Consider the following 232,500-nt stretch of genomic DNA (forward strand, 5'->3'; position numbering starts at 1 on the left):
CAGGGGCACTGGCAACGATCTCACTCGAAAATCCTTACACATCATCATCATCATCGTTTAACGTCCGCTTTCCATGCTAGCATGGGTTGGACGATTTGACTGAGGACTGGTGAAACCGGATGGCAACACCAGGCTCCAGTCTGATTTGGCAGAGTTTCTACAGCTGGATGCCCTTCCTAACGCCAACCACTCAGAGAGTGTAGTGGGTGCTTTTACGTGTCACACACACATATATATATATATATATATATACGTGCAGGCATGGGTTTGTGGTTAAGTGTGCTTCCCCACTGTATGGTACCTATGGTCCCTTGGATGTCTTCTTCTATAGACCCATGTGAGACAAAATGTTGTGAGTGGATCTGGCAGATGAAAACTAAAGAAATGCTGCTTATCATGTGTGTGTGTGTGTTTACATGTCCTTTGTGTATTTCAATCTACAAACAGTGATGTCATTATTTCTCCTGCTTTTGGTCTTTTAAAATATGGGAAATGAGACATCTTTTACCTGGAAGACAAGCACTGGTCAGTTTTAGGAAAGGTATTGGTTGTGAAGCAATGCCTCCCTAATGGTCATCTAACCCATGCTAGCATAGGAAAGCAGCCATAAAACCAAGTTGAATGTATTTTGTGTGTCTTGTCTTTTATTTCTTTGTTTCTATTTCAGGGAATGAAGAAATCCTCAGAGAAGTCGATGGGGCTTTGTTTGCTTTATCATTGGACCATCATTCACCATCAACACCAGATGAAATAATGGAAACCTATCTCCATGGAGATGGCTCTAACAGGTAGGTAAGCATTCGCAGGTTTTGTCTGTGTCTCCTCTTGGTGTTTGCTTAAGATGGTGGAAATCTGACCAGGGTGGGGGTCAACAGTTTTGTTTGTCTGAATCTGAAGATTAAAAAATGTACAAACGGTGATTCTTCTAAAATATAGACAACAATAAAAGGGGTTACATGTCTGGAAACATTCAGTGAAAGGATTTTTGTGGCATTTGAAGGAAAGAGAAGTCAAGAGCTAAACATGTGGGAAGGATTTAGTGAAACCAATTGATGCTGGTTCTTATTGGTTTCAGGTCACATGCTTATTCTATCATTCTCTTTTGTTGAACCACTAGGCTACAAGGACATAAATAAACCAACTCCAGTTGTTGAGCAGTGGGTGGTGAGGCAAACACACACACACATCATCATCATCATCATCATTTAACATCTGTTAATGTTTGTAATACATTTAGTTGAGTACAAACTTATTATTCTTTCGAAAGAATAGTATTGTCAGTAACTTCGAAGTTTTGGTCAGCTAAGTCATCATTGGACAGCCTGATAATGGCTTTGCTGGCCAAAACATCGAAGGCACTGTCAATACTATTCTTTTTAAAGAATTATACACACATATATATCTTGGTTGTTCACCGATCTCTGATAAAGATGTATGTATATCTAAATACATTAAAAGTGAAATTCAATCTTGCTTGCTTGCAATGTTACACAGCCAAACTGGCGCATAATGGGAAAATACTTTGAAAGTAAAGTGCCCCTGAAATGTGAATACAAACGGAATAAAACAAGTTTCACATAAATTGGGCCAGTAGTTGAGATATTCGGGGTTTTGGAGTATAAATGCCCAAAATGATGCATAATGGGAAATACTCTGAAGGTAACTTAACCCCGAATGGAAAGAAACTCTAACCTCTCCATTAGACACATGATGGGCAAAATAATTTTAAGTGAAAATGATTTTAAAAATATGGTAAATATTTTCTAAAAGACCTGTTCGTAACCTTGGAGTGAAATAGTTTCTTTCAAGTACATTCAACATATCACCACCAAAGATTTGGCTGCTATTTTTAGCATGCCCTGCTACCACATAACAGCTATTTGTGATAAAAGACCCCAAATACCTGTTACGTGGTAGCAAGGTGTGCAAGAAATAGTAGCCAAATCTTTCCTTTTCTGGGGAAAGGAGCCGTTTACATGTGATTTCAATGTCATATTTGTTGAAAGCATGCAAAATAACAGAGAGAAAAAAAAACCCACGAAACAAAACTCCATTGCTGGGAAACTCAGACTTGCCCTAGTATATATATATATCATGATCGTTACCAGCATTGCCTTACTGGCACTTGTGCCAGTGACATATAAAAAAACATTTGAGCGAGGTCGTTACCAGTACCACTGGGCTGGCTCCTGTGCAGGTGGCACGTAAAAAACACCACTTGAGTGTGGTCATTGCCAGTACTGCCTCACTGGCCCTTGTGCTGGTGGCACATAAAAGTACCCACTACACTCAGAGTAGTTGGCGTTAGGAAGGGCATCCAACTGTAGAGACTTTGCCAGATCAGATTGGAGTCTGGTGCAGCCATCTGGTTCACCAGTCCTCGGTGAAATTGTCCAACCCAAGCATGGAAAGTGGACGTTAAACGATGATGATATATATATATGATGCATGTGTACGAACAGCCATGCTACATGGCAGTGAAACATGGGCCATGACTGCTGAAGACATGCGTAGGCTCGCAAGGAATGATGCCAGTATGTTCCGATGGATGTGTAATGTCAGTGTTCATACTCGACAGAGTGTAAGTACCTTGAGAGAAAAGTTGGACCTAAGAAGCATCAGTTGTGGCGTGCAAGAGAGACGATTACGCTGGTATGGTTATGTGGCGAGAATGGCTGAGGATAGTTGTGTGATAAAGTGCCACACCCTAGCGGTTGAGGGAGCCCGTGGAAGAGGCAGGCCTAGGAAGACCTGGGATGAGGTGGTGAAGCACGACCTTCGAACATTAGGCCTCACTGAGGCAATGACTAGTGACTGAGACCTTTGGAAATATGCTGTGCGTGAAATGGCCCGGCAAGCCAAGTGAGACCATAACCTGTGGCCTTTACCAAGGGTGTAGCCAGCCCACTTATGTGTACCTTCCTTCTTTGGACACTAAACTTTGCTTGTGAAGACCTGCTGAGGAAAGTGAAATCGAACCAAATTTGACGACTGGCACCCATGCCAACCTTCCTTCATTGGACACTAAACTCCACTTGCGAAGACCTGTTGAGGCAAGTGAAATTGAAATCGAACTAAATTTGTAGACTGGCACCCATATCAACCTTCCTTCATTGGACACTAAACTCTACTTGTGAAGACCTGTTGGGGCAAGTGAAATCGAAATTGAACCAATTCGATGGCTGGCACCCATGCCAGTGGGATCATTGCCAGAGCAGCTGTCTGACTTCTGTGTTGGTGGCACGTAAAAAGCACCATTTGAGTGTGATTGTTACCAGCGTCGCCTTACTGGTACGTGAACAAATCATTCGAGTGAGGCTGTTGCCAGTGCCGCTGGACTGACTCCTGTGCAGGTGACATGTAAAAAACACCATTTGAGCGTGGCCGTTGCCAGTACTGCCTGACTAGTCCTCGTGCTCGTGGCATGTAAAAGCACCCACTACACTCTTGGAGTGGTTGGCATTAGGAAGGGCGTCCAGCAGTAGAAACTCTGCCAGATCAGATTCGAGCCTGGTGTAGCCATCTGGTTCGCCAGTCCTCAGTCAAATCGTCCAACCCATGCTAGCATGGAAAGCGGACGTTAAATGATGATGATGATGAAATGGTGTCTTTTATGTGCCACCTGCACAAGAGCAAGTCCAGGGGCACTGGCAACGATCTCGCTCGAAAATCCTACGAAGGCCACTCAGGCGGTACTGGCAACGGCCACGCTCAAAATGGTGCATCTTATGTGCCACCCGCACAAGAGCCAGTCCAGGGGCACTGGCAACGATCTCACTTGGCTTGCCGGGTCTTCTCACGCACAGCACATTTCCAAAGGTCTCGGTCAGTAGTCATCGCCATATATATATATATATATCTATATATGATGGCCATGCACATTTTCTGCATTTTTGTGTGTACCAAATTCTTTCACAAGCCACTTGCCTGCTCAGGGTTATAAAAGAAGACTAACTGGTGGTGCTGTGCAGTGGGATTGAACTCCAAATTCCATAGTTGCAAAGCAAGTTTTTTTTTAATCACATAGCCATGCCTAAATGAAGCCCTTAATTACATCAACTCAATCATGTTTCATTTCTTCTTCTAATCCAATGATATTGTTGTTTTTATGTTGTAATCGCAGGTGGTTTGATAAATCGCTCAACCCAATCGTGTCCAGTGATGGTAAAGCATGTGTCACGTTTGAACACTCTTGGGGTGATGGTGTGGCTGTCCTGCGTTACGTCAATGATGTAATTAAAGATACCATTGACCGACCGGTTGTTGGGCCTGATACCTTGCCATCATCAGCAACAGATTCTTCAAAGCTTGTTAAACACTTAGGTAAGAAAGTTAACTATCTGTGTCTTTATCACATTACTGGATTATTACCCATTATATGACAACATGCAACTTTGGAAGTCTACTTTCACCACCATGGTTACCCATGTCAGAAAATGCAGCATACAATCATTATAATTTCACTTTTATCAATTTTCTTGGTGCTTATACAGTATGATGAAATGGATTCTAATTTTGAAAAGAAAATTATTTATTACCTTAAATTAAAATTAAAACAAATATTTAAAATGTTAAAAGAAAACTCGAAAACAAAATTATTCTCCATATTGATTTTGTATTATAGAAATTCACACCCCTTCTCTCTCTCTTTCTTTCTGTCTGTCTCTCTAGGACATGCGAAGGCTTAAAAGAAATGAATCTAGTATGCTCCGCTGGACGTGCAATGTCAGTATGCATGTACGACCGAGTGTAAGCATCTTGAGAGGAAAGTTAAGCATAAGAGGCATTAGATGTGGTGTGCAAGAGAGACGACTGTGTTGATATGGTTATGGATGAGGACAGCTGTGTAAAGAAGTGCTGGTCTCTGACTGTGGAGGGAACTTGTGGAAGAGGTAGACCCAGGAAGACATGGGACAAGGTGGTGAAGCATGATCTTTGAATATCGGGCCTCAATGAGGTGATGACAAGTGACCGAGACATTTGCTGTGCTTGAGAAGACTCTTCAAGCCAAGTGAAATTGTAATTGTGGCAGTGACATGTAAAAGGCATCCATTCTGGTGACACAAAAGGAGTGTCACCAGAATGGAATGGCATTCAGCTGTAGGAACCAAGCCAAAATCAGACTGGAACCTGGTGCAGCCCTCTGGCTTACCAGTTCCTGACAAACTCTCTCTAATTCATGCCAACATGAAAAGAAGATGCTAGATGATGGTGATGATGAGGATGATGATATATGTGTGTGTACACACTCCTTCTCCTTTTCCTCTGTCTATAATTCTTTGTGTATAGCATTCATTTACTCATTGCCTGTCACCAAGCCTAGAATGTGTACTCGTCTTGCACCTCATATGTTTACTCATTATATGAACTGTTCTTTATGTGCCCATTAAGTCATGCTCCATCTGTTCTGTCTCTGTTCACAGCATCACAACTTGAGTTTCTTAGAATTAATTCTGATTGATAACCAAACACTGAGTTTGGGACAAGTGAAGTTGATGTTGCTGTTTTGGTGTAAATGTGTTTTACATTTTTATGAATTGAGAGAGCCGGTGGGTGGGAGGGAGATGATAGAGTAAAATCTCTGAAGATTTTCTGAAGTGTTGCTGATGAATCTGGGTTCTTGTAGTTGTTTGGATATGTTATTGGAATGGATGGGTTTCACAAGTTTTGGTGCAGCTTTTCTGGTGCCAATTTGCTGTTGATTTATGTGATCAGAAGACATCTTAATTTTCCCCTTGTTCCCCTTCTCCCTCCCTCTCTGTTTGTGTCAGTGTATTTCGCTTTATGCATTTGAGGAGAAGCAAGATTTTTATGTCAATTATATTCAATTCATAAATTATAATGCTTCTATCTCTCTATCTCTTTCTCTGTCTGTCTATCTATATATTTATATAGCTATCCCTCTCTCGTTAAGCATTTGAGGAGAAGGAAAAGTGTTTATGTCAATCATATTCAATTAATAAATTCTAATGTCTCTCTCTCTCACTACATCTATCTGTATATTAGTGTGTGCAAGTGTGTTTGCCACCAGCACTGAAGATTACCATCACCAAAACAGGCTGAATATCCAGTAAGCCATGTCAAATCACCAGTGCCAAACCAGCTGTGCCCAATTGTCTCATTCTAGGATCAGAAGTGTGTTCCCTTCCATGTGGAAGTTTTAATATTCAGTGTTGATATTTTAAAAACTTTCTGCTTGAGTAGTTTCTGGGTGTGGTATGTAAGAACACCTGTTATACTTCTCAGTTTTAAAATACAGAATATAAAAAAAACCGAGTGGGATTAATGTTAGTTGCAAGGAATGCCATGGGTGTGTGACATAACTGGATAAACCAGTATCATAGGTTGGAGAGAGATAAATGAATGGAGAATATTTTAAATAAAACAATATTCAATAGGTTAATTAAGAAAGGAAATTGCTAAAATATTGGTGAGAAATAGTTTGGTAGATCTTCTCAAATCTCGTTTTTGTTATTAAATAAGTTTGAAGGGTTTCATGGATCCTGGGTTGTGAGTAACTTTTGTAATTTTAAATGAAAACAATAAGGGAAAATATGAGACAGAGTTCTTGCCAAGACTGGACTATCTTTGTATAACTTGTATGGTGGCCTTGAACAAGGGTTGCTCATGTATTTCCCTGACAACTACCAGGATGAGGTGAACTCTACATGATCTGTTAGAAATAAAGGCTGACTTCTCATAGAGTGCATTTCCACCATCATCAAGATCCCTTCGCTGATGCCGCCCCGCCAGTCATTGGGTGCCACCCTGGATGCTTTCATAGTCTGCCGTGAACATTGATCTCTCTTCTCTGTCAGGTGAAGCAGGTTCGCAGTGTTGTGACCTGTTCAGTCCTTGATGTTGTGAAACCAGGATTTTCTCTTTTACCGTCCCTCAACTGTGCCCCCAAAGAGTGGTTTTGGACTGGGAGTTGTGGTGGGATACATGGCTGTACCAGACAAGCTATCATCTTTTCACCTGTGTAAAGGGTGGTTCCTGAGCCTTTTGAAGACCCAGTGAAATGCGATAAATAGATAATGACATTTTACTAAAGAAAACAGACAGGACTAATTGCATGATGTACACCTAGATACACTGTACATGTCATAAACCTTGAATGAATGGTTAAGACAGGAATGCTGTTGATCATGTCTAAAGTTTTGTTACTTGACAAGAAGACATTCTTCGGTGGTGGTCAGTTGTCTGTTTTCTACAAACGAAAAGAAAAGTGTTTGTGTGACCATTTGATGGGGTTTTCTTATATAAAGCCAGATATTTCCAACTGAACCCCTTCCCTGTGCACTGCATCAACATGGTAAGTGTCAGCCCTGTATATGCAGTTAGGGTTTGCCTTCCTATCATCAACCAGTTTACAACTTTGCTTTGAATACATTTTGTCCTGCTTCCAACATTGGAGATGTTCTCTTTCAGGACTGAAACCAAAAAAGAACCCCTAAACAGGTTGCCTTGGCAACAGAGTCCATGTCTTCCCCCTGTAGATTGAGTTGAGGCACGGGCATGGCTGTGGGGTTAAGAGGCTTGCTTCCCAACCATGTAGTCTCAGGTTCAGTTTTGAGCAAATGTCTTCTATTATAACCCTGGGGTCTGTAAAGCTTTGCGAATGGATTTGGGAACTGGAAACTGAAAGAAGCCCACATGTGTGTCTTTGTCTTGACATCTCATGATGGTTCTAAATGAACCTCCTTTCACAATAAACTCCATCTGATCTCTGTAAGCAAAGAAAAGTAAACATTAAATCCATGATGATGACAATGATTACTGCTTTCCTAATTGGTATGGAATCCTTGTCTCGTCAATAAATCAAAACACTCCCCCCACCCCCACCAAAACAGTTAATGAATAATGGTGTTATTCTTTTACTTTTTTTCAGTCATTAGACTGTGGCCATGCTGGGGCATCACCTTGTAGAAGTTTAGTCAAATGAATCAACCTCAGAACTTATCTATTTTTTTAAGCCTGGTACTTATTCTATCAGTCTCTTTTGCCAAACTGCTAAGTTTTGGGGCATAAACTCATCAACACTGTTTGTCAAGGGGGTGGGGATCAAACACAAGTACAAAGACACACACAACAGGCTTCTTTCAATTTTTGTCTACCAAATCCACTCACAAGGCTTTTTCTGTTCCTTTGCTTAGATTTCCAATTGGATGCCAAACTCAAAGCCAGCATTACAAATGCCAAAGAACAGTTCCAAGAGGCCAGTGGACGTTTACAGAAGAATTACATTGATTATAAAAAGTTTAACAAAAGTTTCATAAAATCAAAGAATTTGAGCCCTGATTCAGTGATGCAGTTGGTGATTCAGGTGAGACTATTTTGTTTCAAAGTTTTACTGATGGAAAATAAAAATATTTAATAATAATAATAATAATAATAATCCTTTCTACTAACGGCACAAAGCCTAATCAGCTTCTCAACCATGCACTCATTCGTTCACACATGTTCTTCTCATTCAATACATTGTCTTTATTCCTAACTTTTTTTTGTATTGTTATATTTTCATCTCTTCAAGATGGCTTTCTACAAAATGACGTACGGTGAATTTGCTGCGTCTTATGAATCGTGCAGCACCGCAGCTTTTAAACATGGACGGACAGAGACGATTCGGCCAAACACCTTAGCCACTAAGAAAGCTTGTGAAATGATCTTTGGACCTAAATCGACTGCAACTGTTGCAGAAATGCAAGCAGTTCTGGGTGAATGTAGTAAAGTCCATATGAACCTCACAAAATCTGCAGCAATGGGTAAGGATGCCCTGTTTTGGTTTTCTATTGTTTTTGGAAGATTCAATGACTGAAACTGTCTTTTAGTCCTCTGTGTGTGTGTGTGTGTGCATGCATGTATGTATGTCTCCCTTATGACACCACTTGTGCAGCTGTGACAAAGTACGTCCTGTGTTGAACCGTACCACCTGTGCCAGCATCAAAGACAGACGTTCAATGATGATGGAGAGACTGTGTCATACGTTTTCACTTGTTTTGTTGCAGGGAAAGGATTTGACAGACATTTATTTGGAATGAGGACTCTGGCTGAAAAGGCAAGCAGTCAAATGCCAGCTCTATTCACGGACCCAAATTATAAACATATCAACCACATCATCCTTTCGACGTCCACACTATCCAGCCCCATGATACAGTTTGGTGGTTTTGGTCCAGTGGTGCCTAATGGCTTTGGAATTGGTAGGTAATCTCCTGCTTTTTCTTCTCACTAATAGTATTGATGCTGTCTGTCATTTATTTGAGAAGTGCAGCAGTGTTTGTGTGTGGTTAAGAAGTTCATTTCCCAACCACTTGGTTTCAGGTTCTGTCTCCCTGCATGGCACCTTGGACAAGTGTCTTAGGATGATATATTCTTTGAGACAGATATAATGTTTCATTTGATACCATTTTCCTTTTTTGTCTTTGTAAAGGTTACCAAATTGGAGACGAGGCAACTGGTTATGTTGTCACTTCTTATAATCCACACAGAAACGGAAGTGATTTCGTCGTAGCGTTAGAAGAAAGCCTTAATGCAATATATGGTATACTGGAAGGAAAGAAACCTCATTAATGTTGTCTTAATTAAGGAAGAACTATTCAATTACAGTCTCGATACAGCTGTCGTTTTTTACAAGGAAAAAAAAAAAACAATCATTAAAAATGCCAGTAATTCCATCAGGGATGCCAATCATTGTGCAGGATAATCCAATGAATTACTATCAACGAAGAGATTATCTTCAATTTATTTCCAAAGATGAAACAATAACAAAATTAATAAAAGATTTTATTTTTGCCAGATTTTGTCTGTAATGTATTTTTATTAATGTAATAATCCTTTCTACTATGGCCACAAGGCCTGAAATTTTAAGGGAAAAGGTTAGTCAATTACATCAACCCCAGTGCGTAACTGGTACTTAATTTATCAGCCCCAAAAGGATGTAAGGCAAAGTTGACATCCATGGAATTTGAACTCAGAATCTAGTGGCAGACGAAATACTGCCAAGCATTTCGCCGGCGTGCTAACAACTCTGCCAGCTTGTTGCCTTAATAATAATAATAGTAGTAGTTTCGAATTTTGGCACAAAGCCAGCAATTTTAGGGGAGGACTCTGTTGATTAGAATGATCCCAGGCTTCAAGTGCTACTTATTTCGTTGAAGCTGTTGGCATTTAAACTCAGAACGTAAATCTCTGGATGACATGTCACAAACCATTTTGACTGCCATTCAAATGAATCTGTCAGTTCCCTGACAGATACTGGGGTTGATCTAATCAACTGGCTCCCTCCCACCAAAATTTCAAGCCTTGTGCCTATAGTAGAAAGGATTATTATTGTTATGATATTCATACTGTGTTTGTAAGGTTACAAAATGATTTCCATGAATCATCCCTCCTGTTGTTCTTCACTTTATTCATTTAAACTCTTTTATTAACTCAGTCATCCCTAAGTGATGTAGTATTAGCAAGCAACACTCTTCTCTTGATATTCTTCTTCTTTAGTGATTGAATCATAAACATTACACTGAACGTAGCAATATTAAATACCTATATCTAAAACAGAGAATTAACAATTTCAGCATATCTCTGTCTCATTAATCATTATCCATAAAGACATATGACTGATAAATTAACAGTACCAAAGTGCTCTGTCTTCAAATGTGCTTTAGAATTAAATTGGAATTTTTACCATTTTTGTTCGGAGGAGGAATATTATGAATGATCACCATAATTTGCCACAAGGCATGAGCAATCAATGGGAATGTGTCTTCTATTAGAGAGAAACAGTTCTCTATGGAATTGGTCAAATCGGTGATGAAGTTCTGTGATGGCATCAAGTTATGTTCACTGATCAGCTCAGCAAGACATTCAGCAAGACAACAAAGAATAAAATAATTGTTTTCAAAGAAGACTGGATCCTCAAGGTTTCTCATATTCAAAGAAAGTTTTTTAATGTAGTTGAAGAATTTGCTGGCATAGTTATATAAAGTGGTTAGAAGTAGTTCTTTGCTTTCATGGCAATGCATAAATTCACTCAACAACTTGATGTAGTCTCTCTTTTTAAGCTACAAAACAAAAATTAAAAGAAAAAAAAAACATACAGTTGGTAAATAACACATAAACATTTAATGAATATGACATAGATATTTATTTAATAAGTAATATGTCTTATATCTGTGGCTTAGTGGTTAGGGTGTTGGACTCATGATCATAAGATTGTGGTTTCGATTCCTGGACCGGGCAATGCATTGTGTTCTTGAGCAAAACAGAATAACTCTGCCAATTCCCTGCCCTTCTCGAGCCATGCCTGGCTCATAAGGGCTGGTTTCATTGGTGTATAGGTTTCCCACCTGGATGGGACACTGGTCTGTCGCAGGTGAGCTGCTAGATGCAGGAGGAAAGAGTGAGAGAAAGTTGTGGCAAACGAGTTCAGCAGAGGTTCGCCATTACCTTCTGCCACAGCTGCATGGAGCTTAGGTGTTTCATTCATAAATACATACATCATTCGGTCTGGGATTCGAACCCGCAATCCCTCGACTGCGAGTCTGCTGCTCTAACCATTAGGCCATGTGCCTCCACTCCCTCAGATATAAATAATAAAAGTAACAAAGTAATACTGAAAATATTACAGGAAGAAAAACAAAATCAAAAGATATTCAAAGTACCTGAGTAATTTTGTCATTTAATATCACTTTTTTGATGACTGCATTCTGGAAGTCAGCAGTGAAAGTTTTAAAACTGTTTCTAAGATTTGAATTGTGAGGGGCCAAATCGCAAATTTTCATTGAAGCTTTTAAAGTGGAACCAACACAAGGTAATGTGATTTTATGTATATCTGTTAAGAGGAAACTATAAATGATCTTCGTACTATCAATCACTGTGTGTTCAATAACTTTGGTGATCTTGTGTTGGTCTTGGAGAAGATGTGAAACACTTCTTAAATTAAATGAACTCTGCAGGAAACAGGTATGGTTCGTCAGCATACGATCTAATGAATCTAGCTGATTAGTCAGACGTTTTCCAGAAGGTGGAGGTGTTAAAATATTACTAGATTCTGCATCTGAAAGAGAAAAAAGAAATGAATGTGTGAATACATATGGCATTTGTGAATCAGTGCATGTGGATGCACACACTGCAATGTGCATGGTTGTCATTCCTATGCAGACGTTATTTATGGTGCGGGTGTATGTATGTGTCGTCACTCACAAATGTATGAATGCATTTGTATGTATGCTATCTGTATGTGCGTGTACAGATGTGTGGTATGAATAATACCATAGATATCATCATCACCATCATCCTTACTTAACACTCAGTTTCCATGGTTTTGACAGGATCGAACAGGAAGGAGGACTGCATCATGCTCCATTGTCTGCTTTGGTATGATTTCCTAACACCAACCACTTTACACAGTACAGTGGGTGCTGGTTTCATATCACCAGCCCTAGTGGTGATACCTCATAGTTTGCAAGGCATCCACCACTGCCCCCATATCATTATTGTTTCCACATATCAACAAATAACACATCACTTTGTTATCTCCAGTGAAAGTGCATGGCTCAGTGGTTAGAACATCAGGCTTACAATTGTGACGTTTGATTCCCAGACCAGGCTGTGTGTTGTGTTCTTGAGCAAAACACTTTATTTCATGTTGGTCTAATTCATTCAGTTGTAGAAATGAGTTGTGACATCGTTGGTGCCAAGTTGTATCAGCCTTTGCCATTCGTTTGGACAAAATCAGTGATGTGGAAAGAGGAGACTGGTACGCATGGACACCTACTGGTCTTCCACAAACAACCTTGCCTGGACTTGTGCCTTAGAAGGGAACTTTCTAAGTGCAATCCCATGGTCATTCACGACCATTCATCTTCTTCATTATATATTCTTACTCTTTTACTTGTTTCAGTCATTTGACTGCGTCCATGCTGGAGCACTGCCTTTAGTCAAACAAATCAACCCCCAGGACTTATTCTTTGTAAGCCTAGTACTTATTCTATCAGTCTCTTTTGCCAAACCATTAAGTTACGGGGATGTAAACACACCAGCATCGGTTGTCAAGCAATGTTGAGGGGGGGGGGGGGGGTCAAACACACACATACATATATATATATACATACATGATGAGCTTCTTTCAGTTTCTGTCTACCAAATCCACTCACAAGGCTTTGGTCGGCCCAAGGCTATAGTAAAAGACACTTGCCCAATGTGCCACAGCAGTGGGACTGAACCCGTAACCATGTGGTTGGTAAGCAAGCCATTCCTGCACCTATATATAACATCCTCAGATTATTTTATTGCAAGTCTTTCTTGGTCTCCTTCTTCTCCAAGTTTCATTTAATTTGGTTGCCCAGAACCTTGTTGTGCAGCTCCCATCCTCCAGACACTCAACAATTGCCTCTCTTGCACAATGGATCTTATCCTTCCAGTACCCACTTTCTCTCTCTCTCTCTCTCTCCATTTGCATCATGTCATTCTTGTACACTAAACATCCAGCAGAGTTTCTTTCTTAGTCTTTATAAACTCCTCTGCATTTAAGGTTTCTGTCTCAGTACTCCATAGCATTGCAGTTTGTATACAAGCATCATTCAATATTGTCAACAGTAAGGGTCAAAGCTTCCAATATGTTCTTAATTATGGCTCGTACATGTTCAGAGTATCCACCCAACCCCACTACTACTCAAGAGCTCACCTGGACAGTAGAAGCCAAATATCTTAGCAAAAAGCTAAATTATAAACTCTTAGCCTGGTTGTCTATTGTTTCTACCAATGCACACACATAAAACATGATTATATTCCAGTTTAATGTTTTAATTAAAGATTTTTCCTGTTTCTGTATAATTTTTTGCACTTTACAATAAACTTCCTTGATCCATAATCAATAGATTTGATTCCCATATTTTTCCTTTTATGGTAGTCAAATTTATGAGACTTTACCACCAAACATTTTTTTCATCATTGGTCTTCTGTGTCAGCAGTCACATGGACAATTCGTCATTTTCCAGTTAAATTTATGTATGCTTTACTGCCTGAAGTTTCCTGTTAGGCGTCCACATCAGTAATCATGAGGTAATTTTTTTGATGTGTGTTGTTTGTGTGTTAATCTTATCCTTGTGTTGCACAATTAGTATTGCATCCATGATTGATTATTTATTCTTGTGAGGAATTTCATATGGTATGTAAGTGTTGTCTATTAGTATTTTTCTATCCAAATTTGGTGTGTGGTATTGTGTTTCACAATTGCTTCTTGTTGTAAATGCACAGTGAGTCTACAAGTGAGTGTTGTACTAGAGTAAAGAGGGTTAAAAAAAGCCCCCCCCCCACTTCAATCGTGAATGACCATGGGATTGTACCTAGAAAGTTTCCCTCCAAGGCACAAGTCCAGGAAAGGTTGTTTTATGGAAGACCAGCAGTCGCCCATGAATACCAGCCTCCCCTCTCCATGCCACTGATATTATCCAAGGGAATGGGCAAAGGCCAATACAACCTGGCACCAGTGACATTGCAACTCATTTCTACAGCTGAGTGAACTGCAGCAACATGAAATGAAGTGTCTTGCTCAAGAACGCTTCACACAGCTCAGTCCAGGAATTGAACTAATTACCTCATGATTGTGAACCGGACACTCTAACCACTGAGCCAAGAGCATGCGTGGGCTAAGATTACGCGCCCTCCATTGTCAGTTAAAGTTTAGACAGTGTCACGTGACAATTTGCTGGGACTACTTGCTGGAGCCTAGCAGCGGGAAGTTTAGACAGTGTCATGTGACAACTTGCTGGGGCAGCCTGCTGGAGCCTAGCAGCAGGTATAAAAAAGGGGAATTTGACATGACAATCAGTCCGACGCTGACACTCGTTGATGCTGCATCGAAGAGGCCAGGGAACAGAAGAAAGAAGACATGCACCCAACACCAGAGCTGAAGACACCTCCGAAAGGGGGTGGCCCCGCTACGTCAAAACGGTAGAGGAGTAGGGGCCGAAACCGGACGTGGTTCCTCCTGATGATGTCTTGAGCTAACTGGATCCTATAAAGGAGCTGTTGTGGTAGCAGACCACGAAACATGGTTGAAATTCCTCCATTCTTCCTAGGCCAATAAATAACAGCCTGAGTGGTTGGTGTTAGGAAGGGCATCCAGCTGTAAAAATCCTGCCAAAACAGTTACAGAAGTCTGGTGCAGGCTTCGGCCTGGCTGGCTCTTGTGAAACCGTCCCACCCATGCTAGCATGGAAGGTGGACGTTAAACGATGTTGATGATGATATATATATTTCGTTTATGGATCTGGTTTGCAAAATTCTTTATGTGAGTTCGTGTGTTGAAGCATATTCTGTTGTGTCTAGGAAGAGTCATTCTCTTTTAGTGCCTTATAATTTAACACACTCACTGGTAAAATTTCCACTAAAGAAGAAAATAAGTGGAAATTTTACTGGTGAACGTCTTAAATAAGGCACATAAAAAGAGAATGACTCCCCAGACACAACAGTGTATATATATATATATATATATATATATATATATATATATATTTATACGTTGTTTAAATTACACTGTATAATTATTAGCTGTTTTTGCTGCTAATAATTATACATTGAGGAAATAAAAAAAAATTTTTTAATGTTCTTACCCTGAAATATTAAATTACTGGATTCCAGCTGATTAATTAATTGCTGTTGGCAGCTGATTAATTGGTTTCGGTTAGTATTGTAAGAATCATCTGGCAAATCAGAAATCTGTTTTTGGTAGTCAGACATGAGGCCCTCAACATATTGGCGGGTTGGAATCTCCTTAGGTTTGTTTCTCAATATAGCGAAAGCAATGGCAAGTTTGATTTTAAGGATGTATTGTTGCTCTTGAAAGAATCAGGAAAAACAATTTTTGATAAATAATAATAATAATATAAAATAAATATATGGAAAGAGAGAGAAATTATGATAAACACAAATTTCTATCATTTGTTCCCTACATATGTTTCCCCATTGTGGTAATTTGCAACCTCTGCTCTGGATGTTTCAGGTGCAAATGGATGCTGAACCATAACAGATCATCAGAGGAAACTTCCCTGCATTATGTCACACAGAGCAAATGTGTTCTTTGGCATCATTTCTATGGCTGGAAACCCTTCTTAAAACCCACCGCTTTGCAAAGTGTATTGAGTGCTTCTTTTTGGAGGCACCAGCACTTTTGATGATTATGATCACCTCATAACTTGCAAGGCTATGGGGCCTAAAATTGACCCCATATCTGAGGAAAATTAGAAGTAAGAGAGAGAACGGACAAAGATTAATGAAGCGGAATTTAGAAGTAAAATTCTATTTTTTATCTTCCATTCACAAAGTCGTTGTTATTGTTTAATCACAATTATAATCAATGATGCTTCAAATGTGACCATCCCATCTTTTTTAATTTTTTCCCTACACTGAGTTTCTAGGACTGTTTTATCCTGTGTCCTTTCCAGTGAATCTTTGCAGTATATTTCCCCCCAGGAAATCATGTACAGAGAGACATTTAAAGAATCACCAGGAGTCGTTACTGAGTTGATTGACCAATTGAAAATAAAAATAAAGGAGCTTTCTCATTAAATGGGAATTTATAATAATAAAAATAATAATTCTTTCTACTATGGGCACAAAGCCTGAAATTTAGGGAGAGGGGACTAATCGACCCCAGTGTTTCACTGGTACTTAGTTTATCGAATCCGAAAGGATTAAAAGTAATGTCGACCTCCGCTGGAGTCGACTTTGAACGTAAAGACGGACGAAATAACATTCAGCATTTTATCCGGCATGCTAACGATTATGTCAGATCGCTGCCTTTATAATAATAATAATGATCCTTTCTACTATAGGTACAAGGTCTAAAATTTGGGGAGGGGGGTTAGTCGATTACATCGACCCCAGTGTGCATTTTTATCGGCCCCGAAGGTCAAAATGGACCTCGGCAAAATTTGAACTCATAACTCCGCCGAGATCGTAAGCAGGCATAAACTTTAAAGATTTTTCTCTCGTAATCAAAACATAAATTAAATTCCCGATGCAAAATAAGGAAAGATTAATAGACATAAATTCCAGTTGGAGCAACACAGAAACGACTGGGGAATATTTTCCCTCGCCAGACGACAGGACGTTGCTAGGCCTAACTGCAGTTTGGTGCCCCATCACAACTTTGTGCCCTCATAAAATTCGGAAAAATACATATATTTTAGTGAATTTTTTCAAAGGTACGCTTTCGATGGTGTAGATTACAATGATGTCAATATAATTTAGGAAAAAATATTTTTTGATGGGGATTTTCGGATCGTTATCTCCGCCCCGACTTTGTGTAACTTTAGCATTTTTCACTTCATGATTTCAGATTTATATGTTTGAAACCTCAACATTATGTAATCCAGATTCTAGAAAACATACCTCTGAAAAATGTCATTAAAAAATATGCATTTTAAAGAGAGAGGGCGAGAAATGTTTTGAAACGCCTTAAAAAGTAATCCTCGAAAACGAATCTATGTGTAATTTCATTTATAAATATGCATTTTTCAGAAAATCATGAAGAAACAAAGTCGGTGAGGCATCAATCTGTAGTTATACCTTTGATTAAATTTTTTTTTTTTATACATAACTAACGATCGTAAATCTGGGAGGTTCTTCTGTCGCATCATTTCCAAACTAATCATTTATAAAGGATTCTATAATTTCCTTTTTCAATACTTATTCTTCAATTAATTAATAACTGAAGACGATTCTTAATCCATTGGTAACCAAGAAGTTGGATGTTATCGATACTGAAATTAAAATTGATATAAAAAGACGTTGGAAAACCGATTTATAGCATCGACTCCATCTAAGAATATCTAAAGAAAGAATTTTATTCCGAAATATCATATCAGACTAAATGACTAAGTTACAACCAGGTATATATATATAGGTCCATTGTTTGTATTATTGTTGTCCCATTGAAAACTTTTTATTCTTGATATTTAAATGTATGAAATGAAATGAAAGTTCATTTGGTTTTTAATTCTCTTCAACAATGATGTTTTATCTTTCAAATTTCCCCTCCAAAAATCAATTCATAAATAAATACCAGTAATATAATAAACAACAGAAAGATTTCACACACACACACATGTATACACATGCCTGTGTATGTATGTGCATGTATATATATATATATATATATATATATATATATATATATATATATATATATATGCGTGTGTGTAAATGAATTGATGGAAAACAACATGAATTGGAAAGAAGAAATTAAAAAATCGAAAGTTTTTTTTGTGAGGGAAAAAGACAACAAATTTTCTGAGGATCATAAATCCTGAAGAAATTATGATGAGGAGGAAAAAAAAAACCCAAATGTCTTGCACTTTTCCTTCCCCCATGGGGCAGGGACAAATATTCCTAAACTTCTCCAAATATATTTAAACATACCTAATGTTTCAAGTGAAATTTCTGTTTCCATAATTTTCATAAAATATCCAGGGAGAAGATGAAGAAGATAAAGTATTCTACTGAATGGATGAGCAGAGGAAATGTCGACTTTGACAAAACATATTTGTCGATCAGAAACAAGCAACACCGTTCTGCTATCTTTCACGACTAGTGGTGAGGGCGGTGGTGGATCTCCGTCGGTTTCGACGATTAGGATTCATTTGTTCGATCAACCGAATTGCCTGCTCCTGAATGACACATAAGTGGCCGAATATAACTCAGACATGTGTATCCTTAACCTAATTCTCATGCAAATTCAACAACACAGTGACAAGGTTGCTCCTTTTGAATTACAAGCACCACCTGACCGGTTTCTATGTGGTTTCTGCATACCCAGATTCACTCGCAATGAATGGGTCAGCCTGAGGCTTTAGAGAACTATTTATTCGAGATGTTATGGGATCGAACCCTGAGCCCTCGAGGTTGTAAAGCAAACTTCTTAATCATTCAGTCGTACTGTATTTACGTTCCATAACTAAAAACGGCATTAAACAGTTGTTCTTCCCGAGGTATGAACCATGTTATTACTGATAACTGAAATCATTGAAACCGATCCGGCCATTCGCCAGAAGTATCACGTCGAGTGGTCTGAGAAACAGTTTTTTTTTTCTCTCCACTCTTAAGTATAACCATCTCGAGACATTCGAGTCATCAACAGTCTTTAAAAATCATGAAGTTATGCAATTTTTCATAAAAACTTGAGGCATAATGCATATTAGGGCATAACTACAGATTCCTGTTCTCCCCACCGACTTTGGATGATCATAACTTTCAGAAAAATGGATATTTTTTAATGAAATTTTCTACGAATATGTGTTATATCATGTAGATTCCGAATATACAAAACTCTGTGGGGTGAGGAAAGTGTTTTAGGAGGGGATGTGGAATTCATCTTAACTTTCAAGAAAATAGATATTTTTTAATGAAATTTTCTACAAATATACCTCGGACTATGTAGATTCCGAGAACATAGGAATTTTGGGGGAAAACAATTCGGGGTTACTTTTGAGGACCGTTCCCCACTCGGGGGTGTTTCGGAACAAGTCCATATTTGTTTCATTTTCTCCGTTTTGTGCGTTTGTGCATCCGTAAATTTCTAGTCCTCTCACACACACACACATACACACACACAAAGGAAAGACTTCCGCCCCCCCCCCCCCCCATTTTCTCACAAATTTATTTATAAAAAAATTTTTTTTGTCAAAAATCCACGTTTTCGGATACGGAGGTTCCGGAAAATTACCAGAAATTGGCATTGTGAAATTCCCCTCCCCTTTCCCCCCCAACTTCTTCAATTTTGACTTTTTTCCCCCAACACTAACCCTAAAACCTTAAAACCGTATCCGTAAGTACAGAACAGTTTTGAAATTTTTGTCCGTATTTTTCCGCATATTTCGAAAAAGAAATTCTGAGAAAAATTAAAAATGAAGGATATGGGGGTGGGGGTGGGGGTAATTTAGAAATGTCGATTTTTGCGAATTATTTTTGCAGATTTGTATTTCCCGTAGCCGAAAAAGAGGGGGGGGGGGTCGAAAACAACAGAAATTTTTTTTTAAAGGGTGGTTTTGGGGGTAGGGACGGGCGGAAGTCTTGCCCACAAATATGTAATTAAAAAAGTTCAAACGGGGAATTATTCCATTCAATGTCTTTCTGTTAGAAACGTTTAGGCCTTTAGCTGCTATTTTTAGCATAACGAGTTTTCTGGTGACAGCTTAATTGCCTGCGGCTTCAGTACAAATCTACGGATGTACAAAACGGAGAAAATGAAACAAATATGGACGACTTGTTCCGAAACACCACCGAGTGGGGAACGGTCCTCAAAAGTAACCCCGAATTGTTTTCCCCCCAAATTCCTATGTTCTCGGAATCTAAATAATCCAAGGTATATTTGTAGAAAATTTCATTAAAAAATATGTATTTTCTTGAAAGTTAAGACGAATTGAAGTGGACGCCGGTGAATTTTCCGAAATCCCACCTCCTAAAACACTTTCCCCACCCCCAAAGTTTTATATATTCAGAATCTACATGATATAACACATATTCGTAGAAAATTTCATTAAAAATATCCATTTTTCTGAAAGTTATGATCGTCCAAAGTCGGGTGGTGGTGGGCACGAATCTGTAGTTATGCCCAGATTAGATGTACCCCTATTTTTCAGCTCCTGGACGTTGGGTGTTATAGCGTCTGGCTCTTTCCTAATCTCAGTCTCAAGACATTAGCGAACCCTTACTTCTTAGAAGCTATTATCATCGCTGGTTCTTCGCTTCTCAATGAATATCATTGCAAAAGTTACTTTTGTGTTACTAAAAGATATTTTTGGAGTTTTAGAAGAAGCAGTTTTGAAATTAAGACTTAGCTAATTACAAATGATCGGAGAAGCCTCAGCATTCACTGCTTGTATAAGTTTCGACGTCTAACTTTTTTTTATTGTCTGGGGAGAGTCATTGTCTTTTGGTGCCTTATAATTTAACACACTCACCGGTAAAATTTCCACTCATTTACTTATCTATTTTTCTAAAATTTTCGTTGCGACTTGCAAGCTTTCCAATAGTTGTTGACTCAATAATAAAGGTCAAAAACTATTGAAAAGGTTGCAAGACGCAAAGAAAATTCTAGAAAAATAAGTAAATGAGTGGAAATTTTACCGGTGAGTGTTAAATTATAAGGCACTAAAAGAGAATGACTCTCCCCAGACACAACAGAATATGCTTCAACACACGAACCCACATAAAGAATCTTGTAAACGAAATCCAAAAAGGATTTTTTTTTTTTTTTTAATCACGTTGTTAAGAATTATGAGTTCAAATCCCGCCATCGTCTACTTCGCTTTTCATTCTTTCGGAATCGACAAAATGAAGTACCAGCCAAGTACAGGGGCTGATGTAACCGACTAACTTCTAACCTCTGAGATTGCTGGCCTCGTGCCAAATTTTGAAACCATAATTATGAATATTAATGAGCTTAATTATGAATATTAATGAGCTTTAAGACAATAAAGAGCGAATTGGAGGGCGGAAGAGAAAGAATATTGGTTTGTTACTCTACCAATGTCTTTCACCCTGATACTGTTGTTATACGTACGAAGAACTATGTCACTGATCCTATTTTCATGACTTTACCATTTCACCAGATTCACTAAGAAGATTAAAAAGAAAATATCAAGGATAATTGAGATGTTATAGCCAGAAGAGAAATTCGTTTACACAGTTTTGGAGTAAGTCACGAATATATTTAAATTAGAAAAAAAAAACAATGCTTTATAGAGTTTTTTTTTTGGCAATCTTTCGTTAAAGAATGCCGTTTTTTTTTTCTTTCTGTTAATGTTATTATTTTATCACCAGTGTTTTTCTGGTATTCAAAAATAATGAAAATTTTAGATATTTAGATAAATTTCATCCTGAATTATAATCTTTTGCCTTTTCCATGATTTCCCCCAAGAACAGACTGATAAGTCAGCGCTTTCTTTGCATTACGTAGAAAGCATATCATAACATGGAAAAAGAACAACGGAAAATAGATATAATTTTTTTTTTAATTCTTAGTATCTTATAAAAAAAGTTCATTGAAATATTTTCCTTGTAAATAAAAGTAATGAAATAATTATCTCCCTGACGCGTGGCTTGTGTAAGATTGCCAAGAGAACATTTCCCAGGGATGTCTTCTGTATGTATAATATATAGTTAATTGGAGCACTGACTTAAATGTTGTGAGCTCCCCTCTCTCTTCAAAAGTATACCAAATTTAAATTATAGGTTTTAGCAAAAACAAAGTCATCACTCCGATGACAATACTTGTTAAGAAAGCAAAAGAACCAACTCAGAAATCCAAACTGAATGGAAGCATGCTGTGGAGAGGGGAGGGGTGGGCTGAGCGTTGGTATGTAGGATAACTCCGGACATGTTTTGGTCTTGTTAGCCCTTCTCAGCGAAGCATATTCTGACTTGCATTTAGCAAATGTTATATTGACTTCGTTGCTCTTCAAATAAAAGTAATCGGACGGGGTTTGGAAGGAAATATATAGTTTGCAAAGTAGATTGGGAAATGATTTAAGCTATTAAAAATTAGGCTTCGCTTTCCTTTATACGATAATTATTTTTTGCTCTTAATAACTTCTGTTTAGAGACAAAAATTAACAAATTTGCAAGAAAGCATTTCCTGTCTTCATTAACCAGGTTATAAAACTTATTGCTCTCAACTTTTAGATATTTTTAAAATAGTGGAAATGAATGAAAAATTGAAACAAACTTATTATTATTGATTTTTCTCTTTGTTTTGTTAGCCGCCACTGTTATCCTTCCATTTCCATCTACCGATCTATGATTCTTTTATCTTTTTTCACTTCTGTTTCCGCCCTCCTCCTCCTCGTTACTGTCCCCTTTTCACATCTATCCTGACACGGTGTCCCAAAATAAATTAAACACTCCCAGCTCACTTCATTTCCTCTCAGAGACTCTGATGATATTCTATATACCAACCAAACTCTTAAACATTGCACCGAGAACCTATTTCAAAAACGGGACGCATGACAAACTGTGTTCCGTAATTAACTTTAATAACTTTCGAATAAGCCTTTAATAGCTATATATATACGAAGGAAGCAAAGCAAATTCCTTTTAATAACGGAAACTTCTCGTCTCGTAATTTCAACATTTGGGTGTCTCTTAAATGAGGTGGAATAAAATATCATAGACCTGGAAATCTGAAGTCAAACACCTACTCGTTTTTCTATGATCTTTCCTCTTTCCACACGCAATTTCTCTTAAGTAATTCCCTTTCACTGTTTTTTTTTTAAGTATTATTAGACATGATTACATGTTTATTCTGGTAATCTTGTCATTCTCGTATGCATTTCCTTTCGTTCAACGTTTATTTTTGTTATAGTTTTCGCCATCCTTTCCTTGCACAGATATCATCTACACTTTCCCCAGTCACTCTAAAAACTACACCCCTAAAAAAAATATGGCATTCTTTCGTCTTACGATCACCAAGTGAAAGTGCAAAATTAACAGATTAACGTCACCACCCCCTCCAGAAATGTGAAAAAAAAAAACAATGTTTTTTTTTAGAAGTATATTCTCTTGCTTTTTTTAACGGGGAATTAAAAAAAAAAATTGGAGGCGGAGAGGATTAAATATTTCAAAGCAATTTTTTGTGGTGGCAGGGATTGCCATCTTCGAAACTAAAAACATTGGGGTAGCCTCTTTAACACATTCATCTGAAGATTGCCAAATAGGGTCAATATTTCAATTTTCACTTTCTGATTATAAAACGCAAAACTGCCAAAAGAATTTACTCTTCATGTCTTGGTATCTATTTCCTCTTTTCTTTCCATTATTCTGAGGACAGGCATGGTTGTTGGTTGTGTGGGTAAGAAATTTACTAGCAGTGACATTGTTTTGGGTTCTGTTCTACTGCATGGTACCTCCAGCAAGTGTCTTCTGCTGTAGTCTTGAGCCAACCAAAGTCTTGTAATTGAAATTTTGTACATGCCAACTGGGGTTCCTCCCAGAAAATAGTCATTTGAAGTTGATGCAAAAGTTTAATTTTTAGTCTCACATTAATGGTAAATAATTAATTTACAACTTGACCCCAAGTGGACAAGGATTGGCTATATGGGATGGAGGCACAGATGGCCTGGGTGAGGGTGCATGAGTCTGTATTTTCAAGGAAGGTGGTCATATCGAGATAACTGTAATGTTTGAGTTGATGGTTTGATGTGAATGTGTTTGATATCATTTGTTTCCAAATAAAAATTTGCCACCATGTTTACATGTAGCACTTTGTCGGTTTGGACAATGAGGGTTCCAGTTGATCCATTCAACGGAACAGCCTGCTTGTGAAATTAATGTGCAAGTGACTGAGCACTCCACAGACATGCGTACCCTTAACAGAGTTCTCAGGGAGATTCAACATGGCACACAGAATATGACAAGGCTGGCCCCTTTGAATTACAGGTACAACTCACTTTTACCAGCTGAGTGGACCGGTGCAACAGGAAATAAAATATGTTGCTCAAGGACAATGCACTGCTGGGTATTGAACTTATGACCTTACAATTGTGAGCCAAATGCCCTAACCACTAAGCCATGCACATTTACCATGTTTACAATATCAAGCAATATCTATATAATGTTATATGGCTGAAATTACAAATAACACCTCAAATCTTCACAGATTTTAAACAAGACAACATTTAAAGACAAAACTTGAATATGAATCGTGGAAACTGAACCAAATTCGATGACTGGCACCTGTGCCAGTGGAGTGCTAACAGCACCGTCTGAGCGTGATCATTGCCAGAACAGCTGTCTGGCTTCTGTGCCGGTGGCATGTCAATGGCACCATTTAAGTGTGATTGTTACCAGTGTCGCCTTACTGGCACTTGTGCCGGTGGCACGTGAAAAAAGCATTCGAGCGAGGTCATTGCAGTGCCGCTGAACTGGTTTCTGTGCAGGTGGCACGTAAAAAACACCATTTTGAGTGTGGCTGTTGCCAGTACTGCCTGACTGACCCTCGTGCCGGTGTCACGTAAAAGCACCATCATCGATTCATCCTCTCCTTGGTGAAATCCTTTTTGAGTTTGCTTGGCAGATGATTTTTGTATCTAATATGTTGCTAATACTGCAACTCTCATGGGGCCCCATTGTAAATGTTTTGCCCATTTAGCTGTTGGTTTTAGCAGAGAGAAGGTTGTTTTCTTTTTTTACCCTTGTCTGCTCTTTTCTCATTAAGTAGAGTAACTGTCACTCAGAAGTTGGGATCGTATTACAAATATATCAATATTTCACCTTCACACTTTTTACTTACTTTGTCTCTTTTCTTGTTAATACAAGGTACAGCAGAAAAACCTCCCATATTTCACACAACCATTGTCATGACACTAGTAAAGATAGGCAGAAGGTAACGATGTCTTTAAGTAGCTGATGTTCAACTGTTTTATATTTTAGTACCTGTTGTGGTTTGGATTGTTGTACATTGTGTGTTTGCTATTGAAACATTTATCAAGGATGCTGAATCTAGGAGGTCTTTTTTGCCACATAGTGTAGAAGTCGATTTAAATTTACTTTGGTTTCACTATTTGAATTTATTGTGGTATGTGTTACGCCTTAGTGTAACACATACCACAGTATCATGTGCTATATCTGTCAATACCTAGACATTGTGTGTGTGGGTGTTGATAGGTTAAAGCAACATTTTTATAAACTGGTAACTAATACAATTTCTGTCTATAATTTCTATAAAGGAAAATGTTAAGCTGGTGACCATTACTATCTCACTTCTTTTATTTCCTCTATTTTTTAATTTTTTTTATTTATCCTAATTTAAGTAATCAAAAGTCTTTTAAGATTTAAATTTTAAAAGAAACATCTACTGGAAAGACAAAAAAAGGGACAATTGATATTAATCCTATCATAGCCCAAAGAAAACTGGTTGAGTTTGAGACAGTCACGCAATACAATCCACCTTCTTAATAATCCCTATACTTTCATTGGTGGGTATTTTATAAGATCTGGGTCCTTGTTTTAAGCTCTATTTCATAACTGAGTATTAAACAAGTGTCTAGAATCACAGGGGGAAATTAATTACCCCCTGGTAATTTTTACCTAGCTACACAGGAATATTAGTAAACTAGATGTATTCAACTGGGTGAACATTATTATTATATTTATAAAATTTATTAAAGAAAACAAAATGTAATGAGATGGAAGTCAAATTTATGAGGCCTAAAATTAAATCCTGTAATTAGTCTTTTTTTTTTATGACAGCCCCCACTTCCATTTTCTATCTCTCCTAGCTTTTAGAACAGAAACTTACTCCACTTCTGGATTAGTGATAATGCTGCAGTATTCTAATTGAAAATGTTTGCTACAAAACGTCTCAGACTTTGCCATTGTATTCACAGTTAGACTTTCATAGAAGTCCTCTCGTTATCCATGTTCAAACCTGTACCTATGGTCTCTTTCTGTCATTCCTCTTTCCTATTTAAGTGTGGGTGGTGAAATGGCAGGAGCAGTAGAGTTTGCCAGTCAAAATGCCTTTCATACTTTCACAGTCTTTCAGTTCAAAACCGATCAAGGTTGATTTTTTTTTTTTTTGTCATCATTTTGGGTTTAATAAAATAATTACCTGTCATATATTGGAATAGTTTGGATCATTTTAAACTAGTTCTACCTTTTCCAAAATTTATGACCTTATAACAATTGAAAGGCAAATAAATTATTTTTTTTAACTGAAATGATTGCATGAAGAAGCTGCCACGAAGTATTTTATGACATACTTTTATGTTCAGGACCATAACGTACAATACTACCACAAAAGACATTAATGCCTTCACAATATGGTTTGACCAATCAATATTAGTTGACCAGTTATGGTCGACACAGTGAACATCAAAGAAGTGTGTGGGTTTTCTTGCCAAATAGCTTAATCAAAAGTTCTAGAAACTTTTGCTTACAGTTCTAAAAATCTGATGATCTCTGCCCCAGATCAAGAAGTCACACGGATCCATGTCGCTTTGTTCAGTGAGTTGATCTCTTATCCTCTTACTTTTCCTCACTTGTGTCATGTTTGACAAAAGGCTCTGACCTTGATGTCAAATCCTACACACATTACTTACATGCACTTGGTCTATCTCCTATTTGTTCTCCCTTTAATAGCCATGAACTATTTTCATAATACTATCTAGGATGTTGTATTAGAGAAGAATTTTAACTATTCCATTTGTTACACCACAAATCGTGTTTTATTAAATCAGATACATGTACACATAAACACAAACATTCTGGCTTAACAAAAATAGATAAAAACTCATTTTCATTTTCACATGCAACCTACTTGATAGTGTGTCCAACCAAAGATGGATTAATGACTAAAGACTCACTCTATAGATATAAGACAATATAATGAAAAGTTGTAAAAGACCCCAGATGTGTTAACAATTCAACTTGAAATTTATTTGTCAAATGTAAAATAGTAAAAATTTATTCTGAAAACAATATATATATAAAAAAAAATTGAAATAAACCTGGAGGTGCTGTTTTAAAAATATTCAGGTCCAATTATTTGGATTTTGGTGTTTACTTAAAACATGTTCCCATAAGGACTTGATAACCAAAATATAGACCAAGACATAACATTGTACAAAGAAATAATGAAGGAATATATGGAAAAAATCAGGCTTGTAGCACATATTATTGATAATTCAAAGACTATTTATTTATCCAATATTTAATCCAAAAGCAGCAAACTAGTCTTAATATTTGGTTTTATTCAGCTTTCAAGTTTAATGATCTAACTTTTTAGGGGAGTTAATCGCTTTATAATTTTTTAAATTTTTTGGCAGTAAATAACACCTTCTAATTTTGGCACAAAGCCAGCATTTTGAGGGGAGGGGTAAATCAATTACATTAACTCCAATACTTGATTGGTACTTCAATTTACTGACCCAGAAATGATAAATGGCAAAGTTGATCTCAGCAGGATTTGAACTTAGAATGTAAAGAGCCACAAGAAATGCTTGTAACGATGTGAAGTGAGTTGTCTTGAATTCAATAAAATGTGCCAAGGAAACTTCAAAACCTGTCCCTTCAACAACAAATTCACTTTGAACAATAAGGGAAAGAAAGAAACTGCAGTGTTGTCCAGAAATATTTGGATATTGAAAGACTGAAATGCTGACAGCAAGTTTCCATACACTAAATTTTGACTCACGTTAAACAGAACCTTATGAGTGAAATTTGGTAGATGGAAACTGCACAGAAGCCTGTCAGATGTGTGTATGTCAATGAACTGGTGCTTAGAAAACTGGAATTTTATTATATCTGAGTTTACCCAAGTACCAGATAGTAAATATAGATGTGTGTGTATGAGGTGAGGGTAAGAGAGACAGAGAGTTTGTAAAGTATGGGAAGTATATATTTCCAAAATAAATTTTAAAAAAAACATTTGTATTTACAATGAAATAGAGAGAGAAAACTTCTGTTTGGGTGGATATCTAATTCTCTTCTACATTCTTGTTATATTTTTTTCACATTTTCTGCACTAATTGTAAACATATTGAGTTACTGCCATGCACACACACACACACACGCATGCATACACACATTCACACACACTCATGCACACACACTCACGCGCACACACTCACACACACTCAAGCGCACACACTCACGTGCACACAAATACACACATACACACGCAGCAATTGTTTTATGGAAAGGTATTTCGGTTCAACACCCTTGTTGCAAAGTGTTTGCCTGATGGTTGCTTGGCAAAAGTCATAAGAGAAGTAAGATGTGTGTGTGTGTGTGTGTGTGTGTGTGTGTGTGTGTGTGTTCATTCTTGCATCCTTATAGAGTAATTTTTAGCTGACGAAGACCCCCCCCCCCACAAAACCTGTTATGCTCATGCATATTTATTTCTTTGCAGAATTGTTTTCTCTTTCTTTTGTGTGACTGAGTCAGAAGAGGAATGTCAGTCACTTAATCCTGGCTTCCAAAATCTCTGAGACAAGCTGAAGGAATTGAAGAGGTCGCCTGTCAACTGGAGATTTGTCCAGAATGTCCGCAACAGAACTGACTCTGCTAAAGGTACCCACGGGCAGGTAACAGAGTCACTTAGACCAGGTGATACAGATTATGTATATCACTCCAAAAACTCAAAATCTCTCACTGACAAGTTTCCAGATTCAACTCACCAAGGATTATGGGGTGACAGGTGTAACTGCCTGGCTTGCCAGCACCTGGGGTAGGGCAAGTATTTTCCACCCTAAACGTTGGATTATTAATATCTATTATTATTGATATTTATTTTTTGACTGTGTGGCCCCTGAGCACTCTGTATCACTGTGGTAGAAGATACATGCTCAAGGTGCTGCGTAGTGAGATTGAACTTCAGTCCATTGAGTGACAAAATGAATTTCTTAGCCGCTCACCCTTGCCAGCATTTATGTTCACCATGAAGTGCTCAAAACATTCATCACACTTCTCTTTTGACTCTGTTTTAAAAGGAAGAATGAGAGGTTGTGATGTTCATGCATTTCTCAAGGATGTTATCATTGAATTTTATTCTAATGAAAGCATAACAGACAGGCTTTGCTTGCAGAATTACATCCCTTGTCCCTTGCACACTTGTTATTTTGCTAAATCATAAGAATGGCTTTATAACATAGGCACATATTATTGGAATTAAAATCCTCACCATCATCATGGAATTTAATGGGGCAGATTATTTTCTTCTGCTGGATGCCCTTCCTGTTGCCAACTCTCACCAGTTTCCAAGGAAGGTCATAGTTTCCCCTTTGCTTCATGGTGATGCTCATTTACAACCGTCATGTCACTATTATTTTTTACACACACACACACACATATGGATTTATTTATGTGTTTATGTATGTGTATATATATATATATATATATATATATATATATATATATATATATATATACACACACACACACACACACACACAACTGAGTGTAAGCACCCAGAGAGAAAAGTTGGACTTAAAAAGCATCAGATGTGGTGTGCAAGAGAGACGACTGTGCTGGTATGGTCATGTGTTGTGTATGGTTGAGGACAGCTTTGTGAAAAAGTGTCACACTCTAACAGTGGAGGGAACCTGTGGAAGAAGTGGACCCAGGAAGACCTGGGATGAGGTGGTGAAGCATGACCTTTGAACATTGGGCCTCACTGAGGCAATGACAAGTGACCGAGACCTTTAGAGATATGCTGTGCTTAAGAAGACCCAGCAAGCCAAGTAAGACCATAACCGTGGCCTATGCCAGTGCAGCATAACTGACCCATTTAAGAGTACCTTTCAATCATTGGGCAATAAATTGCGCTTGTGAATACCTGTTGAGGCAAGTGAAATCATTGTCGTGGCTGATGACAGTACCACCTGATTGGCACCCGTGCCAGTGGCACGTTAGAAGCACCATTCGAGCGTGATTGTTGCCAATGCTGCCTGACTGGCTCCTGTGCCGGTGGCATGTAAAAAGCACCATTTGAGCATCGTTGATGCTAGTACCACCTGAATGACCCTCATGCCTGTGGCACATAAAAAGCACCCACTACACTCTTGGAGTGGTTGGCATTAGGAAGGGCATCCAGCTGTAGAAACTCTGCCAGATCAGATTGGAGCCTGGTGCAGCTTCCTGGCTTGCCAGTTTGCAGTCAAACTGTCCAACCCATGCCAGCTTGGAAAGCGGATGTTAAACGATGATGATAATGATATGTGGGTATCAATGTATGTATATATATATATATATATATATATATATATACATACACACATGCACATGAACACTAATTGTATATGACTTACTTTTTTGTGTCTGATTAGTAATGAAAACAGTTTCCTGAACAACACGTCACTTGCTATTGTAACCTTCTACATAATCTAACTTGTTTTTATTATAATTAACATGTTTATGATAATGAACCAACTCATTAGAAAGGTTTTAGAAAAGTGGGATCCCTTGGATGAAGTTTGTCTCATGATGGTCTGTGAATAGAACATTGCACAAAGAAGTTAGAATCATGGAGCTGAGTATAGCAAAATAACAACAATTATAATCAAAAGGGTTTCTAGAGAGGGACATGTTTGTTTCTTCAGGTTTAACTTACATATCTAAACTATAATGAAAAAAAAGCTGCCAATGGGTGCATCAAGGAAGCACTTTTTACCATAAGAGAGGATTTTTTCTCCGCAGTAGCTGCTGTTTGCCTTTTACAAGTTATGTCACAAACATTCAATTGATGATTTCCCTGTTTCATATTTGAGACATTGTATCTATCATTGTGTATATGCAAGAAATCAATATCTTAAATAAAATAAATTGATACATAATAAAAATGATAATCTAAAAACAATAATACTTTATTACATTGTTCATTAAGATGATAAAACTTGATTATAATACATTTAATTATCATATAGGATAACTTCTAAAGTAGATTGTGATTTGACAAAAGTTTGGCTGTTGTGTGTAGCGAGTCAAGAGACCAGGTAAAGGAGGCCACAATTCATTAGCTTGTTGTTGTTGTTGTGGTTGTGTAAGCCCAATTGTTGTTGTTGTTTTTTGTCTCTTTATGATTTCAATGTCATCATTTCTTGTTAATTTACTTTAATGTTTTTTAAACTCCTAAACTGCATGTTAACCTGAATTCGCCCTGACCATGAACAAATTCCATATATAGAATAGAACAAAATTGAATTTTCTTCCTAAATAACTAATCACCCAACACAAATAAAATTAGCAAATTTTTTTTTAATAAATGCTCATTTGGCTCAACTTTGCTAACATATGCAGTAATACCTCACTTTACGAGGTATTACAATGTGATTGTTTATTTTTAGAATGACATTGTAGGGTAGGTGTGAGAGGCTGGATCTGGCTCGTTTGATCATAAAACAGAATACTTGGGTTGGTTGTGGTTGGTTTGAATGTTTCAGTTAAAGTTGAAAATACTGAAGAATTTAATAAAATAACTTTGTCGTTATTAATCTGGTATTTGGAGCGTATAAATTAGCATGAAACTTGTTAGAAGAATTTCAAACAAGAAGTTTGTCTCATAAAGGCAGGGGTGGTCGCAGGTAGGTTGACATGAAAAGAGTTAAATAATAATGAGCTACATTTGAGAAATATATTTAGAACAAATTGTTAACCAGATCAAATTATTTCTCACTGTGACACTAAAAATACAATTGAGTAACACGTTTTTGTCTGGTTGTGTTGTTATGTCACCATTTGGTTCATAGCTGACTGTTGTTAGTCACACAGCCGGCTGTCTACGTATTGACGTTCAACCATTTGGATTTATGGAGTAGATACATTATACACAGTATGTGGGGAGTCGGCACAGTTGTTAGAGTGTTAGAATAGACTTGCCTTATGGTATTTGCTCCTTCTCTTTATGATCTGAGTTCAAATCCTATCGGGATCGACTTTATCTTTTGGGATCAATAACCTACCAATGGAGAACTATCCAGTTTGTTTATGTATTATTATTACTTCTATTTAACCCTAGTCAATTCTGACAAGAAGATCAAAAGCATTCCAGTCATGACCATCCTACAGGATTTTTTTCTTTCCAGAGACATATCTACAACCTACATTATCTTCAGTATCCTTTTTTTTTATGTTAAATATGGCAGGGTGTTGTTTGAGGAAGATTTGGTTTCTATTTCTAGCATTCAAATGACCACACAGACATTCTTTCATTGGCTGATATGTTGTTGTATAGCTCCAGGTCAGCTTTCATTCTGCTGACCTTTGGCAGGCAAAGAGCCTGCTAAATGACCACACACAATCCAAACCTTCATATATATTCTCCCAGTGATATATATATATCCTCCTCCTACCTTACACACGCCTTATCTTTTCTTCACATATTTGTGTTGTCCACTGCACATCAAATAATTTGCAAGGAGTGCAAAGAAACAGAAGTATCTTGACAAATATATTCAATTTGGATTCGTGTCCCCCAAAAAGGGTGACACAGAAGTCCCCCAGTGTGTGATATGTTACAAAACTTTGAGCAATGACGGAATGCGACCCTCATGCTTGGAACGCCACTTGAGGACAACACATCCTGCTCTTGCAGACAAGCCCGAGGCATTCTTTGAAACAAAAAGACATTCCTTGAAGCAAGCTAAGTTGGATGGTATTGGGGCATTTTGGCATCAATTTTCATTGGTTGCTGAGATTGCAAAGTGCAAGAAGAGCCATAACCTCAGAGAATCTCTAATAAAACCAAGTCTACTTCATGCAGCAGAACTCATTCTGGGGAAAGATGGTGCAAACAAGCTTTCCTAGATTTCACTATCAAATGATACAGTCAAGGGAAGGATCAACAACTTGTCTCAAGACATCAAGAAAGAGATTCTCCTGTTTTTGCCATCCAGTGTGATGAAATGACTGACATCATTCAGTGTTCTCAGCTTCTGGCATATGCTTGTTTTGTGTCAGGCAACTGTGTCAAAAAGGAAATGTTGTTCTGTCACCCTATGGGGAGTTGTACAACAGCAGCAGCTATTTTTTGTGATGTGTCAAACTTCTTTCAGGGAAACCAACTTTTGTGGGGTTCGCTGGTAGGGACGTGCACTGATGGAGCTCCAGCCATGCTTGGTCTGCAGTCTGGATTCATTACTTGGGTGAAAGAAAAAATATCGATCTGTTGTAGGTAAAAAACTGCATACTTCATTGTGAAACCTCAGCATCCAGAAGCTTACCTACTGAAATGAGAAATGTCCTGAACGTGGCTATCAAGGTTGTCAAGGTTGTTAAAGGTGGAGCCTTTCAAACTGTTGTGTAAAGATATGGAATCTGAACATGAAGCATTGCTTTTTCACATAAACGTACAATGACTATCAAAGGGGAACATGCTTGGATGGCTTTATGAACTACGAGAAGAAGTAGCAATATTTCTTGATTTGCAGCACAAGGCAGATCTCCATGACAAGTTCCAGTCTGAGATGGCTTTCAGCTATCTCTTGCTTACCTGGTGGACATCTTTGAAGCGTTGAATGCTCCCAACCTTAAACTACAAGGGGAAAACATCAACATTCTCACACACCAAGACACCATTTAAACCTTCATGGCCAAACTCGACCTCTGGAAATGTCGAATTCAGCAAGGAAATACAACCCCAGTTACTTGGATTCTGCTCTCATTCACAGTAGCCTTGGTTCTGAGTTAAAGAAACAAATAATTACTCATCTAACTGACTTCAAAACAGAATTCCCCAAATACTTCCCAGATATAGATGAAAAGCGTGAAGCTTGGAAATCCACCAGGAACCCATTTCAGTGTAAAATGACGATGTTTTGGATGAAGTGCAAGAAGAGTTTCTTGAGCTGAAGTTCAATTCCCCAGCTAAGGAAGACTTCAAAGAACTGGATCTTGAAACATTCTGGATCAAGTATCTTCCTGTTTACCCTCTGATCTTTCATTAGGCTCTTCGGATTTTAGCTATGTTTGCATCCACGTATGTCTGTGAAGCTGCATTTTCCACACTCATTGCTATCAAGACCAAGGACAGGAACAGGCTGAATGTCGAAAGGGACTTACGTTGTGCACTCTTTGGCATTCAAGATCTTGTAGCTCGTAGCTAATAATGTGACAAATTCATATTCAATAAAAAAAAACCTTCTTTTTGCTATGAATCTGGGAGGGAATTTTATTCATAGATGCAAGGGGGGGGGGAATAGAGAGAAGGACAAATTCCTAGGGGAGGCATGGTAGTAAAAAGGTTAAGAACCCCTGCTGTAGAGACTCTTCAATGAGGGTACTTCTACGAGAACACTTGGTCTGCTTAAAGCAGCTGTCAAATCTCCCTCAAATCACACCCTGCTGTTTTAAAATTAAGGATATATATTTTAGAAACTAAAGGAAGTTAGGACCATTATAAGTGAAATGTTTTTTTTTTCAATTAGGGTTGATTTTAGGCTAAAACAACAATAACAACCAAGTTTACTTTAACAAGAAAACTTTTGCAATGTCCCTCAGCCTGCTAGAAATAACAGCTGAATTTCCCTTCCCTCAAATGCCATCTTACTGTCTGAAATTAGTAAAGGGTTTATTGGATAACATAGCTCCATATATACAAAGAGACAAGATAATATAAATTCCTTAAATGAGGAGAAAATTACCCAGAGGGCAGTGTGTCATCAAATTTTTTGGCTCATTAAGTATATTAGCGTCCACTTAACCAGTCGTTCTGCCATTATCTCCACTCTAATGATGTGTATGTGTGTGTGTGTGCTAAGGAGGGAGATAAGGAGAGTGTGCTTGTGCACTAGTGTGAGGGTATGTATATGCATGTATGTGGAGGGAAGGGAGATAGAGAACAAGAGACAGTGTGTGTGTGTGCACCAGCCATTGTGTATGTATGAGAGAGGCAAAAAGAATGTGTGTGTGAATGTGTATATGCATAAGTGTGCGGCATGTCAGCTTAGGTATTTGTGTAGGAAAGAGAGAGAGAGAGACATGCACACAGAGACAGACAGACAGACAGATAGTCAGTGTATGAGAGTATTTGTGTGCATGTGGGGGTGAGGGTGAGAGAGAATATGTATTCAGGAGTATGTATGTGATCGCATGTATGCCTAGGTGTATACATGGCAGACAGAACAACACAATGTGTGTGTGTGTGTGTGTATTTCTCTGTACATATTTGTGTGTTTGGTTTTATTATAGTATCCAACAGTTTTTCTTTTTTTTGTTTGTTTTTTTTCACACCCAGCTCACCTCCGTTCAATACAAGTCACTTTATTCATGTCCGTTGTTATGAAATATATCTATAAAACAGATTTTACAGAGAGAATTGTTACAATTGGGTGGGGACCTAAAGTTGTGTTTCGTCTTTCCACATGCCTGCATTGACATCTTTAGATTGTCACCACCCACCTGCCGCTTCACCATGGATAACAGAGGAGCTGACAGAAATGGTGAAATTCCCTACTGAATGTTTCTATTTCCAGTTTTGTGAATAACCTGTGCGCTGTTGAATAGGGACAAAGCCATATACTTGCCGGGAAATACAGACTGTCTGTTGATTGAATTGATCTCAGGACTTGACCGAAACTTATCAACTTGTGTGAGATTGAGGTGGAAGAGTTCAACGATAAAGTCAATGTTGGCAAGATTTGAACCAGGAATAATAAAAAAAGGAGAACATGGACTTTACTGCTCCAAGTACTTAATCACCTTTCATCACCCACACAATATTGATTTTTTTTTGGTGGACTGTGTGGTAAGAAGTTTTCTTCCCACCCACATGGTTCCGGATTCGGTCCAACAGCATGGTACCTTGCGCAAGTGTCTTCTGCTATAGCCTCGGGCTGACCAAAGCCTTGTGAGTGGATTTGGTAGGTGGAAACTGAAAGAAGCCCATCATGTGTGCGTGTGTCTGTCTTAGTTGCCTACTACTGCTTGGCAACTGGTGTTGGTGTGTTTACATCCCTGTAACTTAGTGGTTTGGCAGAAGAGGCTGATTGAATAAGTATCAGGCTTAAACAAAGATAAATCCTGGGGTCAATTCTTTTGACTAAAAATTCTTCAAGGTGGTGCCCCAGCATGGCCGCAGCCTAATGACTGCCACAAGCAAAAGATAAGTACAACGAAAGTAGTAAGCTGGCTGGGTCGTTAGCATTGTCATCAGGCGCAGTGCTTAGCCTCATTTCTCCAGCTTTACATTCTGAGATCGGATCCCACAGAAGTCATCTTTGTCTTTTGTCCCTTTCAGGGTCAATGGAATAAGTAGGAGTCGAGCCGTGGGTAACGTAATCAACCAGCTCCCTCCCTACAAATCTCAGGCCTTGTGTCTATAGTAGAAAGAAAAGAAAAACAGAGGTGCAAGGCCACAACTTGATGGAGAGGGTACAGTCCAACCCATGCCAACATGGGAAGCACACGTTAAAGGATGATAGATGATGATGATGATGATAGATGATCACATCAACAATGTGTTTGACTTGTTTTTATATCAACCCTAGAATAATGAAAAATGAAATAAATCTTGGCAGGATTTGAACACAGAACTTCAGGGATAAAAATAAAAGTTGCTGAAATTATTCTGGCACTTTCTTATTTCTACCATTTAAACTGCATTTCATCGCAATGTTACGGTATATGATATTTCTTGCTTTTTAATGCTTCTTGCATTAAAAATGTTAAAACTAATTTAGCTATTATTTTTTCATGCAGATGGAGTCTCTGACTTGTTTTTCAAACTGTTGTATTTTCCTACAGTAACAAATGTACATTTAGTAATTCTGCTATCAATGCTTCAGCAAGTGTGTGATGAGGTCATAATAAGACTAGAACATGTCCAAAGATTACAATCAAATGATATTGTCTGTATCAGTAGTGACTTCATTTCTGATCAGCAGATAATAGTCAGGGGAAATAGAAACACACACACACACAATAAGTGTCTTATTGTTTCTGTCTGCCAAATCCACAAAGCCTTAATCGGCCCAAGATGCCGTACAGTGGGACTGAACCTGAAACTACATGGTTGTGAACTTCTTAACCACTCTGCCATGTCTGCATCAGTCTCTCTACATGTGTGTCTATATATATTGTGTATATTTATATACAATAAAGCATAACAACAGAAGCAGTATTAATACCAAAAGGTAATACTTATCTCCCACTTAAAAGTGGATGGTTTAGGACATGGAATACTGCATTATTTACTCTGAGAGAATCCTGCATATGGACTCAGGGTGCATAAGAGCACTTGCGTTTATATCGCTGGTGGAAGATTGTTGTCCACAACTGCCAGATCATGTGATCTCAGCTTTCCGTGGCCTTGTCAATAGTAGACAACCACAACTAGAGACACCAGCAATTTCTCTCTATATATTATCTCAGTGTATAAACATGAGTGTTTATATGCATCCAAAGTCCATATGAAAGGTTCTCTAAGAGTAAATAACACAGTGTACTGTGTTCTAACACAACATCCACATTTAAGTGGATATATATATATATATATATATATAAGGTTGAGGAGGGTATTGGATTTAACCAAACCCCGGAGGATACAGGTAATACCGAGTAAGTGCTGTATACCGATTAGTTTTGCCCCAATCGTTGTATGAACAGGATTGGGGATTATAAGTCGTGTATTAGCGTGTGTATATGTAAATATATAAAAACAAAAGGATAAAGAGAGCAAAGGTAAGGTTGAAGAATTTTATGGATAGAGTCTTACAGCTGTTTCTGGGAAGATCCAGTAATTCCCTTCATCGGAGACAGAAAAAATAAAGTTATCTATTATTATATCCATAGGCGGATATTTTTAGTATGAAGTGGTAAAGAGTGTGATGTGCTGAAAAAGGAGAGAACAGTACTTGAAGAGTAGTTTCATTCCAGTGGTAAATATCCGTGTAGAAATTCGTGCAGATTAATCCTTGTGTGAATAATCCGGAAATTTATGTTGGAACGAAAGTTGATATAGCATAGATAGCAGAGGTATTTATATTCCATATTGCGATGGATTTTTGCTTGTTTACTTGAAGAATATCCGGACTTATGCACTTGTTTCTACAACATCAGAAAGTTGACCCAGGAACTTCTATGCTTCTTTTTTCTTCTCTCTCTTCAGCTCCTTATACCTTTACTCCCTTCCTCTATGTCATCATCTCATTAATCTAGACCCTTCTCATTTTCCCTATTTGTCTCTGATGATGGAATATCTCATAACCTGGGATATCCCAGAAACAGCTGTAAGACTTTGAATTTTTTCCAATAATAATAATAATGTATTTGACTTGAGATGTTTGCCTTGCCTTAGCCTTTGTTGTCCTCTTTAACAATTACATATCATCATCATCATCGTTTAACGTCCGTTTTCCATGCTGGCATGGGTTGGACGGTTTGACCGGGGTCTGGGAAGCCAAGAGGCTGCAACAGCGAGTGTAGTGGGTGCATGCATGTGTGTGTGTGTGTGTGTATATATATATATGTGAATGTATATGTATATATGCATGAATATATAGTTGTGTTTGTGTATATGTTCATACCAGCTGTCACATAGTTGGGATGTCAATGACTTAAACCAGGAACGCCACCATTCCTGCTTGGTAAGGAGGCTGGTTTTCATTGGACACCCAGCAGGATGAAAAGCAAATTCTGTCAAAGGCAATATGAACTCAGCAGCATCAATGGCTGTCTAACAGTTGGGAGTGTGGATCCTCTTGTCTTTCTCAAGACATCTTCCAAGGAGAAAGAAATTCTGAAATGACATCCATCTCATTGCAAAGCCAGACATTCTTAATCTGGCTCATTTCTGGACTACTTGGTTTTGTGGGTAAGAATCTTAGAGGCGTGTGCAAGCTGTGATTGAGTTTCAATTTCAAAACAGACAGCCATTGTCTTTATCATCTAGAATAATTTGTCAGTGATGGTCATAAGTATCTACAAGTTGACAGTCACCATGTACATTTGTAGTATTGAAAGTATTATAAAGTGATAATATAGACTATCAAACACTAATAAGTACATGAGCTAAATACATGACACACCTAACTGCATCTGAATTGATTATATATATATATATATATATATATATATATATATATATATATATATGTATATTTAGTTAAGAGAGGTCGACTCATTTAGTGTACATCATTAGGTTGTTTGAGAAGGGTGGAGCAACTGAAAAAACAACATCATTCTCTTCAGCAATAAGTAATACTGTTGATTAACATAATTTTAATTAATCAGAGTATAATGTTCATTATCCTCCATTTTGTAGCCCATACGTGTCACTAATGAATGCTGGAATATAATGAGATACAGGAAGTAATTGAATACTTAATGTTTGAAAGAAAATAATTTCTCGTAGTGTTTACATGTGTGTGTGTGTGTGTGTGTATACATACATACATGCATCATCATCATCATTCATCATCATCATCGTTTAACGTCCGCTTTCCATGCTAGCATGGGTTGGACGATTTGACTAAGGACTGGTGAAACCGGATGGCAACACCAGGCTCCAATCTAATTTGGCAGAGTTTCTACGGCTGGATGCCCTTCCTAACGCCAACCACTCAGAGAGTGTAGTGGATGCTTTTATGTGTCACCCGCATGAAGGCCAGTCAGGCGGTACTGGCAACGGCCACGCTCAAAATGGTGTCTTTTATGTGCCACCCACACAAGAGCCAGTCCAGGGGCACTGGCAACAATCTCGCTCGAAAATCCTACGAAGGCCAGTCAGGCGGTACTGGCAATGGCCACGCTCAAAATGGTGCATCTTATGTGCCACCCGCACAAGAGCCAGTCCAGGGGCACTGGCAACGATCTCACTTGGCTTGCCGGGTCTTCTTACGCACAGCACATTTCCAAAGGTCTCGGTCAATAGTCATCGCCTCGGATATATATATATATATATAAATTTCAAAGTAAACTCTGTAATCGTTACCAATATAGCATAAGATTTCACCTCAAAAAATCTTTAACTAGATTCCTTAAGGAATATATAATGTTGTGTGCAGATGTGTGTGCGTATATCATCATCATTTAACGTCTGCTTTCTATGCTGGCATGGGTTGGACAGTTTGACCAGGGCTGGCCAGCTGGAAGGCTGCACCAGACTCCTGTCTGATCTGGCAGGGTCTCTATGGTTGGGTGCCCTTCCAAGAGTGTAATGGGTGCTTTTATGTGCCACCACCCAGCACAGGTGCCATTCGCACGACACCAATATCTGCCACAACTGCAATTTTACTTGGTTTGATGTGTCTTCTTCTCAAGCACGACATAATGTCAGGCGTTTCGATGATTGCCCCTGTGAGGCCCAACACTTGGAAGGAGCTCAGCCACTTTACCTCTGTGAGGCCCAATACTCAAAAGGTGCTTTTTCCCATGCCAGTTACATGACACCAGCATCAGCCACAACTACGATTTCACTTGGCTTGATGGGTCTTCTGCTCAAGCACAGCATATCGCTAAAGGTCTCAGTCACAAGTCATTGCCTCTGTGAGGCACAAAGCTCGAAGACCCTGACAAAGAGGATTGACAGCTTTGATAGCAGAGCCGTGAGAACCATCGAGAACATCAGATGGTACCATCATGTTTCCAACAAAGAACTGTGTGCATGCCTGCGTCAGCCCACAGCCCCCTGCTTCATAGCTGTCTGTTTCAGGTGCTGGTACAGACATCTCCTCCATCTCCTGCTAGATCCTCCTACCAGGGCTTTACTCTCATTCGATGCAGCAGCTGCAGGCTGGAAGAGGCCTCATGGTAGGCCTTGCACCAAATGGATGGATGTGATTGGAGAAGATCTACAGAGGCTCAGTGTCACCTTGGAGGATGCAGAGAGGCTGGCCTGGGATCACTGGCAATGGAAAGCTGACAGGTCCACCTGTCAGCTTTATGCATGATGACACACCTGGGACGACTAACTTAGACTGGCTCTAACCCCATCAAACAAGAGCATGAAGCCAAACTAAGCCACGATGCATAAATAGCTGTCTTCATTTGATACGGCTTCCCTGGATCACTAAACTGTCTCTTTTCACCGCCTACACCTGCCTCTCTCTCTCCCCTCTCTCTACCCAAAACATCATCTCTCTCTCCTCCCACTGTCAACAATATCATAACTACTCCCTTACTGCCAGCATCTCTCTCTCATACAGCCCTTCCCAATCTTTACAGGTGTTTCCTACCTACCTCTCTCTCTCTCCCACCTTCCCCATTTACTCCTCCTACCTGAGCTGCCACCTGGATAACTCATCACCACTGTCTACATTTTTGCAGGTACCACCAATTCATTCTCTCTCTCTCTCACTTAAATGTGAGTAGCCATGCAGCTCCCCTACAACAAGACCCTTCTCTACTCCAGCCTCTTCCCACATACCTTAACCTCCCCCCACCTCTCTAACATAGAGAGGCAACATCCTCCATCCAGGAGGATGTTGTTGACTTGCAAGCCACAATGACCTCAATAGAGTTGGTGGCACAAAAAAATGTACCCAATCTACATTGGGATGTGGTTGGAACCCCTACTGTTTACATTGGAAAGGGCATCCAGCCATAGAAATCATTCCAAAAGCAAACACTGGAGGACAATGCAGTCGTTTCAACTCAAACCATCCAACCCATACCAGAATGAAATCTGGACATTGAAATGATGATGATGATGATGATGATAAAATATTTGACGTACACCACTCCCATACACATACACGCACACACAAGTGCAGTTTACACTCTCACCTATATGCATTCTCAGCAAAATGTTTAAAGAGGTAATAGTGTAAACTGTAAAGGATCCCTCCATTAGCGGCTAAATGTGAAAGGGTAAGAGAAACCATGTCAGGTGGGTGACTCTCAGTTCTTGAAGGACGGAGCTCCGACACTCTTTCATTGTTTTCAGTGAAAGTCAACACACAGTGTTCACATTTTGTAAAATCCTTCCTCATTAGAAACTGGGCCTCCCCCCACCACCTGCAAAATAAACAACAACTTTATTTGGTGACAACTTTGCTTCTTTCTGCTTAAATGACACAGAATTATCGTTTATAACAGGGTGAATCATCATCAAGATCTGCTTTCCATGCTGGCATGGGTTGGATGGTTGCTAGACTGGTGACTAGCAAGCCAGGAGGCTGCACCAGGCTCCAATCTGATCTGGCGAGATTTCTACAGTTGGATGCCCTTCCTAATGCCGGGGCTGGCATTGACCACGTCTGGATGGTGCTTTTCATGTGTCACCAGCATGGGGAGCCAGTCAGGCAGCATTGGCATCGACTACAATTTCCATTTTGATTGAGATTGTGATTTTGAGGAAGAATAAAAAAATAAAAAAAGAGAAATGTAAGTGATTTCTATGGAAGCAAAATGGTGAACTGCTAGAATCGTTTGCAGGATTGGTGAAATGTTTAGTGCTATTTCTTCTGGCTCTTATCATCATCATCATCATCATCGTCATTTAATGTCTGCTTTCCATGCTGGCATGGGTTGGACAGTTTGATTGAGCACTGGCAAGCCAGAAGGCTGTACCAGGCTCCAATCTGATCTGGCAAAGTTTCTACAGCTGGATGCTCTTCCTAATGCCAACCACTCCAAGAGTGTAGTGGATGCTTTTTACGTGTTACCAGTCAAATTTTTACGTGCCTCCAAGGTCAACTTTTCCCTTGATCCTTTCAGGGTCAGTGGGGTTAAAGTAATTGGCTTACCCCGTTTCCTGAACTTGTGCCAAAACTTGAGACCAATGTTCTATGGAAGTGATTCCTTAACGAGGCAAGTCTGTAAACTTCGTTTTGAGTTTAATCTCAGTTCAGATTCAATTTAATCCAGTTCAGTTCACCCCTGGAGGGAAGATTTTGAATGTTGTACAATCTCTTCTCTTTTATTTGTTTCAGTCATTGGACTGTGGCCATGCTGGGGCACTACCTTGAAGGGTTTTAGTCAAACAAATTGACTCTGGTACTTGTTTTAAAACACTTTGGGATTTATTTTATCACTCTTTTGCTGAACCACTCAGATATTGGAACATAAACAAACCGACACTGTTTTTCAAGCATTGAGGGGTGGGTGACAAGCACCGAGACACACACAAAAACACAATGGACTTCCACACCATTCCTGTCTTGACAACTGGTGTTGGTTTGTTTACATCTCCATAACTTAACAGTTCAGCAAAAGAGACTGACAGAGTAAGTGCCAAACTCAAAAAAATAAATATTGGGAGTGATTTGTTTGACTGAACTCTTCAAGGAGATGCTCCAGCATGGTCAGAGCCCAATGATTGAAACAAGTAAAAGAAGAAAGATAATATAAATGTGTGTGTGTCTTGACATCATGTGATAGTTGTAAACGAGTGTCACCATCATATGAGCAGTGTCCTTCATTTCTTATCTGCTGTAAAAATATTCCTTTGCTCAGAAAGAAGTAAGGGGTACTGACAGGAGAGGCCTCCATCCATCTGCCTTATTAACATTCTCTTCTGACCCATGCCAGCATGGAAAGGTGGATGTTAAAATGGTGATGGTGATAACAATGATGATTAATATCATAAGTTAAATGAAATGGCTCCAAACAGGAATGACAACCAAACCATGAACTAATTGTAATTGAGAGACATGACTACATCTGGTTTGCATAAAATCTGAGTTATATTTGTAAAATAAAGCTAACTTGATGTGTCTTTTCCAGTCGAAATACGATGTCCACAAACTTGTATGGTGACCAGATATTTTGTTATGGAAAGAAGAATGTCAACATCAAATTTTATGAACCAGCTTCAGAAATTGTTCAACCGAATTGCATCTGTTTTGTGTAACTCTGATTCTGAGTGGTATTTCTATATTGCACACACTGATGCACGTTGCAGTTATTTGTATAAGCAAACACTTATGTGTATATATATATTGAAATGGTGGGATGAGACAATTGAGTATGGCTGCACAAGCACTCATCATTCGGCTGACTGGATATTTAGCCTGTTTTGGTGGCAGTGGTTTTTGGTGCCAGAGACACACACACACAGAATTATACTGGTACAAAGAGATGGGAGAGAGAGAAGAACATTACAATTTATTAATTGAACATGTTCTGTTGTGTCTGGGGAGAGTCATTCTCTTTTGGTGCCTTTATCATTTAACACACTCACTGGTAAAATTTCCATTCATTTATTTATTTATTTTTCTAAAATTTTCGTTGTGTCTTGCAACCTTTCCAATAGTTGTTGACTCTCAACAATAATGGTCAACGACTATTGGAAAGGTTGCAAGACTCAACGAAAATTTTAGAAAAACAAATAAGTAAATGAGTGGAAATTTTACCAGTGTGTGTGTTAAATGATAAAGGCACGAAAAGAGAATGACTCTCCCCAGACACAACAGAATATGCTTCAACACACAAACTCACAAAAAGAATCTTGCAAACCAAATCCAGAAACAAAATAATTGAACATGATTGACATAAAAACTTTCTCTCTTCTCAAATGCATAAAGGGAAATGTACGGAGAGAGAGAGAGAGAGAGAGAGAGAGAGAGAGCATAAAGAGAAATATACAGAGAGAGAGAGAGAGGGAGTGAGCATAAAGAGAAATATATGGAGAGAGAGAGCATAAAGAGAAATATACGGAGAGAGAGAGAGAGAGAGAGAGCATAAAGCGAAATATACAGCGAGAGAGAGAGAGAGCATAAAGAGAAATATACAGAGAGAGAGAGAGGGAGTGAGCATAAAGAGAAATATACTCAGACACATAAACAGAGAGAGGGGGAGAGTGGGAGGAGAGAGAGAGAGAAACATTAAAAGTGCTGTGTAGACACAGTTGTGCTGGTTCTGTGTAGATACACTCACATCGGTGCTGCGTAAACATCCATGAGGGTGGCATGCAAAAAGCACCCAGTTACACTCTGTAAAGTGGTTGGCATTAGGAAGGGCATCCAGCCATAGAAACTGTGCCAAACAATGGGAGTCTGGACAGCTTATGTCAAACTGTCCAATCCTTGCTTGCCAGCATGGAAAACGGACGATGGTGATGTTTTAAATAAGGCAGCATTGACTCCGCAATGCCAAAACAGCTGCGTCAAAATGTCTCATATCCCTGGAATGATCTATATACTAACTACACAAATATACAGCATTATTCTGGAACTAATGAAAGACTTTGGCAGTGTCTAAGAATCAAGAATGGCATTACAGATACCATGTTTTCATGAATTGTTTTGGCTGCCTGCATAGCCATGGGGCAGACACAGACACCATCCTAATTAGGACTTGTACTAGGATGTGACAGCTCGAGAGAGAACGAGTGGAAGGGACTGTACTACACTCAACTGCTACTCAAACTCAGTTGAGTAGATTAAAGCAATCTGAACTCAAGTGCTTTGCTTGGGTTGAGAGATATTTTAATGATTTGCAGTCCTTTCTCAATTTTTGTTATTAAACTTTCTCAAATCATCAGATTTTTGTTAAACAAGAAAGTCTTTCTCTTCTCTTTAGGATGTTTCTTGATTCCAGCAAGAAACTCTCTGTGCATCACTTACCAAATCTTGAACTTATTGCTTCTCTGGTGATCAACACATTAAAATGTCAACATTAGTAGCTGACTTAGTCAAAGCCCACAAGATTACCCATCTTTCAAACAACAAATTTAGCCACCTATTTGAAGTCAATATCTACTTGTTGACATACTTATAAAATCAAGAAAAAACAAAAGAAATACATTAAAACAGTGCAGCACGCAATAAGTATACAATAAGCTCATTATTATAATTCTTTGATATTCCTGGTGAGTGAAGAATCTAGAAGTTAATTCTACATCTGTAGAGTGGGTGCTGTTTGGAGAGACGTGCATATGTAGAGATATTTGCTCTCATCTTTCTCTCCTCCTGACACCCTCAGTGTTTTCTCTCTCTCTTTCTCTCTCAATATCGACGGAAAAAGAGAAAAAAAAAGGCTGTTTATGTATTCAACAAAAGCCAAGTTGGTCAGCCATTTTCAGTAGCTTGCTGATTACTCAGAGAAGCTATAATGGTCTCCCAATTATTATATATTCTAAATGCATCGAAAAACTCCCAAACAAATATGTTGGTCAGCCGTCGGAGATGATGCCAATATATATATATATATATATATATATATATATATATATATATATATATATAGTCGTGGTGGTGGTGGTGGTGGTGGCGAGGAAAGAAATCAAAGAAACTGGATTTTCCTCTCTGTTTTAGTGTGTGTAGCAAGAACTAAAATTGTTGATTAAACAATACTGCAACATAGCAGTTTCAACTGTCCGGTTGGGACCAATAAACTTCCCTTGTAGATCGATAATGCTCTCACGAAATGTGCGAACGATCCGCTTCCTGTTTGACCTCTAAAATGTTGGGTCTTTGTGCCTGAAACGGAAAAAAAAACTATAATAAACGTGTATACGTTGTATTGAACAAGAAAATATCTTGGACGGACCAGCAAATGAGAATGTTTTTCTAATCAATATTTCACAGACTGTTACTTGTTGAGTTTGGATTTTACAAACAAGGTCAAAGAAAGCGAACTATAAACCGAATAAACATTATTACCTAATACGTACATGCATGGCATCGGCTAAATTTTGTAGACCGCGGAATTTAGGAAATTAAAGTAACTGCAGAATATTCTGTGATTAATGAATACCAGTGGAAAGAAAACTTGGTCTTTTTCTTCTTTATAATGCCATTCACATAGAAGATGCTTCAAATAAATATTTAAACGGTGGGCCAAGTTGATTCCAGGGCAAAAATCTGAAAATGTCCCTCGAAGCACCATACCTTGTGGGAAAGAAATGGGGATAGTTTTCCCTTTCTGTTTTTAGTGTTTCTCTTTCATACAACAGGAATTACACTTCTGAAATAATATTTTTCCCAAAACCTTCGATTTTATTTTTTTAAAATTCACTTTTGGCTCCCAACTCGGTGCCCTTTTCTTTCCCTTTGAGGCCAAAGTAGCTACTTCAAAACTCCGTCGAACTCCGAACAGAAATGCTGAAACTCAAAAATCTTGTGTCCGACATCCTAACCTCATGGCACCGCCTTTATTTAGAACATCAGTGAGATATCGTGGTAGACAGTCATTGTATAAACAACACTCAATATGTCACTGTGGAATCACTTCTGCCGCCCCTACTTCTTTAAATCGATGGGGGCTGTGTTCCATGAAGCAACTCTAAAAGTTGGCCTCTGTCCCCAGTGTAAGTTAATATAGGGCCATTATTAACGTTATATGTATGTACGTGCGCGCACGCATTATATATATATATATGTGTGTGTGTGTGTAAAATCAACCTGGAAAACCTGTTTGCTGTTGCGAGATATTTTATTATAATGAGAACGGCAAGGAGAATTTAGTTTGAGAGTTTGAATTCGATAACAAAAGAGACGTATTTATTGTTGCCGGTGGGGGAGGAGAGAGAGAGAGAAAAGTTTTAGAGTGTAGATATATGTATGTAATATATTATAACCCCGCATCCGTATATACGCTTAAGTGAAAGCTAAGCCGAAGGTGTCGGGCGAGTCTATACGAAATAGGAGGTCAGGTAACGTGGTGTAACTAGGCTAGGCAAGAGCATTCTGTCTCTCTTTTTCTTTTTTCTTTTCTTCCTATTTTGTCCTCTGTCAAAGTGATTATTTTAGTGACAGAATCACAAGTGAAATCTTTCCTGTAGAGCTTTCAAAACTGTCAATAATTTGCTGCATTCTATTTCTGCGGAAACAGGACATTTGCAGTTTAGCTTCTTTACTGATAAACCACGTCTCACTAATATTGTGCTTATATATTATAATTATAATTATACATAATATTCCTCTTCAACAATGTCAGGTAAGAACTATTAAAATATTTTTTTAAAATTTGATATGTATTTATAAAGCTAAACATATGCATTTGTTAAGATTTGTTTTCTTTTTCGAGTTGTATAATTCGGAGATAATAATAACTTTTTTCTTATTTCATACCAAATACTACACACTGAAGCAAATTTTCTATGCTATTTTTTTTTTTTTTTTTAGTAATAAAATATTAAACAGATACCTTATAAACCAACTTTCGCTATTAGACATAGGCCTTCCACCCCTCCCATCTTTTTGTGGCCACGAATTGATATAAATAGACGTTTCATAAGATTTTGCTGGCTAATTTTTAAATTAAAATAAACATTTATTTACACGAAAGAAAATTACCAGAGAACTTTAATCTAATTCTTCTAAACTTTTCTGTTAAAACTATATTGTCGCTTAAAGTATCTCTCATCCTAATCAACTTGTTGAATTTATCACAGCTAGAGATAATTAACTTTTAAATAACTGATCTATCGAGAGGGATTTACAAAAAAAAAAAAAAAACCCCATTTAATTGCTCCTTTTGAGATCGGTGTAACAATTTTTAATTTTCCCTAATAAATTTACATAAATTATACGTAAACATTAAATTATTGATTTAGACATTAAAAGAAAAAATATTATATTAAACTTAATATTTAACAAATTCTTCAAATAACAAAACTTTTCTTGAAAAGTGACACATTTCTCTCTTTAATTTGTTTTGTATTACGTTAATTAACTTGGTTTTAATTAGTTTTAAGCTGCCTCTTCGCTTGGTATTGGCGAAGTTAGTCTTTTATATTTCGAATTTTATGTAATAAAAAAAGTATTTTTTAAATATCTAAATATAACGCTTATAAATATTTAATCCGAGATAATAAAAAAAAGACTTTACGCATTTTGACATTTAAATTTATCTTTGTATTTTAATTGAATAACTGCCTTAGAAAATAGACTTCAGACGACACTGCAAACTTCGATTTTCATTCAATCGAGTACGCAAGTATTAGCGGTTATTTTCCTTCTCCATTAAAAAAAAATAAGGCGAAGGTGTTACATCTCTCCCCAAAAGAACTCAATGACATAGACACGTGCACACATTTCTGCTCAATATTGCAGCACAACAAACGCAAACATTTTAATTTGTTAAAAAGGAGAAAAAATAACCTCGAGGAAGACCAGTCCATAAGGGCGAAACGTATAAAATATTGGCACTGCTTAAATAGAGGTCCTGTAGGGTTAGTTTTTAGGGACCTCTGTATTTAAGTAGTATCAAAATGTTTCTTAATGTTAATAGTTACACAAAAGAACTTGAGCGAAGTCTTCATGGCACCTATGAATAACAACAGGGATAACAAGAAGAACAATATTAAAAATGATCAAAAATATGTTCCATGACAAACTGGTTGATTACAGAGTTCGGTGTCCTAAAAGTAGAAATAAAATTCCTCTGTGATTGTCAAAATCGGTGGGGGTGGAGGTAGCGATCCACCAGTATCACAGCCCACTTTCACTTTGGCTGGCATTAGTGTGTGTGTGTGTGTGTGTGTGTGTGTGTGTATAAACTGAAGGAACTCAGGTGACCCTCTCGAGGGCTTTGAGTTTCGTGTGAGGTACTTAACAGGAAATGTATGCTTTAAGTATTCAGTTCTTTATCTTCCATTTTTGTCAGCAAACTCATGATATATAGGTAGGAGTGACAGCCTTTCCGGTCGGTGAAAATTGTACTGGTGCCGAGTGAAACTGGCCACTTAACCAACTACCCCCAACACACTACCATACTGAAGGTGGTTCCCCCGCTTTTAATTCGCAGTCCAATGGTTCATATAAAAGAATGTATGAGACAGTTCCAGTTGGTCAAGTCGGACAATGTCGGACAGCTGGTTTCTCCTCTCACGAGCACCGCTTCAACTATTTCGCTTATATTTTCTAGAGATATTATTTCTATATTCATTAAATCTAATTTGGTGAACTCTGTTTCCCCCGGTGATATATAAGATGCAGTGTTCTTATCTGTGTTGCAACACTAAGGAGAGGGCCATCTTTAGGTGCTGAAGGGCTGCAACGAAGAAATAGAGGCCTACTCTATTGAAATATGATGAAATTGTCCCCTTCAACGCTCAGTAATGTAGTAAGTGTGCGCGGTTTGCTCTGGGTGGCCACTTTAAAGGAGTGGGTTTGTTGTAGTAGACGATGGTACGTTACTTTACAAGGTAGCCCAAACCCTCGCTGTACCCCTACGTCCTACCCTCAATGGATTCCTGGTCACAGAATCTGCGTTAAGATGGCATTGTCTTCAAGGTATAAGCAGCGAGTGCACACCAACTCGTTTGCAATGAGTTCGAAGTCTCTTGTGTATGATGGAGTTGTAGGGCTCAGATACGCTGCGCAATGACGTCTTTTAAACGATATCTTTGATTATACAACAGCGTGGGACATCGCAAGTTCACGAAAGTCTGTGAACCTGTCTCAATTTCTAGGTAGAAGCGTTTCATGTTTGCCCCTTTCCACCCCACCCCTAATTTCCTGCATCTCTCGTCCTTAAAATCCAATTCTTCATTAACTGTTTCGTGTCTTTCATACACAATCATTTTATATACATTAAGTGAAAAAATACAATTTGCAGAGCTGGGAGTCCCTCAGCATGTCAACTGACAAACGTTGATTGGGATTTTTTTTTCATGTCCCTTTTTTAACACTGTATAAACATAGCACCCATTAAACCATTCTTATTGCCCGTATTCATTGTCGGAATCTGTTACCTGTCGTACGGAAAGAACTAGTACAGGCTTTTTATTGACAGCAATCCGTTGATATTGAAACAGAAGGTGTGTCTGGAATAATTCTCTCTAGCACGCGCCGAATTCTTCAAACTGGATGTTATTTTATTTATTTATATAATTTATTTTGTCCACCGATGACTCCCCACCGTCGTTCTATCTTTAATCTGCGAGAATTGTTTCTTTTACATTTAGGTTCATTTTTAATTTTCTTAATCACCGTTATTTATTGTTTTGTGGTATAAATTTGGCCTGATTGTGGTTGAAGAAAAATCTCTTGGAAAAGACACATTCATTGAATAGTCTTACAGGATGGTCACAGTTGGTATGTCTTTGATCGCCGGTCTGTTCTACCAGGCCTGACTTGTGTACACATAAAAAAAAAAACTTTAAGCTAGAGAAATAAAGCCAAGTAAGATGGGAAAAATGACGAGTTTCTCTTATTTGCTGAAAATATCACAAATGCATTACACCTATAAATATAACTTTAAAACAAGTTTCACTGAGAATTAGAACAAGGTATTGTTTGTAAAAGAATTAAATTTACATGTTAGGGTCGAATCTGGTGACAACTGAAAATGACAGTTTTTTTTTTTAATACTGGTAGTTTATACAGTTTTGTTTAAATACTGGTAGCTATATGTACGCTCGTGCGCGCGTGTGTGTATTAGCATAGCGTGAGTTGTCAACGCCCGCGATAAGAACTGTGCTTCCTAACCCGTGGACAGGTAAACCGCCCCTGTGACTCCGTCCACGCTAAACTACCGTTCGCGCGCTCGCGTTCGCATAGACATGTGTGTGTTTGTCCGTCTGTGTGTCAGTGTCAACTATTCTTCGACCTGCTAGAAATAAGACAAATCACCTTCAAACCACTCATTCTTGTCGATCAATGCTGAGCTTCTAATTTGTCCATCTCTGAAGTCTAAAGAGAAACTCTCCTTTTAATACCAACCCAGCCGAGAGACCACTTCTGCGTTTTTCGAAACAAACTTTCTTTTAAACTGGTCTCCAAAATTTCGCATTCATTTATATTTCAAAACACCAACTTAATTACAAAGTTATTTTACTAAACTCTTATTTTCAAAATTAATCGAAACAAAGGCAATGTATTTTAACAGAAATATTTTTAATGAAAAAGGTTTTGTTATAAATGTTTCTGTAATCTGTGTTGGAGAAATATCTAAATTATCTATAAAAAAAAACCCAAAAAACATCACAGAAATATTTGTTTTCTAAAAACCTATCCTGGCCGCTATTGAATCTAATACTACGTTGATATTAAAGTAGCTTGTCCCGCAGAATATGGAAGACTAGTTTGCTCACTTCGATATTTCCACCTAATCGATATTAATAGTGGGGTGTGGCTACGAAATAAACTTGTTATTGATTAAATGAAGTCACTATCGTTATTTCATAACCTGTTGTTTGATATTTTTTTTTATTCAATTCTATTTTCACCGATATTGTTTCAAATAGACGGTATTTTAATTTGAAAAACGGATTTTCTCGTGTGCGTGCGTGCGCGTGTATAAACTTTCTATTAATCACACTTGCAGTTTACATTTCGGTACGCCCCTGCATTGGAATTGCGCAATAGAGTCGAAGGGTTTAGAAGTTCGCTTCGTAACCATGAGGTTCCGAGTTCGATCCGGCTATGCAGCATCTTAGACGTTATTTTCAATAACCTTAGATTGATTCATGACTTGTGAGTAAAATTAGATAAATGGAAACTGTATAGAAGTTAGTCCTGGTACAGGCTTGTTACCTCCACCAATGCTAATAATGTCCAAGAACTACATTAAAGGGTGTACGTATCTGTGGAATATTCAGCCAGTTTGACATGAATTCAGGAGTAGGTAACTCAGTTGATGTCGACCAACTGAATCCTCATCATATTGGAATTGTTGGAAGTCCTTGCAGCAGTTCTTTGAGAATATATTCTTGTACTGCAAACTAATGAGAACCCCGTTGATTTAATCAGAGTTCATATTATTTATGGTAAATTGGTAGATTATGGTTTGGCGATGGCAATGGCTTCGTGGTTACAGTGTTGGACTCATGATCATAAGATTGTGGTTTTGATTCCTGGAACAGGTAATGTGTTGTGTTCTTGAGCAAAACACTTCATTTCATACTACTCCAGTCCACTCAGTTGGCAGAAATGAGTTTAGCCTGCCATGGATTGGCATCCCATCCAGGTGGGGATTATATTATGCCAGAGAATCTAGGAAACCAGCCCAGTGAATCTATTTCGGAAATAGCTGCACTGAGGTATACCCATGCATTATATCTAGCAATGAATAAACCACTGAAAAATCATTGCATGTCGATGCATGTTGGCCATCACTACCACATGTGAACAATGTAATAAGCCGTTTACAGAAAGAACCGACAGGATGTGGTGGCCTTGCTCTTGTCGTATTCTATTTAATGGTTATCTTACATAAATTGTTTCCATGGAAATTATGGACTTTCATTGACATCACTTTTGGCCAATTACATTTAAAAAAAACCCCTAAACTGCAGGTTTATCTTTTCAAGGTGGTAAGGTGTGATAGAAGGGATGTTTGACTGCAGTTTCATACTAGTCGAGTAACTGCTTAGAGGTTCCTTAATCTGATCACTACAAGAGAATGCATATTATAACTCACAAAATGGTCACTAGCCTTAAAAGAACCATTGCAAATTGTTGTGCTTCACCAAATTCTTTGGTGCTGGGCCATGGTCATAGACCTCTTAATAAGACCCTGTTTGACCAATCTATCGTTCCTGTCCCCACCACTGCGCCAAAATGTATAAATAGATTAAACCTGCTTTCTATGTCTTGAATAATGGCTGGAATTTTTGAAATTTAACAATGGACATTCCTTCCCCTTATACATACAATAGTTTTAGATTTCAGGAACATTGTATTTCTTGCTGGTTAGGGGCAAAACCTGAACCAACAGAATTACTGATGTGTCCCAACTTTGTTTCTTTCATTACTTTTTGATAAATGGATATTTTAAAATAAAATTTTCAACAAATGCTTTTCAGATGGTATGGATTATGATTATATTGGAATTCGATGTGGGTGAGGAGATAATTTACACAACTCATCAAAATATAAGAAACAGTCAAAGTGTGTGAATTACCCAAAACTCCTCTCTATTCTTCACAACAAATATTGATAAGATCCTAATGTACACCATTGAAAATGTTTTATCTGTGGAAGATTAAAATAATAAACATTTTTCAAAACGTTATGAGGGAACAAAGTCATCAGGGAGGGGCAGGGGAGATCACATGTGTAGCTATGCCCTTAATCTTTGATGATTGGCTCTACATTCCAATGGTTGTCTAGTTGTTATTTAAGCCTAGCTCAGTTCTGGTTAACTAAGCTCAAGGCTATTCCAGCTTTTGCCATCCTATTCTGATTTTTAGAATGTTTCTTGGTCTATCCAATGTTTGTGCCCTTCTCTGTTTAAAATGATAGTGTGCGATTTGAGCGGGGATTAGGTTATTACAAGCAGGTCAAACAAACAAAGCAGCTTCTTTGTATGTCAGTGGTTCATAAAAGGATGCTGCATGTTTAGAGCCTGTTGAAATTTTTTTAGAAATAAAACATTTAAACAAGGTACTTTATACATTATTTCTATTTTAAAAGTTTTTATCAGGATCAGAATACAAGAAGACATTGAACCGAAACCAGACTGACGATGCATGAATATCTAATAGCATTTGATTATATAAACCCTTGTTTCCTTTAGCAATTGCCTTACAAATTCAACAGATGGGCCCCCAGTCCATGCAAATATTTAAAAGGGGGCACATATTGGATGGGATAATGTAAGAAATTGGTTTCTGTTGATGAAAATAATGTTGAATATTTCATTTGGTGGGACATTTGTGATATGCCATGGAGGGATGCAGAGCTACAAAAGGTGAAGAACCACTGTCTTGTATGGTCACTCAACCTGCTAGAAATAACAGCCAATGATCACTGTCTTAAAAAAGAACCTACTTTTAACTATTAATAAACACACCCCTGTTACATTTCATTGCTTATTGTACGACAGTGAAGTTCTTGGTGGAGAGAATGACGAGGTTGTCATAGCATTCCTGTCCAACAGTTCTTGAAACACTTACAAACTGCAGAGTCGTGAAAGTTTTTCTTTTTAATCTAGTCCAAGTTAATTTAAAGAAAACTGAAAACCTACTTAATGTATATCTCTTGTTCTTATTGTTTAAGAATGGTGAAGTTAATGACTGTTTTTGCTCTGCTAAATTAATGGTTAATTACCTCAAAGCCTCTTTACCCCCCCCCCCCCCCCCCACTCCCATCCTTTTCTTTTTTATTAGAATATTCTTGAGGTGAGAATAATCAGAGGTGTATGACCTAAAATGTCATCCACCCTCACCTGTATCATTAGGGTCACCTAAATTCTTTAAGCAATGAAACAATCATGCCATGACTTGTCACGCATGCAAAGACACACAACAGCTTTACTAATTAACTAAATCAACATCGTTTGAGCAACTAAAACCTGAAGCCGTTGTTATTGAAACCCTTGTCATAGCTGTTTTCTCCTGGTTTTCTTTTAGCGCTTCCACAGCCTCTCAAATACTGGGTCTTTGAGTTCATGTCTGGCACATCTAGAGAATGGAAGTGTTTTTAGTCACAGACAATATATTTAATTATAAGCATTGTTACATATGGTAATGATCAGGATTAATTAAAATGACCTAATTACTGATTTATAATCTATGTAATAATAACTCGTATAAATGTTGGTTGGTATCTTGAGTCACACTTTACATCCTATAGAGACCAGAGGGAAGAGAGTGAAAGTTGCACATAGGAGGCTTGGTGGCAGGCAATGAATAATAAAAAAACTACACACACACACACACACACACACACACACACACACACACACACACACACACACACACACACACACACAGATGAATGATGAGAAAGAAAGACTCAGAAACAGGAAGAGGAGGAGTGCAAGTAAATAGCAGAATAGTTATGAGATGTGTTACTCAAGAAATTTTAAATTTCATTTAAGGCGCAGGAGTGGCTGTGTGGTAAGTAGCTTGCTTACCAACCACATGGTTCTGGGTTCAGTCCCACTGCGTGGCACCTTGAGCTAGTGTCTTTTACTATAGTCTCAGGCCGACCAAAGCCTTGTAAGTGGATTTGGTAGATGGAAACTGAAAGAAGTCCGTCGTGTGTGTGTATGTGTGTGTGTGTGTGTGTTTGTGTGTTTGTCCACCCAACATCGCTTGACAACTGATGTTGGTGTTTACGTCCCCGTAACTTAGCAGTTCGGCAAAAGAGACCGATAGAATAAGTACTAGGCTTACAAAGAATAAGTCCTGGGGGCGATTTGCTCGACTAAAGGCGGTGCTCCAGCATGGCCGCAGTCAAATGACTGAAACAAGTAAAAGAGAGAGAGTACGATTTTCCTCTTGAAAATTAGTTTTTCATCATTTTGTATAAGCACCAGGTGAAGGTGCATGGCTCAGTGGTGACAATCATGCACTTTCAGTTGGTGCTTATACAAAATGATGGAAAACTAATTTTCAAGAGGAAAATCATACTCTCTCTCTCTTTTAATTGTTACCAACTTCTCAGTGTAGACGTTATATTTTTTACTTCTAACATTTACTTGCAGAATTCATTCAGTGGACAAATGGCAATATCTCTGCAACCAGCCTCAATAGTTAGGTGGGTTTATAAGATATAATCTGCTTCATATTGATGGTGCAGCAAAATGTATTCTTAAAGCTTTGTGGCTAAGGTTTCAATGTAGAGACAGGTCCTATGCAGAGGAAGAGGGTGAATTGAGATGATTGGGCACAGCTGTTTCAATTGGTGCGGCTGAAAGGACATTCAATCTGTTTTGGCAACAGTACTTTTTGGCACTGGAGGCAAACATATACACACATACACAGAAATATACAGATAGAGAGAGGCAGAGACACATTACACTTTAATGAAATATGATTAATGTAAACACTTTTTCTTTTTGTCTTGTAATGTACTTGGTGACCTTGTCAGTGCAGTTGCCATTTAAAAAGCATCCAGTCCACACTGTAAAGTGGTTGGCATTTGGAAGGGCATCCAGCTGTAAAAACCTTGTCAAAACTGACCTCGCTTGTGCTTGTACCACATAAAAAGCACTAAGTCCACTCTGCTGGGTGGTTGGTGTTAGGAAGGGCATCCAGCTGTAAAAATCCTGCCAAACAGTCACAGAAGTCTGGTGCAGGCTTCTACCTGGCCAGCTTCTATCAATCTGTCCAACCCATGCCAGCAGGGAACACAGACATTAAATGATGATGATGGTTACTTTCCTCTCTCATTATATACATAAAGAGAAATGTTGTTATGCACCTGAACAGAGAGAGAGAGATTAGGTGGGGACATTACAATTTATTAATTGGACACACTTGACATAAACACTTTCCACTCTTCTCAAAAGCATAAAGAGAAATATCCTCTCTCTCTCTCTTTGTCTCTCTCTGTCTCTGTCTCTCTCTCTCTCTTTCTCTCTATCTCTCTTTTTCTCTCTCTTTCTCTCTCTCTCTCTCTCTCTCTCTCTCTCATGAGAGAAACCTTAAAATGTCTGATGTCCAGAGATGCCAGATTGGTGGTACCAAAACAGCTGTGCTAAAATGTCTCGTATCCAGAGTGGGAGGTCTAAGTATGGGAGTGGGGACATCTGTATACTCCGTCTCAAGAATGAGGCTGACACCCTACTATTACCTGGCAAAGGAGTGCATCAGTGCACCATGTCTCTTTTGTAGTAGCTAAGTGAACATTGATTTACCATTTGTCTTTCACTGTCAGCAATTAATATATCTGATCAATCAATATATTCAATCAAGTAACTTTTAAGAATTATCTGCTCTTTAATCAGCTCTTCAGAGCAGTACTAAAAAAAGAAAGCAAAAATCGTTTTTAATTCCCACCACCAACAACCATGTTCGACAAGGTCTGTCATAATGCATTCCCTTGGCAACCAGTGTTATGGAGTCGGATTCATTCTAAGACTGAATCTGTAGGCTACCTGTATGTATGTGTGGTGATTGCCCTGTCTTTTTGCTTCCTCATTGACATTGCTACCTTTCTGTCCATGACCTCTCACATGACTATTCAGTCTCACTGCAGATCTCCATAACTGTGCACTTCCAGCTGCTATTCTTTCTTTGCCAAAGAACTTTCAGTGGATGGGAATGGCAAAATAAGGTCACCATAAAGAGACGTCTGTTATTGGAATCTAGTGATAAACACTTGTACAATAAGAATGCCATTCTTTAAGATTGTGTGATTAGAGCTGATGACATACCAAAGCAAAATAACCAGTAACCATGAAAGTGCAGGCTTTACATCAAGGTCCTTCTCCAAGAAGCTTGCTGTGACTACAGTTAGGGGTCCCTCACTCTCTGTTGTATTGATTCTCCTGAGTCCATCCATCCATTGACAGGGCTTGTTTTTCATCCTGCAGGGTGTCCAAAAACCACCCATAAACCAAGCAGGCTTGGTGGTGCTGTCAGTTTGGTCATTGCTGACCTGACCATGAAACAGGTTGTACTAGGTTACATGTTACCAGTCGCCCTCAAGTGCAACCTCACACACACAGCTCCCCCTCCTCTGTCACACTGTTTGATGCCACTTCACCTCTACTATATCCATTCTTTACACTTGTATGGAATTACAATCTGCTCCTTTTCTCAATATTAAGCATTACTTTGATGTTCCTTAATTTTAGTAAATAGGAAACAAGACATGGTACTCGCTGGCTGAAGGGTCCTGTCTTCATCCCTTCTGACTAAAATTTTGTTAACAAATTTACTTCCTTGTTTTGAATTTCTCTGATTTTGCCAGATAAGATCTAGAAAAGATTCCACCAGAAAGGAATTTGGTCATCAGCATACAAAAGACCCCATGAACAGTCAGTTATGAATTTCTCTGTTTTGGCATAGGGGACTGATAACTGAGCCCTAGCAGACCCCTTACTGCTTGCTAAATTCCTTGCTAAACTTGTTGCATGAATTCCATGACCCTCACAATCCATTTGGTTTACTTCAATGGCCACCCAATGATAACATGGAACTTGGTAAGAGCTTTCTTCCAACCCAATGATTGCTAGGAAGGATGGTTTACTTCTCAGCCCTTCTGTGGGTGCCTCACCAGGAAGAGGAATAACTCTTTCTAGCACAAACCTGAGATACATTTCACCAATGTTAATTCTCTTCTTAATTAGTTCTGCTATAATATTTTCTGTAATTTTCATTAAGCTGGTTCAGTAATTTGGTTTTGTAACTGCTTCCAAGACCAACACCTTTGCTCTTGTAACAGTTAACAATCATACTGCTATAGCAGACATTAAATATGACCCCTTTCTAATTGGCTGGCACTTGGCCTGCTTTGGTCAGCTATTCTAAGCATCTCAGCAACTGTCTCCAATGATCCAGCTGCTCTCCCTCCTCCTTGAGTTTTTTGTCACACTTTATGCCATGATAATGATGATGATGATGTACTATATTGTTGTCCACTTGTCTGACAGTTGAACCTATTTGAGGCTGTTTCAGTCTCGTGCATTCTCCTCATTCAACAACCTTTTTTTCAGAGCATTTCCTGATTTCTTTCTTTTTCGTCTCCATGAAGGCAACCACACAATTTCCATTCTGAATATATTCCTCTCAAATCTTCTTTCAATTCTCCTTAGTATGTTGCTCTGTTATTTGGGACACTTCATCTCTGATGTTCATGTCACATCACATACAGACCTCTTACTTTTGGCTTCTTGTTATGTATTGGCTCATCCCATAGTTAATGCATTTTTTTTATACTTCCTTTATTTCTCAAAATTAAGATAAACAAAGTTCTTTTTTAATCTAAAATAATACTCTCCTTTATTTTCTACAATGCTCTTCCATCTATCTGGTAAACTTGCAAGGCTCTTCTTCCAAAATTTACTTGTCCGTGACGAAAAATACTCCAGTACTGTTCTGACCTTGTCTACAGAATTCATATTTTTTCCGTCTAAATGATTTGGAAAAATGCAGAATAAATGATAATCAGATGGGTCAATGTCCAGTGAATATGGTGGATGGGGCATCGTTTCCCATTCAAACTGCTCCAGCCTTTGGAATGTCATCCTTGCTGTATGTGGCTGAGCATAATCCTGATGGAAGAACATCTTTCATCTTAAAACCAAAGATGGTCATTTTCTAATGGCATGCAGGTGTTGATGAATGGTTGAATGACCAAATCCAAGCTTCTCTGCTAGTTCCTAAACAGTTACGATGGGATTTTGTTCCACCAGAGTTTGCAGGACATCTTTGTCGAGCTCTACAAATCTTCCAGGATAAGACTTGTGTTCTAGGCTGCAGTTTCCAGCTTGGAATTTCTGGAACCACCCTTGACACTAGCTTACGCTTATTGTCCGATCCCCATATACTGCGTTAATATTCCTCGCATTTTCCATTGCGTTGTTGTCTTTATTGAACTCAAAAAACAAAATATGCTGAATATACTCCTTTGCCACTTCCATTATAGCTTTGAAAAAATAACTGCACTCGTCAAAACTTGCACTAAGAATAAGTTGATGCAAGTAGTTTATCCCATCCTCCTCCGAATTTTAGTTCATGCAATTGAAGACCCAATATAACTGACATCTTGTTTCTCTACTCTTTTGATCCTGTTCTCTGTTGTTCCTTTCTAGTCATTTCTGAGATGACTCTTAGCTTTGATGGTTCTGCCTGTAGTCTTATTATTCTATCACTCTGTCATGTTCCTTGCAAGGGCACATAATAGGTATAGCAGAGATGGAGGCATTCGAGGATTAGTTAGAATTTCATGCTACAAATATAATTGTGATACTTAACAATTCCAAATTACGTTCTCTTTGAAAAGGATTCTTCAACATAATTGTCATGCATGACTAACTGTGTATTAAGGGGTTCGCTATAGGTGAGGTCAAGGGAAAAGTTAGGTTCAAAGACCTTTCAGATTTGCTTTGTCAACTAAACTCAGGAATTAGGTAGAATTCTTATGTATCAACATTGCATAGGATGTTGTCAGTCTTTGTCATATTCTTAAATGTGTTTTGACTCTCTGGTATCCACTTCTAACTTTTGGTTAAATATCTGAGTATTAATGAAATTATTTGAGTGAAGTTACAAAATTGAAAACAATTTTGCTCTAGAATTTGTTCATAATGTCTTGAAATTTCTTGTTGAAAGTGTTGGCCAACTGGTGTCTGTCTAGTTATGTCCACATCTATTTAATGTGAAGAGTTTTAAAAGTCAACTCGTTATGATTTGGTGATGAGGAACCCCCCCCCCCCCCCGAGTCATTGTTGCAAATTATTTTAGCTGTTTTGGTCTTTTTGTAAACTTATGCCTGAAGTGTGACCTTCAACATATGTTTATTTAGGCACAAGGGTAGTCGGTTAGTAGATACCATTAACCCCAGTATTTGACTGGGTACTTTGACCCTGAAAGGATGAAAAACAGAGTTGGCTTTGATAAGATTTGAACTCAGAGTTTACTTACCAAATTATAATGCATTGAGAAACCAGTTTCACTCTGAGTACTGAATGTTTGAGAGAGACATCTTGGATGTGAGTGTCGAGGATTCTTTCTTAGGGTTCTATTGGTTAACCCTTTAACTGTGAAATTCCATGATTATTCCAGTAATCATCATAATCATTGTTTAACCTTTTAGCTGGTTTAAACCAGTCATATCCGGCTCAAATATTCCACCTGTTATATGTTTGAACCAATTGAGTTTGGCCTCTCACACCCACCCGACAATAAATAAAATGTTTCCTTCTCGAGCCGTGCCAAGCCCATAAGGGTCGGCTTCCCAGTTTTTGTGGCATATATATATATATATATATATATTCCCCACATGGACAGGATGCCGATCTGTTGCAGGAATACTCTTTTTTGCCAGCTGAGTAGACTGGAGCAACGTGGAATGAAATGTTTTGTTCAAGAACACAATGTGTCGCTTGGTCCTGGAATTGAACCCATAATCTTAAAACCACGAGTGCAAAAACCTAACCACTAAGCCATGCGCCTCCACTCCAACCTTACAATGTCATTCTAAAAATAAACTATCACTGAAATCTCAAAGCTAAAGGATAATAATCTGAATGCTGAGGGGTTAAATGTCCCTTTTTCCATGCTTTCACTGAATCAGACAGGTCTTTGTTGAGAGAGATATTTTACAGTTGGATGCTCTTCCTGTCACCAGTCCTCAACTGTTTCCAAGCTAGGTAATATTTCCCCATGGCCAAGACATGTTTTACTGAAGATTGGAAATGGACTACACACACACACAATGGGCTTCTTTCAGTTTTCATTTACCAGATTCACTTACAAGGCTTTGGTAAGATTGGAGTTATAGTAGAAGACCCTTGCCCAAAGCATCATCCGAGGGGACCAAACCTGAAACCATGTGGTTAGCAAGCAAACCTCTTAACCGCATAACGATAACGGTTTAAATTATAAACATAGAACTAATTTATTGGAAAGTGTGATTAGTCTGGCAGTTTGTTTCTTCCGACTCTGAATACCAAAAAATGTCATTCTGCTTTTTAGGAAGAAAACAATGAGATAGTAAGAAATGGCAGAGAGAGCTGAAGAGCAAGAAGTCTTCAGAGAAGAATCCCATCTCCTTCTGCAAATGTTTTGGTCCTTAACTCCTTACACTCTAAGCGGGGTGAGGCCATATCCAGGTCATGACTCCTGAGTACCCTTCTGCCACCACATCCTGTGGTACTGTTTGCATTGCAATTCCCCTGGATGGTTAAAGTACCTTGTTTGAGATACCAGTTGTATCATAGGGTAAATTATAATTTTTTAAAGTTCACTTTCCAGTTGGAACTTATTTTGGCTGTTTCTGCCAATGTTTTTAGGGTTCTGCTGTTTTTAATAAAAGTACTTAATAAAGGGCAAGGGCTAATCTTTTTTTTTTTTTTTTTTTGCATTTCGATAGCTTAAAGGGCTTCAGGCTATAAACACATGAAATAATGAAGTTCCTGTACATACTTGCATATAAGGCATACTGTTTTTATACTTAATTTTAACTGAATAGAAAAACTAGGGCACAATTTATCCATGGGGCAAAGCTAAAACTATGAAGGGAAAAGGTTTTGTAGCTACTAAATTAGGGGTATGCCTTATACATAAGTCAATAGTTATATAAAATAAAGACACAAGATGCCAGCTTTTTTTGTGTTCCTCAGCACACATCATCATCATCATCATCATCATTGTTATTTAATGCTTGTGATGCATGTTGGCAGGAGTTGGATGGTTCCACAGGATCCAATGAGTCAGAAGACTGCATTGAGCTCCAGTGTCAGTTTTGGCATGGTTGCATTAAGAGCTACCGTTGTATGCTTCATTTGTCTTGATTTTTTATGGCTAGATGCCTTTCCTAATGCCAACCACTATAGAATGTACTGGGTGCTTTTTTTTATTGTTTTCATGGCACTGGCACTAACAAGATCATCAATTAGCTTGTAAGACAAGACCCCTTTTACAGGGTGGGGTTGCAGAGTTGAGGGAGGTGACTTTGTCAGATATTGAGAAGGACAGAAGCAAGTTTCCTGTTGTAGAGGAGATACATTACTACCCCAGCTGGAGATAGAGAGAGAGAAGAGATTAGGAGATGATGTGCCAGGTGTACCCTCAAAGTATGTGAAGTATGTCCTGACACCCCATCTCATCAGGCCTCTCCCTTTATGCAGATATAATTAATCTGCACCAAAGCAAATCTAAAAGGTTTCAGGGAAGAACCCTATAATGCATCAGACACCAACCCCACCCAATTTAAAGCATTGCCTTCATTATGTTCATCAAAGCTGATCACACCAACTAATACGCAGGTAACCATGGTAACTAAATGTTACAAACAACACAAAGCAATTTCTTTCCTAAGCAGTTATTGACTCTTTACGCCAGTGGCAGGGAAACCTTTCTTTGTAGCAGGTGGGTGAGTTAGAAACCCCTTAGAAGCTGTTGAGATGCACAATCACTAACGAAAGAAAGTAACGAATTTTTAATTTTACATATTTGTAGATTATGTAATTATATCAAATGACTGTTTTGAAACTTAAACCCTGTTTTACAGATTTCATCAACAGGGGGTAGTGACAAACTGGAGTGAATTGAGCTCTGGGGGGTGATTCTGAATTTGTACAATATTTTTTTCAAAAATAATTTTAAAAAATATCTCAAGTCGAGTTAAAAAATCTATATTTTCTTTGTTTCTACCACTTTGGATTTTATTCTTAGTACTATCATTATCATTAGTTTTGTCATCATTGTCATCTTCATTGTCATCTTCATTGTCATCTTCATCTGCTTTCCATTCTGGCATGGCTTGGATGTGGCTTGACAGGATCCGAGGAGCCATAAGACGTCTTCAAGCTTCAGTGTCATCGTTGCCATGGTTTCTATGGCTGGATGTCCTTTGTAATGTCAACCACTTTACAGACTGCAGCTTGTAAGACCGAAAAAGATACTTTGACTGAGTAGCGTAGAGGGTGTAGTAGGGAAGTGGTGTTTATGCCAGATGTTGAGAGGCTAAAGTATGATAGAGAGACAGCTGCTACAGGAGTCTAGCTATAAAAGAGATACATAGCCACCATGCATTGCGTAAGAGTGAGGGAGAATAGCTGGAAAGGAGATGTTGGTGAGAAGATGTCAAAGGGTCAGAAGATGAATATGAAAAGAATATGGCTTGAGGATCAGGATTTAGGTGGATAAGCCCATTAGAGTGTGTGAGGAGAGTGACAATTGATTAGAAGTGGGTATAAAGGTGAGTGTCATCTATGATGAACAAGGGTTCAAGTGAGGGTGATGGTAAATATGAGTTTGATGGGGAAGAAAGTGAAAGAAATAACTTGAAGAGGAGGAAGAGGAAGGGGTAAGTGACAGTAAATAGGGGTGGAACAGATGTTGGTATGAACCCAGTTGTTTATAGAGATATAATAATTGGAAATATGATGGGAGATCTTCATACTGAAAACAAATGATACTAATTGTGTCCAGACCAGACCACCACTTCAAAATGTTGGAGCCATTTCAATATTGTTGCTTTACTTACCCCCCCCCCCCACTTGGCTCTAAATGTCCCCTATTGTCTTACCTTTTGATATGAAAGCAGAAAGTAAACTTTCGCATCACTTCATAATCATAGTTGAAGTGTGAATCGATACGCACGCACGCACACACACACACACACACACACACACACACACACACTTTTATTTGTGTGTTAGTGTCTCCTTTCCTTGACTTCACAAGATAGTTGTGAACAAGTGTCACCAGCATGCAAGCAGTGTCCTTAACAATCTTCCATAGAAACATGTTTGGTTATCAGGAAAAATGACTTTACCTGGAATAGGTGAGAGTTGGTGACAGAAAGGGCATTAGGACTTAGAAAAATCCATCTGTCTGACCCATACAAGCAGGGAAACTTGGATGTTAAAATTATGAGGATGATGGTCATTGTTCAATAAGTTTTCATAAGTCACACAGGTACTCAAATATTAGGTAATACATTAGATGTATTATTTATGCAATATTCTAAATTTAGTTTCATAGCAGCCAATTCATGTAAACGAATGGTTTCATGCTGAAGAACCTTCCAAGTGTGGAAAGGTAAATTAACAATTGTTGGATGTGACTGACATTGGCTATTATGAGACTAGATTTATAACATTGCATAATTTGTGTGTGTGTGTGTGTGTGTGGATACAAACACACACACACACACACACACACATAAGATTTAATCTTGTTGGTATATTTACAAAGAAACTGTATTATTTTGTCCCAATGTGATCACAACAATAAATACTACCCAAACAGATTCTGAAATAAATAATACTTTGCCTGATACCAATAAAAAGAAATGATACTTTACTTGCTCCCAATCATTCTTTAGAATTCTTTGCTTCCTCTGCTGTTCCTTTTCCTCACCCCTTACCTCCCTCTCTCAATAGATATCCAGTTGAAAAGCCATTTAGCTAATCTATTTAGTCTTTTGTTTTATCCTGATAGTTATTTGTACAAACATTTTTATTATTATTCTTATTTGACCTGTTTTAACGATGTCATTCATAAAACAAAACAAAGGTGGTGGTGGTGGGGGTGACAGTAAAACTCTCAAGTGTGTTTAACCAGGGGAATACATTGAAAAGTTGGCTCTTTTGGAGGCTGAAATCCGAAAATAATCTGCAGATTAGATTATTTACTCATTTAATGACATTTTTGAATAATTCAAATCTATGACAGTTTATTTCTCAAGACGAGTCTCCTTTCAAATGAATGGTTAGGCTTGATTTTCTCTGCTACATTTATCAACATTTTGAAACCCCTTCTATCACACTGATACAAATGTAAATTGATTTCCCTTCTTTCTTCTCCATGAAGACCTGTTTGACTGTGTCAATAGAAATGTATCCTAGCAACAAATGTTATATTTACACATTCAGTCAGATAAAACAATTTCTGTCTTGTCTTATATTACTAATGGCAATTAGTGAAGGAAGGAAAGTGTTCCACCCTGTTAGAACTTACCACGTAGCTTTTCATTTACATTGTATTGTTAAACAAAATTCCATAACAATATGTGTTTGTTTGAGACATTTAATGGAGAGAGAACTATAGCCAGTGGTATTCTGGGACAACAAGCAAAAGAAAAATGCCTCACCTTCCATCTTGATTAAAAGCAACTAATTACCGTTGAAGAATAAATGATGTAAACTAAAAACGGTTGGAACTGAATAAGGACATGTTTCAAATCTTGCCAGTTGACTTCATGCAACTTTTCAAGAATATCTACCTTGTTGTTTAACATCTACTTTTACATGCTTGCATGAGTTAGATGGAATTTGTTGAGGCAGATTTTCGGTGGGTGGATGCCCTTCCTGTTGCCAACACTCACCTGTTTCTATTATTTCATTATGGCACACATGTTTTTCACAAAAGACTGGAAACCAACATCATCACTTGTATGATGGTGAGACTTCATTTACAGCCATCATGAGACGTCTAGACACACACACACACACACTCTCTCTTTCTCTCTCTCTCTCTCTTTTTCTCTCTCTCTTTCTCTCTCTCTCTCTCTCTCTCTCTCTCTCTCTCTCTTGAAAGCAGACAAGTAAAGAAAGCAGACAGCAAAGAAAGATAGAAGTACATGATGCACACAGTACACAGAATAAAACACAAAAAGGCATCGACAAGGAGGAAAGGGTGGATGGGCATGTCAGGAATAGTGTTGGTGAATTAAGAGAAACACAGAATTTTTGAAGGGTGTCCTGACAGCTAATGAGTGTAATTAATTTTATGCTTTGATGATTCTGACCATGAAGAAATACTTCCAAAAGTCATGTGTGTTGCACTGTTTTGTTTTTTATTATTTTATAAGCAAATAATCTTTTTTTTTTTTTTTTTTTTTCATGGGATTAGTTTTTAGTACCTTATAGCCCCACCGTCACCACTATTAAATTCTACTTACTGCATGTTTTATTAAATTATATACAAGTTCTATAAAAAGATATTTTGAAACTTGTAAAGTTGGCAATCTTAAAAATGGTTTTTACAATCTTCTTTAATGTTTATTTCTATTTTGGCTGATTTGAAATTTGAACTCATAACTTTGGTTAATGGCAAATGTTATTTGAGACTAAGCTTGCTCTACAAGATATTACTTTTAAAAGTTAATGAGAGATCCTTCCATATTATTTTTTTCCCCTTCCTTTACCACAACTTCCCTGTATTTACCAAATCTTGTTATATAAAGTTTCAAGACTGGGTGTAACCGTGAAACAATATGGTTGTCTTTTGGAGTCTGTTCTAAAACTTAATGTAACACTTATCACTTAGTCATCTTATTGTTTACATTGATGGCTTGGGGTACATATTGAGTGTCCAGTACCTTTTGTCAGGGGCAGAGAGCAGGGCTAATAATTGAATTTAAACTGCTGACCTTTACAGCCAAATGAGCAGCAGCTGATGTGCGTCTTGCTCAGCCTCATTCATCCTCCTCTCTTTCTACTTAACCAAACATTGACTCATTGGGTTCTTTTGCTTCATGATACCATTCTGATTTGAAGGTTTAGCTTTGTAATCAGCACCCTGCTATCTGCTTCACAAATGTTATCAAAATTTTTCAGTCCTTGAAAAGTAAACAATTAGAATTATGTTCTGAAAATATTACAAAGTCATGACTAACACAGCTGTTGGAAGATAATTGTAAAAGAGTGGCACGAATCGTAAATCCTATATTTAATCCTTAGATCGTTTAAAGAGAAGGGAATAAAGTCAAAAAAGGGACACAGTGTTAATATAAGTGGTGCAGTACAAGTGCTCATAGTAGGTTTAGTGGTAGGTAATGTGTAAAAGAATGCCTCTCCCCCTCAACACAGTGAAAATGAAAGAATTATAGACAGAGAAAGAAAGGGAGTAAATGACAGTTATGGGAGTTCTTCTTCCCATGAAAAATTGTTTTAATTGAATTTTATTTGAAGGTAAAAAAATATTTTTCATTTTGAAAGTATCTATTTCATTATTTTGTATAAACACTAAGAAATTTGATAAAAATTAGATTCTAATTCTTGTGTGTCTGCCATATTTCTTGATATTGCTTAGAGTGGTGAAACTCTACTTCCAACGTTACCCATCATATAGGGCATGGCTGTGTGGTATGAAGTTTGCTTCCCAACCACATGGTTTTGGGTTCAGTCCCATTGCATGACACCTTGGACAAGTGTCTTCTATAGCCCTGGGTCAACTAAAGCCTTGTGAGTGGATTTGGTAGACAGAAACTGAAAGAAGTCCACCATGTGTGTGTGTGTGTGTGTCTTTATTCCCCCCCCCCCATCACTACATGACAACTGGTGTTGGTGTGTTTACTTCATTTGTGACCGAAAGGGATCTTTACCCAAGACCCATCAAGCCAAGTAAAATCAGTCGTGGCAGATACTGGTGTCACACAAATGGCACCCATGCCAGTGGCACATAAAAGCACCCACTACACTCTCAAAGTGGTTGGCATTAGGAAGGGCATTCAGCTGTAGAAATTTTGCCAAATCAGATTGGAGCCTGGTGCAGCCATTTGACTCGCCAGTCCTCAGTCAAACCGTCCAACCCATGCCAGCATGGAAAGCGGACGTTAATCGACAATGATGATGATATACATCATCATCATCATCGTTTAACGTCCGCTTTCCATGCTAGCATGGGTTGGACGATTTGACTGAGGACTGGTGAAACCGGATGGCAACACCAGGCTCCAGTCTAATTTGGCAGAGTTTCTACAGCTGGATGCCCTTCCTAACGCCAACCACTCAGAGAGTGTAGTGGGTGCTTTTACGTGTCACCCGCACGAAAATGGCCACGCTCGAAATGGTGTCTTTTATGTGCCACCCGCACAAGCCAGTCCAGGGGCACTGGCAACGATCTCGCTCGAAAATCCTACGGGAGCCAGTCAGGCGGTACTGGCAACGGCCACGCTCAAAATGGTGCATCTCATGTGCCACCTGCACAAGAACCAGTCCAGGGGCACTGGCAACGATCTTACTTGGCTTGCCGGGTCTTCTCACGCACAGCACATTTCCAAAGGTCTCGGTCAGTAGTCATCGCCTCGGTGAGGTCCAATGTTCGAAGGTCTTGCCTCACCACCTCAGCCCAGGTCTTCCTGGGCCTACCTCTTCCACGGGTTCCCTCAACTGTTAGGGTGTGGCACTTTTTCACGCAGCTATCCTCATCCATTCTCACCACATGTCCATACCAGCGCAATCGTCTCTCTTGCACACCACAACTGATGCTTCTAATGTTCAGCTTTTCTCTCAAGATACTTATTATTTGATTAAATCTACCTAGTTGAAAAATAGATGCTTCACCTAATTCAAAATTGTGGTTAAAAGAAAAGAATCCCTGCCAACTGTAAAAATTCTCAGCAAATATTAAAAGATGGAAAATTTCTGCAAGACCTTCAAGCCATGTTAGCAGGGAAAAAATGGATGGAAAGCAGTTAATAATAACAATGGTTTCAAATTTTGGCACAAGGCCAGCAATTTAAGGGGAGGGAATAAGTCAATTACATTGAAACCCCACCCCCAATACTCACCTAGTCCTTATTTTATGACCCCGAAAGGATGAAAAGCAAAGTTGACCTCAGTGGAATTTGAACTCAGAACGTAAAGAGACGAAATACCACCAAGTATTTTGCTCAGTATGTTAACAATTCTGCCAGTTTGTTTAATAAATAAATAATCCTTTTTACTCGAGGCACAAGGCCTGCAATTTGGGGGAGGTGGGGATGAGTTGATTACAGCAACCCCGGTGCTCAACTGGTACTTAGTTTATCAATGCTGAAAGGATGAAAGGCAGAGTAGACCCCAGTGGAATTTGAACTTGGAACATAAAGACAGATGAAATGCACTAAGCATTTTGCCCTGTGTACTAACAATTGTTAATATAATGATGATGATGATGAACATTGTGTGTGTGTCGGATGCTGGTTGATAGAAATTGCGAAACCTCAAACTCATCACTTTTACAGTTTTTGGAGTTCCAACCTTCTTTGTCTGAATATTTTAATGAGGTTGCTTTTAATTATTTTCTCTCTCAGCCTTCTTCTTACCGCATTGTGGTTGTGAAAAATGAGGCTCGGACAATGGGGAAAGTTTAATTGATTAAATCCTTTTCCTAAAATTCTCATGCTGTGCCATAAGAGATCGGTGTGACCATCACACCAAATGAACTTTCCTTTGACTCCGTGAGAGAAAATGCTCATGAATGACTTTCAAGAAGACTTGTTACTCTATAGGTTAAAAATAAATGAAAAAATGCATTTTTCTCTTTAAGGAAGGAAAAAAAAAAAGAACAAAACAGACAAGGCATGAAATTAATTCCACAACCAAATGAAATATCTTTCATTCTTCCATTTTCTCTGAACAACACATCTTTTACCTGGAGGACTTTCTCACACACCCCTTTTTTTTTTTTTCTTTAATCTTCTCTCCTGAAAAAGTATCTCACACACATGCATGTGTACATATTTACACACTCACACATTCATTCACACTCACTCTCTCTCTCTCCACCTACACTTCAGTAAAACAATGGCATGAGCTTTTCAGATTGTGTTTTGTTTTTCTCTCCTTCCGATGGGAACATTTCCAAATTAGGCAGTTTTTTTGCCTGGTGTCTGGGAAAAGTGCTTCATCGTAGTTTGCTGCATTTGATTAAATGAGCTTCACCAATTACTTGTTCGTCATTATCAGTTTCTGACAATCAGTAAATGACCAACTACACCTTCAACATCAATTACTGGTGATGGTGCCGTCTTTGTATAGAACCTTAGTCATTAAAAAAATAATGGCACAATGACATAACCCAGGCACAGGAAGGAAGCTTCACATATGTAGAGCAGTGTGTATATGTTTGTGTGTGTATATGTTTGTGTGTGTATATGTTTATGTGTGTATGTATATATATATGTGTGTGTGTGTATATGTATGTATATATGTATGTTTGTATAGTTATATATGTAAAGAATGTGTGTGTGCATATATATATATATATATATATATATATAGTTGGAATTTACAGAAAAATCAATTAAAATAAAAGACGAAGACTTGTGTGTAAACAACAAACAGATGTATTAGTTTAACGCTCAGGAAGTGGGAAAGTCTTTTATGTTTCGAGCCTATGCTCTTCGACAGAAAGGAACACAGAAATAAACAGGGAGAATATATATATATATATATATATATATATATATATATATATATATATATATATATATATAAATACTTGTAGTACATAAGAGAGATATATGAGTAGTGTTTGTGAGGGGCGTGAGCAGGAACCCCGGTGCCAATGGAAGGTGGCAGCCCTGACTAAGGAAGAATAACTTGAGGCCTGAGACAGAAGCTCTTTGGTTACCCGGTTCCTGCGAATGCATCAAAAAATGACCAGTGCAGGTTCAGAAGTGATAAAGGTGAAACTAAATGGCATATTGTGAATGTGTGCAAAAAGCTGACCCCCAAAACAATACAAAAGAAGGCTTAGAAATGTCACAAGAATGATTTATTGGGAGGTGTGTGGCAAGTATAGATTGGCTAGAACAGATATGTGATAGGAGCCAACCCCAGAAGTAATTGAGAATGACAAGGTAAAGATAGTGTGGGATTGATCCAATGTGATGATAAAATTGAACTTTGAAAACCGGATGTAGTGGTTGTGAATAAAGACGGGGAAAAGCCTGTTTGATCATAGATATGGCATATCTTGGTAACGACAGAGGATCAGAAAGAGAAAAAGAGAATCAGGTCAGATACGAGAATTTGAAGTGGAAAAGAAAAAAAGAAAAAACTGTAGTCATTGAAAAAGATGAGTGTTGCACATGTTGTTGGAGCTGAGGGTAAATGTGAAGATAGAACACCTACAGAAATTGCATGAATCCCCTGCAGAGTTCTTGAAATCTGAATGAAGGGTATTGCCTTAGTCCCCTAGTTGTGGATAGCTGACACTTTGTTATATTCTCCAGCAAAGTTGCTGTCAAAACAACAACAAGTAATCAGTAGTTTTTGCATCTAGTTTTAGATGATAATAATAATAATCCTTTTGCCATCGACAGAAAGCCTGAGGTTTTTTAGGGGGGGGGGGGGAGACAGGGATAGTCAATTACATTGACCCCGATGATCCACTGGTACTTGTTTTTATTGACCCTAAGAAGATGAAAGGCAAAGTCGACCTCGGTGGAATTTGAACTCGGAACATAAGGACAGGCAAAATGATGCAAAACATTAAGCCCAGCATGCAAACGATTCTGGCAAGCGCAAGGCCAGCAATATTGCAGCACTTGTTTGGCACACCGCTGATGCATTTTGTTGCACATAAACTGCTAAACTGTTGTGATTTGCTGACCTTATTACGGCTTTCATTTCTCTAAGTAATGTGAAACAACAGTCGAGTGGATATGTTTACCTGGGACACCATCATGAAGAATGTAATGGGAAACAACACAACCTGATCAGTGGATATGTTTATCTTGGAGACCATCCTGAAGAATGTTTACTGTCTTTGCTCTAAATCTCTAAAACTTATTGGTTCCACAAGAGTTGTTTCTTTCTTGGAGACTATTCAATGAAATACATTTTGGTATTTAGTTCCAGTTTTGTACATTTTGAGTTCAAAACTTGTCAAAGTGAACTTACTATTTCATTCTTCCAGGGTCGATAAAATAAAATACCAGACATAAAAAGCACCATTTGAGCGTGGCCGATACCAGTACCACCTGCTTGGCCATCATGCCGGTGGCACGTAAAAGCACTCACTACTCTCGGAGTGGTTGGCATTAGGAAGGGCATCCAGCTGTAGAAACTTTGCCAGATCAGATTGGAGCCTGGTGCAGCCTTTTGGCTCGCCAGCCCTCAGTCAAACCGTCCAACCCATGCCAGCATGGAAAGTGGATGTTAAACTATGATGATGATGATGACGACGTGCTGGGGTTGATGCAATTGACCACATTTCCCCATTGCCCCAAACTGAGACCCTATGCCTATGTTAGAAATCCTTATTTTATTGGTCTTTGTTATTGGGCTGCTATTACGCTGAGGTTCCAGCTTCAAGGGGTTTCGTTTCTTGTATGAATTCCAGTACTTTGTTAGGGACTTGTTTAATTGATTTTGTAAAGAATGAAATGAAACTTTGACTTTAGCATAAAGGGACATAGCTTGGATGAAACTAAATATCGGGCAATATTTTTGCTTTCGGCATCAATATAATTACCCACAAATGCTTGGACCTTCTACCAAATTATAAACAAGAGATTGGTCGATGAAGTTACTGTGCACTGCAATTGAGCCCAGATCTCATATGCTTGTGCAGTGATCTTCTTAACCACTTGGCCATTTCTTTATCCAACTAGTTATTTTATTTTGTCATAGAACTATGACCATGCTGGAGCACTGCTTTGAAAGGTTTTAGTCAAACGAATCAATCTCAATACTTTTTTCTTTTTTTGCCAAGCCTGGTACTTATTCTGTTGATTTCTTTTTGTCAAACTGTTAAGTTACTGGGACATAAACAAACCAGGGCAGTTGTCAAGCAGTGGGGACACACACACACACACATACACACACACACACTGTAAGGGCTTCCACAGAATTTCTGTTTACCAAATTCACTTTCATAGGAATTAATTGGCCCAGGGCCACGAAAGAACACACTTCCATAATAAAAAAAAAATCAATGTAATTAAGAAAACTTTGTTCAATGAAAGCATGATAAACTCTTAATTAAAATCATTAGTTAATTATTATTCCTTCTGAAGTAAAAACGAACCCTCTAAATCAAACGCTGGTTTGCATCTGCAACAACTGTCAGGTGGACAGCTTGGTGCGTGTCCCTGGCATTTTTGATGTTTTTTATGAGTGATTGAAATGAAGTAACTTGTTGCATAGTGGACGACACCTTTTGTGGATCTAATGTAGTTTCATACACAAGTCGATAGGACTGGTCACCCATTGATGGATACTTCTGATTATGGGAAGACTACAGGGTATTAATATACCCCCACCCCCAACCCAACCTTTTGTTACATATAAAGACATGATTTTTACTTGTAGCTTTCACCTATAACCTATTTTGTCAGGCTTCGATTTGTCTTCAATGCCTGAGATCTCTCATCACTGATCTGAATGGTTGCTGACCTGATTCAGCTAACCACACCCACTTTCTTTAGCCTTTCCTCTTCTTCCTCCCCCTTCACTGTAGTCTTTCCTCCTCTTCCTCCTCCTCCACCACAATAAGTAAGCTAGATCTTTCACTTAACCAGTCACTTTTTAAATATTGACATCATTTTTTGCCCACTAATTTAAGTATGTCATTACTGTAATGTTAGTTTGTATAATTTGTATATGATTGACACAAATCAAAGAAGTTTTCCTTCTTTTAAACCATTTTTACTGTATATTTTTGTATATATTTCTAAGTTTTTTTGCATTATGGGTGGCTGCCAACTTAAAACATATTTGCATGTGAAATCATAAAGCTTGTATTTATTTTAGTTTTACAGCTGAATGCTTTTCTTTAAAACTAAACCATTTAAAAAGTCTAAGCAGGCCAGAATAAGCAAGGTTATAAACTTACCAACTCAATACAATAACAGTGATGGTGGTGGTGGTGGTGGTGGGTGGGTGATAGGCTTAAGATTATGAGCTAACTGTTGCTATTCAACAATTCTGATGGTGTGACTTTAAAAAGTTTTAAAGATAATTTGTTTTAGAAAATTACTATTAGTAAATCTCACAACTAGAGATATTCAGCAACAGTATTTTGGAGTAAAGATTATTTGCCAACATAAAATGGCAGTCCTGGTTTAGGACGAATGTTGCTGTAATTTAGCCCCAGGAGACATTGTCTCTTATACAACACGATCTGTGTCCTTATATTTTCGAACAAGGGAATCTAGCATCCCCACTCAGCTCAAAACAATATCTAATTTATAGATCAATGGCTAGTTGTCACTTTGAAAACTATATATTTCGAACTGGAAGCGTCACCTCTAGCCAAACAATTATTTTGTGCTGATGAAGGGAAATAACCCAGAAATCATGATACACAGATATTGTTTTGAGCTGAGTTGGGGTACTAGATTCCCTTGTTTGAAAATAGAAGGACACAGATCATGTCGTATAGCCAGCTGGAGACAATATCTCCTGGGGCTAAATTACAGCAACATTCATCCTAAACCAGGACTGCCATGTTATGTTGACAAATAATCTTTACTCCATAATTTGTTTTGTTCATCATCATCGTTTAACATCTGTTTTCCATGTTGACATGGTTTGGACGGTTTGACTGGGGACTTGCAAGCCAGGAGGCCATACCAGGCTCCAATTTAATCTGGCAAGGTTTCAACATCTGGATGTCCTTCCTAACACCAACCATTCTGAGAGTGTAGCAGGTGCTTTTTACGTGCTACCAGCACAGGAGCCAGTCAGGTGGACCTGGTATCGAACACGTTCGGATAGTGTTTTCTATGTGCCACCAGCACAGGAGCCAGTCAAGGGACACTGGCACCAGCCACGTTTGGATGGTGCTTTTTATGTGCCACCATTCATTAAAAATAATTAAGTTTGCTCTAATTAATGTCATTTTGAGAGAATACATGCAGTATGGCGAAGTTAATTAGTCTAGGGGTTAGGGTGTTGGGCTCATGATCATTGTGTTGTGAGTTCAATTCTTGGCCTGGGCAGTATGTTGTGTTCTTGGACAAGGCATTTCATTTTATGCTATTCCAATCTATTTAACTGCCAATGAGTATCAGTCAAGGATTGGTGCAGCTGTCTCTCTCTCTCTCTCTCTCTCTCTCTCTCTCTCTCTCTCTCTCTCTCTCTCCTTTCCACCAGCACATCCTCAATGTTTTGCTGGGCCAAGGGTGCTTCAGCCAACAGGGTGTCTCCTACTGCTATGACTGCCATCTTGTTTTGTTGTTAGACACAAAAGGATTGAGTTGCTTTTTGATCATTTGAATTCTGATGGAAACTTTCAGAAAGGCATCATAACAAGTGACAGGACACCTTCATTTTGTCACCAATTATGAGGTCCTCTTCTGAAAGTCTTCTTCGGCATTCCGACTAGCAACCAGTTCATGACTAACAGCAACTCAACTCCCCCCGCTTTCTTTTTAATCTCTCTGACTTATGATTGGAAACCAATTTTGCATCTTGAATTCTTCTTTTGATATCATGTAGTCCAAAACTTTTACTGATGCCTACTTCTTTTGAAACCTGATGGTCAATATGGCCATGACTTTCACACATCACAGCACACACGTTCACAATGTGATAGTTGTCCATTGTTATGGATTTGGAATCCTCTTTGGATATTCTTCATGATCTAAAACTCTTGAACCTTTCATGACATTAGTGATTGGTTTACCCTGTTGCAACATCAGAAACATTTAAAACAAAATATCAAAGAAACATATTTTCTGTTGCAAATCCTTCATTGTTTAACTTGTAACAAATCACCAACTGCATAGAACATAAACTCAATGTAACCTGTGTAACAGTCAACAACCAATTGCAGATCAAAGTCCTCCGTACACAATACTGCCACATTGTGAGCAACTGCACCAGCTGGCTGATGCACTGCTTTGAAAATATAATTTCTTTTCAGGCAGAAGAACAAAGTATTTATGAACAAAATATTATTTAGGATTTCTTTTAGACTGGTGTTAATAATTTCACTGATGTTGTCATTTAGTATGATTAATTATAATCATGTTATTTATTATGATTAGTTATAATGTTATTGTGATACATTATAATGATGCTATCATTTGTAGCAATGAAAACGATGTTAACATTTATTATGGTTAATTATAAGTATCTATTCTCAATTTGCCTGAAAATTATGCAGCTATGAGCTCACAGCATAAGCTCTGTTTTGCATAAGAAAGTAAGGGGAGTGATTTCAGATTATTCGAAAATGAGCTTCAACTTTTTAAGACTTTTGAATTTCTAAAGATTAAATGCTAAATAGAAAACTTTCTGGTTGAGTTTTGGTGCCATAGATTATGGAATTTGATGCGTAGTTTGGGATGTGATCTTTACAAGATGTGGTAGATGAATGCTTTCTGTAGCACACACAGCATGGAAAGTAAATGTGACTATACTGAAATACCCTGGCCGAGCCAGCTGTCATCAATGAGGATGGCTTGGTATAATGTGTACCATGTTTTCATTGATTGTTTAAGGTGCCTGTATAATCATGGGCAGACATAGACAGCACCTTGACTCTCCTGACCTTTGATCTGGCAACACCTCCAGGTGACAGATGGAGAGAGGGAGAAGGAGAGAGGGAGGAGATGTTGCACCAGCAGTACTAGGCTGGTACTAATTCTCAAATGAGGAGATTGGAATGATATGGAATGAAGTGCCTTGCTCAAAGATACTATCTGCTGCTGGATCTAGGAATTGAACCTAGAATAGTGAACCAAATGCCCTAACTATTAAGCTACATACCTACACATTCTGAGAGATACATATTTAAAATACGTGTGTGTGTAAAATAAATATCTCTTTCTTTTTATGTCTGTCTACGTAGAACAGGTTTCCATGGTTACAGGAGCAGGTCTCGTCAGCCTGTGGTAAGATCCCTCACCTGACTATTTACAGAGATATACTGGAGACATTTTGTGATTGCTTTGTAAGTCACCAGGCCAAAGCCTTCCCTCACCTGAACTGGGTGGTGACTTTGGGTGGGGTGTTTAGAGGTTGATTTATGATGAAAACAAACAGAAAGAGGTTTGTTGTTGTAAAGGAAATTCTTGGCTGCCTCACATTTGACAGAGGTGGTCATGGCTGGGGTAATGATTACTTTTTCTAATTTTATTTTATTTTTAACATTTACATCTTTATCTTTTTACTTTCTTCCAGTCATTAGACTCTGGCCATGCTGGAGCACTTCTTGCTTTGAGGAATTTTTAGTCAGATGAATTAGTCACTACTTTTGTTTCTGTTAAGCCTGGTACTTATTCTATCAGTCTCTTTTGCTGAACTGCTAAGTTATGTGGATGTAAATACACCAACACCAGTTGTCAAGCAGTAGTGGGACACAACTGGCTTCTTTCAAGTTCCGTCTACCAAATCCACTCACAAGATTTTTGGTGTTAGAGAGTGAGACTGAACCTGGAACGACGTGGTTAGAAAGTAAGCTTCTGATCCACACAGCCATGTCTGCACCTTTGGATGAAAATCATTTTTGTCTTCATCAAAAATGAAATGGGAAACAAGAGAAACCCTTTAGGGATCGATAAAGTTTTCAGCTGAGAGCATTCTGGATGTGAATATGTTAAGGTAGATGGATCACACATGGCTGAGTAACGTGGGTTGATCACGGAAGACGGTGGGGCTGGGCACAGGCATGGCTTGTAGGCAAGGAGCTTGTTTTGCAGCCAGACTGGCCCCTCTGCCGGTGTCATGTGAAAAGCACCATTCGAGTGTGGTCAATGCCAGTACCACCTGACTAGCTCCTGTGCCAGTGGCACGTGAAAAGCACCCACTACACTCTCGGAGTGGTTGGCATTAGGAAGGGCATCCAGCTGTAGAAACATTGCCTGATCAGATTGGAGCCTGGTGCAGCTTCCTGGCTTGCCAGTCCTCAGTCAAACTGTCCGACCCATGCCAGCATGGAAAGCAGTCGTTAAACGAGGATGATGATGTTATAGGCATATGTATGTTTAGGTCTATCCTTTCGCTACTGTTTGACAACTGGTTTTGGTTTGTTTAATCCCTTTAACTTAGCAGTTCAGCCAAAGAGACAATTAGATAAGTACCAGACTAGGGGGAAGAAATAAGTTCTGGGGTTGATTTGTTCACTCTAAAAATAAACAATCACATCATTGAAATCTCAAAGCTACAAAATAATGAATGATCAATTCAAAACAAGGTGAATAAATAAGCATTAGATTTGCCAGAGTAATCTGGATGCTGAAAGGGTTAAATGGGCCCAGTTTTGCATATGGGACCTGGTGATGGTGAGATATTGTTTTGGTAAAGAAAAATGGCTGCCTCTCATTTGCCATCAAATATAGCCAACTTTTGACTGTTTACTGCTATTATTCTGACCTCATATGACATAAACTTTTTTTTTAAACTTGGAAGAACAAATCTGCTTTCTTACTTTGTGTCATGTAGGTGTGCCTATGAACACTCAACCAGCTAAGAATGGTAGCTACATTACACCCCACCATCATTAAATGAAGTATTTGTAGATAGAAACACTCTCAATACAAGTCTGGGTGGCTACGGTTAGAATATTTTTGAGCAGAGATCTACGCTGTCAAGGTTAACCTCGAGGATAAATACCATAAAAAAGAAAAATCTCCCTTTTTGTCTAAAAATCTACAATAAAAGACGTGAAGTGAGTCTTTAGTTGATATTTCTGTAACCTAAAGTCAAAACCTGTTTGACAAGTTGCTTCTTTTTCAAGCTAGGAATCTTACATTTTTATAAAATAATTCAACATTTCCTTATTTGGCAATTTTTCTTTTTTTATAAATAAATACCAGAAAACACCAACATATTTTGTAGCATTTATTGTCTTGCCTTTTCTTCTTTCTATTGTTATCTGCCAAGAAGCCATACCAACTCAATGACAGTCCTGTTGTGCATCTAAGTCGATTATTCATGTGATTTTAGTTGTGGGTGGATTTTTTTTTTCAATTGTCCGATTTAAAAATCCTCAGTTATTTTATGTTTTTTTATTTTGTTTCTGTGAAGCTATATAGTTTTTTTTTTTTGTCTTTTTTTCCAAGTTATTTTTTTGTCTTTTTTCGAAAATGAGTCAGCCAAATGTGTGACTGAAGTATTGTTTTACAGCTGGGTGCTCTTCCTGTCACTAACCCTCCCCGCAAAGCACAGGATGTTTTATTTCACAACTCTTCAGACACAAAGCCAGTAGATGAATTGTTGATTGGGAGACTGGAAGCAACATCACTGCCTCAAGCTGAATGATTTTCACAGATGTGCCAATGTAAACATGCACACGCACGCACACACACACACACACGCACGCACACACACATACAAGATGGGCTTTTCCAGTTTCCATCTACCAAATCCACTTGCAAGGCTTTTTTAATCAGACCAAGTCCGAAGTAGAAGACATTTGTCCAAGGATCCAAGGTGCCGTGCAGTGGGATTGAATGTAAGACCACATAGTTGGGAAGCAAGATTCTTAATCCCACATATAATAATCTAATAACAGTATGAGTCGGCTCCATATGCCTTAGTTTCATGGGTACATAGAAATGGCCCCCATCTCATCAGATTTCAGAAGACATCTATTATTAAGAATATATTTAACTCATACCAAATGTATTGAGTGCTGTTTTCTTTCATTTGTCCACTCAATTTTACACACACACACACACACACACACACACACACACACACACACACACACACACACACACACACACACACACACACACACACACACACACACACACACACACACACACACACACACACACACACACACACACACACACACACACACACACACACACACACACACACACACACACACACACACACACACACACACACACACACACACACACACACACACACACACACACACACACACACACACACACACACACACACACACACACACACACACACACACACACACACACACACACACACACACACACACACACACACACACACACACACACACACACACACACACACACACACACACACACACACACACACACACACACACACACACACACACACACACACACACACACACACACACACACACACACACACACACACACACACACACACACACACACACACACACACACACACACACACACACACACACACACACACACACACACACACACACACACACACACACACACACACACACACACACACACACACACACACACACACACACACACACACACACACACACACACACACACACACACACACACACACACACACACACACACACACACACACACACACACACACACACACACACACACACACACACACACACACACACACACACACACACACACACACACACACACACACACACACACACACACACACACACACACACACACACACACACACACACACACACACACACACACACACACACACACACACACACACACACACACACACACACACACACACACACACACACACACACACACACACACACACACACACACACACACACACACACACACACACACACACACACACACACACACACACACACACACACACACACACACACACACACACACACACACACACACACACACACACACACACACACACACACACACACACACACACACACACACACACACACACACACACACACACACACACACACACACACACACACACACACACACACACACACACACACACACACACACACGAGAGAGTGTGAGTGAGATGTATTGTTTGTTTATATTCCTGTTGCTACTGCCCTGTCTTCAAGAGGCTTCAGTGCTTTACAAATATTTATTCGTTCCTTGTCATTCCCTCAAATCACTGCCATCCACTTTCTCACTTTCAAAATAAGCTAATGTGTACTTGTACTTAACCAAGTTTAAAACATAATGTTCAAGCATATTAAATTCCAGTCCTGCAGTTTGCAACCCAGATAAGTGGCTGGTCTTCTTTTTTTTTTTTTTTTTTTCCCACTCAGGTCAGCTCAAAGCTTTTCCAGCCTGGAGCATTGTGCATCGTGGAGTACATTATCCAATGTATACTTCCTAGAGTACAGTTTGAGGAGGCTTTTGGTAGCTATTTCTTACAGGCCAAACATCATGTCAATGAAGCTGTGTGGCATAGTGGTTGGATTGTTGTACTTGTGATTGTAAAATCCTGGTTTCAATTCCCAGGCTGGGCAGCATGTTGTGACCTTGAGCTTTAGTCCACTCAGCTGTAGATGAATATCCCTGTCACAGATTGCTGTCCCATCCAGGAACAGTGTTGTGATCTTAGTCACTTACACACCATGGGCACTGGGTGACCGCTGGACCTACAAGTCTCAGGACTCGAGAGACAGTAATGTCCCAGCAATTGCTGAGGGTGAAGCTTTCATGCAAAAGGAACTAAAAAAACGAAATGTTTTTTTTTTTTAAATTGTATTTTTATGATTAAAATTCAGAAAGATGTTAAATTCTTTTTTTACCCTCATCATAGGTTGATCTGATATTTACAGATGGTTATTTGGGAAATCAAAGATGAATATTAATGAAATTTCATGTAACTTTTCTGGAGATTAAAAAGTTGTTAAGGTTACAATATTCCAGAAAGTAATAAAACCATTAATACTGGAATATAGTAATTGCACTGTGTGCCTTTTCCTCACATTTGGCAGAATCAGTTTATTTAAAAAAAAATTTTTTGTCTCTATTCCCAATAAAAATCTTGTCAGGTTAAAATAACCATCTACATATCATATTTAATGTATACTCTTTTACTTGTTTCAGTCATTTGACTGCGACCATGCTGGAGCACCCTTAGTCAAGCAAATCAACCCATGAACTTATTCTTTGTATGCCTAGTACTTTTTCTATCGGTCTCTTTTGCCGAACCGCTAAGTTATGGGGATATAAACACATCACTATCGGTTGTCAAGTGATGTTGAGGGGACAAACATAGACATACAAACACACACACAAACATACATGTATATATATACAACAGGCTTCTTTCAGTTTCCATCTACCAAATCCACTCACAAGGCTTTGGTCTGCCTGAGGCTATAGTAGAAAACAATTGCCCAAGGTACCACGCAGTGGGACTGAACCCAGAACCATGTGGTTGGTAAGCAAGCTACTTACCACACAGCCACTCCTGTGCCTATATATATATATACACCTTTGAGAGGCATGGTTATGTGGTTTTCATCTGAGAGAGACTTTCTTCATAAACATATTGAGTTAAAAACACAATATATACTAAGGTCAGATGAAAATCATCCTAGCAATGATTCACAAGAATGCCAAATGCATTTCAGCCTTCTTGAGCCTTGTCAATGCTGGGACAATTTACATTTCATTCTCATAATATATATTATATTTTTAACATATTTATGAAGGGATGGATGAAAACTACAGCATCATGGATGTTAATGCATTGGGTGTGATACATGGATGGCTATTTTAATTTAATGCTCTTTTCAATTGCATATATTGAGTCCTCAATACTTTTCGGTAGAGTAGAATCACTGTTGATCTTGCTCCCCAATCTCATGGTTCAGGGTTCAGTCCCACTTCATGGCACCTTGGACAAGTGTCTTCTACTATAGTGTTGGGCCAACCAGAGCCTTTTGTGTGAATCAGATGGACTGAAACTGAAAGAAGCTTTTGTGTCTTTATATTTGCTTACAACTGGCTTTGGTTTATTTACTTCCCCATAACTTAACAACTCAACAAATGAGACTGATAAAATAAGTACTAGGTTTTATAAAATGCTGGGGGTTGATTCATTTCATTAAAACTTTTTAAGGCCCTGCTCCAGGATGGTCGCAGCCTGAAATAAGTAAAAGAGGGAAAAATAGATATATATGTTGTGCTTTGTGTTATTTTAATCTTTTATTTTTCTAAATATTTATTTATTTATTTCAGGATTACGTAAAACCAAGAAATATGACTGGAAGGATAGTAACATGGCCCTTGTTGGCAGCGATTTAGACAAATCTGTGAAAAGTAGGTATATTTTGTCTGAGGTGTAATAAATGAAATATCTGTTTAATAATAATAATCAAGGTGTTTATAATAATTGTGTATTTATTAATAATAATTGAATCCTGATCATCATTTAACACCCATTTTTCATGCTGGCTTGGGTTGGACAGGAGCTGGCCCAGATTCCGTCTGTTTTGGCATGGTTTCTACAGCCAGATGCCCTTGCTAATGCCAACCATTTTACAAAGTGTACTGGGTGCTTTTATGTGGCACTGGCATGAGTGCATTTATGTGGCACTGGTATAGTGCTTTTTATGTGGAACCAGCACCCACATGCCCACAAGATTAAGAATGCCCATCAGAAAAGGGATGTGGGGACATGCCTGTATACAAGAACAACCACTTAGCTTGATATGTCTTCAGGTGACAAGAAAGACATCTGACCATAAAATATCTGCTTCAATAAACTTCATGTTGATGCCCCGTTTTTTTTCCAGTTTTCTTGCGTGGCTCAGACAATACTTGTTGAAGCAGCTTTTCTTTGTCCAGATGGCTTTCTTGTCACCAATTATCGCTTGTTTCCAACTAAGATTATTCTTATCATGGCTGATCATCTTTTCTCAGAAGATTGAAAATGAACAAAACTGCTTGTGCTCACTTCTGACTATTTTGTCATGTCAAAGACGCACACACTTGTGTGTGTGTGTGTGTGTGTGTGTGTGTGTGTGTGTGTGACAGGATCCTTTTGGTTTCTATCTACCAAATCCACTAACAAATCTTTGGTCAGCCCAGAGCTATAGAAGACGACACTTGCCTGATGTGCCATGTAGTGAGACTGAACCTGGAACCACATAGTTAGGAAGCAAGCTTCTCCACCGCACTGCCATACTTGTGCCTATCGTAATTGATCAAGATCTATTAATGGAATTTGAAGAACTAATTAACTAAAACGATACTTTGATTAGGTTCCAATTGTTCAGGTAACTTCAAGTTAAAATGTAAAATGTAAATTAGTTTTCTCAGTTTCCATGGTGACTGGATTTTTATTTCTTTAATAGAGGATGCAGCTTCCAAAGAACCCATGTGGCACGGCACAGGGGAAGGACCCTGTTTAAAAGTCTGGCGCATTGAGGTGGGTACCTTTTCTTTGTGGTGATAGCTTTTAAAGTTTTTTTAGACATTATTTTATTTTTATTGTGTATTTTGGTCTGTTGATAAATTCAAACCCTGCTCTACTCTTTCACCACAAATTTCTCTCACTCTTTCTTCCTGTTTCTGTTGTGCCTGTAATTCAAAGGGGCCAGCTTTGTCACACTCTTTGTCACGCTGAATCTCCCTCAGAACTACGTTAAGTAACACGTGTCTGGAGTGCTCAGTCACTTGCACATTAATTTCACGAGCAGGCTGATCCATTGATCGGATCAACTGGAACCCTCATCATTGTAACCGATGGAGTGCCACAATATGGGTTGGCTGTGGTACCTCCACACTTACAGTCTACATCTCCAGCCTGAAACCCCCGTTTTTTTCAATAATATTGTTCTGATGCAGTTCTTTTTAACTGGAGTCCATATAGTCCTTTGGGGATCCATAGAAGATTTTGTTGTTAGAATTTATCTGCAATAAATTGGTTGCACTTCTACAATGCGCAAAATATTTTCACAGGTTTGTTTATACAGTTCCTAATAATATTATAAAAATAAGATTTTTTTAAAACCTCAAATGGCTAAGGGGTTCCATTTGCATAAAATGGAAATCAAAAGAATTCATAGATAGGAAAAATAGTTGAGACCCACTGTCCAGAGATGTGCAACCAAATAAATATTTACTGTCGGTCTTTTACCATATCTTGAATGTCTTGCTGCTCTGGTCATCACTAAGGCTTCAGTGTCTACCGACCATCATGATAGGAGCCCACAACATTATCCACCATCTACTCTCTTACTTGTTTCAGTCATTTGATTGCGGCCATGCTGGAGCACCATCTTTAGTCAAACAAATTGACCCCAGGACTTATCTTTCCAACAGCATCTTTAGTCACCTTTTTCTATTCAATGTCTCAAACACTCAACAACACGCTTATAGAATTAAAAAAAAAAAAAAAAACTGTGCAGCGTCCGTGACTTTCAGAAACATTTTTCACACATAGATTCATTGAAGCATGGGATAAAGTACTTTTGTCACTTATTATCTATCAGGACACTGCATCCTTCAAAGATTCCATGCTTCCTGAAATTCACCAACACCATTCCAGATATGCCCATCCAACTTTTTCTCTTTATGGCTTTCTTTATTGTTTGCTTTTCTATCTTTTTGTGTTTTATTCTGTGTATTTTATGTCTGGACTTCTAGCTTTCATTCTTACTTTCCATCTTTGCTTGACTTTCTGCTCTCTTTCTGTCGCCTCTTTTAACCCTTTCTCATGAGTACATTTGAATATTGGTTACAATAAGCTCATTTTTAGTATTATTATTATTATTATGAAAGCACCATTTGAGCGTGGTCGATGCTAGTCCATCCCGGACTAGCTCTCGTACCAGTGGCACATAAAATGCGCCATACAAACATGGTTGATGCCAGTACCACATGACTGGCCCTCGTGCTGATGGCATGTAAAAAGCACCCACTACACTCTCGGAGTGGTTGGCGTTTGGAAGGGCATCCAGCTGTAGAAACTCTGCCAGATCAGATTGGAGCCTGGTACAGCCTTCTGGCTTGCCAATCTCCATTCAAACTGTCCAACCCATGCCAGCATGGAAAGTAGACGTTAAATGATGATAATGATTATTATTATTATTATTATTATTATTATGGCAGTGAGCTGGCAGAACTGTTAGCATGCTGGACGAAATGCTTAGCAGTATTTTGCTTGTTGCTACGTTCTGAGCTCAAATTCCGCCGAGGTCGACTTTGCCTTTCATCCTTTTGGGGTTGATAAATTAAATACCAGTGAAACACTGGGGCCGATGTAATCATCCTCTTCCCCAAAATGGCTGCCTTTGTAACAAAATTTGAAACCATTATTATTATTATTATTACTCTTGGCTAGTATTTGACTTTCCATTTTCCCCTGGTTGAATAAAAAAAAAAAATCAAGGCACCAAGATCCTAAACTTCACCTGTAAATGAACAAAACTAAATATTGCCAGTGATTTAAAATATTCCATGGTGCTTTATAAATTCTGGCTGCATTGCTTTTATGAATGTGGAACAACAACCATACTTAAGTCTAGAGATCAAATTCCTACATATCCTACAGCCGTTTCAGGAAAGGTATTTCAGAATGGGTGAACTATTTGTACCCATCTCAAATATATACAGTTAAAATTTTCTTTTCAGGTTGAGTAGCCCATCTTGCACAAAAGGTCCCTGAATGAGGGTTGTCTAAGGATGATGAACACCCATGTTTCCAGAGGTGAATTATCCAAACCCCAAAGAGTTCCTCTCAACACATGGCTATGATGCTCCCCAACTACTTCTGCTCGTGATCAGAAATGCACTGAGGGACATGCTCAACTGGTTAAGGTCAAACAACTGACAATCAAATCTGTGGTATTGAGCAGAATATTTGATGTTGCTCATCTTTTATATCAAGACAAAACAATGTACATGATAACGCTTCCAATCAATTAAGATCAGAAGCAATGAGAACCACTGCCTGTATTATTATTTTTATTATTATTATTATTGTTACTATAATTATCATTTTATTCTGCTGAGGACGACTTTGCCTTTATTCCTTTCTAGGTCGATAAAATAAGTACCAATTAACCAACGCTTGTGTTGATGTAATTGATTCATCCCCTCCCTCAAACCTGCTGGCCTTGTGTCAAAATTTGAAATCATCCTCCTCCTCCTCCTTATTATTATTATTATCATTATTATTATATAAGGTGGCAAGCTGGCAAATTCGTTAGCATGATGGGCAAAATGATTAGTGGCATTTCATCAGTCTTTGGTTTCAGTTCAAATTCTGCTGAGGTTGATTTTGTCTTTCGTCTATTTGGTGTCAACAAAATAACGACCAGTCAGACCCTGGGAATAATATAATCAATTCATCACCCCCACCCCACCCCCCGAAATTGCTGGCCTTGTGCCAACATTTGAAACCAGTATTAATGTGGGAATTGACACTTGTTACCCTAACCGTTTCCTCTGTTGAAATGTACACCATGCATTTTTTTCATTCACCCAGCCTTGTCCCCTAATCTGGACAGCTGAAGGTCCTTCTTTAATACCCATGGCTACTGCACAAGGATGTCACATACCTGAACCCTGCTCTCTGAAAGACCCGTTCATCTGCCTCTTACCCTGATTTGACATATCAAAATACAACCTCAATTGGGGAGATGTTTCCTATTTCAACCCTGACCTCTGTTGTCCATTGGTGTCTCTTATCCTTGTTGCTAGATCTTTCTGCAGCTCTAAAGAATGTTCTGACATTCTCGTTTACCACTTTTTTTTTTTTATTGGTGCACCTTAGATGTTCTTCAAAATCTAAACAATGGAATTGCTGCTTCTTTTAATGCTGATAAACTTGCATTGAGCCAGAGGAATATGTTGCTAAAACTATTTCTTAAAACTTCTTACAGTTGAACATTAATAAGTTAGAAACTGCAGAGTCAGTTCCAGTTTGGTGGTGAGTAATTTTGTTGTTGGCTGAGTCTGTGACTAGCTTTCTGTCCTTGTTTGAATCCATACCATTTCTGTTGCTGTTAGCATAGGTTGGATGGTTTGACAAGCTCCAATGGGCCTGGAAACTGCATTATCCTCATTTAACGTATTTGCATGGGTCTGACAGAATTTGAGCCGATCCTCTATAGTTGAACACTCTTCCTGTTGCTAACTTTTGCATGTTTCTAAGCAAGGACCAGACATGCTTCCAGAGATATTGGAAACAAATGACACTGCTTGTATGATGGGGATGTTCTTTTACAACCATAATGTAATGTTGAGATAAAGACACATGCACAGTCACACACAGACTTCTTTCAGTTTCTGGCTCCCAGATGCATTCACAAGGCTTTGCTTAGCCCAGGGCTATGGTACTCTGTGTCCCAGAAAGATATTTTTGTAATTTCTCATATACAAGAGAGGGTAATCAAACAGCCTGAATTATAAGAACTATGTTTTACTTATGTAATACACAAATCCAACTTCAAAATGACCACCACCTCTTGTTTTGATCATGGCCTGCAAACAAGTGGTTACTGCAACAGCACCACACCACTTCTTCCTCAAATTTATTCCATGCAAAATAAGGACTTCTTTCAGACCCACTGCATTTGAGTATGAGATGGCTGAGACAGCTCACTCTCTAAGAGAGACCAGACAGAAAAGTCCATTGGATTGATGTCTAGGCTTGAAGGAGGACAAAAATTCTTGTCCCCCAAACTGCAGAAATGCTCTCTGCATCATTTTTGTGTAAAATTCAAGGTGTGGGCAGGGGCACCATCCTGTTCCCAAATGTTTCATTTAACCATGGCAACACGTTTCCTTCCAACATTTTGATGTAAACTGTGCTAGTCCCACCCTCATAAATGAAGATCAAAGGAGGCTTGGATCCATCAGCTGCTATGGCAACCCTCACCATAACCCCAGCTAGTTTCTGATGACAAAAATAGGTTTAGCTCCCTTCAGATAATTTCTGAACATCAGCAGCATTACAGCCTGTTGTTCTGTTTGCTTGTAATAACCTCCACAGTGAAGATCTTCTCATTGCTCCAAATGAAGACTTTTATTTGTGCTGCTCTTCATCTCCGCTAATGTCTCCCCCCCCCCTCCCTTGTCGAGCCGTGTTTTCCTTTATGGCTGCTGAAATTACTTGTCCGAGTTGCTTCTTTTGCATACCTCTTTGGCGATCCTGTGCATTGAAGATTTTGAAATGTTAAACTTTCTTCTCATTTTCCGCATGTTTCAACAAATATTCCTGTGAACTCTCTTTCTCACAGTATCAATCATAGGTTTGGTGCATGCAGTTCTTTAACGCTCTAGAATTGGCTTGCCTGAAGTCATGCCAGATCGGTTGTAACGTTTCCAAACTTTATACACCATCTTACAACACACATTGAGCTGTTTTGCAACATCACTGTTAGATTTTCCTGCTAATTTGTTCATGTTGATCTTGAGACGCCGTATTTGTTGGTAAAACTATTATAAACACTTAAAACTGAATCGCTGTGCACAATCAAAAATAGAATTGCTTTATCCAATACTTCTCAAGAGTTTTCTCAATCATTAGTAAATTTTTCTCAGACATCCGGTAAAAGATTCTTGTTCAAGGTACGTGCAATGAAACTGAGCGTGAAACCATGCGTTTAGGGAAGTGAACTATTTAATCACATGACCATGTCTGCATCTAAAATAAAAAATCCTCAACATTTACAATTCTTTTATTTCTCTCCAGTGAATATGAAAATAAAATAAAATAAAATAAAAGAATCTGTGTAAAATACGACTGTTTAAGTGTTTTTTTAAGTGTATTTCTTTCAAATGTGAAAAAAGTAATTTGTTAACATTTGCTATTATGTAGGTGTTGTGATAAAAACCATTGAAAATCAGTCTAGCAACTAATTGCTCTTCCTGCATACAGTTTTTATTCTTTTTTGAGACGAAATATTTTTTGTTTTTGAACAAAAAGTCATTCGATGTCTTATTTAAGTGTTGTGTTTGTTCCATTTATTATTATTTGAAGAAATTCCAAGTGAAGGATTGGCCTGAAAAAGACTATGGCAAGTTTTACAGAGGAGACAGTTACATTATCTTAAAAGTAAGTTATGCATCTTTTTCTTCACCTTTTTTTTTTTTTTCCCAGTTAATTTTCTACTCTGGTTTCTCTATTTTTCTGGTCACTTACATTGGTATAAAATATTAAAATAAATAAACTAACCTTACAGAATTAGAACCATGTGCAGATAATATTTCTCTGATGCAATAAACTAGAAGTTTAATGCTTGAAAAGCTACCTTTTATCTAAGATGGAATAATCACCAAATGGGATTTCTCAAACCAAGCAAATGTCATAATATTTAGTTAACCTTTTCATCCCCACCTGTCTGAAATTATCCTTGGCCCTAAGACACAAACTTCCTATTTTAAAGAGATCTAAATTAAAACCATCAAAATTTCATTATTTCTTCTGAATACCAACTTCATAAACAACAAAATTATTTTACTGAATTTTCCATTATTTTCCAAATCAGTTGCAACAAAGATGGTGAATTTCAGCAGAAATATGATAACTAAAGGATTAAACAGAAAAAATTATAAACTTGAACTGTTTGGCACCTATTAAATATGATTTCTGGTATTCTCAAAAAATCTATTTTCTTTGGTTGGTCCCTAAAGAGCAGAGAGCCACAACTATTTCCTGCCAGTCAATGCAGTCTTGGGCTGCCTCCTACAGAGACTGGTTGCTTTTGCTTCGTCCTCCATGCATCCTTTTCAGAAATAATTGTATTCTTTGAATCTTTCTTAGAAACACTATTACTTATGTGAGTCTTCATTCTGATCATCATCATTGTTTAACATCCGTTTTCCATGCTGGCATGGGTTGGACGGTTTGACTGTGGTCTGGAGAGCCAGCAGCTACACCAGGCTTCAATCTGATCTGGCAATGTTTCTACAACTAGATGTCCTTCCTAATGCCAAACATTCCAAGAGTGTAGTGGGCACTTTTTATGTGTCACCGGCATGCGAGCCAATCAGGGGACACTGACATCAACCATGTTAGGATGATGCATTTTACATGCCACCAGAATGGGAGCCAGTTAGTAGGCACTGGCCACAGCTACAGTATTGTTCCACCACTATGTTACCCTAGGTCTGGAAGGGACTTTGCGTCAGCCACAGATTTGGTCTGTGGCTTCAGCAAGCTGTCTCGCAGCTGCCCAGTATGTCACAGGACCGTAGCTCCTCCTCCCTATCATCAAATTTCTTGGTATGGGTATCCCTAAATCTCTGACCATATGAAAGGTTAAAATTCCAAATCCTTTTCCAGATTGGTCTGCTTTTTTGGCATCCTTCTGGCCTTGGGTCTAAAGTCACTAATAACTAGTCTTTGCTGTGGGCAGGGAGAGGGGCATTCTTCCCCGGGAAGGGTCTTTGTATTTAAGAGCAACCATGCATCCTGCTGTCTGGTGAGAATGTAATCGATCTGGCCAGTGGAGTCACCTGATTGATAGGTTATCAGGTGGCTGGCTGGCTTCCTGAAGTTGGTGTTGCAGATCAATAGGTTATTTGCATCACAGAACTTCAGGATCCTAGTCCCCTCTTCATTTCTGCTACCAATTTCATGGCCTCCATGTACGCCATGGAAGATACCAGGTTGCTGTCCAGCATGCCCATTAAAATCTCCAGCCACAAAGATGAGATCATTGTCATTCATCTTTGAGGTATCCTACAGAAGAATATCATAAAAGTGATCCTTCTGTTCATTTGGTAAGCCCACTTGTGGAGTATAGGCTGATATAATTGTAGCTATACCATTCTGCAAGACTAGCCTAAGTTTAAGTACTCTATTGCACACCCTGACTACCTCTATGACCTTATCCACCCATTTCTCTGCAAGAAGTATGCCCACACCCCCTATTCCATCACTATTACCTTCCTTCCCAGAAGAGTTTATAACTATGTGCTTTGCCTGTGGAGACTAGCTGGAGCTCCTCTCCACCTTACATGCAACATACATCAACACATCTCCGTTCAAGCATCTCTACAATATCACTAGACCTACCTTTCAATGTGCCTACATTTAGAGTGCTAACTCTGGAAACTGGGAAAGAGATATGGGAGGTAACACAGGAAGGAGAGATGTTGTTCAGCCCCTGAAAAGAAGGTTTCTGTGATGATTTGGGAACAGACATCATAATAGTTGTTCTTGCTTTTAACCTACTGTCATTCAAACATGTTAGAATTGTTAAGGTTGTTGCCTCTACTGGGGGTGGGGGTGGGAGTGAGGAAGCATTGTATATAAAAGTGTTTGGGGCATTGTAAATATAAGCGTTATAAACATTGGGGATGTCAGCATCACTGATGCTGCAGATATAAATGTAAACAAAAGAAAAAAGAGGCAGACAGTAAGTGGGCTGCTATCTGATTTAGTTAGTCCGGAGATGGGTGGGGGAGAGAAAGGAAAGGGCGGTGAGATTACCAATATTAGAGGGGAAGGGCAACTGGATGTCCGGTAAGATAAACGAGATTTCTGGTATTGGTGGTGGGGAAAGGGTGGGTGCAACCACAGACAAGAGAGTCATTTTAGGGGCAGAACAAACAAGAAAGAATTATTTCAGAGAATAGATGGGTTTGAATAAACGAGGCGATTAAAAACAAGAAATTCTTAGCTGTGCATATTTTCGAGTGATAGAAGTGGAATTGCATTCTCTTCTGTTATTTCTAGCCTCATTTATTGCAGATTCTGTTGTCTGGGCAGAGTCATTCTTTTTTAGTGTCTTATAATTTAACACACTCATCGGTAAAATTTCCATTTATTTATTTTTTATTTTTCTAAAAATTTTCGTTGCGTCTTGCAACTTTTTCAATAGTTTTGACTATTGCAGATTGTTATAAAGAATTTAGGTGGTTTCAAACAATCAAGAACTTCATTTCTGATGTTTATTTCTTTACACCTTTCTGCATATCTCCAGCATAAAATGAATGATTTTCTTGTTTAACCTTTTTCTTACCTTTTTCCTCTTTCAGTTAATTTGGAAGATCATGAAGAATTTGTCATTAAACTGATGTTTAGAGCATAAATTAACATGATTTTTTAATGGAAGATTTTAATTTAATTGCCGTACTTAATGGATTATAAGATGTGTCTATAAACCCCTTCATGTTTTTTTTGCAAAGTTGGGCCTCCCATAAGTTAAAATTACATTGTTTAGTGTGCTAAGAGCCTTGTTTTCCTGAATATTCCCTGCTGAAATTAGGATGTCTTATTTGCCCATGCAAATACTAATTTTAAAACAAAACAGATGTAGATTTGGTGATTTAGTCTCAAAAAGGTTAACAACAAAATTCTTTTAAGATAGGAATTATAAGCTTCTCTCTTTGTTATGCATGTTTTCAGTTGATTTTCTTTTTTTTTTTTCTATTTTATAAGGATTATTTTTGCTCTCATACTGATTTAACTATTGATATATGAGCAGACAGTTGGTTGATGTATTTCAGCCACGATAAATAACTACACATATCATCTTCAGTAAATTTCCTATTCATTTTAATAATTTTTACAGCCTCCATAGTAATCGAAATCTAGACAAGTTGTTAATTATATTTCAGTCAAAATAAATAATTCGTTTTCATTGTTTCTTAAAAATTTCAATGAAGTTTCAATGATTTTTAATTTTGCATTTTTTTTCTTTTAAATTCTATTTTGTCAGAGTTACTTAGAAGAAAATAAACTCCTGCATGATATTCATTTCTGGATTGGCGCAGAAAGTTCTCAGGTTAGTATATTTAAAAGTAAAAGACAAGATTAATTTTGAGAATTATTATTAAACAAACATTTTGGGTGACAAACTAATGGTTTGGTAGTGAGAGTTCTTAGAGTACTGGACTCACAGTAACTCAATGTGACACAAGTTGCCCCTGGTAAATGGAATCTTGTCTACATTGATTACAGTGTTCAAGAATTTGACAAATCCATCTAATCTACATCTTTCAAACACACACACACACACACACAGACTATATTTGGCCATGGTACAAGTTTCCCTTAATTACCTTATATGGTAAATGGAATTCTGTCAAAGCTGGTGTCTAAAAAATCGTGATAAACACTGAGGAGAAAGTTTTCTTTTAAGTTCTGTAAAATATGTTTAAAGTTTTAAAAAGATCAGTTTGATTTTGTTTTTCTGCTTAAGTATTTTCTTATTGCAATGGGAAAAAGAAATTGCAGTTTAGCCTTATTCCAGTGAAAAAAAAAAACAATGTTTAAAGAATTTGTGGAAAAAATATTAGTTAAAATAAATGTTATTCATCACCACCACCATCATCATCATCATTTAACGTCCGCTGTCCATGCTGGCATGGGTTGGAAGGTTTGACCAGGGCTGGTAAGCTGAGGGGCTGCACCGAACTCCAGTCTGATTTGGCAGGGTTTCTATGGCTGGATGCCCTTCCTAATGTCAACCACTCCAAGAGTGTAATGGGTGTTTTTACATGTCTCCAGCTTGGGTACTAATTGCATGACACCAGTATCTGCCACAACTACAGTTTCACTTGGCTTCATGGGTCTTCATTCTCAAGCGCAGCATATTGCCAAAGGTCTCACTCATTTCTTCCGTGAGGCCCAACGCTCGAAAGGTGCTTTTTGTGCCACTAGCACAGGTACTCTTCAAAAAGATTTTAGTTAATATTTTATTAGTTTATCTGACCATCTCCTCTTATATATGAGACGTGTGAAATTTTAAGCTAACTTTAGATGTTTATATTTTCATTGTTCCGTGTGTGCCCCATGAAGTATTATCTTGGGGCTACATGAATTATTATCTGTTTAGCAGACATCAACAAATAATTTGGTTGTTGATTTCTATAAAACAAAATTCAGTGCTTTTGTTTTGATTCCTTGATCCAGCATAGCTTTGACTGATGAGACACCCAAAGAGGGTGAAACACTGCAGTGTCTTAAAGTCTCCTTGCAGTGATGAGTCATGTGTGCTATGAACACATTCCATCTGATGAGAGGTTTCCTCTGATGACAAGCAGCAATATTCATAGTTGAATCTGCTACAACATTTTTTTGTGCCTGAATGCCAAAAATTACTTCAAATTCAAATCTAAACATTGTTGTGGTTAAGTCCTAAGTCGGTTCTAGTTAGAGACAGAAGATCAAAGACATTCTAGCCATGACCATCCTCTCTAATTTCTTTTTTATTCCAGTTTAGTGTACCTCAAACTACATCCAATTTTCTTTTAAGAAGGTTGAGCGTAGTTGGAAATTTGACTGCTATTTCTTGCAAGCTGAGTGATCACATAGAGGAACCTATAAAATCTTAATGTGTTTTTGTGAAAGGATTTTTAGCCGTTGCTTTTATTCATTTCAGTTGTTTATAGTCAAAATGAAACATTTCAGTGTTTGGATTATATTTATTTTTCAGTTTAATTTTTGAAAGGAAGGTATTAAGCTATCCCAAGACTATTTTTTAAAAAGTAACACAACCAGTCAGAGACACTTTGTGTGTGTGTCTGGAATATATAAGTATCCAGTGAACTTTATCTCTTTTTAATATCCGTTATTGGATACAAAGGAGATCCAAAACTGCTATTACTAATCTAGGCAACATGTTTGTTATATCTTTAATCTTTTATGTACCAGTTTTCAGTTACTATAAATGTTTGATACAAGTCTTAAGGCCTTGTTTAACCCCAGGCTATAATAGAAAACCCTCACTCAAAGTGCCCTGCAGAGGAACTGAACCTGAAACCGTATGGCTGTCTGGTTAATTACATGATTTCAGGTTCAGCATCATTGCAGGACATTGCAGGGTGATGCTAACCAAATCCTTGTGAGTGCATTTGGCAGACAGAAACTGAAAAGAAACCTTGTGTTATAGTTCTAGTATGTGATTGTTACCATTGTATAAGTGGTGTAATTCATGTTGAATGTCTGTGAAATCTCACCTTGCTTGGAAACAGGTGAGGATTGGTGATGGGAAGGACATCTGGTCATAGACAGATCTACCTGACCAATGCAAGCATAGGAAAGTGAATGTTATGACAATAATGTATATGTGTGTGTATTCTTTTACTGTTCAGGATGAATATGGCACAGCGGCCTACAAAACTGTTGAATTAGATGCCTACCTGGATGATATACCTGTACAACATAGGGAGTGTGATAAACATGAATCAGAACTTTTCAAGAGTTATTTCTCTAAATTTGAGTGAGTATATAAATAGAACAGTTTTCTGTAATATTTAGAAAGCAAAAAACAAAACAAAAAAAAGACTACGTAAAAGATTAAAAGAGAGAGAAATGGCAAACTTAAAGATGAACTTTTCTTGTGATGTTAAAACCTTGTCTGTCTGTGAATTTATGAGGTTCTATAGAAAAAACATTTATTTTTTTTGTTGGTCTGCAAATTTCCAAGAAGAATAAATGAAACTTCATGTTGGTAAATAAAAAATTTACAGAATTAAAGTATAAGGATCAAAGAATAAATCCATGGTAACTAAGAGCTTAAAAATTACAAGTCATTAGATTCCAACATGTATTTACATTGCAGTAATTCGGCAGGGAGTGATTTGCATATATTTACATAATCAGCTAAAATGATCTTTAAAAGCAACATTATTAATAAACAGAATAAGCAGAAATATATATTTTCTGTTCAACAGCTGTTTCATTAAGATAAATACCATCGGTTGAATAATTACATAATTATGATACATAACTTGAATTAAATCAAATTTATTTTTGTCGCTTTGAGACTGCGACCTGTTCCGCAGTCTCAAAGCAAAGAAAATATTTTGGCAAATTTAATTCAAATTTATTTTAAAATGTATTTACTCAAATCATCAATTAATTTGATTTAAATCTATCTAAATCTATTGTGAATCACAATTATATAATTCTACATTGGACGGAGTTTATCTAAATGAATTAACAGTTGAATACAATTAAAATATGAACCATGTTAAATCTATGCTCTTCTGCTTCAATATTCTGTCATCTTGAGGCAGTGAGCTGGCAGAACCATTAGAACGCCAGGCAAAATGTTTAGCAGTATTTCATCTGTCTTTACATTCTGAGTTCAAATTCTGCCGTGATCGATTTTGCCTTTCATCCTTTTGGGGTCGATAAATTAAGTATCAGTTGTGTACTGAGGTCAATGTAATCGACTGGCCACCCCCTCCCCAAAAATTTTGGGCCTTGTGTGTAGAGTAGAAAAGAATATTCTACAATCTTTTAAAATGGAGACAGTATACTTTGAGGTTTAAAAAATTAAAAATTTTTTTAACAATGTCTCATATTAATGATGTTAATTGACAAAAATTCAATTAAAATAATTAGATAAACTTATAGTATTCCTTTCCATTCTTTGAAGCATAACGGTTTCTTTACACAGTTCTTCACATTTTTATTTAACTTTAGCAGGTCTGTAGGGGTTGGTTAGTAGAAAGCAGACGAAGCGATGCTCCAGTATGGTCCACTTCTCTACATTCACAGATGGCTGGACTGGTCTTGTAGACCTCACCAGTCTTTAAGACCCTGTAAGAGATCCTAGGCAAGGCCTGCCCTCTTGAGATTAAGATTTAAACAAAAAAAAAAATTTTATTTCTCTCTCTCTCTCTCTCTCTCTCCATTTTTTGTTAAAGCTTAATTAAAACTTATTAATTAAAACTTTTTATAAAAAAACAAATCATTTCTTTAGGGTGCTGAAAGGTGGTGTTGCAAGTGGATTTAATCCTGTTAAGCCGGATGAGTACAAATCCCGTCTCTTGTTTTACACTGAAAGTGGTAAGAAGGTTTCAGTTAAAGAGGTAAGTGTGCAAACATAGAAGTATTTTAATATTCGCAGTTGGGCGTATAGGGATGCTAAAAGTTTGGTGTTGAAGCTCAATCTAACATGCGCTTCAGAATAAAGCGTTAATTGAGAATAATGTAATATGAAATTAAAGAAACAACAAAGGAATGGGAGATTATACAATGACCTTCATTAGCTTACAGCTGTTTCTGCAACAAGCTGCAGTGCACCCAGAGCTAATGCATGTGCATCATTTTGTAGCTTCTTCAGAGTTTCAAAAATGAAGTGCAAGTTTATTTAGGAAAGCATTTACATATGTGGAAAAGACCATTGTTGAAAAATATAAAAAATATATACGCGGGTGTGTAGTATTTGAAGGATAAAAGCTGCTCTGAAGAATGTGTTGATTTAGATAAGTTTGTGTGGATATGTGTATATATACAAAGAGACCTAATTAACCTCTATATAAATAACTATAAATACATATGATAGACAGAACACTGTGTTAATACTGACCATAAGAAGCCAAGCATAAAGAAGGGGAACCCAGAGACAAACAGAAAGTGAGAAAGAGAGTGAGTGATGAATGAAGTTGTAAGACTTGATGAGATTAGTGGTTTTGAAGATTCTGGGTGGATGCTAGATTGACAATTAAGAGTCAAGGGTAATAGCTAAATATTTAGATACAGGGCGATGCAAAAGTAGGTCTACAGTTATGAAAAAAGAAAACACGTACAATACTGCGTTTAATTTTATTAAAAGAAATTAGAAGTTATGATAAAAGTATTATGATTAATGCCACTGAAAATATCAAAGATGAGCTTAACTAATTTAATGAGTTAATAATTTTAATGAATTAAGATTTTTATAGAATACCTCCTTTTACACTCCACTGTATACACACACACACACACACACACACACACATATTAATAACGTGTTCACAAAGACAAAACATGTATATGTGTGTGTGTGTGTGTGTATATACATATATATATACACACACACACACACACACACACACACATATACATACATGTATACACACACAATATATTTATAATGTTTTGTTGTCTTAGGAGGGTCACTATGCTAATATTAATATCACATGCACTGGTTCAATTCTACTCCTTTGTTATTAGTTAATTGGTTAAATATCTAATCAACTAACTAATTGAGCATTTATTTAATTTGTCAGTTAAACAAGTCTGGTGCAGGCTCCTGCCTGGCCAGCCCCTGTCTAACCATCCAACCCATGCCAGCATGGAAGGAGGGTGTTAAATGACGATGATGACGATATGTCTCTTTTCTTTCCAGGTATCTTTCCGCAAACAGTTGAACCAAGAAGATATCTTCTTGTTGGATATGGGTATCAAGGTATTCCAGTGGTATGGCGATGAAAGCAATCTCTTTCAACGACACAGGGTAAGATCTTTCAACCACATTTCTGACAAAATACATCCTCTTTATTCAGCTGATTTTTGGGCCCTAAAATACCTTGCCTTACATATTCCCACCCTTATGTGCACCATCTCCCTTCATGGATTGCTGCCTCTGGTCCTGGTGGTGCTTCCAGACGTCTTCTGATTTATTCTTTCAACGTCGTTCAGCCAACAGCTTCCAGATCTCGCTCTTCCTCATTTCCTCTTGATTCTTCCCTTCAGGATGCGGGTGCTGAGATTCTGGGCACAGATGATGCGACCAAAATGCTGCAGCTTTCTCTTTCAAACAGTGTCAAAAATCTCTTGTTTCCAATTCACTCAAGGACTGACTTGTTTGTTAACATTTGAGAAAATGTTGACCCCTCCACTGATCCTTGGTACTCTTTGGTAGCATGTTGTTTCAAATGCTTTCAGTTTGGCAGTGTGGTTTGCTCTTAGGGTCCTGCTTTCATATCCATGCAGTGCAATTCGTCCAACCCATGCTAGCATGGAAAGTGGACGTTAAACGATGATGATGATGATGATGATGATGCAATAAGCCAAACTAGTGTCTTCATCTTTAAATTGATGTTCTTGTTAGTAGGATCTGGAAAGACCGATCTTGCTGCCCCAAGTGAAGTTCTTATTTCATGACCTTCTATGATAGCACCCAGAGATATGAGCTTGGTGACCGGTTCGTGAAAGGTTTTAATTTCGATCACTGTAAAACAGAAAGTTTGTATCATTGGACCAGGGCCGGTCTCGGGTGGATTGCTATGAAAGAGTGAAAATGATCTTATATTGTTTTTGTCTTCTTAATCTGTCGTTATCATTATCAACACAATTCAGCCAGTTGTTGGGGTGCCACTCTTGACGCTTTCATGGTCAGCTGTCACCACTGGTCTCTGTTCTGTCATGTGTAGCAGGGTCACAGTGTTCTGACCTGTCCAGTCCTTGATGTTGCCACAACAGGGTTTGCTTTGTCTGCTTCTCTTTTGTCCTCCCTCAGCCCCGAAGAATGGTTTTGGACAGAGTTGTAGCAGGATACATGATTGTACCAGACAAGCTTCTGTCTTTTTACTGGCACAAAAAGCGGTTCCTGTCTGCCAGAGTATTTCTTCACTTGCTACCTGACAAAGCTGTTCATTTTGTGCTCCATGTGTAAGAGCTTCCTGAAGCACTTGTGCTCAAATGCCTGGATTAGCTTTTATTTGACAGTTTGAGCAGATATATCCCAGATGATTGTGGCATGGTCATTGTCAATGTACCTTGTTTGGCACATGTTTAATACCATTTATTGTTAGTTTTTATGTTGTTGTGTTGGCATATTGTCTGGTGGACATAATTACTTAGTCATGATGATGATGTCTGTTTGTTTTCACTGTCCTGTTTGTGTTACCTATTTTCACCCTCTGCAAAATCCCAAATTTTATTCAATTTGCTTTGCAGGAGCAAACTGTTTTATTGAAAGCGTATATTGTTGTTAAATGCTCGAAATATGATTCAAGAAAAACAGTCAACAACTGATGAAGGGTCGTTCTTTATGTTCTTTGTTTTGTTTTCCATTTGTGTCTTTCGTTGTTCGAAAGAATAGTTCATGTTCCATGTACTCATGCTTCGTACTTTTTTTGTTGTACACGTTTCATGACGTCCTGTGCCCGCATATGCATAAATATATACATATAAATGTAAGTATGTACATGTACGTATGTATATATGCATATATATATCATCATCATCATCATCGTTTAACGTCCGCTTTCCATGCTAGCATGGGTTGGACGATTTGACTGAGGACTGGTGAAACCAGATGGCTACACCAGGCTCCAATCTGATTTGGCATAGTTTCTACAGCTGGATGCCCTTCCCAACGCCAACCACTCCGAGAGTGTAGTGGGTGCTTTTACGTGTCACCCGCACGAAGGCCAGTCAGGCGGTACTGGCAACAGCCATGCTCAAAATGGTGCATTTTATGTGCCAACCACACAGGAGCCAGTCCAGGGGCACTGGCAACGATCTCGCTCGAAAATCTTACGAAGGCCAGTCAGGCGGTACTGGCAACGGCCACGCTCACGGCTTAAACACTGCTGTGTCTCTTTCAACTTTGTTTCTAAGAACCCAAGAAACCTAACCAGCGTGATGTACTGCTGCCTGTTCTTCTCTCTCTCTCTCTCTCTCTCTCTCTCTCTCTGAATTACTACTTTCTTTCCCCCACTTCCTCTTCGACTCTATGTATATATATGTTTGACATGACAGAGTAAGTTATTATTTTTGCTAATAATTTAGGAAGATTGATGTAACTCTTTGCAAAGGTAAATAAGCAAGAAGAACACGATACCACAATGTAATAAAGTTTGACTGTGTTTATAGAATTAAACAATATTTCAATAGTATGTCTGTCTTCTTTGGGTTCAAAATGTAAAATGGAAAGAATGCAAGAATACAGAAATTTAAAACAGGAATGAGAATATCTTGAGGTTCTTTTTAGACAAAGCATCACCAGTTTCTGCTTTTTCGTAACAAAGCAAAAGAAAAAAAGAGAACAGTGAAAAAGTTTTGTGTAAATGTGATGGAATTTGCCAGACATTTTGCTCATTGGGAGAGTGGTTAGTATTGGAGAAAATGTTCAGTAACATTTCTCCCTCTACTTTTCATTCTGAGTTCAAATCCTACCAAAGCTGATTTTGACTTTTAAGTCCTGGCTGAGCCCCAATGTTGATGGAATTGACTTCCAACTCCTGCTAAAATTACTGGTTTTTGTTCCAAAACTTGAAACCATTCTTGTTGTTGTTGTTGTTGTTGTGTCTATGGCAGTGAATCCGACAGAACAAATGCCTTGCTGCATCTCTTCCACCTTTTTACATTAAAATCCTGTCAAGGTGAACTTTGCCATTCATCCTTTTGGGATTGACAAAACATGAAGTGCCAAGTGGAGAACTGAGACCAACATGAGCCAACTCTTTTTCCTTCAAAATTGCTGGCTTTGTGTCTCAGAATTAACGATTATCACTTTAGCCAAAGGCAAAATGTTCGTCTTGTCTTTTACCTGTTGCTGGTGGTGCTCTGTCTCAAACAAAGAAGTTTTACTAAAATGCTTTTCTGACTTTTAAACCTGATATGCAAAGAAAATGAAAATTCTGTTCATTGAACTTGACAGAAAAATTGAAATCTGATTCAGTAATTCTTATAAATATTTTCGAAAGTGAGTAAAACTGAATTTTATTCAATAGGTGCAGGAATGGCTGTGTGGTAAGTAGCTTGCTTACCAACCATATGGTTCTGGGTTCAGTCTCACTGCATGGCATCTTGGGCAAGTATCTTCTACTATAGCCTTGGGCCGACCAAAGCTTTGTGAGTGGATTTGGTAGATGGAAACCGAAAGAAGCCCATTGTATGTATATGTTTGTGTGGCTGCAGTCAAATGACTGAAACAAGTAAAAGAATAATATTACATAGAAATATTTTGCTGGAATCTATATTTAGATATTTGTTTTCTTTTCAGGCCAATTATTATTGCCAACAACTGAAAAATGATCGAGGTGGAAAAACAACATCTGAAGTTATTAACCAGGATATGGATGATGGGGTAAGAATTTCATTAATCCAATTAACACAATTTAATCCCACTCAGGTGATTGCTGTCATATGGAAATATGTTCTATATGGTTATTGAACCCCTTTTTTTTAACTATGTTTCTGAGAATTATTAAGAATTTGTGTTAGTTGGTGATCTCACTGTTGCTAAGACCATGAAAAAACAAAGCACCAAGTACACTGTGTTAGAGAGGGAATCCAGCTGTGGCCATTATGTCAGACAATGGAGCTGAGGGCAGTTGTTTGGCTTGCCAGCTTCTATTAGACTGTCCACTTGATGCCAACAAGGAAAGCTAATGTTAAATGATGGAAATAATGAGGAATTTAGTCAAATAAGTTTTGTTCTTATTAAATTTGGTTCTTTTGATCCTAAATTAACATGAAATTTCGATGGAAGGCCTTATTTTCAACTAGTTTTGTTATCATATTTTGTCTTGAAATCCATTGCCTTTGTTTCAATTAATTTTGGAAAGAATGAAAAATTTAGCAAAATACCTGAACCATTTTAAGCTGGTGTCTGGAATATAAAGTGACCCCTTCAAAATGAGAAGTTTGTCTCCTAGAAGCAAGGGTGGTCTCAGATGGATTGGCATCAAAAGGGGTTAAGCAGTTTCAAATGCTTCTAAGACTTGTCTTTGATTCTGATCAGAAATTGTTTAGGAAGTCCATCCAACACCGAAGACCTGTTGAGGCAAGTGAAATCGAAATCGAGTTAAATTTGACCACTGGCACTCATGCCAACGTCGTCTCCTTCATTGGGACACAAAACTCAGCTTGCAAAGACTTATTGGGGAAAGTGAAAGCGAAATTGTGATGGCACTTGTGCCCAGCGTCGCCTTTCTGGCACTTGTGCCCGCGGCATGTGTAAGGACTTTCGAGAGAGATCGTTGCCAGTGCCCCTGGACTGGCTCTTGTGCGGGTGGCACATAAAATACATCATTTTGAGCGTGGCCGTTGCCAGTACCGCCTGACTGGCCTTCGTGCGGGTGGCACGTAAAAGCACCCACTACACTCTCTGAGTGGTTGACGTTAGGAAGGGCATCCAGCTGTAGAAACTATGCCAAATCAGATTGGAGCCTGGTGTAGCCATCTGGTTTCACCAGTCCTCAGTCAAATCGTCCAACCCATGCTAGCATGGAAAGCGGACGTTAAACGACGACGATGATGATGATGAATATCAAAATTAATATTAGAATCAAAATCAATATTAGAATTACTTGGAAAAAGAATCTGATTTTTGGTCGTTTAGATCCAACATGTTTTTGTTTCAAAACTTTCCAAAGTTTTCAAAGTTAAATAAGAAATAGTCTTTCAAATGGGAAGAAATAAAGTCAGCAGTTTTGATGGGGTGGGAGTTAGTCAATTCCAACCACCCCAGTGCTTAGCGATCCCTGGAGGGGATGAAAAGCAAAGTTAACCGTGGTAAGATTTGAACTCAGTAGAACATTTTGTCTGATGTTTAAATTTCTGATCTCAAAAAATTTAAGCAAATTTATTTGAATTTGCCAAAATGTTAAAATTTTTTATCTCAACGTATACAAGATGGTGTGTGTGTGTGTGTGTGTGTGTGTATATATGTACACACACACACACACACACACACACACACACACACACACACACACACACACACACACACACACACACACACACACACACACACACACACAAAGGGGCAGATTGTATTGTAAGTGGTGAATGGCTTTTAGGGTGTTCAGGAGTTTGCTTTACAGCCAAGAAGTCTCAGGTTCAGTCCCACTCCATGAACATCTTGGGGCAAATATCATTTTCTCTGGCCTCACCTTCACCTGTATCATGTGAATGGAATTTGGAGAGATGGAAACAGCATAGAAGCCTATCAGATGGATTGTACCAGTAATTCAAAAGGTACGGCTTTGTCCCAGATGTTGTGTCTGGCTGATTCTGCCTAAGGATATACATGTCTGTGGAGTACCCAACCACTTAGAAATTAATTCAGGATCAGGTAATTCAGATGATCAAACAACTGAATCCTCTTCTTCGTTGACCAATGGGAACCCCACCACCATCACTGCCATTTCTTTCTCCTCAGATTCAAGAAATATTTTACCATTATCGTTATGTTCATAATATTATTATTATTATTATTATCATTAGCCTTAGGCTGTGCTTTCACTGCCCTATACCAGACGCAGCTTCGTGTGCCTTGGGTATGTGCTGTGGTTTATCATCACCAGCACTTCTGGTGGCATGTGGAAAAACATTCGAGTCAGTTTGTTGCCAGTGCCGCGTGACTGGCCCTCGTGCCGGTGGCACGTAAAAAGCACCCACTACACTCTCTGAGTGGTTGGCGTTAGGAAGGGCATCCAGCTGTAGAAACTCTGCCAGATCAGATTGGAGCCTGGTGAAGCCATCTGGTTCGCCAGTCCTCAGTCAAATCGTCCAACCCATGCCAGCATGGAAAGCGGACGTTAAACGATGATGATGATGATGATGATTATTATTATTATTATTAAGGCAGTGAACTGGCAGAATAATTAGCATACTGAACCAAATGCTTAATGGCATTTCATCTGTCTGTGCATCCTGGGTACAAATTCTACCGAGGTAGACTTTTATCCTTTCAGTTGAATACTAGGGGGTCGATGCAATCGACTAGCACCCTCCCTGTAAATTGCCGGCCCTGTGCCAAAATTTGAAACCATTATTAAGGGATTGAGGAGCTGGCAGAACTGTTAGCAACATTTCTTCTGACTTTACATTCTGAGTTCAAATTCCACCAATGTCAACTTCATAGAATAAGTACCAGTCATGTACTGGGTCAATGCAATCAACTTAACTCTTACCCTTAAGTTGCTGGCCTTGTACCTTCAGTAGAAAGGATTGTTGTTGTTGTTGTTGTTGACAATGTATTTTCATTTTTGTCTTTTGAAGAATACATTCCAAAAATTAATAAATCAGTGCATTGAAAAGCAACAGGCCGATGGTGATGATGATGATGATGACGACGATGACGACGATGAGGATGATGATGATGTTAACAGATTGTATAGGTAAGCTGAACCTGTTCAACTAACTTTGACTCTTATTAATCTGTATTTTTAAGTCCCTGATATTTCTGATTATAAAACTTCAGTCTTTCCTCAATGCAAAGGTTCAGTTATATGAACATGTCAGATGGCAGACTCGTTAGCAAAGACAGCAAGCTGGCAGATTCGTTAGCACGCTAGATGAAATGCTTAGCAGTATTTCTCCATTGCTAAGTTCTGAGTTCAAATTTCGTAGAGGTCAGCTTTGAAATCCTCAGTGAAATATCGATCCATATAATCAACTTGCCCCCCTCCCCCTCCCCTCATAATTCCTTGTCGAAAATTGTGAACATTTAATATTCTTCTGCTTGTCACCCTTCACTTTCCCCCTTTTTCTGCACTCTCATCACTCACACATTGGCCCCTCTTGTCCAATTTCTACCTTTGTCACCTCCTCTGCTTCTCACTCTCCCCGAGGAACACTTTTCCCCCTCAAGCATTTCTTGAACACAAGCAGTGTTGTTTGTTTTCAGTCTTTTGTGGAAGTGTCTGGCCATGGAGAAACAGGTAAAACTTACTAACAAGAACAGAATTCAGCCAGAGAAAATCTGTTTCCGTGAATTTCATCTGACCTATTCAAGCCTTCTTCAATTTAAAACTAATATTTTCTGATTGTGTCCCTTAAATCTAACAGTCACTTGAAATTATAAAAATCAAAAAAACTTTCACAACTTGAGGTTTTTATGAATATTTCCTTGGTTCATGCAGTCTGTGATTTTCGATTTTCTTTCTTCTGCAGGATTTCTGATGCTGAGGGCCATTTAAAGATGGAGTTAGTAGAGGAGAGTGAAGGCAAACTAGACAAATCGAATTTGTCAAGTGCAGTAAGTGAACATCTCACCTCAGTCTTCTATTTGTGTTATTATTTATGCTATCCCCCCCCCCCCCCCCAGCTGGAACCTTCCCTTCTTTTGGATCTTCATCCTAAACGGGGGCTGTACACTGTATGCAAGAGTAAACTCTTCTATGATTTTATATACTTGTTTAAGTTAAATTTTTTAGACCATTTTTTAAGGCCAAATTTATGGAGTCGACTAATTACATGGATACTACTTTTGAGGGGCCGAAATTCAAGCTAGAATCTAAAGTGCCATATCAACCGTAGCAATCCAACTGATTTCTAAGCGAACAGAAACAATGAATTACAGTAATATTACCAATTCTATGCATCAAAACATCCTGATAGATAACAAAACAGATAAACAAGACCACGTAGCTCTTATAAATATTTACATTTTCTCTTTTATTTGTATCCATCAAACCTAACAAATTAACTGAGTGAAATCAATTTCTCTCTCTGAATTCTGTTACGTTACCACCAGTAACATGCCTGCATGGTACTGCCAGGCCACTACTTACCATAATATGGTGCAACTGATTCCGACTTGGTGTGTTTCAAAAAACAGTTGCAGGATGTCAATGTGCAATTACCAGTAAACGTGCATAATATGGTGTAGAGTTGTTAATGTGGAGCAGGGATTCCCAAAGTGTGTTCTGTAAAACCGCAGGGCTTCCTGAAAGTTATCAGGGGTTCCATCCATGTTTTGAAAATTAATGTCTAGCGATTAATTGAATGTTTTTAGGCTTACCGAAGTCATGCCTCTGTACGAATTCAGACAGTGGCATTTGCCAATAGTGCTGTTTGCGAATGACATGTGTTTATTGTGCTGCTGGAAGATGTATGCAAGCTTGCAGCATCTCCTGTGCATAAATTTTAGTAATAGTGATTCAGCACCCATCAACAGATATGTAGTGTTTGCTATTAAATGGTGATTTACCATAAGCATTCCACCAATAGAGTAGGCTCTAATAGTAAGGCAGCCACACAATTTTGTATCAGTGTTATTTCTTTGTACTCGATAATCCGGTATTTTCACCCACAAATGTTATCCTGTTCATGAAATAATAGGGTCGACTTTTATACAGGGTCAATGGAAAATTCCCAACTTTTTGGCTAAAAATAGGGGGTCGACTTTCACATGAGATTGACTATTACTTGAGTATATATGGTATGTATTTGGTCCATATTCGTGGATGTATGCGTAACTGGAAGGACAAATCTGCATAGACTCAAGTAAGTACAAGAGTAACTGTCTACACAGGTATACTGTCCTTCACTCTACTTTGGTGTCCTCGTCATTAAAACACCTTGATTTTATTGGGTTTTGCAAATATATCATCATCATAATTAACCGGCTGCTTTCCATGCTGGCATGGGTTGGACGGTTTGACTAAAAACTGGTAAACTGCACCAGGCTCCAATTTGATTTGGCAAGGCTTCTACAACTGGATGCGCTTCCTAAAGCCAACCAGCCCAAGGCTGCCTTTTTCCTGTCACGGGTGCCAGTTATGAAACACTGGTATTGGCCACCATTACGACCTCACTTGGCTTGACAGATCTTCTCAAGCACAGTATATTGCCCAGAGTCTAAAAATGTTATGATGTTGAGGACCGTTACAAGATTAATGACTGACTTTGGAGGTGAAAACGCAACACATTTGATGTAATATATATATAAACATACACACACTAAAGTCAGTTGGGTCCTCCCCCTCCTATTTTTATCCGTATCTACCCTCTTGCTTTGATGCAAGTCTGAGCAAGTGCCTCTCCAATGCCCCAAACCGCATATATTATGTAATTTTGCAATATTCTGCCACTTATATTATGGCATTTGAACCTCAAGGGTATGTCCTGGCACTTTCCACCATTTATGTCTCTCTCTTTTCCTTTACTCAACCATCCCATTTATATTCTGATCCTCATCCTTTGTGAATATGCCCATCATTTTGCCACCATATCTGTCCTGCACCTCCCTCACGTTGGGCAACCATCTATTTCTCTCTGCGGTAGCACACCTGTTTCTGTCTTCATTCCTGATCTTTCTCTGGCCAGGTAACCTTGTACTTCCTCCCATCTTGAAAGGTTTTTTTTTTTTTTTTTTCCGCCTTGCAAGTACTTGGTGACCCTGTCAGTGCAGATACCATTTAAAAGCATGTAGTCTACACTGTAAAGTGGTTGGTGTTTGGAAGGGCATTCAGCTGCCAAAACTGACTTTGCCTGTGCTTGTTCCGCATAAAAAGAACTAAGTCCATTCTGCTGGGTGGTTGGTGTTCAGAAGGGCGTCCAGCTGTAAAAATCCTGCCAAAACAATTACAGAAGTCTGGTGCAGGCTTCTGCCTTGCTGGCTGTTAAACCGTCTCACCCATGCCAGCATGGAAGGCAGACGTTAAATGATGTTAAGAATGCAAAAGAAATATGTAAACTGGCTTTATTAACTGAAGAAACCTTAAAGATGGAACCGTCCACCCCTGACTTGTCTCACTGATTTCTATGTCTGTTTGTCTTTATTCTTTTTGTGCAGGATGCATTTTTGATTGATACAAGGACCAACTGTTTTGTCTGGATTGGAAAAAAGGCTTCGAAGAAGGAGAAGGCCAATGGTTTGAGCTATGCTCACGTAAGTCACCTTTGATCTTTCACATAGCATTTTGTTGGGGGGGGGGGGGGTACCTTTCGAAGGGTTTTAGCTGGACAAATTGACCCCAGTACTTATGTTCCTTGAAGTCTGTTACTTATTCTATCAGTCTCTTTTCCCACACTAAGCTAAGGGACATAAACACACCAACATAGATTGTCAGGGAGTTGGAAGAACGGAAACACACATGTGATAGGCTTTCACAGATCACCTGTCAATCAAAATCAAAATCACTCATGTGGTGTTGGTCAGCATGGGGCTAAAATAAAAGATACTTGCTGAAGGTGGCATGCTGTGGGAATGAACCTGAGACTATGTGGCTGCAAAGCAAGGCCCTTAACCACACAGGCACTGTAAACCAACTTCACTTTGAGCGTCTTCTACTTATAGAATTGGGCTGAGTGGATTTTGGTAGATAGAAACGTGTGTGTGTGAGCCGCTTGACTAGCACCCATGCTGGTATCACGTAAAAGGCACCATTTGAGCATGGCCAATACTGCTCTATTTGGTTAAGAGCTACCTCTACTTGCCTTTGTGGGTGAGCATGCATATTTCCCCAAGTCCCTGCCTGGGATTGAACTCACAATCCAAAGGTTAGTAGCCCGTAGGCAATTATAGAGTGAAATTTGGGGCTTATAAACCTAAGATATTCTATCTATAATTGCCTACAGGCACATAGTGTAATGGATAAGAATGTGGGCTACTAACCCTTGGATACTGAGTTCAATCCCAGGCGGGGATTTAGGAAATAATATCAACAGAAAAAGTAACATCAGCAAAAAACAATACATTAGGAATGAGAACAGTGTACCCCATTAGCCAAATATAGCGTCGGGTTCAAAATTTCACCAGAACACTTGGAGGCTGGAGAGTAAATCAGCCGAAATGTAACAACAAACAAGGTGAGGACACCTGTCCATCCATTTTAAATAATGTACAGAATTCCTCATTTCAAAAATATAGAATGGTAATGATTGTCTAACCAATTAGTGGGGTGCTTCAGTTTGATATGCCTTGATTCTTTATAGGATCCCTTGTAACTAAAACTATACATACTTCTATTTTTATATTTTCCAGAATTATCTGAAAGATTCCAAACATCCATTGGTTCCTGTGACGTGTTTGTCAGAAGGTTCTGAGAGCAAATGTTTTCATGCAGTTTTCCAGGGCTAAAAGTATTACATTTTGTAGAATACCTCAATTTTTATGAGGAGCAACTTCTTGAAAATTTCTTTTCGACATTCCAGTTGAAATATTAAATTTATTAACAATAACTCAACCAATTTTATAACTTTTAATACCCCCCCCCCACTTTGTTGTTGAAATATTTTGGCCGCAAAACAAATACAGAGATTTGCTGTGGGTTTGTTTCAGTCATAATGGTTTATAAAACATTGATTAAAAAGAAAGCAAAAGTAGACGACTAAATTTAGAACACTGCCCTAACTATTGTGGATATCTGAAACCAGGGTCTGTCCAATACAAAGCAAAAACAGCTGTCTAATTATAACAATGTTATTTCTTATCCATTACATCTAAAGGAAGAAAATTTACATAAATCATACAATGTTTGACATTTTTATTTAACAATAAAATTGTTTTTAAAACTGCTTGCTTGGTATTTGATATTTCTTTCAAAACGGACCATTTGCAGGGTGTTACAGTTAAGTTTAAGATCTACAACACTGTATAATTGAGCTGTCAGCATCACTACAAAACAATTCTATTCAACAAGATTATTATTTTGTCTGCATAAATAAAGCAATGCTTTAAGTTATTTAAATTCTACTGCAACATTAATTCTAGGTTATTTAGATATGCTGCCCCCATCATATTTGTGAAAGATTTTGTAGAGATACTTGAAAATCCTATTGATCCCATTTAAACAAAGAATGTCACTTTGTTTTTTTGTTTTTTAAACAGCCTGTCTGACACCATCTTGTTTTAAAATGAAATTTTTATGTCCTAAACACACCAATTTAATAATGACAGTTCTTCATTATTATAAACAAAGGCAACATTTCAACAAAAAAAGGTTAATAGCTTTAATATTGAGAAGTTGCTTGTTGAAGCAGTTTAAGAATTTATGGAGGGAGACAGTCAAAATTCAACCGATGGCTTCTGTTCAGTTGTTATTGTCACTCAGTTTATGCTGTCATTAATGCACTGGCAGTCATTAGCACTGAACAAACTGCTTTGTGGCATTTCTTCCTGAGTTCAAATGCCATCAAAGGTGAATGTTGCTTTTCATCCTTATTTTTTTTGGGGGGGGGGAATAAAATAAAGGAGCAGGGTTAATGTAATCAACTGGTCCTCTCCTCCCCCCCCCCCAATTTCAGCCTAGAGCAGAAAGGATTAATTAATGGATAACCAGATAATCCGCAAATAAAGATTATTCTCTCTTTGTGTGCATTTTGGAACAGACAGATCTTGGAAATAAAAGGAATGGGTCGGCTTCAGCTTTTGAATTGCTCAAAGATGTTTTAAAGAATACAAATCAGCAAAAAGAAAACTAAAGGGCTTTTACTGGAGTTTTTCTCCTTTTCTGTTAAAAATAAAATAAATGCTAGAAGTTTAGATCTGTTAGAGTAATCAAAGAATTGTATCAATGATGGCAGGGTTTGTGGGGAGGTGGAAGATTTGTTAAATTGATCAAAAGTGGACCAGATGAAAGGTAGACAAACATGAATTTTGTGAGGAAGGCAAAACAAAAATGGTTGTTGATTATGAAAAGCAGCTGATGATGATGTGTGCAAGGGAAATGACTGCTTTGGTGATGGGAAGGAAAAGAGAGACGTGTTGTCGAAATGATGCTAACACGAAAGTAATTCACCAAAGGAATTTGTAAGCAAAAGGTTAACATGTCTTGTGGTTGAGAATAAAACCAAATTTGGAGAGAGTTGTTTGTAAGTAATAAACAAATGAAGATATTGGTTTAAAATAAGTTAACAAAAAAAAAAACTTTTATTGTTTGATGGGTGAAAAGAGTCACATGAAGTGTGCAGTTAAAATTTCCAGAAGCTCTTATTAGAAAACAACTGAAATTTGCTGTTGTCATAGCAACAAATATTTAAAGAAATGTCAATATACAATAAACCATAAATATTTACCAAATCTGGTTTGGAAACAAATGGTAAACCCCGCCAACTTCCAACTGATTGGTCTCACTCGATGTCCCCAAAATTAGTTCTTCTAAATATCAGTTCATTTAGATAGTCGTTTTTTTTTTTTTTTCCTGGATAGACCAAACAAAAAAAAAAAAAAAAAAAAAAAAAAAAGAACCCCGGGAAATCAATTATTTTGGGAAGTCAATCTCTCCTTTGGCCAAATCAACCAGTTTGGGATATTTCACTTTCTTCTTGTCTAATTCCTCTTGGGCCCATAACAATAACTTGAGAAGATTTGCAAGTTTAGGGGTGGAATCAACATCCAAAATAGCAGCATTAAGCTCACTAGCAACCTGCAATTAAACAAACGAGTGTGAGCAAAAGGAAAACAACCCCCCCCCCCCAATACAATGGTTACAATCTATACAACAACAACAACATGGGGTGCTTTAGCAGAGTTTTGAATGAAAGAATTTAAAATTTCCCAAACACAGGTCTTTTCAATGTAATTTATAACCATCACTGATGCCAAATATCATCATCATTTAACGTCTTCCACGCTGGCATGGATTGGACAGTTTGACAGGACTGCACTAAGGTCCCACGCTTCTTTTATGGTTAGACGTCCTTCCTAATGCCAAACACTTTACAGAATGAACTGGTGATGTCACTGATAACTTGCGAGACAAAGATCCTCTAAAAGAATGGGGTGTGGCATACATATATATATATATATATATATGGTGGTTGTCTACTCCTTAAACAGTTTGACCACCTCCTGCACCTACACCTTAGCCCTTTCATGGCGTCTGATGTGGCTTTTTAAACCAGACAGTGTTTTGAGAAAACACCCACACAGATTGCACCTCTGATTTGCACTACCAATACCTGCAAGTAAGTTCTGCTCATTGTGGATCCTAACATGTCTTTTAAGTCCCCCATTGGATTTGCAAACCCTCTGGCACACACCTACTATTTTCCTTCATCTTCCCTTAAACTGAAATTCACCACTGTCCAAGCCTCCAGCCACGTCCACTGCATCTCTATTGATTGTCCCTCTTGTGAACCTATCTTCCCATCCATCCTTGTTTCTCTGTCCCTTTTCTCCCTTCCCTGCTGAGGTAACCATATATCTCCTCTACAACGAGACACCTGTTCCTTGCTCCTCTCGACACCTAGCACAAAGCCACCCTGTCAACAGGTTTTGTCTTTCTGGTTATTTGGTAACTTCACAAGAACTGGTGCTGTGAAAAAGTATGTCCAATACTTTCTGTAAAGTAGTTGACATTAGGGAGGGCAGACACTGAACACCAATGCAGACCCTCGGCTCCTATCAAAGTATCTGACCCATGGTAGCCTGGAATACAGACATTAAGTTATATATCACTAATAAGTTTAAATTAAGAATCACTGGATCATTATTTAACATCCGTTTTCCATGTTGGTAAGAAGATACGAGGGTGAGTCAAAAAGTAATGTCATTTTGTTTAGGACAGGTATAATTACCAACACAGGAACATGTATCAAAATGAAGTTTTGTTTTTCTTTTTGGCAAGAAGTCGACCAGAATGACACCTTCAGCATCCCAAAAGACAGTCCCCATGGTTTTTCCAGCTGACTTTTGCATCTTGAACATTTTCGGTGGTGGTGCCATTGCATTGACTGCCTCTTTGATTCTGGTTCATAATGATGAACCCATGTTTCATCACCTGTTATGAGCCTTTGAAAAAAGGTTTTGTCACTTTGACTTTGTAGTGAAGAAGTGGCTCAAAGAACAGTCAACAGAATTTTACGGGGCAGGGATACATGCTCTCATTTGAAGGTGGAACATTGCTATTGAGAGAAACGGTGACTATGTTGAGAAGTAGGGATGTGATCCACAGAGGACCAGCTTCATTTTGATGTATGATACATGTTCCTGTGTTGGTAATTATACCTGTCCTAAACAAAATGGATCATTACTTTTTGACTCACCCTCGTATATTTGACATGGTTTGATGGGTCAATTTGTGTGTCAATGTTTGCTTCGGTCTGACTTCTGCAGCAGGATGCCTTTCTTAACACCAAACTACCTCAGAGCATGTTCTGGGTCCCTTTTCATGCCAGCAGCACTAGTGAAGTTACCATACAGCTTGCAAGACTAAAAACTCCTTCAACTGAGGTGGGCAAGAGTGGAAAGGAGAGAGGCTCACAGCAACTCCTTTTATGGAAGAGAGACTGAGAGGAAGCTGGAAAGAGTTAAAATAGTGGACCCTTAAGGTGTACGGTGAGTAGAAGCGATGGGGGAAGAAATATCTATAGGAGGAGGTAAAGCAAAAAGGCTCCCTTTTTTTATGTGGAGTTTTTCTCTGAACTAATCTAAGTCAGTGTTTACATAATGATTGGTGAAAGCATTAAATATGTTAATTAGCAATTAATAAACTGAACTACAGATTGCCACATCATGAGTTCAAGTTGTTTTATCAAAATATATTTATTTAACTTGCTTTAATCAAACAGAAAATGCCATTCCCATAAAGGGACAACGTCTAGTTGTAAGGATACTCATAGAATTGTTTTATGTTAGAAAATAATGATTCTGAGAACAGTCTAAGGACATAAATTAGTGGAGGGCCTGGTTGGATTAAAATAACTCACCACAGTGTTTCAATATCGAATGAAATTTAGTGGCTCTGCTACTTGTACAATTTGCCTCAATAACAAAGATTCTGACTTATGTCAGCAAGAAGAAATATGGATGGAAAGAAAATGCACGACACACAGTCGAGGGGTTAGGGTTATCTTGTGAGTTCACTAGTATCAGTGTTACATAAAAAGCACCCAGTACACTCAAGTGTTAGGAAGGGCTTCTAGCCAAGGAAATCCAGCCAAAGCAGAAATTGGAGCTCAACGAAGTCTTCTGACTCATCAGAACTTCTTGAACTGTCTGCAAAGATGGAGGTTCAATGAAGATGATCAGCCTGAATTAAAAGTATTATATATTTCTGTCCAACCCATGCCAGCATTCGAAAACGGACGTTAAACGATGACGATGATTTCAAGCAATTGTAAATTCTTCTCAAAGCCATTTCTAGAGAAACATATTGGAATAATCTCTACTCTAAGACATTAATTCCATCAGCCAAAGCTAAGTTATCTACCTTTGATGCACAATAATGTCTTCCACTCCCAGTAAAACTTCATTTGACTTCCTAAATTCTGTGCCAATCATTTTTAATCCCCCCCCCCACTCCCTATCACTAAATAATATCTGCAAGCTTTGCTGAAAGTAAATGCCAGCATGGAAGGCGGATGTTAAACGATGATGGTGATGGTGAAATGCATTCTCACCAACTTTAAACAGTTTAGGAAAACTTCAACCATCTGACAATAGTTTTTTTTCCCCCGCTCACTTTTTCTCTAAAAAAAAGTTTTAAACAAGCAAAGCAAGCCCCCACCCCCACCCCAGTCCCCTTCTAGTCAGAAAGCAGCTTACATTAGAAGGGAACAATGATTATAATTGAAAAATAACCGAAATTCATTTTCTTCCTAAGAATCCAACCTGTCAAAAATGTTTTTCTTTAATTGCAAAAAGAAAGTATTTTTAAATTTCAATTAACGAACCTTTTGTCTTTGAGACGGATGGAGTAACTCTCCAAATGGAGAATTCTCTGGGTCTTCAAATGCCAGAAGAGCTAAAGTCCTTTCTAATTCTGATAAGATTTCTGGATTCTCTTCTCCACGCTCTGCCAGATGGTTTTGGGCATATTCCAGGACCGCTTCCACGTCTTTGTCACGGATCAGTTCAATGAGGTGTTGTTGCTACAACAAATAAAACAAGCAAAGTAAGAGAATAAAACATAAGAAAAAACACGGAGAAGTTGGGTGGGTGGGGGGGAATTTCTAGCAGGAAAATCATTCTGTCCTCAGCAGACACAAATCTTCCTGAACACATCAGTCAAGACATTTCTAACAATACTTTTGGTTGTAATCATCATTTAATGTCCACCTTCCATGCTGATATGGGTGGGATGGTTTGACAAGAGCCGGCCAGGCAGAAGCCAGCACCAGACTTCTGTGACTGTTTTTGGCAGGATTTTTACAGCTGGATGCCCTTCTTAACACCAACCGCTCAGCAGAATGGACTTGGTGCTTTTTATGTGGCACAAGCACAGGTGGGGTCAGTTTCGGCAAGGTTTTTACAGCTGGGAGCCCTTCCAAAATGCCAACCACTTCACAGTGTGGACTGGATGTTTTATATTTACTTGTTGATTGTTCTCTACACTGACACTCCTACCTCACCACCCCAAACCTAACCAGTGAATAACTTTATAATGATCTTTATTGTATGCAGTGCTCAGGTGTGCTACAACTGATCAGAAAAGGTTAACGAGATGACAGAAAGACATCATTTAAGTCAAGCAAAGAAAGGAAATAGAAATGAAAACTAGAAGTACGTGTATTGTAGACAGAATAAAACATAAAAGTGAACATGAAAAGAGTCCTAAAGATGAAAGGGTGGATGGGCATGTCAGGAATAATGTTGGTGAAATTTGGGAAGCATGGGATTTTTGAAGGATGTATTGTCCTGACAGCTTATGGCTGATAAAATTTATTCCATACTTTGACAATTTATGTGAAAAATGTTTCTGAAAATCATGGATGCTGCAGATTTAAAAAAAATTTTATAATCATGTTGTTGAAAAGATGATGGACAATTTTGTGGGCTTCTATCATGACAGTTGCTCCATGTTGAGAGCTTAGTGAGTCAATGACTAGAGAAGTACTGCAGGGAAGACATGGTGACTGAGACAGGGCATTCCACTGGTTGCATGTCTATGGACAGTCCTCCCAGCAGATTCTGAATAAAACAAGGGTTCCAACCCCAACCAGACCTTTCTACTGTCCTTGTTCCCTCCTCACAGCCACACATTGAATGCATTTTCCCCGTTTCACCAGCACAAGTGAGGTTGGCTTGTCGTCTGTGAAAGGAAAGAGTCTGGTTGGTGTTGAGAGTTCAAGTTTGAGGGGAGGGGCAGGCAAAGGTTTATTGCTTGCGGGGGAGAGACTTAGCAACTTTGAGAGTTTACACGGGTGGCTGGAGTGGCCCAGAAAGAGAGGTAAATAAAGGGGTGATGAGGGGGTGGGACATCGTACCATGAAGGTGACAAACTCAAGAAGAGGAGCAGAAAAAAAAAAGTGTGGAGACAGAAGGATCAGTAAAGGTGGGCAAGGTTGGAAGAGACGGAGGATGGATGGATGCAGTACAGGGATAGTGAAAGAGTATATATAGTAAGAGGTTGTGCTTTCATGATTTACAGCAAGAGAATCCTTTAGCAAACAGGTGAGTGATGGAGGGATGAATGTTTGGGTGAGGAAGGATCAGCTTAAAGGGAGAATGAAAGTTGGATTTAACTCTGGCATTCAGATTCCTCTACCAAATGTAATGGTCATGCATTATCTTGGAGCTTTGAGATGTAATTGTTTTATTTTTAGAACGACATTGTAGGGTAGGTGTGAGAGGTGGGATCTGGCCAGCTTGAACACAAAATAGAATATTTGGTTCTAACATGGCTGGTTTAAATGCTAACGGATGAAATGGTAAATACAAATATGTGTGTGGTGGAGGGGAGTGATGATGGTAAGAATGGAGTAGGGACGTGTGTAGGAGGAAGGAGGTGAGCCTAGTGTTTGGGTGGGTGGGGTGGAGGATAAGGGAAGGCAGCAGTTACAGACATGACAAGGATATTGTGCAAGAAAACCAGCTGTAAATATGTAATCTTCATCTCAATCTATGAAGTGAAGCAAAGAAATGGAAACCTCAGTCACAAGAAATGTGGGATTAAAAAGGATTATCCACTTGGCATTGGCATTTTGGGTGTGGGTGTGGGGGTGGGTGGGTGGGGTTTATAAAACTCCCTGTAAAGACAGTTTTATTATCAAACATACTGTAACAGAAGATCCTGTGATGATCAGGTCTGAAGAGGGTGTGCAAAATATTGCTATAAAAGGTCCTATGACAGCCAGGTCCCAGGAAGGTGTATATTGTGATACAGAAAGAAACTTCACTGAAATGATATCAAAAATGTATTACGTGAAATTAAATGGGGGGGGGGGGGGTGAATTACCAATAAAAATCAATAAACCCCAGCCCCTTAAATTGAGATAACAAAAGCGTTTGTTGTAGGTGTTACCTGCAGGTGAAAATAGAGATAACGATCATTGTCTAGCAACTCTGGATGGAGACTATTAACAAGTGAAATGGCTTCTTGGATACGACCATTCTGTATAGCATCTCGAATCTTAATCCTCTCATCCAGTTGATCCAAATCCACTGAAGGCTGAATACCTGATTCCACTCGGAATTTTTCAGCAGCTTCTTTAAAACCCTCTGAAGAAAACAAATATAATAAAAGTATGTCAAAAAAAGAAAAAAAGAAAAAAGAAAGAAAACAAGCAAATACAAAACAGATTTCTAAATATTGTAAACAATGAAAACTTTCCTTCAGAACAAGGAACAATCAATTCACAGAACAAAGATCATCATCATTTCCATTTTAGCTCAGACAGGGATTGTTAAGATAGATTTTTCTCTGGCCAGGTGCTCTTCCTGTTGCCAACCCTCGCCTGTCTCCAACCAAAGTTATTTCCCCTGAGACCAGACATGGTTTGCATGGAAGACTGAAAGCAAACCATATCACCTTTTATTATGTTGATATTCATTTACAGTGATCATGTGATGTCAAGACAGTGGTAGAGAAACAAAATAGGGCTTCATTCAATTTCCATTTACCAAATCCACTTGCAAGGCTTTGGGCAACAGAAGACATTGCTAAAAGTGGCAAGCAGTGGGACCGAACTAAAGATCACATGGTTGGCAAGCAAGTCCCCTAACCACACATCCACACCTAATATCTGAATGAGAACTGCAAAACTCTTGAAAAGGTGGACCTACTCAACCCACTCTCACCCTTTTGTTTTCTTCCTCTCTTTTACATTCATTCCTGACATCCTTCTTCCCCTCTATCACTCCCACCCCAACACTACTTCCTCTCCTCTTTTCTCTCCAGTCATTTCCCTCAAAATAATGAATCTCTCCCATCCACCACGGGACTTTGTGAGCTGACAAACTGACCCCACTAGTGTCGTCGGCACCACAAAGGACAAAAGAAACCCCTCCGACACTGATGGTAAATCAAATTAAGCAACAACCTCACACGACTTGAAATGGTTCTTTAATCCGACCAAAGACAAGGCACCCTTTACCATGTGGATGCCATGAAAAATGTACTCAGAACATTCTACAGAGTGGTTGATGTTAGGAAGGGCAACCAGTCATAGAACCCCCTGCCAGAAACTGAGACATCAGCATCATCATCATCATCATTGTTCTGGATCTGTTTTCCATGCTGGCGTGTGTGTTGGGTGGTGTGAGGATCCAATGAGGGGATCAAGTCTTGCTTGAATGTTTCAGGTCTTGGCATGGTGTCTATCACTGCACGCCCTTCTTAAAGCCAACCCCTTCCATACACTGTACAGGATGCAGTTTCCCTGTCCACCACCCCCATCCACCCCAGCACAAACTCTGAATTGCTTGAGTTGACTGTAATATTTCTATTTTATCAAAGAGTGAATTGAAATAATCAGAGTCGAGAATCTAAACGAGGTGAGGGATTAATTAATCCACTGAAAGGTTACTTCAATTCTTTAATACAACATCAATGATACAATAATTAATTTGTATCCCTGTGAGTCAATATTATTATTCTTATTCTTATTGTTGCTGTTGTTGCTGTTGTTGTCCAAGGTGGTGAGCTGGCAGAATGGTTAGCAGTATTTTGCCTGCCATTACATTCTGAGTTCAAATTCCACCGAGGTCAACTTTACCTTTCATCCTTTCGGAGTTGATAAAGTAAGTACCAGTTGAACACTGGGTCAATATAATCGACTCATCCCCCTCTCACAAAGATTTGCTGTCCTTGAGGCAAAATTTGAAACCATTATTATTATTATTATTATTTTACAACTCTAAGCTTAATTCATGTTTAAAGTTTCTTTCCACACAAGAAGCAATTAAAATTAAACACTTCAACTTCAATATTGAACCTTCGTCTAATATATTTATATAACACAACTTTATTCTGAATCTTCAGATTTTTTAAAATTGATTTTCAATAAATTTTATTCCGGATTCTCATCACAAAATAAACTAAAAACTACCAACCAACTTGTGCTGGCTCCAACTGAAATCCATTCACCATTGCGTTCCTCTAAAACTCTTTTGTCTTAACACAACAACAACAACTGCATATTTAATGCAAACTGCTTTCCATAACAAAAAACAAAATCCCAATCACTTGTCTGGCTGCTTTCAGAAGCCAACAGCAAAATAAAACACATTTTCTCATGTGGGCTGATCTCATATACACTGCTTTCTTTGATCATATTTAGTCAGTTCTTCAGCAATTAACTCTATTCTGGTTTTAACAAGGCTATTCTAACATTTTTTAAAGTCTTTTTGTATATTACATGTTTGAAATTTCTAAATAACTTCTCTGGTTTTTAACCTTTTTTAATATCAAACCACCTGAGACAGTCATTGGCTCCTGTTTTTAAAATGATCGAAATCAAAATCTTTGATCAAAATTCCATATTTATTCATGTTCTAAAAACCAGATTAATTAAGTCAATAGTTTCTTTCCTTTTTTTTTTAAACTAAATTCTTCCTTATCTTCAGAATTAATTGAAACAAGGGCAGAATGTTTCAGGAGGAATGAATCTGGTGCCAAAGCACAAAACGGTCCAATGTTTTAATGCAAACTTGGGACAAAACTGAAATCAGAATAGAAAATTTCCAGCTAAACATGCAGTAAAACAAATATCACCCCAATACACTCTTATAATCAATATTATTGGTTTATTGAACTTTCAGGATCAGAAATATCCATCATTGGGCAATCAGATTAACTTACATCATCATCGTCGTCATTTAATGTCTGCTTTCCATGCTGGCATGGGTTGGATGGTTTGACTGAAGAATGGCAAACCAAGAGGCTGCACCAGGCTCCAGTCTGATCTGACAAGGTTTCAACAGCTGGATGCCCTTCCCAACGATAACTACTCCAAAATTGTAGTGGGTACGTGCCACCAACATGACTGCCACTGGCCACACTCGAATGGCACTTTTCATGTGCCATCAGCACGGGTGCCAGTCCGGCAGCATTGACATATCAGATTAATTTGCATTGATAAGAAAATGGAATTGGTGACATTCATGTTTTCTTAATATGAAAAGCATCTTGAAATGAAACATTTACAAACAGGACCCTAACTGGGGTCACATCTGCTGCAGTAAAAAGACATCAATGAAAATAACAGTTTAATAAAGAAATACAGGTAGATTAGCAATTTACTGGCACCTTTGCTAACAGAGCCATGCCAGATTATCCATTTCGTTTGATTAAAAGGAATCAGATAACAATAATTGTAAATTCCTAGAAGACAGCTGACATGTTATGAACTTTTTTCACTACTAAACCTTCAAGATATATCTTGGTTTATTCACTAAAAACAGGTTCTAGGGTTGGAAATATTCTTCCAAGCCTTCAACTATAATTATATAAAGATAACAAAATCTAATGCCCTCTACTAACCTTCCTAACCACTGGGCCCTAACCCTCTCTTGAAACAACTGTGAAGGGCAGATATCTTTACCTTTTCCTCTTCCATGCTGGGATACTCTATTCTCTGCAATGAAGTCATCTATTAACTTATTCTTCAGAGTGAGGGTTCTTAGGGGTTAGGTTTTGTTTTAAACATTCCAACCTTCCATATTATTATTATTATTATTATTATTACAGTGAGGTAAAGGGAGTGTTTGTGCCTTCCTGTTACTTAAGAAGAAACAAGTTTGTGTTGTGAAGGCTTCGTACCAAAAGCGGGTTCAACAATGGTGTCCTCACATAATTAAAAGGGGGACCAGGTCATCCGTTGTTGGAAAACTGGTTATAAACCTGTTCTCTACTTCCATTTGGCTGTTATTTCTATCTGAACGTGTTGTAGGAAAACGGTCCCTCTTCTCAATAATTTATGCAAATGTCAATGTTTGGTATACTCAGCCACAGAAAAATATAATGTTGAAATAAGTAAAAGGAATAAATGAGAGTAGTTGGTGGGTGGGGGGTTATACAAATGAGAAATTTGTTTTTATTTTAATAAATGTTTCTTTTGAAAACTAGTATCCATTTCATCATTTTGTATAAACACCAAGAAAGTTGATGAAATTAAATTATAATTATTCTATGCCATATTTCTTGATACTTACTCATGCTGGCAAAAATATACATTGGCCATCGGTCACTGATGGCAAACACGTCACATTCATTCGTGGAAGACCCAAACAGTTCAGGGAAAGATATTTTGATGTGGACATTACAGAAAATTTGAATTTTGGGGTTTTTTTGATTTTTTTTTTAACATCTAATCTGTTGCAGCTGGTGACTCCCCATCCTTTCAGACAAGGAACAGTGGAGTGGTGTTGGGGGGGGGAATATTCAGTAATGGCAGTTTAATTTCAAGTATAACAAGTACACTCCCCCACATCACACAGACAGAAACCCTAACTTTAGTGGAATACAGTGACACCCAACCCCACCCACCACACCCTAATGTCAGGCTCTGGCAAAAGCCTTTAGATGACATCAGTTTGGGGAATTACTTCAAACTGTAATCCTTCCCCTAGATTCCTAATCCCCCCAACACACACACACCAGGAGCTGTTATTTAGGTTTAGTAATTATTTATCCAAAACAACATGGTTTCATGTTTTAATGTACAAACTCCTGCTGAACCAAGGATGAAGCTAACATGAGAGAGAGAGAGAGAGAGAGAGAGAGAGAGAGAGAGAGAGAGAGAGAGAGGGGGGGGGGAGAGGGGGAGAGAGAGAGGGGGAGAGAGAGAGAAATGGATTGAACTAAACCATCTGTTTTTAAACATTTACAGATTTCAGAGATTTGAGAAGAAATTTTCACAACAACCATTTCCTATTTGAATTGAGGCACAACATGGCTGCCTTGATTGAGGCACAACATGGCTGCCTTGATTGAGGTACAACATGGCTGCCTTGATTGAGGCAAAACATGGCTGCCTTGATTGAGGCACAACATGGCTGCCTTGATTGAGGCAAAACATGGCTGCCTTGATTGAGGCACAACATGGCTGCCTTGATTGAGGCAAAACATGGCTGCCTTGATTGAGGCACAACAAGGCTGCCTTGATTGAGGCACAACAAGGCTGCCTTGATTGAGGCACAACATAGCTGCCTTGATTGAGGCACAACATGGCTGCCTTGATTGAGGCACAACATGGCTGCCTTGATTGAGGCAGAACATGGCTGACTTGATTGAGGCAAAACATGGCTGACTTGATTGAGGCAAAACATGGCTGACGTGATTGAGGCAAAACATGGCTGACTTGATTGAGGAACAACATGGCTGCCTTGATTGAGGCACAACATGGCTGCCTTGATTGAGGCAAAACATGGCTGCCTTGATTGAGGCACAACATAGCTGCCTTGATTGAGGCACAACATGGCTGCCTTGATTGAGGCACAACATGGCTGCCTTGATTGAGGCAGAACATGGCTGACTTGATTGAGGCAAAACATGGCTGACTTGATTGAGGCAAAACATGGCTGACTTGATTGAGGCAAAACATGGCTGACTTGATTGAGGAACAACATGGCTGCCTTGATTGAGGCACAACATGGCTGCCTTGATTGAGGCACAACATGGCTGCCTTGATTGAGGCTAAACATGGCTGGCTTGATTGAGGCACAACACGGCTGCCTTGATTGATGCACAACACGGCTGCCTTGATTGAGGCACAACATGGCTGCCTTGATTGAGGCAGAACATGGCTGCCTTGATTGAGGTACAACATGGCTGCCTTGATTGAGAACATCACTCCTCCTCCTCCTCCTCCTCCTCCTCCCAGCCATGTGGTTTGGCTTTCAGTCCCACTGTGTGGTACCTTGAGCAAGTGTCTTTGGCTACACTGAGGACCAATCAAAGCCTTGTATGTGGATTTGGGAGATGGAAACTGAAAGAAGCCCACTATATGCTTGTGTTGTGTCCCCTTGTCTTGACAAAATGCAGTTGTTAGTGTTCATTTCCAATCTTCAGTGAAAACATCATGTCTGGCAATAGGGAAATGTTACCTGTGCTTAGGAACAGGTGAGGGTTAATAAGGGGAAGGGCATCTGGCTGTAGCAAATCTACTTCGATGAATTCAAACATCAAAAAATGTAGACATTAGAGCAATGATGATGATGATGATGATGATGAATGAGGTGGGTAAAGCTTCTCACTTTATATTCTGGCAAGAAAAAAGGTGTAACCTGGGACAACCCCGCTGGAGCAGCATATGATGACATGTAGGCATTCATGTTAAACAGTAGGGGGGGGGGGGGTCATCTACAAACGCAACGTTTCAGATACATGGTACATCTCCACCTTATTGACGACCACATTACACAATAACATTGCTTGGGTTTATCTGATGGATTACAGTGTAGCTTAGGTAGGATTATTTCAAGTGCTCAGTCCCTTCCTGTAGTTTAAATGCTTAGAGGTATTTCGTCTGTCTTTACGTTCTGAGTTCAAATTCCGCTGAGGTCGACTTTGCCTTTAATCCTTTCAGGGTTGATAAATTAAATACCAGTTACACACTGGGGTCGATGTAATCGACTTAATCCGTTTGTCTGTCCTTGTTTGTCCTCTCTTTGTTTAGCCCCTTGTGGGCAATAAAGAAATAGGAAACTGAGAGAAGCCCGTTGGACGTGTGTGTGTCCTCCCCCACCACTGCTTGACAAATGGTGTTCTACTTTAAAAAAATGTACTGGTTCAATTTGTTTGACTGAACTCTTCAAGGTAGTGCTGCAGCATGGCCACAATTCAATGACTGAAACAAGTAAAAGATAACAGCATGACTGTGTGTGTGTGTGTGTGTGTGTGTGTGTGTGTGTGTGTGTGTGTGTGAATATAGCTTTAAAAGCAACAGCCTTGTTTTACACCTGCTACAATTGAAAGAAAGAAAGAAAGAAAAAGGAAATTAATTAAAGGTAAATAATTTCACCTGTGACCAAATAATTCATAATCAATCTGTTCATATCAGCTCTGGTGATGTGTAAATTGTTCAACTTCTCCATCCATTCCTCTTTGGTGGTTTCCATTTGTTTGTCATTCCCCAGACTCATTTTGTTTACTAGAAAAGAACAAAAGGAAAATACATATAGAGATAGGGAGATACACACACACACATATATATATATATATAGATACACACACACACACACACACACAGAGAAACATTGCTTTGCATGCAAACAAGTGCAGGGTTGGTGACAGGAAGAGCATCATTCAGCCATGGAAAATATTGCCTGACCCATGCAAGCATGGAAAAGTGGTCATTAAAATGGTGATGATCATGGCACACACACACAGAAGTTATGACAGAACGCAATCTCAGAATGATTGTCGTTTAGTGAAATTGTGAAATCAGAACTTGTACAGAAAAATAGAGAGAATACAAAACAAAATTATTAAGAGAAACACAGGAAAAAGAACAAACAAAACTTTGGTTTAAAAAAACCCCCAAAAATCTGCAATTTGTATCACAAAGTTATTTTTCTATGATTATAATTTAAAAGCATATTAAATGAGGTTTCAGTAACACCCACCCCCCCCCGTACATCTTTCTAAACCTATCTCAATTTCCAGTTCCTCCACGTATTTCCCAATCATTCAGTGACTAACAAAGGAAAAACAATGTTGACTCTTAATTTCGGCTCAGACCCACTTCTTTAAGTTGTGACTCTCGTTACTATTACATGGTGTCAAAACAAGGACAAACACACCACACACACACATATATACAGCAGGCTTCTTTCAGTTTCCATCTACCAATGCCTTAATCACCCTGGGGCAACTTGCTCAAGGTGCCATGCAATAGGACTGAACCTGGGGAAGCAAACTTCTTAACTACACAGCTGCTGCCATGCCTGCACCATTATGCAAATAATCCCCAGTTACCATCAGGGGCACTGTTGGAGATGGAGGGGAAGCTGAGCAAATTCTGAAGAACTGTCCAATAATGACGTAACAGACCAGTGAAATTTAGGTCCAAAGCTTTAACATAGTAAGCCCACTCCCCCTCTTGGGCCCAGTTTCATGTTTAGAGACCCCTGTAGATAGAAGCTCACTCATAGCTCGGTACTACGGATCTCCCTTTAACGGATTTTGGAAGCAGTGGACAAAATCACGGCATATCACCAACACCTCTTCACCATCCATGGTAAGTCTGATTTCAAATTGAAAATGTGGAATTTACTCATCGTTTAATGTCTGCTTTCTATGCTGGCATGGGTTGGATGGTTTGACTGAGGACTGGTGAACCAGATGGCTACACCAGGCTCCAATCTAATTTGGCAGAGTTTCTACAGCTGGATGCCCTTCCTAACGCCAACCACTCCGAGAGTGTAGTGGGTGCTTTCCACTGGCATGGGAGCCAGTCAGGCAGCACCTGTGGTGGTGGGGGAGGTATTTTACACTGTCAGATTGGATAGTGTACTTGACTAAAAGTAAAGCACTGTATTTATTCCTGTCTTTCGTAATCTAATTCTTGATATTAGACACTTCTAACCTAACCTAATCTCAGTATTCTATATTTTTGAGATAAGGAATTTTGTACATTATTTACAATGGACAGATAGGTGTCCACACCGTGTTTATTGTTACTCTCAGCTGATTTACTCTCCAGCCTTCATCAGGTGGGTTCTGGTGGAATTTCAAACCCCTACCCTTTATTTCATTAAAGGGGTACTTTGTTCTCATTCCTAACGTATTCCTTTTTCTGTTTTCTGTTGATATTATTTCCCAAATCCCTGACTGGGATTGAACTCAGAATCCAAGGGTCAGTAGCCTGCGCTCTTGTCCACTACGTTATATGCCCATAGGCGTTTATAGAGTGAAGTTTAGGGGGCTTCTAAACCTGGTATTTCATCTTTTCTCAATATTGGTTCCCATATTGCATTCATATCTGCACTAGGTCTGCTTAGGGGGTTATTGTGTCCTAGCATATGTGCTGCATCATCATCATCATCATCATTTAACATCCGGTGTCCTGTCCATGCTGGTATGGGTTGGACGGTTTGACTGGGCTGGCACGATGGAAGGCTGTGCCAGGCTTCACTATTTCCTAACGGGGTTCTCTGTCTTATCTTAACCATTACTTTTAAGAATGAGAACAGTGTACCCCCATTAGTCAAATAAAGGGTAGAGCCCCTGATGGAGGCTGGAGAGTAAATCAGCTGAAACTTTGTGATGACAACAAACAAGGTGAGGATACCTGTCTGTCCATTGTCAATAATGTCCCTTACCTTAGTGTTGGCACCTACAGACAATCGGCTTTGTCAGACCAATGTTTCCTGCTTTTAGTCCATTGTACCAAGATAGACATGTACAGATATTTATTTATAGAATGACAGTGAGGATGAGAAAAATACATTTTTGCTTTCTTGTTTTAACATTATCTTCCAGCTAACCCCCTCCTGGTTCTTCTACCTCTCTTATTTCTACCCTGACACCCCATCATTATTTACATCTCTTCCCAGCTCCACTCAATCACTCAGATCCTCTCTTCTAAAATGTGAGTAGCTATGTGGACCCTCTACAAGAACCCTATTCTGCTTTGGCCTCCTTCTTTCATACTTCAGTCCCTTTTTGAAATTTGTACTCTTGCAAGTTGCATGATAAACTCACTTGTGAAGTGACTGATGTTAGGAAAGACATCCATGCCATAGGAGGGGCACTGGGGCCCAGCAAGTCCTATCAAAGCATCCAATCCATGCCAGCCTGGAACAGGCACATTAAAGGATGATGATGACAAGTTAACCAATGGGACTATTATAGCTTCTTTCTGTTATATTTCCAAGAAATCGTTAAATGTAATCACACCCTAATTCCTTTCATTAACTCCACAGATTCAAAATCAAAACCTTTTCTCAATTCTCTTTAAAGAATGACTGGTTGTATTTTAACAAGTTAGACTATCAAATTCCTTATCTCCAGAGAAATATGGAATGCAGGCAACAGAAAAAAAAAACAACAAAAAAACCCTGCTCAAACTTTTCCTGCAAATATTGAACCAAAATGAACTAATCCCAAACAAAGGGACTTTTTTGTTTTCTTGTATTAATTTTGTTTAATCTGTTGGGTTTATATGCTTAGTACAATCAGAATCAAGCATATTTAGATTACTTCTAATCTTTTATATAAAATGTACAAAAAGATAATAAACAGTGAAATTAGTTTTTATAATAATCCAATTATTTAGGTGCTCACTAATAAGACCACTCAATTAACCAGATATCATCACCAATTTAACATCCACTCTTCTGTGCTTGCATGGGTCGGCAGAGTTTATTGATGCAGGTTTTGAGGAGATGTTCCTTCCTGTTATCAATCTTCACTTGTTTCCAAGCAAGGTAATATTTTCCCATAGAAAGACATGTCCTTGCAGAATGATACTGCTTCAAATCATGCAAGTCAAGACAAGGAGAGACAAACACACACATCATCATCATCGTTTAACGTCCACTTCCCATACTGGCATGGATTGGATGGTTTGACTGAGGACTGACAAGCCAGGAAGCTGCACCAGGCTCCAATCTGATCTGGCTAGGTTTCTACAGCTGGATGCCCTTCCTAATGCCAACCACTCTGAGAGTGTAGAGAGTGTAGTGTGCCACCAGCATGGGAGCCAGTCAGGTGGCACTGGCATTGGCCATGCTCAAATGGTGCTTTTTACTAACCACTGGCATGGGTGCAAGTCAGGCGGTACTGGCATCGGCCACGGCTACAATCTCACTTGGCTTGCTGGGTCTTCTCAATCACAGCATATCTCCAAAGGTCTTGGTCACTTGTCATTGCCTCTGTGAGGCCCAACGTTCGAAGGTCAGGCTTCACCACCTTGTCCCTTCTTTCAGTTTCTGTTAATCTAAATCAACTCCCAAGGCTTTTGTTAGTTTGATGCCATAACAGAAACGGCACACTTGGGTTTAGGTGCCATAGAGTGGGACTGAAACTTCAATCGTTTGATTGGGAAGCAAACTTCTGAAGCACATAACAAAATCTCTGCCCATGGCAGTAATTTTAGAAACTGTTACAAATGAAAAGAACTTCTCATAGCAAAAAAGAAAAAGGAAGCTAACAGTAAATTTAGATTTCATTAAATGTCTTTTATTCTTTATTTTCTTGGTCTTAACCCATTTTCATACCAACCTGCCTGAAAGCACCCAGGTTCTATGCTACAAACGAAAACCTCCATCAATTTCTAGATTAATTTTATGTCCCACACATCAACTGAAAGAATGACAAAAGATATTTTACTAAATTCTTCATTATTTTCAAAATGAATTGAAACAAAAACAGTGAACTTTTGGGAGAAATATGGTGACTCTAAGGATTAATATTCCTTCAAAATTCAGTTGACAAACATGGAATTATAATTACCAAACACACCAACAAAAATTTCTGTTAAACTAAAACAAATCAGTGGCACCAAATTTAGTTTATTTGAAAGAAGTTTGTTCTCTTTGATATTTCATTGAATTCTCAAAATAGATTCAACAAGTTATTCTTTGTCAAGAACACTGATAATTATCTTGATGAGAAAAGAGATTAGTCAAAGAGAAAGAAAAAAAATAACAAAATAGTTGGAGAAGGGATTTATTTTCAATAAATTATTGTTATAAAAATAAATTCTAAATATTCACTTCTATTAGGCAGAAAGTTGAAAAAAAGATAAAGAAAATGACGATTTAGAAATGAAATGTTTTTTTGTTTTTTTTTTTGTTTTAATTCCTAATGATTTAAACAGTTTTAACAGATATCAAATGTTACTATTTCCTAAGGCCAATAAAACAGTCAAGAGAAGAGTTCTCTCCCTTCCTACTTCTCTCTCCAACTTTATTTCTCCACTCAGAAATTTAACACTCAACAGACCAAGCAACGTTTCCTGCAGAGAGAAAGACAGTGAGAAAGAGCTCTTGGTGGCACAGTGATGAAGGGTTCTGCTAATAGAGAATTTTGTTTTAGCTGTTTTATATTTCTTCTTAATATTATTATTAAAACATATTACTATTAATAACTATTTTTGAATATATTTTCCTGAATTATAATCTTACCAATGCAGACAGCTTATCACTTTCCTCAAATTCTACTGAATATTTGATTGAAAGATCTCACCATTCCAGTTGCCATTATTAACTATATATTCCTTCTGCAACACTTTATTTTGAATTTCTTCGGGTTTAATCGTTTGTAAAACATTCTATAAATATTCTAAAATAAAGAATCATATTAAACATTTTCTCTTTCCACTTGGGATAATAATATTCAATAGTTAAGAGTAAAACATTTGGAATCCAAAGAATGTAGAGGGGAGTCCATAGAGGCACCAATGGAAAAAGTAAATCTAGGAGAGTTACTGAGGAGGGAGGGTTAATACCTTTGGTGGTTGTGAGGATTTCACAAAAAAAGAAAAAAAGTTGTTGTGTCTGGGGAGAGTCCTTCTCTTTTAGTGCCTATTTAATACACTCACTGGTAAAATTTCCACTCATTTACTTATTTGTTTTTCTAAAACTTTTGTTGCATCTTGCAACTTTTTCAAGAGCAGCTGTGTGGTAACCACATGGTTCCGGGTTCAGTCCCACTGCATGACACCTTGGGCAAGTGTCTTCTACTATAGCCTCGAGCCGACCAAAGCCTTGTGAGTGGATTTGGTAGACAGAAACTGAAAGAAGCCCATCGTATGTATATATGTGTGTGTGTATGTGTGTGTGTGTGTGTGTGTGTCTGTTTGTCCCCATCCCCCCCAGTATTGCTTGACAACCGATGCTGGTGTGTTTACATCCCTGTAACTTAGCGGTTCGCAAAAGAGACCGATTAGAATAAATACTAGGCTTACAGAGAATAAGTCCTGGGGTCGATTTGCTCAACTAAAGGCAGTGTTCCAGCATGGCCACAGTCAAATGACTGAAATGAGTAAAAGAATGAAAAAAAGAATAAGTAAATGAGTGGAAATTTTACCAGTGAGTGTGTTAAATTATAAGGCACCAAAAGACAATGACTCTCCCCAGACAACAGAATATGCTTCAACACACGAACTCACATAAAGAATCTTGCAAGCCAAATCCAAAAACGAAAACAAAAACAAAAAAAGTACCAGACTAAAACTACCCTGAATTTATTATTTGAAATTCTGGTCCCTTAACGCACGAGAAAATTAAACTGGACCCATTAACAAACTTGGAGAATTAGTTTTGCATTTTCATTGGAATTTTGTTCTCTCCAACACCAGATTGAGTGCTACATCATTTGCAGAAAATACCACCATTATTGCCCCAGACAACTTTAACATCAATTTCAGAATACATCTAAGGCTGGGGACTCCATGCTATATGTCCCCTCCATAATTCAGCCCCCACAACACAAATATAAACTGCAATACAATTTCTCTTCCTCAACAGGCTCTGCTCTATTTAACATTATCCCAAAAACAAATCAGAAAAGAAAAAGACCCCTATCTCCATTAAACAATATCTGGACAAATCACTTCAAGGAATACTTGTTAAGGGCCATGTCTATTAAATTAAGACATGGCGTGGGACCAATTTTGGGCCAAAACATATCAAAGTTTATCTAACTTTCCAAAACTAAACCAACAAATTCCAGTTTATAACAATTCCATAAATGTATTTAGATGTTACCCAATGAGCAAACAACAGTTCCAACACTGCCATTTATATAATTCCATTAGGAAATAAAATGGAAATTACAAAAAGACAAGTCTTGTGATAAATAAATAGTTCCATCTCAGTAGTAATGTCTAAATGGCACCATGAAACCATTTTGTGTCTGCTGAACAAAAGCATAAAAGTTCTTACACCCTCACATTATTATTAAGAGACTGAAAATAACCAATCTAAAATGACACACTGAATAGAATAATTAATTTAAAATTTTAGTAAGTTTATTAAATACTTCCTGCTATTTATAGTTAATTTATGTGGGAGGGGAGTCACTGATTCTGCTAAAAATAAACACCAAATCTCCCTCAAACCATCCTGCCAACTTGAAAAGAGAGAGATAGACACCCAATTAAATGATGTAATAATCCTAGATGTGCAATGCCTGTGAGAAAGACAGGCTGGTCATGGCTGGAACGGTTTTGATTGTAAGTCTATTCAATCAGATATTGACCTGGGGCTAAATAGCAGGAACTGTTATATTGGTTAATTGTGATCATAAATGGACACAGTGTGGCTGGGTAGTTAAGAAGCTGGCTTTTACAATCACAAGGTCCTGGGTTCAATTCTACTACATGGCATCTTGGTAAAGTGTGCTTTAACAGAGTCCTGGGTTAATCCAAGCCTTGTCAGTGAAATTGGGTGATGGAAACTGTGTAGAAGCTTGTTGGGTGGATTTCACAGGGTGCATTCCAGAAGTTTTGAGACTTTTCCAGAAAAGACATTAAACAATTTCAAAGAAATCCATAGTAGGATGCTCCTCTGACTTCCGTGCACTTGCTGTAATGCTCTGCGGCCACTTTGTGAAGTCCTCCAAAGTGGAGGTGACCAGGACCCTGGCCACTGCCTCCATCTTCTTCAGCTTGGGGAACAATCACAGAGGGTAAGGCCTGGACTGTAGGAAGAGTGAAGGGCAGTTTTGATGCCCACCTCAGTTGGCTACCAGGATAGAACTGTGTCCTCAGGTCTTTTGCAATGAAAACCTTTTCCTGAACTCCTTCAAAAGTCCTTTTTGTTGCCTGTCTGGTTAGAGTGAACCCAGTAGATGATGCCCTTGCTAGTGAAAGAGGGGGTCATTGTGAGCTTCATGGTGGACCTGCTTAGCCCAGCCCCTGGTGTCAACAACAAAACAGATGCTTGGCTTATAGAAAGTCAATCCCTAAGCAGTCGGCAGTATCTCATCAGTTTCAATAGCGTTCTTGCCCAGAGTCACAAACTCCTAAATTGTCTTCAATGCCCCAACTGTGTTTTACTAACAAAGTCAGCTACGAGAAGCAGTGTTGAGTAGGGTGTGTTGAAAATGCTGTTACAACTGTCTGCTTTAATCTGGAATAAATTTTAAAAATGTTGGGAGGTCAGCTTACTGGACGTAGACCGAATGACATACTAAAATTACAACTCTGTAGGACAGTTGGAAGTGCTTCTTAAAAAAAAGTCTCAAAGTTTCCGGACAGGACTGAGAACAAAAAAATAAATAAATCCACCTGTAGAGGGTCACTTTCATAGAGGACAAGTGTAAACAAACACACACAAGCATATATAAATTTAGATGGAATTATTTCTCCCCCTCCCCCCGGCCACATATACATACATGATGGGCTTCTATTAAATTCCATCTAAGAAACTCACTCACAAGGCTTTGTTGCCCAGGAGCTTTAATAGAAGACCCAAAGCACTGCACAGTAGGAGTGAATCTGAACCCATGTGGTAGGGAAGTGACCTTTTTAACCACATGGCCATGTGGTAGAAGTGAACCACATAGCTATGCCTGCTTGCATGAGTGCACACACACACACACACACACACACAGGAATGGGTTTCTGGTTAAGAAGTTTGCTTCCCAAAAGCACCTAGTAAACACTGAGGTGGTTGGCATATTAGGAAAGGCATCAAGCCATAGAAAGCATGTCAAAGTTGGAAATGGAGTTTGCTGTCAAACTATCCAACCCATGCCAGCATGGAAAACAAATGTTAAAAGGATCATAATTACTATTATCATTATCATAATTATTATTATCATTATCATAATTACTATTATCATTATCATAATTACTATTATCAAGGTGGCAAGCTGGCAGAATCGTTAACATGCTTAGCAGTATTTCGTCCGTCTTCACGTTCTGAGTTCAAATTCTACTGGGGCCAACTTTGCCTTTCATCTTTTTGGAGTTGCTTAAATAAGTACCAGTTACACACTGGGGTCAATGTAATTAGCTATCCTCCTTCCCCAAATTTCAGGCCATGTGCCTATAGTAGAAAGAATTTTTATTATTATCTGTGCCAGTGGCACATAAGAGCACCCACTACATTCTCGATCCAGCTGTAGAAACTCTGCCAAATCAGATTAGGGCCTGGTGCAGCCTCCTGGCTTCCCAGACCCCAGTCGAACCATTCAACCCATGCCAGCATGGAAAACGGATATTAAACGATGATGATGATGATGATTACTATTATTTAGAACAATGTAATTCAGCCGTGTGCAACTTAGTAGGTCTTCCTAGAGAAACTTAGCTCGTCAGGGTGAGGTGCTTGAGCCCAACTGGCCAGGTTTCTGTGAAGAACCCAGCAAACTAAGTTGCATGAGGCTGAACCAAACTGTTTCAAATAATATGTCGCTCCTACTACATGTGTTCAGTGCTTTTGCCTTTCATTTGGTCCAATCAGACACAAATCAAAAGAATCTATTTTTGAAGTAGATACATTGGCCTAATAAATTTTAAAGAAGAATCTAGAAAAAGACCTCAACTAAGTTATGCGAATCACTTGATGTTTCTGAAGAATCTACGACATTTAAGAAACACAATAAACTCTATTAGCAATGTTAACAATGTTGCATGGAAATGTTTTATCAAGATTCTGTTTTCAATTATGAAGTTGCTGGCTCCTGTCAAATTGTCCAACCCATACCAGCATGGAAAACAGATGTGGAAGGACGATGATGATGATGATGATGATGATGATGCTTTGTGCATATTGTTTGGTTTCAAGGGAAAGAGAATCATAAGTTTTAATATTTAAAAGTTACAGGATTAAATTTTATCTCCAAACTCTTAGCTTCCTTTCAGAGGAATTCAACTCTGCATTTGCTAAATACAGACACATTTATAATTGTACTGTTAACCTCGTTATGCTGGATTTTTCTTTATCTGTTTTATCTTTTTAAGTTGTCACTCATTTTGTAAACAATTAGATGAATCTTGTTTTGAGGTCTGGCCCCTTAAAAGCAAACTAGGAACACAAGCCAGGGTCTTTTTCAAGAGCTGAATCTCTTTTTCAGAAAGTTCTCAGAGGATGGGCTTGGAAAGGAAAAAACTTAGTTATATGATATAAATGTAGAAATGATTTTCATTCCACTTAAACAAGTTCTTATGAAGGCTTAAGTGGACACAGCAATTGCAATAGAAATAAAATTTACTTCATTGCTATAAGAGGACAGCTTTAAGTAGAAACGATAACCGGTTGAGTTACACTGGAAAACTACTAAGTGATTCTGTTATTTCACCAATCTAGAATTATATATCATCATCATTTAGCATCTGTTTTCTATGCTGGCATGGGTTAGACGGTTTGACTGGAACTGGTGAGCCAGAGAGCTGTACCAGGCTCCATTATCTCTATTTACACCCAGAACCATGCTAATAGCTTAGCAGTGAAATTTAGGATTTCTAGGTTTTCTGTGAATCAATTTTGATAAAACTTTTCCCAGCTTCTTTGCACACGATGGCACCACCACTGTTATGTTTTCATTATTCTGTGTAATGTCCTTTCTTTTTTTTATTTTAGATTCTTCAGTTTCTGGGTGAACCATGCTAATAACTTTTCAATAAAAATAGACCATCCAGGCCGGTTTTTTTTTCTTTTGTTTTTTCAGAAAATGAAGGGTAACGATACATATTAAGCATACATTGAATATATATTTAATAGAAAACCATAATAATATCATAACATTTATTGTCATAATGAATCATTTAGCCACATGAGCGCCAAGGAAGAAACAATCTGATTGTGAGACCTCCAAGACTATGACAGCTAGGGATTCAAGGAATATTGGCCGCAAGTTATGTGGGAAATCTGGACAAACAAGCAAAGCCGTTTCCTCTGCCTCCAGACTTCCTCATGTACTGAAAAGCATGGCTTCCATGCGAGAACCCCTGAAACTGCTTCTCCACAGGAGTTTGAGGCTTTAATGGGCCCATAAGTACATGACGTTAGACCATGAGTTGTGTTCTGTTCACTGACGAAACCAGGGCAACCAGTGATGAACCTGACAGTTGGGAAAATGGTTTGGTCTATTTTGGAGATGAACATCACCAACAGAGTGGAGGAGTCATGTTGTGGGCTGGTATCATTGGGGACAGACTTGTTGGCCCAGTCAGGGTGCCTGGAAAGGTTAAAGTGACTGCAGCAGCCTACTGCAATCTCCTGAAAGAGGTCTTAGATCCCTGGCTAGATGACATACCACTGTCGCTTCTAAGGAATCTTGTATTCATGCAGGACAACGCTCCCTCCCACTCTGCCAGGACCACCCAAACATTCCTAGGGTCTTACAGCATACAAGGTGAAAGGTTGATGGTGTGGCCGTTAGCATCTCCAGATCTCAACCCTATCGAAAATCTTTGGTCCATCATTAAACAAGATGTTTATGATGATGGATGCCAATTCATGTCGAAAGAGGTCTTAGAGGCGACCATCAAAGCTGCAGCAGAGGCAGACCAACCTGCGACTATTAAGAAATTGACAAGACTCCATGACTGATAGGGTTTTTGAAATTATCCATTGAAATGGTGCTCATGTGGCTAAATAATTCATTATGTCAATAAATGTTATAATATCATAGTTTTCAGTTAAATATATACTCAATGTCTGCTTAATATGTATCATTACCCTTCATTTTCTGGGGAAAAAATGTCTACATGGGTTATTTTCATTCAAAGGCTATTAATGTGGTTCACCCCAAAATTGAAGAATCTGAAATAAAGAAGAAAAGATGTTACTCAGAATAACAAAAGCATAATGATGGTGTGCAAACCAGATGGGGAAAGTTTTATCAAAATTGATTTAAAAAACCCCCGAGAAATCCTAAATTTCACTCCATCATCACACACACACACACACACACACAAAATCAATGTTTCTTTGTTTCCCATTTTCTGTGCAAAACCTGTGCAGCCATGGATAAATATTAACTTGTTTGTAAACATAAGAGGGTTCGTGAAAGCAAGGGCTCTGCCTGTGTACGTTAAAGCCATGATGATAATGTGTGCAGACAATTTGCTGACAGACAATTCCCACACGGCCTCAGGCTCAACAGGGAGGCCTACCTCAAGTGCCTGGAGGAGGTTGTGCTGCCTTGGGTCAAGAGGGTGATTGCTAGAACACCCTGTGTCTAGCAACAGGACTCTGCACCCTGCCACACAATTGTCCTGTCTGTAAGTTGTCTTCTGGCCAACTGCCTGTCAACAAATTGTCCGTCTACCGATGATGATTCTTATTGGAAAACTTATGAGTTTATTGATTGTCTTCAATATCTTTTAGTGTCATGTTGATGTTGATTTGATCTCAATTATGAATTTGAGCTACAATAGAGTAAGGTTTATGAATGAGAGGTCAGAGAAATTGAAAGAGAGAAAGAGAGAGATTTCATAAAGCTTGGTTTCGCCTCTAAAATGCATTGGATTAAAATTGTATTTCTGCTACAGAACTGTGCCTCAAATAATAAAAAGAAAACATTATGGGAAAGTGTTACTTTCCTTCCTAACTGGCATAAATATACAACTACAGTTAAAAGTTTAAAATATTTTAAAAAATGAAAGCTTTATAAACAGAGAGAAATATAATTTATACTTTAAGAAAATACTGCAAACCAAGAACAATAACAGATACAAGCTTATAATTTTAAAATTTAAAAACCAAAAAATAAATTTTTTAAATGCCTTTTTAACTTCCAGAGAGCAAATTTAAAAACTGAAAGTTAACAAAACTAATTCTACATTTAAATCCAGATATAAAAACAGGAAATTGTCTATTTGTTTCTGTTAAAATTTATAAAAGCATGTTTTCTTTGGCAGAATAAAATGGAATAAAATCAAAAATCTTAGTATATAAAAGCCTGATTTCCCCCCTTTTTTAACACTGTCAGGATTTTTGTTTCCTTTGTAAAGTTCTCCACTGATCAACAACTTACAGCCCAGTTAATAACAATACAATGGAATCACCAATTATGTTTCCTTTCCAGAAACGGTTCTTGCATCAAAAGTACCACCTACCCATCATTTGGTGGTGGTGGTTATTAATTTAACTATTTGGGAATTAGGGGGAAAAATGCCTCAAAGCAAAATGCAAAAAGAAAATAATCTTTAATAAAAATAAATAAAAATGTCCATGGGCGGTGGGGAATGTAGAATTTCATCTGCTTCATATAATTTACCGAAAATTTAAGATGTCAAGAGTGGAAACCTGTATGGGTTGATATGTGATGATTATAGTGAGAATAGGAAATGAAGGTGGGGAGGAAGATAAGGAAGAAGAGGAAGAAAATGATAACAGAGAGAGAGAGAGAGAGAGAGAGAGAGAGAGAGAGAGAAAGAGAGAGAGAAAGAGAGAGAGAAAGAGTTATGTACACATGCACACACACACATATTTAGATGCCTTATATGTTTCTAATTTTGTAATCCTTATTTGTGTTTTTTTTCTTTTTAGTTCCATATAGAATTACATATGGAAAAGTAGGGGACTGCAAAATATACATCTCTCTTCCTCTGTGTACGTGTGTATGTTTACATACACACATTTATATACATACATTCAGGTTTTGAGTTCTATATTTTCCTGCATGCATCACTAAACCTATATTTACACACACACACACACATATAATATATATATATATATCATCATCATCATCTTTTAACGTCCACTTTCCATGCTAGCATGGGTTGGACGATTTGACTGAGGACTGGTGGACCAGGAGGCGACACCAGGCTCCAATCTGATTTGGCTATATATATATATATATATACACACACACACAGTAAAATCTCGTGTTGAAGCAGGGTAAGTTGAACATTCAGTTGTGTTGAATTTTTTTCTGGCCCCGACCCCAAGACACTGTTTTACATGTGACAAGCTATGCTTAACTCGAAGTCAGTTAAGTTGAACATTCGCTTAACTCCAAGTAAATTAGTGTCCCATCAATATAATAATACTTTATCGTTACTCCTATTGTCTCAAAGTGTAAAGAAAACTTGAACTGAGTGCACATCAGATCTTTTTGCTATCATAATTCAATAATTCTGTTATATACAAACCAAACAGTAATAAGGATGTATTTTGGAGAATCACAAACAGAAGTTAGTAAACATATTTATTTTGCATTTACTGTTCATGTGTATTTGAAAACACAAAGGAGTTAAAACACATATTTATAAGATTACGAGATGATTACAATGCTCTGCGTTTATGGCAATGTGCCTGGTCATCTGTCACGAGAAACACAATGGCAAATTGCTTCAAAGAAGCTGGATTTTCCAACAATACCCTGAACCCTACCGATGACATAAATGGCAGAAGACCACTCGTAGAATTGTTTTGACGAGCAAGACAAGTAGGAGTCGACTTACCTGACTCCTTTGATGAATACGTCGATGACAACAACATCGCAGCAAAATCGATTACTGACGAAGCCATAATAGACAATTAGCGTATCGGGTGTGTAGAAGTAGATGAAGACTGTTTACCAAAATAAATAAAATTTATTTAGAATCGATGATACAGCTTTTACATGAGGTAAGAAATCAAATATCCACATGTCTTGGATCCTTTTGAATGGCAAGTAAGAGCTAATTAGTCACAAAACAAAATTGTGAAGGTAACAGAAACATGTGTAGTGTTGAGTGTGAGGTTTAGTCAGACAATATATTCAGTTCATGGCTTGGAATTACTGTAACAGATTCATGGCAGGTGTCAGCAAAGTTGGTAACACGACAGTTTAATTTCCTTGTAGGCTGTGGCAATAGAGTTACTTGCTGAATAAGTTGCCATGAGAATGATGGTGGTCTGTAATCTATTGAACAGGCACCATTATAGCAACAGTGATAAGAAGTCGGCTAGGCAGGCATTGTTAGAATGGCAGTAACCGCACGTGGTCTGTAGCTTTAAGCAGAAGAGAGATTCGTGCTCCTTGCCATCCTGGATCTTGAGAGAGAGGAAGAGCGCCGAAAACGCTGGAATATATAGGTGTCGGCTGCCATGCCACCATATGGCGTTTTCCAGCGAAGGGACGTATATCAGCTATCCTTGCTATGCTACATCATCCCCCTTCGAGACCACTGTTGGTAACTTTTTAAAATTTGTAGCACAAAAGGCGGAGGAAAGGGGGAAAAAATGTAAAAACCTACTTTCTGTCATCATTAGGAAGAAAAATCTGTCCCAACTGTTGAGCACAGAGAGTGATCTCTGGCAGCCAAAGGTTCCAAGCCAAAGGAAAGCAGGAATGCATGGATGTATCAGAAAAAGTTGCAATAAAAAATGCAGGAGCCAGAAATGGAAAGTGTAAGCACCGTTTGCAGGGTCTGATGCAAAAAAACCTTGAGCTAAAAGCTGTGCATCACAGACCAAGTGTGCAAAAAGGTGGGTGGCATAGGAGATCAGAGCATTGGAAAACATGCAAATACGAGCACACAGGAAAATAGAAAATGTACAAAAAAGCAACAAGAAAACATGCAAGCAAAATACAATATAAATTCAGTCCATGTAGAAGCTGAAAATAAGGTATGCAAGGGAATGTACAGAATCTGTATGGATGTAGGTAATGCAAGGCTGAGGCAGTGAACAAGACTGCAGAATATGCCAGGGGGTTTGACAACACAAAACATACATGAAAAGGCAAAAATTAGAGCAAAGTTTTGAGACAGAGAACATGTGACATGCAAACGTGACAACAACTGTCCTGGAAATCACAGGATAGAAAAGTGAAAGTGTTTGGGACACAATGTTGGTTACTGAGAGATGAGCAGCACCAAGAATTTGCCTGCAAGGGCAGTGGGTCGCTTGCAGTGGGGGAAAGGTGTTGTTAGTGTGCAAGAGTGGTAGGTCGGTTGCAGAGGCAGAAGGTGCTAGCCTGCAGGGGCAATGAGAAAGCAACTGGAAACACGGGATGTGGTGCATGTGCGTATGAACGTTGAAACAAGTTAACATAATATACACAATATTCCGAAATATGTACATACATAGGTAAAGTCCTGAAAAAGAAGGTGATGTGCAAAGAAAAGTGAAAAACCAGACAACCAGACAACAGAAATGCAATACAATGCGCAGGCAGGGAACACTTGCAGTCTCTAAAGCAGAGTCCAATTAAGTCCAAAATGGCCGATATGTCTAAAGGTGTCCTTCATGCAGCTGAGGAGGAGAAATAACAGCAGCAATTGCTCTGTCCGATGCAGTGTTGTAAGCAAAAGACTTCAGCATCGTAGGCACAATGAAGCAAGGAGAAATACTGGGAGTAGTTTGTTCTTCAGCGCAAAAAACAGTCCAACTGGTACAAAACGAGAAATGCTGAGCAGAAGAACTCCAGTCAAAGCAAAGCGAATGGCGCCGGTGCACATGTGCGAAAGACCATAAGGTCATGTCTGCGAGGAGAAAGTCATCCACCATCTTGAAAATAGAAATATTTAACCACAATGCAATGATGCTACCATGAACATACATATCCTGTACACTTGACAAACATGAGGCAGGAGAATGACGGTGGTCTGTAATCTATTGAACAGGCACCATTATAGCAACAGTGATAAGAAGTCGGCTAGGCAGGCATTGTTAGAATGGCAGTAACCGCACGTGGTCTGTGGTTTTAGGCAGAAGAGAGATTCGTGCTCCCTGGCATCCTGGATGGCGAGAGAGGGGAAGAGTGCCCAAAACGCTGGAATATGTAGGTGTCAGCTGCCATGCCACCATATGGCGTTTTCCAGCAAAGGGATGTAATTCAGCAACCTTCGCTATACTACACACACCATCATTCAAAAAAATACAACCCAACAGCTACAGAGACTGACAAAGAATCTAACTCAGAAGATTTCCTTCAACCAACATCTCTGCACAAGCTTCATGCTCTTCTCTGAGTCAGTTTATTTAAATCCATGACAATTCTGATGACATGTTTGCTGTTGTTACTCAGTTGGAAAATTTCATAGAAAAAGCTGCAAGCAAAGTGTCATAGAAGATTATTTTGTATTCTAAAAGAGAATCTTTTTTTTACAATTCTTAAGCTATTTTGAAAATATTTTTGGATAACAAAGGCTAACTTTTGAACAAGTTCCTGACAAATGTTTCTAATTTCTTTTATCAACCTCACATTGACAAAATAACTTCATGTTTTTGAACTTCGGTTGTCTCAGAGTTTTTAGCCTGTCTCCTCAACTTCGACATGCAGCAGAAGTGATTGTGTGGGATGTTTCCGTTGTGAGTCATTTGGGCTTAAATACCTGCATATTGGCTCCACAGGCCTTTTCGTTCCAGCAGGTCACATGACCTTGTGATTAGTCGAACTTGTTCATATTGGTCAGTTTCCAGTCATCCAATTATGTTGGCACAACAGTTCATTTTTCCTTATGCGGGAAATTAATCACTAGCCCTGGGAGCCTCCTGATCTCTATAAGAATGGTAGTTCTCGACTGCACTAGGTCTTTGGCACACACCACTGACCACACACAACTTGTCTCTGGTAACAATGTATCTGACACCAGCCAGTCTCTGCTTTCATCTCCACCAGACGCCTGCCTACATTGTTGCCATATGAACACCACAAAATCAACAGACCAATGGCTGCCTCTACACCCCCGCCCAAACAGTATGTCAACTCTGTCTACAAGATCAACAGTCCAGCCTAACCATGAAGTCTCTCACACATTTTGGTTGTAACCTGTTATATTAATTTATTTCATGTTGGGCAATCAGTGTAATTTATAGCGAAGAATAAATTGTTGCTTATCAGTTCATTTTCATCACAGATTGTATATCATTTTCACATTTCCATATTTACCGTCTTCATTATAGACACAAGATTTTACTATATATATATATATATATATATATATATATATATATATATTATATGCATACAGACACACAGAGTTTCCCTTTAATGGCTCCGTCCCAAATAGGAAAGCTAATTGCAAACATAAGTATTCGAAATACTATGAAAACAAATAGAAATAATATTTTTGGTAGGAAGAAGGGACAAATTCCACACCAGCAGACGAAATATTTGATCAGAAAACCTTTGTCAAAATAAATACATTTCGTGAAATAAATTTCAAAATGTTGTTGAATATTGTGTGAAATGTTTATTTACTAATGGGATGAGTAACAAGAAAAGACTCCAGCTGGACCAGAAACAATGGTGTGAGAGAAATTAGTTTAATTAGAAACCATATTTCCCGTTTTACTGATTTCATTCATTGGACTGCAACCCTGTTGGCGCTCTGCTTTGAATGGGTTTACACAAACGAATCGACCCCAGGACTTCATTTTTAATCTGGTACACGTCCTGTTGCTTTCTTTTGCCAAACCACTTAGAAGGATGTAAACAAACCAATACAAACACAAAAATCCTCATCTTACACACAGACACACACATGGGATAGGTGCAGGTGTGGCTGTTTGGTAAGAAGTTTGCTTCTCAATCACATGGCTTCAGGTTCAGTCTCAGTGTATGGCACATTGGGCACGTGCTTTTTACTCCGCCTCAAGCCAAGCAAAGCCTTGAAAGTGGATTTGGTGAAGAGAAACTGAAAGAAGCTTGTTGTACATGGATAGACCTGTGTGAGGGTTTGTCTCATGTGACGTCACATGACTATTGCAAATGAATGTCATAAACTTCCTATATTCTCGTGAAGGGGGAATATAAAGCCCTGCTTGGGAACAGGTGAGGGCAGCTAATTGTAGAAAATCTGCCTCAATAAACTCCATCCGACCTGTGCAAACATGGGGGAATAAAAAAAAAAAAAACAGATTTTAATAATGATGATATACAACAGGCTTCCACACAGTTTCTGCCTATCAAATTCACTCACAAAGCTTTGATTGGTCTTGGGGTTGTAGTAAAAGACACTTGCTCATGGTGCTGCATAGTGGGACTGAACTGAAAACCATGTGGTTGGGAAGTAAACTTCTTAACCACATAGCCAAGACTGCACCTAGTCTTTTCTTTGTTTCAGTCATTTGACTGTGGCCATGCTGGAACACTACATTTAGTCGAACAAATCAACCCTAGGACTTATTCTTTGTAAGCCTAGTACTTATTCTATCGGTCTCTTTTGCTGAACCACTAAGTTATGGGGATGTAAACACACCAACATTGGTTGTCAAGCAATGTTAGGGTGACAAACACAAACACACACACGCACACATATATGACGGGCTTCTTTCAGTTTCTGTCTACCAAATCCACTCACAAAGCTTTGGTCAGCCCAAGGCTATAATAGAAGACACTTGTCCAAGGTGCCAGCAGTGGGACTGAACCTGGAACTCTGTGGTTGATAAGCAAGCTACTTACCACACAGCCATGCCATCCCCATTTTAATTTTTAGGAATTAGAAAATCAAATGGGTATATCAAATACCATACAAGATTAATTATTAATCTATTAAAATTATCTCTGCCTCTAGAGGATGTATCATAATTACTAATTAAGATCAAAGGGAGATAATCACAAGATTCAAGGATTCTCCTAAGGACAGGTTTTGTTGTCTGCAGATATGAGGACAGTCAAAGCCATGGACACAAGTTTCTGCTTCAATGCCCATCATCAATATGACGATTGTCTTAATCTATCTCCTGCGGTCAAGGGACTTAAACATATACAAAAAGGAGTAGGACACATTTATGGCCGAGGTTACTTGCATAAATTAAAACGAAAGTAACCTGTTCACAGAGCTGTTTTAACTTTAAACATTTAACCCCAAAATCACACGAGAAAAAAATAAATAGCAGTCAGTGCTTTTATTCATGGATGTAGCAAATCAATGAAAATCTAAAAAATGCTTTAAGAGTCGTCGTTATTATTATCATTATTGTTATTATTATTATTATTATCTTATTATTCAGAGAGGAGAAGATTGTATGAACAAAATAATGAACCTAAAATAGAGAGAGCTTGTTAGAAAATCTAGGGTGCACAACAAGAGATGTGTGTTAAATTGAGTTATTTTCTAAAGCAACCAACCCACCAATAAACCTGAAAATGAACAGATGTTATCATTTAGCTCCTACTTAGAAAATGAGAGAGAGGGAGAGAGAAACTGGAGTCATTTATAGAAACTAGGGTGTGTGTGTGTGTGTGTGTGTGTGTGTGTGTGTGTGTGTGTGTGTGTGTGTGTGTGTGTGTGTGTGTGTGTGTGTGCATGATGGGGAGTTCTAAGTAGTACTGGTGGTGGTGTACATTTATCTCTGCATGCTAGCATCATCATCATTATTATTATTATTATTAATTACTATCATTAACAGTATTATTGTGCATTTACCTTCATGAAAAGTTACATAAATTATTATTATTATTATTATTATTATTATTATGGGAATGAGCTGGCAGGATCATTAGCATGTTGGACAGAATGCTCAGTAACATTTTTGCTTTAGCTCTATGTTCTGAGTTCAAATTCTGCTGAGGGTGACTTTGTCTTTCATCCTTTCAGCATCAATAAAGTAAAGTACCAGTTGAGTCCTGGGGGTCAATCTAATTAGCTTAACTCCACCTCCAAAATTGCTGGCCTTGTGGCAAAATTTGAAATCATTATTATAATTATTATTAAGGCGTCAAGCTGCCAGAATCGTTAGCACGCTGGACAAAATGCTTAGCAGTATTTTGCCTGTTGCTACATTCAGAGTTCAAATTCCGCCATGGCCGACTTTGCCTTTCATCTTTTCGGGGTCAATAAATGAAGTACCAGCTGAACACTGGGGTCAATGTAATTGACTTGTCTCCACCTCCCCCAAGCTGCCCTTGTGGCAAAAATTTGAAATAATAATAATAATAATAATTATTATTAATATTATTATTATTATTAAGGCAGTGAGCAGGCAGAATCATTAGCTCACTGGATGAAATCCTTAGCGACATTTCGTCCATCTTTACTTCTGAGTCCAAATTCCACCAACGTTGACTTTGCCTTTCATCCTTTTTTTGGGGTGGGGGGTCAATGAAATAAGTACCAGTCAAGTACTGGTGGTCAATGCAATTGACTAGTCCCCTCCCCCAAATTTCAGGCCTTGTGCCTGTAGTAGAAAGGATTATCATCATCATCAACGAGCTGGCAGAATTGTTAGTGTATCATATGAAATGCTAGTGGCATTTTTCCAGTTTATTCTGAGTTCAAATCCTGCTGAGGTTAACTTTGCCTTCCATCCTTGAAAGGTTGATAAAAATACCAGTCAAACACTAGGGGTTAATGGAAGCAATTTGCCCCTCTCTTCAAAACTGCTGGCCTTGTGCCAAAATTAGAAAAACTTATTTTTGAAACTTTGCCTGTTGTTGCAGAAAATGCTTCAACAGGTGAATAGTTCACTTCTAACCCAACCCCTGAACAACAATCACCATCTTTGCTCTTATTGGGTTGTCTGACCACTGGTCTATCAGGACTATCCACCCTACAACCAGCTACTATCAGCACTTTCAGTCAGCTGACTGATCAGTGCTCCACCAGTTCTAAGTTAATAAGGTATGTGTGCTCCACTCCTGAACTTATCCAAAACAGCTCGGTGGGTAACAGAAACTATATTCTTGGGCATGTTCCTAATACTGTTGGCCACACAACTCCAAGTCTATTTAGTGGTCCACTTACAGTTGAGCTGCAGCTGTTCAGGAAAAGAAATGGATAGCTTAAATGTTTTTTTATTCTCAGAGTAAATAAATATATTGAGTTTCATCAAAAATGAAAAAGAATTCTTTTTTGTTTTCTGCTTTTGTTTACTATTAAAAAACTGAAGAACTTGTTTGGATGGGATTTTTTTTTTTTTTTTTTTTTTTTTCCAGTGTTTGATCCTTTAATATTTAGACAGGCCATATCAAGCTCAAAAATTCTACTTGTTTCAAGTTCACACTGGCCAGATCCAGCCTCTCACACCTCCCCTACAATGTCATTTTAAATAAACAATCACATCACTGAAATCTCAAAGTTATGAGATAATCCAGGATTAATTTTTTAAAAATGTGAATAAATAAGGATTACATTTGACAGGATAATCTAAATGCTAAAGGGTTAAAGATGCAGGCACAGCAATGCAATTAAAATTGCTTCCCAACAATGTTCAGGTTCACTTCCACTGTGTGGCATCTTAACTAAGCGTCTTCTATTATAGCCCCATCCCTCCACCCCCGCCAGCTGATCAAAGAATTTGATAGATAGAAACTGAAAGAAACCTGTGTGTGTGTGTGTGTGTGTACTACCCTTGTTTTAACATCATGTGATGGTTGCCAATGAGAATCCCCACAATGGAAACGATGTTGCTCACTTCCAATCTTCCATGAAAAACATGTTCAGCCATGTGGAAACATTACCTCACTTGGAAACAGGTGAGGGTTGGCAACAGGAAGGGCACCTGGTCATAGGAAATCTGCTTCAATGAATTCCATTTAAGGGATGCTAGCATGGGACGGGTGGGGGTGATGAATGATGATTGATAATTATAAACTTGCCAGAGAAAATATGGACCAATGCTTTCTCTGCTGCAAGAGGAGAGGGAAAAATAGTTAGAAAAGAATTAAACAAAAAATTAAATGAAAAATTAAATGTTTCTTTCTTTTCAAATAATTGCCAAAGAAAACTTTCACTTTCTCTGTGTATGGTGATAAAGTAAGTATATAATTATATTATTAACACTGACTATTAAACAAATATAACAATGTAGCCCTTTAATTTATTATATTTTAATTCAATCTAATGAGGTAATAATGACAATAATAGTTTCATAGTAAATATGTCACCTTTCATTAACAATGAAAGAGAAATCCAAAATCCAAAACTTTATTTACACACACACACACACATTTTTTTTTTATCAATACAGTAATCCTTTGACTATCGCGGGTGTTATATCCCCCCCCATCACCCGTGATGGGTGAAAATCCGCAAAGTAGAAACAGTACTGTATAAATTTTTTTTATACTATTTTTATAATTTGCATATGTTTATTTTATTATTTTTATATACAATATTTAAGCTTTTATAAACTCTCCCCACACCCTTAATAGTTTCGTTTTCCACTTAGTATGTGCAATTCTTTGTTTATTCATCTACAGTACATGACATATTTTCTTTTAATATAATTGAATTAATGTGTTATACAGTGCAGTACTGTTTTTCTATTTATTAATTTATTAATTTTCAAGCGTGAAAATGCTTATTTTACCACAGAAATAATTAAAATCTCAAAAAATATAAATACCTATGTGCTGCAGAAACCCACAATATACTGAGGAGTCCCCGATATAAATTTACATATATTAGCAAAAAAAATTTGCAAAGCTCTGAGGGTGCGATAGGTGAACCGTGATATGGCAAGTAATTACTGTATTTAGCAGAAGCAACAAAGTGACATCATCATCATCATCATCATTTAATGTCCGCTTTCCATGCTAGCATGGGTTGGACGATTTGACTGAGGACTGGTGAAACCGGATGGCAACACCAGGCTCCAATCCAATCTAAACATCAGTATTTCCAATTAGAAAGGGACATTGTATTAGGACAAACCTTATTTTGTTATGTTGATATTCACTTAATAATGTGTTTAATCCTTCCTACACAATCTACTCCCATGTAGCCTTATTTGGAAGGCAGGTTTAGAGAGGGCTCGGGCTAAGATTACGTGCCCTTCCCCTCCATTGGTCAGTTGAAGTTTAGACAGGGTCACGTGACAACTAGTTGGTGCTGGCTGCTGGAGCCTATCAGCCTATCAGCGAGTATTTAAAAGGAAATTTGGTAAGATTGTCAGTCACCTGCTGACACTTGTTGATGCTGCTGCATCAAAGAGACCAGGGAACAGAAGAAGAAGAAATGCACCCAACACCAGAGCTGAACACACCTCCAAAGGTGGTGAGGTCGCCAAAGCAAAAACGGTAGAGGAATACGGGCCGAAACCGGACATGCTTCCTTCTGACTAATGCACTGATTTACTGCCTGTGTTTCCATGACTGTGCTGCAAAGCTGTGTACTTTTTATATGGCTTTTCAAACTTGAAATTCATGGGACCAGAGGACAGAAAAAAGTATGAAGGCACCTGATCCTAGCAAACGATGGAGACGGGTGAATTCTCTGCAGGAAAAAGCAGAGATGATTGAGAAAACGTAATGGAGGCAGCTTTGCTGCTCTGAGTCTACCATTCCCCTTTCTATTTATTAAGAACATGAAGAGGATTCATTTATTACTGTGTTTACTGGAAGCAACCCCCACCCCATGTCAGCACCAGTGATATACTGGTGTCCTTAATATGTTGAGTTGTTTTACCACACAGCCTTCTTGTTTCATCATCATCATCATCGTTTTAACATTTGCTTTTCTATACTTGCAAGAGTCGGAAGGAGTTTATTGAGGCAGATTTGCTGTGGCTGGATGCTCTTCCCCTCACCAATCCTAACTTGTTTTCAAGCAAGGTAATGTTTTCCTATGGCCAGACATGTCTTTCACAGAATATTGGAAACAAACATTATGCTGCTTCTATGACAGTGGCACTCATTTACGACTATCACGAGGGCAAAACAAGGAAACATATACACACACACACACACATGATGAACTTCCTTCAGTTTCCATCTCCCAAATCTACTCACAAGACTTTGATTGGCCCAAGGCTATAGCAGAAGACACATACCTAAGGTGTCAAACAGTTGGGGTGAACCTGAAGCCTTGTGGTTGGGAAGTAAATTTCCTCATCATATCAATACCTATATTCTCTGAATCTCTCGTATTTAATTAAATGTAACAGCTTTACTCTGTGGACAACAACTTTCAAGCCTATTCCCCAATGTAATTATGCTACAGAACAAAAGGTTGGAAGACAATAATGCATTTGGTTATGTTGAGGAATTAATCAACACAGTGTTGACTTCTGATGAAATTATAGACAAAATATTTAGGGCAATGTAGAGACACAAAATTCACAGCAAACCCTGGGACAGTGCTGCAGCTAAACCTGTAGACATCATAGGCCACACATTGATTGGCACGAAGACATTTGTAAACACACTCTAAACTCTGGCTCACAGAAATACTGTCTCTTCTCTACTTTTTATACAATTATTAGGCATCACCACCACCTCCACCATCATCATAATTTAATGTTTGGGTACCATGGTAGAATGGAAGCATACGTTATCTTTCTTTATCTATTGCTTTTGTCACCATATAAGAGTGCCATGCCCAGGAACATGTGTGCGCGCGCGCACACACACACACACACACACACACACACACAGAAGTACTAAACAAATTTGGTGATAAAGTGAAATTGATAATCTTCGTTCCACCTCCACCCCAACACCATTTATAAATAGTATCAATGAAAGAGTAATAGGGTAATGAAGAGTTTCCTTACTGACCTTGCATCCATACATCTCTATCTTTCTTTCTCTCTCTCTCTCTCTCTCTCTCCTCTCTCTCTCTCTCTCTCACTCCTTTAACCCTTTTAACATTTAAACCAGCCATATCCAGCCTGAACATTCTGCTGGTTTTATGTTGGAACTGAACAGATTTATCTAAAAATAAATAATCACATCATTGAAATCTAAAAGCTATGAGATAATGCATGATTAATTCCAAAAAAACCCCCAAAAAAACCCCACAAATAAATAAGCATCACATTGGACAGAACAATCTGAATGCTGAAGGATCTGTTACTGTTAATTATTTGTCCACCATCAGCTTAGCTATACTTCTCTCTATATGCCAATGTCACTGTCTCTATCTTACTCACGCATGAGCATAATATATTCCATACTCAAAACCCCACCATGTTTTAGGCTACAACACCAGTTGTCAAATAATCAGAGACAATGGTGACAGAAAAACACTACAAGAATTGTTTTAGCTTTTAAAATGAAAACCCAAAAATATCTTTGCAAAAATAAACAATGAATGATTGTAATGTTTGACAACAGAGTAGAAATGCAATATTAAAGATTAAAACTTTTGTAATTCCCAATAATTTCAACATTAAATTGGGAGAAAATGGTTATTTTAGCATAAAAAAAAAGAATAAACATTACTAGCAAGGATGAATTAACTCTTGATACCACACCTCCTGAGACAACCCTGGTTCTAGGATATAAACTTCATGTTTTAAAGTGTTTGTATTCAAATTAAAACCCATCAGAATTTTATGTTAAAAAAAAAAAAAAAGACTTGTCCTCAAGTAAAAGATTCAAACCCATCTGATTAACCCTTTCATCACCCCCCCCCCCCCAAACTGCTTCTATTAACCCTTTTGATATGAATTCTTCTGAGAGCATCTCTGCTTCTATGATATAATCTCCCTGTTGTGAAGTGACCTAAATTAAAACTACTCATTAATTAATCAAGTTAATTTATGTTCTAAACACCAACTTAATAATGACAAAATTATTTCACTAAGTTCTTTGTTATTTCCAAATTTGAAACAAAGGCAGTGGATGTCAACAGATAAGAAAAGGATTAAAATGATCCAAGCTAAAATCCTCCATCAAAATTTCATCCTAGTTCCAAATACCAGCTTCATAAGTGACAAAACTATTTTATTGAAATCTTCATTATTTTCAAAATTAATTGAAACAATGGCAGTGTTATTCAGTAGAAATAATAGTGACAAAAGGGTTAAAGATTATTTCAAGATATAGGACGAAGAGATGGAGAAATTTGACCCTGAAAACAACACCTCAGCATTGTCATGTGAACAATATGTTTCTTTCTCTAAAAAAAACCAACCACATTAAATATGCTGCATCAATTAGTAATAAAGGATAAACCATTTCAAGAGTCATAGAATACACTGATAAGTTATACAGAGTAAGAGGGGGTAGAAGAAAGAGGGAGAATAAGGGGAGAGATGGGGGAGGAGGAAAACAATTGTAAAACATTTTTTAGCATAAAAAAAAACCAAAACAGTAATTTTGGTCAGTTGACATAAAATCAAAGTTTAATTTATAGACATAAATATAAAAAATCAGGTGGGATAAATTTTAGAAGTTTGTTACCATAGCAACCCCCACCCCCCACTTATTGTTTTTGCTTCAAAATTAGAATAGAAAGAAAGAAAGAAAAAGAAGAAACTCCTGTAGTGACTTAGTCAGAAATCTTCCAAGTTTATTAATAAATGTTGTTTGGGACGAAATGAGTCAGGCTTAGGCAGGAGACAGACAGACAGACTGTAGATAGGGAAAGAAATAGCTTAATATAAATAAAATAAGGAATGAGCAGCAAAAAGGCGGGGGGGGGGGAGATATAGCAAAAACAAACAACAACAACAACAACAACAAACTCCTACAACTGAGTGACAATCAAATTTTCATACTTAAAATGACAGATTCATCTTTATTACCAATTTTATAGCAGAAATTTTTGTTCATTGTGCCACATATTCAGGAAAACTCCTGTTAGCAGCATTCCAACTGTTTTTGAGGGTTCTTTTCTTTCTTTTTGTCAATTGTTGTTCTTAAAAGAAGGTGGTGCCAAGGTTGGTGGTGGTGGTGGTGGGCAAGCTAAGAACCCCCCCCCCCCCCGAAGCTTTCAACACTCATGGGAATTGCTTTTTTCTTAAAAAGAACTTGCTGGCAGTTGTTTCTGTCAGTAACAATAGAGTTTGAAATGAGAAGATATTTGAAAAATACAAGAAAACCAAAAGGACTAGAAAATGGAAACATTCCGACGGATGTTTGGAATAAAAGGCAAAAAGAGGAAATGCCTGAATCATTTGCAGAGTTGTTCAATAGAAATGGAAGAGGAACGAAAATAAAGATTTAACATTTGGGTGTAGAAGAGATAAAAACAAAAAATAATTTGAGATTAAAACCAATTGTTTTTTGTTTTAGTCTCACACTAAATATAAAGAAATCACCAGAATATTATCAATCCATTTAATGTCCATCTGCCATGCTGGTATGGGTTGGATGGTTTAACAGGTGCTGGTAAGCCTGGGGTCTGTGCCAAGCTCCAGTGTCTGCTTTGACATGGTTTCTACAGCTGGATGCCCTTCCAAATGCCAACCACTTTACAAAGTGAACTGGGATAACCATGTAATATCTCCTCCACAGCAAGAAAACCTGTGTCTCAATTTCTATCAATTCAAAATTGATTTTTTTTTAGCTATCATCATCCTGATCATTGTCCACTTTTCCGAGGGAATTTGTTGAAGCAAATTTTCTACAGCTGGACACTCTTCCAGTTGCCAACCTTTGCCAGTTTCTAGGTAAGGTAATACTTCATCACCAGATATATTTACATGGAAGAGTGGAAACTAAGAACACTGCTAGCATGATGGTAACACTCATTTACAATTATCGTGCAATGCCAAGGCAAGAAGAGAGTCTCACTCACACACACACACACACACACACACACACACACACACACACACAGGATGGAATTCTTTCAGTCTGCATCCATTCACAAGGTTTTGGCTGGCTCAGAAGACACCTGCCAAAGTACCACACAATGGGACTGAACCCATAACCCATTGGTTGGGAAGCAAATTTCTTACCATACAGCCATGCCTGTGTTGAGATGACAGTATAGTTAAGAAGTTTGCTTCCCAACCAATTGGTCATGGATTCAGTCCCATTGTGTGGCACCTTGACTCCAACTATAGCCCCAGGCTGACCAAAGCCTTGTGAATGGATTTGGTAGACAAATGAAAAGAAGCCACGTGTGTTCCTTTCTCCATGGCTTGGCATCAGTTAACAGGTGTAAATAAGCATCAGTCATACAAGAAATGTCATTTGTTTCCAATCTTCTATGAAAACAAGTTTGGCTATGGTGTGAAATATCATCTTGGCTCAAATAGGTGAGGGGTTGGTGACAGGAAGGGCATCCAGTCACTGACAATCTGCTTCAACAAATTCCCTTCAATCCATGCAAGTATGGAGAAGTGGATGTTAAAAATGGCAATGGTGACACACCATTGGCAGTCAGATCTTTTAGTTACAGACAATTACAGCAAACACATTGATTAACATGGTTTTGAATAAAAATGGTTCTTGAAGAATTTACATGGTCTTCAAATTGTGCAGTTCTCATATAGCAGGATTCTCAAATTAATACTGTTTTGGAGATCACAGTTCTTTATTACCACATTAATTATTGAATTAGAAATTAACATTAAATCTTGAAAAACAAAAATAAAACAATGTCTTTTAACATCATACGTAGACGTAAGAAGAGGCCAACAGCTGCAAGTTAATTTCAGACAATCCATTGTAATTTTATGAGTTGTGACTTGGAAATGTCAGTATTTTAATTCAGTGTCTAAGTTTTTATAATTTCCTAAGACCAAATACGCTCCATTATGGAGCACTCTTCTCACATCTGGGATGGAAAATATTCTTTCATCAGCAACATAAAAAGAATTATATGTGCAGGCATGGATAGATGGTTAAAAAGTTCCCTTTACATCGAAGTGGTTCACAGAGCACCCTGAGCAAATATCCTCTACTACAGCCCTGGGACAACCAATGCTTTGTGAGTGACATTTGGTAGATGGAAACTGTGTGGAAGCCCATTTTGTGTGTGTCTTTGTATTTATCTCCTCCACTGTATGACAACTAGTACTGGTTTGTTTATGTCCCCTAATTTCATGGTTAGGCAAAAGAGACCAATAGAATAAGTACTAGACTTCAAAAACAAAAAGAAAATAAAAAGAAAAAAGTGCCGGGGTTGTTTGTTCAACTAAGGACCTGCTGGGTAAATTTCTCTCTCACTCAAGCTAATAAAGGTGTCTTGACTTGCTAGAATTAGCAACCAATTCCCACTCAAAACATATCATACCATCTTAAAAGGGCATAGATGAATGTACAGGTTGGCTGTCTTGAGGCCAGAGAGTTGGGGGGGGGGTGTCTCTGGAATACTGGATCTGGAAAGCATATTTGGACAATTACCTATATACCATAAGTTGGGATAAAACATTGACATCAATTCTAAAACACCTTCCCTTTTAGCCATTTCTAATTGTTTTAGAAATCACCAAACAGTCCAATGGCCTGCAGTGGGATTAAAGATTAAAATGTGTGTGCAGCTGCTGCTTTGTCTGGCCAGGTGTGTAAAGCAAAATTTTAACCCTTTTGATATCCACCTGCCTGAGACTATTGCTGGTTCTAGGACACTAACTTCATGTTTTAAATTTATTTAAATTAAAGCCTTCAAAGTTTCCTGCTAATTTATGTTCCAAAAAAACTAGGTCTATAATGAATGAGTTCTCTTACTAAATTTTTTGCTGTTTTCAAAATTGAAAGCAAGACAACCGCCTCATCAATAACTTAATGTGCTCAAGGGCCTGTGTAGTAGATTAAGTGGTCTGCAGTAAATGTGATACTTCTTACATTGGGAGCACCATCAGATAAACTGTACATCCATTTAACAAAGAACATGTGTAAATAAACACTTCAGTCTGTAAACACTTGCTGAAGTGCCAGGCTCAGCACTTTACCATATCAGAGCCACAGAAGGCAACACAGTCAATTGTTGAATCCTAATTAATTAGTTTAAACCTTCATTAAGCAACAGACAAGAACTGCATGAAACTGACTAGTTACTATAGCAACACCCATCTACACATCTCTCTACTGCCTCCCACACATCTGAGTGAAAATAACAGCTTTATACTATCTCCTCTTTCTACACCACTGTGTCCTGATGAAGTGGTTTTAACCCCAAAATATCAAAGAAATACAAAAGTAAAACATTAACCGTTCTGTTTTTCATTTTTGCATTTCATTTAGGATTATTTCAGCTTTTTTAACAAGTTTTAATCTTATTCTTGTATTTATTTGAGAACAGGGGGTGGGGAAATTCTAGTAACCTTAAAATATTATCAAGTAGTTTCTGAGCAAATATGAACCAATGTGGAGATATCAGTGCTGAAACTAACACCACACACAACACACCACATATAATTATTTGTAAATGCCATTTGCTGACATTTTTTTCTTTTTTGTAAAACATATTAAACTTTACCAATAATCATCTTGTCTCCCAATGGCATATGTTCAATTTTGGAATTCTTATTTCCTGTGCCAGATGGCTGTGAGCCATGTTTTTATATATATATATATATATATATATATATATATATATATATATATATATATATATATATATATATATAGTTTATCAACTTCAATTATTCATCAAATGAGCATGGATTTTCTAACCAGCAATCGTGTCACCACAGCCTTCATCCTGAACACACACACACACACACATTCAAATAACAGACAAATATAGAATCCTCAAAGAATTCTTTAAAAATATTGAAACTAAAAATACATATGAGATTAAAATTAATATAAACAAATAAATGTGGGGGTTTTAAAGAAATATATGCCAAGTAGGGTCTTGCAGCAGAAAAAACAGAATTATTACATCAAACATTGAATGCAAACCAAAATGGTTACATTTGAGTGTTCCTTGAAGGTTATCAAGTATATTGTCATCATCATTAACATCCATCCACCATGCTGGCACAAGTTGGAAGTTTGACATGGTCTGATGGGTTAAAGGACTGCAGCAGGCTGTAAGGGCTGTTTACACATGTCACTTCATCAACATTTTAACGTCCACTTTTCCATGTTTGTATGAATTGAAAAGAGTTGATTTAGGGCAGATTTTCTTTGGCCAGACAAGTTTTCACAGAAGACTGGAAATGAATGACACTGCTTGTATGACAGTGACACTCGTTTACAACTGGTATGCAATGTCAAGACAAAGAGACACAGACATGCATAGATGTGTCTGTATATAAAGAACCCCTTCGGACATGAATAACTATGGGATTGTGCCTAGAAAGATTCCCTCCGAGGCACAAGTCCAGGAAAGGTTGTTTTATGGAAGACCAGCAGTCGCCCATGAATACCAGCCTCCCCTCTCCATGCCACTGATATTATCTAAGGGATGAGCAAAGGCCAATACAACCTGGCACCAGTGACATTGCAACTCATTTCTACAGGTGAGTGAACTGCAGCAACATGAAATAAAGTGTCTTGCTCAAGAACACGAAACACACAACTCGGTGCAGGAAGCGAACTCACTACCTCATGATTGTGCACCCGATGCTCTAACCCCTGAGCCATGCACCTTATGGTTGCAGCATGTTAAAAGCGCTTGTGTTGGCGCCACATAAAAAGCACCCAGTAAAGTGGCTGGTGTCAGGCAGGACATCCAGCCACAGAAACCATAACACTGAACTGAAAGGAGGTTTCCAGCAAACCTTTGAACGCGAGCATAACAATTGTTTCCAGATGAAAAAGGTATCAGACTCTTTCAAAATTATAGCCATGATTAGATTAGTGCAATAATAAAGGTGCAGATCGATTTCTTATATCCTGTGCACAGTATCTTTAACATGGGAAACCAACTCAATTTTTGCCTTAGAATTATTAAGAACTGAGTTTATTTTTACCAGTATTAAGTAAGCAATCATCATCATCATATGTACCAGTGCAAACAGAACATGGACCCAATTTTGTTTCAGAAATCCTATTGTGCAAAAATTACAATAATCATTCCATTTCAACATTCTATTTGCAGTCTAATGGTATCATTTTGGGTATTCGTTTAGTAAAAATTAAGGTTACAAATGTCTACAAGCAACATTCTTCTTCCAAAATTACTGAAGAGATTCGAGTTTCTTTCACTGGCAACAATTGATGCAGACATCAGAGTTTGTCATCTTCTGTGTTCCTGTATGGACCCTGTTTATGTGATTAGATTACAAAAATGAAATTATACTCCTATTAGAAAGGAAAGAATACTTTGGGGGTTAATCTAGTGATCAGCTTAACAGGTTTCATCAATGTGAAATCTAAGTATATTTGGCAGTTCAATTTCCCTTTAATCTGCCAAATTATGGACTTCAAGATCAGTCCTGTGAGGTACAAATGTCTTATGATCTAGCTTATGAGATACAGAGGTTTTATGACCAACCGTGTATTGTACAAATGTGTCTTATTACTATGTGTGTATATATATGAATGTGTATACACACATAGTGTGTATCTGTGTGTGTATTTGAATATATTATCTGCTTTTATAAGCAAAACAAACCCTTCTACTTAAAGCATTTGTTGTAACTTCATTTTTTTTTTTTATATAAAAACAAAAGCCGTTGTAGCATAAAGAGAAGGTATTTGCTATGTTAGGCTTTTTCTCACATTACAAAGTTTCAAAATAACAACAAAAATAAAAGTGGTATGCATATTGATAGTGTTTTTGGTTGAGTGATCAAAATATATTTAAGCTTAGGACAGGACTTGGAGACATAAAAGGCAATATGTTAGATACGCTACAAAGCTTATTCTACTCTTAGCTAGGACAGCCTTTTAAACTTTAATTATTCTCCGTCGATAAGAAAGGCACATGGCCTAGTGGTTGGGGTGTGGTACTCACGATTGCGAGATCATGGGTTCAATTCCCAGGGTGGGCAGCAAGTTGTGTTCTTGAGCAAAACACTTCCTTTCACATTGCTCTAATGCCGTGTGAAGATGGGCATGTCAAAGAATGGACCCAATGTTCCCTCTGCCTGTCATAAAAAGGCAATTAAAAGAGGGTGAGGTAGGATTTGCACTCTGACCTTGTAAAAACCTCACCAGCAATAACTACCCAAACCGACCCATGGGTTGGAGGGTTTTCACCTGAATAGGACAAAAGTGTCACCTGCCAGGAGGTGTAGGGAGTCACCAACAACGTGCAGAGATACACAGTTACAATGCATGACCACCACCCCCAAAAATCTACAAATAAAAGAAATATAATTCTAGTCAAAGGCAAAAGAAACAACTCCCAGATTAAGAGGCCACAGTCCCTAATTTATGGAAAGCATGACGACAAGTTTAAACTTGACAGCAATCACTATTTTGAATGCTTCATTTTACATAGCTGACATTAAGGCTATCGTTAATTAATCAACACTTACGTGCCAATAAAATCCCTGTTTGCTCATCCAGGTTACGGTTAATTAATTAACACTTATGTGCCAATAAAAATTTGTTTGCTCAAAAATTACAGAAATCTCCAGATTTTCTAAAACCTTTATAGATTACCTGAAGGCATGGAAAAAAACAAAACAAAAACCCAGCAATAAAATTATGAAAAGAGCTGCTGCTGCTGCTTAATTTCAGGTGAAGTCTGAGTAGATTAATGGTAGAAGTCATTCTAGCTGCAAGACGCAGTTTCTAAATCATCATCATCATCATCAAGACAATTGAAAACATCAGGAAGAATGGGGGGGGGGGGGGGAGAATGTTTTAGATTTTCTTCACAAATAGAAAGATCAACTCTTTTAATATCAAACCTACCTAAGGCCTCCCTTAATTCTTTGACACAAACTTCCCTGGTTTAAAGTGATTTGAATTAAAAAACCTTCCTTGAAAATTTCATGCTGATTTATTTTCCAAACAGCAGATTAATAATAATAAAATTAGTTTGCTAAATTTTTCTTTGTTTTTAAAATTGATTGAAACAAAGGCAGTGGATTTCAGGAGAATGGGTTATGTGGGGGTTAGTATCATTACAAGAGGTTGTTCTAAAACAAGGTGTCAATGAAATGTGAAGAACTTGGTTGCGAGATGAAGAAACAAATGATTTAGTCAACCATGGGTGTTAAGGTACGAAATAAAAGAGTTGCAAGACTTTGAGAGGGAGTTTGTGAAATACTGAAAGTATCAGGAATAGGACCAGCAATGAGTATTTCAAAATGCAGCAACAACAACAGTGGTGATGAAGAAGAAGAAGAAGTCACTTTAGGGGCCTGAAACCAAAGGATTTAGTCAAAGAATTAATGGAAAAAGTGAAAATGTAAATAGCAGAAAAGTTGAACTGAATAGAATAAAGTTTAAATTAGAACCGGAACACAGGATGTAGATGTGTTATTTCTGGTGAGATAAGCATCAGTTTCAAGAATCTTATCTTGTAGTTGTTGACCTACAAAAGGTATTTGAAGAGTGTCAAAAAAATAATGTCTGCTTTGCACAATTGGCCAGGATGATGCTCAATGGGCATTTTACAACTAGCGCTAATCTGTCTCCTTATCTATCTCTCTATCCATCCGTCTTTAGACTCTTTACCCATCCTCTATTTCTCAACATTGTTGCATTGGAATTCTTGTAGAGAAATTATTTGATTCACACTGGGAAATCAAATCCAAGTTTTCACATTAATTATCTGCTTTATGTAAATTAGTTAATCTTAATACTTGATAATACAAACAGGCTCCCATGAAATGTTACCTTTGCTTTTTGGAATCTGAATAATTCCCATAAGTGGTTGTTCCACTCAAATCGGCCTTAAGGTAGCAGACTCATTCTCAGACACATTCCAGCCATGATCATTCTGTCCTGTTCCTCTTTTAATTTTTTTTTTTTTTTTGGGGTCAAATATTATTTAGCCAATGGTGGTGCCCCAGCATGGCCACGATTTCTGGCTGAAGTTGATAATGGAATAATAAAATATCCAATGAGTTTCTTCGTTTTTAAGACAGTAGAGCATGATGTGGGAAAATTGGCTACTATTTCTAGCAAGTTGAGCCACATAATGGCTTCTTTCTTGTAAAGCAAGTACAAAGTGGTTCACGGTAATGGTAAGGAAAAGATGATTGCCTTTGATTCTCTCTAAATAAAAGATTGGCTATATATAATAGAAGATACACAGTTAAACTAAAGAATTCAATCATTGCAGAAAACAGAATAATAAGATGGTGAGGAAAAATTTAATCAGATTCTGAGACTGATGGAAGGAATTTAACCTCCCTAGACACAAAACCTGGACCAAATACTAGCAACAGATAGGACTTCACTAAAAAAATCCAATGGTCAGAGAGTGTGATTAAACCTGGGGACAAAGTTTTCCATCCAAGTTGGAGTCTATGGAAAAGGAAATGTATTGACATTTTCCAGGAATGTTGTTGATTGATCTAAGTTTAGTTAGTTATACAACACATCTAGAAATAACAGTAATGAAATTGCTGAGATACTTGTAATCTAGAGTGAGTTCTGGGAAACACATTATATAATAAAATATAAGCTGACAGGTTAAATAGACTAAATTCAATTGTGATATATGTAGAAGGATGTAATAATATATTTATAAAGCGGAACATACAAAGAAAAACAAAAAACTGCAAAGTAGTTTGACAAAACCTGTTGCAACAATCACTCCAAAGCCACTGTTGATTCACTGGGTCTGTAGTGTTATATTGGCACAAGAGACTAATTGATGTACATAATATTTTAGGTCAATCAGCAAAGCAGACACTGGAGCACAATGCAGTCAAACGGTCTGAACCCATATCAGCATGAAAGATGGACATTAAATAATGATGATGATGATGATGATGATGATGATATTGAGGAAATGAAAAAGAGGAAAGAAAAACTGTAATTTTGAACTCATTAAAATCAAAATGAAATTCCCTCATTAAAACAATGACATATACAAACACCAGTTACTTTGACTATCATTAATTAATTGCTTGCTTTTTTTTTTTCATAATGTTAATTATTAAGCTGAATATTCAGCTATCAATTAAACATTTATATACACACACGTATATATATATATATATATATATATATATATATATATATATATATATATATATATATATGTGTGTGTGTGTGTGTGAGTGAGTGCTTGTGTGTAACAAGCAAAGTAGCTCGTTAGAAAATCTAAGAGATGAAAGTAGTAACTATAATGGGAAGTAATGTTTGTTGCCATTTCAATATGGTTGTTCTGTGCAAACTGATGTAACTACCATTTTTAGGGGATAAAAATGGTAATGACATCGGTTCGTATGGAACAGCCATGTTGAAATGGCAACAAACATGACTTGTTTTTCTTTCTCTCTCATATGTGTGTGTGTGTGTGTGTGTGTGTGTGTGCATGCACACACACACATTCCTATGATCATCATTTAATGTCCATCTTCTCTGCTAGCATGGCTTGGGTGGTTTGACCAGATCCAATGGGTCAAAGAATTCTATCAAGCTCCCATGTCTGCTTTAGCATAGTTTCTAGGGCCGGGTACACTTCCTAACACCAAACACTTTACAAAGTGTACTGGGTGGTTTTTCTTTAATTTTTCTTGTGGTGCCAGCACCAGTGAGCTTGCTGATTAACTCACAAGACAAAAAAGGGGGGGGGGCTTGATAGAGTGGGGTTTTAGTCGAGAGGAGGTTGGTTTTATGCCAGATGTTAAGAGATTAAATTATGACAGGGACAAGTAGAGCGGTCTTGCTACTGAGGAGATATGCAGCTACCCTGCATCATATAAAGGTGGATGGGATTAGCTGGAAAGAATGATGGGGTGATGACGTGTCAGAGTTGATTCTCAAGATACAAAGATGAGAAGTATAAGAGAGAATACAAAGGGTCGTGAGGCAAGGGTGGAGAAGTTCATAAGAGGAGAGTGGCAGATGGTTGGAGTTGGGTATAGAAGTTAATATAGGGGCCCCTACACACAGTTTGTTCCAATGGATAAGGTATAGGAGCTATCTGTTCAAAGGTCATGAATTCAAATACATTAGACCTTTTATTTCAGGCTGCTTAGCTGTTAAGAATACACAGCAGAATTTGGGGTAAAAGGTCCAAAGGGCTGATGATATTCTGAACACAAAAAGTCAAGGGATCTGGCTGTGTGGTTAACACTTGCCAACCACATGGTTTCAGTTTCACTCCTACTGTGTCACATTTTGGGCAAGTGTCCTCTACAATAGCCTCAGGGTGACCAAAGCGTTGAGTGGAAGCAGCCTATGTGCACATGCGAGAGAGAAACTGGGTGTGAGTGGGTGTTTGTGGCTCCTTGACATCATCTGATAGTCGTAAATGAGTGTCAGTCATACAGGCAGTGTACTTCATTTCAGATCTTCAGTGAAGACCTGTTTGGCCATGGAGAAATACTACCTTGCTTCAAAGCAGGTGAAGGTTGGCAACAAGGACATCTGACGGGAGAAAATCTGCTTCAATGAATTCCATCTGACCTATGCCAGCATGGCAAAGTGGATGATGATGATGATGATGAAAGCACTGACTGTTTATCACACCAAAGTGTAGGATAGATACACACACATTATTAGTAAGCTTTGTTGAATTAATGACAATAGATAACGAGGTAAAGGAGAAATCCCAATATCAATTAATTTGTAAATGTTGTGCTATTGTGATTTTATTTAAGTGGAGTAATTAATTATATTTTAGGATGAAAAATAAATATACTTAAATCCAATTTTTTTTTGTTTGTTTTTTTGTTTTTAAAGGACTTTACTCTTTATTCATCACTCATCATATACACAAGCAAGAGACTAGTTCATATCTTGAAATGAGATCTATTGATCTCTTGTTATTGATTTCTCCCTAGATATGATTAGTATAACTTTCCCTTTATCTTGCTCTTATAAGTCATTGTTCATTGAGGCATTTCTCAAACAATTCACAGAATTACTGCTGTCGCTGCTGCTGCTACTTGAACACCATGAAGAGGGGATTCTTGTGTACACACAAACACTTCAAAGTCCCAAACAAGTTTTAAGCCTCTGCCTGCCTGCCTGCCTGCCAGTTTAGACATACCAAAGTTGTTACAATATTTGCCACAACATGCAAACGGCACTGCTGCTCGTTGAATGTCATCAGCAATTTAATCAGCTAAATGAAATATATCTGATGTTGATAATTCAGGCTAAACAAAGGCTCCTCGTATGATGTCATCACTGACAACAACAAAACAAAACAAAACAAAATGAAAAAACACTTGTTATTTGTTATGGCTGAAACACTGAGTGCAATCAATGGTAAAGGGCTTACAGCAGTAGTAGTAGTAGGTGTGGTGGTAGAAGTGATGGTGGGAGTAGTAGTAGCAGTGGTGATAGTGATAACTGTGGTGGTGATAGTAGTAGTAGTAGTAGTAGAGGTGGTGGTGGCAGTAGTAGTATAGGTGGTGGTGGTAGTAGTAGTAAAGATGGTGGTAGTAGAAGACAAAACTAGGTTAACCATTTAAATGTGAAATTTCTTTTCAAAACTGTTATGAAATACAAAAATAAGTGGTTGAGTTCACCTAAGAATCAGTTAAAATGTCTTTGCATTAAATTCAAAGTTTAAATGAAAATAATTTCATGAAAAGCCGACAAGAGGTGACATAACTAGTTGTTGCAGGTTTCAGTGATAATTTGGAGATAGACACTCTTGACTTTTCCCAAATTGATATTCTCAGGATTTAAAAACTGTTCTGTATTTTCAGATGAAAAAAAAACAGAAACAGTGACAGGAAAATAAGATGGAAATCAGGCTTTTAACAACTTTCAGTAGAGATATCGTCTGATTTTATCTTTTGACTTGTTCCACCCTTTTTTTAGTGGGGGGGGGGGATAGTGGCCATGCAGGAGCATAGCCTTGAAGGGTTTTTAGTCAAACAAATTGAGTCTTGTACTTATTTTGGAGCCTGGTACTTGTTCAAGCAGTCTTTTGATGTCAAACTGCTCAACTACAGAAAGGTAAACACACCAACACTGGTTTACATACACACACACACAAACAAAAATATACAACAGGCTTCTTTCAGTTTCCATCTACCAAATTCACTCACAAAGCTTTGGCTGAGATTTATTTTTAATTTCTGTAGAAGTAGTTTTCATTGTTTATTTTATGTTGTTTCCTCAAATAAAAATATAGTTACAAGGATATGTCATCAGCTGGAAGTACAAGACAATAAAATATTATATTAACCCTCATGTTTATCAAGATTAATACTTAATAAACACTTTAATGAGATTACCACATAAGTATCAGAGCCGTTCATCATCATCATCATCGTTTAACGTCCGTTTACCATGCCAGCATGGGTTTGACAGTTCGACAGGGGTCTGGGAAGCCAGGAGGCTGCACCAGGCTCCAGTCTGATCTGGCAGTGTTTCTACAGCTGGATGCCCTTCCTAACGCCAACCACTCAGAGTGTAGTGGGTGCTTTTATACGTACCACTGGCACAGGGGCCAGAGCGGGCTGGCATCGACCACAATCAGATGGTGATTTTTACATGCCACCAGCATGGAAGGTAGTCAAGGTGGTGCTGGCATCGGCCACGTTCTGGTGGTGCTTTTTACATGCCCCCGGCACGGGCATCACGACTACAATTTCCATTTAAATGTGAACTGATTTGATTTTGATGTACTTGACTCAATAGGTCTCCTCAAGCATGGCATGTCGCCTGAAGATCCAAATTTTGAAATAGTTTGGTTTGGTTTGGTGTAAAACACTCAAAGATTATTGGAATAATGTAAATAATGAGACCAGATATGCCAAAATTAGTGTAGAAGTTAAAACTAGTTTCACTAACATTCTCAAGTTTGTGTATGGCTGTGGTTTTAGTTGTACAAATGTAGTTTTATCAAAGCAGAGAGAAACAGTTTTGAACTTAAGAGGAAGGGATGAATTACAAGTAAACCTCACAAACCTCCAGCCCTTCACTAATATGTAAACACACCTCACCCATAAGAACTCAATAAATAATAAGCATATTCACTTTTTAATGTATTTTATATTATCACCAGTATTATTTATGCAGTTCTATTATCTATATAAATAAAACTGAGAATGTGTGTCTGTCTGTATGTGTGCATCACTAAAACTTGAGAACTACCCAACCAATTTCATTCAAATTTTACACATGCCTTACTTAGGGACCATGCAGTGTCATGGGCCAAAAAACTTTTCAACTTCTTGCCTAATGAAAGCCCAGAGCAATTGTTTATCTCTTCCACTGTTTCAGTATTTCATGTCAAAACTGAAACAATAACATCTCTATTAGTACTTTCACTATTATATGCTTTCAATTACTTTCATTATGTATCTATGTACATGTCTGCATATGTGTGTGTGTGTGTGTGTATATATATATATCATCATCATCATCATCATCATCGTTTAACGTCCGCTTTCCATGCTAGCATGGGTTGGACGATTTGACTGAGGACTGGTGAAACCGGATGGCAACACCAGGCTCCAGTCTGATTTGGCAGAGTTTCTACAGCTGGATGCCCTTCCTAACGCCAACCACTCAGAGAGTGTAGTGGGTGCTTTTACGTGTCACCCGCACGAAAACGGCCACGCTCGAAATGGTGTCTTTTATGTGCCACCCGCACAAGCCAGTCCAGGGGCACTGGCAACGATCTCGCTCGAAAATCCTACAGGAGCCAGTCAGGCGGTACTGGCAACGGCCACGCTCAAAATGGTGGTACTGGCAACGGCCACGCTCAAAATGGTGGTACTGGCAACGGCCACATATATATATATATATATATATATATATATATATATATATATGTATATGTATGTATGTATATTTATGTGTATATATATATATATATATATGTGTGTGTATGTATATTTATTTGTATATATATATATATATATATATATATATATATATATATATATATATATATTTATATGTGTGTGTGTGTGTGTGTATGTATATATGCATATGTATGTATATATGTATATATGCATATATATGTTTATATATGTATATATATGTGTATATATATATATGTGTATATACATATATGTGTGTGTGTGTGTGTGTGTGTGTGTGTGTGTGTGTGTGTATATATATATATATATATATATATATATATGTGGTAAATATACTTTACCATACATATATATATATATATATATATATATATATATATATATATATATATATATATATGTGGTAAATATACTTTACCATACATATATATATATATATATATATATATATATATCATCATCATCGTTTAATGTCTGCTTTCCATGCTGGCATGGGTTGGACGATTTGACTGAGGACTGGCAAGCCAGGAGGCTGCACCAAGCTCCAATCTGATCTGGCAGAGTTTCTACAGCTGGATGCCCTTCCTAACGCTAACCACTCCGAGAGTGTAGTGGGTGCTTTTACGTGCCACCTGCACGAGAGCCAGTCCAGCGGCACTGGCAACGACCTCACTCAAATGATTTTCTAACGTGCCATCAGCACAAGTGCTAGAAGGCAAAGCTGGTAACGTTTGTGTCTGTGTTTGTTCCCCCCCACATCGCTTACTAACCAATGTTGGTGTTTTTATGTCTCCGCAGCTTAGCAGTTCAGCAGAAGATATCGATAGAATAAGCACCAGGCCTACAAAGAATAAGTCCAAGAGTTGCTTTCTTCAACTAAAAGGCAGTGCTCCAGCATGGCCACACTCAAATGACTGAAACAATAACAGAGTAAAAGAGTAATATATATATATATATATATCATCATCATCATCATCATCATCGTTTAACGTCCGCTTTCCATGCTAGCATGGGTTGGACGATTTGACTGAGGACTGGTGAAACCGGATGGCAACACCAGGCTCCAGTCTGATTTGGCAGAGTTTCTACAGCTGGATGCCCTTCCTAACGCCAACCACTCAGAGAGTGTAGTGGGTGCTTTTACGTGTCACCCGCACGAAAACGGCCACGCTCGAAATGGTGTCTTTTATGTGCCACCCGCACAAGCCAGTCCAGGGGCACTGGCAACGATCTCGCTCGAAAATCCTACAGGAGCCAGTCAGGCGGTACTGGCAACGGCCACGCTCAAAATGGTGCATCTCATGTGCCACCCGCACAAGAACCAGTCCAGGGGCACTGGCAACGATCTTGCTTGGCTTGCCGGGTCTTCTCACGCACAGCCCATTTCCAAAGGTCTCGGTCCGTATATATATATATGTATTATAGCCTCAGGCTGACCAAAGCCTTGATTGGATTTCGTACACGGAAACTGAAAGAAGACTGTTGTATATATGTGTATATTTGTGTGTGTGTCCTGTGTTTGTACCCCCACAGACAACCGATGTTGCTGTGTTTACGTTCCTATAAATTAGTGGTTTGGCAAAAGACATTGACAGAATAAGTACTAGGTTTACAAAGTATAAATCCTGGGATCGATTTTTCCGACCAAATGTGTTGCTTTAACATGACTACAGTCACATAACTAAAACAAGTAAAACAAAAAAAAAAACTATGCCATTTCAATCCCACGCAAGGCCGGGTATCTCTGTCTATTATTACTAAACGCCAACCATTTTACAGTGTAAAAAGCATCCAGTCCACACTGTAAAGTGGTCGGCGTTTGGAAGGGCATCCCGCTGTAAAAACTTTGCCAAAACTGACCTCATCTGTGATTGTGCCATGTAAAAGGCAGTAAGTCCACTCTGCTGGGTTGTCGGGTGTTAGGAAAGGCATCCAGCTGTAAAAATTCTGCCAAAACATTCACAAAAGTCTGGTGCAGGGTTCTGCTTGGCCGGCTCCTGTCAAATCGATGACCCATCTATGCCAGCAGGGAAGGTGGACATTAAATGATGATGATGATTATCTAAGACAGTGAGCTGGCCGAGACGTTAGTATTCTGGGCAAAATACTTAATGACATTTGGATTCTGAGCTCAAATTCCATCAAGGCCAACATAGCTTTCATTCTTTCAGGGCCGAAAAAAATAAAGTAGAAGCCAAGTATTATCATCAATGTAACTGAATTGCCCACAACCCTCAAAATTGCTGGCTTTGTGCCAAAATCTAAAACATTATTATTATTGTTGTTGTTGTTGTTGTTATTATTTAACAGCAGGTTTTCAATTATCCTCCATGCCTGAAATTGATGAAGAATCAAGGATTCCAATAAAATGGTCAAAAACAGTTGACTTCAACTCTTGCTTTAAATAATGAAAATAAGTTATGGAAACATGTGGCAGTTTCACAAAACTGGTCTTGACTTCTCTTTGCATTCAACAAGAGGACAATTTGAGAAAATTAAAAGACAAACATAAAACAGGCTTCATTTTCTTATATACATCTAGATTAGAAACAGAAACAATTGTTTTCATCAAGTCATGAAAAAATGTTTATTGTTCAGAGATTAATTGAAGAAGATTGAAAATGGATTGTGGTCTGAATAAAATGTAAAAGTAGAAAAATGACACAAAATCAAATTAAAAGTAGAAAAGATTTCTAAAGCAGTTACTATATTTTAGACACAGTTTCAGTCTATTTGAGACCTTTTTACTACACAGAAAAACCAGTTAAGAAACAACTGCAATACAGTTACAAATCAATATGAGCATTAACAAACTCATATAAGATATACAAAATAAACAAAAAAGAAAGAAAACAAAGCAGAAGGCTACGATATTCCCTAACCTCTAAACGTCAGAACATTAAGTGATTGGGATCAGTACAGTGTAGAGCAATAAGCCATGCCTCTAGTCATAGCATCCAGGAGGGTTCGCTGTACACCAGCTTTGCATTACCAACTGTTTGTCTTACAACTATCTATATCATGCTATCAGTTGGCACAACATAGAATTGCTACAAATGAGTTCAATAGATCAAAGCCGAGCCAATAACAAACAGATCAACATTGTGATTAAATGTAAACATTTGAGGAAACAAAGATTTTTCAAGATTTTTACTTCTCCAAGATATCACAAACAGAGAGAGTTCATATATCGAGGAGGAGGAGCAGGGTTTGGTTCTGTTGAACGTTGCATCTGCTATCATTCTGATAGATCTAACTCCCTAGTCTGGGGGTGGGGGTGGGGGCACAGAGTTTGCTATCTTATATGAGTCAATATTCCCTATCAAAACAGCATAATAAGTTCCAGTGATAAATATGCAAATGATCAATAGATGACTCATAAGATGATATCAATTGAAAAGAAAGCAGCAAGAGAAACACAATAACTAAACATAAGCAAAAACCCTTTGCAACAGCAACACTTTTTCAATATAGAGTAGGGGGGGGGGGAGAAAAGAAGGAGAAAAAATATTCAATCCAAGAAAAGAAAAAAAAAAATACCGAAGGGAAAAAATAGTTTTTGTTTGGAGCTGCTTTTAAGTTTTTCAAAATGACTATCTTTCGCCAAGCACCTTGGTTAAAAAATATCAAAGACGGTGGAATACAGTCTTTTCTTTCTTTCTTTTTTGCAAGGTTTAACTGAAATACGATAAATGAGGTAAAAACCATCAATACAATGGCTCTGGTCTTGAAATGGAGAAAAAATAAAATTACAATTCGGTGTATTACACAACAAACTTTGGGAAAAAACATAATAAAAAGGGTTTTATTAAAAGAAAAATAATTCTATGAGAAAAACAATAAGACAGTCTTGGAGCATCAGAAATAGATATTTCCATTTCAATATATATATATTATATACAGGATTATATATATATATATATATATATATATATATATATATATATATATATATATATATATAGGATACAGGTAGATACATAATACATATACGACAATCAATGTTCCCTCTGTGTCTTGTGAAAGAATCTCAGTGACTAGCCATAATAGTTCAATCATTTCTTTTCTTAAATGCTCTCTCTCTCTTATATATATATATATATATATATATATATATATATATACACATATATATGTGTGTGTGTGTGTGTATGTATAAATAATTAGAAAATGGAGAAAACCACAGATTAACCAACACATCAGTTGGACCACATTTATAGTTTTGTTTTAATACAAAGCATGACATATATATATATATATATATATATATATATATATATATAGGCACAGGCATGGCTGTGTGGTAAGAAGCTTGCTTCCCAATCACATGGTTCTGGGTTCAGTTCTACTGTGTGGCATCTTGGGTTGACCAAAGCTTTGAGTGGATTTGGGAGACAGAAACTGAAAGAAGCCTGTTGTATATGTATATATTTGTGTCTGTGTTTGTCCCTCCACCATCACTTGACAACTGATCTAAGTGTGTTTACATCCCTGTAACTTAGTGGTTCGGCAAAAGAGACCAAGTACCAGGCTTACAAAGAATAAGCCCAGGGGTTGATTTCTTTGACTAAAAGGTGGTGCTCCAGCATGGCCACAGTCAAAATGACTGAAAGAAGTAAAACAATAAAAGAATATATAAACAGATAGATGTGGCCAATGAGAGTACCACCTGATTGGCACTCATGCCAGTGGAATGTTAAAAGAAGCATATCCGAGCGTAATCGTTGCCAGGGCCACGGATCAGCTCCCGTGCCGGTGACACATGAAAAGTACCATTCAAGTGTGATCGTTGCCAGCGTCGCCTTACCAGCACATGTGCCAGTGGTACGTGAAAAACAACATTCGAGTGTGGTCGTTGCCAGTGCCGCAGGACTGGCTCCCATGCAGGTAGCACGTAAAAACACCTTTTGAGCGTGGTCATTGCCAGAACCACCTGACTGGCCCTTGTGCTGCTGGCACATAAAAAGCACCCACTACACTCTCGGAGTGGTTGGCATTAGGAAGGGCATCCAGCTGTAGAAACTTTGCCAGATCAGTTGAGCCTGGTGCAGCCTCTGGCTCACCAGTCCTCGGTCAAACTACCTAACCCTTGCCAGCATGGAAAGCAGACATTAGATGATGATGATGAATTCTTTCTAATTTTTGGCACAAGGCCAGCAGATAAGGGGAGGGGTAAGTTGATTTGCATCAACCCCTTCACGTGACTGGTACTTTTTTAACGACTCTGAAGAGAAAAAAAAAACAATGTCGACCTCAATGGGATTTGAACTCAGAACATTAAGAACCAGAAGAAATGTTGCAAAACATTTTGTCCAGTGCACTAATGATTCTGCCAGCTTGCCTCAATAATAGCAACAACAACAACAACAGAAATAAAGACATTAATAGATATAAATAAATGAGTAAAGAACCTGGAAACATCAAGAATCAGAGAATTGTAAAAAAGCTGTATGCACCCCTCCTCCACTCCACCCAGCCACCCTTATCAACAGAACTCTTCAGAAACAAAAGTAGAATCTCCAAGACAATGCAGCTGTACTGCATACAGAATGACTTTCTCTTTAGCAGGCTTTATTGAGTTCTCTCTCTCTCTCTCTCTCTCTCTCAAAGACTTATCAGAAATACAACTCCAGCCTCTGCCAGAAATATCAGTTTGACAGCAGCTCATCTGTGGAGACAACAAATATTCTATGTGAAGGAATGAAGCAAACATTTGTGGAGATAAACAGCCTAACGTGATTCTGCACACAAAAAACACACAGTTTTATCTAAATGAATATATTATAAGAATAATTTTGGACAATTTACACATCTAAACCTTTAGCATTTAAACCAGTTATATCTGGCCTAAATATTCTCTGTTTTATGTTCAAACCAGTCAGATCTGGCCTCTCAAACCTACCCTACACTGTTATCCTAAAAATAAACAACCACAATGAAATACTGAAACTACAAGATAATGCCTGATTCATTCAAGACAATGTGAATAAAGAAGCTTTACATTTTATAGAATAATCTGAATGCTAAAGACTTAAACACTTTGATATCAACCTACCCAAGACGGCCCTTAGTACTATGATACAAATTTCTTATTTTAAAGTGATCCATAAAAAACTTAATGTTAATCTAAGCTCCAAACACCATTGCACAAGGCCAGTAATTCGGAGGTGGAGAGGGGTTTAGTCCTTGACCGGTACTTAATTTATTGACTCAGAAAAGAGAAGCCAACCTAAGGTGGAATTTGAACTCGGAATGTAAAGAATGAGAAGTGCCATTAAACATTTTGGCCGAAACACTAATGACTCTGCCAGCTTACCAATTTGGTAATTTTCTATGTCCATTTGTCCATGCTTGCATGGACAAATAGCTGCAGTCCTCACTAAATACAACCAAATTTTCCAAACTACAAAACAATCACAAATTCCTAGGTTAAAGAATCGTTTGAACCAGAAGACATAATTTACCAACATCAACAAAGATCTTCAACTATAAATTAAATAAGATTCTTTTACTTGATTCAGTCATTTGACTGAGGCCATGCTGGAGCATCACCTTTAGTCGTACAAATTGATCCCAGGACTTATTCTTTGTAAGCCCAGTACCTATTCTATCGGTCACTTTTGCCGAACCGCTAAGTTATAGGGACATAAATACACCAACATCAGTTGTCAAGCGATAGTGGGGGGGGGGGGCTAACACAGACACACAAACATATATACATATATATACAATGGGCTTCTTTCAGTTTTCTCTTTATCATATTTTAGCCTCTCAACACCCAACACAAAACTGCCTCCCTCGATATTGCACCCAACTCTGTCAAGGGGTCTTACAAGTTACTTGATGACTTCACTAGTGCTGGTACCATGGAAAAAGCCCCAGTATCTTCTATACAGTGACTGATGTTAAGAGGGGCATCCAGCAGCAGAAATCATGTGAAAGCAGACAGTGGCACTCAATGCATTTCTCTGGCTCATTGGATCCTGTCAAATCATCCAAGCCTTGCTGGCATGGAATATGGCAGTTATATGAAGACAATCATGAAATTAAGAGTTTATACATCTTTAGCTGTATGAGAATCAGCAAAAAGCAGTAAGGAATATCAAAAGTAAAGATTGGGGTTAGCAAGTTTGGAAGACATAAACTCCATAACAAGAACTGTAAGAATCGCAAAATTATATCAATAATTGAATATAACTTCCTGAATTATATAATTTTAAACTCCAAAAGACTTTATCTCTATTCAAATTGTGTCAGGTTGTTCACAAATGCTGCGAGTAATACAGAGTATGGTACAACCTGTTGTATGGTTGGTTGATCAGTTTATTATTGATTTAGTTCAAATGTGACATTCTTGTCTGCCTCATTAAAGTTTTGATAAACACAGAATTAACTTCATTTTTACTTCTGAAAGAATAATTTATCAGAAAAACTCATTTTATAATTGGTCGTAGCATCTTTGTAGCAAGAAATCTCTTCTGCTCTGGCAACCTTTTCTCAGACTTTGATCCCTCGTTTCCTAACCCGATGCTACCTCTCAGAGGTCCGTAATCACGCAAGCCGCTCTTGGCAGCATCACTGGTGCTGGTGACATGAAAAAAGCATCCAAGACACTCTGCAAAGTGGTTGACATTAGGAAGTGCATCCAGATGGGTAGAAACCATGCCAAAGTAGACAATGGAACATGATGTAGTCTTTGGACAAATCATCCGACCCTTACCAGCATAGAACATGGCTGTTGGAGGATGAGGATTCACAGAAGGAGCATCATTGTGCTGCTAAATCAAAATAGACAAAAATGGACTGGAGCCAAATACTTAGAGGTCTACTTCACTGCCAAAATAGATCCTTCAGGTAATATCAAGGAAATGGCTAACCAAAAATCTAGGAAAAATGCAATTTCGAGACACGCCCAGAAATAAATAGCATAAAATTATCAAAGAAACACACAAAAAAATATAAGAAAATAACTTCTAAAAGAACAAAATAATATGAATAAAAAGAGATTTTATTAAACTAAAGCATTGCTGCACAACCTACACAAGTGAACACAATGATATTGCTGTGATATGGGGTGAATCATCGTCTAAAAGAAAAACTTACTCATAAATACCTTTATAGAAGAGACCAGCCAGCCAGCCATATCACTAATATTTGTGGTAAAACATTTTGAATAGTTTTGGAAATTTTACTCAATATATTTATAGATTGGAAATTTTACTGAATACCTGTTTGTCAAAAAAACTCGCCTGAATGAATGTGATAGTGTTTATATTTAACAGAAAGGAATCCGTATGTCGGTAGCCAAAGCATGCGTAAGAGGCAAGTGTTGTGAGCATTGAGGATAATGACTTTGGAGTCAGAAAGGAGTGAAGTGAGGTAGATATCCTCCAGGCAGGAAGTGACAGGGTCAAAGAGTTGCTGGTCATAGGAAGGGTGGTTGGTGTTAGGAAGGGCATCCAGCTGTAGAAACTCTGCCGGATCAGATTGGAGCCTGGTGCAGCCTTCTGGCTTGCCAGTCCTCAGTCAAACTGTCCAACCCATGCTAGCATGGAAAGTGGACGTTAAACAATGATGATGAATTAATAAAACTTCTTGATTTAAAAGATGTCTTTGCTCTTCTGTATCATTATTGTTCTTTAATAAAAAAAAATATTTGAAGAAAATATTAAAATTAATTCCATAATACTATATTGATATAGTAGAAATATTTCATGTCTCTTTAGCCCTTGGATAGCCACATAGAGCCCCAAGGTCTCAATATCAACCACTTTGCTGACCCTTACCCTAGATACATATTTTCTAGATTTATCCCCTTTCTACTCAATTAGGCTTATCCTCATGTACACACATATATGTCAAATGGTAAGGTCCCCTTGGTTACTTCAAACCAACAACTCCAGTGGCCCTAATAATGTCCCTTCCATATAATAGCACTCTGTTAGCTTCCCTGTCCAATTGTCATCACATGTAATTTAGACACCTCCCACCAAATTTGCATTGACTTCATGGAGAGAGAGAGAGAGCTCAAAAATATTTAATGGAAGTCAGGTCATCTTTTCATTCATGAGAAAAAAAAAAAAAAAGCAATACACATATAAAGAAAACATTGCAACACACTCCCTTAAACAACATGTAACTAGAGCCCTCATAATCACTCCAAATGCTAGCTCTCACTATCAGTGATGACCTCTCCCAGCAAACACTTCTTTATTATAAGCTTAAATTGCAACTCAAAGTTTAGCTCTTCTCTTCAGAACCAAAACAAATAATTCTTCTCCCAACAACTAAGATCAGGTAAGACCCACAATGGAGCAAGTCCAGCCTGATCCCTTATTTGGAACTCTACTGGTGCTGCTACTACACACACACACACACACACTCTAGACATAGATAACATTCAAAAAAAGGTCATGTAATTAACTAACATAAAACCAGTCAACAGCAAATTCCAGCTGTGTCTTCTCACTGCCTTTTCTACTGCTTCTACAATGGTTTCTGCTCTTCGAAAGCTGTCTGTTCTTGTGCCACCTTCATTCACTTGTTTCTGCCTCTCATCACTCATGTTGTGTCAATCACCACCACTCCATCCAGGGCCCACACCAACAACTGTATCCAATCATTTCTCTCACAATACTGGCTTCCAAAATCCCACCCTTCAACATGTCTTTATTGCAGTTAACTACAACAGTTTTACCCTTCAGTCACCATATTTCTGATGAAATACACTGTCTTTGCTTAAATTCATTTCAAAACAAATGAAAAGTTAAAAATAAATAACTTGGTCATTATTTAGTTGGTGTTTGGAACATGAATTAAAATGAGATTTTGATGGACGAAGGTTTTACTTCAAAACAGAGTTTGGATCAAAGAATGAAAGATGGTTTCAGGTGAGATGGTCCCAAAAGGATGAAGCAGAATGTCAGCAGCATCAATCTCTGCAAGTCTCAAAGAGCCTATAAAGATCATGGGCATGGTCTGCTTCTTCTAAGAGTTCTTGCCCTCACCAAGGCTTCTGGTCTCTCCTACAGATATCTATTGCTATATTTGGAAACTAGCTACAATGTATCCCGTTCTTAATATGGGCAACCATCTTAACTATCAACTTATTGCTCTCATTTCCAACATCATAAAAAGGTGATGGAGAACAACTGTTAACAACTACCTTCCCAATATATAAAACCACATCTACTGGAAATCAGCTCCCCCTGTGACACTTAATAACTGGTTCTCATTCTTTGAGAAATTTATTGGAAACAATATTATTAGTGTACTTGACAGGCCCCGTTTCTGACATGCAATCTACCTAAACTTTCTATACATGGGCTCCAAGCACGATCTTGGTTGAGAGGCTTCCTGTCACATCATACCAATGCAGCTCTCTTTGACATCATCTGTCGTCTCTGGCATGCTCCAAGACACTAGTATCTCCTCCACATTTTTTCCCATGCATCAGCAGCCTATCTGCCATCACTCCCAACAATGTCCAGTGCTCTGCAGATGATGCAGTCCTTCACCCGACTCTTATGACCGGCACATAAGCATCATCTTTATGTAACCTAGACAACTGATGCTAAACTTGCACTGTCCCAACAGAAAGAGACCTCAAATACACTCTCCAGGGGAGTCCTGTCCATCTTGTTTCCTTCACCAATATAAAGCTACAACCAATGCGCAAAAACAAAATACATCTAAAACTCTTAAAATATCACTTCAAATGTTAGGCTTGACAAAACTCACAGCCCAAACACCAGGATTCCCCTTCAAAACCAGAAAAGACTTCAGCTCTCTTCAAGGATCAAATAAGATCACCACCAACAGAATATTGCTCCCAGTAAACACACATCCTACATTGCATCTAGTTAAAAACCAAAGAACTGTAAACTTGTTTCCAAGTACCACACAAAGTCAAAGCAAAGAGACAGCAAAACACACACACAAACATACAATAAGTATGACAGACTTCTTTCAGCTTCTGTTTAGCAAATCCACTCACAAAGCTTTGGTCAGCCTAGTAGAAGACACTTGCCCAAGGTGCTATGCAATGGGACTGAACCTGGAATTACATGGTTGGGAAACAAACCTCTTACCACACAGCTACGTCTGCATGACTATACAGGGTCTTGCAGATAAACTGAGGCCAATCTTGAGCAGTTGACTTAAGGTGGGTTTAGCATTTCCTTTTTTGACAAAACCTTGCTTGAAAATCTAATCCTCCTCTTTATTTTTCAGGTAAATAGTGAACTGATTCAACAACAGAATCATTCCACCATTATTGTTTTGGTGAGCCCTGGGCACACTGCCAATAAATTGTTAAGTTGACAAAACTTCCAAAAGCAACAGTTCATCGTGTGTATAAACAATTTAAAGAAGAGAGAAAGATTGATAGAAAAGAACACAAGACCCGAAGTGATTCCAAGCGCAATCCAAAGTTTCTCACTGGCCTCAAACACTCGACTGAAGCCAACCCATCCACATCCATGACAACTCTTGCAAAGAAACGCAATGTGTCCCTTTCGATGGTGTCCAGAGCTGTGAACAGGAACCTTGGCAGCATGACTAGCTATGTTTGATGATCCCGTCACCTCCTAACAGTCAAGGTCAAAGCAATCAGAGCTGAGAGTAGCCCAAAGCCTCTGTCATTCATCAAACATCAAGGAGCAGGAAAAACTCTCGTGTTTCTGGATGAGAAGTTCACTGTGGACATTGAGGTGAATCGCAGAAATTCTCAAGGGATTGTATCCAACCCTTCTGATGTCCTTCCTGTGCTTGAGATGAAGAATCCAGCCTTTGTGATGGTATTTGAAGCTATGTCGAGTGATGGAATTGTCATGGATCCACACTTCATTGAGTCTGGCTTGAAGATTGGCACAAAGGAGTATCTGGACATCCTGAAGAATTATTACCTTGACTGTAGCTGAAGTTTGGGCTTGACAATGTGATGCTTATCCAGGATTCTGAAGCATGCCATGAGTCAAAAGCATCACAGGTCTTCCTTGGTGAGAAGGTGCCATTTTTTGTGAGGGCCAACATCTGGTCTCGAGTAAGAGCCCAGATCTCAACCTTCTTGATAACTTTTTATGGGATGTACTTCAAGAAAGGACCAATGCTTCACCACACTCGAGTGTCAACAGTTTGAAGACCTGCATCATGCATGCGACATGCAAAATCAAAAAGGCAGAGGTTGCAGCAGCTGCAAGAAAATTTGATTCTCATGTGAAGGCCCCCAAAAGGGCAGCCAAAGTGAGTGATAAATGTTTTTGTTGTAATAAAATTATATCTGTCTACTACCATTATTTTAGTATTTATAACCAGTTGTATGCATCGTAAAAATTATCTCAATTTATCTGCGCAAGACCCTGTAGATATGTGTGTGTGTGTGTGTGTGTGTGTGTGTGTGTGTGTGTGTGTGTGTATATATATATATATATATATATATATATATATAGTCAATTCAAATAAATGAATAAAATTAACGGACAACAAGAGGACATGCACAAGGAATGTATGAGCTTGATGCTCGGTGAAAAGAGAGCTTGACATTTTGAGCAGAGCGTTTTGTTGAAAAGGAGAAAGGAAAGAGTCCAATGAAGGAAAAGAAATTGCCAACAGCACGTGTGTGGTCACATTGCTGAAGTCAACCCATGCCAGCATGGAAGGTGGACTATGATGATCATGATACAGACAATAGACATGGTAATCTGAGCTTGAATGAGAGAGATTTCTGTAGGAAGCCTTTGAAACTCTAAGTCGCACAGAGCCAGGTCAAACTGTTTTAAATAATAAAACATGTAACTCTTGCGAAATGTGTTGAGTCCCTTTTTCTTTCATTTTGTCCACTCACTTGTGTGTGTGTGTGTGTGTGTGTGTGTGTGTGTGTGTGTGTGTGTATATATATATATATATATATATATATATATATATATAAATATATATATATAAATATATATATATATATATATATATAAGATGTACCCGGTGCAAGCTATGGACACATAAGAGGTGCAGCAACATCAAAGGCAGGTTAACTAGGAAGTTAGTTTTTGTTTGTGGCAGATGTTCAGGTGCAATAAAGACTGTAAACAAACAGGAAACAACTTCTATCTCATTCCAGGGTGAAAAACTAGAGGTAGTCGATAGCTTCCGCTATCTGGGCGACCAAGTTAGTAGTGGGGGTGGGTGCGCTGAAAGTGTAGCTGCTAGAATAAGAATAGCCTGGGCAAAGTTTAGAGAGCTCTTACCCCTGCTGGCGACAAAGGGACTCTCACTCAGAGTAAAAGGCAGACTGTATGACGCATGCGTACGAACAACCATGCTACATGGCAGTGAAACATGGGCTGTAACTGCTGAGGACATACGTAAGCTCGCAAGGAATGAAGCCAGTATGCTCCGTTGGATGTGTAATGTCAATGTGAATACCCGTCAGAGTGTAAGTATCTTGAGAGAAAAGCTGAACATTAGAAGCATCAGTTGTGGTGTGCAAGAGAGACGATTGCGCTGGTATGGACATGTGGTGAGAATGGATGAGGATAGCTGCGTGAAAAAGTGCCACACCCTAACAGTTGAGGGAACCCGTGGAAGAGGTAGGCCCAGGAAGACCTGGGCTGAGGTGGTGAGGCAAGACCTTCGTACATTGGGCCTCACCGAGGCGATGACTACTGACCGAGACCTTTGGAAATGTGCTGTGCGTGAGAAGACCCGGCAAGCCAAGTAAGATCGTTGCCAGTGCCCCTGGACTGGTTCTTGTGCGGGTGGCACATGAGATGCACCATTTTGAGCGTGGCCGTTGCCAGTACCGCCTGACTGGCTCCCGTAGGATTTTCGAGCGAGATCGTTGCCAGTGCCCCTGGACTGGCTTGTGCGGGTGGCACATAAAAGACACCATTTCGAGCGTGGCCGTTTTCGTGCGGGTGACACGTAAAAGCACCCACTACACTCTCTGAGTGGTTGGCGTTAGGAAGGGCATCCAGCTGTAGAAACTCTGCCAAATCAGACTGGAGCCTGGTGTTGCCATCCGGTTTCACCAGTCCTCAGTCAAATCGTCCAACCCATGCTAGCATGGAAAGCGGACGTTAAACGACGATGATGATGATGATGATGATGATGATGATGATATATATATATATATATATATATATATATATAGGTGTGTATGTATGCATAAGGAACATACATGGCTGCATGGTTAGGAAGTTCAGTTCCTAACCACATGGTTTCAGGTTCAGTCTCACAATACCTTGGCCAAATATCTTCTGCTGTAGCCTTGGGCCACCCAAAGCCTTGTGGGTGGATTTGGTAGATGGAACTGAAAGAACCCTGTCGTGTATGTGTGCATGTGTTTGTGTCTCCTCGTGTTGACATCGCACGGTAGTTGCAAACGAAAGTATTGCCTTGCTTGGAAATGGGTGACGGTTGACGAGAGTAAGGGCATCCAGCCATAGAAAACCCACCCCCAACGAATTCCTCTGATCCATGTAAGCATAAGCCAAGTGCACGTTAAGACGATAACCCACTCAAAAGTCGCACCACACATCAAGGGTGGATCAGGGGTTGGTAAATGCAACCGTAATTTACTTTAAACTTAGCTTAACATTTACTCAGAAAGAGTTTTCAAAATCGATAATCAATAAATTTTTAAAAACTGGTTACCTTGACAACACAGACAAGGGCGAGAGGTGAGGTTATCTTAGAATGTTACATCAAATTGAGCATTATGAAAAAGGAATTTCTCGCAGAGTATGGTAACAAGAAGCTCCTAGACTATCTTAGAATGAAATACTAATATATTTTTTAAGTCAAAGAATTAGAATCTAATAGATACTGGTGTTGGGCGGGAGACAAGGGTGGGGGTAATTAACAGAAAACAAACTTTTCTAGCACTTTGTATCGGTTAAGGCAGTCTCAAGGACCCGAAGAATAGCGGCTATTTTCAGCATCATGGTTCTTCTATACCGTCTGGTCTAACTGGTGGGGCAGTGATATTAAAAGCATTCCAGCCATGACAATCTCACCTTCCTTTGAATTACATAAATTAAGTGCATATTTTTAAGACGATGGTGGTTGTGATTTAGAGGAGTTTGACTGCAATTTCTAGCAAGTCGAAAGTCCGTATAGCGGTTCCTGCGCTGAGTCAGCCTCGACGTGACGGTTTACCGTTATTGAATCAATAAAGAAAACAATAACACACTCCACATATACGCGTGTCAATTCATTTAGTTCTTCTGTAAAAACATTAACACTTCAGGTTTTCTCATTTTTCGGGTTCTTGTTTACTTTAAGTAAACACAAACATGTGACTGTTTTAAAGTCAACACCTTCAATACATACATATTATACATACATTATTTTAACAACACAGTACTAAAATAAAATTTAAACGAACATAAATTGCGGCGGTTTAATATATTTAACCAAATATTTCAACACAAAACATCCTCAAAGCATTTCAAACTGAAACTAAAACCTCAACACCATTGTTTAAACTCAAAAACAAACACGTTTCTAATTGAGGGGTTCTAGTTTCAGTTACGATGGATTTAGTAAACGTAAGATATTTAAAACAATAAGTAGAACTTACCCAGAGATTTTCTTTGTATCAAAACCATACAAGTTGGAAGGTTTTTTTGTTATGTTATTGTAATTAATGAGTTGTCGGGTGTTTAATTGGGTTCCAAATCTGTTGGAAACCTTTTAGATTGAATATGAAAAAAATATTACTGTTAGAAAATAAACCGAACTTGGAATGCTGTGTTAAATAAATATATATATTTCTATATTCCTGAACTAAATCAGGAGAATTCACCCAAAATTGATCAACAGCCGATGTCGGCCATTAAATAAGACCGGAAGTAAACCGCCTTACCGGAAGTGAAACTTATTATTTCCGGATGTCAACACTGAGCATGTGCTAAATAAGGTTTTCTTAAAACTGCGATATTTTTCTGTTTTAGAAACTGAATTATTTATATTCTTATTGTTAGACTAAATTTCTTGTATCATTATTGTATTATTCCTGTAACTTCTGTTAATTGAATGACAAATATATTCTTTTTATCAAAATGAAGTAACAGAAATAGTTTACGTAATAAAATCGTCTGCTATCCATTGCTTACTCTTTCACTTCTTTCACTCATTTGACTGTGGCCATGCTGGAACACCGCCTTTAGTCGAGCAAACGAACCCCAGGACTTATTGTTTGTAAGCCTAGTACTTATTCTATCGGTCTCTTTTGCCGAACCGCTAAATTACTGGGACGTAAACACAACAGCATCGGTTGTCAAGCGATGTTGGGGGGGGGGGGACAAACACAGACACACAAACATACACACACACACACACACACACACACATATATATATATATATATGTATATATATACATATATACGACGGGCTTCTTTCAGTCTCCGTCTACCAAATCTACTCACAAGGCTTTATTCGGCCTGAGGCTATAGTAGAAAACACTTGGCCAATGTGTCACGCAGTGGGACTGAACCTGGAACCATGTGGTTCGTAAGCAAGCTACTTACCACTCAGCCACTCCTATGCCTTACCTTTGTAATTTCTGTCAATTATTCATGCACAGATCGAAGTCTGATAACCTGCTGTTTGAAAATACAAAAGTAGATTTCGTCTATAAAATGCATTCTGTCATTATGTCGGATAGATTCTCGCTTTCTTTATTAATTCGAAAACGTATATGTATGTATGTATGTATGTATGAACACACACACACTAATAAGACTAACAGGCACACACGTGTACGTCTATTGTACATATATTACATATATATACGTAGAGAGAGAGAGAGATGAAAGAACCCCAGAACTGCAATTTGTTTGTGTGTGTATATTTTAATGATTGCAGATCGTAATTTCAGGTATCGTAGTTTCGGGGATGGGAAAGAGGACTAGGGATCTCTCTTCACCATCACCACCACCACAATTGTTTTGTAATCTTTCGGTCTTGACTTTTTTTTTGAAAAAATTCTCAGTTTATGATTTACCAAAATACAAAACATTATATCAAATATCAAATTTTCTTCAAGAAAAGATTAGTCACGGCAGATACATTCTCTTGCACAATGCATAGAGACGCGAAAGCCAGGGTAACCCTATGAACCGGCCATAACTAGCTTTCTCTAAATACTCTATTGATCTATAAAGAGGAGTGTGCTCCTCTTGCAGATTTATGATTTACTGACGATATATATCATCATCATCATCATCATCATCTTTTAACGTCCGCTTTCCATGCTAGCATGGGTTGGACGATTTGACTGAGGACTGGTGGAATCGGATGGCAACACCAGGCTCTAATCTGATTTGGCAGAGTTTCTACAGCTGGATGCCCTTCCTAACGCCAACCACTTAGAGAGTGTAGTGGGTGCTTTTACATGCCACCAGCACGAGGGCCAGTCAGGCAGTACTGGCAACAGCCATGCTCAAAATGGTGTATTTTACGTGTCCCCTGCACAGGAGTTTGATGTGCAAAGTGGGGAAAATGATCTATCTCGCTCAACTAAAGGTTCTTTCAATATATTGGCAGCTCTACATGGAGCCATATTTGTTCAAAGCAGCCAGTCTTCCTTAACATAGGGGTTTCCTTGGTCTCTGCTGTCCCACATGCAAAGAAAGCATGGGTATTTGGTATAACCAGATTGCTGCCCCATGAGAATATTCACCCTCTTTAACTCCACGCAGATGACCCATTTATGGTCCTGATACAGCATCTTCTCTAAAACCAATTCAATTTCTTCATATTCTTCCTTCAGAGTTATTGAATGGTCGAGTGGTGCAGAGCCATACATGTTTCCGTTGTGCAACAACAAACATTGTAAACTACACTTAAAGCTGTCAATGAAAAGACGCCATTCCTCTGGTTTGTATTTCTCAATGTCAAGTTTATTAAGAAGCCCACTGACATCTCTGCAGTAAACCAGCTCTTTCTCTTTTCTGAATAAAGAAAGGAACTCTTCATGCCGACTCCAACGAAATGTTATTCGGACACCATTCTCTAGAAGATTCTTCTCTTTCAGTCAAGAAGCCAACAGTTCTGCAGAATTTTTTGGGAGGTTCAAGTCACAAACTAGATCATTCAAATCTATCTGAGAGAATAACTGAAGTAAAGTCTCAACTGAAAAGTCTTGATCTCTCGTGTCTTCTTCACGTGATGAATCCTCTTTGGTTGAGGGTAAAGTTATCTGAGGCAAGACATTGAAGACAAGAACAGGAAGCTCTTCACTGTGTGGAACCAGTCTAATGGCAGAGGTAAGATTAGGATAGACAAGTGTTTGTCGAGTTTTCCGGTTAATACCCTTCAAATTTCATCATCATCATCATCATCGTTTAACGTCCGCTTTCCATGCTAGCATGGGTTGGACGATTTGACTGAGGACTGGTGAAACCGGATGGCAACACCAGGCTCCAGTCTGAGGTCACAAAACTAGCAGTCGTCCACGTGATTATAGGGCTCTCGTCATACCATCAGTATAGCAAACTTCGTACTTTTCCTTGTCCCTTTAGTCCATATATGTTGACAGGAGTACCACCTCTGCCATTTTAAAAGTTTCTGTAGAATGCAGCCTGGCTTTTTCTTCCGAACAGAATCTCACCTCGACCATAGCGAACCTCTTTCCTCTTATGAGGAACACCACGTCTTTCCACACTGGATGCAAACACATTTCCACTGCCTCCCTACTCGCTGTGTCCAATCTTTTCGATTTCAGTACAACAGTCTTATAAATGACTGTGCATTTTGGGGCTTTTTCCATTATTTCGCTGGGAGGGGATATTGTGAGGTTAGTTTTGGCATGATTTTTACAGCTGGATGCCCTTACAAATGCCAACCACATTAGAGTGTGGGCTGGATGCTTTTAACGTGGCACCAATACTGGCAGGGTCACCAAGTAACTCACAAGACAAGGAATTATGAGAGGGGCAGGGGCATTTGAGGGGAGGAACTTGTGTCAGAGGATGAAAGGTTAGAGTGTGACAAAGAGACAGAGAGACAGAAGCAGGTGTCTTGCCACAACAGAGGGGGCATTAGAGGGGGTGATCTAGTATCAGATGATGAAAGGTTAGAATATAACAGGGAAATAGGGAGGCAGAAATAGGTGCCTTGCAATAAAGGAGGTACATGGTGACCCAATGAGACAGAGAGAAAGATTGCCCCGGGGCAATAGTACAATAGTACACATGCACACAGGATAATCTGCTTGGATCTCTCATACAGTAATAGTTGTACATTTAACTGTACACTCAAGATGTGTGTGTGTGTGTGTGTGTGTGTTCAAACATCAGATGGTTTTTATTGTTTGTGTAACTTATTCCATTTTAAGAATATTTGTTTACATTGCATATCCTACTGATAAATAAAACCAGAAAGGTCATCTTTTTTGGGGGGAGCTTTGTATTTTGCTGTTTTGTTTTTTGAAATCTCCTGCTCTGATCTCTTGACTTTTTCTCTCATTTAAGATCATATAGATTTCTTTTTATTTAAATTCATATTTATTTCTTTTTATTTAAGATAATTCTTTTTTTTTTTGTGTTTTGTGTTTTGTGTGTTTGTTCCAGACTGCAGTCTGCCAGTTTTACTCGGCTGTTACAGGATTCTCACATCCAGAGCTATAAATAATAAATAAAAGGATAAATAAACGGTAATGGAGAATATTTCTAGAGAGTTTGGCTGCTATCATAAGAGCCATGGTAACTGCTGAAGGTTTTGAGATGTTTGATATTTATAAGCAAGCGGCACCGTTCTTAATGATAATATGGTTTGATGAAATAAATAGATAGAAGAAAAAATATCGTTTAGAAACAAGTTTTGTTTTTGTTCTTTTATTTTTAACAATATTTATGAGGCTTTTTTATGCTGCTCCTTCTCAAATTGGAGAGAACAACATATATTTGTGATAAAATTATAACTCATCATATCACCCTTATCACTCATATGTCATATCACTCATACATCATATCGCTCATGCCATATTCCACTTTGGTCTGTCATGAGTGCCAGGAATCATAAGGCTAGAGTTTAACCCAGCTTCCATAGAAGTTCTGATATTTTATTCCTGCCCAGGAATAGGATGCCAGTTCCTTGCAGTGTTAACTTCCCTGCCTTTGTTGGAACCCATTTATAGCTGAGCAGACTGGAGCAACATAACGTGAAGTGTTTTTCTCAAGAACACAATGCACTTCCTAGCTTAGGAATTGAAACCATGATCTTATGATTATGATTGCAACCCCCTAACCCCTTGATCACATACCTTCACTATATCATAGAAGGGAGGAAAAAACCCCCGTAGAATTACGATATCATAACATATATTGTATGCTATTAACTGTCCTGACTGGGTTTAGTTAGGCACAGGCATGGCTGTGTAATTAAGCAGCTTTGTTCCTAACATGTGATCTTGAGTTCAATCTATGTATGTATATGTTTGTGTGTTTGTGTTTGTCCCCCCAACATCGCTTGACAACCGATGCTGGTGTGTTTATGCCCCCGTAACTTAGCGGTTCGACAAAAGAGACCGATAGAATAAGTACTAGGCTTACAAAGAATAAGTCCTGGGGTTGATTTGTTTGACTAAATGCAGTGCTCCAGCATGGCTGCAGTCAAATGACTGAAACGAATAAAAGAATATCAAACAATTTAGTAAAATAACTTCGTTATCATTAAGCTAGCGTTAGAAACATAAATTGTGAAATAAGGTTTGGTGGAAGATTTTAATTCAGAACTTATGAAAACGAGACATTTGTACTTCAGAACCAGTTTCAGCCGGTTTGGTAACGAAAGGGTCAATAGAAATAACATGTTAAGACAATATGATTGATAAACAATATTCATAGGTTTACATGAATGATGCAGTCATTTTCCTTCTTCAAAAATATATTTGTTGACTCTCTACTTCTAAACTCATGCAATTTGTCTATTTTGGAGAATATTTCTGCTGATACCATTTCCTTCAATTTCTTTGAGAATAAGAACCCTATATCTGTCTCTTGTAATTAACCATTCTTTCTCCTTCCTATCCGTTTTCATTTTACAGTCTTTTACTTATTCATCTTGCTTTTTCTTCTTTTTTTTTTCTCATTCCTTTCTTTCTTCTTCTATTTCATTGTCTCTTCTTTCTGTCATTCTTTTTTCTTTCTACTTCAACACTTCCAGCTTTCCTTCTGTTGTTATCGTTTTTCAACCCTCCTCCTCTTCCTCTTCCTCCTCCTCTTCCTCTTCCTCTTCCTCCTCCTCTTCCTCTTCCTCTTCCTCCTCTTCCTCTTCCTCCTCTTCCTCTTCCTCAGCTTCCTCCTCTTCCTCTTCCTCAGCTTCCTCCTCCTCCTCTTCCTCCTCCTCCTCTTCCTCTTCCTCAGCTTCCTCCTCCTCCTCTTCCTCCTCCTCCTCTTCCTCTTCCTCAGCTTCCTCCTCCTCCTCTTCCTCCTCTTCCTCTTCCTCCTCTTCCTCTTCCTCAGCTTCCTCCTCTTCCGCTTCCTCCTCAGCTTCCTCTTCCTCAGCTTCCTCCTCCTCCGCTTCCTCCTCTTCCTCTTCCTCCTCTTCCTCTTCCTCAGCTTCCTCCTCCGCTTCCTCCTCCGCTTCCTCCTCCTCCTCTTCCTCCTCTTCCTCCTCCTCCTCTTCCTCCTCCTCCTCTTCCTCCTCCTCCCACCTCTTCTTCAGTTTCTGTCAAATATCTACTTCTTAAGACAATCCTTACATTTGCCATTCAAAGCCAAGCTGTTTCTCTTTGACTCAGATATTCTTTGTCTTTCTCACTTGATGTAGACTTGAAAAGTCTAAATCATGTCTTACCATTCTTTGGTATTCTCTTTCTTGTACCCTTTGCCTAACATTCCTTTCTTGCAGAAACTGCAGCTGTCATTCATTGAAAACCTCCATCTGCATCAAAAATGAGTGTTTTTGGAATTAGCAATTATGTAACACACACACACACACACAAACACACGCACGTGCGCACACACACACACACACACACACACACACACGCACGTGCGCACGCACACACACTGACACATACAGGGTGCAGACAGTATTCGTTTGTAATTTTTAGCTGCTAATTTTACGCATATTTTTTTTTACTTTCTTGTTGGCGTTTTTCTTTTTAAAAACAATAACCATTTTTGCTTTTTTTTTTTTTTTGCAGAATAATTGACTATGGAAAATTTTGTACTCCCCAATTTGTGGAAAAGGCATGGAATCCTTGGAATCCAAGCTGGAAGAACAAACAAGATTTCAGATTTCCTCAGTGTCAGCAGAAGAATGGTGGAAAAGATCAGAAAGAAGTGGGAAGGTTCTGGATTCAACTACGAGGTAACAGCACAGAGGAAAACCCAAGATTGACTGACGCCATCAGAACGCTGGAATTCATCACTGGAATCCAAGAGATTATCAACAGGAGATCCCAGCAAGTTAATGTGTGCCATTACTCAGGAGAAAGGTGTGCGTGAAAAGCTCACCTGACTTGTGGTGCATGAGAACATTCACAACATTTCATACAAGATGAGGAAGGGACGATTCCTGTCCAAAGCAATGCAGAAAAAGCAGCTCAGGCTGATCAACAAGTTGAAACACCCATTGGAGCCAGACATGCGGTGGTTCTTCTTCTGAGGTTGCCTGGTGGCTGCCAAGATCAAGATCAGCAGTCATCTGTCAGGACGTCCGTCGGTGACACTGAGTGGTTCGGCATTGAGAGGGGTGTCCGACAGGGATGTGTTCTGTCTCCATATCTGTACAGCATCTATGCGGAAAACATCATAAGAGTGGTGACAGAGAACTACGATGGTGGTGTGCAGATTGCCAGAGAAAGGCTGTGCAATGTGAGATACACCGATGACACAACCCTCATAAGTAACTTGACGAATCCTCATTCAAATGATCTGAAATTTTAACAACATGTATAGAAACAACTCAAAATTCTGTTGAATGTTTTATAGTTTTTTTCTTTTCTTGTCAGGGATAGAAATGCCATTCGCTGAGAAAGAAAAGGTATTTTTTATATAAGAGTATGTTCGGACACAATCAAACAAGACTGTGTGGTAAGCATATGCAAAAGAATTTGTTAAAAATTGCAATGCAGATTTGGACATGGCACAAAATGTTCAAAGAAGAAGGCTGTCTGTGCTGGGCAAAAGGATCTGGATGACCACCAGTATTGGAAGAGATAACCAAGTGGGTTTGGGAAGCATTTTTGAGAAGCCTCAGAAAATCCATAAGAAGAGCAAGTGTGGAAACCCAGATTCCTCCAATGACAGTTTGGCTTATCACAAGGAAACACCAGTGAATGACATCCTAAAAGCTGCTGTTCATTCAGGTCTTAAAGACAGATGACAAAAGTGCAAGCAATTTTGTATCAATGTGCAAGAGAAACTTGAAGAAGACAAGTTTAAAGAATGTCTTGTTTTCAGTGGTAATGCCACATTGCATATGAATGGCAAAGTTAGCAAGTATAATGTTTGCATTTGGGGCAAAGAAAATCCCCATGCCACAGTTGACGACACGAGAGACTCACTAAAAGTGAATCTGTTTTGTTCCACGTTTTTATTTGAGGGAAATGTGACCAACAGTGTTTATCTGAAAATGGCTCAGAACAGACTAATCCATAAGTTCATTGCAAATGAAGTTGAACACTTCACAAGTTCGACCTCACTGGAAGCTCACTGTGAAGCCTTATCTCAATGCGGATCTGCCAGGGAGATGGATCAGACACACTGGTGATGAAGACAATGTGTTGTTGAAATGGTTGCCACATTTGTTTGACCTGACACCTTGCAATTTTTTCCTCTGGGGCTATGCAAAGGGACTGGTCTCTGCCCCTTCCTCTTCCTACATGCTTATAGGAACTCAAGCAGAGAATCACTGCCACAATGAAGAATGTTATCCAAGAGATGCTGCAGTGTGTCTGGCAGGAGTTGGACAACCGACTCGACTTGTGCTGTGTCAGAGGTGGTGTGCATATTAAAAACTTGCAAAATCCTGTGAAATCATCCATGAAATTTACCTTTGAATTTCTTATTTAAATTTTGATGAATAAATTGTAATTTTCTCAACATTAAACATGTTTAGTTTCATTTGCCTAAATTAAATTATATCAAAATCTTTGAAACACCTTGTGTGTGTGTGTGTGTGTGTGTGTGTGTGTGTGCATGCATGTGTATGTGTATATATTTACATACAGGCTAAATTTGCTGATTTTTTTTGTCTCCGTTTTTCAGGAACAGCTTGATTTATTGGTGAGTGGTCAACAGCATAGAAAAGCATAAAAGATTAAAGTTGTAGTCGAGAAAAAGTTACCTGAAACTGAAGACTGGAAGTCACCTGAATATTGGGAAAAGAGTTACCTGTATCATCATGATTCACACCAGGTATCAAAATGTAGGCATCATGACTGCTGCTCAATATTCTTTAAAGACTGCAACAGAGAGTATGAAACCATGGCCAGCAGGAAGAGACACAACAAGTGCTCTGACTACATCTGCATACCTGAATTCTTCCTTCACATCTTTGAACAGGGCCTTAGGCTCAATTCAGATGGTTATGTGAAGCTGCTGGAGACTGTGGTGAAACCCTGACTGAAGAGGGTTGCTGCTGGAATGCCATATGTGTGGCAGCAGGATTTGGCTCCTTGCCATACCTCCAGAAAGAGTCAGAAGTGCTTGTCAGAGAATCTCTACAATTCATCGGGAGTCTTAAATTCCTTTGATTATAATCTCATGGATTCCGATCAATGGAACCACTATCATCGTGAAATTAATGTGCAAGTGGCTGAGCACTCCACAGACACATGTGCCCTTAATGTAGTTCTCAGGGAGATTCCGTGTGACACAGAATCTGACAAGGCTGGCCCCCTTTTGAATTACAGGTACAGCTCACTTTTAGTGGCTGAGTGGACTGGAACAACATGAGATAAAGTGTCTTGCTCAAGGGACACAACACATGCTGCCAGGAATCGAACTGACCACCTTGCAATCATTTGCTGAATACGCTAACCAATAAGCTACTCACCTTCACAGGTAGAGAGAGAGAAAGAGAGAGAGAGAGAGAGGGGGAGAGAGAGAGAGAGAGAGAGAGAGAGAGAAAGAGAGAGGGAGAGGGAGAGAGAGAGAGGGAGAGAGAGAGAGAGAGGGAGAGGGAGAGAGACAGACAGACAGACAGACAGACAGACAGATAGGTAGGCAAACAGACAGACAGATAGGCAGGCAAACAGACAGAGAGATAGGCAGGCAAACAGACAGACTGGCTGACAGACAGGCAGGCAAACAGACAGACAAACAGGCAGACAGACAGACAGACAGACTGGCTGACAAACAGACAAATAAACAGGCAGGTAGACAGGTAGGCAGACAGACAGATAGATAAACAGACAGACAGATAGGCAGGCAGACAAACAGATTGGCTGACAGACAGACTGGCTGACAGACAGGCAGACAGACAGACAAGTAGACTGGTGGACAGACAGACATACATACACATACATACATACAGACAGACAGACAGACAGACAGACAGATAGATAGATAGACATAGTTACTGTCATTTTTTACATCCATTTTCCAATGCTAAGATGGGTTAATCAAATATATTATTGAGGCATTTAAAAAAAATTTCATGTTCTTCCCATTACATCATTACTGGCTTTTCAAGATACCTTATATATGCATCTTTGATGGTGCAAAGCCTTGTGTATGTGTGTGTGTGTGTGTGTGTGTGTGTGCACGTCTACTTTTATATATATATATATATATATATATATATATATATATATATATATATATATATATATATATATATACATATATATATTTATATTTATATTTATATATACATGTATCTATATGTGCATATATATAAATATTTATACCTACATCTAGAATTGTTCCATATGTAAAATCTATTAAGAATATCATTAATATGAAAAAACATTGTAAATAAGACTGAAAATTATTTTAAAAAATAGTCCCTTCCAAAGATCTAAATATATTTTGTCACTAAATCTTGCAGCATTGATACAGGTTTGATAAAATCTTCATTGAATGGTTAACATAAGGAAGGTCATCTTATTTTAAGCTATCCACACTATAGTACACAGAAATGTTCAAAATTTGGAAACTAGCAAATGCATACACACACACACTCTCTCTCTCTCTCTCTCTCTCTCTCTCTCTCTCTCTCTCTCTCTCTCTCTCTCTCTCCCCCTCTCCCTCTCTCCCCCTCTCCCTCTGTTATTTCAATCGGTGGCTTACCCAATGGCAAAGTTGTAAAGAACATTTGAAATGTTTTTAAGTGATCCAAATTTAAACCTTTTCATTAAAATTTCTCGTTAATTTATGTCCCCAAAACCAGCTTAATAATAACAGAGCTATTTTACTGAATTCTTTGTTATTTTTAAAATAATTAAAACAAAGCAGTTTATTTCAATGGAAATATAGTAACGAAAGGGTTAAAGTGATCTGACTTAAAACTTTCCATGAACATTTCTTGTTAATTTATGTTCCAAACAACAAATAATTAATGTTATTTCACTAAATTCTTCATTATTAACCAAAACAAAGACTGTGTTTCAATCCAGATGGTTTAGCTGTTTTGCAGACTTTCACCTCCTTTCTGCAATATTATTCTCAAACAACTACATTAATTATGATTTCTACAGACAAAGAGGACAAAGATCTTGGTTTACTTACTTTTCTTTTCCTCCTTCTCATTCCAATTTTTTGCATCAACCTTCTTTGCGTGTTTTTCTTCTCATTTTTTTCTCATATTTTCTCATAGTCCAGCATCCTCGTTTTTAAATAAATCTAATAGGTCAACTGAGCCTGAAAGATTGCTCGAAGATACATGGCATGTTATCTAAATCTGCCAATTTAATGTATCTTAAAAGCATGAAACTATTTGTAACTCTATTGTAAGAGTCATTAAATTGTGTTCATTAAATTGACATATACATACATGCATATATATATATATATATATATATATATATATATATATATATATATATATATATATATCATCATTTAACATCTGCTTTCCATGCTGGCATGGGTTAGATGGTTTGACTGGAACTGGTAAGCTGGAGAGCTGCACCAGGTTCCTGTCTGATTTGGCAACCTAATAGTGACAGTTATTTTGCTAAATTCTCCATTATTTTCAAAATTGATTAAAACAAACACAGTGTCTTTCAACAGAGCTATGATAAAAAACTGTCATTTGTCAACTCAGTCAACAGGCTTCTATCAAAAAGATTTTTTTTCTGTCTACCAAATCTACTCACAAAGCTTAGAGTAATTTCCAGAGCTGCAATAGAAGACACTTGACCAAGGTGGCATGCAATAGGACCGAACTGAAAACCTTGTGGATAAGAAGCAAACTTCTTGACCATTAGCCATGCCATCACCTTTGGTTACAGGAATCAAACTCTACCTCCAGAGAATGACCAAAGCACTAAACATATAACGTATCTGTGATTACTAATTAAGAAAACTGACAATCCAGTCGCTGTTATTGTGTCCTTCAAACTAATACGGACAAGTCATTCTCTTCTCACGGCATTCTTCTTTATTATGTTATTGGACAACACTTAGTGTGTCTTTGTCATTCTGCGTAAGGTGTAGATATTATAGTACAACACTTAGTGTGTCTTTTCCATTCTGTGCAGGGTAGACATGTTATTGAATGTCTCATATTTTACAACAAGCCATGAATCAATTTGGGTTTTTTTTTGTTGTTTTTTTGTATTCTGAGGACCTAATTGGAACAATGGTGGTTTTGTTCCATCCTTAATTTAATTCAAAGAAAACTGAAATATTAAAAAGGATCAAATACACCCCACTTTACATATTCCATGCAAATTTATTCTGAAAAACAAACAGAAAAAAACAAAATTACTGTTATTTATTGCTAAGGCTAACATAGTTAAGTGCTTTCTCCTCTTCTTTGTCCTTGTCATCAATGTCGTTGTTGTCATCATTCTCATCATCATTGTCCATCAACATCATCATAATCATCACCTTATCATTGTTGTCATCATCATCATCATCATTAACACCACCATCAATGCCATTGTCACAATCACCCCCACTACCACCAACACCACCAACACCACCACCACCACCAACACCACCACTGCCACCACCAACACCACTAACAACAATAACGCCAACATGATTATTAGCGCAAGACATTTCTAAAGTTCAGCATGTGACTCCATTGACTTGGTTTTGCAGAATTTCAACAAAGAATCCTTGTTTCTTACTTTGGGAAGTCATTCTTTCTGAAGCAAGAGAAATTTCAAGAATGGAAAAAGCAGAATAAATTATACATACATACATACATACATACATACACACACACATACATACTTGTATGTACATACATACATACATACGTGTATGTACATACATATGTGTATGTACATACATGCATACATACATATATATATGTACATACATACATACATGCATACATATATATGTACATATATATATACATATATAACCATATGTGTGTATATACCAATGCATACACATACATACACTGCATATAAACAAATAAGAAAATACTATACACACACATATGAAGATACCCATACACATACCCATCTATATGTAAATGTGTATTTCTTTATACAACTGTGTGTGTGTAATATATATGCACACACACACGCACACACACATATATATGGTTGACTACATGTGTAAGTGTGTGTATATATATATATATGATATATATATACATGTATATATATATTCCAGGTGCACATTTTGCTTACACCAAGTCCTTTTAATCAGGAACTCAGGTGTAACAAAATGAAAACATTTCACCTACATTATATGACATAAAAATATTTTGTGAGTTTTCTGTTAGATTACAGTTATTTATGAGCCATTTCCATGGAAACTTACAGGTTAAGGAATAAAATCAGGAATAGTTGTATAATAAAAACCAAAACTAAATGCTGAAATTTTCAAAAAATTGGCAGGTAAATATATTTATTGGTAATTTTCTTTTCTTTTTTCATAAATGTATTGAAACTAGCTAAAACCAGAGTGTTGGTGGATGGAGCGGAAGGAGAGGAGCAATAACGAAATGGAGAATTATTAAAGAACTCGAATGTTACCTGTTGTATGACAGATGACTTTGGAAGTATAATTTTGCTTCAGTGGACGAAATCAGGATTTATGGCATACATCATCGGTGGCAGGGGTGGCAGCAGCAGCATCATCGTCGTCATCGTCGTCATCATCATCATCATTTTAACGTCCACTTTTCCATGCTTGCATGGGTAGAATGGAGTTTATTTGAGGCAGTCATCTGTTTCCAAACAAGGTAAAGCCACATTTTAGCAGAAAATTGAAAATGAACAACACTGCTCGTATGACAGTGACACTTATTTACGACTCTATCACATGACGACAAGATAAAAAGACATAAACGTACGCACACCTACACCATACATACTTGTGTAGCATTCACTACTCAGTGCCTGCCACCAAGTCCAGTATGTGCACTCATCTTGCACATGTCAACTCTGTCTCTGTGTCTCTTTGTATGTCTCTGTGTCTACTTTTCATCCCCCTCTATCTGTATGATGTAAGGCCTGACCAAAGAGAGCAGTTGACCAACAAACCAACCAATATTTATTTCAGTCATTATAATAAAAATAAACAAAAAATATATATATATTGGGTTGTCTGGAAAGTTCATGCCAATTTATAGTAGCTTACCTTTCGACTTATTTTAGAACATAGTTGAGTCCATAAAATAGAATTTGACTACACCTCCATTTAGAGCACAGTTTAAGCTATCTTTTCGTAGAAGAAGGTCTATGTTCCTATAACCTGTGTTAATTCTGTAACCCTTTAAAATGGAAGATAAGAAAGTTCATTTTCCTGTAAAGGGTAAAATGCCTCACAAGCAACCAAAGAAATATGCGCAGTTTATGGTGATGTTTCTTTATCCAAAAGAACTGTACAGAAGTGGTTCGCAAGGTTCCGAGCTGGAGATTGTAGCCTTATTGATAAAGAGCAATTAGGCAGACCATCCACTACAGATGATGACCAAATCAAGTCATTAATTGAGAATAACCCACATTGCACATCCCAAGAATTGGCAGAAAGCCTCAGCCTATCAAAATCCGTTGTTCATGAGCACCTGGTAAAGCTTGGGTACACAAATCGCTACGATGTTTGGGTACCACATGAGTTGAGTGAGAAGAACCTTTTGGATCGCATTTCCATCTGGGATTCACTTTATAAACGGAATGAAAACGCGCCTTTTTTAAAGCAAATTGTGACAGGTGATGAGAAATGGATTATCTACCGAAATGTTCAGAGAAAGCGATCCTGGAAAAGTGAAATGAGCCACCCTTAGCCACCCCAAAAGCAGGTCTTCACCCTAAAAAAGTCTTGCTTTGTGTTTGGTGGGATTGGAAAGGAATTATGTACTATGAGCTTCTCCCAAGTAACCAGACAATTCATTCTGAGAAATACTGCACACAACTGGACAAGTTAAAAGCAGCAATTCAAGAGAAACGTCCAGAATTGGCCAACAGGAAGGATGTTGTTTTCCAACATGATTATGCAAGACCACACGTTTCTTTGGGAACCAGACAAAAATTGCTGCAGTTCGGCTGGTATGTTTCCCCACCCTCCATATTCACCAGATATTGCTCCTTCGGATTTCCACTTATTCAGGTCTCTGCAGAATAGTCTTAATGGTAAAAAATTCATTTCCTTGGATGACGTAAAAAGATACCTTGATGAATTCTTTGCCATGAAACCACCTCAATTCTGGGAAGAGGGTATTTTCAAGTTAAAGGAAAGATGAAGACGCATTGTGCAACAAAATGGTTCATATTTGGTTGATTAAAAATGTAATGGCAAGTATTTATTGACCTTTCTCTTTTCTTTAAAAATCGGCAAGAACTTTCCGGACAGCTCAATAAAATTCATCAAAAATTTAAAATGTCAAAAATAATGAAAATAAAAAATGCATTTACTGTGTATATTCTTTGAACATTTCAAAAAGTTAGATATTTATAGAACAAAACAGCATCTCATTAAAAAACATTTTAAATATTGAATGTGACACAAGATTTTTAATGATTTGTCACAAGACTATTTTTATATTTGGCAACCATAAATGAGTTCTTTTGGCAGCAGGAGACCATGTCAACAACCTGGATTATTTGTTACTTTTTGTTTCAATGATACTAATTAACTAATGTCTTTATATCATGACCAACTATTTGTAGTCATAAAGGTATGAGAAATAACCTACAAATGAAATAAATACTTCATTAACAGAAAGTGAGATTGTTGTTGCACCATCAAGAATTTTAATGGGATAAAACCTAAATGCATTTCTGCAGTGGGTCACAGCCTCTACTTTCATCATTATCATTGGCATCATCATCAACATCATCATCATCAGTATCGTTGACATCATCATCATCATCATCATCGTCATCGTCATCATCATCGTCATCATCATCGTCATCATCATCATCATCATCATCGTCATCATCATCGTCATCGTCATTACAGTTATTTTGCTAAATTCTTCATTATTTTCGAAATTGATTAAAACAAACACAGTGTCTTTCAACAGAACTATGATAACAAAACTGTCATCTGGCAGAGTGATGTAGATGCCTTTGATGAGAACCCAATAGCATTCGAAAATCGATCGAGGTTGTTCAAAATAATGGTGGTGCATCAGCATGATCGCAGCTCTGAGCTGAAACTATACTAAAATAAAAAAAAATTGTCAACTCAGTAATTTAAGATAAGAGTTTCACCCATGTACACAATGCAATGAAGATGATGAGATACGAACTGCTCCCCATGGCACATCTTATGCTCCCCATGGCACATCTTATGCGCCCCATAGCACATCTTAAGTTCCTCATCGTACATCTATCTCTGATCTGTTTTTATGGCTGTTTATATCATTTCGATTAATAATCAAAACCTGAGCCACGTATTCAACGTATTGATCTGGGAACACCTCAAAAGCCCTCAACTGGAACCAAAATTTGCCCTTTTAGAAAATGAGAAATGAGATTGTGTGATACAGATGCTTTTCTTTAGTGAAATACGTTCAACCAGGAATCCTTATTTTGCTGGTTCTGATGTAACATGTCTGTTATTCAGTCATTGATTGCTATGGTGAATGGAATGAGTTTTTGGTTTCTTTTTTTCTGCAGACAGCAATTGTGAAAGATTTCTTAATAACAGGTTAATAACTTTTGAGTACAACATTTCCTGTGACTTGTTGTTAACTGAATTTAAATAGTTTCTCAGCATCGAGCAGACGAAGTTAATCAAACAAGGAGCCAAAGTGTTGATAATTTGTGAGATCAGAACGAGATGTTTGAAATATGCACATTACAGCGAGTGCCGTTGCAATGTGGATACACATCACAAATATTATACTCATTGGTATTTTAATCTAAGGCTGTTCCATGTGTGTGTCTACACACACACACACACACACACACACACACACACATGCATGTACACAAACATATATATATGTATATGTATGTGTTATAGTCAACCAGTTTAAATTGTTTCATGCAAAAGACATTTTTTTTAGAAAGAAAAAGCAAGTTAGAAACCTAAACACAATTGTTTTGTATCTTTTGAAATTGAAATTATTGAAGAAAATAGAAATATTTTTTGATGGAGAAAAGGAGGGAATTACAACTGAGTGAAACATTTTGTTATTCTCTATTCATTGTGCTTTGTCTACAAAACTCTAATGCTTTGCTTTTACCATATTTATGTTGAAATACATTGTTTTGCTTCGGTTAGTCTTGAAAATAAGAAAGAATGTACCAAAATATCTTTGCTGTTTCTAAGCTTGTGTTTGGAACATAAATTAACAGGAAGTTTTGATGGAATGGTTTAATTAAGATTACTTTAAGACAGGAAGTCTGTATTGTAGGAGCAGGAATGATTTCAGGAGGATTGGAGTCAAAAGAATCAAACATTTGTGTAATCAAGAACGTTTTCCAATGACCATGGAGTAGAAGATGAAAATGTTATGGGCAGCACAAGGATTCTCTTCAAACTATTCATTTTCTTTGCATATAGTTCCAGATGCTCTGTAAAGAGGCAATACGTTAGGCTGATATACTTCCTGGGGGATGGTCACTTACCATTCAGATTTCTTTAACAGAAAAGACAAAAGATTTACAGAAAATATAAGCATCATCACAGAAATGCTATCATCTTGATATATTCTCCTGTAAAAGTGTATTATATCAGTGATAATAGAGCCAGTTGCTCTTGTATTTGGTGGCCCATGATGAAGTCAGATTGTCTGTTGATACGATAAAGGTAAATGGGACTTGAGTTACTCAAAGGGACTCAAGTATCCATGAAAAAGGGAACGGAATGAAAAGATTTCTTGTAACCTTGCCAGTCTTTGACCAAGTACCTCTGGTACTGCTGCACCTCTGACATCACAGTTTTGTTAATTAAAAGTTAATTAAAAGCAGGTGTGTATGTATGTATGTATGTATGTATGTATGTATGTATGTATGTATGTATGTATGTGTGTGTGTGTTTCTGTATGTATGTGCATATGCATGTATGTGTGTGTGTATATGTATGTGCATGTATGTGTGTGTGTGTGTGTCTGCATGCATGCACTCATGCACATGCATGCAGATACACACACATTCATACATACATAACATAAATGCATACACACACACACACACACACACATACACATAAGCTTCGTTCAGTTTCCATCTGCCAAATCCACTCACACAGCTTTGGTCAGCCTTGGGCTATAGAAGAAAACACTTTCTCCACAGTGCCTTGCAGTGGGATTGAACTTAAAACTGCATGGTTGAGAAACAAGCTTCTTTACCACACAGCCACTCCTGCACCTCATGCATTTAACAACTGCAGTCGATGATGACCTGAATAATGGATTAACTCAAATAATTCCATTGTGTTGGTCCCGCTGCCATTTTAAATGATGCTTCTAATAATGTTGAATGAGATTTACTGGCATAAATTCATCAACTGATGACAGCCATAATAATCTGCAAACAAAGAATGCCAGCATTGAAAAGATATCCATCCTCTTTCTCTTTTCTCCATGTCACAGAACGAGAAGATAAAACAACTCTGGAATTGTGATAAGCTAAAGCTACACAGAAATGGTAAAGTTAATTTCTTAGTTGAACCAGTCCATTTCACTTAGTCTTTCATATCTGGAATTTCTTTCCATATTCAATAACCGTGACAGAAATGGGTTCTGCTTGACTGACTTGGCTGACTTTCCTGTTATACACAGTCTGAAGATGAAGTCTTTGATGATGACCTAATGATCCCAGGGTTAGGCTCTATGAATAGATTGTTCTACATTTTTGTTATATGGGTTTCTAGAGAAGTGGGGGTGGGAATACATTGTCTAAAGCTTCATTAGGGTTTCCAGTTTTTTTTTCTTTTTGCATTTTTAGTGTATGCAGATAGGATATTGATTCCAGCACCATTGATAGAAGAACACAAACCATTCCTGCTATTCCTGCTTTGGGTGTTTAGCTTGAAACCAAAGTGACTCAGTGAGTTATGACTCATTTTAATATAGAAATATATAACAACTTTTCCACAACATTTTTACAATGTCTTCCAACAGAGAACAGCATATGCAAATTATTTTCTGCTGGCTGCTTGTGAGTCCATGCACTTTCTGGTTGGTTTGTTGGCGCCTAACCCAGCAAAACACCTTTATGCTTTGGTAGTTGAAGTGAGAGGTGAAATCCTACAATACAGGAGAGACAGTCTTTTGTCAAATTGTGAAATGAGCTCAAAGTAATTAAGCAACAGAAATGCTAATTGAATGTTTGATCTGTTTACTGTAGTATGGAGCAGCTCCAACTGGTCTGCAAACAATGGACTTGTTAGAATCTCTCTTACAAAGATTACAGATTTATGGCCTACGTCTATTATTGTTGTGGATTGTAGTGATAATGATGATGAATAATGATGATGACAACAGTGATGATGATGATGATGATGATGATGATGATGATGATGATGATGATGATGATGATGATGAGGAGGAGGAGGAGGAGGAGGAGGAGGAGGAGGAGGAGGATGGTGGTGATGGTGGTGTAGTGACAATGATGATAATGATGGTGGTGGTGGTGGTGGCGGCAGTGGTGTGGTGACATTGATAATGATGGTGGTGTTGGTGGTGTGGTGACAATGCTGATGATGAAGATGACAATGACAACAACTTAATGAAAGAAACTAACATTTAAAATATTTGTTAATGATAGAATGCTCAAAACAGCGATTACAAACGCTAATGAAATATTTTCATTTAAAACAGTTCTGTTAATTTCCTACCGTTCATGTGACATTTTTGCTTTTAAAACACATTTTCAAAATAAAAAAACTTGAAATGGTCACCTATTTTTGGTAAGTTGCATTCTGGAAGAATTGAGAAGAATAAGAAGAAACTAATGGGAAAAAAAAAACCTGATGGATTTGATTGGTTTTATTATGTTTTTTTTTTTTGTAGTTTTGTTTTACATATTTGTTTGTCTTTCATAGATTTTATTGTAAAAGTATTTCCATCTTCAACATTCATTTTGCTTTTTTCTTTCTGGCTGCCATTCTTTGAATGTTTTAACAAAATCCAATCAAATTATCTTTTATGGATGTTGGATTCCTTTTACCTTTTTCGTCTTTTACCTGTTTCAGTCATTAGAGTGTGGCCATGCTGGGGAAGTGCCAAGAAGAAGTTTTAGTCAAAGGAATTGACTCCAGCACTTTTTACTTCTTCTTTCAAGCTTGGTACTTATTCTATTATTCTATCGACTTACCCCCTCCCCACGAAATTACTGGCCTTGTGCCACAATTGGAAACCAATAAAGCATCAAAGCTGGCAGAATCGTTAGCATAGCTGCACCAAATGCTGAGCAGCATTTCATCTGCCTTTACTTTCTGAGTTCAAAGTTCACCAAGACTCACTTTGCCTTTCATCCCTTTCAGGGTTGACAAAATAAGTACCAGTCATGTACTGGAGAGCAATGTAATCAACTTCCCTCCTCCCCCAAAACTGTTTTGTGCCAAAATTTGAAACAAGTATTACCTGTGGCGGTAAAAGTATACTTCCAAAGTTACTCATCATCATCTGTGTGTGTGTGTGTGTATGTATGTGCATGTGTGTGAGTGTGTGTGTGTGTGTGTGTGTCTGCATGCATGCACTCATGCACATGCATGCAGATACATTCTTTCATTCTTTTACTTGTTTCAGTCATTTGACTGTGGTCATGCTGGAGCACTGCCTTTAGTTGAACAAATCGACCCCAGGTCTTATTCTTTGTAAGCTTAATACTTATTCTATGAGTTTCTTTTGCCGAACTGCTAAGTTAGGGGACGTAAACACACCAACATCAGTTGTCAAGTAATGGTAGAGGGACAAACACAGTCATACAAACATATACATGTATGTATATATACATGTGAACAGCCAGTGAACAGCATTTGACGATACCGGTATGACTTTGAATCTCATTAACAATTCAAAATGATGAATTTAATTCCACTTAATTCTACCTCAGTTTATCTAATTCTATTTATTTATCGTTACTTTTCATAAAAAAGCCTTTATTTTTTTTTATATCTAATGTGCATTTTCGATTTTTTTCTTCTTACTTTCCCCATATCTTTCCTCATGTAGTTTCTGTTTTCTTTTTGAAACATATTTCTATTATATATATATATATATATATATATATATATATATATATATACATTTATACGATGGGCTTCTTTCAGTTTCCATCTACCAAATTCACTCATAAAACTTTGGTCGGCCCAAGGTTATAGTAGCAGACACTTGCCCAAGGTGCCACACAGTGGGACTGAACCCAAAACCATGTGGTATAATACTTTTCAGTCTTTGTTTTTATGAAAAAAAAAATCTACTCATTGTTTATTGAATTAAAAGTATCATATTGGTACTTTATGTGAAAATAAACTATGAGAAATAAAAACAAATTAATGTGAAAGAATAAGAAAATGTTGGCAGATTGTATGTTGTATTGGTATTTATTTTTAAAAAATATATGGCGTGGGGGGGGGGGGCTACAATTGTGTCTAGATTATGAGTTGTGAGGTTGTATCAGGCATTAACAGGGATTATAAAGTGTCCTAAAGCAATGCAATTAGATCTTCTTGTTCTACAAGCGAGTGAGTGCCAGGTGTGTGGCTGGATGTTTGTTTGTGCGGAAAAGAGAGGAATAAAGATTCTGGCATCAGGAGCAAAACAGCAATCTGAAAACAATAACAACAGCAATAACAACTTGATGAGGCTTCTCATGTAGAGATGCTTCTCATGTAGAGATGCTTCTATATGCCTAATGAGATATGAAAATACAATTTTTATATTTCATACACACACACATACATATACACACATTTATATATATATATATATATATATATATATATATATATATATATATATATATATGTATGTATGTATATATATATATGTATATATATGTATATGTATATATATGTGTGTGTATGTATATATACATGTATGTATATACATATACATCTCTATGTATATAAAATTCTTTCTGTCTGTCTGTCTGTCTGTCTGTCTGTCTGTCTGTCTATCCCCTATGCATTCTCAAACGCCTCCACCAAATCAAATCAAATTTTACAAGGAAATAGTATTAGACCCCGTGAGTGTCAACATGTAATTTTTATTTTCATTTGGATTAAAATGATATAACATTTTATCTAATATGCATACATCTATATATATATATATATATATATATATATATATATATATATATATATATATATATATATTGAAGAACTGAACTCGAAGCGGCAAGATTGCAAAGTGAGTTTCTTAACCAGACAGCCATTCCTACAACAAGAAATAACTATTTTTCTCTGTTATTAAAATGAAAGACAGTAAGTGTTCCATATAACTGAAGTCTATTTAGACATTCAATTTTTACAACCAAAGAATTGCTCACAGTGGCACAGTGTGAGTAGGGCAAGGGCTGTGGAGGGGCCTGCTATTTTATATCTATTATTACTTCTTTATTTCTTTGTTCTTTTTTCCACTGTGGCCCTATGGTGCTAATTGCTAATATACCAATATATTGGGTACTTTTAAATCATACCAATCTTCTAGTTTTGTTACTAGATAACAGACAGAAAATGAAGAACATTTAATTAATTAAAAGCAATATAGGTGTATGCTGTTATATTTAACATGTTCATGTCTATTCAAGCATGGAAAGACATTTGTTGCAGGAATTGTTTTGGGAGAACGACTGTATCAATGCATGTGAAAAACAAACCATTGAGTTCTGAATGATGTAATTTGATCATAAGACATGTGCTTCTGTGTTGATATGCTCCATTAGCTATACACACCAAATCTGTTATCCAAAGCTTAAGAAGAATTGTTGTTCTTATATCGAAACAGCAAATAACAATTTGCTGGTATGTGCAATGCTTTGTCAAGCTGGAATTAATTAATTAAAGGTACTTGAAGCAGTATTGATTGAAATATTTGTGTGTGCAATTATGTTTAACATGTATGAGTAGACTAAAACATGGGAAGATGTTCACTGTGAAAACTGTCCCTGCAGAGAAATTCTCTTTACCATGGAGAATAAGTAACCATTTTATCTTTCTTCAGTCTCAATAATCTTTCTTATTCTTTACTCAGACTTGTGTTCAAGCAATGCAATGTATTAGTTTCCTGGATTCTATTATGTCTAAGTAATAACAAAATATTTATTGCTGTCAAACCTCGAACAAATTTATAATCAAGATTTCATGCTGCACCAAACATAGCTTCCTAATGCATTTATAATTACATTTGTCGTTTGAAATCTTGTTCAAGACAGATTTGCAAGCTATAACTCTATACGATCCAACAAATGAGAGATTAATTGGAAAGGTGATAATCTTCCCATTTCAACTAAGAATGGGTTATGGATCAATTCTTTGGACTGTGATGAATGCAAACAGCTTATCTAGCAGACCGTACTGACATTCTATACTGACATATATATAGTAGCGTCACATCTCACAGCATAAAATTAAAATTAATTGGATTCTTGTGTATGTGTGTGACAATGTTACAATCATAAAATATGCCAAAATGTACCAGTTTGTTGTCAGTAATTATAAACTTAAAAGATAGACTTACATTTTCATCGTTCAATTTTATATTCACAAGGAAGTAAATAGCATAACATAATTGTTTCATTTTTCAATTAATTAGTTTCACTCAGCCAAAAGCTCTCTTCATTACCTACTGAAAGTATATGGTTTCTGGGAAGAAAAATTAGAAAAAAAAGTCCATCATCATCATTTAACACCCTTCATCCATGCTGGCATGGGTTGGACTGTTTGACAGGATCCAATAGGCCAGAGAACTGAACTGTGATTTGTATGGCTTCTACAGCTGGACATTTTTCCAAACATTGCTTCACTGCATTTATTGGGTGCATTTGTTATGGCACAAGAACTCATGAGGCCACCACACAGCTTCATTTAACATCCATGTTCCATGCTGGCACAGGTTGGACCAAAACATGGATATCTTGTTTGTTATTTTCTCCAAATTTTCTAAATAAAGCCTATGGGATATTTGGCTTGTTGACTCTGTTGGTTCCAAAGCTTCCTTCCCAGTCGTTTGGTTTCAGGTTCAGTTCCACTGCTTGGCACCTTGGGCAGGAAAATGATGAGCAAGATATCCATACCTTGTGAATGGATTTGGTGGAAAGAAACTAAAGGAAGCCTGCCATGTGTGTGTTTGTGTCTGTGTATGCATTGCCATGGCTGATGCCAGTACCACATGGCTGATGCCCATGCTGATACCACATGACTGATACCCATGCTGGTGGCACGTAGAAAGCACCATTTGAGCGTTGTCAATGCCAGTCCCTCCAGACTGGATCCTGTTCCAGTGGCATATAAAAACTACCATTCGAGTGTGGTCGTTGCCAGTGCCACCTCACTGGCTCCTGTGCTGGTGGCAGGTAAAAACCACCATTTGAGCTCCTGTGCCGGTGGCACATAAAAGCACCCACTACACTCTCGGAGTGGTTGGCATTACGAAGGGCATCCAGTTGTAGAAACCTTGCCAAATCAGATTGGAGCCTGGTGCAGCCTTCTGGTTTGCCAATCCTCAGTCAAACCGTCCAACCCATGCCAGCATAGAAAGCAGACGTTAAGCGATGATAATGATGATGGTGATGATGATGATGTGTCCTTTTGTCTTGATATCATTCACTATTTCTCTCTGCAAGCGCCACTGTCATACAACCAATGTCATTTGTTTCCTAAACTTCCACAAAGATAAGACCAGCCATGGGGAAATATTACTTTGCTTGGAAACAGGAGGAGGCTGGCAACAGGCAGGACATCTGGCTGTAGAAAAATCTCCCTCAACAAATTCCTCCTGACACATGCAAGTACGGAAAAGGAGACATTAAAACAATGATGGTGATGATGATGATGATGATGATGATGCAAATATACACAATACATTTATGGTGAAAAACATTTCATCCCATCTTTTATTTAGATTTCATGTCTGTTGGCCTAAAATACCAACAGATCCCTCTCAACATTTCTATATTTTTTAAAGGCATTTAGAAGTAACTTTACAGAAATCTAATTGCTATTTCTGGCAGTTCAAGCGACAGAGTAGAGAACCTTCTAGTGTTTCTTTTTTGTTGTTGTTATTTATATTTGAATACCTAGTGGTGTTGGTATGTTTGCCAGGTGATTCAAATAGGGTTGTCTTGAAACAAAAGTTGTCATTTTATAAAAGTAGTCAATCAATTGATGAGTTTTTATTGGCAGCATTTGTGTGTCCCTTGATGTCTTTCTATTGATTGCGTTGCCAATGGCAATGCCCAATGCAACATTTTCTATTGATTATCATGTATTTGTTTGTTTATTCCAGATAAAGGACCAAAGCGTGTTTCTACCATATTCCTTGATGAGTCATACAACTGTTTATATATGTATATATGTGTGTGTATATATACATATATATATGTATATATGTGTGTGTATATATACATATATATATATTTATACATCCGTCTTTGTGTTTTACTTCATGTTTGCCCGACACGGTTTAAAGATTTAACTATAGGATACATCTTCTTGACTTTTGGTTGCAAGATTTTATTAGCACGGATTTTAGTCTATGTGTGTGTGTGTATTTTTATACACACACACACACACACACACACACACACACACACACACACAAACACACACACACACAAACAGACACAAACACACACACAAACACACAAACACACAAACACACACACACACAAACACATGTTTTTTTTTATATTCAGTTACAACATAAACAGTTCTTTATTAACCTGATGGCTTATTCTATACTTTTGCAAAGTACAAATTTATTATTTTCTAACAAGAATATTGTTGACTGTGACTTTGAAGTTTTGACAAGCTAAGCCATTGTTGGGCAGTCCAATGATGGCTTAACTGGAGAATATATATATAGTTAGATAAGCATAAATACACACATTTACACACACACACACATATATAGACATGTGGGTGTGCTTGTGTGTGTATGTATGTATATATATATATATATATATATATATATATATATATATATATATATATATATTACACGACACTGCTTTTCCTCTTCCCAGGCTACAGGCCCACACCCCCAACACCCATACTGTTAGGATTGGCACTCTCAACGTCGGCACGCTGAAAGGTAGATCTGGTGAAATTGTTGAGATGCTTGAACGGAGATGCGTAGATATGTGCTGCATCCAGGAAGTAAGATGGAGAGGAGGTTCTGCAAGGTTCCTCACAGGCAAAGAACACAGGTACAAGATTTTCTGGGCAGGGAACACTGACGGGGTCGGGGGCGTAGGAATACTTCTAGCGGAGAAATGGGTGGATAAGGTAATCGAGGTCGTTAGAGTAAGTGACAGAGTACTTAAGATCAGACTAGTGCTTCATCATAGATTAGCTACTGTCATCTCAGCCTATGCACCTCAACCTGGGCTACCAGATGGTCTGAAAGACCAATTCTATGACACCCTCTTGCAAACTACCTCGTCGACGAGTGACAGGGACCTTCTCTTTGTGGCTGGAGACTTCAACGGTCATGTCGGACGTCGTGCTGGGGGCTTCCATGGCATACATGGAGGCTATGGCTTCGGTTCCCGCAACGAGGAGGGAACCAGACTGCTGGAGTTCTGTGATGCAACCAATCTTATGGTCTGCAATACCAACTTCAGGAAACCTGCCAGTCACCTAGTCACCTACCGCTCCGGCAGACACTCTAGCCAAATCGACTACATCCTCGCCAGAAATAGGGAAAGAGGGCGGCTTATAAATGCCAAAACCTACCCTGGCGAAGAATGTACCCCACAACATAGATTAGTAGTTAGCGACTTTGGGATCAAGGCAAAATGGGTGCCCAGAATTAGACAGGCTTGGAGAAGAAGGGTGTGGAAGCTTAAAGACCCTGCAAACGGACAGAGACTTAGAGACAAGTTACTTGAAGCATTTAACGAAATAGAAGGGGATATAGCATCATACAACGTGGAAGACAATTGGAGATTTCTGCGGGACAACCTGTTGAAAGCCACCGACCAGATTTGTGGGTGGTGTAAGGTCCCCTCCCAACCCAGAGTAACGTGGTGGTGGAACAAGGAGGTAGACAGGGCTATTAGACAAAAGAAACAAGCTTGGAAGGACTGGAAGAACGGTGGTAGCAGGGAATTGTACCAATGTGCCAGAAGGGAGGCTAGGCGACAGGTTTATTTAGCCAGAGGGGAAGCAGATAAGGAAAGATTTGCCAATGTTCTGCGCCGTGAGGACCAAAGACTCGAGGTATTTCGGGTTGCAAGACAGTGTAGGAGAGAGAATAGTGATGTTGTAGGAGAGAAATGTGTTCGCATGGATGATGGTACGCTTGCATTAAATGAGGATGCAAAGAAAGAGGTCTGGAGATGCCACTACGATAGATTGCTTAATAAAGAGAATGAATGGGAGAAAGAGAGCCTGCCTTATGTCGACCCAATAGAGGGACCAGCTATCCGAGTTGATAGTACCAGGGTAGATAAAGCAATTAAGAGTATGAAGACCGGGAAAGCCCCCGGCCCATCAGGAATCACTGCAGAGATGCTCAAAATATCTGGCAGTGTTGGCTATAGCCTAGTCACCCGTATTACGAACCAGGTGATACACGAAGGAGTCATACCCTATGACTGGTGTAGCAGCATCATAGTCAACTGCTACAAAGGTAAAGGGGACGCTTTAGATACAAATAATTACAGAGGCATCAAGCTGTTAGATCAGGTTATGAAAGTTACAGAGAGGGTCATAGCCCAACTAATTAGGGAGCGAATCAATTTAGATGAGATGCAGTTTGGGTTCGTGCCAGGTAAAAGCACTACTGATGCCTTATTTCTAGTGAGACAGTTGCAAGAGAAATACCTAGCCAAGGATAAACCTCTGTACCTGGCTTTCGTTGACATGGAGAAAGCCTTTGACAGGGTCCCCCGATCCCTTATCTGGTGGTCAATGAGGAAACTTGGGATAGAAGAATGGCTAGTGAGAGCTGTGCGAGCCATGTACAGAGATGCGGCCAGTAAGGTGAGGGTTGGAAATGAGTACAGCAATGAATTCCGGGTAGAGGTAGGGGTCCACCAAGGTTCCGTCCTCAGCCCCCTATTATTTACCATAGTCCTCCAGGCAATCACAGAGGAGTTCAAGACAGGTTGCCCCTGGGAGCTCCTCTATGCTGATGACCTTGCCCTAATTGCGGAGTCACTATCAGAACTAGAGGAGAAGTTTCAGGTGTGGAAGCAAGGTCTAGAATTGAAGGGCCTTAGAGTCAACCTAGCTAAAACCAAAATCCTAATAAGTAGGAAGGTAGATAAAACACAAACCCCTTCAGGTAGATGGCCCTGCTCAGTATGTAGAAAAGGAGTAGGTAGTAACTCTATAAGATGTACCCGGTGCAAGCTATGGACACATAAGAGGTGCAGCAACATCAAAGGCAGGTTAACTAGCAAGTTAGTTTTTGTTTGTGGCAGATGTTCAGGTGCAATAAAGACTGCAAACAAACAGGAAACAACTTCTATCTCATTCCAGGGTGAAAAACTAGAGGTAGTCGATAGCTTCCGCTATCTGGGCGACCAAGTTAGTAGTGGGGGTTGGTGCGCTGAAAGTGTAGCTGCTAGAATAAGAATAGCCTGGGCAAAGTTTAGAGAGCTCTTACCCCTGCTGGCGACAAAGGGACTCTCACTCAGAGTAAAAGGCAGACTGTATGACGCATGCGTACGAACAACCATGCTACATGGCAGTGAAACATGGGCTGTAACTGCTGAGGACATACGTAAGCTCGCAAGGAATGAAGCCAGTATGCTCCGTTGGATGTGTAATGTCAATGTGAATACCCGTCAGAGTGTAAGTATCTTGAGAGAAAAGCTGAACATTAGAAGCATCAGTTGTGGCGTGCAAGAGAGACGATTGCGCTGGTATGGACATGTGGTGAGAATGGAGGAGGATAGCTGCGTGAAAAAGTGCCACACCCTAACAGTTGAGGGAACCCGTGGAAGAGGTAGGCCCAGGAAGACCTGGGCTGAGGTGGTGAGGCAAGACCTTCGTACATTGGGCCTCACCGAGGCGATGACTACGGACCGAGACCTTTGGAAATGGGCTGTGCGTGAGAAGACCCGGCAAGCCAAGTAAGATCGTTGCCAGTGCCCCTGGACTGGTTCTTGTGCGGGTGGCACATGAGATGCACCATTTTGAGCGTGGCCGTTGCCAGTACCGCCTGACTGGCTCCTGTAGGATTTTCGAGCGAGATCGTTGCCAGTGCCCCTGGACTGGCTTGTGCGGGTGGCACATAAAAGACACCATTTCGAGCGTGGCCGTTTTCGTGCGGGTGACACGTAAAAGCACCCACTACACTCTCTGAGTGGTTGGCGTTAGGAAGGGCATCCAGCTGTAGAAACTCTGCCAAATCAGACTGGAACCTGGTGTTGCCATCCGGTTTCACCAGTCCTCAGTCAAATCGTCCAACCCATGCTAGCATGGAAAGCGGACGTTAAACGATGATGATGATGATGATGATATATATATATATATATATATATATATATATATATATATATATATATATATATATATATACATAGATGCAAGAGTGGCTTTGTGGTAAAATGCTTGCTTCCCAACGACATGGTTCCTGGTTCAGTCCCACTGCATGGCACCTTGGGCAAGTGTCTTCTTCTCTAGCCTCAGGCTGACCAAAACCATGTGAGTGGATTTGGTTAATGGAAATTGAAAGACACACACACACAAACATATACATACATACATGTATATATATATAAATATATATATATATATATATATATAATTAAGTGGAGAATTATAAACTGCGGTTTAAACGATAAATTACCTGCCTCTGGATACCTTCTAACAAAGACAGTACCCGCACAAGTAATCTCCAGGAGTGCCTTCGGATTTAACTATCCCCTGGTTGCTTAGATACTTCAGACTACCCCTGAAATATTGAATCAATCCTATCATATACCTATATATATATATATATATATATATATATATATATATATATATATATATATATATATATACATATACATGTATGTATGTATATGTTTGTGTGTCTGTGTATCTACCCTCACCATTGCTTGACAACCGATGTTGGTGTGTTTATGTCCCCGTTACTTAGCAGTTCAGCAAAAGAGACCGATAGAATAAGTACTAGGCTAACAAAGAATAAATTCTGGGGTCGATTTGTTCGAATAAAGGCGGTGCTCCAGCATTGCTGCAGTCAAATGACTGAAATAAGTAAAAGAAAAAAGAATAAAAGAATATACATGTGTGTGTGTGTCTGCATGTTTGTATGTATGTGTATATATGTGTGCATGTTTTTATAGAAGTATATATATATATATATATATGTGTGTGTGTATCAGTGTGTATCAGTGTGTATGTATGTATGTCAAGTTATTGTTTAAGCTTTTTGGTATTTGTTGCTTCTGTGAGGTGTGTGCGTGTGTGTGTGTGTGTGTATGTGTGTGTGTGTGTGTGTGTGTGTGTGTGTGTGTGTGTGTGTGTGTGTGTGCGTGCTCTTTCCAGGCTGTGTAAGCAAGCAGCCTGCCCTCATTACGCATGTCCAAAACTACAAGGGATTGAAACAGAAACACTCCTCATAAAATCAAAAATAAAATAAACTAACAAAAGAATATACGGAAATGATGATCAGAGAACCAATGTCCATTATTATCCTCATTCTTCTCATAACCTCCTTCATTCTTTTTCTTTATCTCCTCCTTCACTTTCCAGCACCATCACCACCACCTCCTCACTACCACCACCACCACCACCAACAACAACAACAACCACTGCCACCATCGCCACCAGCAGCACCGCCACCACCACCACCACTGCCACCACCACCGCCACCACCGCCACCGCCGCCACCACCACCGCCGCCGCCACTACCACCATGACTATTTTTCCTCGTCCACTTTCTTTTCTTGTCTATTGTTTTATAAATATAATCCCCTTTTTTGCTGTATTTAAGGAATTCTAAAATAATAGGTAAGTATTATGAGCTAATAGTTTTATACTTTCATGCATGTATATGCATGTGTATTCATTTATATATATGTGCATGCGTGTATATATCATCATCCTCATCATCATCATCATCATCGTTTAACGTCCACTTTCCGTGCTAGCCTGGGTTGGACAATTTGGCTGAGGACTGGCAAGCCAGAAGGCTGCCCCAGGTTCCAATCCAATCTGGCAAAGTTTCTGGTTTGATGCTTGCAAACAAGTGCCACCATTATACAGTTGATGCCTGTCTCCAATCGTTTGTGAAAAACGCGTCAGTCCATGGGGAAAATATTACCTTATAAGGAAACAGGTGAAGGTCGGTGACAGGAAGAGCATCTGAGTGCAGCAAAAGTCTGCCTTGACAAATTCCATCTGACCTATGCAAACATGGAAATGATGATGATGATGATGATGATGATGATGATGATGAGGAGGAGGAGGAGGAGGAGGAGGAGGAGGAGGTGCAGCAACAGCAGCAGCAGCAGCAGGATAGTAATATTGATGGTGCCAAGTAATAATAATCTACAAGCCGCAAGTTTTGCCTCTGTAAATTCTCCATCTGTTATAATCACATCTCAACAGAGTGTTTCTCATTTTCTCCATTTACCTGTTGCTTATTTTTACCTTTGAAAATTAAAATGGTGCCTGCACCCATGTTACACCTATTTTTGCATCTGTCTTGTGAAAAGAGTCACTGTCTACGAAAAAAACAATTAATAGTTATAAAGGAGGTGATATGTCCCCCCCTCCCGTCCTGTAACCCCCTCCCACATATCCCCTACCCACCACCAGGCATTACAAACACCTGACCGATCACATTGCCTTCATGACAATCCCCTCCCCAGACTCAACACCTTCTCCTCGCCCCCCTGCTTAGTGCAGCAGCAGTTTAGGTAACAGACCGAAATCTCCCTCTTTGGGCAACAGCCCCCAAAATAGCAATGATGACATCAACAACAGCTTCTTGGTGATGACAGAAGGGAGTCAGAGAGGAAGATAAGAGCAACAGTGGCAAGTACAGAAAGAACAACAGCAGTGGTGGTGGCAGCAGCAACAGTCCATTGATGGCAAGGAAAATAGCCTGAACCAGGAAGATGGCAACAACAACAGCAACAACACAGATCACAAGAGAGCTATGGCTGCCACTGACGTCAACAACAACAACAACAACAAATAGTAGTAACAGTGATTGTGTTAGCAAAGTTACTAACGAGAATAACGAAGGAAAGTGGTGAATGTTAGAAAAGTGATATAACGATAACTTACTCAAAACATTTCAAAAAGGCATCATTGCCATGTGATGCAGTGTAAGTGTGATGTGGTCAGGCCCTGGACAACTAAACTGGCAATGCCACTAAGCTTGCTTGGTGAGGAGGGGGAATATTGATCTTTGGACAGCCTGTGGGATGAAAAACAAGACCCGGCAAGGAGCAGAGAAACTCAAATGAGTCAATGGCCATCCAAAAGCGGGTGGACAGAACTTGTTAGCCTTGTTTAGCAGTCTGTCTAGGAGAAAGAACACTCTAATTAAAAGACCGGGGTGGAGAGGGATCTTTAGTCACCTTGGTGACAGTCTAGTGACAACCGGTCAGTGGTATGATAACGTGGCTAAGTTTGTTCACTGGAGACTGTGTGAAAGGCATGGTCACAGAAATGGTATGAACAGGAGCCAGAAGGAGTCACCAAGAACAAGGAATATGACACTGTGGGATTTTACAATCCAATGTGACTCCCTAGTCTATTCTCAGAGACCAGATATTGTTGTGGTAGATAAAGGAAAAAAGGAAACCAAGATTTATAATACCTGGGGATGCACAAATAAGTGAAAAAGAATTAGAAAAGATTAAAAAGTACAGACTACTAAAAGACGAAATTGCAAGAATGTGGACTGTGAGGAGAGTGTCTGTCATTCCAATAGTTGTAGGGGGCACTCGGAACCAAGTTCGAGAAATATGTCAAAGAAATCGGAATTGACATGAGAGCAGAGCAAGCCCCAAAAATACTGCTCTGTTGGGGACAGCTAGGATTTTGAGATTGGTATTTGGATGTTGAATGTCTCCCACGATAATTAGCAACCAAACATCAAAGCATATAATGTGCAGAAGGAGACCCTGTGTTTGCAGGTTATTGCCTCATGGAGGCAATGACCAGTGACCGGGACCTTTGGAAATATGCAGTACGTGAGAAGACCTGTCAAGCCAAGAGAGAGCATAATCTGTGACCTCTGCCAGAAGTGTAGCCAGCTCACTTATTTGTATCTTTACTTCATTGGACACTAAAAACTCTGCTTGCGAAGACCTGTTGAGGCAAGTGAATTTGGAATTTGGAATTTGAAATCTGAAATCGAAATCAAACCGAATCCGACGACTGGCACCCATGCCAACCTCTCCTTCTTTGGACACTAAACTCTGCTTGCGAAGACCTGTTGGGGCAAGTGAAATTGAAATCGTAATTGAACCATACTCGATGACTGGCACCTGCGCCAGGGGAGCACTAACAGCACTGTCGAGCATGTTCATTGCCAGAGCAGCTGTCTGGCTTCCGTGCTAGTGGCCCGTAAATAGCACCATTTGAGTGTAATCGTTACCAGCGTCGCCTTCCAGCACTTGTGCTGGTGGCACATTAGAAAATCATTCAAGTGAGGTCGTTGCCAGTGCTGCTGGACTGGCTCCCATGTAGGGGGCACGTAAAAAACACCTTTTTGAGCATGGCCGTTGCCAGTACCATGTGACTGGACCTCGTGCCAGTGGCACGTAAAAGCACCCACTACACTCTTGGAGTGGTTGGCATTAGGAAGGGCATCCAGCTGTAGAAACCTTGTCAGATCAGATTGGAGCCTGGTGCAGCCTTCTGGCTCGCCAGTCTTCAGTCAAATCGTCCAACCCATGCCAGCATGGAAAGCGGACATTAAATGATGATGATGATGATTATTATTATTATTATTATTATTATTATTATTATTATTATTATTATTATTATTATTATTATTAATGTGTCAGAACTGTTAGCACTCCAGATGAAATGCTCAGCAGCATTTCGTCCGTCTTTACATTCTGAGTTCAAATTCTGCCAAAGTCGACTTTGCCTTTCACCCTTTCAGGGTCGATAAAATAAGTACCAGTTGCGTACTGGGGTTGATGTAATTGACTCATCCTCTCCCTGAAATTGCTGGCCTTGCGCCCAAATTTGAAATCATCATCATCATAGTCATTATTATTATTATTATTATTATTATTATTATTATTATTATTATCATTATTATCATTATTATTATTATTATTACAATACCATATCTACTTTATTTCTTGTTCCTTTTTATTTCCCATCTTTTGTTTTCAACAGTAGACAGCATTCAGTAAAACTATAGTTAATGTGATGTCAGTAAATAAACTGCATTTACAAGCATCTAGTTTATTATTGGATCATAATTCACTTAAAGGACTTTCTCTTGATAGTCTATTCAACCATAAATTGGTGTCTGTGATACTAACTACCATTTCCAACAGAATGGTATTCTATTGGAGAGGAAGTTGAGCGAATGTTTTGTTGTTTTTGTTTTCTTCATATTCTAAAAGACATAATTTCTCATTCCGTTGTCAGTGATGTTGTATGGCATTATGGTTTTCAGAATATACATCAATATTTTTCTTCCTTTCATATTCTTTGTCTTTAATTAGCCATATTCATTTTCTTTCCCTTCTTTATCTCATGAAAACAATCTAATTATTTTTAGCAAACAATTTTTATTCTTAGTTCTGTTGTTTTCAAACATCTTTTGCAAAACTTGATCTCCCTGAGAGATATCACCACAAAGATCCGGAAGAGAAAGAAAGAATTCACTTCACCCTCAGACCTTTAGCTGGACTGAGTTTTCTTTTGAATCTGGAACCAAGAAGTGGGTAATGCTAAGGGAACTGGTTCTTGTTTTTGTGATGCTTTATTTCATTTAATATATTCTTAAAACAACAGTGAGGAATATTTTCGACTTTTTTTCTTTCCCATTTGTTGTGGTTGTTTGTCAACATTGAATTTAACTGCAGTGTGAGGAATGGCAAAACCTTTCCCATTTTGGATCCTTCTCTCACTTTAACCCCTTCTTCCAAAGCACCTCTCTTTCTATTGTAACCTCACTCACTTGAAGGGGATTTTAGTCTTGCAGGCTGCATAGCAATTTCATTAGTACTGCTGCCATTTAAAAAGTACCCAGAACATGATGTGAAGTGGTTGGTGTTAGGAATGGCATCCAACCATAGAACCATGCCAAAGCTAACACAGCAGCACGGTACAGTTTTTGGACCCATTGGATCCTGTCAAACTGTCCAACCCATGGCAGCATAGAACATGGACAGGAAGCAATGATGATGATGATGGTGGTAGTGGTGGTGATGATGGTGATGACGACGATGATGAATTGCTTCTTGGTAGAATTGTTGTAATTATATTTGTTTTTTTTTTGTTATTGTTTCTGATGATCTTCATATCATGTCGCAGAAGATATTCTTATGCTTGAAGCCGATGTTGTAGACATTGTCATTCCTCGTGTTTATTTCTGCTGGTTGAAGTAGTAAGAGCCAATGGTATAACATTAAATGTATGACAGGGTTAATTTGATGGAAGGGCTTCCTTTTCATCTGGTGGACATCCTTTCATATTAAAAGAAAACCGAAGCCAGGTATGACGAGAGATTATTGGATCCTTTACTGTAGCATCCCTACAAACATGCTGCTCTTAGTTCAAAAGCCATTAAGCTTAGTTTAGCCTCAAAGGCAGCGGCAATGCTGTGGGATGAAGAAGTTCTGTTGGTAACCATGAGATTCCAGGTTCAAACCTGGTCTGCAGCACTTTGGGTAATTGTCTTTTGTCATGGTTTCAAAGTGAACAATGCTTTGTGTAGAGAATGTGTTTGATGGAAATAATGAAGTCCATTGTACACACACACACACACACACACACATAGACACTCACACACACATACACACACACACCAAACACACACATGCATAGACACAGGCGTATATACATATATACATACATACATGCATATACACACAGACATACACACATACATACACACATGCATGCACACATACATATTCATACCTACATCCATACACACATACACACTCATACATATGTACATAAATACATACATACATACACATGTACATACATACACACGCATATACATACATTAGAAATGTAGAAGAGCAGCCATTGACTCCTTATGAAATCTGTGACCAACAAATTGTTGTGTAAAAAAATACAATAAAGCAAATGAATGTTTCTACATCTTTGTATCCTAAAACCTCCAGAAAAATATCAGAATATTTCTCTCTTCCACTGAAATTTAACAAACAACCAAACTAGCAATTTTTTCTCTTCTTTAATTTTCATTTATTAAAAGTTATTTTGACAAAAATTATACACTTTCCTATTTCCACAGAATTTTTAGAATTATCTTAAGCATTTTGGTCCAAGGTGGTGCTCCTGCATGCCCACAGTCTCATGACTGAAACAAGTAAAAGATAAAAAATAAAGGATGTAGGATTAGGCGTGGCTGTGTGGTAAAGAAGTTTGCTTTCCAACCACATGGTTCTGGGTTCAGTCCCACTGCATGACAACTTGGGCAAGTGTCTTCTACTATAACCTCAAACTGACCAAAGCTTTGTGGGTGGATTTGGTAGAAAGAAACTGAAGGAAGCCCATCACGTGTGTGTTAGTGCTCCCCACTGCTTGACCACTGGTGTTGATATGTTTATGTCCCCATGACTTAGCAGTTTGGCAAAAGAGACTGATAGAATATGTAACAGTCTTAAAAAAAAGAAATAAGTCCTGGGGTGAAGTCATTCAACTAAAACTTCTCCAAATATGGCTGTAGTCTAATGACTGAAACAAGTAAAACATACAAGAGGAAAGATCTTTGGATATTTTCATTAAAAAAAACCCAGATTCTGTTGGTTTTTCTTTTTTTTTATTTCAATATTTTCTCTCAATCTTGTTGAAAATTTGCTTGCTTTCTAATAAGGTGAGTTTGCAATAATATTTTGTTTTGCCTTGTTTCTATGGAAACTGAAAAGTGGATTAGAATGACATACATCACCATCATCATCATTATTTAGCATCCATTTTCCATGCTGGCATGGGTTGGACAGTTTGACTGGAATTGGTAAGCTAGAGAGTTGTACCAGGTTCCAGTCTGGTTTGGAATGGTTTCTTCTCCTGGGGCGCCATATGAAGCTATAAGAGACATATTTTCCTGGGATGTGCACTCCCAGTACATATATCATCATCATCATCATCATCGTTTAACGTCCGCTTTCCATGCTAGCATGGGTTGGACGATTTGACTGAGGACTGGTGAAACCGGATGGCAACACCAGGCTCCAGTCTGATTTGGCAGAGTTTCTACAGCTGGATGCCCTTCCTAACGCCAACCACAACAGATTGATTTATCAAAGTTGAATGCAAAATTAGGAGTTTAATTAATGTATTAATACATGTGATTAATTAATATAAATATATGGAGCAGGTATGGCCGGGTATTCAAGAAGTTTGCCTCCCAACCACATGCTTTCAAGTTCAGTTCCGTTGTGTGGCACCTTGGACAAGTATCTTCCACTCTAAGTTTGTGCAGGCCAAAACCTCGTTAGTGGATTTGGTACAAACCTGTTGGCTTGTAATATATTCCATATATATATATATATATATATGTATGTATGTATATACGTGTGTGTGTGTGTGTGTGTGCCTTCTACTCTTCACATTCCATGATAGATGTAAGCAAGTTTCAACATTATACAAGGCATGTCATTTACACATACATTCAAGCATACATACATACACAAATTCACATATATACACATATACAGGCATAGATACGCGCGTGCGCGCACACACACGCATACGTACATATACTCACATGTAAATGTACACATCCACACACATACATATACACACACATCCACACACACACACACACATACACACATACACACACATACAGACACACACACACACACACATACACTCACATACAGACACACACACAGACACACACACACATACAGACACACACACACACATACACACATACAGACACAAACACACACACACACACACATACACACACATACAGACACACACACACACACATTGGGGTTTAAACTTGCAGATAACAACCCCGACATCCTTTCACTGCAAGTCAAATAAATACACAAAAAGCAGCAAAGGCAAAAAACAAAACAAAAACGACGTTAATTACAGAGTGTCGTTGGTGGTTGCAGAAGTAAAGCTCTAACTATTAATAGTAGTTATTTACAGTGAAGTGAACTCAGCCATCGGAGAATAAATTGTCTTGATCAGGGATATAGTAGTATGGAAGACCATTGGAACAGTAACTACCTGCTTCAGAACTTGAACATAGTATGGTGGATCAGTAACACCATAACTAACTGCTTGATAATCTGGACCCAGGATGGTGGACCTTGTGTACTTGTTTGTTCATGATTGGTTGTCAAAGGCAATAACAGCATTGATCCAGGATATTCATCCTCCTCTGCGTTTAGTGTTTTTTTTTTTTTCGTGGGAGTGAATACAAGACAGACGCCATAATTAGCTATTTTGATAATTTGGAAATAGTAAGGTAGACCAGCGATGCGATAACTAACAACTTAATAATTTGAACACAGTATGGTAGATCAGAGGGACCATAATTAGCAATTTGATAATTTGGACACAGTATGGTGAACCAGTGTCACCATAATTAGCAACTTGGTTATTTGAACAAGGTATGGTAGACCATCGGCACCATAACTATTTGCATAGGTATTTGGCTGAAAGTAATTCTATATGAAGTAACTGAATACTGTATTTTGTGAACATAGGAAATATATTTGAGAAGCTTTGCTAATCTGGTTAATTATGGATAATTGGGTTAATTAATATTTGGGTGAAAATTAGTGATGCAATCAATCAGAATTGACTGGTTAGGTGTTCTTAAAGATTTTGCTCTCAGTCTCACACATACTCGTCGATGTATGCATGTGTGTATGTATGTATGCATGTATGTATGTATGTATGTATGCATGCATGTATGTATGCATGTATGTATGTATGTATGTATGTATGTATGTATGTATGCATGCATGCATGTATGTGTGTGTGTAGAGAGAGAGAGAGAGAGAAAGGTATATATGTATATATGTGTGTATATATCTATCTATCTATCTATCTATCTATCTCTCTCTCTCTCTCTCTCTATATATATATATATATATTCTTTTATTCTTTTATTTGTTTCAGCCATTTGACTGCAGCCATGCTGGAGCACCACCTTTAGTCAAACAAATTGACCCCAGGACTTATTCTTTGTAAGCCTAGTACTTATTCTATCAGCCTTTTTTGCCAAACCACTAAGTTACAGGGATGTAAACACACCAACATTGATTGTAAAGCTATGGTGGGGTGGGGGTGGGGGGGGACAAACACACACACACACACACACTCAACGAGCTTCTTTCAGTTTCTATCTACCAAATCCACTCACAAAGCTTTGGTTGGTCAGAAGCTAAAGTAGAAGACACTTGCCACAGGTGCCACGCAGTGGGACTGAACCCAGAAGCATGTGGTTGGTAAGCAAGCTACTTACCACACAGTAAAGAAATAACACAGTCACTCCTGCACCTATGTATATATTATTCTTTTATATATATGTATGTGTGTGTGTATATATATATGTGTTTATATATATATATATATATATATATATATATATATATATTTAAAATTATTTAAAATTATAATACAGGGTATCAAGAGATACCACCACGCTGAAAAAATAGCAGTCAAATCCTGACTCTAAAACCACAATAAATGTCCGCATGGCACGATTAGCGAAGACGAAGACCAAATGAACCAGTAAAAATAAGATAATTCCAAATCCTGGATTTCTGGCTTTGCATAAATAATAATGCTCTGCTTTCATCAGTGGAATATACTCCAGTACATAAATACAAATACATGTATACAAACAGTATACTTACATATACGGACGCATATACACATATATATGCACGTATGCACACGACTAGCTTAAATAGCCCGCCTAAACAACCTTTCGTGCGATCCAGACAGAATATCAGCGCAGTAAATACACTGATAAAATTATATTTTGATATAATTATTACCTTTGATGGTTTTTATTCCCATGCTTACCACTTGATAAGATCAATATTTTAAATATCAATCTTATCCTTATTTATATAAATATAATTTTATCAGTGTATTTACTGCGCTGATATTCTGTCCGGATCGCACGAAAGGTTGTTTAGGCGGGCTATTTAAGCTAGTCGTGTGCATACGTGCATATATATGTGTATATGCGTCCGTATATGTAAGTATACTGTTTGTATACATGTATTTGTATTTATGTACTAGAGTATATTCCACTGATGAAGGCAGAGCATTATTATTTATGCAAAGCCAGAAATCCAGGATTTGGAATTATCTTATTTTTACTGGTTCATTTGGTCTTCGTCTTCGCTAATCGTGCCATGCGGACATTTATTGTGGTTTTAGAGTCAGGATTTGACTGCTATTTTTTCAGCGTGGTGGTATCTCTTGATACCCTGTATTATAATTTTAAATAATTATTACCTTTTATGGTTTTTATTCCCATGCTGACCACTTGATAAGATCAATATTTTAAATATCGATCTTATCCTTATTTATATAAATATATATATATATATATATATATATATCATCATCATCATCATCATCGTTTAACGTCCGCTTTCCATGCTAGCATGGGTTGGACGATTTGACTGAGGACTGGTGAAACCGGATGGCAACACCAGGCTCCAGTCTGATTTGGCAGAGTTTCTACAGCTGGATGCCCTTCCTAACGCCAACCACTATATATATATATATTAGCATGGAGAGCGGACGTTAAACAATGATAATGATGATGATGATGATGTATGTATGTATGCATATTGATAAATATATAGATACATGCATACACACTAAGGTGTTAGTCAATGATAAGAATCAGCACCACAGAATTTACCATACTTTTGATAATTTGCAACTTAATACTTTCTAACTGTAATTAATCTAGTTAGTTCATATCTGGGAAAATGCTGCTGCTGCTACCACCACCACCACCACCACTGCTACTACTACTATTACTTAGTTCTGCTCTTGTAGTTAAGTATGTCTGGGTGTGAGGTAAAGTGAAACTGTTGCTGTTGTTGAAGTTTCTCGTCATTGGTTGCATCAATCTTCTGCAGCTTGTTTTATTATCATCATCGTTACCATTATCATTATTATTGTTGGTATTATTTAAGATGTTGCGCAGCATCCAATATTGTAATGTTATTGATTGAAGATATTGTGTCTACTGGGGGTTTGTATTGTCTGTCAAGTCACAACAAGGATCTCAGGCAGACAATACTTTACACGATATGCATTCAGTTCCAAGTTACGCCAATTTTTGCAATACACCTAAATTGTAGGGTATTTCTAAAGTTTCCAGATGTTTCTTCAGGTTGGCTGGTATTAAACCCAATGCTTCAATGACAATAGGGACACCTTTTATGTTTGACTCTCGTAACTGCCACATCTTAGCGATCTCAATTCTCAGGTCTCCTCTATATTTATCAATCTTTTCTCTTTCTTTCATGATAATATATTTATCTCCTGTCACTGCCACATCGATTATTAGGCACTCTTGATTGTCTTTCCTGAAGGTTACTGTATCCAGCCTTCAGTGCTCTAACACCTTATCTGTCTGGAAGCAAAGTCCCAGAGGATTTTTGCCTTCCCCTTTTCGTCCATTGCCTTTTCCAGTGTATGTTGGTACCAAGCACCCGTTACCTCGTCTCCATACTTCTAGCATAGTCGTCAATGAACGATTTGAGTTACTTTGTCGTGTCTACACTTGTACTCTTTCTGCACAAGACTTTCACAAATACTAACAATGTGACTCAGGCTTTCAACCCTCTTCTCACACATTCTGCTGAGGTTCGTTGTACTTGTGTGGTATATATCCCTTTTCACTGAGTTGGTATTCAATGCCTGATCCTGGGCAGCGATGATTAGCTTTCAGTCTTCTTATTTAGGTCACCCTTGGTGATTCACCTCCATGATGCTTCCTGGTCTTCTAAATTGTTAGTTTCATGGTGGAACTGACCATGTAATTCCATGCGGAGTAGAGTTTCTTCTCTCTCATGATCGGAATTCATTAGCACTATCAAGTCCATTTTTGGTAAATCCTTCTGCATTAACAGCATACTGTAGCAGGTCTTGTTTGCTGTTTACCAAATATTTTGCCATGTTTCTTCTTTCATTGTTGATGCACTCCTGTATGCTAATCAGCCCATGTTCACCTTTACACCTCTTCATCTAGAGCCCTGTGTATGTTCACCTTAGAGTGGATAGCACCATGGATTGTCATTGTCTTTCGGGTAGTGCAAATGAGTTGGTCAATCTCCGTTTGTGTCCATTTCAGGACGAGTGCACTATAGCGGACTACAGCAACAGCCCATATGTTGATGGTAGTCACAAGGTTCCTTGAGTTGAGCTTTGATTTCAAGAGAAGTTTGAGGCACTTCAAATATGCAGTGATGACCTCGTCTTTTATTTCTCTGTGCAAGATATTGTCCAGCTCCAGGATCCCAAGGTACTTGTACCCATCATTATTGTTGTTGTTATTATCATTGCTGTTGTTATTATTATTGTTGTTGTTGTTGTTGTTGTTGTTATTGTTATTGTTATTGTTGTTATTATTATTATTATTATTATTATTATTCAGTAGTTTTATTTTTATAGCGTGCTTTCACTTCACTACCGAGCGCAGCTCTGTGCGCCTTGGGTATGTGCTGTGGTTTGCTGTGGTGCTCTTATGGTTACTGTATTGAAAGTGTTTTGCGTAGGATGTGTGCAGTACACAGTAGTGCAATTTTCTGTATGTTATATATATTTGTAAGTCCTGGTGTTTTTGTTATGTATTTGTCTGAATATTTTTTTATTATACCTAATGCACCTACTATGATAGGAATTGTTTCTGTTTTTAGACTCCATATTCGAGTTACCTCTATTTCCAGGTCTTTGTATTTTGAAAGTTTTCCATTTCTTTTAGGGAAACGTTGTCATCTGCTGGTATTGATACATCAATTAGAAAGCATTTTTTTTCTTCATGATCTTTGACAACTATATCTGGTCTATTTGCCTTAATTTCTCTATCTGTGTGTATTGGCATATCCCAGAGTATTGTTGCCTTCTCATTTTCTGTGACCTTTTCTGGTGTGTGCCTATGCCATCTTTTTTCTGTTGTTGTTGTTGTTGTTGTTGTCATTATTATTACTTCCATTTCGCTGCTCAGAGTTCTCGATTTCTCTTACTCCTGTTAATTCTGTAAGAGTGGACAACAACCTGTTGTCCAAGGTCTCACAGGGCCTCTTTCCATGACACTCAACACCCAAATACTAATCTCAAAATCCATGCTATCCCCAATAATAATAATCCTGACAGCTTGAGTAAATGGCTTTCAAAATAGCCTTGGATCAACACAGGCCATGAGAGTGAAACTGATTGGACAGCGTGCAGAGGTCTGTTAGAGTTGATAGAACTGCATGTGGGAGTTGTGAACACACGTGGCTTAGTGGTTAGAGTATTTGGCTCATGATTGTGAGGTTGTGAGTTCGATTCCCAGTGGCACATTGTGTCCTTGAGCAAGATACTTTATTTCACTTAGTCCACTCAGTTGGCATGAATGAGTTGTACTTGCAATTGACAAGAGGCCAGTCTTGACACATTCTGTGTCATGCTGAATCTCCTCGAGAACTATGTTAAGGATATGTGTGTCTGTGGAGTACTCAGCCACTTGCACATTAATTTCAAGAGTGCGAGTGTGTGAGAATTGTAGGAGTATTTTAAACTGTCACCCTGACTCCACTTAAAAATTACTTATGTTAAGGCCACAGGTGTTTGTGAAATGTTTCCCCTCGCTTCTACACCAATACAATAAGGAGGCAGTTCCATTGATCAAATGACTGAATATTCACGGCAAGAGATCAGATGACTTTTCTAAACCTAAAACTAAACCTGAATGAACTCAGCCATTGTTAACAACAGAGTGTTGACAACAGGAAATGAACTTGTGATGTGTTTGTGTGACAGTCACTGTAGTCATTCAACCATGGTGTAAAAACGCATGTGGCTCAGTGGTTCAGATATTCAGTTCGGTTCCTGGCAGTGATGCATTGTGTCCTTTGAGCAAGAAGACACCTTATTTCACGTTGCTCCAGTCCACCCTGCTGGCAGAAATGAGTAGTAGCTGTATTTCAAAGGGCCAGCCTTATTGCATTCTGTGTCACTGAATCTCCCTGAGAACTATGTTAGGGGACTGTTTGTACATCTCAGAACAGAGATTGCAAGATCTTGAGAAAGTACGAGAGTGAGTAAAAAAGTAATGCCATTTTGTTTAGGACAGGCATAATTACCAACGCAGGAACATGTATTATACATCAAAATGAAGCTGATCCTCTGTGGATCACATCCCTACTTCTCAACATAGTCACCGTTTCTCTCAAAAGTAATGTTCCACCTTCGAATGAGAGCATGTATCCCTGCCCTGTAAAATTCTGTTGACTGTTCTTTGAGCCACTTCTTCACTACAGTTTTCACTTCATCGTCACTGGAATAATGTTTGCCTCTCAAACCCTCTTTCATGGGCCAAAGAGATGATAGTCTAGAGACAATGGGTTACACTTTGGCTGGGAACATTTGCTATAAATGTATATGTGTTTATATATGAAGGTGGTATCAAAAAGATCCCAGACTATTTCTGTAATGCACCAACAGATGGCAGCATATGGTTGCATGTGCAGTGAGAGCTAGCAGTGACATTCATGAAGCAGTGTACTGACTAACATCACTGTGTTTACTTTACAAGTTGTAAAATTTGTGTTTTTGGGATCACTTGTATGCTGTAGTCTGTGATTTTTGTGATGACAGGAAGTTGGAATAAAGTGCCAACGTGAAATTTCGCATAAAACTTGAGACGTCTGCTTCAAAGACATTGAGCATACTTTGGCAATCTTATGGCTATAAGACAATGGGTTGTACTCAATGTCTTGAGTGGTCCTGGCACTTCAAAAGTGGAAGAACATCCCCAGAAGACAATGAATGAACTGAAAGACCTGCCCCAAGTGTCACTCCTGGCAATGAGGAGAAAATTCATTAGCCTGTGTATGAGGATCGTCTGAGGACAATCAACGATGTTTTGAAGCATTTGAGGGAGGACATTCAGTGAAAGGGACCAGATCTGTGGAATGCAAGGAATTGGATTTTCTCACTGAGCTCTCCTCACTCATGAGTTCCTCACCAAAAACAACATGGTATCGCTTCTGCACCCACTTATTCACCAGATTTAGCACCTGCAGACTTCAATCTCTTCTCCAAGATAAAAATGCAACTCAAAGGTTACCATTTTAACACTGTTGTTGAGATCAAGAGCAAATCGCTGAAGGTCCTTGAATCGCTTATGGAAAATGACTTTTTAGTCGGATTCTAAAAGTGACAGGAATGTTGGGGCTTGCTGTACAAGGTGATTATTATGAATGAAATGATGTTAAAACTTAGGTAAATAAGTTTTTTTTATTTAACATAACCAGTCTAGGAACTCTTGGATACCACCTTGTATAAATAAATGTATTTCTTAAATTATATTTCTGTCTATTGTTTTTTGTTTCATTCTGCTTAACTGTATCATATTCTCTTATCTCCATATTTTATAAATGGTGTCAATGTATGCAAGTGGTGTGCAAATAAATATTTCATCCATGTCTTTTCTTACTTTTTATTCTTTATTTTGGTTTCTTTTATTTCTGCCTTTAGAGACAATTAATGAGATGCATGTATGCCTCTATGTATATGTGGATGTGTAGGTATATATATATACATACATATCATCATCATCATCATCATCGTTTAACATCCACCTTCCATGCTAGCATGGGTTGGACGATTTGACTGAAGACTGGAAAACCAGATGGCTGCACCAGGCTCCAGTCTGATTTGGCAGAGTTTCTACAGCTGGATGCCCTTCCTAACGCCAACCACTCCAAGAGTGTAGTGGGTGCTTTTACATGCCACCGGCACGAGGGCCAGTCACGTGGTACTGGCAACGGCCATGCTCAAAATGGTGTATTTTACATGCCACCTGCACAGGAGCCAGTCCAGCAGCACTGGCAACGATCTTGCTCAAATGTCGTTACACGTGCCACCGGCACAAGTGCCAGGTAGGCAATGCTGGGCACAGGTGCCATCACGATTTCGCTTTTGCTTGCCCCAATACATACATACATACATACATATATATATATATATATATATATATATATATATATATATATATATATATATATATATATATAAATATATACACATATATATATATACATATACCATTGTCATTGGCATTAACTTGTATCCAAATAGTTAATCTGTAGTGAGTGATTGAGCCTCTTCATCTTGATAGGTGTGAAAGGTGCAGGTGCCTGAGGTGGTTGTTCAGGCCAAGGGTTGTATAGAAGAGCCGGGAGCATTTGTCACAGGAGAGAGTTGGTGGGGGACAAGGAAGTGTGAGTTGCTCTTTACATCTTTGACATTTGAACTCTTCTTTTTGACGTCCGTTATTTTCCATCTGGTCTGTTCCCTTGACAACGACATGCTGCCTCTTTGAGCAGTCCCTGTTAATTGTCTCCCGTATATTTGGGTCAATGGAGCAGCAGAGGAGAGTAACCTGGGAAATGGAATTTGGAGGCTCCATGTGATCATACACACACACACACACACATGAATGATCTCAGGATGTTGAACCTTTTGAGTGAGATGACAAAGGACTGAGATACCCAGCACCTTGCTACTGTATTCAATAAGACCCATACTCTGCAGCAGAAGTGCGAAGACCAGTTCCTCTGGTGGTGTAAAGCACTCATAGTGGTGCCACATAAAAACATCCATGTGGTGCCATGCAAAAGTGTTTGTCCGAAGCCATGTAAAAATGCCCATGTCGCACCCTGTAAAAACCTGTGTGGTGCCACTTAAAAAGCACCCAGCACACTCTGTAAAGGGGTTGGCACTAGGAAGGGCATCCAGCTTTAGAAGCCATGCCAAATCAGAGTAGAGTCTGATGCAGTCCCCCACCTTGCCAGCTCTGGTCAAACCATCCAACCCATGCCAGCACGGACAATGGATGTTAAATTCTTTCAGTTTTCTGTCTATCAAATCCACTCACATGGCTTTGGTCAGCTCGGGGCTATAAAGCAAGACACTTGCTCAAGGTGCCATGCAGTGGGACTGAACCTAGAACCATGTGGTTGGGAAGCAAACTTCTTACTACACAGCCATGCCTGCACCTGATATAATTAAGGATCAAGGGTGTAGACTAATGAGGTATCAAGGGAGTAGATTAAGGAGGTATAGATTAGTGAATTCTATCCAACCCATACCAGCATGGAATACGGACATTAAAGGATGATGATGACGATGATAATGATGATGATGATGATCACGGGAGAGAAACATTTCTGTAATCTTATTAAAACCATTTCACTACGAGGGAAAAGAGTTTGAAAGTGAAGTTAGTACTTACCTGTTGTTGATGATATCAATGATGATGGTGATGATGACAATGATGACGATGATGACGACGATGACGTTATGATGATGATGATGATACCACTGCCACCACTGACAATACCAATGATGATGATAACAACAATGCTGATAATGACGACGATGACAACGATGACAACGATGACGATGACGACGACGATGAAGCAGCTGATGGAGAAAGTAGTGTTGATGAAAACTAAAACTGAATATGAATTACAAACAACCAATTGCATGAAACATTTTTTTTTTCACCTGAAACTAACTAATTACATTCCTAATTTAAATATTACCATTTCCTTTCATGTTCATTATCCAATCACTAACTCTGATCCCATTTTTTTGTGTGTTTATTTGTTTTTGACATTAATATTCCCCAGCAAAAATGTTAATAATTTCTATGCTTATTTGCATAATTTACAAGTCATTTCATAGCAATTGAAATTTAACATTAAAGTAATTATCTCCAGTTATTTTAGAATTATCGCAATAACCAGCAATAATTTCACATGAACTTACAGCTAAAGCTTTCAATATTAATTGCTTCGGTTTATAAGAAATAAAAAAACACCTTGAAATTCTATGAAATTAACTTTTACTATTATGCAACTTTCCAATAGATCGTATTGATGTCAGTGTGTCATAAATAGAACCTATTATTATCTCGTTGTCAAATCTGGTGATCTATCTATTTCATCTAACAACAAAATGCTGTGTGCCAACATAGCAATTTGCTTTTGTCTGCGTAGACAAGTCACATTACACTTATTTCGAACATGTGACACCTGCACATTAGCTAAGAATCTTGTGACTCACTCTTTACTGTACACCTTGTGTAGATAGTTATTAGCGATACTTTACGTAACATAGAGAGACAGAGAGACAGAGAGACTGAGAAACAGAGAAACAGAGAGACTGAGAAACAGAGAGACTGAGAGACAGAGAGACAGAAAGACTGACATACAGAAAGACAGAGAGACTGAGAGACAGAGAGACTGAGAGACTGAGAGACAGAAAGACTGACAGACAGAGAGACAGAGAGACTGAGAGTCAGAGAGACAGAGAGACTGAGAAACAGAGACAGAGAGACAGAGGCAGAAAGACAGAGAGACTGAGTGACAGAGAGACAGAGAGACAGAAAGACTGAGAGACAGAGAGACAGAAACTGAGAGACAGAGAGATAGAGAAACAGAGAGACAGAGAGACA

At 38.2% G+C, this 232,500-nt stretch overlaps 4 protein-coding genes across 5 annotated transcripts in view; 2 read left to right on the plus strand and 2 right to left on the minus strand.

Moving 5' to 3' along the window:
• LOC106867325 (carnitine O-palmitoyltransferase 2, mitochondrial) overlaps window positions 1-9,797 on the plus strand; it is a 35,404-nt gene extending 25,607 nt beyond the window's left edge. The window contains exons 10-15 of the mRNA XM_014912164.3: window positions 668-788; window positions 4,124-4,323; window positions 8,157-8,326; window positions 8,534-8,765; window positions 9,009-9,200; window positions 9,431-9,797. Of these exons, the coding sequence (XP_014767650.1) occupies window positions 668-788; window positions 4,124-4,323; window positions 8,157-8,326; window positions 8,534-8,765; window positions 9,009-9,200; window positions 9,431-9,570 (1,055 nt within the window). The 3' untranslated portion in view covers window positions 9,571-9,797. The remainder of the gene's footprint in view (window positions 1-667; window positions 789-4,123; window positions 4,324-8,156; window positions 8,327-8,533; window positions 8,766-9,008; window positions 9,201-9,430) is intronic.
• Window positions 9,771-18,634, minus strand: LOC106867324 (uncharacterized). Its single transcript, XM_014912163.3, has 4 exons — window positions 18,424-18,634; window positions 15,615-15,839; window positions 11,661-12,055; window positions 9,771-11,060 (listed from the first exon to the last, which is right to left on the minus strand). The coding sequence occupies exons 1-4, from the start codon at window positions 18,461-18,463 to the stop codon at window positions 10,650-10,652; spliced, it is 1,071 nt and encodes a 356-aa protein (XP_014767649.1). The 5' UTR covers window positions 18,464-18,634; the 3' UTR covers window positions 9,771-10,649.
• Window positions 18,635-48,109: 29,475 nt separating this feature from the next.
• Window positions 48,110-112,041, plus strand: LOC106867320 (gelsolin-like protein 2). The gene is made up of 13 exons (XM_089348434.1): window positions 48,110-48,315; window positions 84,339-84,419; window positions 85,457-85,530; window positions 91,093-91,167; window positions 94,781-94,846; window positions 97,158-97,285; window positions 98,777-98,885; window positions 100,187-100,294; window positions 103,793-103,876; window positions 106,798-106,916; window positions 107,692-107,776; window positions 110,318-110,413; window positions 111,509-112,041. Exons 1-13 carry the CDS (start codon window positions 48,309-48,311, stop codon window positions 111,602-111,604), a joined length of 1,128 nt encoding a protein of 375 aa, XP_089204560.1. The 5' UTR covers window positions 48,110-48,308; the 3' UTR covers window positions 111,605-112,041.
• LOC106867319 (glucose-induced degradation protein 8 homolog) lies at window positions 111,994-184,056 on the minus strand. 2 transcript variants are annotated; one of them, XM_089348435.1, is made up of 6 exons: window positions 183,489-183,761; window positions 141,004-141,112; window positions 126,652-126,780; window positions 119,712-119,908; window positions 117,142-117,339; window positions 111,994-113,891 (listed from the first exon to the last, which is right to left on the minus strand). In XM_089348435.1, exons 2-6 carry the CDS (start codon window positions 141,068-141,070, stop codon window positions 113,727-113,729), a joined length of 756 nt encoding a protein of 251 aa, XP_089204561.1. In that variant the 5' UTR covers window positions 141,071-141,112; window positions 183,489-183,761; the 3' UTR covers window positions 111,994-113,726. The 2 variants fall into 2 exon arrangements, with proteins under 2 accessions (XP_089204561.1, XP_089204562.1); XM_089348436.1 differs by lacking the exon at window positions 141,004-141,112 and having other exon boundaries at window positions 183,489-184,056.
• Window positions 184,057-232,500: the final 48,444 nt, after the last annotated feature.

This window comes from Octopus bimaculoides, chromosome 3 (assembly GCF_046866305.1).
Source record: "Octopus bimaculoides isolate indiv1 chromosome 3, ASM4686630v1, whole genome shotgun sequence".
Classification (NCBI taxonomy): domain Eukaryota; kingdom Metazoa; phylum Mollusca; class Cephalopoda; order Octopoda; family Octopodidae; genus Octopus; species Octopus bimaculoides.

Bases quoted from the DNA above. Each gene is read 5' to 3' on its own strand.
- LOC106867324 (XM_014912163.3), bottom strand. From the start codon at position 18,463: ATGAAAATTATGGAAACAGAAATTTCACTTGAAACATTAG. The intron at 15,840-18,423 runs GTATGTTTAAAT...GATTCTTTCAAG, and splicing joins AATTTCACTTGAAACATTAG to AGCAACAATACATCCTTAAA. The intron at 11,061-11,660 runs GTACTTTGAATA...TTTGTTTTGTAG, and splicing joins TAAATGACAAAATTACTCAG to CTTAAAAAGAGAGACTACAT.
- LOC106867320 (XM_089348434.1), top strand. The intron at 84,420-85,456 runs GTAGGTATATTT...TTTCTTTAATAG, and splicing joins TTTAGACAAATCTGTGAAAA to AGGATGCAGCTTCCAAAGAA. The intron at 91,168-94,780 runs GTAAGTTATGCA...CTATTTTGTCAG, and splicing joins ACAGTTACATTATCTTAAAA to AGTTACTTAGAAGAAAATAA.
- LOC106867319 (XM_089348435.1), bottom strand. From the start codon at position 141,070: ATGGCTTCGTCAGTAATCGATTTTGCTGCGATGTTGTTGTCATCGACG. The intron at 126,781-141,003 runs GTAAGTCGACTC...GTTCTTTTCTAG, and splicing joins GTATTCATCAAAGGAGTCAG to TAAACAAAATGAGTCTGGGG. The intron at 119,909-126,651 runs GTGAAATTATTT...TGTTTTCTTCAG, and splicing joins TATGAATTATTTGGTCACAG to AGGGTTTTAAAGAAGCTGCT.